The 284,234-nt window shown below is 43.2% G+C and overlaps 8 protein-coding genes across 26 annotated transcripts in view; 4 read left to right on the top strand and 4 right to left on the bottom strand.

The window, feature by feature from the left end:
- Nucleotides 1-1,555: 1,555 nt before the first annotated feature.
- On the top strand, nt 1,556-53,827 carry PPP2R3A (protein phosphatase 2 regulatory subunit B''alpha). Of its 9 annotated transcripts, none has more exons than XR_008207835.1 (15): nt 1,749-1,860; nt 11,876-14,332; nt 26,576-26,833; nt 28,756-28,859; nt 31,431-31,533; nt 33,226-33,300; nt 38,357-38,443; nt 40,677-40,833; nt 42,859-42,907; nt 43,490-43,579; nt 44,853-45,028; nt 45,579-45,697; nt 47,122-47,228; nt 51,553-51,616; nt 51,725-53,827. XR_008207835.1 is itself a non-coding variant. In XM_052687278.1 (14 exons), the coding sequence occupies exons 2-14, from the start codon at nt 12,332-12,334 to the stop codon at nt 50,260-50,262; spliced, it is 3,396 nt and encodes a 1,131-aa protein (XP_052543238.1). In that variant the 5' UTR covers nt 1,556-1,647; nt 11,876-12,331; the 3' UTR covers nt 50,263-53,827. The 9 variants fall into 9 exon arrangements, 6 of the variants coding, with proteins under 6 accessions (XP_052543238.1, XP_052543242.1, XP_052543241.1 ...); XR_008207834.1 differs by having other exon boundaries at nt 1,750-1,860; nt 50,193-51,616; XM_052687278.1 differs by lacking the exon at nt 1,749-1,860 and adding an exon at nt 1,556-1,647 and having other exon boundaries at nt 50,193-53,827.
- Nucleotides 53,828-55,958: 2,131 nt separating this feature from the next.
- On the bottom strand, nt 55,959-71,125 carry MSL2 (MSL complex subunit 2). 2 transcript variants are annotated; one of them, XM_052687310.1, is made up of 2 exons: nt 70,888-71,125; nt 55,959-60,129 (listed from the first exon to the last, which is right to left on the bottom strand). In XM_052687310.1, the coding sequence occupies exons 1-2, from the start codon at nt 71,027-71,029 to the stop codon at nt 58,532-58,534; spliced, it is 1,740 nt and encodes a 579-aa protein (XP_052543270.1). In that variant the 5' UTR covers nt 71,030-71,125; the 3' UTR covers nt 55,959-58,531. The 2 variants fall into 2 exon arrangements, with proteins under 2 accessions (XP_052543270.1, XP_052543271.1); XM_052687311.1 differs by lacking the exon at nt 70,888-71,125 and adding an exon at nt 61,085-70,167.
- Nucleotides 71,126-71,626: 501 nt separating this feature from the next.
- Nucleotides 71,627-72,295, bottom strand: LOC128082006 (protein FAM246C-like). Its single transcript, XM_052685820.1, has one exon. The coding sequence runs from the start codon at nt 72,293-72,295 to the stop codon at nt 71,627-71,629; it is 669 nt and encodes a 222-aa protein (XP_052541780.1).
- A 4,955-nt stretch (nt 72,296-77,250) lies between these two features.
- On the top strand, nt 77,251-103,157 carry PCCB (propionyl-CoA carboxylase subunit beta). The gene is made up of 15 exons (XM_052687314.1): nt 77,251-77,424; nt 78,543-78,662; nt 80,815-80,883; nt 82,628-82,684; nt 85,451-85,564; nt 88,578-88,688; nt 89,834-89,942; nt 90,632-90,752; nt 94,130-94,211; nt 95,956-96,079; nt 97,271-97,378; nt 100,149-100,249; nt 101,517-101,615; nt 101,810-101,903; nt 102,902-103,157. The coding sequence occupies exons 1-15, from the start codon at nt 77,266-77,268 to the stop codon at nt 103,021-103,023; spliced, it is 1,590 nt and encodes a 529-aa protein (XP_052543274.1). The 5' UTR covers nt 77,251-77,265; the 3' UTR covers nt 103,024-103,157.
- Nucleotides 103,158-106,939: 3,782 nt separating this feature from the next.
- Nucleotides 106,940-267,759, bottom strand: STAG1 (stromal antigen 1). 7 transcript variants are annotated; one of them, XM_052687272.1, is made up of 35 exons: nt 252,097-252,868; nt 251,263-251,355; nt 232,594-232,728; nt 227,110-227,212; nt 217,923-218,102; nt 205,567-205,663; nt 179,634-179,710; nt 178,005-178,209; nt 175,136-175,287; nt 171,403-171,476; nt 167,481-167,604; nt 161,086-161,184; nt 158,194-158,273; nt 155,267-155,374; nt 152,983-153,097; nt 149,390-149,507; nt 148,217-148,320; nt 145,529-145,621; nt 145,317-145,406; nt 144,936-145,139; nt 143,047-143,117; nt 138,486-138,573; nt 136,941-137,021; nt 130,751-130,843; nt 127,894-128,068; nt 125,659-125,798; nt 124,041-124,142; nt 122,453-122,601; nt 119,452-119,580; nt 116,081-116,286; nt 113,206-113,377; nt 110,436-110,546; nt 109,395-109,509; nt 107,944-108,024; nt 106,940-107,846 (listed from the first exon to the last, which is right to left on the bottom strand). In XM_052687272.1, exons 3-35 carry the CDS (start codon nt 232,620-232,622, stop codon nt 107,823-107,825), a joined length of 3,789 nt encoding a protein of 1,262 aa, XP_052543232.1. In that variant the 5' UTR covers nt 232,623-232,728; nt 251,263-251,355; nt 252,097-252,868; the 3' UTR covers nt 106,940-107,822. The 7 variants fall into 7 exon arrangements, with proteins under 7 accessions (XP_052543232.1, XP_052543230.1, XP_052543234.1 ...); XM_052687270.1 differs by lacking the exons at nt 251,263-251,355; nt 252,097-252,868 and adding an exon at nt 267,669-267,759; XM_052687274.1 differs by lacking the exons at nt 251,263-251,355; nt 252,097-252,868 and adding an exon at nt 267,669-267,758 and having other exon boundaries at nt 217,923-218,087.
- Nucleotides 267,760-268,154: 395 nt separating this feature from the next.
- Nucleotides 268,155-274,129, top strand: SLC35G2 (solute carrier family 35 member G2). 3 transcript variants are annotated; one of them, XM_052687419.1, is made up of 3 exons: nt 268,155-268,285; nt 271,360-271,433; nt 272,088-274,129. In XM_052687419.1, exon 3 carries the CDS (start codon nt 272,110-272,112, stop codon nt 273,343-273,345), a length of 1,236 nt encoding a protein of 411 aa, XP_052543379.1. In that variant the 5' UTR covers nt 268,155-268,285; nt 271,360-271,433; nt 272,088-272,109; the 3' UTR covers nt 273,346-274,129. The 3 variants fall into 3 exon arrangements, with proteins under 3 accessions (XP_052543379.1, XP_052543381.1, XP_052543380.1); XM_052687420.1 differs by lacking the exon at nt 268,155-268,285 and adding an exon at nt 268,327-268,776; XM_052687421.1 differs by lacking the exon at nt 271,360-271,433 and having other exon boundaries at nt 268,194-268,285.
- Nucleotides 274,130-275,738: 1,609 nt separating this feature from the next.
- Nucleotides 275,739-281,170, bottom strand: SCLY (selenocysteine lyase). 2 transcript variants are annotated; one of them, XM_052687418.1, is made up of 13 exons: nt 281,053-281,170; nt 280,509-280,683; nt 280,335-280,435; nt 280,081-280,228; nt 279,685-279,812; nt 279,395-279,559; nt 278,935-279,041; nt 278,617-278,653; nt 278,159-278,242; nt 277,913-278,015; nt 277,685-277,760; nt 276,900-277,099; nt 275,739-276,789 (listed from the first exon to the last, which is right to left on the bottom strand). In XM_052687418.1, the coding sequence occupies exons 2-12, from the start codon at nt 280,669-280,671 to the stop codon at nt 276,940-276,942; spliced, it is 1,272 nt and encodes a 423-aa protein (XP_052543378.1). In that variant the 5' UTR covers nt 280,672-280,683; nt 281,053-281,170; the 3' UTR covers nt 275,739-276,789; nt 276,900-276,939. The 2 variants fall into 2 exon arrangements, with proteins under 2 accessions (XP_052543378.1, XP_052543377.1); XM_052687417.1 differs by having other exon boundaries at nt 275,739-275,990.
- Nucleotides 281,161-284,234, top strand: part of LOC128082815 (uncharacterized) — a 4,476-nt gene continuing 1,402 nt past the window's right edge. The window contains exons 1-2 of the mRNA XM_052687439.1: nt 281,161-281,316; nt 282,055-284,234. The exon at nt 282,055-284,234 is cut by the window's right edge and continues 1,402 nt beyond it. Coding sequence (XP_052543399.1) covers nt 282,086-282,952 — 867 coding nt within the window. The 5' untranslated portion in view covers nt 281,161-281,316; nt 282,055-282,085 and the 3' untranslated portion in view covers nt 282,953-284,234. The remainder of the gene's footprint in view (nt 281,317-282,054) is intronic.

Genomic DNA, 284,234 nt, shown 5'->3' with positions numbered 1-284,234 from the left:
AACTGAACTGCGGGTGTTGAGTAAAATTGCTCTGAAGTTTCCACAGCATCGGGACCACAAAGGGAGGCAGGCACACTGCTATGTATAGGGTTAGCAGTGGTGAGTTAATGCTCAGCTCCTTATTGTACTGTTCCATCCTTCAAGACTTTAACAGCCATATGGCTGAAGTGCAGCTCTCCTCCACCACATGATTAACATGTTGGGTTGTAGATTGGGCTCTGCGGTCATCGGCTATGTGCCTCAGTGTGTTCTATGTACCCCTCATTTCTGTGCCTGGCCCTCTGCTCCTCAGTGACCAAATGGATACACCTCCTGTGCTGGTGATAAGAACAGGCTGTGAGGAGAGTCCAAAGAAATAGCCTGAGCTCTGTGGTTGTTGGGTTTGAGGTATAGAATCGTAGAACCATTCAGGCTGAAGAAGATACTTCAGATTCCTAATTCCGACCCCAGCCCACCCCACCATGCCCTCTGCCCACACATCTCCACAGCTCTGAACACCTCCAGCTGCCCCACCTCCCTGTGCAGCTGTGCAATGCCTCACTGCTCTTTCTGAAAATATATTTTTTTCCTAATATCCACGTTGGTGTGCCCTTTCAGCTATTTCCTGCCTGCACTGATAGCAGAGTGTTTGGTTCTTTTTCTGCTGATCAGGCAGCAGCAACGTGGAACCACAGATGTACAGCAGCTCTCTACTGAGACGTGAGGAAGAATGGGGGCTGAGGGGATGCAGGGCTGCACCCCTGGTGTCTGAGAAGCTCAGGGGGAACTCCTGGAGAACTCACTGTCAAGATCTCTGTAGCATCTTCTGAAGATACTAAAACACATTTAGAAAGCGCTGGAGTTAAGAGAACAGCAAAGGGAGCATCTGTCACTGACTGTCTGGGGAGGGACGGTGTGGCTGAAAGAGGTACAGGGAGAAGCAGTGGGAAGGTGATGGTGTGTGAAGCAGAGAGATGTGACACAGCGGCCAGAGGTGTTCCTCTGAGAGGTGCCACAAAGCAGCAGGGTGTGTGTGTGGGGGGGATGGAAGGGTGCTGCAACCCAACGACAGCTCAGCGCTCATCCGCGGGAAAAAAAACCAACGAGATCGGCCTAAACGTCTGCAGGCTCCTCCGCAGGGCTGTTGTGGTGTCTTCGGTCACCTCCTGCCCCAGCGCTGCGTCTGTGACGGCCGCGCTTTTGCTCTCCTCCCTCTTCTTGTGCCTTCACCCATCGCGCCGTTCCGTGCGAGGGCACCGACGACCTCGAGCCGCGGCGGGCTGAAACCGACGCCCGGAGCAGCCGAGTGAACAACAGCCGACGGCGGGGGCTCGGCGTGCGCGAGGGGCGCGGGGCAGAGCGCTGAGGCGCAGCTGAGGAGGGGCGGAGGGCGGGAAGCGAGGGGGCGGCGCGTGCACGCGCGGGGTGGGTGTGTGTGTAGTGGGGGTGGGGGGCCGTTCTCCTCTCCCCTCAGCGCGGGCAGCGCCATTCCGCCGCCGCCTCCGGCTCCTCACCGCCCGGCCTCGACCTGCGGGGCCGCCCGCCCGCCGCCGCGCCTCCGGGGCGGGGCCCCCCGCCGCGCGGAAGGGGCCGGCCGGGCCGGGCAGCAGTGCGCGCCCGGCGGCGGGAGCGGCGGTGCCGGCATGGGACGGGGCGCCGCCCCGGCGGGTAGGTGCGGGGAGAGCGGAGCGGGGCAGGGCCGGGCCGGGCCTGCCGCCCTCAGCGGGGGTGGCCGTCGCTCCCCTCGGGGCCCGGCAGCGGGGGCAGGTGCCGGGCGGGCCGCGGGGCGCGATGTCTGCGGAGAAGCGATCCGGCGCCGGGCGGGATGTCCCGGAGCTGACGGGCCGGGCCGGGAGGAGCGGGGCTCGGCGGAGTGCGCAGGTAGCGCGTCCTGAGCGGGGCGGGGAGGAAACGCTTCTCACCTCGTGTGAGCGCGGAAAGCCAGTGCGCGACGCCTGGGGGGAGCTGAGCGAGGCAGAACCCCGCTGAGCCCCGCACTCGGTGGTTGTGAAAAAAGGGCTTTTTCTATTATTTTTTTTTTTTCTTGAGTGTTTTCTATGAAGCAGAGAAAGTCATTTCTGAGCAAGAAAGGGAGCGGCTTTGGCTGCGAGACTCGCTGGTTCCCTGGCAGACAAACCCGAGATTAAGCTGGGCATAAACTTGTAAAGTTGTGATTGAATAATGGAATAATTTACTGAAGGACGTGTTCTTACTGGAGCAAGTCTCTGAAGGTCATCACACACTGTGCTGGTCCCACGTTATGTAAATATTGTGAAGTTCTGGGCTGATTTTATTACCTCTGTTCTTCACACTAAAGAAGGAAGCACGGGGAGATGTGCTGTCTGCGCCTGTTCTCCCTGGAAAGGCAGCCGGTGCCGAGGGGAGGTGGTGGCAGAGCAGCCGGGGGTCCCCCCACTCTTTGCTGTGCAGTGCTGCCTTTGAGTGCGGGGGTTTTATTGGTGATGTGCTCGTGGCATTGCCGTGTATAAGCAAACTGATGTCCGCTTCAAGAAATAAACTTTACAGGCATCTACTTAAAATAGCCCTCTCCTCGTGATTAATTTTTGTGAATCTTTTGAGTGTGGTAGGTCTGCCCTCACCAGTTATGGTAGAGGGAGGTTATTCTCGTGAAAACTGGGAGGAGATTGACAGTGCTGTTAGGCTATTCTTGATTTTGTAAAATTATTTATTTAATGCCTGTCGGATTCTGAGAAGTTGAAGCAACAATTGACTGCATACAAAGCAACAGAGAAGAGTTGAAGTTTACCAGTGGCACGTGGCCAGTTTCCATTACCTAGACCTCTGCAACTACTGTCATGTGTTATCTTGCTCTCATACTTTGCACAGAGGTGCAGCGTTAAAGGTAGCTGTGGTCATAGTGCCTCAAGTTAAAGTCAACAGGCATGTGTGAGTACTGAGAGCTGCCCTGGCAATGCATGTTCCATCCTCTTCGCCTGCAGCCTGCAGTGCAGCTGGTGAGCATGGTGATGTGGGTGATTCAGATTGCTGCAACGGGGTCCTGTGGTCTTAATGTTCGCTATCGGTAGCCACGGAGAGTAGATATGATGCTGCACAGTGCAGGTTATTTTTTTCCGTGTTTTTCCTCTCAGGACCTTTTTCTGTCCTTCCTGCAAACCTCCTCACCCGCTCCCTAGAATTACGTGGACGTGACTTCAGTCACTCTGAACTTGGAATATCTTGGTAAAGATAGAGAGATTCCCTACAGCTGTAATTCATTGCCCTTGTATAAGTGCTTTCCAGTACCATCCTAAATGACTGCATGCTATTTTTTCCCTGTATAACTAGGTTTTCAGCTGTTACACAGAACTGCACCTTTTTGAAGACTAAATTAGGGGTTGGAAATTGCTTTCCAATTCTGGCAGAAACTGGACAGTGAAATAAAACTATGGTATGAAGGAGACTTTCTTATTCATAAGTAAGGCACTGAAGTGCTGTCTCGCAGAACTGGATTAATATGTTTTACAGGACAAGCTTCCTCTACCAAGTACACTATTGTATTCTTCCTCATGCTTAGGTCTCTGGATGTGATTTGTGGATACACTGATGTGGGCAGGTGCAGTGGAGCAGTTTGTTGTGTTTTGGAGGATGAAATGTTCTGTGGCATCCCGTGCCTTGAAAAATCAGTGCCTCTAGCTGGGCACTACAAACTGGTGCACTCTTTCCTTTGCCATGATTCTTGCCAGGTAAAAGGAAGGTAATAGTCATGAATTCATGAGAAGTAGGGGAAATAAGTTAATGTTTAAGAAGCCTATAAATACTATACTGATAGAGAAATTAATCATCCTGCTTGTAGAACGCTGTATGAGTAGGAGATACTAACCAATATATGAGGTCACAGACGTAAGAAAGCTGATTAAAAATGATTGTTTGTTTTAATAGATATTCATATTCATGAATGTGAGCACTGATTGCTATTCACTGAAATTAGAATGAGGATCTTTATGCTTCTTAGTGCTTATCTTTCTTTGTGTCATTTTAATCTGCTTCTTTTTGAATACACAGAGATAAATGGGTAGAACTTGATTCTTCTGGAAAGAGTCCTGGGTTAATGAAGATACAAGGGAAATGACTGCCTCTGTCCTGCAGAGATGTCAGGCTACAACACTCCTTGTTTTCCTTCGTGGAGGGAAGGGGATAGAAAAGTTAAGCTTCCTTCATTTTCTTCTTGCTTTGATCATGCTGATCTGTGCCTCTGGTGTGGCTTATCCGAGTCATAAGCAGTAAAAGCTGTAGCAGTGCCAGACTTCTTGAATGCTGGGACATGCTGTACCTTTTGGCCTAATTTGTTACATTTCAACAGCTGCTGTCTTGGGAGCATGAGTGGAGGCTGGCAGGAATGGGCTTGTGGAAGGTATGACTGGTGGAAATGGCTGCTTACTCTTTGCTCCTGTGATTATGCCTCAGAGGAGAGGATGGGCACATGGCACAGAACAGGAGTGTTTCTCCCAGCTTGGTGTTTTCTCTCTTCTCACTGCTGACCCGTTGAAGGCGTGCAGTGCTGCAGTTGGCACCGGGCTGGGGTTACCCTGGAGAAATGGATTCTCATCACAGGAGAAGAACTTTTACCAAAACTCTTGAATACCTGAGGAAATAAGTGAGTAGTGTGGTATGGTGCAGATGAGACGTGAAGTCAGGGAAGGCAGCAGTGAAAAGTAAATAAGCCCCAAATAGATGAGTAATGAAGGAAAATATTGTTAATTTATAGAATTAAAAATCTATATTAGCTGGCAGGTAATAATTGGCAGATGGCTTGCCTGCTATGGGAGAAACTTGCAGTTTCCAAGATGGTTTTGTGAAACCTGTAAATGCTGACCTCATTAGCAGGGACTGAGGGAATGCCATCTTGAACACTACTCCTTTGTAAAGGAAAACTTTGTTTTCTTAATGCTTCAATAAAATCACTTTAATTTGTGAAAATTCATCGGATATTGTTGGTGCTAAATTAACTGTTTCCAGGGAAAAGAAATACATCCTGCTAATATGAAGTTATTTTTTCCTTGTAAGGATATGAACAGCCAACAGAGACATTACTTAATCAAGCTGGCTTTCTGACCTCTGCCCCGAGCCTTGCTAATTATGTGCTTTTGAATCTTCTCCACTTCCAGTGTCTTCTGGTTGGTCACCTTATTTTCTGTCAGCATAACAAATTTAAGTGGGGCTCATTCTTCCTACAGGTGTTGGTTTTTTTTACCTGTGGCTTGCTAAGTTCTGGCATGTCTGTTAATATATCGGGGCATGCTAAATAACCTAAGATTAACTAATAGCTCTAAACAGACAGAGGAACAACAATTAGTTGGCAAATTATTTAAACTTATTGGGTTGTTAGGCAAAAAAAAAAATTGCGTGAGCTTTCAGCCTCCTGCTGCCTCATCTGTCTAACTGGAAGCCAATCCTGTGGGACACATTCCTGTCTGGTCAGTTTTGGTTCCAGATCTCTGCAGAAGGAAAGGTGTAGAAAGATATTTCTGAAAAACTTGAGAAGGGTGAAACTTTCCTTGATAATTGTAGCCGTCCTGCTCTTCCAGCAGCAGAAAGCTCCTCGGGGCCCCTGCGTTGGTTCTCAGCAATCATTTTGGTGTAGCTGTGTTCTGGGACCCTGCGTGCTGATGTTTGTGAGGAGTGCAGCAGCTCCCGAGCGTTAGATAACACTGCGACTTAACCTGAGGGATCGCACTGAGTGACGCTGCGCTCACTAACTGCAAATCAGTATGTCAGAACAATAGTGTGAGCACCAGTGCCAAGCTTGTTTTAAAAGAGCAGTGTAGGCTGTTGTTACTGATACCAGCCCTAATCTTTCTGAGTGTCGGGTTTGTTTTATGCTGCTGTAAACAGGGGCACGTTGTATTTCAGGAGGCGTTTGGTGTTGTTTTTTTGTGTTTTTTTTTTTTTTTTTTAAGCATAAAGCTACTGAAATAGATTTCCAGGTGTAAAAATTGACTTCTCCAAATTCTATTGACTGTAAAGCAGTGTTTATCATCCTGTCACAGATGGTGATTCCCAAGGTCACGTCTGCTTGGAGGTGTGCCTCCATTAGTCCTTCCATTGCTGTGACCTTTGTGGTTCACGGCAAGAATGCAGAAGTCTCACTTCAGCTGGAGAAATTAGGGCTTGGAAGCTATTCAGCAAAAAAGCATGAAAGACAGAGAAGCAAGTATTCTGCTGTTTCTGGGTTTTTGGAGAGTCTCACAAAGCTTTTATTAACTCTTCTTAAAGGAAATATGCTGCCATGCAGGGAGGGTAAGTTTTCCATTAACCAATACCCGGTTAAAGTGTAGGAAGAAATGTCAGATTTTCTAGTGAAGAGTAATCACAGGCACAACCCCATTGAGATCCGTTCTCAGGCTTGTGTTGCTCAACAGTTGCAAATGATCTGGAACAGAGGCTGAATAATGAAGTGGTGCTATATGCTAAGAATTGCAAAATGAGAGTAGTAGAAACAAAAGGTGATTGAGTTGCAGAAGGTTCTTGTGCTAGTTGGTGGTATTAAAGGAAATATTAAAACAGAACCCCTGGATTGCCCAGAACCTTTCTGTGTCTGTGATCTGCTTTGATGGGAGCTTTGCAGGTTTGCAGTGCGCGTGTGCCTGTTTTTAGCGTGGTTCCTGGAGCACCGCTCAGTCGCATCTAGTTCTATACTGGAAGAGGTGAGCAGTCAGACCTTATTCGTCTTTTCTGTGCCATTCATGATTTTCTAGGCTATCCTATTCTTCCCAAGTCTTCTCTTTCAGTCTGAAGTGCTTTATCATGCCTGCTTGCTCATCACTTAAAAGCTTTACCAACCCTTTGGGTTACTCTTGTTGCCCATCTGCTGCTCCTTCCCTTGAGGCTGTGCCAGTATCTCCATTCTTGTTTAGACCTTTCCATGATAGGTCCTGACAAGGGACAGTAGTGTCCTTTCCTTTTGAAAGAGGAAGGAAGAGAGAAGATATGAATTTACTCAGGTGCTTGGGAGAACTGACATTTGAGAATGTCTGGGCTGAAGAATTCTCTGTGAGTCTTGGAAGGAAATACACTTTGCTTTGAGGTCGATGACTTGAATGAGATGAATCCCACGTCTGCTTCATTTTCTTTGCAAGAATGCTGACAAAGTTCAGGAAAGGGCTGCAGCATTGACTTGGAAGACATCTGTATTGCAAAACGTCTGTAAATCGTGGAGAAAGCTAGGAGGTGGTTTGATCATAACATGCCTGTATTTGCAGGTGAGGAAACCTCACTCCCTGAAAGATTTTTCTAGATTATCTTAAGAAAACCTGATGCCTGTTTGCTGGAACTTGGTGTTAAACATGCTCAAATCAGAAATAATGACTTCTTCTCTACAGTGAATGTAATTAAGTATTGAAGAACTCAGAATGAGCGTAATAAGGAATATGCTGTGGTTCAAAGAGGTTCGTTTGGCTGCAGCAGATCCCCTGGCAGGGGTAAAGGCAGCTCTTGGAGACGTTGGTCTTGGAGACGTTGCAGTTTCTCAAACCTTGCTGGTTTAAGTGGTGTGTGCACTTCTGATCCTATAATTTCACAGGTAAATTTTGTGCTGGAATTGAAATGTTTGCACATGTGTCAATATGGGAAGAAAAGGTAAATTTTCTTAGTTTTGTGTCCAGCCTGCTTTGGAAGGTAACTTGTGGTGGCCATTTGTAAATTGGGTCCTTTGTGGTGCGGGTCAAAATAACGCGCAAATGGTTCATTGCAGCATTTCTGCTCAGTTCAGCAGATGAGCAGTTCCAGCAAAGGTGGAACATCCAATGGTTTTAATACCAGATTTCCTGAGACTTTTCCAGCATCTGTAGAATGCTTTATAAAATCACCAGTCGCTGTGCTGACTGGGATGGGGCCATTGGAGCTGTGGCTGCTGTGTGATCTGAGCTTCTTCGGCTTTTGTGGACTGTGGCTCTGTGTCAGCTCCTTCTGATGCTGCACAGCAACTCTTCAACAACTGAGTCACCTCTTCTATTCTCATCTCCATCCTCTGAGTCTGCATTTGCACGTGTGCTTTGTAATCTCGGTTGACAATATTACGACTTGGGCCACATAGGAAGAAGCATAATGATAAATCCCAAGGTCCAGTACCACTCTGCAATGGCTTGTGGAATTGTAGAACTTACAGGAGTAAGTGAATACTTTTTCCTGTTATTTACTGAAGTACCAAAGGCTGCCTGACGTTTGTGCTTTGCAAGAAAACATCACTTTATGTGCCAGCTTTTGTTTTCTATAATCAATGTAATTTGCTGTTCAATAGAACGTGAACAAAATCCATGCATTTCTGAATGAGAAGATCCAGTTAAGCTGCTTTTTGGCACAACCAGCTCCTGTAAGAGCTAGGATGTGGCACCTGATCACATAGCTGGGGTGGTGCTTCTGAAACCACCTTGATGACTTGTCAAAAGGCAGAGCTATTGATTTTTCTTTTTATTTTTTTTCCCCTCTGTTATTTTTATAGAAGTATCCAAGCTGGAGAACTTACCCTACCACCTCTTCTGCTTGAAGCAAGCATGCTTACATAGTGAGTGACACCTTTGCTGTGTACGGACGCAGAAAGGGCTGGTTTGCTCTTAGGGTTACTGCTAATGTTGTTGCTAGTCTTGGAATGAAGGAAAAGCTGTGCTTACCATGAAGCTTTCAGAGGCAGCAGAGGCCTGTTCCTGGCTTGCTAGGCTCCATCTGCACATAAGCCAAGCTGCTGGCTGGTGGATCCCTAGCTTACAGATTGTCGTTGTTCGGTTACTTTACTTGAGCATAATCTTTACATGAATAGAATTTCTTGTGTGCTGTAGAGTAACCTTTTATATTATTAGTATCTGCAATAATTTTTTCCCTTGGAAAGTGATTCATTTCTTCTTGCAGATAGGGAAGACATGAAGCATTATTCTGCAGTCACACAAGAAGCCCTATTCATTCACAGTTTATATTGTGAAACCAACCCTGTATCCTTAGGGTTGGAGTTGGTTTCGTGGCAGCAGTCCTAATTACTGAATCTATCTCCAGCATATCTGAACTGGGGGCTGTTTAGAAGCACAACTGGAATGAAATGGGAGGTCGAAAAGATGGAAATATGGATGTTTCTTAATGCACTCAGTCTTTCCATTGTTGCTGTTCATAAATAGTAGATTTGAGTCACCAGCCCAAAGTCTCAACAAAAGCCCATTCAAGCTCAGTTTGAGACCAGATTCCCAGATCTGGTAACAGGAAGATTTTGTCTTAACTGGGTTTATATGCTGGATCATGTTTGGTGGTTCAGTGTCAAATAAAGCTGTGAGCTGAGTGCTGCTAATCCTGGTCAAGTAAAGCCAGTGGAGGAGTGAGAAATGCAGTTTGTATTCTGTGTGTGTGTGCGTTTGTGCCGCCTGGGAAGTTACTGGTCTTGGCTGTGTGTAGCTGGAGACAAGTGCTTCAGTGCCTTGAGATACCTTAGCACGTTTCTGCAGACAGTGAAAATAAGGCAAGTGATATTCACTGAGAAGACATTACACTAAGGACATTAAAAAGAGGCTGTTAGATTTTTAATATTCATTCTCTGTTTACTTCTTTCCCTGCCGCAACAGTAAAAGGGCTGAAGACATCTGAGCACGGAGGAGGAGGTCGTGTTGTGACAGCCGTGACATGTCTGTGTCTTGATTGTGTTGGCTCCTGGATGTGGTGGTACCAGAGAAACACAGCCTGGTTGGGAAGAGGTTAGAGAATGCAGCAAGCGTGGCTGGTCAGCATCCTTCTTCTAAGGGGCTGACTGCTTGAGCATGGCTGAGCAGTGGCTTAGGGCTTAAGCACGTAGAATTGTTTGGAAAGTGGAGATGATAGGAGGAGCTGCTTCATGTGTTGTTGAGCATATCTGGAAAAGCAAAACTGAACTGAAGAAGCAGTAGTTTAGGCTGAGAATCTGAGACTTCATTTTGACAAATCCTTGTGGAGTAATCTTAATGACATGAAAAGCTTCAGTGTTTGAAGATAGCTTAACGGGTGGGAGAAACTTAATCCCAATGGAAGGAGTACATATAAAAGGGGGAAGCAACCCCTTGGAGTGATAGAGGAGTCAGAGAGATTTAACGTCTTATTTCTATGATTAGGGAATAGCTTTGTCAAGATGCAATTGTTTCCCAAATTATGTACATCTCAGACAGTCTTCCTTGGTGGTAAAACTTGTTCATTAGAAAAGTAGGGAAGAGAGGACTGGAGCAATTGTGAAGAGCAGTCTTCTGCTGTGACTCATGGAGGAGGGAGGAAGGAGCTCTGAACAAGTCTCATGCTTTTTTGGAAACAATATTGACTTTTCTAATCTCCTCTTTTGCTGGCCTCTGTTTTCTCTAAGCATCATGGAACTTTTCTTTCGGGAGATGCTGGGAAGTTTGTTGATAGAGAGTCAAAAAAGAGCAAGCAGCAAATAGGCTTTTACCTCTGAAAGTGTTAGAAGGCTCTTGGAGTGCAGAGATCATTAGACTTCTTGGAGTCATGGAAGCATGGGTTTTCCTGCCTGAACAAAGCCTGCTAAGTCTTATAAGATGAGCACGTTGGTGAGCCATTTTTTAAACTGTGGCTCTGATTCAGCGAAGCATTAAACGCACCTGATTGTGGAGCCTGAGAGTCAGTGACTGGAGGGTGTGGAGTCTTATTACCTAGGCTTCTGCTCCACGTATAAGGACCCCAGGGTTTAAAAATGGTTCTGTTTACGCCCTTTATCCTCTGACTCAGTGCTGTGGCTGGGCACACCCCATACCTCTGATCATCCCTTTGGAAGGCTCTCCTGTGCCTGTGGGGCTTTGGGGCAATGCCAGTGGGTGCAGGGAGGAGCAGTATGGGGCAGGCACAGAAGCGTGCTGTGAAGCTGGCCCTGGCACAACAGACAGATTGGCCTGTGGTGCTTGATAGGCAGGTGGCAGCCTGTTACAGACACCAACCTGGTAGTTGGAGCAGTTGCTACTTCATCTTGCATGCAATCATTGCAATGTTTTATGTAATCCACGGAACAAATCAGAAAGGCTTCTGCGTGCAATTCTACTTAATGGTAATGAGCGGATTTGATGTGTTTATGAATCCCAGCAAATAATCTTAAAATCAGTTCTTTTCAACTTCAAATGAAGGATTTATAATACATAAAATGTCAACGTTCAGCAGGATGGGTTTGTTTTTTGTACAATTTAACCATTATGATAGGAAATGCAACCATAAATGCTTACTCTGAGTGTAAAATTCTCAATTCTGATTTTCACAGACAGAACCTCTACACAAATGCTATTTTCTGCTCTTGGTGTCTACACCAGCAGACTTATTTAAGAAGTCTGTTATGCTATTTATGGGTTACAGGAGAATAAAAAAAGCAGTTCTGCCTTAAAATGTTTGCCATAGTCCCAGAGACCTTGGTGAAAGGCTAATGGAAGTAGCCTTTATGAAAGGCCAAACATTTTTAGAGGCATTCATCTGCTTTGCTTCAGGCTGTTTGCAGTGCTTTATAATCCAGAGAATTTGGAAATCCTGAAAGTGCTTTTCTCAACCGCTGTTTTCCTTGTGTTAGAGGGTCTTGGGAAATGAAAGCCAGAAATTTGCAACGTGATCACAGTGTTGTGTACCGTTAGAATTAAAGGTAATGTTTTGCACAGAATAGGAAAGAGGGGGGAAATAAGCAAGTCTGGAAAAAAGAAATCAATGAGTGGTTAAAATAGAGCTGTTAAAATGGCAACACAGCAACACAGCCCGTGTATAAATATAGGCTAGCTCCTTAGCAGTGTTCTTATATGGTAGATCTGAGTGAAGGAAAAATATCAGCCTGTTCTCACTCCATACAAGCCTGAATGCTGGTTGGTAAGGTCTGATGCCATTTGTTTGGTGTCAGAAAAGGCTGTATCTTACATGTCAGTTGTAATGACTCTTGTTTCTCTTTCTCTTGCAGGGACCTTCCTTAACAATGTGAGAAGGGACTCACACAAGCATACTGTGGATTTTTTATCTGTACATACCACTTGATTATTGTCTGTGTTCTACTGGTCAACCTGAAAAGAAAGATCAAACAAAAATTGTTGTCAGCTTTGCCCTAAAGCTGCCTGAAATTTATGACTCCTTTTGGAGAAACTACCTGGACTGTTAGAAATGGAGCAGCTCAGGCTGTGTCTCTGATCAGCAGAGCTCTCTGCGTGGAGTACAGAAATCAAGTTGCCTTAAATCAAACCATATGCAGGTTGCACTAATTGTTGTAACTACTGCTGATACCACTCCAGACTTCACTAGGACTTTCCAAGACAGTTGTTTCTCACGTGGCTTGAATGTTTTCAACTGATGTTTGAATATTTCTATTCAATCTGGTGTGACTGTGCAAAGTCAAAGGAGTTTATTTTTGCCTGCTAAATTAATGGTGAATTTTGAAGCCTCACTTCCAAGCGGGATCTGTGCTATGGCAGCAACCTACAGGCTTATGGTCACAACTGTGAACTGCTACAGCAGCGTGGTGATAGAACAGCACTTTCAGCACACAGTGCATTACTGCACGGGGACCTGCCAGGTGTTTAAGCAAGGAGTTGCATGTATAGTTGCCCACCACAGTGTGTGTGCAGAACTCGGTGTCCAAGATGCCAACCTAGACCACAAAATTCCAGTTTCTGAAAACGGCCTTGCCTTACCTGGGAATGAGGACTATCAGCAAATACTCCTGAATAATCCCAGAATCAAAAAGGGCTCTTCGGTGCAAGCTTCTGGCAGTTTAAAAGACATTACTGGTGAGGCAATAAATCTCGCCAGTGGTAAAATAAAGGAATTCTCGTTTGAGAAGCTCAAAAACTCTTCCAATCATGTGGCCTACAGAAAGGGGAGGAAAGTTCGTTCAGAATCATTCAGCAGACGATCATTTGATTTTGACATGATTTATGGGCACTTCAGCAACGATGAGAACTCTCCTCCGTGTGGCTTTTTGCAGAGTCCCTCGCCTGTGGAGAAATGGCAGGAGAGCAATGATGCTCCAGAAGTCGGTATGAATCCCATGGTTCCCTTCTCACCTCATTCCTTCTCTGACGAAAACTTCATTACCCAGATTTTGGAGAAGCACAAGCTGGATGGTTCTTCTAGTGGAGATATTAAAGTGTGCTTAGACATCTTGCTCAAGTGCTCAGAGGATCTGAAGAAGTGCACTGACATAATAAAGCACTGCATCAAAAAGAAATCAGCAGACAGTGTTAGTGGAGGGAATAGCAGCGATCCTCTGGCTAGTTCAGAAATGATATACGTGAATCTGATGAGAAGATTTTCTTCATACCTGAAAAAGTTACCCTTTGAGTTCAAGCCACCTGGGCACAAGGAGGCAGGTGATCTTGGAGAATTAGTGAACTGTTTTCATGGCTTGCAGCAAACTCCCTTTTCGCCAATATTTGGAGATGAGCAGCCACCTAGGTATGAAGATATTATTCAGCTTCCATCCTCAAATGCAGTTCCTGTCAGACCACCAGGCGACCAGTGTGAGGTGACAAGTGCCTCTCAGTCCATCCAAACAAGCACTGTGAGCTTTACCTCAAACTCCCTTTGCAGCACCTCACAGGAGAACACTGTGAGAGCTGTGAAAGATGCTTGTGTTCTACCTCAGTTATCAGCCACAAGCCCTTCTGACTGCACACCTTCCACTGAGGTTTTGTACATCGAGGAAGAGTCAGATGGGGAAAGAGTGTTGGAGAAAACAACGAGGGCAAAGGAGAAGGAGGACTGGGAGAGTTTAAAGCATAGCTACCAGCTATCTGGTTCTTCAGATGCGATTGCTGATGGTAAAGCAGAACCTACCAGGGTAGGAGGTGAACTTTCTCACGCTTCTGAGAAAAGTAATCTTTTAAAACCAGTTTCAGATTCTGTACTGCGTGGTTCTCAAGCTGGCATCTCCAAAGGAGAACAGACGTGCAAGATAGACAAGGATGAAATAGATAAACTGCTGCTGGACTTGGAGCACTTCTCACAGAAAATGGAGAGTACTTTTAGGGAGCCCCCTCCAAAGGAGAGCGAACCTGCCTGTCTGCAGGTGTTTGGCTGGCAGGGTAGGCCGGTACTACCTGCGGCTCTTGAACCCAAAAGTAAACCCAGTGACCCCACTTCCCCTTTGTCAAAAATCATGGAAACCAATGGTCATAAAATGGAAGAAGATGACAGAGCCCTTTTAATGCGTATCTTAGAAAGCATCGAGGACTTTGCCCAGGAACTAGTGGAATTCCAGACAGGCAAAGGAAGCTTGTCCAAGGAGAAGGAAGTGATGCAAATTCTTCAGGAAACTTTATCAACTCCTTCACAGTCCCTCCTTGCAGGGCAAAAAAGCCATGCTGGGGCTGCCTCCAGAGACTCTGTTCCAGCTTTGATTCAGCAGGCACCAGAAGTAATTAAGGTAAGAGGATGAAGCCTTTGAGTGGATAATAAAATAAATGTGGAAAAAAATGTGGAAAAAATGTTACGAGTGGTAAGCAGTTCTTTCGATGCTGCAGTGTGGAATAATGTGCTCAACCTGGCAGTAGTATTGATGCAGAAACGAAAAAGGAAACAAAAAAACTGAGCAAACAAAATGGGCTCTGACGTGCAGTTTCACCTTTCACCTTGTCGTTTTCCTGATGGTACTCCTGTAGCCTCCTGTTTGCTTGTACTTAAGTGGGTCCTACATAACAGAAGGGCTGAGGCAGTGTTTCAGCTTATTGCTTTATTCCTGGGAGCAGGCACTGGATTGGCTCTCACCAGTTCAGTGAGAACTGGAGGCTCCACCTTGCCCTTTCCCTTCTCAGAGTAACAGCTTCCTTTGTACTGCTTATCGGTGGATCCTGAAGAAAGATCCTCTGTGGTGCAACAATGAAACCTAAGAAGATTTATTTATTTATTTCCCTTCCTGTGTCCTCAGTGCACAGAGTGGTTACGGTATCCACACTGCGCATTTCTCAAACAAGAAGCAGGATTTTTTGAGCAGGGTCTGTTGGAAGCCTGCTTTAGAGGGAAGCTGAAGCTCTCTGTCCAGTTCCTAATACTTTCCATTTGAAAACGAGTGCCACACTTCCATAACAATGCAGTAACAAGGTCCCACAAGGTGCACAGAAGGGCTTCACTTCCCAAAATCCATTTTCCATTTATGTACTTGAGAAGGCGTCCAGGTTATCAGTGAACTCTCAGAGCTCTTTCCAGCAGGAGCGTGGTTTGCGTGTCTTCAGGGTGTTTGATTTCCTGAAAACACAGGTATTTGGTGCAGTTCTGAAAGGGCTCGGATGGAGAGAAGTATTTTATCTCCCTACATGACATGATTTTTTTTCTTAGTTTTAAGACTAGATGCTCTCCAAGCATTTCTAATTTTTCTCCGTGCATCTTTGCTTATGGAAAATGGCAAATATGACCTTGTTGGATATCTCCAGCAAGCCAAAAGAGCTTCTTCCTCAAAGTGTTGAACTAAGCAGCTTTAAAGGTTCTGAAGCAATCTTTTAATAATTATTCTTGCCTTATGTATTTACAAGATTTTTTTTTTTAAACTTGTGAACTTGAAACAAAAATTATCATGTGACATCTGCATTTTGTGGCTGCTTTTGTACAGTACTGAGAACTTGGATACTCTTAGACTGTCAAACAGCTTTTTTCAATTGGTTCCCTACTGGTTTGTTTCCCTCGTTATCCCTGTGGTGTGTGTGTTAGTTTGCTCTTAGCCTGCCTTCACAGACATACAGTGTGTACCAGTATTACCGGAGCTCCTCTCGCTTACTACAGCTCAGCTTTGTGCACGTGGCTAGCACCAAAACTCACAGAAGAAAAGAAATGTCTTGGGAAAGCAGAGGAGACCTGGGGGGGCCTGTGCTGCACAGTGCAGCTGGTGCCCTTCAGAGTGAGCTAGCCCTTAGCTGAGTGGACAGAAGTCACCTGAACTGCTGGTTAAACCAGCTATGGCTTTCTCTGAGGTTTGGTGGGGTTTATAGAGAATGTTTTGTGCTCATCACCTCACCTGTAGGCGTAGCATGTAGGGTATAACATGTTGGTTAATTCTGAGTCTGGCTGGAGAATTTCCGTGAATTTCTGAAGTGTTTGTTGTATTTTCTTAGGGCTCGTAAATGATTATCAAGTAATTGTACAGCACACATGCAAAAGCGAAGAACAAAAACCTACCAGATCTAACATTGGTGAAAATGCAGTGCGATTTTCATTTCTGATGCTTGTGGCAGTTCCAGTCCCTTGAGCAATGTGGAAGGAAAGGTGAAGCCCCTTCAGGCCAGGCCGCCTGCTGGCTCAGAGTGGCCTATCTGCATTGAAATCTGGGCTAACTTGCATCAGCAACAGATTTTTCCCTTTGTCGTAAGAGCCGGTTATGATCATCCATGCAGAACAATAGAATTACTTGCCTCCTCAATTTCAAAACCAAAATATTTATAAATTAGGAAATGAATACTCAAGAAGTCCATCAATTTTTCAGAGCACGTAATGAGCAAATCATGCTTCTTATAGGCAGTCCAGGAAGCTTCGCATGCTTCCAGGCTGTTTGACATTTCCCAATCTGAGATCCAGTTTTCCGCTGCTTATCTCTGGACTAAGTATTTAGTTTAAAATTTCCTGTTCTGTGTGTCTGCTGTAAGCTGATCTTTCTTATAAAATGTTTTTTGAAATACATGGTTCAGTGAAAATAATTCAGCTGACTAGCTAGGAGCTAGCAAAAAACCCCAAATGTTTGCTAGTCCGAGAAGGACCAGCAGCAAACCAAATAGCTGTATTCTTTGTAGGCAGGAGGGCAGTAAGGAGCACAGCTTGGTTGGACTGACAGTTGTGAGGTAAAACTAGAAACAGGGAGTAAGGGAGAAGTAGAAAGTGGGCTGTAGAAATTATCTGATCTACAGATGTGATGACTGATAGATATTTTTTTTGAGGGAAGGGAGGGTAAAGTAAAGGGTTCTGCCTTTTGTTTGAAATGTCTCCTGCAGAGTTCTTGGAAAAGTCAGGGGTGGGTGTTTTTGACCTTAGCTTCTCTGTGCCCTTGCCCTGCAACCTGTGCAGGATGGATGATTCTATGAAGCATTTAAATTTGGTTAATGAATGCTTGCAAAGTGCATAGTGCTGGAGTGTAAGTATGCAATAAAGCCTTTAAGAACCTTACGTGCTCATTCTGCCTTCAGGATCAAGTTTGAAAGTGCAGGGCTCTGCTCCAAGCCCTGCTTATGCATTCTGTTTTAAGAGCTGCTGGGTGAAGTTTGTGAATAGTCTTGAGAGCAGAAACCAGGACAGGAGTTTGATGCCAGCAGAGGCTGCCTCTTCACATCCTGCCTCCACCGAGCACCTCGTATCGAAAGCCTACTTGTGGTGCAGTGAGCTAGAAAGTGTGGTCCTGCCTCCTGTTTCTCTTCCTCATTTCTCCACTTCCCTACTGCATGGCTTTGAACTTTCTTTTTACTTACCCCGATGCTTATGTACAAACTTAATATTTTTAAGCTTGTTTTCTGCTAAATGAGTAATTAGAAATTAGCTATGTTGAAGTGCAGTGGGTGGTACAGCTGCCTTTGGTCAAGGAGAGATGGACCTTGAAGCAGAAAGCTCAGAGCTTGCAGGGCTTTTACATTAAATAATCACATTGTCTCAAAATGCATTTGTAATATAATGGAAAATTTCCTGGAATCAGATTTCCTCTACATATGTTACGAATTGTTTGGATCAGATGTTGTGACATCACTCAATTAAGTTATCTGCACTCTTTTCAAACATCAATTATTCATGGTTTCTAATCCCAAATGGTAAGAAAGGAGATTTTGATTGTTTGATAATAGTAATTGAAATAAAGGAAAATAATAAATGAATCTTAAAGTATCTTGGAATCAGAAATGACAAGAAAATTAGGTGAAACTAAGGAATTTAAAGAGCCAATATTAACCACTTAAGGAGACGTGCCTGGCAGGTGGGCTAATTTTGTACTCACAGCAGATACAGATTCTTCTTGCATTAGCTTGGTTTGTCTTAAAACAGACATCTGAAGGTATTGGTGCAAAACTGGTATGCATTGAATTTTTCAGCCTCGTTGACTCTAAAACCAATAAGAAGTGATGCTATTGCTGGAGAGGCTTGATCTGTTCTGAAGGCATTTGGAGCTGGTGCCCTTTTCAGCCATATAGAATGCACTGGGTTTTTGCAGCCAGACTTGTGCTACAGCTAAATCCTGTGGTGATTGAATTGTCTGAATGTTTTAGAACCAAGCCTCTAGCTTTAGGCACAGGTGGGATTCTGTCCGTGTTCTGATGGCTGATGAAGGCAGTATGTATTTCTTTAGATACAACATCTTTCACCTTTGTGCTTTACATCGGGTCACTCAAAGCAGAGGACTTTCCAAATTTGCCTGCATTTTGTTCAGTTGATAGGTACCCTGTTGATATTCTTTCCTACTGCAGACTGTGAATCCATCCTTTTGCTTCCAGTCTCTCAGAGTGCTGTGTATTTCTGTCTTTATTCATACCCTCCTTTTGTGCTTTGAGGATAAGAGATACCATAATAGGAACCTGCTATTTTGCAAAAATCTGGAATTCAGATTTTTCAAGCTTCAGCTCCAGTTTGCTTTTCTTTTTCCGTGCTGTCAGGGTGGTGGTGTAACTGTTTGGAATCTTGAAGTGGTTGATATGTGAATGGGAAATCTTTATTTCAAGAAATAGCGAGTGGTTGCTGGGTTAGTGTGTCTCTTCCATTCATTTGTCTTTTAAAGCACAGTGTAGCTGGTCTGGATGCAGCCGTAGAGATAAGAGGTTCCTTGGGGCTACATTTCCTCTGCGATGTGTAAGCAGGGTGAGAGGTCAGTGGAAGGTGAAGCAAGTGCACTTGCCACAGATGGCTGGGCATAAATCTTGTGACATGCTGCTATGTGAGATGTGCAGAGCTCCACGTACAGCGAAGCTTCTTGTGCTCTTTGGGCATTGCTTTAATGTTTAGAAAAAATTGTTAGAGCGAGAAAATATTTGTTCCCATACTTCTGCATACAGATGCATGTGCTTTTTGCTTAACTGCAATCCCATTTAAAACTTTCCTGCCTTCCGTTTTCTTTTGTTAGGACTCTTCTCATTCCTTTCCTTGTCCTGCCCCTCTGTTAGGCCGCACTTTCATTGGCGAGGCACGTGGCAAACTCAGCTGATGGCGCTGTGGTAACCTTGTGATGGTCTGGAGCTGTGTCTGTGAACACACACCTGCACTTCGGAGCTGCAGAGCGCTCCCAGGTTGCACAACTCAGATACAGCTTCAGTGACCTAACGGGACCTACATGATGCTCCGTGTGATCCGTTCTTGTTCAAGTATTCTTTCATAAAGAGCTGAATTCCACAGCCTAGACTTTTACCTTGTTCTGTTGAATGAGGAACAAGAGGAGAAAAAAACATCTTGGGATTTTTGCTACGCAGTTATGAAAACATTAAAAAAATGCCTTATTTGTGTGCTTGCTGAGGGTATTTCAGAGAGGGAAAAAAAAAGGGTCTTCATTAAATATCACAGGTTTGTTCTTATACAGCTAGGATAATGAGAGCTTCCTTTTGGACAGGTTGCTTCTGTGTCTGTCTGTCGACCAGCCACAGCCTTTTAGGTGATGCTGTTTATGAATTAACCTTGGGCCTTGTGCAGAAGGTGCAGAGCATCAGAGCCACGCATGGTCCATTAAAGGCTTTCTGTTAATGAGGATCAGGGACACCTTTCTGTGTCAGAGATAATGTTTTATTAAAAGCAGCCTGGTTGGGTAGAAATTAGATGATGATCTCCATTATTTTGCCCAGAAAGCAAACTGGCAAGTAGCTAGAACTTTTCAAGTCAAAGGTGAGGAGCAGGTTATGGCTGCGTGTTTGTCCATCGTGTGCAGGAGGAACATTTGTACAGCCTTTGCTCAGCACTGTTGCAGTAGGAGAGGAGAACACACTTTGAATGAGCTTGCTTAGAGTTCGATAGAAAAAGAGCAGACCATCTACTGAGAATTGCTTTGCATCTGGCTCGGGGAGCAGCCTCTGCCTTGTGAGAGCTGTGGAAAAGTGAATGAAAAGCATGGCACGTTTTGGTGTCTCTATAGAACGATTTTCATAGAATTGTAGAGTATCTCGAGTTGGAAGGGAGCTACAAGGGTCATAGAGTCCAACTCCTGACTCTGCAATTGTATTCAAATGTCTGAGCTCATTATCCAGGATCATCCCTGTGTGCCTGTTTGGCGTTCAAGAAAGCAGATGATTCGCTTTTTCCAAGCAAGAAGGAAAAATTGATGTTTCCTGAAAATTACAGCCTTTGATTTAGTGTAGAACTGACACTGGTGTCCTGCCTCATCACCTCAAACCACTGATGCTGTGTGTGTGGGTTTTGGCTGAGAGCGTGTGGTTCAACTCTAGCTGGGTCTGACTGATGGCAGTTTGCACCTCGGGTTTCAGCACAGGGGCACATCAAGTGAAAACTATTGGGGAAGATGGTATATTTAGCCACTTCTGCAGCTGGTCTAATTTTAGCACTCTGGTAGTGGTGGTGGGTGCTTCCTTTCCCATATTGCCCCTGGCCTATTACAAGCCAAGGACAGATTGTCTGTCATGTAGCCAGCAGGGAAATAGATTCTGTTTTAGATCATGTTTCTCAATTAAAGTATTACAAGGCAGAAGATCCTGGTGGTACTGAAAGATACTTTGTATATCAGTTAAAAAAGGAAGGCCTGGCTTCAAGAATGAGACCCAATCTTTAGATGCCCTCCTTGTGAAGAGAGAGAAGACTTGGTATGCTTCTACACGAAGCCATTTGCCATTTTTTGCCAGTAAAAATCAAAGCCAAGAAAACAACCTACTGGTTTTGACGTGGTTGGTGTGGTCTCCTACCGAGTCCTTGTGCCTCTTCTGGAGAGTGCAACATCTGCTTAGAGCTGACCAGGATGATGATCAAGGAGAGTTCTCTGCGGAGGGACCCAGACCTGGGAGGGGAGCTGGCCTTCCTTGCCAAGGGCTGTGACTTTGTTCTCCCATCTCGGTTCAAGAAGAGGCTGAAGTCATTCCAGCAGGCCCAGGTTTGACCGCTTGGAGTTTCTTTCACTTTTTCTGTCGCTTTGTATTTTCTGTTAATCGGATTAGAGAATCAAACTGTGTCCCCTCTAGGCGTGTCTATTTGCAGAAAGGTATTTGCAGCCAGATACCAGCAGGTTTAAAAATAAACCTTCCAGGCTTACAGCGTGGAGTTAAAAAGTCTTTGTAAACAAGGAGAAAAAATTAACAGGAAGGGCAGTGGTTTAATAGGGAGGAATAGTGGAAGTCTATTAAATCTTTTCTGCCTTTTTATTAATTAAGAAAAACCCTATTTGTGTGATTGCTCTGAAGGTCTTGTTGCATGTGGAATGGCCACAGCTTTCTGCTGCACTGGGAGGGCTGCACTCCCTGCTACTCAGGTTTGTGTGCAGACCTGCCTGCTTGATTTTGGTGAAGAATTTATCATCCCAGAGTGCTTAATTGGGCTCTTTCCTAGTCTCTGTGGGCTGTGGCTGAAGGCAATATAGCCACAGAAATGAAAATTGCACTGAAGATATGTTGCTTGGTAAACCCCATCGTCTATACTCACGTTGTGGGACAGCCAGAAAAGATGGGAGCGATTTGTGCTGTGCCACCAGGTCGGCGTGTGGCCACTCCATGTTCACAGTGAGGGATGCTGGAATCTGCCCATCGAGGGCTTCATCTCCATCAGAACGGTGACCCAGTAACAATGTTAGAAAGTGGAAATTATCAGTGGTGCAGCTGTTTCCTAATAAACAGCTATTAAAATAGTTCCACAGTCTACTGTAGCATGAGGCTCGTTTTTTCATGAGTTCTGGTGACAGGTTAAAGCGCGTGTATAAGGTTAATCTCTGGAACATGTTTTTTTGCTCCCTAGGGGAGAATTGTATGAAGTAATGATGTGTAGTAATGGTTTGGGCGGGGACCGTGAGCAATTTAGAAGACTAATGAGAACCATGCAGTGCAGCTAAGAATGTTCCACTCTCCAGTATTGGCTTAGTTGTGTTTGTCTGACCACCTAAGGATGTGATTAGGGTGTGGTTTTCAGGGAGAGATCAGATCTCCTAGTAGACCAACTGGAAAAGTTGTGGTGAGCCTTTGGTAGGTGAGTCCTGTCTGGGCTGAGCGCAGTGAGGCTAACTGAGGATGCAGGGCAGATGCTGATGCAGTGGGCAGCTGCAGCTGGGAGGAGGCTTCCTCCTCTCTCAAGCGTTTGCTCCCTTCTGCATCCTTCTCATTGTGTCACCAGTCTCACTAAGTCTGTTTTCTGCCTTTCCAAGTTAAATCAGTTTGTAGAGGGGTCTGGCAAGCTTGCTAAGCAGCAACAACATCTGTTCAGGAGTGGAGGACAGAGATGGGAATTCTCCTTCTTGGCAGCAAGGAGATGTTAATCTTTGTGCCTTGCAGAGCTATACCTGGGTGCATGAGGTGACCTGAGAGTAAGGGTAATTGGATTTGCTAAGCACAGGAAAAAGTGCTTGCAGGAAGAAAGGTGAAAAGGCAGCAGTAGGGAGTGGAGATGAGTGACAGATGGCCACGTGTAGATGTTAGCAAGAGAGGCTGAGGAGCGAAATGCATTTTTTATTTTTATGATCAGAGAGCTTTCCATAGCAATGATGGTAGGAAGAGACCTCTGGAGGCCTCTAATCCAGCATCTTGCATGTAGGAGGATAGAAGGACTATCACTGACGCTAGATCACATCAGCACTGGCTTTTGATGAGTCTTGGAAGCTCCTCAGGCATGGGGATTCCCCCCACCCTTTCAGTGACCCTTTCTTGGCTGTTTTACTCTCACTTAACCTTTGGTTCCTACTGTCCACCGCTCCCAATCTGCAACTTAAGGCTGTTACTTTTTGCACCATGTATCGCTCCTATCACAGCCTGGTGCATCATTTGCTTTTATCTGCAGTCAGGCCATGCTGCAGGCTCCTGTTCAGCCTGGTGCACCCCATGTCCTTCTCAGCAGGGCTGTTGTGCAGCCAGGGGATTCCCGGCTGGGGCTGGGGGTTACAGTGTCCAGCTGCAGGGCTTGGCACTTCTGGAAGCAGCTGGAGGTTTGCTGAGGTCTCCTGTGCCGGAGGTTCTGCCTTTTTCCGTGCTGACCTTCCCTCTAGGTAAGTGTCATCTGCAGATTGAGACAGAGGAGAGCTGCAGAGGGGGTTACATCCCTGTTGTCCCTTTGAGTGCAGATGTTCTCTGGTGGCTTTGTATCTTCCATTTCAGTAGGCACTTGGGCTCTGAGCTGAAGTGTATCAGCCACAGGAGGAGCAGTGCAATATCTGTAGGCACATTAGCAGCGGAGGCGTGAGATCTGTATTTTCAGAACTCAGCTGGATAAGGCCATCAGGAACTTGATCTGGGCTTAGAGCTGGCCGTGTGTCCCTTCCCACCTACGTTCTTTATGGTTCTGTGTTACACAGAGTTTGTTTTGCTGCAGTGGGACTCTGCTTCTGCTGGTGAGTTTACAGTTTGTAGTAGAAAAAAAAAATCTGTCCAGAAATGCACTTTATCATAGCTTCTACATCATGCTGGCAGTCATATGCATAAGAATCTTTGTTTTTTTCTCATCGCCTTTGAGATGGGAAAGAGGCAGCAGAAGGATATAATTATGGGAAAGGAGTTCAGGAAAAGAAGGGAAAGTCTTGGGCTGTTGATACAAATCGGCTCTGGAGAACTGATTATGTCTGAGGATGGCCGGTGTCCAGTTATCATCAGGCTTCAGCAAGACAGGAACAGTAAAAAGGAAAGGAGACATTAAGTCAGCATTGTGGACTGCAAGTAACCAGGCTGAGTCACTGTACCCTAGAAAAAGGATCAGAGAATCATATTTGGAAGAAAACACATAACTGGTAAATTCAAAGACCCTGGTGGGGATTAAAGGCCAGGAGAAAAGAACAGAAAATATTACAGCACTTAATGAGATACTGCTTTCTCTCTGGAGTTGTCTGCTGCCTGAGAGACAGACTGCGATGGGAGAGCTTTTCTGCTTTGTTTGTGTAGCTACGGTGTGGCTGCTTTTCTGTCTGCTTTATTTATAGTGCAGATGTCACTGTTTTAGCCTGTCCATAAATAAATTGTATGATTGGCAAGAGATGATACAGTGGATAGACAGATTTTACTTACAGGTAACATAAACCACCCTACAAAACAGGACTAAAAACATTTTTTTGATGTTGCTTTCCTTTATTTAAAAAAAAAAAAAATAGGCAATCAGCTCTTGGTAGCAAAGATTTATGCAGTGTTCGCAGTTTACTTCCTTAGCAGTCATTCATGAGAACGCTCCTCTCTTCTGGAGAAATGCTGCACTAATCACACAGCATTTTGGGTGAACTGTGTGCTATAAGGAACTGTTTCCTACCAAGGACGTGCCACAGAGCTCCCTCGTATCGCTTCCTTTATTTTTTCCATGAGCTGTTCACAGACATTTGTCACTGACTCCCTGCTGTGTCCATAGCAGTTGACATCTGGATATACCCATCCCAGAAGCTTTTTCACACAGTCTTGGTTTTTTTAGCAGGAACAAAAAATCCAAAACCCAAGATTATTCTCAGAAGTATCCTTGAGAGCTAATTAGTGCCTGTTGTCCTTGTTGCAGACAGCTCATTCCTTATATGAGAAGAAGGCGACAAAGTTCAAAAACGTTCTTTCTATTCCTGCTGTAGAACCTTCCAGAAGGAAGCAATTAGTGAGCTCAGTGTCCACCTCATGTGCCATGGACTGGGCCGGATTATTGATGAGCCTTTCTGGGAAGATCAGCTGCAAGCCTGTGTCTGTACAGGTTTCCTACTTTGAGGCTTAGGAGCATTCCCTCGATGTGTCCTATAGATCTATGGACCTATCTAGAACCTCTTGCATTGCTGTGTGGTTGTGCATCAGAAAATTCACATAGATCCTGGGGGCCTGGCTCCCGTCTAACATGAATTGGTGCCAAAGCTTGCTGTCAGAGCAAATGCGCTGTTATGGGATGTTCAGCTGGAGTCCCGCACTGCGTGCTGTGGGACGTGCACTACACAAGAGGAAGAAAATGACACAGTGCTGTTATGGCAGCATGCTCTGGGGATCTGCCTACGAAGAAGAAAATAGTATTTTATCATTCACTTGTACTGTAAGAGAATGAGGACGTACTGTTAAAGTGAAGACTCTTTTGAAAGAACACTGTTTCTTTGTTTGTGTTATGTGGACGTTTTTGTAAATTTGAGTGGTTCCTTTTATTTCGTGGAAGTCCTGGCAACTAGGAGTGCGTGTCTGCATCAGAGAGATTAATGAGCAATCAACCTGTTTCTGAGAAGTGGGTCTTCAAGACAAACCCTGTTATGTCCTATTGTAGGAGTTGAGTGGCTGGAGATGGCACCCTGATGTCTGTTCCAGCTCTGCTGTGTATGAATACAGCATTGTTAGAGAGCAGCATGGCTTTTCCCTCTGCTGGAAGCTGGACGGTGAAACAACTGAGAGTTGGGTCGTGGCTGGGAGCCTCCTGTATCTGCTCAGTGCAGGCAGGGTGTGACAGGCTGCACAAACTAACAGTGCTGTGCCTTTCTGCTGCCCAAATCACTGGCTTGCTTTAGAAAACAACTTCCCAAGTAGTTGGAGATTGGAGACTTCTTGTAAAGGGAGGGGAGGAGGACTTCGGGAACCCCAAAGTCCAGGTTAGTGCAGGGATGTAGAACTACAGAGCAGTTGCAGAACAGAAGTGTGCTTGGGCTGGCGTGTGTGTATCAGCACGTGTTCATGTGTAGTACTGTTCCTGAAATGGGATGTTCGGAAGAAGGAAGAGCTCCTTCCTTTTTAAAAGGAAGCAGAGAAGTGAAGAGGAAGAAAGTCTTTCCAGCTCTGATTTTCCAGATCATCGGGGAACAGATTACAAAGTGTTTTAAAAACTACAGAGAAAGTGGCTCAAGGAAGCTTTTACAATTCTTACTTCTTCATCTCCCTGGAAGCAAACTCATGGCAAGATGGATTCTTCAGTGTGAGTTAAGAGAAAGCTCCAAGTTTCTGGAAAATACTAAGGCAAGGAATTTAGTCAGGTCATCATAGGCATTCTTTGGTATTTAATAAACTCAGTCTTGGATACTATATCCTAAAACAATTTTGTTTTAAACTGTTTAGAGTAAATAAACTGAAAGTTGCAGCTGTATTTACTTGACTATTTCCTTATTAGCCTCTTATCACATATGTTGTTACATTAATAATAGCTCTTACATTTGAACCATTGTGCAATAGGCAGTTCTGTTGGCTTTTCTCAAGAGAGCATGTGTTCATTGGGGGGCAAGGAATGGTTCTTTTAATCCCTGGAGTCTGAGTTCTGCTGCTTATACTGAAATGTCTGTTTGTGGGGCAGAATGGCAACACAGTGAGCAGCATAAGAAGAAACAGCAAGCACTGCCCTTGTTCTACAGTACTGCTGAATTGCAGAGTATATTCTGCTGTGATTAAACAGTGTGTTATAACCCACAGCTACAAACAGAATGCACAGAAAACTATGTGGAAGCTGCCTTAGATGTGACGTGTGTTTGACCAGTGTTTGATATTGTGAGGATTCTTAGACTTGTAGTTTAAGACAAACATTTTTATCCCTTCAGCTGATGGTTTAAATTTTTTCTTTTTCGCGCTGTTAAAAAAAAAACCAACAAAACATTTATTCATTGTATTTTCAGGTTCAAAGCAAGCAAGAGAAGAAACCTGGAACGTCATCCCCAGTCCCTTTGAACTCAGTGGTTAGCCCTTGTGCTCTGCCTGTGAGTAAAGCCACCAGCAGTACCCCTTTGTCCGTAAACATTCCACGTTTCTACTTCCCTAAAGGACTTCCCAATGTCTGCACTAATCATGAAGAGATCATTGCCAGGATTGAAGAAGCCTTCACAGAGTTTGAAGATGAGAAAGCCAACATCTGTGAAATGGGAAAAATTGCAAAGGTAACCTCTCCAGATTTCTTTACTTCTTGGAAAGGGAGAAAGGCTGAAACTAAAGCTAATAAAGTACCTTTTCCTTTCCATATATTTTTTTTTTCAGTGAAAAACAAACCAAAATTCTTCTGCTCTGAGTTTTTTTTCTTCCTTTTAGATTAGGAAAATAATTAAGAAAAAGTAGTTCAGTGAAATTGTCCGTGGGAAAAGATTGCTGTTTGCCATGACTGATGCGTGTGCTCCATCTTACTCAGATTTACAAAATCATTCTTCCAGACTTTTTGGCAAATAAAAAGCGCGTTTGTTTTTCTGTTTCTCCATAGTTATAGAAGATAGCAGAAATGTAAAGTGCCTCCGTGGCTTCAGATAGTGCTGGTTACCTTCTCTGTGGCTAACAGTCCTACTGATCTAGACATGATCTTTGTACACTGCAACAGCATTGCTTGGGAAAGAATTTCCAACCTATGCCACCTTGGGCATAGCAGAAGAGGGAAATGCTTAGTCAGCCCTACGCCTCTGAGATGCATATGTTTAATGTCCACAATGTCAGCAGACTTGGAGTTGCTACAGTCTGTTAGTGATTTCTTGGCTTCAGAGAACAAAACACAGCACTTGTGTGGGAGCACGATGCAGATGGGCTGTTCTATTTTCCTCTTCTTCCATCGTGGTTTTTAGTAATGCTAATCTAAGACTGGCAGTTGTCAGATGCACCTCATATGTTCAGCTTGTCCTGTGTGTGAGTGCATCTGTGGCACTATAGATTGAGCAGTGATGATCTGTTCAAGGGGAGGGCTTGTTTTCTAAGAGGGAAGCTTAGGTTTGTTTTTAGAGTGGTACACTTGTAAGCCATCACTGAAAGCATAATTTCTTAGATTGACCAAAATAAATTTTGAAACTGATTTTATGACAGGACAGGTAACTGTGTGTGGCTTGTCACATTCAACCTGGGAAAAGCAGGAAAGCTGCGTAGAAGAGACTTTTGCCTTTCTGTTTAGTCTCTGCAACCATCTCTAAATGGGTGTGCTCTATGTCGTTCAGTTGTTCTGTGGCTTGCTGCTGTTCTCTGGGCTTATTGGGAATGGTGTGTGTTTGGAGATTCTAAAGGAAATGCAGGAGAACCAGCTACTCAAAGAAAACTGCAGAAAATAAATGTTATTTTTTCCTTGGAATAGCAAAGCACCTGTGGAAATGCAGTCACCTGACAGAAGAATGGCTTAATCCTGACGTGTTTGTTAATTACCATTCTGAAAACTACCCAGGTAGAAATGCTAATGCAGTGGTTAATTAGAATGTTGTGTTCAGAGAGTCCTGTTGGAATTGGCCTCTTTCCATTTGTGCTTTCATATTCTTGCTGAGATTTAGCAGTGCTGGGAATGGGCTGCTCAGGGTAGAAGGCTGTGCACTGATAACTGTGGGTTTGGAATCATTTCACATTCAGACATTCAATTGCTAATTGAGGTGCTCCTGCCCATGGCAGGGATGTTGGAATTAAATGATCTTTGAGGCCCGTTCTAACCCAAACCATTCTGTGGTCTGTAACTGGAATTGAAGTTCCCTTACTGTTAATGAGAAGTTAGCTCATGGGAAATGGATTATCCTGTCCTCAGGTGTGTTTGTGCTGGTATGGATGGTCCTTTGGAGGTTCCTATATTCACCCAGTTGGCAGAGTAGTTTAGTCAAAGACAGATGAACTCTGAAGATGAACAGATGACTCTGAAGAGTCTGACCATTTCTGGATGGACAGGATGTATTTCTCAGGTATTTACAAAGGCCTATAAGGGTGGATTCTGAACCTTAGCACACAGTAAACAGCTTTTTGACTAAGCTGTATGCCATTACTGCTTGATTTCCTGTATGTGAAAGTGCTCAGGGTGATTTCAGCACATAAACAATTCGGTGTGACTTCTCTTTGTTCCTGTGTTTTGTTGCAGATATGTGGCTGCCCACTCTACTGGAAAGCACCTATGTTCAGTGCATCAGGAGGACAAAGGACAGGATGTGTATCTGTGCACTCCTTTGTGTCTTTGTGGAGAAAGTGAGTATAGAAAACGTAGAATTCTTTTTCTAGAAGAAGGTAAATTTGCCTTGGAAGAATCTTTTCCTTCTTCTACCGTTCTTTTGAAAGCTTTGTCCCTTTTGTTAGAAAAAATCAATGGCTTAGAAAACTGTTTTTCCTGTCTTAGAAATTGCTGAACACTTAAACGTGGAGGTTGGTAGCCCTGCATGTGGCAGGGGGTTGGAGATTCGTGATCCTTGAGGTCCCTTCCAACCCTGGCCATTCTGTGATTCTGTGAACACTGATGCTATGCCATGTACATCAGCAAAATTAACAGTAGTTGTACAGATGATTAAACATGCTGTTTTGTTTGACATATAAAATATATTAACACACTCCTGGAAATGACAGTTACTGCAAGATAGCTGCTAAATGCTGCTAAAATCCTGGATATGTTTATCTGGGGCCTTGACAATGCACTGGTGTGCTGAGTGAGCCTGATTTGGGAACGGGGAGAGGAAGCCTGTAGCAGGGCAGGAAGAAGGAATGTGAAGTAAAAGCACCATGCAAGTAGGCCAAACTCAGCTTTGCTAGTTGTTACCTTCTTCACACACACTCTGTAATAACTGTGTGGGTTTTGGCAGTTGTTTCCTCGTACCACTGTCAAAACTTCTTTTTGAAATTGAAAGCTCTTGCACGTATTGTGGTTGGAGTTAGAGGTGCTAGGTGGAGCAGACCTGTTCTCTTGCCTAATCTTCTTCCTCCAGGGCAATTCAATCTTTGTGAAACACTTGAACAACATCTCCACCTCCTACCCAGAGATACTTCTACTTTTTGACGTAATGCTCACCATTTAGATTCTTGAAATAGTCTTTAATCCTGAGTTTCCAAAGTATTTCCTATGACAGTGTTGTCAAAACAGCCAAGTTACCCTGGCAAAATTACATAGATGCTGAGGATGACTGTGATCAGTAAGTTTTTCTTGACAAGGGCAGCATTTTTTCCTTCCTGAAGTTCCTCCAGCTAATCCAAATTAATCCCTCATGTATGATAGCACATTTTTGCTCCCACTGATTTGCACATCCTTCAGATTATTGCAAACTGTGCTTGTGCTCCTTTTCTGTATTCCTTTAATCCACACCGCTTCCAAGCTGTTTTAAAAATGCTTTCTTCACTTTGATTTCTCTCTAAAGACTCTTTTTTTTTTGTCCCTCCTTCTGACGGTTGTAACAGTTAACTCTGGAAACATGATACCCAGAAATAAAGGTAGTGTTTTTTGTATAGCTGCACTACAGCTGTATGAACGCAGCCTTAATTTCAGAACAGGAATGTGTGATCGTTTCAGTCTATTTTTAAGCATCTTAGTAAGTGGTCTGACTTTTCAGCATGCTGTGTGCATACCGGTCTCCCTTGAAGTCAATAGGAATTGCTGTGTGCGTGGTACTTCTGAAAATTGGTGCTTTTAGTTTGGGGTTAAAACGTGGCGTTGGGCTTCGTCTCTGTGTGTGATTTAAAAATAAAAAAACACCTCTTTCGTGCAGCTGATTCAGAATGTATTTGTTAATTGACAGCATGATGTGAATGTGAAGCCAACAAAAAGGATTGTCAGCCACTGGTTCCCTTTCTTGTTTTCTCTACAGACTTAAAAGCTGTTCCCCCCACCCTCTTTTTTTTTTTTTTTTTTTTTTTTGTAAAATCTGCATATGATTAAGAGTAATAAGACCCAAATTAGTGGCATGCCAGTTAGTGTGATATCTGCAGGAGGACTAGAGGCATTTCAGTGCTGTGTTTCAACATTTCCATGTCTCTAAATTCTCAGCCCTACTAGTTCTTTCAGAGTATCATAGAATCATAGAGTTGCTCAGGTTGAAAAAGACCTTAAGGATCATCAAGTCCAACCACAACCTAACCATCCTACCCTAACTAACAACCCTCTGCTAAATCACGTCCCTGAGCACCACATCCAAATGGTTTTTAAACACATCCAGCCATAGTGACTCAGCCCCCTCCCTGGGGAGCCCATTCCAATGCTTAACAACCCTTTGTGTAAAGAAGTTCTTCCTGATACCCAGCCTTACCCTGGTGCAATTTTGTTCTCCATAACTTAGTGTGCACAGCAACCAGCCATGCCATAATTAATGAGAGATGCTCATTTTCCTTTTGGAGAGTGATTTTTCAGGTCTGAGACTTAGTCACTGCAGTTTCACAGTATCTTCAAACATTGAAATGTAGTGAAAGGCTGAATTGGGATGCATGTCTGCTATGGCACCGTTAGGTTGGTCCTGTTGACTTCAAAAGAGATCAGTGAGCATGCAGCATTTTGAGAAGTCAGGTTTCTTCCTAAGATGCCATTGAATCAAAATAGGAGTCGTCAGAAAGAAATATGTTGCTTCCACAGGAATGTTAACGTGAAAAAATCTCCACTGAGCAGAAGTACCTTGGTGCTGCCAGGAGATGCTGAAGATGATGCTAGTATTGAGGTCAACTTTGCATAATGCATATTGTAGATGTATTGCATAACATGTGATAAGGCACTTGATCATCTAGCTGTGATTTGTGATTGTCTGTGAGATGCAAAGCAGTTGAAGTAACTTTTCATCTCCCTCACAGAATCTTACGTAACTGCCATGATGACGCATCCAGATTTGCTTACCTTGTAGCAAAGCCCAGCTGTGGTTACCTTGAGCAGGAGGACTTCATCCCGCTGCTTCAGGTACCTGCACTCAGCAGTGAAGTGATGGGGAGAGTGGGGAAATGTTTGCTTTTTTTAACTTCTTTATTCTCATGTCTTTAAATGTTTACTAAAAACATGCAGACCTATGGTTGAACAGTGTCTGGGAGGGTTACTTTAGAGAGCATGTAATTGAATTTGTCTAGCCAGACTATCAGTATAATAGTCTATAAAGTATCCCATGGAAATCTGTACAAAAATACCCTTGCAGTTCCCACTGGCCTGTGTGCAATCTCTGTACCTGTTAGTAGCAGAGTTACACTGCTGCTTGTTTTCTGATATTCAGGCAAAATGTCTGTGTCGCACCTTCATTTCTTCTTAGTAGGCAGGCCAAAGTCTGTGCATCTTATTGCATTTCTTTCTTTCCCTTCAATTCAGATGTGATATTTTTAGCAGAGTAACTATGAAAGCAAAGTATTCTGGCCATTTATGCAGACTCTGGATAGATTTAGCTCTTCTACAGTTTCTCTGTAAATCAGGTCCATCTGCTTCTCTTATCATCTGTTGATAATTTATTTTTTTTCCCAGACTATTCCATAATGTCCTTAACTTTAACACACTTTGTTGCCCTCTTTGCAAAATCTTAGTATAGATGCCTTGCTAGGGAAAGATTTTTTTTTTTGTGCTGGATGTTTGTGTGTCTCAAACAAGCCTAACTGGGGCTGCAATGGGTAAATTTTCTGATGTTCTTTTTCACCTTTTCTCCACTGAGCATACTGCCTTTCCTGACTGATAGCAGCTCTGCTTCCTAGCTACTGGTTCATCCAAAGACATGTACAGTCTTGTCTGTCATTCAACCAGATGTTAGCAGTATTACACCATATGACACCATCATAGTAGACCTGATTAGACATCAGGTTAGACTGCCCAAAACCTGGCCATGCTGTGCCCCTAAGGGCACTGTATCAGCTCTGTCCCTTTGCCACAGCATGGTATAAACAGCAAAATTCTGAACACCTCTTAAAGAGCAGATGAGTCAGACGTGTAAAATGACACAGACATTCTGATACACAGAAGATCTGAGCTGATTGACTCAAGATCCAAGCAATTTCTGTATATGTCTGGTCATGCATTTTTTAGTAGGTTTGACATCATGAGTGAGTATTTCACTTACAAAAAGCGGACCTTGTAAAACTCCACGTATAGTTCAAGTCAATTTTGGGAAAGCACTGATGTCTGTCTGCTTTCTAGGGTTCACATGAATTTTCATTGATGAGGAGGATGTGAAAAGCAACTTTCTTAGCCTTTCACAGGGCGCTCATTACTGACACTTACTGTCATTACTGACACTTAGCTCTAACAAATACCAATATCTTCAATGAATGGAAAAAATGTTTTTGGAGAAGAGGTGGTTGCATGGTCAACTAACTGATTTTGTATCTCATTCAATAAAAATGAGTTTTCATCCACTCACTAACTCTCTTCCTTTGTTTTTCTGTCCTTAAGTAAATCAATATGGCCCAACAGGTGCGTATTGCCCAGAAAATGTATTGTACTTGTATTTCTAGAAGGTTCACTTCATAGATTAAAAGGTATAATTTCAGTTTTATTGTTAATGCTAAAACAAGTAAGCAAAAGTATTGGTTTGTAAAACAAAACAAAACCCAGCAACATCTGAACTTTAAATAAAAGGAGTAGGAACTCTGTTTCATTTTATTTGGTCTTATCTTGCAGGACGTGGTAGAAACACACCCTGGTCTGACGTTCCTAAAGGATGCTCCAGAGTTCCATTCCCGGTACATCACCACGGTAGGCTGCTTGTTTCATCTCCTGTCACAGTGCTGTACCAATCCTCCTTTTGTTATTTGTCACTATTCCCAAATCATTAATTTACTGCAAAAATACATGTTTTTTATATCGCTAGTAGGAAGTTACATTCAGAATTTCTTCAGAACAAAAAAATAATCAGTCTGTGTAGAAGAGGTCATTCACAAGGGTAGTGATGATTCTTTCTGGTCTTAAACACATCTTTGAAACAATTTTGGCCTTTAATTATGTTGGAGGAAAATAGGAGTGATCCTTCTTTGGTCTTTGAGAGCTACTAAGTTACCCCTAACACTGCAGGGCTGCTGTGGCCTGGGCAGCCACGTGTTTGAAGATTTCTGTCACTTAGGCGTGGGGTCTCTGATTGTTCCATGGTACAAGGCATCCACTGTTGTCCAACCCTCTTGCATCTCACTTGCCAGAACATCTCTCTGGTCTTTCTGAATCACTGATTTTTTTGTGACTACTGCTGGTAGATCTGTAGCTTTGTTCCAACTCTGCAGTCAGACGTTAGACTTGTGCTTTACCTGAAAAAGTTTGTACTTTTTTTTAAGCCTGTGTTGTGTTGGGTATGAATGTGGATAAAAGATATAAGTGTAGAATGTTTGATCTCTGCAATGATAATAAACTCAGATAAAAATGGGCCTGAGGAGAGCTTCATCTCAGCTGGGTTTAGAGCTTTTCTTACTGGCTTGTCAGGCTCTCTGTGGGGGCCTGCTGCACCACATATCAGCAGCTGGGAGATTAGTGGCAGGCACTGACTTATCCCTTTCTTGTAAGGAGCAGATGGCAGAGGGATTCTGCTGCTTCGGCCATATCCTGTGTTTGTGAATCTGTGTAACGAGAGACAATTTCAAATGTCTAAGCACTCTTGACTGTGGTGGTGGATGTCAATGTATTATTATCAGCATCTTCAGTCCCTGTGGAGCGAGGCAGCAGATTTGTTGAGCATAGTACCTGGTCAGAGTAGGTGTAACAAATGTCCAGGTGATCATGAAGGCTCACGAATGGGTGAATTGCTGTGATTTCTAGATCTCACCAGGTGCTGTGTGAGATCTAGAGATTCTGCTCTGAGAGAGAGCTGCACTTCAGGGTAACTGAAATGTAGGCTACTACTAAAAAGAGAAATCTTTTCCTTCCTTTCTTTATTTTCTCATAACGTCCCTTGAACCTGGATGAACTATGTCCTGTATGACCGCCAAATTTGGGCACAGAAGAAGATCTTTCACATGTACATGAAACTTCTCAGTGCTTCTTGATTCTGTTCATCTCCTCTGTGCTTTCTTACTTCAGCCTGAGAGCCTTTAGACACCCCTGTGTGTAATACTGTTCACAACAGTGGCTTCCTAAGCTTTCTCTCCGGCACCCAGGAAATGATGGTGCTGGTGTTTGAAGTGAACAGTGTGTGGCAGCGAATCTTATAAAGCTGTGACATCCTTCACAGACTTCTCGTGCTTGCAGAACAACTCTGTTTTGGGTGTCTCTTCTGACAGATTCCTCCTGAGCTCTGTGTTTGGCCTTGGCTGGATCACTGAGCTGGAGCAGAGTCCAAGACCTAAGGAGACACAAAGTCTATTGGGTCAGATTGGTCCCACATGGAGTGGCAATACGTGGCCCACTGCATAGAGCCTCTCCTCTCTGACAGCAGGAATTCCTATTTCTCACATGTCTGTTCATGAATAATTCGGCACTTCTGTATTTAATGCCATGAAATTGAGTATTTCCACCAGGAGGTAATGAAGGAAACAGCTTTGTCCTTGGATTTTGAGACTGCCTGGACACTTTCATTCCCTTCAAGGTAGAGTACCTTGCACTTATTTATAGTGATAGTGCTATATCTGCTGCAAGAGCAAGAGTTACATTTCATTGTTGTATTACAGATTGGGGCCCATAAAGAAACACTGGCTTTTCTGCTCACTATTGAATATGGCATCACTTGGTTGAAATCACCTGGAGAGTAAGTTAACAATGGATGTGTTTGCATGTTTCATTATTTTTTACTTCTTTCCATGCCTTTTAGAGATGCCTTTTGGATACACTAGCCTTTATGTAACCTGCATCAGTGTATTTGACCTGTTGTATTGCCAAACTATTTGTTTCTAAAGTATACTAAACTGCTTATTTCTTTTAACAGAGGTAGACTCCTGAAACCGATGAAGAGGATGCAGAATATCATGAGACATTTAACATCACTTCTTCCAGAATGTGCAAAGAAAGCTCAGTGTTAGCAATTGTTGTTGTTAAAAATCTGTGTCAATTGAAAACAAATTATCAAACCTTACTGCTTGGTGAAAAATGTTCAGCTTATATAGTATTACCCATGTGAATGTGGAAAGTGAAGATGGTCTACAGGATTTAATAAAGACTTGGGTGGTTGGTTTTTTTTTTTTGTGTTGTTTGTTCCCTCTTTCCCCCTCCCCTCAAAATTGTGTTGTTTTTCTTTTATGGGGATAATGGGAAAAGATCTGGAACTAACCCATCAATGGTTCTGGACCTGGAGATACTTTACATGATGGTACTGGGCAAATAAGGAAGGAGCTTCCCCCTTTCAAAGGCTCATGTACTCAATTCAGAATAAACAGACTTCCATGCCAGGAAGAAGGGAGCCAGAGCACAGCGCACAAGGTTGTAGCTGCTGAGTAGAAGTGCCTGTAGCAACTTGGGCCTGAGGCCAGTTTCTTGCTTGGTTTCTAAGCTTACAGTGGAGATGCAATCATGCAGCAGGTGCTCTAACTGAGAAACATAAAGCAGGCAGGCCACAGGAATTAATTTTCTATCACAGTAGACACTGGCTGTTTGAGTGCTGCAAATCATGTCAGTTTTATTATAATGTCCTATGATATTTCCCAAATGCTTTTTTTGACAGCTTTGTCTTTATAACCTAGAAAAGAGAGAAGTGGAGGCACTGTGTGTGTACGTGTACATGCAGTTTAATACTCACCAAAACTACCATTATTTGAATAATAAAGCCTTCACTGAGTGACTGGATACAGTAAAGAGGAGGTGAAAAGAGATCCCATCTTTCCCCTTACGCCTTATTTTTACAGCTGATGAGATGAGAGCAGAGGGTGCATCTTTATGAATATGATCTGACAGAGGAATGGTTTCCTTGAGTCACTAAGGGGGATATTTTGCTGTCTGCTATTACCCAGCAGGCAGGGAAAAGAAAAAGACTGCTAGTTAGGGGTTTTTTTTCTATCTTGAGATTTTTGTTTGTGTCCTTGGAATGTTGTGGAAAGGCTGTATCTTTGTGAACTGCTGGAGTTGAGAGGTGTGGTAATGGATCGTGTGTGAGGTGAGACACTTCAGTCTCTGAACTGGCTGGTAAAACCTGGCAGCAAAGCTCAAAGTTCAAAAATAGTCCAGAATGGCAATGGTTGCCAGCAACATTGAAGAAGGAAGACACAGCTTTGAATTGTTTAAGACCAGAAAAGACCATTGTGATTCCCTAGACTGACCTCTGGCACTACATAGACCACAGAACATTGCTCAGGGATTGCTATAGTTAGGATAAATTTTCTTTTTGACTGAATTATTGCACAACTTCAAAAAAAAAAAGTGTCTGTGATTGATGTTTGGAGTGGTAAAGAGCCCACAGCGTGTCTCTGCAAGTTGTCCCAGTGGTTAATAACTGGCAGTGTTTATTTAAATAAATAAGACAAAATCCTCTAGATATCTAGTTTGAGAGACAAAAAGTCCTTCTGCTGTCCTGCATGTCCCCCTTTGGCTTCTAAGGAGTAGGATAGTCACCAGTAGATATCATGGTAAGCTGAGTTGACTATTCTCTCTTTTCAGGGTAAATTCTGAGTCCTCAAATCATGCTTGTTGTTCCCTAAACTGTCTGGACTCATCAGCATTTATTGTCTCACTGTTCTTCGTATCCAAAGCAGAGTGTTAGCAATGATCTCATACTTGTTTCCAAATCTGTTCTGGACTAAGAAGCCTGCCCTTGTCTGTCTGAGTCAAAGCATGGTCCTTAAATGGTCCTTGCCCACTTGCAGCTACGCTTTAGGCTCAGAGTGACCCATCACAGTCTTATCTGTATCCTTACAATATCCATGTTTTGTAAATTTAGCTTTTATGTTGGAGTAGCATGTTCTATTAAGACTTACCAAAATCCTAGGCTAATACGTCAACATGTCAGAGACATCAACAGCTTGTATTAGATTTCATTTACAAGGATTGTGCTCTGTAGGCTTCAGTACTGATAGTCATTAACTACATTTCTAATTTCTCATGTTGAAGATGTCGTGTTATTGATATTTATTCTTGTTCACATTGTCATGTTTATTCTTGCATGCTCTTGATCACACATTTGCATTTTCTCTGCCCTGCAATACTTGATGTGCTAAAAAGGAGTGGACTAGGAATAAATAGTTCAGCCTGCTTTTTTAGGTGCTTGTGAGCACTCATTCTCATGCTGTGTACTGTTCCTCATGGATTCTCAGAGCTGTGTGCTTTCCCCACCATGCTCTTTATTCCCTTTTATGAGAAACAGTGAAGGAGATGAATGATGTAAACACATCCCTAAGACAAATGCAGACAGATAATCTCTATTGATTATTTTTAGTGGAGCCACCAAGAAGGTGAGGTATTGTTACAGACACAATAGGTCAGACAACACCTGTGGATTTCATTTGCATGTCCTATTTCCTCTTCTGAAGTCCTGATTTCTTTTTTCACAAGTGCAGAGCACTATCAGTTGAGGTCCTTGCAAGCTGCAGTGCCTGAAGCCTGAAAAATGTGCAGCGATTTGTCAGCACTTTGAACATATCACTTAAATAATAAAACTACATGCTCAAAGATTAATTAAGAACTGTGAAAATAGTTGCAGAGTGGAAATGAACAATACTGTTTCAGAAACAAATGTAACTTTCAGACTCCTAGTAATTAAGAATAATAGTATAAACAACAACAACAGAAAGTTTTCAGTAAGAAGTCTCCTTGGGATGAGTGAATAATCCAAATAAAGCTACTCCATTTCAGCTCCCTAACTGATTGTTTCAAGGAGTTGGTTTAATGAAAGCTGTTTGTCTTGCAGGTTATACAAAGAATATTCTACACAGTCAATCGATCCTGGTCTGGGAAGATCACCCTAACAGAGCTGAGGAAAAGCAACTTCTTGCAAGTATGTTGGTTTCTACCTGAATGAGATATAGAATGCATTGATTCCTTTATTCCTGTGTACTGTTCAGTGGGGTTGTAGTAAGGCAAATTCAGTGCCCAGCTCAATGCCAGGATAGGGGCAGAACTGGTGAAGGAGGAGTTTCAGAGTCAAGATGAGAGAAGACCAAGGATCAGAGCAGCCAAGATTGCAGCAAGTAGAAGTTGAAGGCGTACGTTCAAAACTCTGAAACAGCATCTGGCAGTTTGGCTCTTAGCTCCTGATCTAGCTTTCAGGAAAACAAGAGACACAGTTTATCTCTGTTAGGTAGCTCACTGAGCAGCCAAGAATAGCTGGTGAATGGACTATGATATGTGGTGAGTAGCACAGCCAGTTTCTTGGCTCAGCTGGCAATCAGTCCTCTGCCAGCTGGTCAGGGACACTGCACCATGCAGTTGCAAGACAGAGCATGTCAGGATGCATCACCTGGTTTGTACTGATTTCTAATTGTGCAGTAAACTTCTCCAGAAAAGCTGTCGAGTTTAGCGCTAGTTACAATTCCTGTGATAGATTGGAGCAGGGAATGGTGGGTGGATGTTTTGGGATGAAGATCTCTGTTCATTGTATAATTTACTCAAAAGAGCACCAGATTACGACTGTCTAAGGCTGCTTGATTCCATCCCAGCCTAAAAAGCCAGAAGCCTTTAGGCTGAAAGGTCGAGGTGGTAAATCAGTTAAGGCAGTGAGATTTCCCTGTTGCATCCCACTGTCTAGATGTAGTGTACTTTCTCAAAAGCCTCAAGCATGAAACATACTCCTCCTTTCAGATTATTCTGCCCTACTTGTCACATCAACTAATAATCAGTGCTCGCTTAGGTTGTCTCATGCCAGACCAAGCCTTCTTCCCTACCATCTGCTGTTAACCAATCCTTCCAACTTATACTACATCTTTGTTCACTCATTTTTCTCCGTTAATATGTTCACCTCTTTCTGCTTGTATAGCTACTCTGATTTTCACCTTCTGCAGCAGGGAAGTTCAGCTTGGGGACCATGACTTGCTGAGACAGCTCTTTGCTGTGTGTGTAAATGGCATATTTTGACTTGAGCTATTTAAAAAGTTCTTGAAAAACCTCCTCAAGTGTTTATTGTCTGCAAAGGCACGAAGAGACCCAAGAAGCTAGTGAGTGAGTGTTCAGACATGTCTTAAGTCTTAGGTGACTTACATGTCAGAAAATCAGAATAGTTTGGTAGGTCTGCTGCTCTGTTGTTCCTGTGTGACATTTTACTGAATCTGATGGTTAACGGGATGTGAGTTTTGCGCTGGCTCAGTTAGCTTCCTAGGATATAGAGATGTTGGAGAGAGAACAGTGAACTATCAGCATTCACTGCCACTGCCACTAGGCCTGCTGTCTTAGGGACACAGCTGCCTGGGACAGCTCTGGGACTGTCCCTCCTTCTGAGGGTTTGTGAGGGCAGAGGAGGATAAGACCCGTAGCTCGTTTGATTTGATTCATTGGATTGAGAAGGCTATCTGCTGTTCTCTGGCTGCAGCGCTCAGGGAAAGGCAGATGGAGATAAAGGTGAGATACCTTCTGCCACAGGAGGGAAGGACAGAGGTAGGCGTAAAGTGGAAATAAAACAATTGCTAAATGTTTCATAGTGGGATATGGTAACAGAAATCACGGCTGAAGATCTCCCCGAGCCTTCCAGTTAAACTAGACTGATTTCTGTCAGCAGCAGGCCAGGAAGATCAATGTGATTGGTTTAATTTGCCTGGATTGATCCTTCCCCATTCCAGGTGTGAGTCTGGAGTAAGACTTGATCTTTTGCTTCAGGAGCCAAGCAAGTGCAGTGTCAAGATGCATCTCAGTTCCTGTGGATTTGCTGTGGTAAATGGCTCTAGGAGCCTCTAGTACAGGTCAGAGATGGTTCACAAATAATGGATCCCAGCTGAGACAGCAGTTGTCTCAATCTTCTGCATGACTCTTTGCTATGGCTGAAAATTAACAGGAATTGTTCACGGGATTGGCAAAAGTATTGTGCACATATGCTAACCAAGATGTTCAAGCCAGATGCTTTATAACTGCCTGTTAAACATCAAGTGCAAGAACAAAATCTCCTACAGTGAGGAAGGGCTACGTTTTGGATTAGCTCTCAGAGCTGTGTTTGCCCAGCTTCTATAGAGGTTGGAGGACTCAAGCTGTTAAATTGCTTCTTTGTCTAGGCTTAACTTCCCTCTTTATTTATACTGTTTCAGACTCTTGCTCTCTTGGAAGAAGAGGATGACATAAATCAAATCACAGATTATTTCTCCTACGAGCACTTCTATGTTATATACTGTAAATTCTGGGAGCTGGACACTGACCATGACCTTTATATCAGCCAGAAGGACCTGGCTAGGTACAGTGATCAAGGTATGCTGCCTGCAAGCTATGGTGGGAGGAAAGTGGTTGCTGAAAATAGAATGATCCTAATAAAAAGTAAAGTCTTTAATTTAGTTAATTTGACACCTCAACAAAATTTAAATGGAGGCATCCTTCTCATAAACAAATGCTGATTTACAGACTTACTTGTAGGGGCTTAGACACAGAGAAATGCAGCAGATGCTGTTTTCCTCATGAATAGCTTCAGTGGATTGCTGCCAGAAGGACTAGCTAATAATGCTTTCAAACTAGCTCTTTTTTTTGCTGAGGGTTTTGCAGGTAGTTGAAGTATGAACAAGAAGGCCAAGCCTCTCTGAACTTTAAAGATTGCCAAATTGCAATCTTGTTGGGTGAGAGAAGTTTCAGAATCCAGCAAAAGTTGATGAATTTTGGTTTGCAAATGAAATCTGGGGATTATCTTTTGAGTTCATTCTGGAACACTTTGCCACAAGTTGAGCAGATCCTAAATTTTTCAAAGGCTCAAGTGCCATAGATAAATTAATGGAATAAAAATCCACGAAGGGGTGAATAATGCAAAAGCAATTCCTCTGGCTCAGGAAGTCCTTGCTCTGCAAGTTCTGGAAGGCTGAGAAAGCGTGCTAGAAAATAGTCACTGTATGTGTGAGCTGTTCTGTATGGTTTGTTGGCTGGGCTGGACGGAGGCACCCAGTCAGAAGGGGGCTGTGTTGAAGATTATCTGTGTTCTTGGAGCACGATATGCCCATGTGCTTACAGTTAGGATTCATGACTTAGTGTCTTGGACAAGAGCTTGAGCTATTGACCAGCATGTTTTAACTCTGGAGATAAAGCTGTCTTGAATTCTTCAATGTGTTTACCACACTTTTTAGGAAAGTAGTTTTAGGATAGAGAGTTAGGCTTGGAAAAATGGGATATTTAGACACAACATGTAATTTGGAGGTAGCGGGAGAGGTGGAAGGTGTTCCAGTGCATAGAGTTACAGGGGTCTGGAGGTATCACAAATTGTGAGGAATTGTTGGAGATCTGGAGGGGACACAACATTTTGTAGGGGTCAAGATCCTGGAGGGCTGAAATGAGAAAGAAAGAAGGGAGTGTGGATTGACTGTAGATCTGTGTGTTGTGGTGGCCCATGTCCTTGGGGTGGCAGCGTTTACGAGAAGGCCATGGGGATTCTGGCAGTCACAGCGGGTCAGGAGGTTGCTGAGAGGCCTGGATGGGCTGAGGATAAGGAGTGCCTAACTAGGTTATATGGGGACTAGGTCACAGAATCACAGAATCACCTTTTGGGGTCCTTTTGGGGAGGGTGCAGTGTGGAAATGGAGCACCTCTTACACAGGAAACGAGAGCGCAGAGTGCTGGGGAGCTGAAGAGAGGAGTGCTGTGGGCAGGGTGAAGGGGAGATGTTTTCAGTACAGTGGTGCAGCAGCAGGTCTAAAGGAAGTGTCTCAGTGGTCTGCAATGTGAGGTTAGTGTGGAAGTCCTGCCCAGGACTGATACTTATTGCTTGGTTGGTGCTTCTCTACCATAGCAACCAGCCCCACACATTTCCTGGTTGGCAAAGCCCTTCAACTCACTTGAAATAATGCTTGTTTTTCATTGTCCTTCCCTGAAGCAGGGGATTGCAACACTTCGTGCATTGCTTAGAAATGTTTTTGTATGGATTTGAGATGTGATTTTTGCTTGACAGCTGAACTAATTTTGCAGTATATATTGAAGTAGTCTCCTTCTATTAGTCCTACTGCAGCAAACTAGGGGTAATACTGCCCATACTGGAAGATGTACTGCAAGAATCCAGATCACACGTGGTGGCCATATTTGAGAGGAAGTAATAGTGTTTGGTAGGATACAAAGGCAGGCATATCTTTGTTTTTAGCTGAGTGCTGCTAAACAGAGAGCAGTGGAGTATCTAGACAGACAGTGTAGGTAGAGCTTTGTTTTAGTGGTGGGAAATCACTTTGTGTGAGTTCACTTTAAATAACTGAATGTCATTATTCTGGTGACCTGTTGCTTCATTTTATCTATTTCCTTTGTTTCCAGCTCTATCAAGCAGGATTATTGAGCGAATATTCAGCGGTGCTGTGGTGAGGTGAGGAATAGCATGCTGGCTGGGAATGGAAGTGAATTTCTGTCAGGCTGATTAGAAATTCAAGATACTGATCAGTGGGAATTTCTGAGAGTATGGTTTCCAACACGATGCTTCAGTTGAAGCTGCTTGAAAATTGAGTGGCACTTTTGGTGGTATCTTTAGAAAGCAAATAAAAAATGCTGTAGGATGATCACTTAAATACATCTTTGTAGAACACGTAGTAGAAAATATTTTAGAACAGGCATAGCCCGTGGGAGCATACAGACACTGTATTTTTGCCCAACAGTGGCACAGGGATAGCTGGACAGCATTGATGCAAAGCCTCAGAAAAATAGCACAGCCCAGCAGCTGCTGTGTGAGGATACTTGGCAGGTGAGCCCCAGCTTTGCGGTGACATCCAGGCTGCAAGCATTGTGCTTGGGAGGAAGGACAGGAGGATTGTTGCCAGGAAGTGCAGGAGTACAGGCTGAGCGGGCAGTCATGTTTCCATTTTCTCTTACAAGTGATTTGGGGCTTTTTAAAAACTGTGTTGATAACATTCTGAGTATTAAGAGGCCTGTTTTTTCTGGGTGTGTTTTTCAGGGGAAATGAAGTTCAGAAGGAAGGCCGCATGAGTTATGCTGATTTTGTGTGGCTGCTGATTTCAGAGGAAGACAAAAGAAATCCTACAAGGTTTGACTGATTTCTGTGTCCTAATAAAAGTACTAAGATGAGCAGATAGGATTTTAGAAACTTCTGTGACTTATTGCTTTCTCAAACAGACAGCAGCTTGAGTTTCCATGATTATTAGGAAGAAGACAGCTTACTGTCAATACTTGGTCAAATAATTTTCCTTTCTTGAGGAGAAATTGCTTAGAGGGAGAGTTTCCTTTTAATGTTAAGTGTCTTGGGTAACCATCAGTCACTTTGGTTCCCCCATGCTCATGAAGTTAGTGCGATTTTACCACTGTGAGGAACTGCTTGGAGAGCAGTTGTGAGCTGCATAAAAACTGAATTTGTTTGTTTTCCCCCTTTGTCTCCATCACACTTCCCTGTAGGTCTTGATCTCATTGACTACAGACTGGATGATGGCTTCTCACAAGGGTGGTCCCTGGCCCTTTTTATAGAGGCAGCTGTAGATACCATCTGTCAGCACTGAGCTCCTGTGTAGTGGGCAGAGTTCATCTCACATGGCTGCAGCTTTGTGGCCGTGTGAACTGATATCTCAACCATGCTATGAGGGCTGGGTGCACTTCAGAGGGGGTCTGTGTAGCAATAGCAAGGGCTGCAGTTACTTTTCCTGGCCTATCCCTGGCTCTGGGGTAAACCCATGAGATGTTTGCAGCTGGTAGGAACGCTTCCTTTATGCATGTAGCAAGTTCCTAAGAAGGGTTTGTAGGGAGATGAGTCTCTTAGTAAAACCTACCCACCTGCCTGGTTTGTGCAGCCAGCAGGAGACTGCTGTGCAGAGCAGAACTAGATCTGCATGCAGTTATTAGGGCAAGGAACTCAAATCCATGGTTGGACCATCTAGAGGTGAAGGTAGGATGTAGAGTGCAGCTGCCTTAAAACACTGCCTTTGATATAAAAGAGTATGGGATAACTGGCGTCCTGGCTTCAGAGTTGGTTGTATCTGGCTAACTTCTGATGCTGAATGGGGCAGGAGCACCACAGCCTGTGTGAGACACTTGACAGTGCACACTGGGCACTTGCTAGAGCTACCTGGTGAAACAGGTCGTGAGGGTGGCTGTGCTCACAAGTCACCTAAAACAGAACTAACAGGTGGCACTGGTGAGCCTTGGCTTGTGCCCTAATCCTTCCCAAAGGTTATTTTTGTGCCTAGATTTATGCCAACGTTTGGGTGAAGAGGAGCACTGGAGAATTGGGGAAGGGGAATGTGCATTGCTGCAGTAGAGATTCTCTAATGCAGTCACCGTGCTTTCACTAATCCTGTCTCTTTTTCTAGCATTGAATACTGGTTTCGCTGCATGGACCTGGATGGGGACGGGGTGCTCTCCATGTATGAACTGGAATACTTCTATGAGGAGCAGTGTGAACGGATGGAAGTGATGGGCATAGAACCACTGCCATTTCAGGACTTGCTGTGTCAGATGCTCGATCTTGTTAAGCCAGAGAGAGAAGGTACATTCTGTTTAATGGGGCTTCCATGCTCTTTGATCTGTGGTGGACTGAGAAAGTAATGTTACCCTGAAACCCGTTTGTGGATAGAGTCTTGCGTTAGAATCACAGGGCTGGAATTACTGTACAGAGTAACAGTAACATTATGGCTGTTTGCAGCAAAATGTTATACATAAAGAAGTCTGAAAAACTTGAAAGACCTTTTGAATGAACTTGCTGGCACTGGAGCAAGTCTTGTATAGTCCAGCTGTGGAACATACTGACAGTATAGATGTGAAACTACCATCCCCCTTCACATTCTTTCGCATTTCACATAAATATGAAAGACCTCCATATTACCTCCAGATGTGTGTGAAATTTAGAACTAACACACACCAATTTATTGAATAATGTTTATCTTCTTGTCAGGATTGGAAAGAGATTTTGCAATATTGTAGCGTAGTGGTGCAACAAGACTTCCTTAAAGCTGACCAGAACAGGTCCAGTTTCTCACTAAGGAAAAGCTTAACAGCACAGTATCATGTGTGGGTTTTTGTTTGTTTTGTTTCTGCAGGACGAGTAACCCTGCGAGACTTGAAGAGATGCAGAATGGCTCATGTGTTCTATAACACGTTCTTCAATTTAGAGAAATACCTGGACAATGAACAGAGAGATCCCTTTGCAGTGCAAAAGGTATAAATCACTTCTATTTCTAAATACAGGCCTTCTTAAACTCGTCTTTGGAATTAAACTGGATGAAGGAAAAATCCAACTGAATATAAAGACCTTTTTATAAAGGTCTATATATAAAAACCTTTTTCATGCTTAGGGCAGTCAGACACTGGAACAGGTTGCCTAAATAGTTTGTGAATATTCTGACCTTGGAGGTTTTCAGCATGTGACTTTGAACTCCCTGATCGGACCTCACAGCAGACCCAGAAGTGACCAGAAGCTGGGAGATGTCCTGGGTACCTTCCAACCCAAACCATTCCACTATTCTATGGTATGACTGCCTTAGCTGATCCTACTGCACCAGCACTGGTGGTGCAGTGTGTGATTCTAGAGAGAATGACCTACACCTGCTGAGTTGCCAGTGTTCCATCAGGTTGTGCCTGGCAGCATTCACCATCCTCCCTCCAGACAGAAAACATAGAAAAGGCTGTCACTTCTGTGACTTCTTGTTACACTAGCTGTAGGGTGTTCTGGCACCTGAGCTTTGTCAGTTGCTGGCGTGAAGTCCCTCACCTCTGGTTCCCCTTGCATATGCACTGAAAACAGATGTGACTGTAGCTCAAAAACTATCTCCCAGAAGGCTTTTATGCAGTCAAAAGTACAGTAAAGTGGTGCGGATGCCAAAATCAACTCTGGTTCTTTCCCAGCTGGTTCCTGCATAACCTGAATGAGGAACTTTGCAGTTCAGTGCTTCTAGGCTTAAGTATATCCAAATTCGGAACCACCCTATTTAATGTTTTAGGTTTCTGTTTTTATTTTTTAAGGATCATCCTAAGTTATGCTCCCTGGCCCCACCTGCCTGCCCCTATCTTCCCTTGGCTAATTTACTAAATGGCAGAGAGGCAAATGTTTATAGAGATGTTATTTTGTAACCTTTCAAGCTTTCCCCCTCTTAGCAAACTGTTAGGGTCAACTGTAATTGACAATTAAGGATTTCAAATTAAGTCCTTTAACCAATTGCAAACTGTGAAGATGCATGGCTTTGTGAACTGGAGCAACGAAAATACGCAGAAGATACTGTAGAATGACTTGGGTTGGAATGGACCTTTGAGGTCATCCAGTTCCAACACCCCTGCTGTGGGCAGGGTTGCCAGTAGTTATTCAGCATTTCTGAAGTGAAGGGGGACTGATTTGTTGGCAAGTCAGGTCACGCACTGAGTTTTGTAGTCTGCGCGTAGTCTGTGTGTTTCATAAAGTGCAGATGTTAATTTAGGGTAATTGTGAGCCTTTCAGTTAACACATTTTTTGACTGTTTGGATACCGTCGCTGACAACTCCTAGAACTGGCTGTTCACATGTTCATGGAGTTACAGAACACGAGACCCACTGTAAACATAGTTGTAAAGAGTTGCAGACGTGGTGTGCTTGACTGCCTGCTCTCTTCAGGATTTTGAAAACGATGGCCCTGAACCTTCTGACTGGGACAGGTATGCTGCTGAAGAGTACGAGATCCTTGTGGCTGAGGAGTCTGGGAACGAGCAGCTCCAAGAAGGGTAAGCAGAGGCATTGCACTGCCCTGGAGACGCGTTCCATGGCTCTGGCTGAGATCAGGACTCTGCATCAGAGCGTGGTGAAGCCTGAAGTGGTTGCTCCAAAATGGCTCTGTTGGTAAATTTGTCATAAGAGGCTTGGGATCTTCTGAATTCTTTTTGTCAACCATTTAAATTAGCTACACAGCAGGTGTGAAGGTAGCTGGGAAAAAGGAAAAAGCAATTTTCATTTGGTAACGGTACCAAAAAGATCTCAAATGACTTTTGCTACTCCTGGCTATGTGTTAATGGTAAAAGCTGTAGCCGTTACATTTGCCATATTAGTGGAGACTTTATTTTAGTCAAATAATTTTACTTCCTGCCCAACTTTATGCCTATTAGTCTTTTTATTTAAAACAGTTGACTTCTGCAATATCTACAGTAATTTTTGCAAACGTGTAGAAACGTGTATTGATAGCTCCTGCTACCCTCAGAGCCAATGAATTTAGGCAGAGCAGTGGGTCCAGGAATGCTCTGTATGCATTCCACAGAGGCTCCCAATGCAGACTTGCTGTATGCGTGGCTGGGGTCGTATCTTCTTGAGGGTATTTCTCCAGAGATTTCTTGATGGTTACTGTAAGACGCATTGGAACAAATATGTTGTGTTTCTACATGGTGTTAATCTTGCATGATTCAGGATTTCACCCATTCTTGAGCAGCATTTACAGAGCCATGAAATAAGAGTCCTGAGATGATTGCCTAATTTTCCCACAATGGAAACTGCTTGGATAACAGTAGCATCCACTAATTGGCCACTGGGATTTACAAAGCCACGGAGAGCTGCATTTGCCTTTCTCCCTGTGATGTGCATCCAAACAGCAATAAGCTGTTTATTCATCTCCTTTGAGCTGCCTTGCCTTTTTGTGGCTTCCATAATGAAAGATGATGTAACAGAGGATGGAAGATAAAATTGTTGTATTTCCTGCATCTGCACTGCAACACCTGTGTGCTCAGTACAGAAAAGAAATAGGAATCTGCCATAGAAGCTTTGCAGGACCACGAATCACCAAATTCACCAAAAACGGAATTGGTGATGTCAGGTTTTTGAAGTCTGTCTGAAACAGCTCTGTGTCTTCCTCTAAAGAGCATGTCAGCAACCTTGCTGCTTGCTTTTAAGAGCCCCTGAAAAGCTCTGTAGTCATGGCAGCGACATTAGATCTCATTTGTGGAGCATAGCAACAGACCACAAAGGAAAAAAAGGAAGGGAAAAAGAAAAACAAAGAGCTGGATGCCCAGACAAATTTGCTAGAAAGAGGCATTGAGTTTTTGCATATTCATCATTTCTGCTGTCCTTTGAGGGTGACAGAAACAGAGTGGGACAAAACGAAGATGATTTATGAGCTCTATGAAGAAGCAGATGATTTTTTAGCAAAGGTAGCTGGCAGAATGTGAAATTCAGTGGTTGTCTGAATAGATTTGAGAATAACCATCATTCAGCAATTGCAGATGAATTAGTTGGCATTCTGCACTACATTTATGACTTAATCCTGCCTGTAGCTTTTCTGACTGGAGGGTTTCTGACACCAGTTGGTGTCTGGCTGCCTGGATGCTTGTCTGTGACAGGGCACTGCCTGTGGAAGAGGAATCTCACCAAGACATAGTGGATGCTCACACAGACTTCAAGGATGCTGTGCCTGTTCAGAGGTGGTCAGGCGCTGTCTGCGTAATGTCAGGGAGATCTTAAGTGTTTACTTCTGATCCTGAGTGGCAGCTTCAGAGATTTGCAAGTACTAGTGTGGTAAATTAAATACCTATGTTGGAAAACACAAGGACAACACACTCACCAAAAAGAAGAGAAAAGAAAGGTGTTCTTTTACTCAAAACAACAATTTGGAGCGTGGTGTTTCACTGAACGCTTAAGCTAATCTGAACACTTCTCAGCCATGTTTTCTGGTTTATACATCTGTGTATGAGTTTTCGAGAAGAGAGCCTGTTCCCTGGTGAATGCATGCACATGTTTTTGTGTAAAGGCAGAAGCAGTAGTTGAATCTGACCACGAAGGCTCTGAAAGCAAAATTGCTATCTCACAGACTTTGCAGGTGATGGCACAGAAGCCTCTCTGCAGCAGGACGTAAGGATTGGCAGGCAGAAATTGCTCCCAGGGCTTTGTTGTATCTGCACATGACTAAGAAGAGGGAAAAGCAACACGAGAAATGGCAGATGGCTCTTTTTTTGGCACTGTCCACACAGGGTATCCGAGGAGTTAACCTTTTTCTAGGGCAGTTTATCAATGAATAAACTGGAGCTATTCCTGTGCTTGCCACTGGAAGACCTGCTGCAACATTGCCTTCACAACAAGCGTTGCTTTCAGAACTAAAGAATTTGAGTTTCTTGGGAGTCCTGAGAAAATACCTTGTGATGGGCTGAGGCTGGGGAAAAAATATCATTTCTCAGCAATATACTGCAGCTGGCTGGAGAGGAGAATTTGCAGACAAACCTCCCTAAGTCATAAGCACAGAGAGCTGGAGCTTCAAACCAAGAGGGAGAGGAACATGACAGAGTGGCCACAATTGATTTTTCTGTGAAAACGAAAGCATATCATAAGCTCAAAAATACTTTGGAAACCAAGTGTTAGTGAGCAGGTCTGAGCAAGCCAAGTTTCCTCTAGGAGCTGAATCTGTGCCTGAGCAACTTGATTTCTACACTAAGGCTACTGCAAGATACTGACTAAAACTGTATTCAGATTTCTAAATGCCGAACACCAATGAAAAGCTGTTTCAGAACTTATGAATGAGAATGGATAGAGGACAGTCAGCTGTCAGAGTGCTGCCTACTGAGGCACTGTGCCTTACAAATATGCTCCTTGAGGTTAACATCCTGCATGTTATCGTATTTTAGTCACATGGTTTAGCGGCTGCTGAAATAACTTAGCTGAAAAGTGCTCTCACCAAAAAATAGCTTTTAAAGACACACCTTTTATCTTTACAGATCATTTGAAGAAGACTATGAGACAGATGAAGTCTTATCTCCCTCTGAAACTGGAGACAAGTCAAACTAGTTATCTCAGATCTCTTAGCATAGAGAATGGAAGATGTGTAATCAGTGTCTGTCGAACTGGATAGCAGTCAGTCCCAAGATGCTTAGGGACAGTTAGGGATTTTTCTTAAGTCTGTCATTGGAGCAATGTGTTTTATTTTGTACACTGTAACTTGAAACCCCCTTTTTTTTTTCTTCTTGTGTAACTGCAATAAGATAATTTCTTTAAAATAGCTTTCTGCAATGTGTTACTGTGCACACATTAAAAATGGTGATTGCACCTTGTTTCCTTTATATCTTTTCATATAAATGTCCCCAGATGTGCAATAAATGCCAGCATCTCATGACAAACTCACAGCTGCGTGCAACATCTACAGCGGTCATTGGTTCAGTCCTGTGCCATTATGACTCTCTGACTTCACAACAGGAGTGACGGAAGTTGCCAAATTAATTTATACATATATGGCTAGAGATCATTTAAAACACAAATCACAGTGCAGTCCTTGGTTTTGCTGGTGTCCTGAATACCAAAGGCAACATGCCTGCAGATAGGGAGAATGAGGTCCCCTTCTGTGATACAAAGCTCTTGTAGATGGTACCAAACAAATTGTACTTGTATGCCTGTGAACAGTTAAAATGATGTCATGTTTCTCTTAGAATTTATGATACAATTAACGTTTCTGCGTATTCTTTTGTGTGTGAGAGGCTCTCCTGTATGAATACCAGTCAGGATAGTGGTTTTTTCTCTGTAGAAGTGTTTTCTAGTATATTTACAAGAGATGCATGCACTGTTCAGCCAGTGTGCTGGAACTGCTGCGTTCTGTGTGCTTCAGTTCTGTTTCTTTCCTGTGCTCTTCCCTTCTCTTGTACTGCTAATCTGTAGCCTTCTGCAAGGGTCTAAGCTGATACCATGAAAATACCTGCCTTACCCGTGTGTGGTAAATTCCTGTTAACAGAGGGATTCTTTACCTGGTAAAGAAAACCTCCAAACATTACTGATTTTTTTTTTTTTTTCCACCCATGAAACAGACCTAGATTCAGAGAGAAAGCAGTGTAACTGATGAATTCTTGCTGTAAGTGCAAAATTGAACTGACTTTCCCATGGAATTACAATTGATGTAGAAAGACAGAACCCATTCACTTCATAGACAGATAGCTTGTGGATACACATGCTCACTGTTATCCCAGCGTGTTTGGTGCATAAAAATGCTGCCCAGTGGTACATTCATCCCTAGATGCTATGTCTAAATGTTGCTGTTAGTAACAAGTAAGGAATTGGCTGATCACTACAACCCAGCTTCAACTTTTCCAGGAGCCTTTGAAGTGTCACGCCTGCCTCCCGATGCCCAGGTGGGACATACTGCTGCCTTGCTGAGGTTAGTAACTCTCATCAAGATCAAAATCTGAAAGGGAGGAAGTTATCAGTTACACTGGGCTCAAAGAACTGTTCCCTTTCCCATGAACAATGTTGCTATTTTATCTAGATCCATATACACATCCCAGGATCCTGGATTTTTTCATATATTGGGGGAGCTTCTGGATGCCCAGATTCTTAGCAAAGGTACTTTGAGGTCATCTCCATTCTACAGTGATAGAATGAAGGAGGGGGCACTGACCAAGGCAGGGTAAGCCCCTTCAAATGCAACGAGCACACAAGAGTAGCTCTGTTCAACTTCAGGATGTCTGAGTTACATCTCCATCACCACTGTAACCCTTGGAGAAGCTTGTGGAATAATTCTACAGAGATCCATGTTCAGAAAAAAAGTAAATGATTGCAAAAATGAACATAGGATGGAAATCACACAACAGCCAATTAGAACCAGCTCTTTCTACTTCTTTCACCTGAAAGAACCAAGACAAAGCATTTCACCTCTTTTCTTCATTATCTGGGCCTGAAGTGGCCTTTTACTCTTTGATAAGATTTTACATCTCTCCAAAACAAAGATTATTCAAAGGAACAAGAGAAGAACCTGACCTATTCCAGGATGGAAAGAAAGCAAACAAAGAGGAGTATCCTAAGCCTGGTAAAATCACCTGTTACATTTTCAAGCTTTGGCTTCAGTGAGGCAGACATTCGTGGCTTTTGTTCTGAGCTCTTTCACTCCCAAACCCAAGGATTTCTTTTTTAAAAAACAGGTTCTCTGCTGCTCTAATGACAGTGATTCCATCTGTCCCTTCTAGCAGGGCAACACCGTGACACCAGCCTAAGGAATAAAAAAATAATAAAAAAAAATAAAGGACAACTTAGGGCAGAAGTTTTGCCTCATGTACAAGAACGAGCTACAGAAACTATATGTAGTAACTTATAGCGTTTGCTTTCTGGAAAAGAAATCTGTTCTCTGTTTTACTAATCCATGTGCAGGTAATCATAATTCAGCTGTCACAGATTAATTAGTGAATGAGGTATTTATTCTACACCCCTTTGTGTCTTAGCCCTGTCAAAACTTCTCGTGGTAAATTTGGAAACTCTGTCATGCTCCTGGAGTTTCTGGGGTGGTTACAACATCAGCAGATCGGGGTGTTTGGGGCTGCAGACACAGTGCCTGCTCCCCTGCAGCACACACCAGCTTCAGAGGCTGTGCAGCTCTCTGAAATGAAGCCAACGAACCCAAGAGTTACAGCACAGAACACTCACAGGAACCCACTGCGCTCGGGCTTTGCCTCCTGCCTGCAGCTGTCAGCGTGGCTGTAGATGTCGCATACCTTTAAAGACAGCTCTTACGTTTTTCTTTTTGGTTGTAAGTCTATTATGAGCTGGATTCCTTTTGCTAATGGATAGTCAGAAAAGCGACTGCAATTCAGTTCTGCATGATAAAAGAATACGTGTTTGTTCGTCCCCTCTAGTCTGCTTTTGTCTGGCAAAAACAAGTCCCGTGTCCTTAGGAAAAAACCTTATTTTCACATTCACAAATTTCCTCCGCACTGTTAAGACAGGAGATGTGGTTCAATACAACCACGTGCTGGAATGGTACTGGGCTCATTTTGTTCTTTTTCTCTGCAATCTCGGTAGTAATTCCTTCACCACGTTTTTCACCAGCAAGAAGCGCCCAGGCGCTGGCGCAGTTCCCCTTCTGCCGGCCTGCCACCACGCGGCAGTGTTGCAAAACAGACGCGGACAGCGAGAAAGAGGTGGCAGGCAGCCTCAGGTTGACAGAAACACTGCAGAAAACCTTTCTGCAATGCTTTCGTGAACTAAGGATGAAAGGAAGCTGACTCTGAACAAGGTCCGCGCTTAGCTTCTGAAATAAAATATGCCTGAAAGAACAGGAAGGAAAAGCAGCGTACTTCTGGAGTACGGCACTTCACAGCAGCTGCAGGTCTACGCAATGGAAGTGAACCTCAGCACGGAGCAGGTGTTACTGTGAGAAAGAATTCAGCAGTGCGTGGCCTTTCCCTCTTTTCTCTGTATCGCTGGGTGATGGTTCTAGAAACTGAGTATTTAAATAATAAAGGTTCTTATACTTTGTAAAAGTAGTTTTGGATGCGTTTTGTGCTGGTATGGTTTTATCTTTGTATTTCTACTTTGTAATTTCTTCATTTCTTTTTGGCAAATAAAGGACTTCTGAAATGAGGAGGTAAAATCTGTCTCACAGTGTTGGCACGGTGTTACTGTTCACTTCAGCTCCCAGTGCTGTTCCCAAACCTGCCGGCCTTCTTGCTGCTGAGCTCATCCAGCTGCCTGTCAGCAACCCCACGGAGCCAGGAGGCGCAGCTGTGCTGAACACACCGGGGAGAAGCAGCAGGCCCCACACTCACCTTCCTCAGGTCTTCCTCCTCAGCGTGGAGCTCCGCTCCTGTACCAACTTACCAAATTCCTGCGTCCCTCATTTTAACCTTAGAACAGACTTCTCCTGGATCCTCTGCAAGTGGCACAGAGGGGAGAAAGAAAAATATTCTGTTTTCATCGCATGCAAATGCTGAAGTGCTGCATGATCTTCTTACTTTGTGAGAGCGGTGGCTGCACCCACACACGGCTGATCTGTGGATTGCACACCTTTTGGTAGTGACCTCTGGTTACTTTAAAATACCCAAGGCCTTCAGTTGTAAAAATGGAGTAGTTAAGACTGGACAAAGACGTGCCTGCAGCACAAGCAGTACCACCTTAACACGTGTGAAGTGTCAGGGTGAATGTTACAGCTGCACCACCTACACCTGAAGTTATTCTGATGTATCCAAAGCTGCTCTTTTTTGTTGTTCCACTTCTCAGGAAGGCATTGCTTATAATCCACCTTTTTATTCTCAACTGTATAAAGATTTAATACATTAAAAATATCTGGGGCATGTGCTTCCACACAGTAAAGAGATGCTTTTATTCTAGATCACATCAGAATTCTTTGCAAGATTTGTGTGCCATGTCTGTATGATCGTTTTCTTTAAAATCCATCTGTCTCACCACACAACAAGCCCCTGCTGTGCTAGCAATACCTGCTTTGAAAGCAGGGCTTTCAGGTTTTATTTCAGACTGCTGGTGTGTCGCAACTCCATAGGCTTCCTTGTGACTATGCAAAATTGACAGTGGTTTTGGAGAGGGGGGAGCTGGCAGCCTTGTTTCTTCTGTCTGAAAACTCCGTGCTGACACAAATTGAAGCAGCTGCAGAAGAAGACATGCTACCTGCCTGCACAGTTTCTGACAATGAAACCATAGTCAAATGCACGTACAGAACATCCACAGGGAGTTGAGCATGTTGCAACCTCAATGTTGACAGGCATTATACATGAGGGTTAGAAATGTCAGAGAGCAAGAACATCACCTGCACAACTGAACTGCCTGCAAGAGCAGCATAAACCAAGTGGTCATTTCCAGTTTTGCTTCCTTGCCCCCTCCTCCCTCCCTCACTCACACAATACATCGAAAGAGCCTTTCCCATTAAAATTAGAAGTTTAAATGTTTTCTTTCTTGAAAAAGCATCTTCCATATGTTCAGACTGAGAAGGCCATAAGCACTGTTTTTGTACTGGCACACATCAGAACACAATCCAAAGTCCCCTTCCACAAGAAGCTGTTCTTTCCATCTCTACAGTAGTTTTCAGGCAGGAAGACCACCATAGCAAAGCATACGCTAAAACTATGCTGCTTCTTTCTGACCCAGCTCTGCAGATGGCAGAATTGTATTAAAGCTTGGAAGCTTCACTTTCCTGAGGTGGGACTGGGAAGAAAGCTCGAGTGTCACACGCTTGCTAAATGAAATCCCCAAGCAGGCTCTTCTGCCAACACAGAGAAGAGTTCCCCCACTGCGCAGCACTACGGGAGGAAGGCCAGGCTGACAGCACCCAGGGAAGTCCTGCCAGCCCAGCCCAGCCCAGCCAACCCAGGCTGAGCTATAGCTGGAATCACTGCAAGGGCTCTCTGCCAGCCATTCTCCTGTGCTTCTCCACTGATGGCCAACAGGGTGCAAGCCCTTGCTGTGTGTGATGTTGGTCACTTAACTCCTTTTGACTACAAGCATCGTTGGAAGCTCCCACACCAGCAGGCTGCTGATATCCCTTTTAAAATGGAAAAAAATGCTTTTTCAAACTGGAACCACTGCAATCATTACCAGGAACACTGTGACCCTTTCTGTTGTTCAGCTCATTCAAGAACAACTAGCCAGGAGGTTAAAAAAATGCAACCAACCAAACCTTAATTTAAACAACTACAGAATTAGTCATCAATGAACTAAGCAGTGTGTAGACAGCAAGTTTGAAATATGCCACACCGATGCTCTGAGCAGTTGCAAAATAGAATTAGAAAACTAACATTTATTAAATCAATTTGAATTTTAATACACATTTCAAAAACGTGGCAGCATAAAAAGAAACGTTTTTAGAAACAACCTGAATCTACCATTTGCACTGTTTACATTAACGATCAGGGCTCTCCTGTCAACAGTTCCAAAACACACTTGACCTAAACCACCATATTTAATGCAGCAGTGAGATACTAAAGACTCCAAGTACTCCTGCATTTGTGGAGCAAAGGTACTACGCATGTAATTTAATATAAGTCCTAATAAATGTACCACCAACAATCCCAGCAAAACTTAACAGCTCTGCAAAACCATTCAGAAATAACCCATGCTGTGCATTTTACTCCTCTTAGATCAGACTCCGGTCTGGCAACGTTTCTTACATGTAGTGGACTGGGAAACAGATTTACATCAGTAGGTCACGATCAAACCACCAAGTCAGGAAACGGTAGGATCCTCTTGGGTCAACACAAAAATCACATACAAGTTTAACTAAATACATTTTAATAGGACATCATTAAATCTCATGAGGGCTAGAAAACACACACCTTAGGTACCTGGGTTGGCAAATAAAGACAAGAATACTAAGAAGCATTTTCCACCATTTACTCATTATCAAAAATATTTTTCAACTCTTCTTGCAAAACAAAAACAAAAAAGTACAGACTGGACACATACATCACATTTTTCTTCCTATGGCTTTAACCCCCCACCCTACCCACCCCACAAAAAAGACGGGGGGAGAAACAAACCAAAACCAACAAAAAGATCTGACCACGTCCACAGAAAATGACACCATGGTACACTACAAAACGAAAGGAGGTGCCATTCGTGTCCAAAGGTTTTTGCTTATTTCTTAGGTGAGTAACCATCATTGTACATGCTTTGTGCCAAATCAAAATACACCTAACGTTAGGTCAGCAAGCACTGCAGACTCCATTAGATGAATTAAAGAAAGATGGAAGCAGTTAACTCGAAAAACTCACGTACTATTTAACATGCTGCTGAAACAGGAATCGCCTTTTAAATTAGAAGGTAATGTTGTGTGTTCTAGTCAGCCTGTGCTCAGTCTGTGCTCTGTCATCCCAAGAGGAGAAATTTCTGCTTTCACAAAACAACTGCATTTTTCAAGTTGCCAATGGAATCTTAACGACAGGACTAAATGCTTCTGACTGTACTTTTATTTCGGGATTACGATTAAATGAGCTTTTTTTTATTTTAAATTATCATAAAGCTGAATTCCTATGAAGGTTTTCAATTTCTAACACTTTTTGAAACGAGCTCTCTGACAACTTTTTGTTATTTTTCCGCTTGGGGTCTTTTCAGCCCAAGTCACAAAAACATTGACCTCTGAAAGCGACTTTCAATGTATCACAGAAAAATGCGACGGATTCCGGGTGAATTATACAGCTTCTTGTGTCTAACAAACATCCAAAATATTTGACCTTTGATAGAAATCCATTTTCTGCCCCAGCCAAGAGATCCTGTCAGCAAAGAACTGCCCTCAAAGGAGCTCCCCCAGGTGTGCTGCACTTCGGCTTAAAAAACCAAACATACCCAGCAATGGCAACTGCAGGAGGTATCTGCACACTGCACTCACTGACCGGCAGCACAACAGGGGCAGAGGAAAAGCAGCCACGGAGCCCCTCCTCAGAAGCTCACTAAAAAAATAGCAGCAGCTCTTCTAGAAGCGGCAGCACTAAAATCAGAATCATCAGGAACTGGCAATGAAAGGAAAAAAGGAGAGGGCTGTAAGGAGGTAGCGCTCCTCAAACTTGAACCTTCTTTGTGTACAAGCGATTTTTCCACTTCAGTCAAAACAGACACACGTCAAACAAATGGAGCCGGCATGGAGGGCATTAACAGATCAGGAGCACGACCAGTGGAACTGGCAGGAAAAAAAAGGAATGATGGTATTGACGGGGATGGCACACTGGTGACGGTGATTTAACGTTCGTGTCTGAGTAACTCATCTCCCTGACCCTCGGTGGGAGACTGAACTGCTCTGTGGGCTGTTAGCTTTCTCACATCTTACTGATCTTAATTTGTAACTGCTCCATAATCAATTCTAACAATCAAAATTACCTACCCTTTTCAGACTGTATTCCTCAGCTTAATGCTGCATTTTCTCCAGAAATACTAGGCGATTTTCTGGCAGTAGTGATTGTAACCAATTGATAATTACTTTTCTGCACCATAATCTAGCACAGTTTGCACGGGCTAACTAGATAGCACTTCTCTACGTTTAAGCAGAAGCTTTGACTGAGCACAAAGCATGAGCAAGTACAATGAGGTTAATATTTCTCCTTGCCAAAGATCTTGTGATAAAATCATTTACATCAGCAATTCATCTCAAACTATGAGGTGCTGTAAGAACTAAAAACAGTTTTAGGGTAACTCCTCCATTATCTGCAACTATTTCCCAGACACTAATACACATAACATAGCAATGAAAAACACTTGATACAAGTGATCTAAACGCAGGAGCTCCAGCAAGTTAAACAGAACCATAGCTGCCTTTAAACTGTAGCAGTTCCCCTACTGACGGCAGGGAAAAGAAAAAGATTCAACAGTCATATCTCACGTCTATAGCTTCCTCCAAACTTTTGTCATCGTGTGTACTGGCAGCTAAAAACGTAGTTACTGGTGACCCTGTCACATTGATTACACTGGTGCTTGTGCTGGCATTGCGCACCGCAATGCTTGTCACATTAATGCCCAAAGTAAGCCTAGTCTGCTCCAAGGCCTTTTCTGGCACCGCAAATGCCTCCAGCTTCTTCTCCCCATTAGCCATGTAGGAGTTTTGGCAGCCACGGCATATGCAGTCAAGGCAGGCTTTGCGGTTAGAGTAGCAAGGGCAGCGTTGGCCACGGCATGTAAGAACACTTGGATTTTGGGTGGCACGACCACATTTGCACCCTTTCTTTTCTTGTGGCTTTTTATACACAGTTTTTGTCGGGCTCCCCGGCATAACGTTACTGCTAGGGACTTTCTCCTTTGCTTTGTCTTTTGTTTTCAGCACCCCTGGTTTGGCTTTTGGGTGAGATTTCTTAGGGGCATGTTCCAAATTCTTTTTCACGCTTTTGTTAGACAGGAGCACAGTTTTACTTATTTTGGGAGTAGTGCCTCCGTTAGGTACAGTTGCAACAGGCTGCAAAGACATTTTACTTTCCTGTTTCACTGTTACAGGAGCTGATGCTCCCAGTGTTGGGCCACAGATGATGCTGGAGATAGGTAGAGGTTGCACCTTTTCACTGTCGCTTTCTGATCGAGATCGCTTTCTGTTTAACTTGACTACCTTGGGTGTTGCTGCTGTACATGAGATCCCATGAGGAGAAGCATCTGTGGACACAAAAATGTTATGGCTAAGAGGCGGGGGAGAAAGCTGTAGGAAAGGGCCATTAGTCACGTTTGCCTCCAAGCTGGGCTGCAAATTAGAACCACAGACTTCGGTATTTGAAACGGTTTCTAAGCTCCGGAGAACTTCCTCAACACTAAGGAGAAGCGATCCGCCTGGCTTGATATCTTCACTAAAACTGCAGATGTCAATGCCCGTCGTACACAAGTCACTGGTAGAAACTGGGTCACACACAGGCTGCAGGCTGCTAGAGTTATCTTCATTTTTCATGTACTCTCCGGTACTACATACATCGATCGTGTTGGCGTGTTCAGGAGAAGGAATATTCACTCCAAGTTTATCTACCGAAAGCCCATTACAATTGGGCAACCCATTGATAACAGAACCTCGGATATCAACATTCTGCGCGCCCTCAGGTTTCGACGTCAAATTAGCTGGAGGATCACTTGTGAGCTCCGAGGTTGAAGGTACTGGGGAATGTGTCAAACACAAAGACAAGGCTGTGTCAGGAGATTTTTCCGTCTCTTCGTGGAGTGGCGATCCGTCTTTGAGCAAAGCCAAAAGATCTGCAGAACAGTCAACTGCTTGGATAATGTCTCGTGCCAGGGGAGTCTGTGTTATGTACTCGCAGAGTTTCTTATAGCAATTCACTAAAATGCTTAGCTGCTTGTTCTCCTCAAACTGTTCATAGTCCTTGCACCAGCTGCAGGATGGTTTCATCATCATCTTCTTGCCTTTACACGTTTTGCAGACATAATGCTGACACGTGGAGTTTGTAGGAGCGATAGGATCTTGTAGCAAATTTCCTAAAGGAAGAAAGAAAAAGAAAGATTACCGTGAACTCAAGCCAGGCTTCCCGGATCGTACAGGATGGATTTCTTGTAGCAGCAATAAGTGGCCCGAGAAGGTCCAACAAGTCACAGGAAAACCTACCGTGCAAAGAATCATCTAAAAATTCTCACGGATGCCGTATCTGATTTTAAATCTTCAGAAAACATTAGAAATATATCACGCCATAACGCCAGGCGTAATTGGCTGTGCTGCTGCAGCCTTTAGAAGCACAAACAGATCCAGTCCCTATGTGCCCTCAGCAATTCTTCCACTGAAAGTTACAAAAGACATAAGATTTCTATGAGTTTACCAGAAGTGCAGCAACAAACCTCCATGAAGAGCCAAGGCAGAGGTTTTAATTAAATCAGTGAAAACAAATGGAAAGCGAGTAAAGGGAAACCCTAAAAGGAATGTAAAAATGATGCAATAGCAAGCCCAGAAGAAAGGAACGCTCAACAGAGACTGTTTCACTTTTCATTTGGCTGGGATTGAAAACAGAGCATAGCTTTATGACAGCGTCACCAATGAAGCACAAAGATTTTAGTTTTGTGAACAACAAAAGCAACTAAATGGCTCCTACGAATTCTTATTAAGTACCAAATAAAACACCCAATAATGTATTTGAATAAAAATGAAAGAAACGTATATTGTATATTGTTCCTTAATAGATTGCTCTCGTGCCAGAGAAGAAGATGCAACCAGGGAACTGTTAACTTATCCTGGGGAGCGGTGGATCCCCACTTCCCATCATTGGGCCAATATTTAAAATAACAGTAGTTGTCACAACCACGATGCTTAAATACTTCAAAGTGCCAAAACCAGCTCACACGTCCTGTGCAGATGTGAGGGGACTGCAAGAAATTTCTCAGAGATCTTACTGTTAAGGAGAAAACCATTTTAAAAAGCCAGCTGCTGATGTACTGAACACACCTGAGAGCACAGCCTTTACACTCATGGTGCTGAGAATCTGGACGGTGAGGTTTTCATCTCTCTGAAATGAGAAGTCCGGAAGAATGCCTTTGCTTGTTCTCAAGAACAAGGTGAGCAACATGGAAGAATAAAATACAAAAGAACAGTGCTAATTTAAATTCTGCATAGAAGCATTTCAGCTGGTAACTATATCCAGTATCACCGGGTTGGTTTTAGCCAGCTGCAAGCCAGCAAGGTATTTTAATGCCTAAATAAACTTCACAGTACCTATAGTCGTCTACAGCAACAGGTTTCCCCTTCTTTGACAGCAGATGTTCAGATTGATCAGCACTGTCTCCCTACGAGGAGCCTCTGTTGGATGAGTGACAACCATCGGTGGATTCCCACAGATTTCACCAAAGTGAAACATGTTCTGAGGAACAAATCAGTACTATTTGGAAAACTGGGAACAGAAAGCAAAGCGTGCAAAGTAGACTGAAAGACCAAGTCATAAATATCTCCTTTCATCAGCTGCTTTCAAGGAAATTTTAAATCAGATGGACCTTCCACAGCAGGTTCCCGTGGAGCCCTTTGGAGTGCTGTAACCAACCCAACCTCCTTGAGTGCACTGAGCTACGAGTTCAACGAAAATCACCCCAACTTCTCTATGCTGTGTTACCTACAGGGAACCCAATCCCTCCCAAGAACAGCACATACTGAACACTGCCTGCAGCCGCCCTTAAATCACGGAACTTGTCCCTGCACTCCATCTTTTGTGAAAAAGCTCCATGCCCTTCCCTAACCCAGCCTTCCCTGCCTTCCATTACGTGGAAGCATCTTTCGAAAATTCAGCTTTTTGTGCACTTGAAGTAATAGGAAACTTGCATTAGCTCAGTCATTTTACAGAGCTCCTGGATGCCATGAATGAGCAGATGAAGGGACCTTCCCGTTTTCCCTCTGAAACCCGAATCCTTTGGTACTGATGGAAGAGAGATGCCCCCATGCTGCAGCTGGAGCTGTGACTGTACAGGAACACGCAGCATTCTAATACAGCTCCTCAAAAGCAATACAGAAGGAACCATGCATAGAAGCTGCACAAGAAGGGATCAAAGCACAACTGCAGCAATTGGAAAATGAGCGTATAACCAAACAGCAGGTATGTAACTTTTCCTTGCTGCTCTGAGAAAGGTTGAATTGAGGCAGACTGACTCCAGATCCTACAGAGACAACAGCAAAACACAAGTTATGCAGTGAAAATTTAAAGCCATCAGGTGGAACAGAATCACAGAATGGCCCGGCTTGGAAGGGACCTCAAGGATCATGAATCTCAACCCCCCTGCCACACGCAGGGCCACCAACCTCCACACTGATTACCAGGCCAGGCTGCCCAGGGCCCCATCCAATCTGGCCTTGAACACCTCTGGGGATGGACAGGGCATCCACAGCCTCTCTGGGCAGCTGTTCCAGCACCTCACCACTCACACACACAATGCAGCCTGCAGAAGACACGTTTCGTTCCCTTTAAATGACACTATTTACAGAGCAACACAAGCAGAGATGTCCATGGTGGTCATAAGGTAACATCTGATTTTGTGAGAAAAGCCCATAACCGCCATTCATTGGGGAAAAACAAAAGAAAGCTTTAAATTGCATCAGCTAGTTTTAAAAGCAATGTCTGTAAGTGGAAAGAGTTTACAAGCAGCTGTTGGGCCCTTCTGGATGTTAGCCCTCCCAGCAGGAAAAGCAGAAAGCTGTGCTCTGACTCGAGCAAGGAGCAAACACAAGAAACACTTGCTCACATAATGCTCTGAGACTACATATGCATCCACTGCACTTCCAGCAGGAAAAGGCCAGCAGTACTGTGCCTGTGCCTTGGTCCACCCTCAGCCTGTTTTGCTTCTTAAAGAGTGATCAACGCTTTACAGATTATGAAATACTGATCAGTCCAAATAAGAAATGTGCAGCCACAATTTAACTTTTAATTAGATTTTTTTTTTTTTTTTAATCTTGCTGGCAACTGTGCGATTCATTTATCCCAAAATACATTTGGCTGAAGCTGCTGAACGGGTGCAAAAGCTAAAAGAAGATATTAAAATCTCCGAAAAAAAAAGTGGTGATTTCCAGAGGAAGACAGATGGACAGACAAAACAAACCACTCTGTATGCTCGCACTGGAGGAAAGAACACAGCGAGTTCTACTCTCCATAAATGCCAGCAACCTACACAGGGGAGACGTTAGGAATGCCTGAGCCACGGGAATATTTTCAGCTTGAGCTCATATCTCATATTCACTCTCCAGTCAAAGTTTTTGCATGCTCTGTGGCACTTATTACCCTCTTCAGATTTAGTATTGCTAATATTAAAAAGAAATAATAATAATCATGAGATGCAAACTCACAGGAAATTTAAGCTTAATTAGTTTTAATACTTGGGGAATCATGCCAAGTCAACAACATTGTCCCAGAAAGGCAGTATCTGAGCTCTTGCCAAGAATTTGGAGGTATTAAGCATTGGGATGTTTTGAACTGTTGGATTGCACAGGCTCCCAAATTACCAGATTTCCCCAGATTCAGATTATAAAGTTCACCAAGAGAATGACGATGGAAAGGCCTCCGAAATGTTGTCTCACCCATCCTCAAACCCCAGCGTAACCACACGGAGTCAGACCAGAGATCCACGCAGTGCAGTGTCCCATCTCACCAGTGGCCAAAAGCAGATGCCTACGGCATGGAGTAAGAACAAGGCAAGCACAGCCTTACTCCTTGCCCAGCCTTTAGCTGTTATTCTTGGAGATGGAGTTTCCACGTATCCACGTATTCAGTAACCCTCAAGATTCTCTCCAGAGGCTTGCCTCATCTCTTCTTGAGCTGTTTCAAATGTTATCTGTCACAGCAGGCTTTGACAAGAAGGTCCCTGTGCTAAGCATGACTTTTGGTTTCAAGCCATTACACCTACTGGTTTCACCAGGCAATCTCTGCTTCTTGTGTTGGAAGAGGCCAGCAGTCAATCCCCACCCTTCCTCCTCACTACACTGCTCACGGTTTCACAGCCACCTCTCACATATCCCCCACGTTGCCTCTTCCCCACACTGGGAAGCTTATACAGCTTTACACAGTGTCATAATAAACTTTGCCACCATTCCTGGTTTTTAACATTTGTTGTACTTTTGATTGACACTCAGCACTGAGATAATATTTCCACGATTTTACACTGAAAGGCCAAGATCTCACTTCTGGCTGGCAGCCATCAGCAGTCTATCACTTACATACGTTTACAGAAACTGCTTAAGATATAAAATGATGCGCTCTGAGAAGTAATATTTTTCTCCATGTTTATCATTCAGCATTGATCAACTAAATCTCATTTGCCATTTTATTGTGCAGTCACTCTTCCTCCTAAGATCCCACCACGATTACTCAACACCTTTATTGCTCCTACTTGAAAGAACTCGTAGTACTAAATTTCATCTTTGCTCATTCTCTTTTGTTCTTATAATGCCTCCAATAAGAGGCTTCACATTTCTCTAAACATCAGCTCTTGACCTCCCTACTATCAGAAGGGTTTACCAAACATCTACTTTAATGTGAGCACTCACACTTAGTAAGCAGGATATACAGAGAAAAGACTTCTAATACATTATTTACAGAACATCGTGGCTGTCCTGGAAAGCTGTTACCAGGAGGGAGGTCATTTAAGCCCCAAGGAACACTTCCTATGGAGTTCCTTAATGAGCATTACTCCACAGCTGCAGGAAGAGGGGAAGCATCTGCAAACTGTATCTCACAGACCACAGGAGGAGAAGAATTGGGCACAGCATGGTTATGAGGTGCACGTATCCAGCAAATGTGCTCCTTTCGTTCTTAGCTGCCTTGAACAAAGGCAGAGCGCCCTAGCAAAGGAGGTACATTCTCAGCACACAAACCTGCTTTGACGCCCTTGGAAAAGCCTACTGGAACATTGTATATTGCCTTTTTAAAGGCCCAAATTTATAGGACTGATAAAAGTATTATATCCTAATTAGACAAAGCAAACTAGTAAAGAAATCAAGTCCAATTTTGTTGAAGTATAAATTTCACCAAAATCACCCTTGTTTTGTACAGCACAGCAAGCGAGTAGAAGCTCAACAGCCACAGAACTGTGCGCTATCGCTCCTGCTCTGCAGGCTGTGTCACTGCAGGGGAGTTGGACTAGATGGCCTCAGAGGTCCAATTCCAATCCTATGTCTGTGATCTCCTCTGATCTAAGAATATGATTCTAAGCAGCAGCAAGCGCTGTGCTGTGACCACTGGGCTCAGGAGAGGAGACTGACAAATTATAGCATGGAAGGATTTCAAAGCGAATTCCTTTCTCGAGGCTGGAAAATTCTACTTATCTGGAAAACCCGGCTGCCAATGTGCTTTGCATTACTCTCAAGTTATACATAAACGTGAAGAAACTTTTTTGGCCTCACACAACTCCAACGTAGTATCGAGCAGCTCCTTACTGCATAGCTACTCAAGCTGATCTGTAAATCATAACACAGTAAGAAAACAAACTAAAGAAATCCGTGTTTGGATTCGCCTACAGATCTGGGTAATTAACCCCAGAAAGATGCCTGTTGGAAACTTATCAACTCGTCTTTAAACACTGTGCAACACAATCAGAGTGGCCAACATCCTCAGCTGAGCATCAGAACTACTCTACTCCATCATCTCCCACTGCCTCAACCACAAACACACACCTCAGGTCACACTGGAAGGCAATGCTGTATCTTTGCTTTGCAGCTGCCTTCCGAAGCCCAGCGCCACCCAGATCTCACGGTGGAGACCACAGACACTCCTCCTAGCAAGGCTTCTCAATTTTGTTTTAAGACTGGAGTAATTTTAGTTTAGAAACCAATTTAAAATTCAATAGGTACAGCCTTGTGTTGTCAAAACGTGTGCAGTGCAATGCAGACAACCTTGAAAAAGCAGTTCTCCCAAAAGTCACGTGCAGGATTTTAAACAGGAAACAGCAAATTTAAGTAAGGGGATGTAAGAGGAAGAGAAATCAACCAAGTTCCTGGCTAAAAATTGGTGCATTCAGAGAACGGCCAACATGTGATAGCTGGACAGTAGTTTTCATTAGTTAAAATAGATAAAAGAAGAAAACATCAACAAAAAATACCTGAGAAAAATGTGCCAATCCACACTTCTTTCAAACACAGAAGGGAACTGTGATCTGGCAGCCCAGATCATGAATCAACCTTCACTTTCCTCAACAGAAGGAGAATGGACAAAGAATGAGAATTCCACTCATTGTTTCCATCACAAAAATCGGTCTTGCTTTCTCACTGTACGCCTCTGATGTCCAGGCTTAACTTGCTCAGAAATTGCTCACATCTGCAAAGAAAGTCCAATCTCGTGCACATCAATAAGGCCTTTCAGGAGTGGGAATATGTTCCTTCTCCCTCTTTCCATCTCCATGACTGCAAACTGAATTTTCAAGAAATTTTACATCTGAGTATCACACAGCCATCTCCTGTGAAGGACACCCCATAAGTGCTGCTTACTTCGCTCTGTCTCAGTGCCATCACAAAATTCAAACGTCAGTTGCTCCAGAATCACAATTCATTTGCATCCCACTAGTTTCTAGAAGCTTGTTCCCTTAGATGTTTGTAGAAATTTCCATTATGAACGTTTGAAGAAACAGTACTGTTTGAAAAGTCTAATTCACAGTTTCCAGTGGCAAAGCAAAGCCTAAAGGTCAGCAATTCCACTTGGGATCAATACCAGCACTGCTGAGAGCTGAAGACAGGGGGGCTGGATGAGGTCCCACTAGGGACCAGCAGAGGGGAAAAGCGGAGTCGACCTGCAGAAGCAATGGGGAATCAGCTCAGCAAGGGGCAAGGAAGGAAGAAGGAAAGCCACCACCAAGCCACAAACGTGGACAAGATGAAAGAGAGATGTACATGTTTACACAGCTCAGTGTATCACCAGCTCTGGAGAACTTTGGTGCCTGGCTGCTTGGACAAAGACTCAGCTTCTATCTACAGCATAAAAAGTTTCAACAGCTAGGTTAATGCGTTTATACAAGAGCAGGGTGGGAATAGCATCCCTACAGTGACATCAAATAAAAAGAGTTGACATAATACTTATTTCCATTTGAATGCACACCATTCCCCATGCTTGGCAGTTGGTTCCATAACTTTGCTTTACCATTTAGCCTTCAAACCTCCAGCTAAAATTCTCACAGCTCCCTCATCACATCCCCCAGGAGCTGTGAGGTGCCGGTCAATATTATCACACTGTTTCTTTGTTCTGTGCCACCTCTTCATCTCTGTGAAGCCACACGGTGCCTTAGACATCCTGTAACGTAAGCCATGGGATGTGAGACAAGAGCTGTACTCTCACCCTGCATTTCCATAGTGCAGACTACCTCTGGGTTCCTGGCCACGTGTGCAGCGTTCCACTCAAACCATGCAACCCTTCCAGTCCTTTTACATTCTAAAGAAGCAACAATCTTCCAAATATTTTCTGAATGTTTGTCAGAGGCTTCCAGGGTGAAGTTTTCCACTGACAGAAAAAAGCCAAACGACCAGATGACAATCTCCTACAAACATTTTAACTGATGTTCAAGGCTGCTAATGATGGAAAGACAATTGACATTCCGAGTGACTTGAAGAAACCTACACAGTATTCAAAACAGAGAGAGTGGCTTTTAAGATTTATATCTGGTAGGCAGTATTTTTAAAACACAGAGATTTGTTGCATAAACCCAGTTAGGCTATTTTTAGATGGCACGTGGTATTAGTATGCAATTTAATAATAATCACGTTAGTTCAGAGTGTAAAACACAGATCTCACATCCTCAAAACACCCTCTGCCCTGCACAGAGTACTTATTTCATCCCAAATCTCCAGACATGCCATCTCATGCACCTCCAACAGGACGATGCATCACCTGCAGCTCCAGCCATGAAGCCACCACGTGCTCACACTTAAATCCTAGAAGCACACGCTGCTGCCCATTGCTGTGAATTAACCTTTCCAACCCATCAGGAAAGGCAGAAACCTCCAATGCACAGGAGCACAGCTAGCTGACCAATTTACAACGCCACACATTACGACTTTCTGCCGGTGCAGCTTTGCTATCAGATCAGAAGCAAACCAGTTGGCTTGAATCCAACGCAGTGAGCAAACAGTGGGAGCACAACCACATCAGCTGATGTACGTAGCTGTCGCTCCTAAAACCAATCCCGTGAAACTAAATGGACAATCCTGACTGCAGAATGAACACCTACAGAATAACAAAGCCTAGCAGGATGCACTCAGAGAGATTAAGTGCTGAAGCTGATGACAAGAGCAGCGCTAATTTGGGCAGGGATCCCCCCTAGGACCTGCAATGGGATTGTAACTGTTTTATACACATTACTGATAAACCACACAGCATTTCTCCAACAAAGCACCTTTTTTAGACATTTACAGTCAAAACTTCATTTCGCTACAGACTGAACAAAGAAAATAACCAGACATTCATTGTTCCATACTCTTGAATCCATATGCAGGTGTTTGGATCTCACAGTCTATGGACCACAGACGCAGAAAAAGAAGTGAGCATCTGAAAAAGTTTCAATATTTTAGAAGACAGACAGTTGGATTCTGGTGCTCAAAACACCCGCTCTCGTTATCATGGCATCTCACAGTGTAACCTCTACCTCAGTACTTAAACCTTACCTTTTAAAACACTGTGTGAGATTTAAAAGGCTCTGATAGCTGGACAAAGGCATGCAGAAGATGGGCTATAAATGATCTTTTACATACAAAAAGCGTAGTAACTCTCAGCGCACACCTGTACAAGAGGCAAAATGCATTCTGAAATATCACAGCAAGGTCAGAGAGCTGAAGAGGCACCAATAATCACCTGGACAGAAGAGCAGCAAGATGAGAAGCAAACAAGAAGGTGAATTGAGCTGAAGATTTGTGACTGCTGGTCAACACCAGAGTGGGCAGTTTGGCACTGCACAGGAGCACTGCTGTGACTGACTGCCTGCAGCATCAAGCAAGACACCTGACTAACTCTGCAGGACAGGACCTGCGTGCTACTACATGGGTGCACAGCACTCAGCCTCATAAAGAACCTGGAACTTACAGGGCCTCCACATCTACCGAGCCACCAGACACCAAGACAACACTGGGGAATCCCTTGTAGACTACATCTTTGAAACCAACAGCGGCTCTGCTCATCTGAAAGCTAGCTGCAGCAGAGAACAACTCCAAGTAGCAACCTTACGATTCAAAGACAATAGGAGCTGAGGAGAGGAAGTGGAACCACTGTGAGGTAGCTGGTAAATCAGAACACCTGTGGAGGCACAAGCTGGTAGAAAACAAACTAAAACAGCACAGACTGCTCTACAACCTGAAAGCCACAAAAAAGCCATGCAAGAAATGCTGGAGGGGGGAAAAGGAGCCTGGGGATTTGGGCAGGGACAAATTAAAGATAGACAGTTTCAATAACATAGAGTGCAAAAACAAGACTGCAGAAGGCCACTAAGGGAAGAAGTCAAGGCATGGAGAGGAAAGAACGTGTTTCAGAGTAGTTTTAACGTGGGAAGTTCAGACAGCACAGTAGTTAGAAACACATAATCCCTCTGTTAGTATCTTAAGAAAAAAAACCAAAAATACTATTTTTAAGCAAAAGCCATCAGTTAAGTGAGCAAAAGCAGTAACAATTTATGGGAAAAGACACAAGTAGGGATATGAAGTAACAGAATTGAAGGCAAGGCACCAGAGACAAAGAGCAGAGTTGCAATCATATCGACATCAGAGTTCCACGAGGAAAAGAAAAAAAACACTTGGGCAAATTATTTCAGGAAATGACGACGCAGCGAGCCTGCGAACGAGCTCCTTTCCCCGCACAAACCGAGCTCTATTTTCTAAGACTTTAAATGGGAGGAGCTACCGCTACAGGACGGGAAGCCTCCACGACTCGCTTAACAGCCCCAACGGCGGCTGTAAATAAATAAAACGGCTAAGTTTGTACACTCCGGTAATTCAGTTAAATTGGTGCGACCACATATTAGCACAGATAAACAGAAGCAACCGGAGAGGCCAGAAGCACGGCCTGTCCAGGAGATCCAAAAGCTCAGCAGCAGGGCTTGCCGCGGCCTCAGGACAGCAGCGGACAGCAGCGCCCGGCAGAGGCTCGGTGCGCTCACAGCTCACCGCTCGGAACGCAGCGGTTCGGATTCGCGCAGAGCCCTGCAGCCCCGGGTGCGGACCCTTCCCGAAAGGCAGAAGAAAAGCCTTCTGCCTTTTTGGGGGAAGGAAGGAAACGGGGGTAGCCTGGCAGCTCCCGGCCTGGCTTGTCGCGCTGGTTGTCCAGGCAGTATAATTACCTGCCGTGCACAAAAGCAATCCAAGCGTTGTTCCTGGGCGCTTACAATTCCTACCTCTCAATCTACGTTGTTTGTTTCTTTTTCCTTGAAACGTAAAGCACGAAAAGCGAAAACGGAAAGCCAGAAGTTCTCCCTGCCCCTACGCTGTGTCTCGAGCACCTTTCCTCGCGCTCGTCCTCAGCCACCTCTCCTTAAAAACAATTAGCTGCGCTACAGCGGGCCGTTCCCACAGCCGCTAATGATGGTCCTACCGCCCTCTGCGACCGGACCGCCCGCAGCCCGGCATAACTCAGCACGGCATAACAGGGCACGGCACAACTCAGCGCGGCACAGCATAGCACGGCACGGCATAACACAGTACAGCCCGGCCCAGCACGGCACGGCCCGGCCCGCCGCCCGCCCCCGCCCCGGATCCGACGGAGCTCCGCGCCGCGGCCCGCATTGTGCAGGGAACAAAAGAAAGGTCCTCACCGCACACGCAGCAGGAGAGGGACTGCCTGAAGTAGGGCAGGAGCTTGTTAATCTCGGTGAAGGACTGCGGATCCCCCGGGTCGTAGTTGAGCACCAGGCGGCTCGCGGAAACGTAGAGAGCAGTGGCATTCACCGGGTTCATCGCAGCCGCTCGCACGCCGCCGCCTCCGGAGTGAGAAGAACGCGCGGCGCCGAGTCCGTGCGGGCGGCGGGGCGGGCGGCCCCGGGCCGGGGGTGTCACCTCGCTGCGGGGCCACCCGGAGCCGCGCGGCGGCGGCGGCGCGGAGGCCCGGCGGCCTCGGCCCTGTCACGGGGCCCGCGCTGGCTGCTGCTGCCGCTGCTCCGCCTCCCGCGGGGCCTCGCTCCCGGCGGCGGCCTCGGCCCGCCCGCGGCGCAGGGAGGCGGCGGCGCTACGCCAGGCTGCGGGCCATGCTCCGCCGGGCCCTGCTGCTCTCCCCGCGGGCGCGGCCTCAGCGGCGGCCCCGCATGGCGACGGCCGCAGGGAGGAACCGCGAAGGCAGCTCAGGGCGGCGGCGGGCCGGGCCGCGCTGCCCGCTCCGGCGGCGGGGGAGGGAGGGAAGGAGGGAGGGAGGCGGATGCACCTGGGCCTCAGCGCGGCCGCATCGCCGCGGCCTTCTCCGCGGGGCCGGTGGCTGCAGGCTGCGCGGCCGCGGGCCGGGCGCCGCTCGCGGGGTGAGGGTCCTCCGCCCGATCCTCGCCGCAATGTCAATAGCAACCGTTAGATCCAACCGTCACTGCGGAGCCATCGCCGCTGCCGTCTAGCGCCCGGCACTGCGCATGCGCGCCCGGCGCGCTTCCCTCCCGCAGCGGGGGCCCATCCCGACGGGGGGGGAGGGGGGAAGAGCGGGGAGAGCGGCGCCCTCTGGCGGAGCCCGGCAGCGCGGCCCGCAGCGGGGAGCGGGGCCGCCCTCGGCCCGGGCGCGGCGCCGCCCTGAGTGGGAGCGCGGTAGCGAGCGCGCGTCTTAACGGCGGCCCGGCGACAGTCGCCCCACCGCTCCGCCGCCCCGCGGTCGGGGGTCGGGGCTCGGCCGCCGGCAGCGCTCCGCGCGCTCAGACCTTCCCGTGCGCCCGGCCTGCGCCTCCCGGGGCGGCGGTGCCGCCCGGCCGCGAACGTCCGTGCCGCGTCATGGCGGGCGCCGCCCCTCGGCGCTCTGCACACGCGAACTGGCCCCGCCTCTGTGTTCGCGGCCCGGCGGGGCTCCTGCGGGCCGCGTTCGGTGCTCCGCGGTACCAAGCGATGGTCCTTGAGGGTCTTTTCGAACCTGAGCGATTCTAGGATTCCGTGACCGCCCCCCGAAGGAAGCGGCCGTCCCGCTCGTCCCCGGCTCCTGTTGGCAGCGCTGCCGGCGCCATTCTCCGTGCCGCTGCTCGGCCCTTCGCACGCCATCTGCTCGCATCTCTCCTCTCCCCCGCTGGCCCCACGCACGCTCACGCAGAGCTGCCCGTACAGAGACAGCCGAGGGGTTCCGCTGATCCTTTTCTGTTCCTTGACGCTGTCTCGCACACCCCCCCTCGGCGTGCTCCTACATCAATGTCTGCACCTATTCCTCTCTCGTGGCCCCCAGCACACAGCCGTTACTCCGTGCACACAATCAGTCCCGACCCTCGTTTCACAGCACAGCCCACATACATTGCTGCCTGCCAAGCGCCTGGTTCTTTTTCCAACTCTCCCCTCTATGCATCTCATGTGCTGAACCAAGCCAACAAACTGAGTAGCATTCAACACCAGGAATGTTCTCATACGGACCTCTCTGCATCCCACAGTGCCAAACTCCCCAAACCATATGCCTGTGTACATGAGAGGTCCCTGGCAGCAGACGTGTGTGCCAGGGATGGGGCACCTGGCCTTGGGGCACTTCTTGCCCACCTGTTCAGCCAGTGGAGTGCGCTCAGTGTTGAATGAGCCCTGAACACTCGCACTATTTCATATACCAGTGCAAACAGCCTTTACCTTTCCTCTCCTGGGAGAAGGGTGAAGAGGGAGGTGTGCTGTGTGATGTTGCTTGCGTTTTCAGCTGCTGTGGTTTTACTTCTATGCTGCATCTTTCTTCTCCATCAACCCATCCGCCTTAGGAGACTTTGAGTACAAGAAGTAGATTCTACTTCCTACTGGGGGAAAAAAACCCAAAACTATTATTTACGGAGATCTAGGAAAAGGAGTAGAGGGTCCAAAAGAGGACAGATCAGGCATTTATTTAGAAAATATACTGAGAATAGTAGTTCAAAAAGAGGAAGGAAAAATAGGCAAGTAAAAAGTTCATGTGTGTTTTACACGTCTCTGAAAATCAGCTCAAAATATTTGAAGCTGGTGCTTTCAACATACCAAATTCCTTGGTCTTGGACAACAAACAAGTGCCTTCTCTTCAGGAGAGCTGACAGGCTGCCACAAGGTCTGTCCCTGCCGCTCAGCACAGCTGCCCAACTGATCACTCAGCCTGTGGTCATGGGTCACTGCATTATTTGGTCACTTACAGTCTGAGCTCGAGTGCTGATCTTTTGACTTACAGCATTTTTTCAGTGGAATATGAATCTGAATAAGGTTAGAATAGGGATATTGTTCCGTTTTCCAGTTGCTGTCAAAATTCTGCCCATGGCTGCATTTGGGAAGAACTAGACAGATTAGGTTAGAAACTACTAAAACTAACACTCCAGAACTTAGGCCATTAGTACAGATCTCTGAGTTTGATGGAGTTCATAGGCTATAGTTTAAAGCTTTTGACTTTGATACAGCACTTGCACAGAATAACTGTTTAGCTCTCAGTGGATGGCTCATCGTAAATGTTATATAAAACACGAGGTGATGAAGGAGCTCCCTGTGTCAGGAGATCCTTCTGCTGTGAAAATGGTATATTTTAAAGCATGCTTCCTTACAGGAAACTAATTTATTTAGTAAATCACTTGAAAAGAGAAATGATAATAAAAAAAAATATATAAAAAAAGTCACCACGTATACTGCTTCTGAAAGCCTGTGCAGCAATGGGTGTATTTCAGAAAAATAGGGGACCAGTGGCAAACTTGCTTGCTTGTTTGATGTTTCTATCTGTGTCATCGCATTCTAGACATCATGAAGAGCAGATAAGACTGCATTGATTGTAATAGTCACAGGCTAACATAAGGGTGCTTGTTTTCTGAGCTGATCTTATTAATGAATAAACAAACCAAAGCAAACAGTAATAAATACTGAATCGCAGTAACTATGTAAGAAAGAAACAATGGCAAATCCCCCCGCAGCTTCTAAGAAAGACTAACATTGCATTTTGCCCCAAAGCAATTGGAACGAACTGAAGATATTCCATTGTTTTTACCTCATCTCACATTTGTCAATGAATGGTAGACTTTCCCTTTGTGACCATTTTCTCCTGCTTTCAAAACCATTCTCATATGTCATTCCAGGCTGGTCATATGTTCCAAGGGCATTCCGGATGCTTACTGCTCTAACCTCAAGATCTCTCTCTAGGAATTTTTACCTCCTCAGCGTTCATATGTACAGTGCCATGTCTAGGGACATCCTATTTCTATAAACCACAGGAGGAACTTGACAATAAATATTCCCCAATAATTTTAAGGTACCAATGATCTCACTACAAAACCACCTGCTATTGCTATGGATTGTGCCTGTTGTTGTGTCCAAACCAGTCACCCACAATTCATTAACTTCACCTGGGTGATGTGTTAAAAGGAATTTGCACAGACTGAATTTGCAGGACGTGTTCCCCAGCATTTATTATTCGGCACAAGTTTTCTCCTGTGGTGGACAACTGCTCTCCCAGTGCTTCACAAATCTGAAACTAAGTGACTGGATAGAACTGCAGCCTCCTCTCTCCAGGTATGTGAACATGCATGGCCTAATAGTTGTTCTAATTTGGCACCAGGATCTTTTTTGGTTATTGTTCACATGGTATTCAAATGAGCTTTATGCGCAGACAGTATATTGTGGCTGTTGTAAGAAATAAATGTTTACATATCTTTGAAAAATGTCACAAAGCAGATTTCCAACATACATATTAGATGCAGAACAGCACTGATAGAACTCGCAGCTGTCAATCTCCTCACTGAAGCAGTTTCCTTTTTTAATGGTGTTGCCAAACAAAGAAATACAAGTTCTCTGCTCTCCTCTGGCAAACACGGTGCCGCAAATCCAAAATCAGCTGTTGTTACTTTAGGCTCAGAGTTCTTGTTTTCTGTGAATGCCAGAAAAATCTCAGCTCTTCTCTCAATTTGGACAAAATGCCCCTTTATCCTTGTTTAGCTCTTATGTGTGCTAGCCAGTTTGGGATGGTCACCCTTTCCAAATTACAGCAGGACCCCGAAATCAAAAATCTGTCTGACGGCTGCATAAATACTGAACTTCTGCTCCCTCCCTCTTTGGTTATCTTCCCAGCTGGTCACTGAGCTGTGGTGTTGAAAAGCCCTATAAAAGCTCGTGCAAGATTGTTTTTTAACTTAGTAGTTGTTATTATTATTAAAGCAGGGATTCTGACCTCTTTCCTTTGGATCTTGGCTGTAAATGGGACAGAAAAACTGCTGGAAAACCCTGGTTTTACTCATTTTTTTGACTGCTTTAATTTCAGACAAGTACACGCTACTCTTAAGGTGACTTCTTAGATCCATATGCCCTTGGTGCAGCTTTTCTTCAACCAACACATTCCTGACCTTTTGGACCTAGCAAAAAATCCTCTGCCTGCAGACAGCTGGGTTGCTAATGCCCCTGCTGCTTTTTCTTATTTTTGAACTTGGAAGACCACCACTGTCTATTTCAATAGAAACTTTGTAGTTACTCCTTGACGAACACTGCATCTTTACTCTGAGGTCTTCTAACAGATTCTTTGAAAAACCAGGACAGACTCATTATTTACCACATCAGAAAAAGAATATCAAGTTCTTGGTTTTAAACAACATAACAGCAGTATTTGATAGTGATAAAACGTCGTATGGTATGTCTGACATTGATCACAGCAGTCACTCCTGTCTTTAATGTTTGTAAATCCAGTTTTGGGTTTCTATCTTGCCTGAGGTCTGCTGATGCCTGTGAAGCCCCAGCTTATCCTTGCCATGAGCTGGCTCAGCACCTAGCTTTCAGGAGTGCAGTTTGTTGGAATGGGACTTTCTCTTCACTCTGGTTTGGAACGGTGCAAAGCATGTAGCGATGTCCTGGGATTGGCACTAAATATTCAAGCTGAATCTGAGCCAAACTGCTAATGTAGAAATACTTGTCCAACTCTGTGTATATTCCATGGCTTCATTTCGGTTTACTGAGAGTGCTGCTGTACATCCTTCCCCAGGAATAAGCATTTACTTCTTACACACCTCTGTTATTCTGAGTTAATAACCAACATCTGTGACTTTGGGTTGTTTCTTATGGGGCTACAAACTAATGATGGAGCTGGGCTTTATTTACTACTTCTAGTTCTAAAAACACACATTAATTACTGTGCTTGCCCAAACACAGAGACATGGAATAGCAGGAGGCTGTTTTCTTGTGGTGCAGAGCCCTCTTGCAGCTTGATTTGGCCTCAAAATCCTTTCGCCCCTATCACCAAATTACATTTGAGGGGGATCAGGACCCGAGGGAATGGCCATAACTTGTACCAGAGGAGTTTTAGGTTAGGCATAAGGAAGAACTTTTTCCTCAGAGTGGTCAGGCACTGCAATGGCTGCCCAGGGAGGTGGTGGAGTCGCCGTCCCTGGCAGTGTTCAAGAGATGCCTGGATGAGGAGCTGTGAGATGTGGTTCAGTGCTTGTGGGAGCAGTGTAGTAAGAGGCTGGCTGGACTGGAAGATCTTGCAGGTCACAGAATCACAGAATGGCCAGGGTTGGAAGGGACCTCAAGGATCATGAATCTCCAACCCCCTGCCACATGCAGGGCCACCAACCTCCACCTTTAATACCAGACCAGGCTTTCCAAGGTCTTTTCCAATCTTGTGATTCTATGATTCTATGACTTAATAATCATAGCCAATATTCACTTTGCTTTTTTATGCACGCCTTGAGCTGCTGTTCTTGCAGAGAATGATGAACTTGCTCCTTTGGGTAAACGCTTTGTGGGTCTGACACGTATGCGTTCTCAGCACAGATATTCCCCGAGTGCTCTTCCAACGTGAATTACTTTATGACAGCCTGTATACACTGTGCAATCCAAAGATTCCTATTCTTGGCCAGTCTTCTCTCAATGCGTTTGACGTCCCCGCAGCACAGCACAGAAAGCACGGCACGTCGGCTCCCGGCGCGCACACAGCAGAGGCGCGCACACAGCTCCTTCCCCACACCCGCAGCAGCCCGTCGCGCACGGGACGCGCCGCTCCCGCTCTCGCTCCCAGAGGCGGCGCGCAGGCGCAGTGTCCGCCGCCGCCTCGCGACATGGCGGCGCAGTGCGTGCTGCGGGCGGCGCTGTGCCGGGCCGCCCCGTGGGGACGCCGCGCCGCCTCGGGCGGCTCTGTGCCGCAGCGCATCGAGGAGAAGCGCCGCGCCGCGCTGCTGGGCGGCGGACAGAGCCGTATCGACGCGCAACACAGGCGGGTGAGGCGCGGGCGGCGGGAGGAGAGCCGCTCCCCTGAGGCGCCGTTCGGGCTCGCTCCGCCCGCCGCCGAAGGTGGAACGAAGTCGGCCCGGTGCTCCGGCGGGCCGCAGCGCGCCTCTGGGCGGCACCGAGCTCTCGGGCGGCAGGCGGAGCGGAGTGGAGCGGGCAGCGCCGAGCCGGCGGCTCACGCAGCGCGGGGCGGGCTGTCGTTGAGTCGGAGGGATTTCCCGACCTCCGTTGCTCAGAACGGCGCCCGCAGGCTTCGGGGCTCCCGGCGGAGTGCCGCCTCGAGCGGTTTGTGCTCACCTGGGGGCCTCGAGCACCGCTTACGTTGCCTTGCGTTCCCCTGTCTGTGAAAACTTCGCCCGTCGCTTCCGCACAGAGCCTCAGCTGTGTGTAACGCCGCGTTGAGGCGCTGCCCCCAGTAGAAGGGCAGCCCGCCCCTGTGTGAGATCCCTGCGCTGCCGGCGGGCGCCGACCTGGCCTGCAGAGAAAGCTGTGTAAGGCCGAGCTCCGAAACGAGCTGTTCGTCACCGGTTACTTCTTGGCATCATCGTTGCCGAGGAGGGGCGTGCAGGGCCGCCCGTGTGCTCCGCTCTCGGCCGTCGTGCTGTGGTGCCGCGTTGGTCCCGGCAAAACCTGCCAGAAGTTCCCTGCAGGCTGTGTGCGGCCTTTCCCTGGCCAAGCTCAGATCCACAGAATGCCCTGCGCTGCTCTTATGGGCCGGTTTGGCTGTGCAAGGGTTCCAATTTCAAGAATAGAACCAAAGGCCATAACAGCATAGCAGCATTCAGACGTGTAGGCAAAAATAGCTGAGATGCCATTACATTACATTACATTACATTACATTACATTACATTTTGTTAAAAAGACTGAGGCTGTCTCTTATCTTGTTGGAGTGCAGCTCTTTAGTCAGCCTTCCTTTCAGAATCTCCTTGTGTTGTGTTTGCTCTTGAGGAGGCTCATCGCTGGCTATGCTCCCAGCTTTGGGGGTGTGCATTCAGTGGGGCAAACAAAAGATTTGGTGAGGGAACGTTTCATTAAACTGCACCCAGAGGTGTCTGGCAGGGCCAGGGCTGCCCAATGGCAGGGCTAACTGTGGTGTGTTCCATTTCAGGGGAAGCTGACAGCAAGAGAGCGGATTCTTCTGCTGCTGGACCCCGGCAGCTTTGATGAATATGACATGTTTGTGGAACACAGGTGTTCTGACTTTGGGATGGACTCTAGTAAGAATAAGGTATTTTTATTTCACGTAACTCTTGTTTCTTTGTCCTCTGCTGTGTAGCCAGGTGTGTGATTGAAGATAAGTTCTTCTGTTTGCACACAGTATGTTTTGGGTTTGGAAAGTGTTTGCGAATTTCCTTTTGTTGCTTGTAATTTCCATGTAACAGCTCATGAGGTTTATTTTTACATCGTTTAAATTTGATTTGTTTGTTTGTTTTAGGAGATTACCTGTTTGTTTCAAGTACTGCTGTCTTACGTTTGTCTGTCAAGTCAGGGATACATACAATGCAAATCCGTTTTGTGTGTGCAGATATGTCTGCATTTAGATATACAATGTATATTATACAAATGCGGATCCTTCTGCCCTTCTACAGGTATCATTAGAGCTGTAGGCTGAAATAAGTCAGATCTGTACATATGCTTGCCGAACTGTAGTCATTAAATCCTTTAGGGCTTGAAAACGCGACGTGTCTGCATGTTCAAGCAGTTCTGCTGATTGGTGAGAAGCTGCAGTCTGCCTCACTGACGGTGTTTTTGATAGGTGGCCATATATCCTAAACCAGCAAGGTACACGAGGTGCGTTATGTAGAGGAAAAATCTGGCTCCCCGAAGTCTCTCGCAGTGACATTGATGCCTGGTGAATGAATTACTACCTGCAAAGAGTATTTTGTTGCTGTGTCCTGCAGAAGTGACTGGTGAACGTGCTGGGCTGTGTAGGTGGCTAGTGCAGATCAGCCTATTGAAGGTGAACCTTCCTGTAGGTGACTCTGATTTGGAATGTGGTAGGAAGCTGCACCAGGTGTGTCACTGCCACATGCTGAGTGCAGTGACTGCAGTTTCAGATTCCACAGTTCTTAAACTAGCTGATCGTTTTGCAGTCCTTCCAGTTGCCAGGCTGCATGCTGTGGTGAGGGAAGGCTTGGTAGGCTTCTACCCTCAGAAGGGCTTCTTTTCATTTTCAGTGGCCAGGTTGCTGACAGGACTCTTCTGGAAGGAGGCGCTCGCTGAGTGTAGGAGGAAACATCTTTTCTTCTATGGGTAACTTCTTACTTTGTTCCCCCAGCAAACTGAATTAACTCCTGCGTTGCTTTTCATTGTAGTTCACAATGCTGTACCCCACAGTGCTGTTAACCAAGCACTGTCTCTGGAGATAAAAGGAGCAGTGAAGTCCTGAGAGTGACAGCTGGGTTAATTTTTGCCTTGTCCTTCAGCATTCACCTTTCAGTAAGCTGCAGGTTGTGTTTACAGAGCACAGTTCCACAGCAGATGACCTAATTGGTGGGCAGTGAGCTGGAATATTAGTTTAGCATTGAATAGCTTAGGGTTCCTGGAAGTTTCCAAAGGTAGGGTGAAACTTGTACTCCGTCCAGGTCGCTGTATGGGCTGTTAGGAGCCATCTTTGCAGTATGATGGCTGGAGCTGGAGAGGTGTTTAATGCTTTTCTGTATGCCTGGACGTGGTAACAGTGCTGACTGTGCAGCTTGAGAGAAGTCCCCAAAAGATGTGACCTCCCTGTGAACAGATTCCCTTGGGTATAAATGGGCCTTTTAATTTGTTTTTTTATTTGTTTTTGTTTCCTCCTAGGCAGCAAAAAGCATTGAGATGCTTGGAATTCCCTTATGGCAACACACTTCCTCTGCTGTTTTGAAAAATATCCATATACTTAAAAGTGAGACAACATCAGTAGGGAAACTTTAGGATTCACATGCTGTATCTCCTCTTTCATCTTTTCCCTTACTTACAGGGTAAAAAAAATAGGACAGGTCAAGCTGAAGTGTTTTGGATTCTGTATTTTATGACCTTTCTCAAGAAAGATTTATATATGGTGCCCATTCTTTTAAAAACATCTGATTCTAATAAAATGTGCATTCTGTCTCTGAGGACGTGATTTGCCTTAACTCTAGGCATGCTGAAATTTGAGGGGAAAGTGCAAAACTCATAAATCTTCAGATTCATATGTAACTTTGATGTGATGTTACCTGCAGTATTCTTTTCCAGTGCTGAAGCGAGTCTTTATGGAGCCTCCACTGCAAAAATAAAGACCAGTCCTTCCACAATCAGTCTTTACCTTAACCTTGTGCTCAGTGCTTCTTAACGGACAGTGTTGCTATTTTGAGATATAAATATCTAGAGTTATTTTTTATCTTTATTTTTTTCCATTACAGTACCCTGGAGACAGTGTGGTGACTGGCCGTGGACGGATTAATGGTCGCCTGGCTTATGTTTTCAGTCAGGTACGTCTCTGTTTTTTGTTTTTGTAAGTAAGATGAACTTATCCTTTGAAATAAATACGCTGCATTTCACTGTGACCATGTAGTAACGTACCTGTTTACCACCTGCCATTAAACATAAGATAAACATAACATCCTGTGGGAGGAAGCAGTGCATTTGGAGACAAGAAGAGGCAGAAGAAATCTTTCCCAGACCGTTTTTTTTAGTGAGATTTGCAGTTGTAGGTAAGGTTGGGATGAAGTAAGCGATGAATGCAGCGCTTATTCGGTACCTTATTTGGAGATGGAGAGGTCTCTGAGCACAACGTGTTGCAAGTACTGAGAGCTCTGGCTGTGCCTGCAGCTGGAGGTGTTGTGATTGGACTCCTGCAGCCGTGGGCAGTCCTGCAAATGTCAGCAGAGTGCTTTGTGAGCCCGGGGAACCGCCTTCCCACTTGGAAGGTGCAGGTCTGGTGCTGCCTGCTGGAGGTACCGGCTGGAATTGCATTGGGTTGAATTCGTGGTAAAGGGCACCTGAGCAACCCTGAACTGTCCTTCAGGTTAGTAAAGAGACTGACAGATAGTATATAAATAGATAAATTGCGTGTTTTATATTAAAAGTATTTTAGAGGAAACACTATAGGTGGAGTTTATCTTGGACGAGTCTTAGCACAGTGGAAGAAGAGCATTCTTCTGAGTTGTTGATATCTGCCTGTCTGTGCTGGGTTACCAAGTAGCCTTTGTTCAGGTTGCTTCCATGGCTGGAGTGGTTGTTGCCATCTTGCTTGCACTGAGGCATACGCTGTGCCTGTTTTGTCCCTGGTGTGTCGTTCTTCCAGGGGAGGGCACTCTTGTTATGTGGGCTTGAAGAGGAGCCAGAGTTTCTTTGTTCAAATAACACAGGTAGAGGGCAGTTCTTGTAAGGGTTTCAATGTGTCCCTTCATCGTGTGCTGTTTTTAAAAGAATTATTTTTTAGAAAGACTTTATGCATCTCCAAATTCAGCTGCCACTTGAGATGTCACTTCCTTTTTGCTTCAGCTACTAATCGTGATGTTTTCTGCCAGCTGAGTTTTTAGGGTTTCTTTGAGAGTAAAACTCAGAGGGAATGCATTAGTGAAGCTGACCAGAAGTTAACCCTGGGTGCCAGGTATCACCATCCCTTGTCCCTTCTGGATCAGCCCCAGGGCTCCTTCTTGCTCTTTCAGAATCTCACAGCACAGTCCCAGAGGAAACACCAGCTGTCCATTTTGGCTGGCATCGTTGCTGCAGCCCCCACAAAATAATAAACTCCTGGAGCATAACTCATGAATATAGAACAAGGGCATGCTTTCATTTGTGATTTCTGCCTGTTTGCAGCTTTATCCTACTGCCACCCTTTGCAGTAGGAGTCTACTTACAGTGACATTTCTCAGGCTTACTCCAGTATTGGTAGCATCTCTGAAAGAGTAACATGTATTTGTGGAAGAAGAGTGTTTGAAGAATAATAAAAGCAAATGAGACACAGTGAGTTTGTGATTTGAACGTAGAATCTACTGGAAAATGCATAAAAGATCTTTTTACTTGTAAACAAGGTTGGATTGACCACGATTGGTCTGTAGGCTGCTTACAGAGTCATGTTGCCTTGGAGCAGCGTGCTAAATGTAGAGCAGTGCAGGATTATACTGTTTACTTGACACGTTTTTCATTAAGGTCAGTTATTGGGATTTGTTTGGCTGCTTGTTATTGAAAAGATTCTTTCCATAATCTCAGAATTTGTTTTGTTTCCAGGATTTTACTGTATTTGGAGGCAGTTTGTCTGGAGCTCACGCCCAGAAGATCTGCAAGGTAATATTTCACAATGGAGAACAGCAACAAAAAATGGCCGATTTTCTTTTTCCAGTCTGTTGTGCTAATAATTTTGGAAGAAATGCTTTGTAGTGACTTTAGTGGACTGTGGTGGATGTTGCTGGCAGTCTCAGGGTGCCTGTGTCCTCACAATTTGGTAAGGGCTGGGGGCACAGCTGAGCAGAGGGGCGTCCTCTGGGAGCTCCTGAAGCTGTTGTAAGTAATGTCAGCTCGAAGTTGATTGTCCTGTTGTGTGCAAAAAGCCAGAGAGACATACAACTATGAGCATGGGTTAACTAGCCACTGTCTGAGGGAGAAATATGGAATGACTTGGGAGTTCTGTTATGTGGAAATGTAGTATTTATGAAAAGAAATGTAACAAGTAAACAATCTGAAGACAGACAACAGTGTAGAGGTCACCTTGATGCCGAGCTTCCGTTATCAGGCACGTGTGGCTGTTGGTTCTCATTTGCCCTCCTGTCTCACTGAAAAAGCTGGTGTTGGAATCCTAGGGGTGTGGAGGGCAGCAGCTGTTTCATGCATGAATATTCAGTGGCATGGGCTGATGAAAACTTCTACATTTTTTTTTTGCTATGGAACTGGGAACAAGGTGTATGGAGCTCAAGGCCTTTTCTCCTGCTGGAAATAACTATTTTTTGGCACAACCTCCTGTGCAGTGAGGAGATACAAAAGTAGAAGACAGAAAGACTTTGGGCTGAGTAATAACTACGGGGCTTTACCAGCTCGTGATATCAGCAAAGGTGTTTGTATTGCCCTTTTACATCAGAGCTCCGAAATGTTTCTTTGTGATGGGAGTAACGTGATGCTACTGGGATGCCTTCTGCTGTTTTGTTTGTGATCTGGTACTTCTGAAACAGCAGGGAGTGGTAGCAGAACTAGAAGACACGAGTCCTTCCTAACTGATACTATGTTTGCCATCAGCACCAGTGGTAGGCCTTGAAGTTTGAAGGCTCTGTGTGCATCAGTTGCTCGGTCTGTGAGGCTGCAGCTTGGCAGTGGAGAGCTGCATGGTGTGGTATCTGTCACTTCTTTTAGTTCTTACTGAGCTGAGTTCTGGGAAGCAGAAACCTGTTCTGGGAGACAGTCTTGGCTGCTGCAGACCCTATGAATTGCTTGAGGCATGTAAGATGAAGTGAAGTTGCTGCCCCTCAGCAGGACTTTTGCCTTTGGCTGTCATGTTCTGCATATCTTTTCCTGGAGTTCAGGTATTTGGTGTTTGCAGGGTAGGTAGGTCTGGGCTACAGGTGGCAGACTCCTTTTGCAGAAGAGCTGTATGTACTGGTATGGCAAAAAATAAAGCCTCAAACATGAGTAGTCTAAATGTGTATTAAATGTGTATGCTGGTGTGAAGAATTTCAGTATCTGGAAAAATCATGGAAGCAAAAAATGAATGCATATGTGTGTCCTTGGGAAACAGCAAAGTGTGTCAGTGAACGTGTTTCACTGACCTGGTAGGATAACAGGCTTCCTGGGAAGGCAGTGGATGTCAACTGGTTTCTAATAAGACGTTTGATCACGCCGTGTGTAACATCCCTGTAAGCAAACAAGGCTGCTCGTGGAGCCTCTGCTTGCAGCCCACACAGATGCTTTTAAAGTGCTGGACTGTATTTGATTGCAGAATCATTCTCCATGTCTGCCACGGCGGTGATCCAACTGTTAAATGAATGTCCAGGCACAAAGTTTGAAGGATCCCTATTTTACGTGCAGTGACTGCAAGTAGGAGTGATGCCAGCTGAGAGCTACACAGAGACAGTTATCAGCAACCCGTGTTCAGGCTGCAGTTTTGGTACTGCTAGGGTGTGTTGGTATGAATGTTTTAACGTCCTTTCTGGTTTTCCAGGCAATAAAAACTTGCTTGCTATTGTTGGTGGCTTTAGCACTTTGAAAGACAGGGCTGAAGATTTAGAAATCTTAAAAAGTTAAAGATTGGATGTAATTGGGTAAAAATGATTGTGAGGGCAGGAAAAAATATCAAACTAGAGACTGACAGACCGTGTGCAGTTCTACAGGAAAATGACTGAAGAACCAAGGCAGATCTTGTTACTATATACCAGTGCTGTAATGTCAGGAAAATGCCAAACCCCTCTGCTTGTGTCACTGTAGCAAAGGGTTTGGTGGTACAGTGTGGGTATGGAGATGCCCAGCTGGTAAGGCAGTGAAGGACACGAGAGGGGTTAAATGTGTGCCTTTCAGCCTCCAGTCTGAGTGAGGCTCTATGGGAACTGTTGAGTCCTGGCCCCAAGCACCGATTGAACACCTGGGGAAGGACTGGTCAGCCCTGGGAGCACAGGTGGAGGCAGTGCAGCTGTGTGACTGGAAGGAGTGGAGCCTGGCTGCACCTCTCCTAGACCTCATTTAAGGGCTGGCTGCCACTGGGGAAGGGTCTGTGGTTGGAGATCCCTCCTTGGTGGAGCTTTCCCCTGCAAACCTGGAATCTTCTGATACGGGTAAGCAATCTTCTGCCCTTCCTTTATAGCACCTTTTTATTGTGCTGCTCCTTCTGCCCTCACACCTTTGTTGTAATGTCTTTCCCATCGTATTTTGATCTCTCCCATTGCTACAGAGTCAAAATGCAGTATGTCAGTAAGCTGTTAATGATTGTAATTAATGCAAGCAAACGAGATGCGAAGCGCCGTGTAAGCAGTTAAAGTCTGTTGTGTGATTTTCTTTCTGGGGGATGCACAGTTTGATAGGGAAGGGCCATCCTGGTGTTGCAGGTAACCAAGTGTCTGTGTTCATCACCAGGTCATGGATCAGGCTGCCATGGTTGGAGCCCCTGTCATTGGGCTCAATGACTCGGGAGGAGCCCGCATTCAGGAAGGGGTGGAGTCGCTGGCTGGCTATGCAGACATCTTCTTGGTGAGTGCCCTGCTGCTTGAGTGAACGGTGTCCAACGCTGTGATCTGGTGAAAAGCCCTGCAGGAGCTGCGCTGCAACGTGGGCTTTGTCAGAAGAATAGAAAATTAAGCAATTTACTTAATTAGGAAACACCTATAAATATTTTTAGTTATTTTAGTGAATAATGTTGATTCACACTGAGTTACAGCTTGTGTGTGTTGGGATGTGACTTCTTTCAAAGTGTGTATGTGTTTGTCTGAGACAAGTGGGCATGCTGTGCTGTGGAGTGCTTTGTAGGTGTCTGATAGCTGTGACACACCACTAGCTGTCTCTGTGGCTGCTCAGAAATACAGGCCTGTTAAGAATTTCACAGAGCAGGCTTGCTTTCTATGGGGCTGATAAACGGTGAAACTTTTCTGCAGCAGAAAAAGGGACTTTAAGTAAACCCATCAACCTGTGCTTGAGGGTAACTTGAGAATGTGCAGCAGAAGCACCAGGTGTTGTATCAAGGTGGTCGATGAAGGGAGGAAAAAAAATGCAAGAGGTTTCTGTGCAAAGAACAGTTCTGAATACAGTGGAACTTGTTGATGTTACCACATGAGGACGTGCAGGACTGATTGGACTGGTGGAAGTTTTATGTTACGCAGTATCTTTGTGGCTAAAGCACACAGCATTGATCTTGTTTTCCCCAAAATGACATTATTTTATATGCCTACCAACATGCATTGTTTTAAAGGATGATTTGTACTTTCTGTAGATATGAGAAATAGCATTTATTGTAAATGATAGGAAAAGTAGTAATCATAAACACCTCTTAGAGCTATTTTGAAAACAAATGACGGAAAGATTCCAAGGATCATCAGATGTCTTACTGACAGTTTTCTTTTTGCTTTAGTTTGTGTGCATTTCTGGCTTTCTGGTTGGTGGTTTTTAACATGCTGGCAGCTGCTTGAGTCACTGCGATGCCATCTGATGTTTGTGCTGTTAACCCAAAGGACAAAGTTCATTCTGCTTTCAGTTCTTTCTTTTTCACAACCATGTGCTATCTTGTTTTTCTGTTGCCTTAATAAATGGCAGACCATGGTCAACTATCAGCTTTGCTCATTTAGAATAGAATTACAGGATAATTCCAGTCCAGAGAGTCATCTGGGGGTGTACAGACCAATGTTCTAAGCCACGGCTGATTTTTAACAACAAACCAGGTTGCTTCATCTCGTCTAGCCACGTTATGAATGTCTCTAGGGACAGACACTTGGCAGCCTTGCTGAACTGTTCTCATGGGGGCTTTTTTTCAGTTATCTCTTGCTGTGATTTGTACCACTTGGTTCTCATCCTTTCCTTGTGCGTTTCCCAGGAGAGTATCATGCTTTTCCACAGGAGTCCCTCAGCACATCTGCAGGTATCATAGAATCACAGGGTTGGAAACTACCTATAAGATCATCCAGTCCAACCTCCCATCACCATTGCCACCACAAGCACTGAACCACATCTCACAGCTCCTCATCCAGGCATCTCTTGAACACTGCCAGGGACGGCGACTCCACCACCTCCCTGGGCAGCCATTGCAGTGCCTGACCACTCTGAGGAAAAAGTTCTTCCTTATGTCCAACCTAAACCTCCTCTGGTACAACTTATGGCCATTTCCCCGGGTCCTGTTCCTTGCCTGGGAGAAGAGCCCAAACCCCTCCTCATCACAGCCTCCCTTCAGGAAGCTGCAGAGTGCAGTGAGGTCTCCCCTGAGCCTCCTCTTCTCCAGACTGAACAATCCCAGCTCCCTCAGCCACTCCTCATAAGACTTGTGCTCCAGACCCCTCACCAGTTTTGTTGCCCTTTTCTGGACACGTTCCAGGGCCTCAATGTCCTTTTCGTAGGGAGGGACCCAAAACTGAACACAGTATTCAAGGTGCGGCCTCACCAGAGCTGAGTACAGGGGGATGCTCACCTCCCTGCTGCTGGCCACACCATTTCTAATGCAGGCCAGGATGCTGTTGGCCCTCTTGGCCACCTGGGCACACTGTGGGCTCGTGTTCAGCAGAGCGCCAACCAACACCCCCAGGTCCCTTTTCTCTTCACACTCATCCAGCCACTCGTCCCCAAGCCCATAACGCTGCATGGGGTTGTTGTGGCCAAAGTGCAGAACCCGACACTCAGCGTTGTTGAACCTCATCCCATTCACCTCAGCCCAGTGATCCAGCTTATCCAGATCCCTCTGAAGGGGCTCCCTACCTTCAGGCAGATCAACACCACCTCCCAGCTTGGTGCCCTCTGCAAACTTACTGAGGGTACGCTCAATCCCCTCATCTAGGTCATCAGTAAAGATATATAGGTATATAAAGGATATATAAAAGATACATAGGATATAAAGGTAGCAGCAAGTTCTCCCTCTGGCTTCTCTTCTCTGTGCTCAGCAGCCCCCATTCCCACGGCCTCTTGCTGCCTGCTGACTCCTTGAGTCCCATGACTATCGTGGGGGCATCTTCCAGTGTGTCCCAGTTTGTCAGACTTGTACTGGGGCATAAAACAGGGTGTGAGCTCCATGTGTAGCCATCAGAAGCTGGCAGTCTTGTTTGGAAATCCCTTGCATGGGCCTCCATTTCTGATAAGTTTCAATACTTCAGAGAATTGCAAGGTGCAGAAATGATAGGTTCACTGATGCTTGAAGTGTGTTGCTGAGCTCCAGTTAATGCTCAAATCACTCATCTTTGGTTTACACAGAGGCAGCATTCCTGGTGTTGCTGCTGACCACTGCTGTGTGCGGTTTCTGATTCCTGTGGACCTTTTTACTTCAAAGCAGGCTGGCAGTGATGCACAGAGAGATCAAATTTGTTGCCACTTGGAAAATGTGACAAGTGAATTCTTTGCTTAGGCATTTCCTGTCAGCATCGTGCGGTGGGTTTGCTCTCAGTATGAGGTGTGGTGTCCCCTTCTCTCTAATTAAGGCAGGTGAATGTGGTGGCAGTTCAGTTTTGGGAAGTAAACGCGCTTAATTTACTTCTGTCATTCAGACTGCATGTCTTTGTGATTTCTATTGCAGAGAAATGTTCTGTGTTCTGGGCTGGTGCCTCAGATCTCGCTCATCATGGGGCCCTGTGCTGGTGGAGCTGTGTATTCTCCTGCTTTGACTGACTTCACGTTCATGGTGAAGGTAAGGGTTGAGCAGATCCTGCTGTGCTGCTGGTAAATGGGGTCAGTCACAGTCAGACCCCGTGTCAGGGTTTGTTTGGTGGGCTTCTGCTTCACTAAAGGCCTGGAAACTGCTGCAGAAATATCATTAATGCCATTGTGACATGACCAGCTGTTAATGGCACGGATGGCAGCGCTGAATTAGTCCTGTGCCATTGTTTTGCACGTTGGATAGATGAAGATATGATTAATCTCTTGTTAAAAAGCGCTTTTGTTTAAGCTTCAGTTCTAAATAAAGTAGGTCTGAAGCATTTAATACAGGAGTGCTTAATATATTTTCAAACTACAAACTGCTGGTGGTTGGTTGTGCTGCTGGCAGGTATGGATTGCAGGTGGGTCGTGGTGGTTACTGCTCAGGGCACAGGACACGATGAAAAGGCTGTCTCAGGTGGTTTGTAGAAAAGGAGTTGGTTATGACTGAGGAGCTTCAGAAGGATTTTTGTTAATGAGTTTTTTTAACATCTGAAATCAATGTATGTTGGTGGGGTGGGACAAACATTTCACCCCTTCACGTTTTTGTTTTTTTTTTTGCATTTCATGCTAATATTTGAATTGTTAGACCCAGAGTTATCCTTTCTTATTCACTTTAAATTTGGAATCATAGAGTCATTCTGTGTTCCAGTTGTTCTAAGTTCTATGGGTACTCAGCAAAAAAGTCCTTCATCCATCTTCCTTTGGGTCTCTTATCATTTATAGGTCTTTCCTTTTTGTCCTAAGAAATAGCTGTTGCCTTTACCTCATGATTTCTGTCTCAGGTTATTTTTCTGTATAAGCTATTACTGTCTATAGAGATTGGTACAGAACTGGAAGATAAAAGATGTGCAGAAACTGCAGAATACACCTCTGGGTTAAATGAAATTGAATTCAGTTTATTCTTCATGGGAAATCAAGAACAAATTTCCAAAGAAACCTGTAGGTAGCTGTGTTTTCTGTGGATTTTAGTATAATGTATCAGGGATTTTTATTTTTTTTTTTAGGGATTTTTTTGCAATGTTGAGCAGTTTTCCTATTTTGAGGAAAGTCTCTCAGGACGGCAGCTTTCCTTTGCTGCTTTTGCAGCTTGGCTCTGGCATTTACACACTGGTTTTGCTTTATTCTCTCCCCTAGGATACGTCCTATCTGTTCATCACTGGCCCAGATGTAGTTAAGTCTGTTACCAATGAAGATGTCACTCAGGAGCAGCTCGGGGGAGCGAAGACACACACGGCTGTGTCTGGTGAGAGCTGGGAAGTTTTACTTCATGCTCTGATCTTAACTTTAACAGAAGTGACGGGGCTGTTGGAGCTGCTGTGAACCTCGTACTGATTCCTGTGGGCATGGCTGTCACCTGAGGTGAAGGGATGAGACTGCTGGAGCACAGGATGCTGCAGTGTGCAGGGCTCAAACCAATCCCTCTTAGTGGTGGAAGACGAAGCAGGAAAAGTGGGAGTGTGGCAGAGTTCTGAGATTTTGAGGAGAAAGCAGCAAATCCACAAACAATTATACAAGTGGAAGGGCTGTAGGAGAGCAGAGCTCCCAAGGAAGGTTTGGGATGATGGTTTTTGTGTGTTTTTCCCCAGAAATGTGCATGGGTTGAAGGATTCTTGGCAATCCTTTGTTTGCCTAGAAATGTTCTTTTCGTTTGGCTTGCATTGCACAAGGCTGGGATCCAGTTCAATGTGTGACAGCTGATAAACCAGTTCACACAGTTTTAAATACAAAATGAACAATCCAGAGCTCTTCTGGAAGAAGACTGATACAGCCACACATTTTCTAGGTACTTTTAACTGGTCAGATCTGATTGCTTAAAATGCCCAATTGTCAGTAGCTTAAGTTTAAAGCATCTTGCTGTTTTTCCTTGTCTTTATGGATACATACTTGAAAACGGAACACTGCAAAGTAATTTCAATAACTGCTTCTTTCCAGGAGTGGCACACAGGGCCTTTGAGAACGACGTAGATGCCTTACTTAACCTCCGAGAGTTCTTTAATTATTTACCTCTTAGCAACCGTGACCCGGCTCCAGTGTGTGAGTGCCACGATCCCAGGTGAGAGGAGGCTGGCTGAGCTCTGTGCTGTCTGACCATTTCATGGCTTCTCTGGCTCAACGGACACAAATGTGTTGTGATAATTGTGGTACACTGTGGGAACGTGGGAAGTGTTCAGGTGTGTGTGTGCATAACAGACGTGCTCACTGTTAACATTCATTCTTAAAATTAAGTTTGTGCTGTGTACAGGATATGGGGGAAGTAATCTCTGTCCAGTTCACAGCTCTTCAGGCAGGCACAGTGAGGCAGAAGACAGCACAGTAAGGTGCAGTGGGGTGATCCTGCCCTGCTCTGTCAGTGATGTGTCTGTTGGGTAAGTTTTGGTCACCAAACGCAGAGGTTGGGATGGGATGTTGAGGTACAGGAGGCATTAGGCAGCTGTCTGTAAGGTTTGTTGTGTAGCTGACAACAAAGGAAGGACTCATCACTTCAAGACTGGAAAACAGGAAAATGGCAAAAAATGCCAAGAGATGGAGGGACAGCCTGGGAGTCAGCGCAGCACAGGTTCAGTAGGCAGCCTTGCTAGTAGCAGGACAGACATAATGTCAGTGGAATAAAGGCTGTTTAACCAAAGATCCGACTGCAGCCTTAGCTCAGCCCTTCCTGTGCACATCCCCTAAAAGGTCTCCATCCTCTCCTGTACGACATCTGCTCCTATCTTTGTTCATCCTTTCCATTCTGCAGATGCCCATGGTTTATATCTTGGGGTTTCTTGCACACTTGAAGATTTTGACATGGGTATTGGGAAAGTTGTCCTCTCTTTAGGCCTCTGTCTTGTAATGGCTCTGTCTGTATGCTCTGTGTTGTAACATCTTTAAAGCAGTTTTTTTTTGTATCAGTGTTACAAATCACTGCTGTGGGAAATGAAATACATTGTTAAGAGAAATAAGTGTGCTAACTGCTGTGAAGGGGACGGTCAGACAAGCTGATATTTACTGGTCCTAACATTTCCTGCTGTGTTCATCTCATGCAATTGCTAAGCTGGAAGACTGTTCTTATAGTGACAGACCCAGTATTGCTGGGTGAACATGGAGCACTGTTGCTGAGGTGGGCACTTTCTTTCTAAGCATTCAGCATGCTGTACTGAAATAGCTGATACTTTAATTTCATTTATGGAAACAACAGTCTGTTCTGTAATCAGTGTATCTTACATTGGGCACTTTATTTATCTGGGAGATTGATCAGTTCTGTGTTATGGCAGATATTTAATGCAGTGTCAGGTATACTAATAGAGGATCACAGTATAGTAAATGCTCAGTGATTTGTGTTGAGAAATTCAATTCAGTTGTTTTTCTACGTGTGAATATAAATTTACCTGTGTGAATAGTGATATCTCCAGTATAGATCAAATTGTGTGGTCCTAATACTTAATATTGGTGATGCTTCATCTGCACATGCTGCCTTGAACTGATGGGTTGGTTCTTGCTGCTGCAGCAGTTGCAGCCCACTCCTCCCTTTTCTTTCTCACTGGACCATTTTCATGCCAGGAGAAACTGCTTCTAATGATGTAAATGAAACACTACATCCTTTCATCTTCATTGCTAACTCTCACCACGTTGGTTTCTTCCCCCCTGCAGACAGGTTCTTTGTGGTGCTGATGACATCAGGTTTGGTAGCTGAAACCCCAGTTGGTGACAGTTGTTTCTTTTGTTTTGGATTCCATAAGAAAATTAGAAAGTTCCTATGGTGATTGTGCTCTGCCTTTGAGGAGCATCTGGTCCGTCCCTTTTGTGTGATGTGATTTGGTTTTGTAAACCAGTCCTGTTTCCTCTGAGGAGCCATTCCTGGGAACCTCACACAGGTCCATTTCGCACTTAATGGAATCCACTGTTGACCTGGGTGAGTTTCTCGGGCTGTCGCAGGCTTCAGCTGACTGCCTTGATGATGAGCAGCAAATCTTTTCAGATAATGGGATTTCCAACAGATAAATGAGATTCTCAGCCTGAGTCCCGGGACTCCACTGGCAAGCTCCAGATGTCCTTTATCTCTGACAGTTTGAGATTCTTGTCCCTGAGATGTTCTGGGTACTGTCTTTGTTTGCCAGTGGTTGTTCATTTTAATGCTGTTATGATTTCCATCTCTGCCTTACAGCTCTGTGAATTTATGGGAGCAATGCCTTCATTTTTCCATTTTCCTTATCCTTTGGGATATCTCAGAATACAGTCTGGAGGTAACAGGAAGATTTTTAAAGCATATTCATAGTCACTTTCTGGGAAAGTAAAAGTTTCTGAGTCCATTGTAACTGAACATTGAATGCGTTGGTCAGATTAAGACTTAATTATATCATTTGAATATATATATGCATGCAATTCTCTTAATTGTGGGAATAGCCTGGCAGTGCTGCTGTGGCTCTCAGCAGGGAGGTGTCTGTTGGTCCACTGCAGGTGAGTCAGAGCAGCAGTGGGGCTCATGTTCCTACTCTTTGCCTGAGATTGACAAACTGCAGGTCGTGTTTCCAGTTTTAAATTGTACTTCTAGAGCCTAATGTTGTACTGTTCTAAAGGTACAAAGCCACGGCATTGTTAAAACATAGAAAAGTTGTGTGAGAGTTGTGACTCTCAGCAACTGACATACGTGCAGCCCCCCCACCTTGGGACTGGGAATGACCCCATGAATGCCAGCACATGTAAGTCGTTAATGAAACTATTGAAGATGGGTAACTGATAGGTGAGCTGCTAACAGGGCGTTAAACGTCAAGCTCTTCAAGTGCAGAGATGATCAGATACCCAGAGATACTTCAAACCCAGTGCTTAAACTGAAGAAGCTGTGAATGGATGTTCTACCCTCCTACAAGTCTTTATCTGCTTGGTAGGGGTGAGAAGTATGGAAGTATGGAGAGGTTCCCAGAGGTTTATTCAGATCACAAGCATACAGTGTGGGCAGAGGCAGCATCAGAGTTGTAAATGAGAAGCCTTGCTCTGCCATTGGAGAGGCCACTTCACCTCTCTGTAAGCACTGCAGTGGTGGACTGTTGTGCTTCTGCACTGTGCTTAGCACTACCAATTTCCCCATTGCTGAGCTGTGCTCCAGCACAGGAGCATTTGGGTCCTTTCCAGTGCCCTTGTGCAGTCCCCTGTTTTATGGGCCCCTCTAGCCAGAGGAGGAGAGGTGTTTCCAGGCAATGATCTTGTAGACAAAAATACATCTCTATAAGAGATGTCTCGTTCATGGAGGAGCTCAGAGCAACAGGTAAGCCGTGGGTGAGCCCTCAGTGGCCCAAAGCATAACTGTGCTGCAAAGAGCTCTGCTTTTTCCCGTGTTTGAGTAGCAGTCCCCACCACGTTCCGGAGAGATGGCATTGGCGCTGTTTGCCTGAGCTTTTGGTCTTGGCCTTCATCTGATCTGTGAATGTTATTGCTTGGATTTGTTTTCTGCAGTGACCGTTTGGTTCCTGAGCTGGACACAATTGTCCCCATGGAATCCACCAAAGCCTACGATATGCTGGATATCATCCGCTCCGTAAGTCTGCCGGTCTGAGCCCTGCTGAGAAGAATGTGCACATATCGTACTGTGTGTGTATGTAGCTGTTAGTCATGGAAGGAAACCAAGATGGTGCCATTTCAGATCTGTTCTTCAGTCTTTGCAGGTTACTGTTTTTTCCCCTGTTCAGCAGTCCTGCATGAAGAGACAGCAGCAATGGCAGAAGCGAGATGTTTGTGGGGGAAAAGGGTCTCAGTGCTTGTCTTCAGTATCGATCCAACAGCATGCACAGCTGTACAGATGAGAGCACTGCTGTATAAATCTAGTGGAATTTTACTGAAGCAGTGTGGGCATTGTTGGGAATTCTCTTGCCCAGCTTTGCCTAATTCATTTTTTGTCAGTTTTAACGACTTAATACATTGAAAACAGCTGTGCAGAGAACAGGGTTGTAAAAAACAAAACAAAAACAAATCAAAAAAATTCAACAAAACCCAGTTCTGTTATGTGTAACTGTGACAGCCCTGCAGAGCACCTGGGGGTCCCAGTTCTGAATGTTCAGGTTCCCAGGTTGGCCCAGGATCCTGTGGTAGATGACAGACCTGGGAAGAGCAGCCTTGTAGGCAGTGAGTGCAAATGGTGGCTGTGGGGGGAGCAGGGCTGAGCTCATGGCATCCTTCCAGACTTTTCCCTCTGCAGTTTTATCTGACTGTCTCTCCCCACACGCAAGCATTCAGCTGATACTTTTCAGTGTGCAACTGGCTGCATTCAGATCCATTTTGGTGGGTTAAGAAAAGCTCAGAATGGGTTTTTAATCTGCAGGTTCTTCTCTTCTGAATGTCCCTGCTCTGTTTAAAAATTCTGAAGTGAATTAGGGAAAAAACCCACACCCACAGGCTTTGAGGAGAATTAAGTAAGGAAATAAAGCTGCTTAAATAATAAATAATTGAAACTTTTCATGCATCGGAAGGGACAGGCAGTCTGTGGTGTGTGTAGGAGAAGTTGCCATCAAGAGCTGCAAAGAAGGCAGTAAGGGTAGAACACAGCAGGAGAAGAGCAGAAATGCAGCCGTGTGTAGGTGTCGCTACTGCTCCATCTGGAATGATCATCTTTGAGTTGAATGTTTCTGTACTGGTGGATGCCACTTTGCAGAGCACACATGGGGGCTTCCAGCTCAGGGACGTGCAGCTGCAAGGGTTTGTGTTTGTGTGAGGGTCTGTGTTTGCAGGGAGATCTTTTTGGCGCAGTGTTCTCCTGCTGTGCAGAGCAGTGCTTCCCCATTCCCCTCTGTTGTGCACAGGCAGCACTGCTGGTCAGCACAGAGTCGTCATCCCCAGCAGAGCATGGCACATTTGGGCCTCGGGAGGAAATGCTCTGGATTTGCAAAGAAGCAAAGTATGAATTAAACAGATAGTGAGAAGTCCCCAGGTTCCAAGGAGTATGATTTGCCTTTTGGTGTTGGAAGCTGTTTCTTAAAGTGCAGTCTGCCAGTGGTGTGCTGAGGGTAAAAATGGTTACCAACTGGTTGGGGTTTCTGTGGTAAGTTAGAACAGGTTTACTACAGAGGAAATGCCACAAAGATGGTTTTATCTGCTGGGATGCCTAATTGGCTGTTCTGAGAGTGAATGCAGTGCTAATTACTTCCTGTGAAGACAGAAGGATTTCTTCCTTTTTTATTTTATTCTGCAAGTTCTGCTAACATTTCTCACGCTAACAGCTGTGTGTCTGTGTGTACAACTATGTGTGCAGACATTCTAAGGGCTCTGCCAACCTGTCCTCCTTACAGATTGTTGACGAAAGGGAATTCTTTGAGATCATGCCATCCTACGCCAGAAACATCGTTGTGGGGTTTGCCAGGATGAACGGAAGGACAGTCGGCATAGTGGGCAACCAACCCAAAGTAGCATCAGGTTGGGGACAGCTGCGTGCTTCTGATGTGCTGCCTCCTCTTGGTTTGGTTTGGTTTCCTTGTTGCCCTCTGTGTAAGGCTGGCTGGCTGCTGGATGGGCTGTGGATGGTTTGTGCGGCCTGCCACTGCTTCATGCTGCTTTCCTAATGCCTTGTTTGTCTGAAGTCTCACTGTTGTGCAGCTGTGTGACTTGCCTGTTGCTTTGTTGCATGAAGTCCTGAAAAAAAAAGATTAATTTCTTTATCAGTGTGATGGTCTTGCTCTTGGGTAACTGCAGGGCTGCTGTATCTAGCACAAGAGAAGGCCACCAGTGGTCTGGCAGTGGCTGAGATTGACTGATTAAGCAGAACCTCGAGCTTGCGTGCTTGCTTCCACAGCATTAGAATGCCCCAGTCTGTTCTGTAGTGCAGCTCTTCTGAAAATGCAAAGCATTCAGACATACGTACAAGTGTGTGGAGCTCACACAATCCAGACATGAAGGTACAAACATCTGTAGCTTACATCACCTTTTTTGAACTGCAGAAGGGATTTTGATTTCTCTCCTTAATAGCTGGATAACTTCTGAGGAGACTGAATGCTGACCAGCCAGTGCTTGGCTACTGCAGTACCCAGCAGTCACTGGGTTGTAATATTATTTTAGTCTTCAGATGGTATCATCAGTTTGAAGATAGTTAATGTTTGAGGTGTCCTTATCTTGTATAGGTTTGATACAATATCTAATTCTAAATGGCAGTGACGCAGAACAGAAATACTTTGCAGCTTTTCCCCAGAACACCAGTCTTTTGCAATGCCTTTGTTTTTTCATGGGGAGCTCCATTGTTCCAATATGACTGACTGGGGAAAAATAATTAAAGAGCAAATCACAGAAAGATAATTTAATTTACAAGGGTGTGATTTACACGGACTTTTTGGCATAGGAGCTGTCTGTGCACAGCAGTCACTGCGGGAGGAGGTGGGAATTGTGTGCAGTGCTTCAGAAGGATGAGGGGTGCCAGGTGACTGCAGCTGGTGGTCAGCTTAGTGCTGGGACAGAGACCTCGATGATGATCTCCATGTTACTGCAGGCAGGATTTCTTGTTTGTCTTTCTTTTTGAGAAGACAGTACAGCTTAACTACAGCATGACTTAGATGCTGCCTTGAATTACTGCCTGTAGCACGTCATTTACACCTTGCTCTGTTTTCTCACCTCCAGGGTGCTTAGATATAAATTCTTCTGTCAAGGGAGCCCGCTTTGTTCGCTTCTGCGATGCGTTCAACATCCCTCTCATTACTTTTGTGGACGTTCCTGGGTTTTTGCCAGGTATGCTGTGTCCTTGTGTTCCTATTGGTAGTGGGGTGGGGAAGCAGCGGGAGGTGGTGGTGCTAAACCCAATCTTAACGACTGTAAGAAGAGCAGTTTACTGTACAGAAGCTTAAATAAGCCAGACTTTAAAATGTTACTCAGTAAGTACAGCAGTCACAATAAGATATTGAAATATGCAAATTGTGTTCCAGAAAAATGGGTGCCTAAATAAGGCAGCGCTGTTGTTTCTGTGTGCTCTGACAGCTCTGCAGGGCTTTGCTGAGGAGAGGCCAACTCACAGCACAGCGGTGCTGAGGTCAGGCTGGAAGCACTGGGATGAATGTAGCTGGCCAGGGCTGGGTGTGGGTAGGAAACCATCAGCCCCCAGAAGCTGTGTGCCCTGCCGTTTGGGATGGCGGCTCAGTTGCACAGTGGGTGGTTGTGGCCTGTCCAGGACTCACACCGTGTTCCCTGCAGATATCCTTGTCATAAATGACATGGAAGTCACTTTTTTCTCCTCTACTACAATGAGACTGCTTTGAAAGCTCAGGTTCATTCCTGCTCCAAGCATTGTTCAGATAAGAACATCCATGAGTTAAAGGGTTTGAGATTAGGCTTTCCTCAGCATTAGTTACGTGAGCAGTTAATGTTAAAATGAAAACTAGACAACAGCCTATGTGAGGAACAGAAAGTCTCCAATAGAATGGAATATAAGGTTAGCACTGTATAAAAACTGTTAAGGCTTCCCTCAGGTCCTCTACTGGACATCAGAACATCAGAATGCTGCTGTCAGTGTTCTGTTTCTTGCCTTACCACATGTTATGTGTTTTATCAGCAGGCAACAGAGGTGTTAAGAGAACCTTCTATTCCTTCTTGACCACTTTCTCTCCTGTTTTTGCTGCACTCTCCCCTTGTTTGAATCACAAAGCAGCTTGGTTCTCCTTAGAGCTTCAGGGGCTGCAGTGTGGACAGATACAATCCAAGAACAAAGCTACTTGTGTGTCACTGATTGTTAGAAATGTTAACTTACTGTGTTGTATTAGAAGCAGATAAAAGAAAGACATAAAAGTAGAGCTGAAGAAAGAAGACTTGAGATTTTTACACTGATTATGAACTGTTATATTTCAGAGTTTGGAAAGATTAATACATTGCCATTAGAAACATCAATTGAAGTAATGTATTCTGAGTGTGGTGGTCACTACTTCTCTCTGTCCAGTAGGGTAAGAGAATCTTCATTGAGATGTACAAAACAATTCAGTGCAGACAGCGTTTAAGGATAAAAACACAGAACAAATTTGGGAGCAGATTGATGTCCAGAGTTCCTATTAATTCGCACTGTAAATGGTTCCAATAACAGCTGGGCTGACGTTGCAGTCGAAGCACTCGCAGTGACGGCCTGCTCCGCTTTAAGAGTGCGAAGCACTGCCTGGATTGCAGGATCTTGCTTGCCACCTCCTGGGTGTAGGCTGAGGACCTCAGCTGTGTTCAGGCTGTTCCTGCAATAAGCCCTGGCTGTTCTGACGTCTGCTGCTGGGAAGTGTCTGTAGGCTTGGTGTGTCCAACGATCTGCAGGGAAATACAGGGAAATCCAAAGTGAAATTGCAGTTAAGAAGGGACATTTGTGAGTGTAGGCATGCAGTATGAGGCAATCAAATCACACTTGAAATCAAGCTACCAAATTTTAAGAAACCTCACAAAACAAATTTTAACTTAATTTTTGGTAAGATGGATGAACTGTCAGACAGTAATTGCAGAGTTGCATGCACAGTGGCCTGAAATGCAGAATTGCTAGAAATAATGTGTGGTTGCCACTTCCAAGTGTTGCTCCTCGAGCAACATCATCCAATGCACCTGGCACATCTTTCCCACTGTGGCAGACAAGTAGGAACGCTGAGGCAGAGCCCTCCTGTGCAGGGGTGTGGGCACAGGAGGCAGAGCAGTGCCTCGCATCCTCTGGCTGTCAGTCTTGTGGTGGTGAATCAGCTGTCCTCCTTTCTGTGCATGCAAGGCTTTTCTTTGGTTTCTTAGATTCTGTGAAAGGCATTTCCAGAGTTCTTTTATCGGCTCCTCTGGCCATGTTCCCTCACCTTGCTGTCACAGCCGGGGCTTAGATTTGTTTTTTAAGGTAATGATTTGCTAGAGCTGGGCCTCAGTGGAGATTTGCAGCTGCTGAATACTCTGATAGGATCTTTAGACAAGTTATGATCCTAGGCCTGTGTCTGGGGCAGAACTTTGTAGAAGACCCTCTAAAGCAGATGACTTGTATTCCTATTTGCTGTGTGCTGTCGGTCTCCAGAATTACTGGCTGTGAGGTTCCTTATAGAAGACTCCATGCTCTGTCCTTTAAGGGCCGTGGTCTTGGGCTTGCTTGAAGGAGGCATGGGTCTTTGTTGTGTGGTAGCCAAGCTGCCTTTCCTTATGCTCTAGAAGAAAGGGATTTGGAAGAGTGCTGCTCTCTGGAAGTGAATACGGGTTGCATGTTTCACTGTTAGTCACATTTGGAGTACTGAAAACTATGGAATATTATTTTCTTCCTATGAAGAAACCATCTGGTGAGCGTTGCATTTCTGTGACCTTACACTCAGACTTCTGCTGCTTTTGGCAAGATACTTTTCATTCAGTTGCTCAGCATCTAGTGGAGGACATCACCTGGGCTGTTACCTGCTCCTGCTATTAACAAGGCTCCGTTGTTGTAATGTGCTCCTGGTAATGACAAGATGAAGACACCTCATTGCACATGGAGTGGTTGTGAACTTCCTAGAGTGACAAATATTTCTGCCACTTGCAGGTACAGCTCAGGAGTACGGAGGGATCATACGCCATGGTGCAAAACTACTGTTTGCCTTTGCAGAAGCAACTGTGCCTAAAATTACTGTAATCACCAGAAAAGTAAGTTGGTATTAATTCTGTGGTGTTATTTCATACAATGAGTTCCCATTTTCACCAATAGCATTCTGGTTACTTCTTATGTCTGCCCCACCTCTGCCTTCTGTAGTGGTCACGTCTCGCTTTGCCCTGTTTGGTAACACCTCCTCGTGCCAATTTACAAGTGACCACTTTTCTGTTCTCAAAATATTTTCACAGTTCATTTTGTCTCTGTGCTCCTCCAAATCCATGTTTCTGCTCTTTGCTTTCTCCCTAGAAAGCCTCCAGTCAAGTATTTGTCCTCTGTCATCTGGCTGTGTCATCCCTCTGCAACAGGCAATCTTTGTCATCTTCTCTGTTCTTGCAACTTCAGACTCCAGTTCCAGAAGCAGTGCTGATTGTGTCTCTTTTCTGTTAACTTTACAGTTTTAATGCTTCTGTGCTTTTCTTTCTTCCATGTACTTTTCCTATACCCTCCTTTGTTTCCTTTTCTCTTTTTCTGTAAGATACATGACACCATGCTTCTCTAAGTTCCTAAAAAGCTTAGCTAAACATCTCGCTGCTTTCTCCTTTCCTTTCCTGACTCCTTTCTCCTGTTCCTCATGTTCTGTTTTGTGCTTTTGTTGTTTGGTGATTGTTTCACTTGTGATAGGCTTTTGACAGCAATGAAACTGAAAGAGCTGCTCAGGTTTCTCTTCCTTTGCCATGACAGTGTATTGCCATTCTCCCCAAGCTTGCATCCTTGCTGTCACCTCAAGTAGTGCCCTGAAACACTTGGCTGCAGCTTGCTCTGCAGGTCTGCAGTATTTGTTTACCATTGCTGCCTGGACCACTTCCAGGTCGAGAGTGGAGCACTGCAGAATCTGAGTGCTGCATCCCCTGGCCAGGAGCTCGCAGAAGCATGCTGGTTTATTTGAATGCACGTGCAGGGAGAGGCCTGGTGCTGCAGACAGGCACCGACTCTTCTTTTCTGCCTTCAGGAAGGTTTTATATGCCAGCAACTCCCTTCCTGCTTTTATGTGGTTTCCATTTTGTGAAGCTTAGGCTTAGGAGGTGGCTTCAGGCAAGTTTTTACAATTCTTCATTGTTTTTACGAGTGTGAATGTCTTGAATGTGTGTTTGCATAGACTCAGTGTCTGATTCTAGGTGTTGAGTAGGGTGTGTGCACTGCTACAGGTAGAAATGTAGCTCCACTTGCTGCTTGTTGGAACAGTAGAAGTGGCAAGAGGAAATTAAGTTGTTGCTGTGGTGAGGTCACTCACACTAACGAATCCTTGGGGTTTTGTTCCAGGCCTATGGCGGCGCCTACGACGTGATGAGCTCAAAGCATTTAAGAGGAGATGCAAACTATGCCTGGCCGACTGCAGAGGTGGCAGTGATGGGGGCAAAGGTAAATAAATGCAGGCTGACTCGCACTGTGTGCAGCAGCCATCGCTGCTCGCTGGCACAGAGGCTGCTTAGTGAGAGGAAGACCGGTGACGCTTTGCTGAAGCGATTGGCCCAGTGCCATGCAGTGTGTGGGGGTGGTAAAGAAGGCATTTCTGCCCTGTATGGGTTGAATACCTGTGGGCTTTATCTTCCCAGGGTGCTGTGCAGATCATTTTCAGAGGAAAAGAGACAGATGCAGAGGCAGAATACGTGGATAAATTTGCAAACCCGTTTCCGGCAGCCATGAGAGGTACGCTGGTGGCGTGTATCGTGGCCCTTGGTTGGAGTTTGCCATTGTGTGCAGGCAGTTAATTTTTAAGCATTTAGTACACATTTTGCTGTAAGTTATTTAGACAAGACATTTGTGTCCAGAAAAGTCACTGTCTAGACCAGACAACCAAACTGCCCATCTGAATGGCTTTGGGTGGGAAGAGACTGGAACAATGCAGGGACTGCAGTGGAAGGCATGCTTTCAATTTTGCAATCATGGGAAGCATCTCAAAACTCGTACAGTTAATTATAGGTGCTTTAGGAATCTGCTTGATGGTTCAAGATGCTGAGCAGTAGCCTTGAGAAAGGGTCTGACTCAGTTCAGTGGTTTTTCCCAGAGCCCTTGGTGTGAATTTTTCTGCTCTTCTTATGAAAGGACTTTCACCTCTAGCTTTGAAGCATTACCTGTGCTCCAGAAGGCAGTTCTGTAGGCTCTGCCAGCTCTACATCTTTCCAGTTATGCTGCTTTGCCCAATTAGTAAGCTTTGTGCTTTATTTAATAGTGCCCCAGAGCTGGGAAGACTTAGTCAAGCTCGTCACCACAGCTGGTGTGTACAGCATCGCTCCCTTTGGTTTGCTGTTACTGCTGTTAGAGCCAGGGAAAAAAGACCTGTGAACATGCAAAGTTAAGGGATGCTTCCAATCAACAATTCTGAACCATTAAGTCAAACTAGTTAATAGTTAATAAGAGATGAGATGAGCTCTCTAAGACTTTGCAGTAACAGGAGAAGCGTTCAGTGAGTAAAGCCCACTGCCTCAGTTATCTTTTTTGGTTGGCTAATTTATTTGGGGGAATAGAAGTTTCTTGTTTTAACACTTGACACAGGAATACTTTCTCTTCAGGCTATTTTAAATTCTTAAGTTAATTTGTAACTTGTGAACAGTTGATCCCAAGAGTTACTTTAGGTTTGTGAATTTAAATCTCAGCAGAGATACAAAAGGTGAAGAGGAAACTCTTGGTGTGGTTTGTTTCCACAGGGTTTGTTGATGATATCATCCAGCCTTCAACCACCCGCGTGCGCATCTGCCATGACCTGGATGTGCTGGCAAGTAAAAGCCAGACCAACCCCTGGAAGAAACATGCTAATATCCCACTGTGAGCGTGAGGAGGGACCGGCCCTGGCAGTACCTGAATGCAAGTCTTTCTGTCACGTGGCAGTGTGCTCTGCAATGAAGTATTTCGTTTTGATTTTGCTGATGCTTATCAATAAATCACAGCATGTACCTTGTTTAACCGAGGATCTTCATAAACCTTTCTTTGGGGGTTGATGAGCAACACAGTCTGCAGTGCCTGGGTTGTTTAGGGCTGAATGCTCCTTGGATTGCTCATCCCAAGGGCTGTAGAGGTGGCTGTGTCAGGCAGAGCTGCACTGACTGACATCACTGCTGAGATTCACAACTGTGTGCTGTGAGCATCACCTGGGTCTGCACCTTGTGCTTCCTGCACCACAGCTTGGGGAAAGAAAAATCCTAGGCTTGGATTTTGGAGTGTTGCATTCCAAGCTTTGCAGATCTCGGATTAACCTGCTCTGTTCTTCTGCTAGGCTTACCCAGGTGGCAGTTTCATACGCTGGCTGAAGCAGTGCTGTGTCTGTGGTTGCTACTAAGTCATGTATGGGCCATGGGGGCATAGGTGGCATAAATGGAGTCACGCTGCTCTTGGAGGATGAGACAATTTGCCCAGATTAGGGGGGGAAAAAAAAAAGGAAATTCCAATAGGACATAAAAAAAACCAAACTCCTTCAGCAGAGGGTTGAAGTAGAAACTTCCAGACCTGTCTTCCAGCCTGGCTTTTTTTTCCTCTCTAATTATTTGCCTGACTTTCAAGTAACAGATGTTACTACTAATGGCTCTGTGCTCACTCTCCTCACTAGAAGCTGCAAACTACAGCCCCAAAAGCTGGTGAGTGATGGTTACTGACATGGTTAGTGCTCCTGCAAATAACTTCCAGCACAAGAAGCCCTGTGATGACCTGTCTGTTGAGACTATCCTCAGTAATTAGCAGTAATGTGTTACAAGATAAAGAACTACTGTACCTGCTGATCGCTGCTGCTTCTGTCCACTCCCCAGGCATCTGAAGTGGAGGAAAGAGGTAAGAGTGCAACTTTGCTGGTAGGCACTGATCCTGGGTAGGTGCACGTTGGTGCCTGGTGCCTTCAGCCATGGAGCCTGGAGGGAAAAAAAAAAAGGGGAGGGGGGGATGAGGGGGGAAGCAGCCACTAAAAATGACCTAAAAGATAGCAGAGAAAAACTTTCAGCTATGATCCCAGCTCCGTAATGACTAGAGGTGATGTACTCAGATTATGGAAACGCATTTAAGCTGTCTGAATGTATGTGGTTGTATTGCAGCAGACATGCACTGAATAAGCAGGTGCCTGCTGCTACTGCCCCAGGAAAGAGCACACTGCAACAAGGCAAGGTCAGCTGAAATGTGAATGTTTGGGGGTCCCTGCAATGAACTGAGTTCTTCAGTTAGTTGTGAGAAGTGGTGTAGTCAGGTGTCTGTAACCTTAAGAGTTATCACATAGGACCATGAGTAGTTTCAAAGGTATGAGAGTGGCTGTCCAAAGTTTAGAGGCAAAAGCTGTGTCAGTAAAGCAACAGGTGCAGTTTCTCAGCCTGATCAGAGCCAGCAGGAGATGCTAAATGAGAACCCCAATTGTCAAGTCACAAAAGAGGAGGCACAGCTGTTTTTCTAGTTTCCTAACCTCATTAGCTGTTATACAGACTCCATCCTCTTTTCCCCCTCTTGCTAGTATAAGAATGCAGCTCTTACATGCTGGTGAGTTCTGAGCACTTCATTGCTCTGCCATCACAATGCTTTGGAAACATACTGGAAAGCTGTTCTGGCCACACTTCTCCAGCTTCTCTTGCATTCTCATCCCCTGCACAAACAATAGGTACAAAATAAGAATCTTTTCAAAAGTCCTTGAACTTAGAAGCAAGCCAAGCATGACATGTCAGGCATTAAGGGTGACTTACAGGCAGCTGGAGGGAGGTTCAGGTTGTGGCTGAGGAGTAGACCTAGAGTGCAGTTCAGGCCTTGACTCCTATCCCATTCCTCACCTGTTTGGTCCTGTTCCTTTTCCTCTCAGATCTTTCTCTGATGACAAGGCAGTGTCCTTTAGCTCTGCAGAGATGAAATCATTAACAGGTTGGGGAAAAACAGCACCTCCTTCTCTGAGCTGGGGGCGTCACGAGGCTTTTCAGTTTGTGAATCTGTGAAACTTCATTGCCCTTCCAGGCCTTTATTGCTGCTTTCTTCCCACATGGTCCAGATCATAGGAGGTGTAAATGACAGGAAAGTGAATTTTTTCTCCAACTTTGTGGCAGTTTTTACAGCATGGCAAAGACTGGAACTTCCCAGGAGTGAGACTTCCCAAGTTGTGTGATGAGTTACCAGATGTACTGCAATCTCACAATAAAACCCCACCATCAACCAAAGCCACTCCACAGAGGAGAGAAAGGGGGAAAAAAAGCGGGGGGGGGGGGAGAAAGAGAGATCAGATAACATTTTCCTTTCCTCTAAGGCTGAATGGTTAAGATATGTATTGTTTTTGAAGCCTGGACTATATGAGAACTACCACTCAGTACTTCATTTGGCTGCTAATTAATGGGATGACAAGATGTGATGGCCCAAACCAGTATTTAAACAAAGTTATAGTGAAGAGGGTGCTCATCGTACTCATGATTTTGAATAGTTTATTAAATGAAAGGTGAAGCATCAGTTTTAAATTGTACAAAAGGAAAAAAAAAACCTCATATTGTAAATGTACAATTTACAGAATTACTAGCAAAACCAATCAAGGAGACACTCATAATACAAAAACCTATTGACTGCAAACTGAACTGGAAACCCATTGCAGGTACCGTGATAATAAATGTTTGTTATACAGTATTCTACAATGTTAAATTAGGAATCAGTTTTCCACACAGAGGACTGTGAAGCACAAGGTTTGTCTGAGGCTCTGACTCAAACCTGGCAGCCATTATTGTGCCTCTATGCTCACAGAATTACTGCGATGGCAATTTAATGCAGCCATCCCAGCCCACCCAGCACCACAGGGATGGACAGAAGAGGAAGGGAGGTAATGTTACTGTGTTATGGAGCTCCAGCCACTTCTCCTGCTTCGTGTGTTACCCAGCTGACAGCAGAGGAACGGCTGAATCTCCTGGTCCAACATTTTTGGCAACTGTTTGTTTGAGAACTGCACATGAAACAAACAAACCTCAGCTGTGTGAAATGCTGGTTGGTTCTTTTTCGCTGTTTTTTCCCCTCCCAGCAAATAAGCACTGGGTGTCAATGTTGTTTTGTTTTTAAATAAGCTCCCGTAAAAAAGAAAAGTTCCATGATTACTTGCTGTTGCTTAAAAAGAAAAAAAGCACCTCTAAAGCTGCTGTGCTCCAGGTGGGTCGGTCTGCTTTGTATCTCAAAGGCAGAAAGGAAGGTGAATGCTTGGGGCTGGTGCCCAGAGACGCCGCTCAGTGCAGGCTGTGGGTGGGCAGCAGCTCTGGCAGCAGCCACCAGGCTGAGGCATCAAACCCAAGCATAATTCTACTCCAAATCATTGAAGACTGAAAAATCTCTGATTACCATGACTCAGCTGAGGCTGTTCTGGGCTTGTCTTTTTTTTTTACATGTTTTTTGCTTTTCTGAAAAATTGTCTTTTTTTCCCCCCAGTAGTTACTCTTAATATGCACAGTTAACACTGAAAATGTAGCTGTATTCCATTGTAAGCTTAAGAACTTCACCATCTAAGCACAAGTTTCTATGCAGCACATACAGTACTTCTAACTGGCAAAATTAATTTACAAAAATAGCGCAGAAGGGAATTGAGGGCATGGGAAGGGGGCTCTGTATGGTACAGGTAACAGTGCTTGTAGGATGCTACAGCGACTCCTTTCCCCCACCCTTGAATTACTGTTTCTTTAATAGGAAAGTTGCTGTTTATGTACCTTGGGTTGGCAGGGCTTGAAGTAGGTAGTAAAAACAGCAAAGTGATTACTTGAGAACCATTGGTGTGTTTTACTGAGAATACTTTATTTGCTGGTATAAGTTGCTAAAAATGCACAGAGCAAGTACCAATAGAAAACTTACTGCTTTTGTGTCCCCGTGTGCTATATAAAATGAATGTTACACAGCGTCTGTTGGAAAAGTGGCTTCATGGACATCTCTCACTTTATGTCCCGTTATAAATAAAAATAAATCTTCTCACGAGTATAAAATCTGGGTTTATCATATCAGAATCTGAATTTTTTTGGCAGAGATGCACGTCATTAGAATTCTAACCTCCTCTATGAGAGTGTTCTTCTCAATGCCTACGAGAGGATATAAGCGTACCACAAGGTTAATCAAATCCAGTGTGTCCAAAAACACTTTTCTGTAGCCAGAACGACCTGCTTATAGCATCATTGCTAGTCAATGGCTGATAGGCATAGGTTTAATAAAAATGGCTAGCTTTTAAAACATAAAAAGGCAAATGTTAAAACCGTTTTAAATTGTACAGCAGAAAAATAAAGTTAAAAAGTTCTGTTATCACTCAATGTTTTCAGAAAACATATGTAGAACAGTGTTTATTTTGACAGCTGTCTTAACAATTTAAAACTTCCTCCTCCTCCAGGAAAAAAAAAAATCTGTATTAGGACAGTCAAGAACAAGGGATACAAATGATTTTCTAGGTCAGCCTTTCTGAGGTGACGGGATTGGCCAACATTCCTTTGTGTCATTAAGGAGCTCCTCTTCTTTCTGTCACTACAAAAAGGGATTGACCTCAATCATTTGGTTAAAAATCAAACCGTATCACATCAAAAATGTGGTTTTCATACAAGCTATCACAGTATATAGGCCTCTAGCTCTAAACAATAGAGTTCCAAATTTGTAAAATGTCTTCAGCAGACTTCAGAACATTGGCATTCCAAATCCCTAGAAAAATGATTTAAAAGAGAGTGATTAATTAAGTGCAACGGTAATCAAGAAAGGAGCCTCTGATAAACAGCAGGCAGTAGGAGGGAAGGCTTACTGAATCATCCTCAATGATAGCTGCGGAGTCAAAGAAGTCTGGCCTCAGTTCAGCCCGTTCTCGTCGGTTTCTTGAAGGTGGCTGCAAAGATGGGCAGGCTGTTAGAACATCACATCCATGACTGCCTGCCAAGGACCTGCTGGCTCTACAGCTGCTGGCCTGTTCGTCCATGGCCTTGTAAAGCAGCTTTGCATGGATTTCCATAAAGCTCAGATACAAATTGAGGCCCTGATATAGGAGAGTGCTGCCTAAGTTCATATTTATTTAAGGAAGCAGACAAAGAATTACACTAAAGTAACTTCAAGTTTGTGCCCATAGCTAAGGACTCGCTTAAGGCCCTTGCTGCCTTAATGGTGTTCTTGTGTTAGCACTGTGCATGGTCAGACTACATAAAAACTGTGCTTTATGCTTCGTCTGTGATGAAACCCTGATGTGGTCAGAACATTTTACTTACGATGATACAATACGAGAACTCAACCTCTGCCTCATAATTTGGACGTGAAAGAGAAATACAAAAGCACAGAAACCAGTAAAGTGCATAATGCAAAAGTTCATTCAGAACTGAGGCCAGTAGGCTTGTAGGAAAATCTGCACGTCTTCGATCATATTGACATGGAAGAAACAGAGGCTGCAGCCTGATGGTTCAGCCTGGTGCTGTAAGTACTGCTGTATGCCGGCCTTCTCCTGCCTGCTGTGCCAGCACAGCTCCGTGCATGGCTGGAGCCTGGACGAAACTGTGCATATGGATGCATTACCTCCCCTACATCCCAGAAAACAAACTAGGAAACAGAACGAACTCTGCTTGACCACAGTGAGCCTGCATAAAGTCCTGTGCCTGCAAATGAGTTAGTGATGGCTGTAACAATGACACAAGGAAGGAAGCAACAGCACGTATAACTAGCTGATGGTTTCCAAACTCTTCATAAAGTCAAACACCAAACCAAATCAAATGTCATTACTGGATTTCAGACAGTCCATGTGAACAGCACGATGCTGAGTAGGCAGCTTCATGTAATGTTCAATGGGACAGAATGAGGTGGTCTCACCTCTGTGCCCCAGCAGCACTCCTGCCCCTGGTTGGATCTGCAGGGCAAGTCAGATTGGTGATTTCTTTAGCACTTCTCTAAGAGGTCTGCACTGCTACAAATCATATCCTCATTCTCATAGGTGGACAAGTCAGAGGTGCACAGCAGTGCTTCAGGCATGTGCTACTGCCTGAATCCAGAATATTAGGAGGAGCAGTAGGCAGTGCTTCTTGTGTTTCTACGAATGAAGTCAACTGGGCCTGAAACTGCAGTTTCAGGTTTCAGAAAATATTCAGATTACTTCCAGTCTTTAACGTTAAGATCAAAGGAAATAAAGGTCAACATTGTGGACACTTTGTACTTACAGAGTTCCTTCTAACTCATCCTTCTACCACTTTAAATTTGCTATTAATAAGATTTACTGACCAGATCAATGACCATTGTGTCCTCAAATTCTTCATTCATGTCCTCTAGCTGACCTCGTGAGGACATCATTACATCTTCGAAGATGGGCTCAGCATCATCTTCCATTAGACCGCGTCTGGTTAAGCAGAAAGAAGGCATCGATTTCAGGCACTGTAATTTCCCAACCATGAACACGGTCATTAAGAAAATGCAAAATCCATCCCCTAATTCCTTCTCAGCATTGCATCGAGAATAAAACCAGCATGTTTACTCAGTATTAGCTGGAAGAAAATTGTAGGTAAAAACCCTCCCACGTGCAGAGGCTAAAGCAGGAAGTCCAGTGTAATATCATTATGACCACTAATTAAATCTGTCCTTAAGAAAGAAAGGGCAATAACCTCATTGGGTTTGTCTGCCCTTTTATAAAAAGGAGCTACAGTGTCTGCCAAGATCACTGTTAAGTGTCTGGGAATCCACCACTGAATCCAAGACCAGTTTCTAGCACTATAATGACCTGATCTTGCTGGAGACTCTGGCCCCCGCCCTGAGGAGTATTTATGTGCTGAAAGACCTCATTAGATCAGGAGCACAGAGCACCTTGTACAACAGAACACTTCTGCATTCACCCACGTGTGTTCCCTCCATCAGCTGCCCAGTGGGACACCTTCACAATAGATGAGGCGGGTGAACAAAGCTTAAACAAGTTCATGGGAAAACTGGAGAACAACTTGAGATGAACACCTGCTGTAAATTCCTTAACAGACAAATCACAGTGCTTCATGGGAAGTGTCTGGAAATAGTTGAAAGCAATTAGGTAACGATGAAAAATGGTCCCACAAAGATGTGCTGATTCACTAGGCACCTGCTTACAGCTGTGGTTAGGGGCAGAACACCTGGCTACAGCACCCTGTTGCTTGGCATCCATGCCAACATTACACAGCTGTTACTCTGCCTTTACAAAGAAGAGTTAAACATCATTACAGAATTTACTGGTCACAACCCAGAAAAGTAACATTTAAATGCAGTTCTGCCATCTAAAATGAAGATGCTCTGAACACTTACACTGCGTGCCTTACACCAGTTCTCCCTTTCATGTAGTTCATTCCTGTCCTGTCCTTTCGATTTAAATCTTCTAGCTTCTGTTGGCCCAACCAAGATATCTGCATCTGGGGACTAACAAACATAGAGCAGAGTTATGACTGAGAACGCTAACGATTCTGAGTTGCCTGTTTTCAAACAGCATTTCCTCAAGTTCTTTGTCTGGGTATGCTTCAGCTTTAGTTATTTAAATTACATCCATCCTTGTACAAGTCTTCTGGATTCCCCTCTGCAACTTGGCTCCTCCCCTTGTGTAACAATTCCATTAATTGTTTCAATAAAAACAGCTACATAAAACACTAGCATTACTCATTCATTGATGTGCATGCATCCGAAATAAGGACACTTCAAAAATTTAATTCACCACCTCAGATTGGGCAAAAATAAGAGTAAGAATAGATCCAAGTTAATAACAGAAACATTTTAAGACAAAAAGTCACGGAAAGTGAAAAACAAATTGCTTTCAAATGCATCCTCCTATCAACTTCAGCATCCAGTGACGTATCCGTATGCAAACTCCTGGAAGGCTGTACTCAGTACCAACTAAATCCAGCAGTAGAAAGCAACGTGTTCGATGTTTTGTGTACTGCAGTTAGAAAGAGACAGTAGTAGATACGTGCAGATCTTCAAGAGCAACACCACTTCTTAAATATGTAATCTCATACCCTAGTACGACTGACACTAAAAGGGAAGAACCACGTGAAAACAATCCAGGAGAAATACTGCTTTGGGCATGACTGACCATTCTGTTCAGCAACCGACTGCTCTGTATTTGTTTGTGACCCTCATCTTCCATAGATTTATTTATGCTGGAAAAGATCTTCAAGATTGTTTGAAGTACCTCGTGTTACACAGCTGTGTACAGCTACTATGCAAACAGCATACATTAGATTGTATACATTCATATTTTTAGGGACTCTATGGAATGCACAAGATGTTTGGGATCAATTCACAAGAGGATTAGGGATCAGCAGGATCCAACTGTAAGGTATGTTGTGGCACGTAAGAGACAGTGTTAAGTGGGAAGATGAGGTGACCCTCAGCATGTGTGTGGATGAGAGCTAACTCCAGGCTGAAAGGAAACCATTCTCTACTGTTGGTTCACACTGTGAACTTCTGTGTGGGATCCAAGGAGAGCAGTGCTATCTGTCTTTGCTCAACAGTTCTCTGCCTGCAGCATCAGCTGAGATGGGGAAACAGAGGTTCAAGCACAGAGTGAAAAGCCTGGTGCAGCTTCTCCCTGAAAAGAGTAAGGTTCTCCCACACCTTAAGGCAGCTCCTGTTCGTCGGGCTCAGGAAGGTGATGCACAGCAAGTGGAAGCAGTTGTACTTTCCTTAACTGATTAAATATTCACAGAGAGGTAGCTTAGTGTTCAGCACAGTGATGGGATCAGAAAGGGGCAGGGAAAAGCCTCTTGTTTCATCAAGTTCTTTGGTTTTTCTTTTTTTTTTTTTTTGATTTGCTTTTTAATTGAGGACTAGGAAAAAAGGAGAAATTGTTGAGCTACAAAGTCTTATTTATAATCTAGAAATTACAGCAATATCTGGGGATGCAAAGAGCGCAGGAAGCAAGGAAAATGAAGGCAGATCTCAGTACCATGAGAGTAAGGTGATAAGATACTTTGGTTTGGACCTTAACAGTTCATCCTCAGTTGTGTTTTCATGGCCAGCTGGAGCCTTCTGCCCATCTCATCTGTGTAGGTGAGAAAAGCCATGCTCCCACTTGCCTTGTATCCACATCTTCATGTGCCAACCCTCATTCCTCCATACAGCACCAGCTGGGAAACCGTGTGCCCATGTCAGGCCTTTGTGCAAGAGAACAGGTAGCCCTGCCTGCAGTGTGAACCTGCCTGCTGAGCCTTTCACCCATCTCACACTGCCTTGTGCTGATACCACGTTGTTGTATGGGGAAATAAGGGAGCTGAAATCATTATGGAAACACCAAACGCTGAGGAAATGAAGTTATTTGCAGCCAGCTGAGATGCAAGTATCTCTTGTGGCAAACACAGATTCATGGATGTTATCAAGGTTTCATCTGCTGCACTGCTGATGTCTGTGCATGCTGCAGGCACAACCAAGGGAAAAGAATAGGCTATAAAAGTTATAAGAACAGCCTCCAACGCAGATGCTGTTGTTCTTTGTCTTCAGATTGATAGAATTAGCACATAGCAGCATCCTCTGAAGACTTTGTTAAATAAACTACTGACAGATAATAACAACCATTCTCCCCCCATAAATTGATTTAAATGGAGGTGATAAACTGGGAGTTGAATGACAAAAAATCATGTCTAATTTAGGGCAAAAAAAAACTGCCTGCAGAAGTGCCAAGAAGCAGGAGATACCAGTTCAGCAGCTGGACTGAAGAGTTAATTTGTAAGAAATCAGTAAAGATGTCTGGAGAACAGTTACTGTACTATGAGAGAAGGAAAAAAAAAGATAACATCTAATAGGTTTTCAGAGAAACAGTTCAATCCAGCCTGGGCCCACAGACACTATGATTTATCCATAAGCCCTCAGTTATGCTATAAGACTTCTACCTTCATTACAACCTGTTTTTTTGGGGGGTGGGGGTGGATTTAAAATAATGTAGCTATTGCTGAGCCATAGCCAAGATGTTCCTTTGTAAAAGCAACTGGAAAAACTACATTTGTGGAGCCACAACTATCCACACACATTTTACACAACTTCTTCACCTGGATTTTACTGTGTTTGGTACACACATTCCAACACTTACTTGTGTAAAAAATCTTGCTCAGATCCCTGCTCTGACTCGTGCTCCTGGATCTGCTCCCCTATTTGTCTGGTGTTCTCTCTCAAGACAGTTGAGGTGAGCTGTGGTGCTTGCAGTGCTCCTGGAGTATGGATGTTTTCAGTCCTGTTCAGCCAAGAGCCTTCCAGACTCTCATCTAGGAAAGGAACATTCAGAATTACTGACACATTAGTGATGGTGTAAAATGCACAGTATTGCTGCCTTTAAAATCCTCTCAGCCAACTCACTGAACCTTACGTTAATAATTAAAGCCTTCCATCTATGATGCACTTCAATACAGAGTTCTTTTTAGAGGCAGCACCTTCTGCAAATTCATGTTTTCCGTAGTTTAGTATCTATTGAAATCTTTAAGAGAAAAGCTGGATAAATAATCAAAATGGTAATTTTTGTGTTAAGGAAGGATTACTACCAGTTATTCCCAGCAGTAACAACTATTCAAAGTAGAAATACTTCAGAAAACAAAATAAAAAACATTGCAAACTGCCTGCATTGTTGGGTGGCTCATACGCATTTCAGAAAAACAATTCCTAAGTACCAACTCTGCAGTCTAAATATAAGACTGTTAGTTTCATACATACACATCAGATGAGATACGATGGGAGTGGAGGCATCAGAAACTTCAGTGAGAACCATTCCAGGAGTACAGAGGGGACATTTAAATAAGGAGAGGTCTGGCTGATGTGAAAGTGATGCAAAGTGATTTCAGACAGTGTATGTAGAGTTTAGAGCAGACAGGAGGATGGAGATGGGAAGCTGACTGAAGGTGCAATGTGGGATGCTGGGCTCATGCTGAGAAGGCAGAAAATGGAGATGAAGGGCTGGTGGGGCCTGAGACGAACGTGTGAGAACACAACTGTGCAGAAGTTGCTGCAGCAAGTGAAAGACAAGAGACTACAGAAGAGGACAAGACAAGATATAGATTTCCTAGCAGGAAGAAATAGCATTCCTATGCTTTTTATTACCCTTTGGGCTTAAAAGCTGTCTAAAAAAGTTGCCTATTTATTCTTGAATTTGCCTTTTACAACACTAGGGTTTTTAAAAATCCTTTTTATGTTTCACTTCCTTAAGGCATTATGAAGAAATGTCAGCAGTTCTACTTTCAGGAACAATGGAGAATATTCTCCAGCCCCAACAGTCTGCTGAAGCCAATACGTGCTGCACTGAGGGCAGGAAGGAACTGCAGGGTCTGGCTTTGGTTCTTGGATGCCATGATAGTTTCTGCAGTGCCAACGTCCTTCCTTTAGAGTGGGATTTAAAGGAAAAAAAAGGTTAGCAGGATCCACCAACAGGTCTGCCTTTGTTGTTCTAATGCTAGATCAATTAAAATTAAAACCAGAACTTGTGGGAGGGCTACAAAAATAGGGAAAGATAAAAAAACAAAGGCCTGCATACATGCTGAATACAGACTATTAGTAGGCAACCAGCTGCTCAGCAGACTGGTTCTTCATAGCTCAACTTCTACAGAGCAGTGAACAGTAAATATTATTTCTAAGAAGAGGATTACATTTCTGATTATTTCCTGAGCTCATTTTAGTACATCCAAAATGAGCCCCTTCCTTGTGCAGCAGTCTAGATCTGCCCTCAAAAAGCAGGCAAACTGGCTCCAGGCTGTACTGCTGCTAGGTAATTCCCGTGGAAACTTTGGTACATTCAGACATTTCAGAAAGTGAACCATTAGGTGAACAGCCACAGATTCAGGCTTACAGCATTTTAAGTCAGAGATGTTTTTGGAAAACTCAGGACCCCAGATACTGCAAAGAAAGGCAATATTCAAAAGGAAGGTGTTAAGTCCGTTCTTCCTCCTATTGATCACTGAACAAGGCAGGAATGAAAGAGAGCAGGGCAAACAATGTCATAAAACCTACACCCTAAGAATAAGATTTGTCTTATGGGGAAGCAGAGATGTTACTACAGTTCCTGGAAAAAATAAGGATACTGGTAGAATAAAATAAATTAGAATTAAAGTAGTAACAGAAGGAAAGAAAAAAATGACCCCAGTTGAATCCTCTAAAAACCATGGCAACCTGAAGGAAGCAAAGCAAGCTGTGCTTTTTCCTACCTAGACTCTAGGTTGGCTACTGGAAACTAAAAGACTTAGCTCATGCATTGCTCAGCATAAGCTGTAGGGGAGGACAGATCTGACTATAAGAGAATCAGCATTAGATTCTTCACTGAGGGATTACTGTGGTAGATAACAATCTTGGAAAACACTCTGAAGTTTAAAGATCTCACTTATAATTGCTGTCTATTGAAACAGTAAGCATGTTCACATAAACATGCACTACATCATGCAATTTCACACTTGTCAACCAGGAACAGATGCAATCTTGTAAGAAGTTGGCCATCGTTGCCAAATTCCTGATGTACACTCCTGAAGTCACAGCAGCAGTAAATACACTGCGTATTGGTGCCACGCTGAACAAAAACATGCATCTCCATGTATTCTCCAGTGAGCTGATCTATATGGATCTACAATACCAATCTGTATCAGAATTTCTGCCTCAGGTTTGCTCTAACACCATATAAATTAACAACTGCTTCGAAATAAAACAAAAGCAGAAAGCAGAAATGTGTGACTGGGAAAGGTGCAGAGCAGTTAACTCCACAGCCACCTCCTGTTTCCACTGTCAGCAATAGCTTTTGTAGTTCTCCATCTGAAAATCTCAGAACAAGCAGGAACAGGGAATTATGAGGCTGTTTCTCATGCAGAGATGTTGAAGCTTGATAGCAATTTGCAGAACAAGTGCTTTGTTTTCACTACATACAAGATATAAGGAAAGCTGTAATGTAGACAGAAAATGAGAAATACCTCTACTAGGCAAGGTGAAACCATACCAACCTTCTACTCTCTTTTTGTGTAGTGGTGGCCGTCCTTTCTTATTTCTCACTGAAGAGGTTTTGCTGCTGCTGCTCCCACTGTTAACAGACATTCTGTCGTCTTCGCCGCCCGTAACTAATGAGTTCCTATAGGAAATGAGCGGCAGCCACACGTCTTCTCTTCTCTCCATCATCTGTTCTGTCAGAAATTTTTCTAGGTAGGTGTGACTGAAAATAGAAGACAATGAGTGCAGAGGCTCAGTGCGTTGTTTCCTCTATTTAACGTGCAAGTCCTCCCCACAGTGCTGAGAACTCAACAGAAATCTGCCACGGTGTTTCCTTATGTTATCAAATTAAAATACATTGATAAAGCCTTGCACCTTGAACTGATTAAGAATTCATGGCATTCCCTCAAAACAAAGTAACAGTTAATTGTGTACAGGTGATCAGACAAGGAATTTGAAGTTTTCTTTCCCCGACATCTTCCTGTATTTGCCTGCCATCATTCACAGCGCGCTCTACTTGAATTCCCCTTCTGTTCTGCATAGCAAGTAAGCCACTTCTCTATAATGCTGGTGTGTCAACAGATAATCTGAGTTAGCAGTCTGAGGATATAATTTTGCATCTTTGGAAAGGGAAAAGAACAGTTTTCTCAAATACAAGCAGATATTTTTCGGTAAAAAATTGAAGATCCATTCCATTGCCATGGAGAAGTCCAGTGAGTACCTGTTAACTATTGGGAGGAACCAGCCACCTTCTGTCCCACACATGGCCTGGAGGACAAGTGAGCTATTTTCCTTTTCCATTGAACGTTCAATTAAGGTTGTCCATAAAATGAGTAAGAAAAGCCACATAAAAGGGATTCCAATGCGTTCCAAACTAAAGAACCAAGCACTCAGAATTCAGGCACGAGAATGCTGGAGTACAGTGCCTTACCTCATTGTGTTAAAAAATAACGTTATGATGCACTCTGTGATCACAATCTCATTCAGCACACTGCCAAGTGGCAATAATAAGAGCAATAGTAACAATAATAACAGTAACACAAATAATATCAGTCACACTAAAGTAAATCAGAAAGGAAGCAGAAGCCTAGCAAAACAGTAGTGTTTCCTGAACTGTGATGGGAATGGTATCTTGCACCACGGGCACGTGACAGTCAGGCTGCCTGAATCAATTCATTTATTTTGAGGTAGGGAAGGCAGCCTGGAGGGTAGGATGCCCTCCAGCTTGCCCATGTCTCCAGACAGGCCGCTATGTTGATGGGATCTTCAGGGTTATTCTAGAGCACTTTAACCTCCAGACTAACAGCCCATTGCTGAGCTTACAGTCAGCTGGCTGGAGACCAAGCCAGCAGGGAGGTAAGTGATCCTGCACACAGGACTTCTCCACCAGATGGTGGTCATGTTCCTTCCTGCTTGCAGGCTGCTGCCCCTTCGCAGGGCGGGGGAGAGGTCCCTGTGGATTGGAGCAGCCATGCCACAGAGAAGGGCAAAAATCAACTGTCCAGAGTATAGCTGAGAATGTAACGTCAGCAAACTGCTATGGGGCAATGCACCCACTGCCCAACGAGTGCAAACGTGACAGATCTCTCGAGTGAAGGAACGCAGAGATGTCCAAACAACATCTTTACATATAAGCTGGTTATCTTGACTCTCTCTATAGTCACTGCAGCCAATGGAATCCAGGGCATGTCCGAGCTTATCTCAAAGCAGTAATTTAGAACAGATCAGATGAAACATGGCCTAAAGAACCTATTTCTTTTCACCAGTCTTCAAATGCAGCTAAAGTAAAGAGCTCAGATACAGAAGGCTACAAGAAAGACAGCTAAAATCAGGAGAAATGGATTCCACCAGAGCAACCTTTGCAGTCCTGAGAAAAATGTGGGGAAAAAACGTGAATGGTAAGACTGAAGGGTAAAGAATGAGAAATACTGAACTTCATGCAAAGGGTCCGCTCTGATTTAGCTGTCAGGTACGCCGTGTACTGGTAATGTAACTTCAGATTTTAGACATGGAGAAACTTGTGGAAGTACTGGGAAGGGAGCAGGAAGAATAAGCTTCGATAAATTCAATTGGAATCAGGCTAACTAGATTTATGGTAACAGACACAGGGAACCTATGATTCAGCCAGAAAGGCAGCCGGAAAATCTTTGATTCTTAAGCCCTGTTCTGAAGAACAGAATAGAGGTTGACAAAATTCAAGAATATAACAATGCAGAGAAGTTTGAAAGCCTAAGTGCCAGATGACCCTGGATGAACAGTCTAATTCTCAAGCTACTTTAACCATTTCTTCTACTGCTTTTGCTGAATTGGAAAATCATTTATACAATCAAAAAAGAAAAATTACAGAGAAGCTTGAGAGAATGAGTCAGTTCAGGTAGTCACAGCGGTATGACTTATATATACTTGTAGAATGACTTAAACTCACTGTGGCCAGAAAAATAACTAGAAAGATATTCATAACCATAAATGATAAGATCTGGTAATTACATATTTAAATTGTAATGAAGTTATTCAAATAACTCAGTTCCACACTGGCACACAGGGCTACGATGACGTTTAACTACACTGTTTTTCCCTTACTGCTTCTATGCTGTGGCCAAATCTTGGATATTTGTTACAGAACATATTAGAAATGTACACTCTTACCTCTGCAGTGATGCTGACAACACATCTTTATGATGAGCTTGCCTTCACTAATGAAGCTTTCTGCTTATCAATTCTCTTAATATCCACAGCTGCCTTTGACATTTTTTCAAATGTTGGCCACCCAACAGTATTTCTTGCTATACATTCAGCTCTTATCAGCAGTACGTCTGATTTATTTCATTTGTGGGACTTTATCTGATGGCCACACCAATACAGGTTGCTTGTTTCAGTCTGGGGTCTCTACCACTCTGCTCTTTCCTAAACAACAGCAGTGCTGTCTCTCACCCTGTCCTTCTATCCTATTGTGCATTAACAGAAGCTTTGACAACTCCAGAAGCTCACTTCAACTCAATAAATCAACATAAACATACTTCTCATACAAATGTCCAACAGAAATGAATGCTACTGCAATGTTTAGAGACCTCTGTATTTCCTACACTGCTTACAGCTCGTTCCTTTTTCTGCTTGTCTGAAAAATGATTCTTTTTATTTTCAGTGCTCCATAGGAAATTTTAAGCAATGTTGTTTTTTGTAAGGTCTCAAGTTCACTTAATCAGTGGATTTGATTCTTCTTTTCTGATTTATTTTCATTACTTCAAAATATAAATTGATGAATAATTATGTGGCCTTCCCAAAACCCCCGTTACACAATGAAAACCTCAAAGCTGGGAACTTAAACACACAATTCAACTATTAACACAACTCAGCAAAGCCCACTGAAGAAAACAAGGCTATTACTTACACAGTCTTTTTGTCCTGCCGCAGGAGTTTAGAAGAAAATTCACTAAGGACTTCAAGGAAAGCAAGGTTAGGAGGTGGGTAGTCTTGTCCTTTTTGATTCTGATATTTGAAGGCAAACTCTATTCCATCCCTGCAGTGAAGAAATTTCAAGATGTTCAGACATTTGTAAGAAAATAAAAAAATATCAACATCATCCCATCACCTCTAAATTCTGCCTCAAATTCAAACTGTGACCATCCCATCTTATTTTTCATTACTGGCAAATAGCAGCTTTTGGACCTGAGGGGAATCAGATGTTCCCTTTGAATGTGTGCAGATTCGAAGTCAACAACAGAATATTGCCAGTCTCCTGGTTAGGAGGAGACTGCAATGAGAGGAACTTGGCAGCTGTGGAAAGCCACTGCCTCAGCAGGAATAGCCAGTCAGCTTCTTCTTTTTTCAGCCTAAAGCAGATGCTTGCAGTAATAATTATATATGAGGTTCAACAAAGTATAACTTACACATCTACACTCAGAGGAGAGAATTTACTTACCATCATACTCATCCATGCACATCTGCCTTGTCTTTGCTTTATCATTTGAGATTACGGAAAACTACTTTTACACGACCCAATATGGCAAACGCATGCCTGAACCTCCCTTCTCCTTGTCACAGGAAGTGTCCAGCAGCCTACTGATTTCCTTTCAGGTCAGAGAAAATCCAGAAAGGAGCATAGGAGAAAGTGGAAGGAATGACTCCAGATTTAAAAAAAAATACACTGTTGTTACAGGTGGATTTGGGCCTAAAAACGTCCAAGTATGTTCATACTGCAGACATCTTCAAAGTATAATCACAAGACCCTGGCCTAGGACCGGGTCTGAGATGCCTTTTATGCAAACAGTAAGCACTGTTAGAGGAGTAAGGATGGCACCTTCCCAAAGATGTCAGCAACAGGCACCTTTCTCAGGGACACACGCAGAGCATCAGCAGCTCTGGTACTCGTGGCAGCAGTGTTGCAGTCACCATGCAGAGAAATAGATGCTGTGCCATCCTGCTCTACTCGCGTGCTCTCCCTCAGTCTGCTTGCTGAAAAGGTTCTTAGATCCCAATGAGAAGAAAAAAGTTCCTTTCAGCTGTACTAAATGATTCAAAGCAACTGAGGCTGAGTAAGGAAGATAAAATAGATGTAATTGTGAGGCCAAGAATCTCATCTGTTTTTATGAGTATCTTTTCAGGCATCCTTTGTGCTACAGTAAAGGCTTTTCTCATAGCATTAAATACCTGTGCTCTAAGTTCACTGCATACTACTGGATTTCCCTTCTGGAAAGGGACTGACAGTATGGGTAAGCTGCTCGCGTGCCTACAGAACACCAAATGGCTGAGGAATTCCCCAGGTCAAACTCCAGGAACATGGCTGATGCTGAAAGGCTCAGATCAGAAGCAGGCAATGTTTGGGTTGCAGTAACCTGTAGCTGAGATGATACAAAGCGAATACAGTTCCACCAGTTATGCCTTGGTGTGTACTGCCTTATCTGAAGGGAAAGTCATGAGATACTGAAGATCAGACTGAAGATCAGACAAATTTGAGGATAATCATTTATTCCTAAACCTGTTCCAGTAAAGCTGGACAGCTAGGCTGACTCCAGGGACACATCCCTGACAGGCTGCTGAACCCCCTCAGTAATCCTGGGAAGTCATGGGCTGTGCAGGGCTGGGGACAAGATCAAGACAGACCACCAAAAATCTCTTTCAGGATCTCTGTTCTTTCACTGGATGTCTTCACCAGTAGTGATGACAACACTGCTGACTGACAGCCAAGTGGAAGAAGCTGCCTCCTCACACTGAGAACTGCTTTAGAAAGTGCTGCAGATGGCCTGAGACCTGGGTGTTCAAGGAAGCAACAAAAAAAGGACACTGCCATACATACACCATGGAATCACAGAATGGCTTGGGCTGGAAGGGACCTCAAAGATCATACAGTTCTAACCTCCCCTGGTGTGGGCTGGCTGCCACCCAGTAGACCAGGCTGCCCTGCTCACCAGTGACTAATCTGAAGGTAGAACAAAAAAGATGCCATCTTCAATGCAAAACAACAGCAGCTCAGCTCGAGATATGAAGGAACTCGCGTTACTTTGGGTTCTGAAGTAGCTCACGCTTCTCCCATCCTGAGTATGACACATTTAGCATGCCTGGAACTCGCACACTCACCACCTACAGCCACCTCGTGCCATTTGGACAGGAAGATGTCACCTTTTACTCGGACAAGCATTAGGACTTTCTAAGAGCTCCCCAGGTATCTGCTGAAAACTTAAGATGGGCATGAAGGAGAATCCAGAGTTTCTATCCAAACTCAGAAGGGAAATGTAACCTAGCAGGTACAGATTTAACCGATATCCATTTCCAAATATAATTTTTGTCTCCTCCAAACTTCTGCATCACTCATGCTTTTTTCGTGGTCAAATTCATTCTATTATTTGCATTCCTTTAGAATATAAAGTCATGATCATGTTTGGCTCATCTTAGTCTTAATGCTCTGAGATAGCAAGCATTAATATTTTAACCTTTTTATGGCATGGAGGAGTTATAATTTAAACTTAGCAGCACCTGTCCATGCCCTCCTGCCCAGCAGTTAAATAAAAAGGCTCAATTCATCTTAAAAATAAAACAGATCTCCAAATTATTATTATGGTACCTTTTTATAAATCCTTAAGTACCTACAGAGCACACACTACAGTGTTACAAAGAACTATCTGCAACTGTTAGATACAGTCCACACAAGTACATGTAATACCTGTGACTTTAGCTCAGATAAAAATGGCCATTCCAATCACACAAATAAATAGGCAGCAGTTATTTTTTCTTCTTTCCTTTCTTACATTTACACCCTCCATTATTTTTCCACAGAAATTAGAATAAATAGTTACTCCAGGACCTGGCTAAATTATATACCAATAGAAGAATATACTGAGCAAAAAAGTTAAGGCAAAGTAATATAAAAGTCTGGTTTATTTACCACCACTCACTTGTGTAGTGTGGCCACTGCCTCTCTTGTCTTGATCTGATCCAAGCCAAAAGTGAGGGCAAACCGACGAGCCAGTTCCTTAATGCCACTGACATGGGCAGATGTCCTGTCCAGATTAGGACCTTGCTCCTGAACGAGTTCATTGAACAGCTAGAGAAAGAATTTAGTGGTTACAATCTGTGTGCTAGGAAACACATTCATTGCCAAAATCCTTTTTCATTTTTACCTGCGAGGGCAGAGCGGACACGATGCTCACTCCTTTTGTACGTAGATGAGACAGATTTCACTTATCTTCTAATCCACTCAACTCCCAGATCACCTTCTGGTAAATGCTGTTTGACAACTGTCCCCTGCCTTGGACTTGTGCAGACCACACTATTTTGCACTTCACTTCACTGGACTCTATCTATTCCTTTCCCAAATCAAGATGATTCTGCAGTCTTAAGCTGCTTTCTAAAATACCTGCCTCCCCCATCAGATCAGCACCAGCTAGAAAATTAGGAAGCAAAATTTCTATTTCATCACTCAAGACTTAATGAATATCTGAAGAGCATCACTTGGGCAATTGCCTTCAAAACCCAGTTGGCAATGCCACTGCAGCACCATAATTAACAACTCAGTAATTTTCTAAAAAGTTCTTTACTTATATTATCTTATTATGGTACCATCTAGACCTCATTTTACTAACTTGCTAATGACAGAGGACCGTGTCAACAACTGCATTAAATTCACTGTTTCTGCCCTACCCGCAAGCTCTGTTACCATAAAATTCACAAAAGCAGCTTCCCTGATGTGATTTCTCCTTGACAAATTCATACTGATGAACCTAGCACTTAGAAACTTGCTAATAGCTTGTCTAATACATATTTTGTTTGTGATGTGACACTAGGCTGACAGATCTCTGGCATCTGGCTTCTTCCTTTCTCCAAGTCTTAAGGACAGGAATTACTCTGACACTTGTCAATTGCTCTGGAGTTTCTTCAGTTTTTATCAGGTTTTCACACATCTCTCTTAGCTTCCAGATTGTACAGGAAATTCTCTGGTAGTCTGGAATGAATACTGGAAGGCCCGGCTGATTTGAAAACATCTTATATCATAAACTTCTCCATGTAATGAATATATCTAGTACTTCAAGGGCCTACACAGCATTTAGGGAAGCACAAGCTTTGTGTTGGAACAAGGATGGCTTTCATCATCAAGCCAATAACTTATGGTTGCTATAAAACAAATTGTACATGGAAGAGATAAGCTTAATAAAATTGGAGGACTTCAACTAATCACCTCAAAGCATGAAAAATCAATCAGTATGTAGGCAAAAGGAAAGGAGAAGAAGTCATTCTAGTTTCTCTTGTTCACTAGCTACCAGTAAACAAACACTACAAATCAGCTTGGATCAAACTGCACTCAAAGCTCTCTTCTCCTGTTCTTCCATTTTAACCTGACCAAATGGTGACAGCTGGAATGGCAGAGCAACACAGCCTCTTAACAAAAGCACAGATTTTTCTGCCTCACTGTAAACAGTGCCAGAGAAAAGTCCTGCCCAGGAATGTTTGCAATGAAGGATTTCTCACAAAAATCAATATTCTTACCTGTTGCAAACTGAGAATGAGTGTCTTTGCACACTGGATTTTATCAATTTGCCTTGTTTTGCTCAGGGTTTCCTTAATGATATCTCCATAGTCATTGTAGTACTAGGAAAAAACGTGGGGAAAAATCCTCTTTAACAGGAATTCTTACACAATATTTCAGTTCTTTTTCTGATTACTTCCAGTTCTTCTTTTGAAAAGACAGCAGTTTAAAGGAACAACAAAACCATAACAGTTTCAAACCCAGATTTCCTGTATGAATGGAAGGCAATGTTTCTGTATGAAAGTTCAAGCTGACTAGTCACCTGTTGATAAGGGACTTCTTCATTTGTTATCACCTATGTTACATTTGTTATCATCTTTGTTACATCTTTTGTAACAAATATGTTGAAAAACAAACAAAAGAGCATTTCCTACCCCAACTAAATGTCTGATGGCAGTGAGCTGCGGCTGAAAATTATAAGAAGCAATAATGCACTGAAGCTATACGTTACTGAGCAGATAGGTTACAAACAGAAGGTCCATGGTGAATTAGATGGCCATCATTCACTGAAGCTGGAAAACTGAATAAGGAATTAGTATGAAGCACTGCTTCATTCTATGCACTGAACGAGGAATGACTGCTGAGAACCACAGCCTGCATCATCATTAAAACTTTGGGCTGAGAATCTAAACTTTTTTTTTCCAGTATTCTTTCAGCTTGATTAACCTTTCTGCATTTGCAGCCATCTGTTTTCATTCCCTTTCAAATATTGTTCTCCTTTCTTTGCTACAGAAATCTTCCTAGTTTGCACTCTCAATTCAGTTTCTCTCACTCATGCTTTATTTCAAGAGAAAGAGGGAAAGAGAGGGAATAAAAAAAAAAAAGAGTAGCAGCAGGTTAAGAAACTAACTTGGAGTGTGATAGCTTCATCTTGAAACTGCTGCTCTGTCTTCTTTGGGATCCCTGACAGAGAGACAAGTTGGGTACACCTGGCAGTCTGATGTAAGCTGAGGGACTTGGTGTACCCTGGCAGTGTAAGAAGTGCTACGGGCCTGCTTACCAGCAGGTAAACATGCAAGGAGAGTGTAAAGTGGCAGCTGTGTAGCAAGTCCTTCTGAATTCCTTTGGGACTGAATATTGCATAGAAGCAGTGTATGCTGTTAAAATATTCAGGTACTGCATACCTACTTACAGCAGTACCTCACTGCACTTTTTTACTGCATTCTTGTTTGAAACAACCTCTTCTTGTTGCCCACAAAAAAAAAAAAGCCTGCTTCCCTGGTAGGCTGGGAGAAACAACTGTGAAACTGACAAACAACTGCTACTGTGGTTTCTAAGAATTAATTTGAGGAGCAGGATAAGAAATTCTCTGTGAAGATAAGCCTCTCTGAAATACTCAGCATCTTGTAGGACCAACCTTTGCCTTTAGTAAAGCTCTCCTTATGTAGGAAGGCTAGCTTAGACCTTACAGCTTCTCAGTGACAGTGTAATTTAAAAAGGAAAAAGTACAGGAATCAAATAAGGCTGGGGAAGCTTTCAAGGTCAGTCTTTAACAACTGAACTGCAAGGGAGAGAACCAAGTAACCTGACACTACAATCTCTATTCTCTTAGCAGAAGCAGAACACACAGAGCAGTACCTTCATATAGTGTTTGAAGATATCAGCTGCTGCATGCATGTCCACAATGTCATAAATTATCAGCTTGCTAAAGGCAGCCAGAAGGTTTCTTCTCTTATGTAAAGCTTCTATTTTGTTAGCTTCATCTTCTTCATCTCCCTCTGAAAGCATCAACAATAAAGTTGTTATAATTGCTTGTTGTTTTCTAGAGCAACATTATTTAAAGAGTAGCATTCAGGAAAAAAGTCAATTATTTAAAATGGAAGCAAGTATTGTTGCAAGAGAAGCTAAAACGGAAGATGATTACTTTGGAATGTTAGGACCTTCAGGTAATTTGGGAATTTCAGGAAGATGACACCATGCACCAAGGATGCTGCAGTCCTGACTAACAATGAATGCAATCCACGTGGAACTGAATCACTGATTTTCTTTACTCTGTGAAAGGCCACAGTGAAGAGCTGTTGAATGTTTTATGCTCAACTTCTGGAACTGAAGGACAGTTGGAGATACTTCTTTAGCATGACTAATCTATAAATGTTTCATATGAGAAGAATTAGAAACTGATGCTTGTACTGCATGCCTTGGGTTTGTAGGTGTGAAATCCACAGCTCTAAAGGAGCAATAAACAACAGGAGATAAAATCCAGTTGTAAGCATTAAATCTCCATGTAGGACTTCACTCTGAATAAAAATGAAAATCATAGACATAAATATGAAACACATTATCACACAGTAAAAAACTGTATTACACAATTTACAGAAGAAAATGCAATCAGCCACAACAACTGTGATAACAGCAAATACCATTTGTTTAGTAGAGAGCTTTTTTTTTTTTTTTTTTTTTCAAGGGGAATGTCCTGACCAGCTTGAATTAAAACAGATCTGTGTAGGGGCCAGAAGGGACACAGCCTCTCTGAGACTCTCTTGCTTTACTCTTACTGTATTCTCCACAAAGCCACTGTGTATAAATGATGTATTTTATAGTAGGAGACCTTTTACAAGCAGTGGAGTTGACTGTATGTACACCTTAATCCTTAGAACTGAAGCATCCTCTCATTTTTCTTCATTTCTTTTTGTAGTTATAATACATTCTGATTACCAAAAGCTGTAAATTGTCAGACTGACTTCATGAAATTAAAAGTAGTATTTGGGGAGGCAGATTACACACAAAAATCTTCATTCACCTTTTTGCTGTCCTCCCAGTCCAATTACAGGATGTGAAAAAGCACTGACAGAGCTCAGGAGAAAAATAAACACTGTCCTCTTAAAATATGCCCTTTATTTATTATTGTGATCATTTTGCTCACAAAGTACAATTAACACTGTGTACTTCTGGTGAAGTTGTGTTTCAAAATGCATTCTTTTCTGGCTACTGTAATCCATAAAGAGATGCTCAAAAAGATGCAAGCTAGTGGGGAGCTAGTGAGCTAGAAAGTGCTCAAAAACAAGAACAAATTCTCTGAGACCTTACTTCTATACACTACTGTCTGAAAAGATCAAAACCAGCACCCACATGCCATGCAAACTTACAAGTAACTGAGTTCAATGAAAATTCAGAAAATGTGCCAAAAAAGCACCACAGTATGCATTCAGCAGGTGTTTTGTATTCTTTTTTTTTTTTTGGGCTCTGGTATTCCTTCTCCTGTCCAAAGCTGTTTAGGATTCAGAAATTGGGTGCCCTGTGTATGTATTTAGGCATCTGTAATGCACAGTAGTGGCAATGAGTTTTTAAAAACAGATCTCAATGACAAATCTGTCCTTCCTTGACTGAAAGCAAACAATCTCGTCATCCTTCTGAGGAAGCAGAGATGCCTGACCTACTGCCTCTCGAAGCACGGCCACACAAGGATGCCTAAGAAATAACAAGAACACAAGCAAACATACACAATGCTTCTCCAATGACTTTCAAATCAAGAAACCTGATTTTGTTTTGAAATCCCGAATTTATTTTGAAAACAAAAAGATTAAAAAAAAAAAAGAACAACAGTTTTGTACAGATTAATAGCATGTTGTTTACAGGCTGCTCCCAGGTCTTCTAAAGTCACCAGGTCTCATGAAGTGAACTTTGTAACTACTTTTTAAGACACACAGCACTGAATGCTTCATATGCACACTTAGCCCTTGTCTTCCTAAAACCAAGGAAGGAATAATTTTGAAAACATTTTTGAGTAAACTGATCTGACAATTCTGTTTTCCTCTTTCTTCTTCAGCTGTGATGGAAAAAAAGCTAAGTAGGAAACCTGAAAGCTAAACGTACCCATGCTCTGGTTTTCGTCATCTTGGTCAATGAAGACATGGTCCATCACAAAACTGAGAAGTTCTGACTGGAGGCCTGAGTCTGGATTAAACACCAATGGCTGAAGACCTTCACGCCCTCCAGTCATCAGCTGGTGACTAAAAATCATCAAGAGATCACAGAGCAGCATGAAGGCCTGAAAGGCAAAAGAGATATAAGAAGAGTAAGAAGCTTAAGTAAGTAAAAACCCAAATACCATTTATCTAACCTGTAGATATTCTCTCCTTTACTCCTTTAACTAAGCTGAGTTATGCATGTTTCTGTGCTGTGAGGACTGTTCACTAGGGGTTCCCTTAGTTTTAAAATACTACGTCTCTTATTCCTATGTAGGGAACTCTGTTTACTGATGTGCCACGTCCAGGATGAACCATACTAAGTTTCCTTTTCTTCTCTGTGGGAAGAACTGTAAATCTCTTTCTACTCCAAGGACTGCATTGAAGAAAAAAAAAAAAACAACACCAAAACACCTCTTTTGATGAACAGTTAAAAAAGTTAAAGAAAACTACGATCTGCTTAGAAATGGACACAGGTGCCAGTATTTGGGATTTTTCTCTACAGTACCTGGAAATTTAGGATTCATTCCAGTCACGACTTGTCTGCTGCTAATCCTAATGTTCACCTCTAAAAAAGAAAAATACCTCTAAAAAGAAAAAATTATGCACTGAGAGTGCTTTTCTTTTTCTTCTAACCAAGATAAAGACAGCACAGGTTCAGATGATGATGTACTGTAGACATGCCTGGTCAGAGATTTATTTCTCTCAGCCGAAAAAAAATGTGGGATGTTCCACTTCTGTATCTAAACTTTACACTTTCTTCTCTCCTTTAAGATGCAATCGATCTTTGCTGAGAAGAACACACAGATTAAGGATCAAACATACAGGAGAGAAAAATGTAACATGAAGAACTCTCAAAAAAAAATCAGTAAAATTGAGGAAGAGTTCCTGCACTTGCAGGAACAGACTTTTTAAAAAAGAAAATTAAAAGCATCATAGATGAGATGGGTGAAGGGACCTCTGGAGTCTCAAGTCCAATCTACTCTGACTGGGACTCTGGTCATCTCTATTTCTGGTTGGTTGGAGCCTTGAAAGCTTCCATAGAACAGTGCAAAACTGAAAAGGAACTTCTAAGAAAAGCTGATATTATCAATGAAGAAAAAACAAAACACGACAGAATAAGAAATAAAAACATTTTAAAATATATGAAGAACAAAACCAATGCAGGAATGGTAATCATTTACAATTTGTTGATGCAGAAACAATATTAGAGTGAGTTTATGCTGCAATGGTTGATATTTTCATGAAGCTAGATGCTATTTTCACATTATACAGTGTTAATAAAATATGTTCTATGTCAAGAGTAACCATTCAGAGTACTAAAAATAATTACTGAAGTTAATCTACTGGAAGACAGTGACACCTCAGAGTCCTGTAAAATTACATAAGTAGGAAGGTCTCTGAGCCTTTAATATTTCTATCAACTTGCAGAAGACAGTAAAAAAGCCAAACAGAGCTATCTTTCAAAAACAAAAAACAAAACCCAGTGTCTGTTAAAAAGTGTTATCTTTTAAAAAACACAATACCTGCATGCCATTTAATTGGTCTTGGCAAAATCATGGAAGTGCTGATACAGAAAAGCAATTTTAGACAACTAAAAGATGTCAACAGACCTGATATAAATCAGCAAATGTTAAAATCTGAGCAAAAACCAGCTACTGTTTCTTGCAGACACTCAAATTATTTCAGTGAGTGCTTGGATTTAATTTCTTTTACTACAATTTCTGAACACACATAACAAAAGCTCCCCAATCCACGCATGCGTGGCTTTCCACAAATTGAACACAGATAACTGAATAACTACTTTGAGCCATAAAAAAAAAAGGGTACCTTGCTCTTATCATGTTTTGTAGGTGTACCTTTGGCATAAGTGTGCTCTCATGCCCGTGCCGACAGATGCACACAACTACGACTGCAAACAGCCTTCTGGAGAAGCACAGCAACCTATGCTATAATTTCTACATTCTTGGAAATCTAAAGAAATCCTCCTCCTGCTATTTATTTACTGAAGACACTATGCAGCTGGATATTTTACTATGATTTACCAAGGAGACATAACTATTTGTCAAGTAACTGTTTTTGCACAGTGTGCAACTAAATTTGTAGTGTAATTCCAAGTATTTTTGTAAAAATTATTTAACATTCTTTTCCTGCTAGAAAGCATACATAAGAATGACCTGTACTGCTAGAAGCCTCTATTTTCTCCTATTAGCCACCATGGGAAACAGAGACACAATAGTTAGCATTTACTACAACATTTAATGGAATTATTAGGATGACAGAATAATTAAATATTAAGCTTAGACTTTTTTCCCCAATCTAACATCAGGCATTTGACTTGTGTAGGAAGGCAGTTGCTCTAGATTCCCCAGTACTCAATGCAAGGGGGAAAAAAAAAAATCCAGAAATATACACAGATTGAGCCAATCTGAGGTCTGAATCACCCTCTAAAAGTGCCTGCTTACATCTGCTAATACACCAGTTAAGAAAAGGAGTGGACTTTAATTTTAGGTGGTTCAGTTAGATACCTACAGTTAAGACAGCTGAACGTGGGCCTAAGCATCTATTGTGACATCTGAAATGAGTTTGGTATTAGCTGTACTTTGAAGGTGATTTCAATAGTTCTTTTCACTGAGTGTTGGGTCAGTTTTACTTGAAGGAAAACCATCTGTGCCTTCTAAGTTTGTTGCAGTGTCATCTTGAGTTTTACTACAGTTGTTAGCATTCACACTTCAGTAAGAGCACGTGACAGACACTTCCTTTACCTGTTCTTTAACTGGGGTGTTGACATTTGATAGACACTGCTGGCAGACAGCCAGAAAGGATTTCACAGTTTTCCTCAATACCAGCAAGTCCTCCTAGAATAAATATTAAAAAGGGATGATATGTAAGTATTAATAAAAGGTTGCTAAGAAAAAAGCATGAGAAGATGGTGATAATTTCACACGTTCAATCCCATGAGCTGGTAAAACAAAGAGAGGCCATGTAAATGCATGCATAGTAAAACAAGTCATTAGTCTTCAGAGGAATGGCACAAGGTTTCCCTGCAATAAATACTCATAATAAAACAATACATCTCTGGGTTACAATTATCTGTATTTTATACTGGATGTAAATTATATATGTTTTAGAAGAAAAAGATCAATACATCGAGGTCGGCCCACCTGGTGGTTTAAAAGTCATTCTGTATGTAGATAAATCAACATGAACAAAACCACCAATGAGCAATCTCAAATTCAACAAGAACGTTATCCTAACTGCCTGCAGACATGGGAAATGTGAAGGCACATGGCAGAAATTTAACGACATGGGGAAGAAGAAAGGAGGTTTGTTGATCTAGAGAAAGGAGGATCTGTGAGTAGAAAAAATAAATATGAAAATACACATAACTTGGCACCTATTTAAATAGTTACTGTGTTCACATTAGGAGCAAATTCAACACAGAGAGGAAAACGGGAACCACAAACCATCAGGACTTACATTAGCCTCAAGTTCTGTCAAAGAGGACCAGCTTTGTCAGCACCGACTCACAGATTCTGCTACCTCTGCATTGCTCAGTGACACCAGCAAAGCTCCTGCCCTGTCTGCCACCTGTCTGGCAGCATTTCTGATGTGTATCTGCAGCTGCTTCAAAGATCTTTTACCTCCCTGCTTTCACAGAGATTTGATGTAAAGAAGGGATCTAAATTACAGCCATTAATTCTCACTGAGACTGCTGGCCTGTCACTACTGCTGACATTTTGGTATCTGCCTGTATCAGCTTTCAGATAGAAGACATGTCCTACAGAACATCCAAACAAAATCTAAAGATCCCATGTACTGCAGCATTTTCCCTGCCAAAATTCTGATTTTTGATTTCACTGTCTCTTCAGTCCATGTGTCTCATTTCTAGTTTTAGCTTCTTTTATTGCATCCTATCGCAAGATCTGATTATTCCTTGTTTACTGAAAAGCCTTTTTGTGGTCCATATGTTCTTTCTGTACTGAATTCACAACAGAAGGCAGGTATGCAAACACACCTAAGCAGCCCACAGGTTCCTAGATCTCTGAACCTCTTGATTTTCAATAGAGTAAGAGCGATTTTCTGATCCAGTCTCTGAAGATCTACAAGCTACAGCACCTTTTCACTACTAATCATTTTTCTCTCTTAATATAGGAGAAGATCCCTTTCTGCAACTGCATTACACTACCATTACATGACCTACAAGGTACCTCTGGTCTCTTCTAAGTGACAGATCTCTAGTCATCAGCCTTCTTGTTCCCAGGCATGCCTTCTATTTGGCTGGCTCTGAAGCTATTACATCGGGATGATTTCCCAATTTCAATTTTCATCTAATATATTAACTACTTCTTAGCCACTGAACATGAATTACATTAAAAACACACATTCAGCTGCACTGCAATGTGATATCAATGCCTTACAGAAATTGGTATTACAAAATAGTGTCTTCAACAGTCAAAAATGCAACTTCCTCAAGTTTATTTGATCCATCTAGTCTTTTTTGTTGGCCATATTTGTTCAGCTTTCTACTGACTGTTTTCCATCAGCCATCCCAGGAGTTCACCTAGCACTGACAGCACGCTTATCAATTTGCTGGGATGTGATCATCTGGCTTATACTTTTAAGTATTACAGTCACTTTCATTTCTATCTACAGCAACTACTTTCTAACATAATACCTTCCATTTAAATGCTAATGATTGAAAAGAGAAACTGAAACCTACAAAAAAAAAATTTAGAAATTGAATGTCTCCCATTTTTCTTTCTGTCGAAGTCTGAATAACACCTAGCATACACTATTTATTACCCTCTCTTGATAGCTCAATAAACATTCCATTTCAAAAGTACAGACATCAAAAGAAAGCCTTGCTGAACAGTGCAACAAAGCCATCTGGAACTTTCTAAAATTGGAGAAATCCCCAGACTGCTGTAGAGTGATAATGTGGTTGTTGATTTGTTTTTTTTTTAAACAGAAAATGGTAGGGAAGAAAACTAATTATATTTTCAAGTCTTTTACCATTCTAAGGCACACAGCCAAGATTCTTGAGGTGTGATTACAAGAGATGCTGGCTGCAGTAGAAAAGCTGGCATAAAATATGTACTGTCCTTTTGGTTGCTAGGCTAAAATCATGAAGTCACACTGGATTACTGAAGAGGTGCACGATAAAAATAACTCACTCTTGAGCTATACAACTAATACCTTAAAATGTAACCAGTACTTGGATTGAGAATGAGCCACTAAAAACTACGCCTTGAACTGATTTTGCCACCAATGGTAACTGAACAACTGTTTGCAAGACTTATCTAAAATTGTTCAGTTATTTTCTAGCCTAAAATTGAAGGTTTTTTCCCACCATTGAAGTCAATGAGAAATGCTGTAGTTTTGCTAGTTATTGTTTTTATTCTTATTTTCTTTCCTCTAAACTACTTCTGTGAAGCATTAACTTACCTCTTCCACATCCAACTCTTTAACAAACTTTAATATGTTCAAGAGCAGTCAGCATTCAGCTCCTCTGCAGAACACAACCCAACCTTTTGCACCCACTGCCACTTCAGCATTTTGTGCTTTCTTTCTTTGTGCTCACAGTAATATGAAAAGCCTCCAAGTCACTATGCTCTTCTTTAAATCCTTTTAAAATCCTCTCTACTAATTCATCTGCCTACTAATCACTTAGCAATAGCTCTGCATTTGGCTGGTCTGGCTGCAGCTCATTCAGAACTCTTTCACTTTTGACTGCTTTTTTTTTTTTTTTTTAAACTGTTGTAAGACTCTGGATGCCATTCTTCTGCAGATATTTCTTTTTCTCTACATATATGTACAGTGCACAACTCAATGGTCCCAGGCACCTGGTTTGTTGAATGCATGCAGAAATCTAGATGGAAAAAACAGCTGTATAACCTAATACTTCCCAACACTTGTTTCCCAAGATCTACACATTTTCAACTGATTTTCCTTTGAAACCACCTTAAGGCCCCTTTTCATCTGAAGAATAGTTTTTCTCTAGGACATCACGAACTTCCTGCAAACAACACAGTATAAATCTCTTCTCCTCTGTGCCATGCTGCCTACCACAAAGAGCACTGCTCTGCTTAGCAACAGCACCCAGTCATGGCCTCAGCCTCCTCTGAGCTCCATAAGGGCAAGGCCAGTGATTAGAGTACTGGGCTGAGGATGCTTCAAGCTTTGTGCCTGTCATCCTCACCCACTGCAACCTTCCTTTTACTCATCAATGTTTCCTGTAAGATTTTAGACACCACAACGATCCCAATGGATGTGACTGATTTCAATAGATGTCATTCCTTCTCCCTCTCACTGTGCTCCCAGGCTGGTTGTGCACCCTCCCTGCCAGCAGCCTTGAGCAGCCTGCACTCAGCTGAAGGAATCTTAATCAGCCTGGGATGTAACACAAAGGACTCACACCTCCAGCACGCATATATGACTCTGCAGATGCTTTGCATGGCACGTGAATGTTTAACAGACAGCAGCAAGCGGCATGGATACACATGAAGCTGGAGAACCCTCTTGTCCAACAGGGGCCATGCTTAAGTAGAGGATCTCAAGCTCTCAAGAGAAAGGCAGTGGACTTGTACCTCCTTCTTTCTATGGGAGTTACTGTACATGTCTAAACATGTGCATGTGTTGGGGAGGGGATTAAAATCAATTGCAAATAGTTACAGAAGGACTATTTCTGTGTTCAGAAGCATTTCTCAAGTGTCCAGTGTTGTGGTAGTGTTGTTTACCTGCTGTATTGGTTATACTGATCCTGGAGACGATTTTAATTGACCGCATGTTAATTATGTGTCTTTAATGAATCAATAAGCTACCACAATCCTAATTTGATTTAGATTACAAGAGTTATGAGGTTTTCCCTGCCACACATACAAAGCCTACAGACTAGCACACCTAGCCTCGTGTAGCCAGCCAGAATCCAAAACGTGCCCAGCAGCTGTAACACAGAACGTCCCTCAGAAGGCAGCGTGATGCAGGCTTAGGCACAGTACCCATCACAGTGATCAAAACAGGACATTCCTTTTGGGAGAGAGACTGCGTGTCTGGAAGAACCATCTGAACACCAGATAAATAACGACTTCATCCTACAAAAGATTCTGTTCTCAGCTGTATCTCCCTGGGTTGTCACAGAATCACAGAATGGTTTGGGTTGGAAGGGACCTTAAAGATCATCTAGTTCCAATCCCCCGACACTCCCACTAGAGGCAGGGACACCTCCAACTAGACCAGGTTGCTCAATGCCCCCCCCATCCATGTACAGCCTGACCCTGGAACAAAATAATTAACAAAATCATTTTCAATTTTGAGCTCTGCTCCAATAACTCGCTTTGAAAGAGCAACAGACTAACTAGTATTTGTGAGTATGAGTTGACACAAATGATCCAGCTGGTCATGGATGAACATTTCTTATAAATCAATCCCTACCTCCGATCTCTCAGTCTGGATGCTCAAGAGAAATCTTAACAACAACAACAACAAAGTCTTCTAAACATGAGCCTTGTAATAAAAATTCATAAAACTGTTGGGTACAAAACAAAGAAGGACTTAGACAGATTAGTTTTATAGCCTATTGTGAATTTCTCATTTTTCCAACTATTACAGGTTTCTCTCCACTAGCCTTTTCATCTCTGCCTTCTCTTCCTTCCTAATAGCTGTCCTGTCACCTCTCCTTCCCTTGCTCCCACCCTCCTAGTAGGTATCAGTGACCCTCCTCTTTTCTTTTAGAGACAACTTACACGATCCGTATCCATACAGAAACCATGAAAACGTTCCCACTTTGTACTGTGATCTTCTGTTATTTCAAACTTGAAGGGCTTACATACATCCTATCTAATTTCTACAGCTATTATCACTGGTCTTCTAAAGATACTGCTTCAGCCTACAAAGCATCACCTTTATGTGTCCTTAGATTATTGCAGCTATAGCAAAGTATGACTAGAAAGCTGAATGGACCTGCACATTAAAATACTGTGTCAGAAATGTTAACAGCCTAGATAACTAAAAAATGCTAATGAAACACACCATCCCTCACTCTAATGTGTTTCCTATTAAAGTCTTTGTCTTCCCATACATCTTACTTCCAAAGTGATTCCCTTTAATGCCTGCTAATTCATAAGCCTAAATCATGCCAAGCAGCCATGGGCAAAATAATCTCATAATGACTTAATGGACAGATAAACTGCATCTGGGTTTATTTTCACCGTCAACAAATGAAAATTAAATGTTTGATAGAAAAAAAACATAGAAAAAAATATGTTTCAAACATCAGGCTTGTGGATTTCTCTTTAACTTGTTTCTGCCGTGGGCAGGAAAATAACACCTATTACTATAGATTTCATACTTCAATTTGGTGTGTAACTTCTGAAAATGTCCTAAAAGATCAGATAGTGGCCTCCTACTGAGAAATTGCTATGGAAAGGTTCTGAAAATACTAAATATAATGATCAAATTACGCGTAATATTGTCTTTACTGCATTACACCTGCATGCATTTGCTTTTCATCTGTAACTGTCACTGCTATAAACCCTATATTTAGCAACATGAAAGATGCACCTAAAGGCTAAACAAGGTAAACGTACATAAATATTAAGCTGTATGTGATGTACAAACCACTGGTATTGCTTGCAATTATTAGATAAGCATCGTTAATTTTACTTATCTGCTCATACTAGCTCTTACATTCAAATTAAATACATTCAGCAATAAAAATATAAAAGTCAACTAGTATCAAGTACTGATAAAGACAAGCTTCTGCTATTCATACAGTTTATTCAGAAATATGTATGTTACTAAATACATCTTAAAATACTAAGCAAGTCAAAATGCAAACATCTTCTACCAGCTTCACAGTGGTATAAAATGACTGTACACTGTGTGGAGTAGATCTAGTGCCTGTTAAGGTAAGTTCTGTCTCAGCAAAATTCATGTGATCAATTGTCTACTTACTTTGGAAGGGGAACCTTCAGTGATTTTCACCAGCTGCCAGAGAATAGAGTAATGCGAACACTGCAGTGCCTGAACAACTATCTGTAACACAGGCAACACAAGGAGTCTAAGCATGCTGCAAACAACAAACTGTATATAAAACACATAGCATATTTCAGGGACAGAAAAAAAAAAAAGAGCAGCTCTAAGGAAGTATTTTCTGTTTCTGTGGACATCATTTTCCTTATTCAGCTCAGTGCAATAAGAAACATTATGCATTATGAACGGAAAATTTACTGTGGTCAGCTGGGAAACAAAGCAGAAGAGAAAATCATGCATTAGAGCACAATAATGGGTGTAACAACAGCACAACAGAAGTACAACCCAATGCCTGCATACCCCAGTTCAAAAACATTCGTTTAAATACCTCTAAATCTTACTGCATGAATAATACAGTCTAGAGCATGTAGTCCAATTAAAAAAAGAGGAGAAAATAATCATGGACAACACAGGACACGTGTTTGTGATGCCCACAAAAGCATCAATGTCTTAAAATTTCAGTAAAATTTCTTAAATTTTCAGTAATAGGTGCTAAAATTCCAAAACCTTTTCAGCAGGTTCAGGAGGTATTTCGAATGGTTTGTGCTTCTGTGCACAGCAAATCAACTAACAGCCCTTAGCTGCTTCACAAATTACTTTTCTGAAGGATGTTACTAAAGGGGCCAAAGTATTCCTATTCAGCGAACTTCTAGGGGTCTGAGGAAAGACCATACTTTCATACTGAGGAGTGTTAAGGTTTCAGAATCTTTTTCCTAACACCTCAGAGAAGTAATCTGGGATGTGGCAATAAGTTGGGATACAGAAGTCAGTCTCTATTATGGCTCCATCTACTTTCACCAAACTTGGCTGTGAGAAAAGCCTCAGACCTCCCAACACTTCCTTTCTAAAAAAGGCTTCTAAAAACAGATCAGAGTTGCATGATTTTCTTTCTGACTAACAGCTGGCTTCCAAGAGAAATGAGAATATAGCTTAAATACTACAGCAGGCAGTCTGCAGTTTAAGCTGAAACAGCATTCTAAGAGAATCTGGAATGTCCCTGTGCTCAGTGGTCCTTTTATTAAGAACGCTTAGAAAACAGTCATCGAGATCATATCTACTGAAAGAACCTCACTGGAAAGGTTGGCCAACATCCTTGCTGAGTGTTTTTCCAGTTTTCATAAGCACTCATCTTACCTTCAGTGCACAAAGATTGCAATAATTTGAATCACAGCCAAGGTTTGCAAATGATGGGTTCCTGTGTAAAAATCATGATTTACGCAGTGCTTGTCACAGGACATGAGTTACTCCTTGCTTTAAAATGAGAAAGGTGAAGCAAGTAGCTCAAAATCACACTGAGTAAAAAAGAAACAAGACCAGATTTTCTTCCTCCTGAAAAATGTTTAACTACAAGAAAAACTGCATTTAAGGTCCCATGACTTTCCTAAATAACTGATGCCTATCTCCATTACGAAACTCCTGTAAACACTGAGTCCCCAGACGATGCAACGTAGGTGTTGCTAGCGGTACCTGTTCTGGCATAGCTCCATGTTCAATTCCAGTTCTTAGTAATCTGTAGCAGTTACTGAACAGATCCCATTTTGTGAGATCATGAGCACTAGAACAAGACACAATAAAGAGAGAGAGATTAGTTGTGTTCCTTGAAACTCCACCTTGCAGCAGCAATATAGTCTGACCTGGGAGCTCAGCGAGCAGTCTGGTATTTTTGCAAAGCAGAGACAATACAGCATGCTGACGAGGCAGCTGCACAATTAGTTCACACCATGTTAAAACCAGAAGTTAGGCTTTTAGATGAGAGAGGTAAAGAAAATGTTTGCCACATTGGATTTCTGTTGGTAGGAGATAAACTTGATGCATACCATGCAGCTTTAAATGTTACTTAAGAGTAGCTGTAGGCTCCTTCTCAGTGTTGCCCTTTAAGTCATTTTTCCTGTTGTGTTCTAAACATTGACAGGATTTCAGAAGGCACTTCTCTGGCATGGCAGCACAAACTGTGGCCAAACTGAACGACTAATTGCACAATAGCTACATAATCTTCTGTCTTATCATTTGGCAAATAACTGCATACGTTATCACTAAATACTGAACATCCTGAAATATCCAAACCAAGAGCAATATACATGTAAACAAGACTGAGGTCGTGTTAACCATTCCTTCCATTCAGCATTTCATATTTCAGTTGTACCAACCTGATTTGCTGGGAAGAGAAATACAGATGAGATTAGCAACAGAAGTTTTAGTCTTACACACCTCAACAGCTGGTGTTGTAGGTTCACAGTAAAAAACTGAGAAATACTAAAAGAAACATACAGTAACCTGAAGAATTATTTTTCACAACGGTTTAGATTTTGCAGTAAGAGAGAAACAGAAAATTTGAAACCATCTGTAAAATGTTTATAAAATGCAATCCCCTCAAAATAATAAAAAGACAACTTGATTATTAAAATACAGAATCACAGAATGGCCAGAGTTAGATGGGACCTCAAGGATCATGAATCTCCAACCCCCTGCCACATGCAGGGCCACCAACCTCCACATTTCACAGCAGCCCAGGCTGCCCAGGGCCCCATCCAACCTGGCCTTGAACACCTCCAGGGATGGACGGGGCATCACAGCCTCTCTGGGCAGCTGTTCCAGCACCTCACCCCTCTCTCTGTAAAGAATTTCCCCATGACATCTAACCTAAATCTCCCCTCCCTCATCTTCCCAGTCAGGACTGTGTTGGTCCCACAACACAGAAAATCTCTCTGATAAAAAGTTCCACTGAAATCCTTTATGTCTTTCAACTGAGAATAAATGAAGTGCAGCCAGTACACACTCTAGAGTTGTGCCATTAAGTCAAGCTGCATCTTAATCTTAAGATCCACGAGTAGAAGGAAAACAAAAGGAAAACCTAAAACAGAGCAAAACAGCACCTTCCCCCAGAAAAAATGAAAGAGCGAAAATATACTCCCCACCTAGATTTTGGAGTGTCGTGGAAGTAAGGAAACAAAATGTTTTATGGACAAATCATAGACTGTCGGGGAACTGCCTCTTACTAGTGATATGAAGCACAACAAATCTGCTTCGGCAACTCACAAGGCTGCTTGTAAAGTGGAGAGGTACCTCCTTAATTACAATATTGTAATTAAAGCAGTAAAATCTCCTTGGTCTGCAGAGGCAGGTATCTGAATAAATTATTCTGCAGAGAACATGAAAGAAAAACTGGTGCCGTGTCTGCCTTTCTATTGCAGAGCCCTTCATGTCAGGGACCGGTGGCAGCAAGCACCCCTCATTGCCTTGACAGCTGGGGGCACCTCAGCTGTTTGCTCAGAGCCTGGCCTTACAACTGTCCTCTGGAGGAGCTTTCCAGCTTCCAAAGCTGAAAAGTACTAGCTAATAGAGATTATCACTGCAAACTTCCTTTGAGAAAAGCTTCCACATTAAATTTAGGCATATTCTAATTCATTTTTCTCTGTTTTGAACTATTCAGAAATTAAAACTATAGCAAAGAAGATACAGTGGACACAACCCCATCCTTCACAGAGGTTCAGACCGTGCAACATAGAGACTCCAAGAATGAAAAGTCATATGACACAGCTTTTTCTCTACCTTCATCTTCGTGGAGTACAGAAAGCAAGGGCCAACACCTGAAAGGAGGCTTCTTTCCATCTCTATGATAGCACTGCCTACTGGGGCATTTTTTTACTAGAAAATAGTAGATGAAGTGAGTAGAAAAGCAGTCAGGTGAAGTGAAGGAATCATTTCCACAGTGTTTCCGAAAGTGTGGAAAGAAACAGCCTACAAAAATTCCTGTTAGGTAATGTGATCTGTCCACCCTCAGACCTCACTCTTTTTAGAGCAGCACAAAGCAAAAGCAGCAATACCTTGGGTTACCAACAGCTCTGCAAGATGCAGTCTAACTTCTCTAACTGAGAATTAAGAAATCAATCATTTCTTCTCTTTCTAGAGATAATGAAATTCTGAATAATGTAGTCTGAAGGAATCTGATATGACATATAGTTCAACTACAGGAAAGTTACTATAGTCATTGCCTGGCATATTTTATTAAGTCCGCATGGGGCAGGAAGGAATCAAATTCTGTATTATATTTGAGGAGTGCTGGGCAGTGATACCAACAATCCTTATGTCTAAATGTGAACCAGTGTTCTATACACAGGACAGCATGAAAAGAGCACACCCAGAGGAATGGAGCTGATGTCTCAGTTTCATGTATCTTGTGTGGAATTACCTGGAGCAATTCAGTAACAAATGTTGATATAAAAATTGCTACAGCACTCACGTATGAAGTGTGAAAGCTCAGCTGAATTAAGCCAGAGTTGGAATGGGAAGATTGTGTCCTTACACATGAAAGCACAGAAAGAAATGCCTTGAACATCAGTGAGACCCTGGCAAAGAAAAGAGACTTAGATATTTACCCTAGGTGTCCTATTCAGAAATCTTCAAAAGTTTATTATTCCATTTTGAAAACTTGAAAGGGAACATTGTAATGACGAACTTTATTTGTACTGAAATGCTAATATCCTTCCTAGATGGAAAACTATCAAGTAAAAAGCATGCTGCAAGCCTTTCATCAAGTAGCTTTCCAGCCTTCCCAGAACATCCATCTCCCATTGCATGTTTCACTGTTCCAGCATGCAGACCATTTCTAGTACTGTAATTAACTTCACTAACAAACTTGATTTGTATTAGTTTAAGGGGAAGAAAATTGGGCAGCAAGTGTGATCTACTGAACATCTCTGATCTTCTAAGCTTTTTAAGCTTATTCATTCCTACATGAAAATGCACAATAAAGTGACCCTCTAAGAAAGAGGATTAACTCAGACTTGGGAAGTCTTGGTACAGAAGCTTTTTTTGGTCTGGAAAGCTTTTCTGATAATCCCTGTCATGGTTTTTCCCACTTGCTGGATTTCTTCCTCCCAGGATATGAAGAAGCAGCAACGACGAAGGAAACAAAAGGTACATTTCTCTCACTGGAAGAAGAGAGGGACTTGTTTCTATTCAAATCCTCAGCAAATGCTTTGCTCTATCAGTGCAGTTTTACAAGACCTGAAAGGCATCAGTTGTTAGCTGATGATGGATAACGACAGTATCAGGCAAGAGCTATAAAGGTGAGAAAACTCAATGCAAGTTCTGAATTAAAGATCTTAGCCTCATAACTGAAGCTTTGACAAAAAGCTTAAGATTTGTGTTGCTTTCTTCAGTGTGAACTACAGCTTTCACCAGTCCTCTCAGGGATGGCAGAAGTGGCTCCGCTGTGTTACCAGGGAGACCAAAAACCTAATTTGCACATCAGCCTGCTGCACTATAGAAATTAGTAACGATTTAATGATCACTGTAGGACTCCTGTTGAATGGAAACGAAGAGCAGATATTTCTGAATCATCTCATACAATACAGGATTCAATACAGGATTCAGGACAGCTGAATACTAAGCACAGAAAGGAAAGAGAACCAGAACTGCAAATCCAAATACACCAGTGTAAAAGATGTGGCAGAAGCAAGATGCTCTCTTACACTGTGATAAGGAAGAAATTACATCTGGCTCTCAGTCATCTGCACACAAAGTTTTCCTACATGCTGACCAGAAGCAACTACTTCCTATAGCTGGTAACATGGGGAAGATTAGGTCTTTGTTGCTATACAGCAAAATCCAGACAACTGAAGTCAAGTTTTCCAGGTTTCTCTACAAGTCATTAGGGTGCCAATATGTCTGAGAGCAGCAGAACTCTGGGAAGATGCTGGCTGGTTCAGCGGTCTCATTCACCCTGCACTACAGCTCACAGTTAAAACTTCATAAGTCATGCAGGAGAGTATGACTTCTGTAGTAAAACACTCATTTAGTGCAAAGGAGGCTATGCCATTTGCAAATTAAATCTGTAAAATAGTCATTAAGTAACCAATAACACTGATGAATCCAAGAGCGGTTCGGATGGCACTGAGAAGGGCCACCAGTTATTCATCAAACTCTGTTTCTTATTTTAGACCGTAAGCGTTCTCATTTCTTAGCACCATATCTCAACTGATACTTGTTGAAGTGACCATAAATTTTCAAGGGAAAAGACACATACTTGTGAAAAGAGGTTAATCTCTTCAGTGTGGAGAGCACGTTGTATATGTCATCATCATCAGCTTCTTCTCCCTGAAAATGAAAGAAAATCCATGAAGGCAGTTCAGCAAACCAACTGAGAGAGCATTACTGAAAGGGAAGGAACAGATTTCTTTTAGGTTTTGTGTTGACCACAAAACAGGGTCCAAATTTTACAATGAATTTTATCTCCATTCTATAGTAATATTTAAATAACTACTGCATAACATTAGAAAATCAGCAAGATCATCCAAAAGTACGTAGCAGTATTACAACATTAATACTCAAGTAAGTATTTTCCAGTAATAGAAACCATTTCCAAGATAAAAAGCCTACTTTACAGAAAGGAATGAACTGCAGTTTAACCACAAGCTAAAGAATGTGCCACGAGAACTCAGCCAAGTGTTTGTCTGCAGATGTCAACAGCAAGTATTTTCAAGTGAGCAGTGGGAAAATTGCTTTGTTTTCTTATCCTTCATTGCTCACTGTACTGCGTGACAACCGTGCTGCACAGAACAACATGCATTCAGCACTGGGTGGAAGGTTTTTTCTTCTGTTATTTGTGTTTAAGGTTGACATTTTAAAATATCGTTATTCCAATGTTAAATAGAAAATCAAGTGGAATGAAGGTGCTTCTGAAACTTAATTTTTCCAGCAATTTTCTGAAAGTAAATCCACTTAGAGCTATTCTTCTCCATTTTGTTTTGATCAATCAATTGCTTTCCAGCTATAGGCCAACAATTAAATCATCTCCCAGCTTTTAGATGCAAGTGCCAGTCAATGTTTCTCATGATCAACCCAGTGGGAAGCCATAAAACATTGTACTTGTTTGAATACAAGCATACAAATTTGCAAATAAATAAATCTCTCTGAAATGAGGAAATAAACTTAACTAACATCAACTATTCTGAAATGAATCATTCGGTAGAGAATAACACACAGGCCAAAGATTTTTTCTCTCTCGATTACTCTCATTTTTGTCTTCACATCTTTCTCAGTGTCGTACATACATTTTTATTTTTATTTGCTCTGCAAATAAAAATTTACTGTTTTGATTTACTCTTTAATGATCAGCCAGTATGCACGTGCCGTATGACTTAAAGACAGAAAAAGATTTGGTTTATTTAATACACAGCTCTAAAACAGAGCCTGTAGCTTAACTTTCTATAAAAGTACATCCCAAGTAAGTGCATCTGCCACGACGCACGATTTATGAAGTGCAGAAGTGCAGACCCTAAGTTGCTTTTAAAAATCAAGAGAATTACAACAAATTAAGTGGTGCTACACAAAGTTAAATTTACATAAAACAAGAAAAAATAAATAAGATTTTGGTCCTTATTCAATGCATTCTGTCTTGTGCATCATATCTTGTAAGCAAATCCCAGGTACCTCCAGGTTTCAGTTTTGTATCTTTAATGCCTTCTTTCCAGAGCTGTTTCAATATGCCATGATAAATATTTGACTAAACCCTCTCTTCCATTCAAGACATGATCCAATTTTCATTCTGTGGTCAGCATATCCATCTGGGACTACTGGAATTACCCCAAGCACTAATGTAAATGCACTTTTCTTTGCATTTTTTCCTCAGCTTTCATCAAATTCATTTCACGTGTGAATTGTTTAAATCATACACTAAATTTTCAGAATGAAGCAGGATTGTCCCAGAGTCTTGGTTTTATTTTTACAGCACCAGACTTAATGCTTGTCATGGGGATTTTCTACATGGAGAAAGGGTTCCAAATAACTATGACAGAATTGCTGCTGCATTCCCTCTTCACATGGATAATTTCATGACTTAGTAATAATGTTTTTCTGCAGTCTATCATAGTTTGTTTTAGGTAGTCTAACTGAATTCATTTTAAGGAAACAAACCTCCTGCAGCAGATCCTCCACAGAATGGTTGAATCGATCCACAAATTCATCAATAAGTTGGCTGTGTGCTATGTCAACTCTGTTCTGGATTGTATATTCTTCACTACAGAGTATGCTGTAGGTTTTGCTGCAGGCTTCAAGAACATCCGATTCCACATGCTTTTCCACAACAAACTTTATTTGTTTCAGTAAGGCATCCAGATGCTGTAGAACAGAAAAGAAGTTCAGCTCTTACCTCGTCAAACAATAAATCTCAAAAAAAAAAAAAGTCAAATACAGCAGGTTATATTATAATATGCCAAATGAAGGCACTGTACTGTACAACAACAGCGACCAGACACTTGAAAGCAGCCAGCATTGTTGCTCAGTGTACTACTATACCTTTTCCATTCTGCCAGTGCTATAGATTTCCAGATCAAAATACTGAGGGATTTGCAGGAGATTTGCAACCTTCTCTGCATCAGCGGAATACTGGAACATCATTGAAACAAAACAAAACAGTGAAATAAAAAATGAACATCTACACCACAGAAGGAAAGTTTAAAGTCAGTTGTAAATACCAGTGAGCAATTTATTTTTGTAGAAAAATATACCTTTGATAGCAACATAGGAAGTGCAATAATGAAATGCTCAGTCAATTTATTTCTGTCGTCTATCTGCGTTTTCCTTTCTTTTGCTGTCAAGACCTGCAAGCGATCAAAGATAACTACAGTAAATACAGTATCTGCATAAAACATTCATTAATTTCTCTGAAGTTGATATTTCCCAGAAAAACTCATGCAAGTACATTTTTAATAAATCAAAAGAGGAAGGAAAGACATTCAAAAACATTTGGACTGCAGAGCGATTAAATGGGAGGATCACACATCCTAAGAAACCATAATTGAAAAGGAAAATATCATCCAGCATCATGCTGCTGTTACACATCAACATGGTTTTAGAACTGAACTTTAAATATAACCCAAGGCAGTGGAAGTTTTGCTATTGTTTCCAAATAAGCTGAGCTCTAGCTTTCACACATTAAATACTGTGTTAATGAAAGACCTCAGGGTGAACTGAATTATAATTCAGAAACCAAAATCAAACCACACTGTAACAGTGATTCTCATTAGCAGTTTAACGGCCTCATCTCTAAACTGGAATGCAATTCTCAGTGAGAACACGCATCCAAGCTCACAGAATTCATTTACAAATTTCAGTGACATTTACACTGAGGCTACAAATACTATCATAGCAAAACCACTTTAATGAACATATAGATAATAATCATCATAGCTTCATAAAAGCTTAGAACTGGCCTCTTGGCTTCAGAAAAGAAGAGTGGTCGTGAAGAATACTTTTGAAAAGAAGTAATAAAATATTTACATTATCTAAAGACTTACATTTATCCAAGCTGCCAAACTGCTCAATAAGGGTTACAAGCCAAAGACAAAGTGAAAACTATTTCACAAGTGTGTGAGTGCATGATTAAAAATCCCATTTCAGTTCAGAAAATATGCTAATGAGCTCATGAGAACACAACAAACCTCTGCTGACAAGCCAAAGGAAACTTGCAGTTACCATCTCAAAACTCATGATCTAAGTGGAAAGTAGGGAAAGCTAAATGTCATACCTGCACCTCTCTCTATGTGAGAAGGAACAGCTGGAAACAAAACATGCTTAGATGACAGGCAGCCTACTGGCTAAGCATCCAAAACAGCCATGGAAATGAAGGGGAACACCTAAAGATTTGTCACCAGGGTAGGAAACCACTCCCACAGTGCATAGCAGATAGATGGACACACACACCAACAACTGCAGCTCCTGCACAAACTCACAGAGCAGCACCACCCATGCCAGCAAAAGCATTGCCTTCTGATGAGCTAGAAGCAAATGCAGCTAGCAACTAGATTTCACCTGTAACAACCCAGTCATATTCTGATGACCTAATATTGCTATTCAGCAGTGCTATTAATTAAGCTGGATCCCTAGGGATGATCTTGATGCTTCTTTGACCATCCTTCAGAAAGTGAAGGGTTTTTTTTTTTTTACCTTTGTAAAACTATAGACAGCAAAAATCTAGGAGTAATCATTTTGCTGAATTTAAGTCAACTAAAATGTAGATCTGAGAGAGAAAATTACGGACAGCTTACAGTACCATTATTTACTGCTCAGACAGAATACAAATGTGAAAGCGTCCTCAAATTTAAAGATTAGTTGCCTTCTGTAATGGCTTAATGCTTTTACTAATGCAGCAAATGTTTACATACACATGTACATTTGAGTAAGTGCTTTTGTAGACTGCCCTCTCATCTCTGAGATGTTTTAATAAATCAGGAATTTCTTAGAATATTCTTTATAAAGCAAGGTACAAAAAACGTTGAAATCGATGGCTTCCTGGAAATTCTCTGGGATGCAGTTTTAGGACACAAAGCTCATCTACTTCCAGTACATAAAAATTAAGAAGCTAAGTAACTGTCTTTAGTTTAGCAGTAAGGTGTCCTTAGTGTGTCTCTAGATTTCATCTAAAATATCTCTTTCTTTATTAGTTATGACTATTTGGAAGAAAACATAACAGAAGTACCAAATGTTCACGTGGTTTATTTCATTATAGTCTAACTTAAGTAAGAGGAGGACTAAGAAAATCAGACAAATATGTTTGTGAAGCTGAAAGTGAATGCTGTATTTATGGAGAACAAAAATTAAAGCCTATTCATCACCTTGTAACTTATGCTGAAATGCTTACAAGAGCATACGTAGCCTTAGGAATGGAACTCAACTGATGGAGAGCCCCATCAGTCATTGTATAATAAATAAAAAAGGTATCTAGATAGGAATACAAACATTATTTCAGATTTAAAAAATGTCTGGGCACTCAAGGAAAAAGGTCAAAGTGAATGGATATATAAATTCCCAGAAGTATTCAAGCTGGAAGGAACCTTGCAAAGTGCCAGTCCTACCCCTCCTGCTCAGAGCAGAGAGCTCCATTCATCAAAAGAAAACTCAAATTAAAAAAAAAAAAAAAAAGACATTTTCATAAACAGAATATAGAATCATACAGTGGTTTTGGTTGGAAGGGATCTTTATGATCATTTAATTCCAACCCCACTGCTATTGGCAGGGACATCTCCCACTACACCAGTTTGTTCGTATTTATTACTTTTCCTTAAAAGTGTGCATACAATAAACTGATCATAAAAATTTCACTTAGAAGTGTCAAAATATGGTTTTATAGAAAAAGTATTTCATGTTAATACATTAACACAAATAGTACTGAGCTACCCATTAATGGTCCTACTTACTCTTTTGCCAGTGCCTCTGCCAACTGGAGGGTGTGCTTCAGCAGCCTGTCTGATTGTACACACCATCAGCTCAATCAAAGCACTCTCCTGACGGTCAGACATGGCTATGAAGAAAAATGAACAACAAAGATCAGCACTGATGATTCTGAAAGAAATCTTAAAGACGACAAATGTGTGAACGCAGTTGTAAAACACAGGAGAAACAACAAGAGAGACCATCTCATTTGGTTCAGTTTATGAAACCAAGGCTTGCTTGCTCACTCTCAGCAACCTCAAGTTGAATATGGCAGAACTGAAGTTAAGTCCAGAGAAAGGCAGTCTGGAAAAATGGTGAAGGGGATTATTAACAAAGATCTACAAAATCCTGAGTGGCATGGAGAACATTTATAAAATACTCTCACCATCACACAGAATTAAGTACTTTTGATCACATCTCAAAGGCCACACCTGACTAGACTATACAGAAACCTAAATGAACCAAAGTGCCAGCTCCTTTCCTAAGGAAATCACCATATTCATAAAAGGTACACAAGTGTAACAGGGAAATACCAGAAGTTGAGATGAAACACAGAGATGACTGGAGCACTGTGCAAGGAAGCAGAGAGAGAACACTTATTTCTGACACCTTAACTGCTGTGAAGGTTTATAGAGAAGACTCCTGAAATATTATAAAGATCTTTAATGACATTATCATTAGGAAATCTTTGCCACCCATCTCCTTGGCTACCTGACAAAGGAGATACAGAATTAATGGTGAAAAAATTCACTCAATTAATTTTCTTTTAATAATTCAAGAGGGTTTAAAATTGTCTGCAAATCTCCATTTTAATACCACCTGAAGTTTTTGTTTACTCAAAACTGTGTTAGTTACTTAATTTACTTAAATGTTCACGTATACACTAGTCAGTTAAATGCTCAAACAAGAATCTTAGCCTTTAATATAAAGCAAAAACACTACAGCAGATTTCATGAGTTGAAAAATGCAATATAAAACTTCTCCTTTTGAAGCAGGATGCATTAGAAGTGGATTAAAATCTAAGTTGCACTTTCTCAAATATGCTTTTGAAACAAATCACAACATAAGCACTTCTATCTGCCACAGTGAAACACCTTTTTAAGTCATAACAAGCAATAAAGTGCAATATCAGTACAGTAGAGAGGTTAAACAAATACCTTCCTCTCCTTGGACTGGCTCCTCCAAGAGCAATTCTGTCATGCATTCCCAATCTTTCAGCAGTTCTTGAGAGCTCTCCCACAAACTGTCCACCAAATAGGCTGCATGTTCATGCAACTACAAAATCAGAAGCACTGGTCAGTACAGCGTTCAGGTACGAGCAGTTGTTCCTCAGCTGTCACAGTCACTATGGCATGGACAATGTCCATGGGCACGTATTTGTAAATGAGTGGGAAAGAAAATTCAGTTTTAAACTAGCTCTGGAAGGCTTTCTTTCACCTGAATGATACAACTGCATGGCAGTGGGGATATGCCTTATTGGAAAATGGATAACAACAAATGGAGCTTGTCTTTCATTAAGCAGCTTGGTTGTGAAAAATCTCTGAATTCTGATCTAGAAGACAAATTTCCATTTTCTCACATTCCTACTGTGCTATGAGAAGAGATGGTGAGACAATACTAGGAGGAGGTTCTAATACATTCTTTCTGAACAGGCATTTATTTTTCAGTGCAGAACATGGATATGGAAATATTTTTCACTTTAATATAACATTCAGTATTACAATGAGTGGGACAAACAATAACAGAATGGAAATGTGTGCACTGGTGTTCATATTACAACTAACTGCTGAAGTAGGAATACACAATCATAGAATGAAATCACCAAGGTTGGAAAAGACCTCCAAGATCATCTAGTCCAACCATCCACCTACCAGCAGTATTTCCCACTAAACCGTGTTCTCTAGCACCACATCTACAGGTTTTTTGAACGTGTCCATGGGCAGTGACTCCACCACCTCCCTGGGCAGCCTGTACCAGCCCCACTGCTCTCTCAGAGAAGAATATTTCCTAACATTCTACCTGAATCTTCTCTGGCACAACTTGAGGCCATTCCCTCTAGTCCTATTGAATTACAAGGGAGAAGAGGCCAACCCCACCTCACTACAACCTCCTCTCAGGGAGTTCTAGAGAGAGTGATACGGTCTCCCCTGAGCCTCCTCTTCTCCACCCTGACCCCCCTCACAGCTCTGTTGCCCAGGGCCTCAATGTCTCTCTTGCAGTAAGGGGCTCAAAACAGAACACAGTACTCAAGGTGTGGCCTTCAGCAGTGCGAGTACAGGGGAGGATCACTTCCCTGTGCTTGCTGGCTGTAATATTTCTTATACAAGCCAGAATGCTACTCGTGTCCTCGGCCACCTGTGCACACTGCTGGCTCACGTCTGGCTGAGCGGTGACCAACACCCCCAGGTCATGTCTTCCACAAAGTCTTCAAACCCATCTGCCCCAACCCAAAGTGCAGGACCCAGCTCTCAGTCTTGCTGAACAAGGCTGGTTTAACCACACAGTTCAACAATACATCGATAATTGTGACAGAACAATTACAAGTTTAGGAATATGGTAAATCCAAAATAAGACACTTTTCTGTTAGCATTACATTCACTTAAATTTTGAAATAAGCTCTACAATGGCTAATCCTCATCTCTCAGAAATAAGCAGTGGAAATCCTAATGAACTCAGGGGATATAGAATTAATGTTAACTTATGTTTAATTGCAAAAAATGGTTCTGTATGAATAGCCACAACTGTTCTTAACTGAGAAAGCAATCCACAGACTTCCACTTATTTATAAATCAATCTGTAGCCACCATCAATAATTAACAAGCGTAACATGCAAAGCTGATTAGTTTGCCAGACATGGGAATGGCTGCTGAGTTGAAGAATGTCTAAGAGCTTATGGAAGGTGGTGCCAATACATCTTCGTACTTTTCTTTACATCACAGAACCTTCTGGTCCTTCTTACAGCATTACCTTTACAGGCTTCTGAATGCACCCTCTCAGACTGCAGTGCTTAAATCTTCTCATTCTGTGCTGATGGAAACTTTCAGATTGCTAACTCTACTAAAATTGGAGTCAGAATATTCTAATTTGTTGGTAACAACTTCCTCAAAAATAGCAATAGCAAAAGCTAGCCCTGACACCTAAGCGGTCTCAGCAAGCAGCATATGGCTTATGTGGGAGAGTGCTCTGTTGATCATGACTTTGGGAAGGAAGCTGGGTTTCTTCTCTCCTCAGAAGAATGGAGAAGATAATTCTAGGTAACTCCCCACCACACACACTCAGATTTAAGGCATGAAGAACACTGAGTATGATAATTCAGCACAGCTGCTCTATCAACAGATACAGCTTCTAGTGAGGAACAGGATACGCATTAATAGCAACCCTGACATCAAAGTCTGAAAGGACTTATTTGTCCAAAGGAGGCAAATAAGCCCATTTGCTTATATTGCATCTGCAGAACAAACATTGCTCCCCCTCCGACAGGTAATCTTGTTGGACATGCTGCCTTTCTCATCACCATGCTCATCTCATCATGGGCATGTCTAATGCCTGTGGCTATATGACCATCTCACCTAATGACTTTCACTGAGTGATTACACATCAGCTAGCAAAACCTCATCATTTCTCCACGATCAGCTTGGGATTTTCACTAGAAAACAGAATGATCTATCACAATCTATTTCTTGAAAAAGCTATAGGATTCAGCTGTAGAATACATTTAGATAGCAGATTGGAGGTCTGCACAGGTAGCAATGTTCCGTCCAGTCCTGTTGGCTTGTAAGGGGTTTTAAACAATGTTAATATTAACACTATACCTAAATGTTATCTTTCTTTCAGCATCTGATTGTTTCTTTTCATCCTCACAGTCAAGTCTCTTGTTCAAACCCTAATAACAATTCAAATACCTGGTTTGAATCAAGTACCTTTCCTTCTGCTTTTTATACAAAATGTACATTCTGTTGAGAAGCATTTGTCATTCCTTTCTTTCAGTCTTCCTTTGCCATCTATTAATTACTGAATCAAATGTATCATCTTTAAACCTTTCTTCCACAGTATCTTCAGATTATCCTGTACCTGTCAGTTCATCTTTTCCAGTTTTCTTCCATTCAAATGCTATTCCTCACCTAAATTACTGTTAGCACTTCTAGCTGAATGCTTTGCATATATCTGACCTCTACAGACTGCGGGCACAATCCAATCCTGAATGGGTTCATCAAACACTAAGTTATTGTACATATACCTACATTGTCCACGCTCGGCTGTTCTCAAGATGCAGCTATAGAGAGCCCTGAGCAACCTCATCCAATCTCATACTTGTCTCCACTTTGACCTAAATTGCCCCTCAGATCTTTTCCATTCCAAATTACTCTATAACTCTAATTATAAATTTTGTTCCTTTCTGGTTTAAATAATTTCACTTTACAAAGAATAAACTCCAGAAGTACAATCTTCAGTCAACTGATCTGAAACAACCCCAGCCAAACAAACATTTCTATGTTGCAATGACACCTAGAAGCGACTGCATTACCAGCAGTGCAGTAGTGACTATTTGGAGACATGCAAGAGCATAATAAAACATGGAAAAGATTTTAGATTGAATTGCTTGACTGATAGTGAGATGGGGGACAGTGCAAAGAGCATAAGGTATTTCAGAGATTAGTAAACAACAAACAACTTATTAATATGTTGATATGCCACTACTGAAATTCCAGTTTTTATTAAATGTGTAAATATTAAAAATATATATTTTTACCTCACTTTCAAGAAAGAAAAGAACCAACATTCTAATGAGGTTTCCATTTGGACTATTTCGTCCTCTCCTCTTTGCTAGAGCCTCTTCAGCTTGGGGATCATGTCTGCTGAACAGTCTAAAAACAAGCAAAAGGAGCTAACATGTTTATCAACACAAATCTCATTTACTCCATAACACGAACATTCATTCTTGATATAGCAGATTGGTTCATAAAGCACACTGAAAGTATGCTAAGCTACTTTTTTCAACAGAAAGAGGGCATGACCAGGCTAAAGGGGTGAATTTGTCTTCTGAATCTTCAAGTTCTTAGGCCTGGAGAAATTTCATACAGGAAAGAGCTCTCCAGAACATATTTATATAGAAGAATTTTGCACAGCTTTACGTATTTGCATAATTGATGTAATTATTAAGCTATCAAATCCTACAGCACTGGTAGCATTTACTCCAGTAGTGCTTTAAGAACTAAGGCTGAATCTTCACTGCTACATTGACCACAGGATGTGGTATAAGCAAACTTGACAAACTTCAAGTATCAGTAGCAGCATAAGTGATAAAGCAAGCTAACTGACAAGTTTCTTGGTTCTCTTTAAAATGTGCATTATACATTCTGCAGTGAGCTGCAAAGTACTGTCAACACTCCCATTTCATAGCTTACAGGGATCTCAGATATGCCTACGTTTCAGTTACACTGACTGTTTTACTTTGTGAAGTTTGAAAACTGCACCTTGCTCTTACTGCGTCCACAAAGCACATCCTAAACATGAAAAAATATCCTGATTTTGCTCCTAGAATTCAATCAAAAGAGAAGGAGTTGCACGACAACTCTGTATTTTAATTGAAGACATCACGCTCTCTTGTCTCTACCAGGTAAGAGACAAGCATCTCAACAGGTGCTGAAATATCTTACACATTCACCTCAAGGCCAACTCAGTGATTTTCCACATTATTTGCTTTCATTTGCTAACTACAAAGAGAAACCGTTGACTAGCTTACACTCAGAAAGCAGCATTAAAATGTATAATCAGGTTAAATCCCACCCCAAATGCTTTAAGTAGAGACTCTAAGTCATTTAAAATGGAACACCAGCTCTTAGATGTTAGAAGAAACCAAGAGAAATAAGATATTTTTTCCTCAAGGCTATTTCCTTTGAGACATATCAATAGAACACAGCATACTATTCCATTGTAAAGAAAAGTAAGGATGAAGTTTTGTCTTCACACTAACATACAGATATGCCTTCAGACAAAGTCATTTACCCTCTAGGCATTTTACAGAACTATTTTTCACATATTAGTTTATAAAGGAATCTCAGTATGCAGTTTTAAAAACAAAGCAATACAAGAAACAGTGACCATTTTCTTGTAAAACACTATGTGGGACATTAAATGTAATTGAATTTTGGAAATTCATTCCCTGAAACAAACATCTCTTCACAGAGATGGAATTCCAGTAATCCACCAACAGGAGCTTACACTTACAATGTGGATTCCTGAATCACAAATAAACCACTGTGAATAAATGAACACCAGTAAAGGAAAACAGATATTTTTTAATTCACCATCTTCTGCCACAGCAAGAAAAATTACAAAAGCCGGATTTTGGTAGAAATACTCTGTAAGTGTATTAAAGAATGTAGGGAGAAAGAAAATCACTGCTGAAAGACTCGAGTGCAAACACCAACATCAGAAAGTTAATGGCTCTGGTGTGGCAATGTCCTGCTCACAGTCACCAGCAGTATGATTCACTCCATGGAAACAGTGGCTCATTTCCTTTGGCACAGTGGTTATAGGAAAGATGGAATAAAGGTGTAACATGTTTTTACAGGATGTCAGTGAGTTTAGAAATAATTTTATTAGTCATTAATACACAGAAACCTTTCAAGTTCATGATTTTGAGATAAACTGGTTTAGAATTCTGTAAAAATAATGACTGCACTGACCAGGTGGAGTGTCAGGGCTGGACAGGTCCTATACTATCATGACAGTAATCCAAGTAAGAACTGCAGGATTTAAAATTATTTTTAATACAGAGAGATACGTGAAGCATTTAGGCTGTGAGGAGTTAGTATGGTTACCTGGACGTTAGAGCAAGATAAAGGGAAATCCAGTTTCCTCAAGTTTTTAGGTTTTCATTTTAAACACGAGCGTAAGTCTGCGTTTCAAATTAAACACCTGACTTGCTAATATTGGTGTATTTTGGCCAACTGCTTGTTTTCCTTTTGACACTACCACTACCAGGGAGCAGTTCACAATCTGGGCTTCTTCCATGTTAATGGATAACTTACTTTTTATGAAGGAATTCTCCAGCTGCCACTGCAACAGGCCGGTGTGCCGAATACACTAAGTGATAAACATTCTCACAGTCTTCATTTGACAGAGCTTCTTCACTTCCACTGAAACAGGCAAAAAGCAACACTGAACTGAAACAGATGTTTGGTTTTAATCCCCTTACCTCCCATAACTTACTTTTGACAGCTACAAGACTGTTTCCTTTGTACAAAATCCTAGGCAGAGGAACTGACTTCAAAGATCTTTGTTTGATTTTAAATACAGAAACATTTAAAGGCCTTGTAAGACTGAAAATCTATCTGATGTTCTTCTCTCAGTTGTATCAGCATACACAGTAATTAATGTAAAAAAATTCATCACTGCTTACAAGTCTTGCCAACTTAATTATCATCACACTAACTACAGTATACATGCTGCAGGATACCAAACACTTATTATTATTCCCAATTCCTGCTCAGAGGGCCAGGCCAGGCAGTAAAACTGCCTCCAGTATAGGAGAAGTTGCAGAAATTCACTGGACAAAGGCAGCAGAAAATTAAATCAGATTAGATCATGGAGTGGGGGACACAAGCAGCACGGACAACGTACCAATAAAATCAACACGTCATCACTTCAAGATTGAATCATGATGTGGGTTTAGAACTACAATAATGCTGATAAAATAAAATGTCCATCACTCTTACAGCAGTTACTGTGCTCACTATATGCACTCATTTTCAATATCAAGGAAAAGAATCTGATCATATCATACTGTGCTGGATTAAAAAATGATTAAGAGTTTATTTTCTGTAATTATTTGTTAACAATAACAAGTCAGCTTTTACTCTTTGTGGGTAAACAACATAGCTGGAGCTTCATAGAATCACAGAACGGCTTGGGTTGCAAAGGAGCACAGCGATCATCTACTTCCAGCCCCCTGCTGTGTGCAGGTCGCCAACCAGCAGCCCAGGCTGCCCAGAGCCACATCCAGCCTGGCCTTGAATGCCTGCAGGGATCCACAGCCTCCTTGGGCAACCTGTGCCAGTGCCTCACCACCCTCTGGCTGAAAAACTTCCTCCTAATATCCAACCTAAACCTCCCTGTCTCAGTTTAACACCATTCCCTCTTGTCCTATCACTAACCACCCTCACAAACAGCCGTTCCCCCTCCTGTTCATACACTCCCTTCAAGCACTGGAAGGCCACCAGGAGGTCTCCCGCAGCCTTCTCTTCTCCAAGCTCAACAAGCCCAGTTCCCTCAGCCTTTCCTCACACAGAGCTGCTCCAGCCCTCTGCTCATCTCAGTGCCTCCTCTGGCCCCGCTCCCACAGCTCCACGTCCTTCCTGTGCTGGGGGCCCCAGGCCTGGACGCAGCGCTGCAGATGGGGCCTCACAAGAGCTGAGCAGAGGGGGACGATCACCTCCCTCCCCTGCTGGCCGCCCCTTTTTAATGCAGCCCAGAACTCTGCTGGCCTCCTGGGCTGCAAGTGCAAATTTCTGCAACTTCTGAACTTCAGACAGATTCTGAATGCACGTTTTTATGAAACGGAGGAACATTTTCACTTTTCAGCACTATTCCTGAAAAATGTGATAGGTAATGGAACTGTAAGTATATTCTATCAATGGTATCACTGACACTGCATATAGGAGTAGTATTACTTCTCTCCCAGTTTAGTCAGCATTCATCAGAAAAACATGTCCATGACAGGACTCTAAATGCCTCATTTGCTGGTTTTTTTTTTTTTTGTTTTTTTTTTTTTTTGTTTGTTTGTTTACTATTATTTTTAAGTTATTATTCCCCATCATAATTGTTCGTAACATCTTTTTCAGAGCTCCTACCTGCCAGAATACTGCCCTGTGCTGTTTGATGTGACCCATATCCTTCAGCTCCTAAATGCATCAGCTATGTTTTAATCACACAACCAAAGAGAAAACAGGGCAGGAAAAAGAGTGAACTGAACACATTTTGCTTTAAAAATCTTACTGTATTCCCAAACAATCCTAATAACAAAGGAGAAAGATATGTTCTACATCTTGTTTGTGATCATATCTGTAGTAATTGCTTTAAAAACATAAAAGATTATCCTTAAATCAAATATTACAATATCTGCAAAGCAGTGCTACCCATAGGTAAAGAAAAAAATCAAGCCTACAGTTTTCTTTTTTTACCACGAAGAAATGCTAGTCTAATCTTTCATCCAAACTGTGCATGCCCAAAAGAACCTTCAAAGTGGGGTGAATGAGTATAAAATATGATGCAGGAATTCTATACATGCTTGTAGCACATTTCAGTGAGCTTAGGAAAAGTTCCTGCTGTAATCAGCTTGCCCTTAGAGACATACTGTTTCAAGCAGTGTAGGCAAGGGATGATTACACACAGAATGGAACTTTGTATCAGGGATGCCACTGTACCTGTATAAGGAAAAGCCAGGACCTGGAAGCACGTATCCTGCATGGCCAAATGTTTTAAACTGCAGATCGCCAGCATTTCCTCTCCATAATCCCAATCAGGGTATTAAAGATAGCATCTCCTCTCTGTCAGCTTATTTGCTAGATGACTCTCTGTTCAGCTATGCTGGATAATCAAATCTCCTAGCACAAGACCTTTTTTAGTTACTACTGAAGTTATCTCTGCAGATACAACCATGTCTTTTGGGAAAGACAATCATTTTGCCCCTGGCAAACAATATAAATATCCACTGGCATTTTTCCTCAACAGTAAACGCACCAAAACAAATAATCTCAATAAATCACCTATTTTATTTCCAGGAGATCAAGTATTTTATTTTAGCTTCTTTACTATAATACTACATATTCAGTTCAACTTATTAGTAAATGTAAAGTAATATAGTGAATTCATAGCACAGGTGAAGAAATAAAGTTAACTACATATTATGGGCTTAGGTAACTTTCAGAGGGAAAACACTTATTTTAAAAATACTCACTGAAGTATTAGTGTGACTAATCGAATGGCTTCCACAGCAACGTCGTACTCCTTATCAAGTGTCATTGATACAATGCGGTCCTGGAAACGAACATTATTGCAGGGATGAAACAAAAGCACACAAATCGCTATCAGATTTAGAAGTCCACAGGCATAAATGCTCCTGAGGAGAAAGATCTTCCAACAGGAAACGTGAAAATCCTTTCATGTCGTTCAGTCATCAAATGTACATCTTAGACAGCTGTGCACCATGTGCAAAATGGAACAACAGGGTCGTACACATGAATGGAACAAATTACTGAAGAAAACAGTCCTTACCCTTCTGTGCTTTCCAAGAAACAAGTAAGCAAACTTTGAAACTGGAATGGAAGAGAACTAACTGCACACAGAGAGCCAGAACACAGGGATAAAACTCCTTTTCTGTCGCTAAAGAAGGCCTGGGAGAAAAGGGCCCTTCTTGCCTGCCTAGAGAGCAAAAGGTACTCCCTGATCCTGGGTCTTGGAAACGGACTGATGTGACAATATTTCCTTATCCAAAAAGACCACTCACTCAATTTTGCCAACAACATCAGGCCAAGAATCAACATCATGGACATGATATTTCTTATTTTATTGCCAGAATCTCTCTGCGATGGAACCCGTCAGACAGATACTACAGCCTTTGAAAATGAGACCCTAGCACCTAATGTCGCTGGAAGATGAAATTTCAGAGGTTTAGCAAGTTACAAAACCCAGCTGTTCAATCTCCTCCAACAGAAATTTTCCACGCAGCGGAATGGGTCACATCTGCATTTATAACCTGAAATATTAATTTACACTGTGAAGATCTCTTTGCATTATGTATTATCACCGCGAACAAGATAGGCTGAAGAGTAGATCTACCTCCTGGGGACATGGGGACAGCATTCTGCAAAGTCAGGGATGGGGGGCAGCAGTTAAGCTGCTGCAGCTAAATCTGATGCCAACTTTGTCACTGACTGTAAAAGAATTAACCCGTATCTTTTCTATGTAGAAATTAATGTTTGCATCAGACAGGACTTCTTGGTAGAAAACAGAAGTGTCTTTGATGGATGAATGGATGAACATGGACAAAGCTGGTTTTGTTTTCTATGTGGACAAAACTTACTTTCGAGCTTATCAACTATGCCTAGCAACACAGAAATGCCATAAGGAATATGTATCTACCCCCCATCTGAAAAGTGCCATCATTACATCACTCCCACAGACATCTACAATGTGCTACAATATTAACAACCCAATGCAAGTAATTCTGGAACAAATTAACTTATGCCAGGAGATCTCAAGAGAGATTCCTATTGATGGCTTGAATGGATTGAGCTGAATCTCAGCTGAATGTGCAGCTTGATTCAGTTTTAATGAGGAAATACACATAAGCAGCCATGGGACTGAGAACAGCATTTAGCATTTTTCTGGAGAGCTATCTAGCATTCCTGGTCGTCCTGAGATCTTAAGCAAACAAGATTTATACAGGCATTACAAAATTAGTCAGAGGCCTGCAGCTTCTACTGTCTGTTACTCAGGTAAGTCATCTGTGAGAGGAAATTGTCTTCAGTGCAACAGACATAGAAACCAATTTTATAAATTACAAGAACACAAGCACTGAAGTGAACACAGAAAATGACGTATTTCATCTTTCCCCTGGAAGTCATACCTAGCTCATTCCTGATGGATGTTTATTTAACTTGCCCTTAGAAGCCTCAAATGAAGGAGATTCCATCGCTTCCCAAGTAGTCTGCTGTTACACAACTATCAGTTTGGACAAAAAGCCTTTCTTAAAATCCAAGACTTAACTAAGTATTTTCTTCTCCATCTCTCAAGTCAATGTGGCAAAAGGCAGATTACCATTGTATTTATCAGGTGTTTATGTAGAATAAAGATATGGCTAATTTTCTCTATTTTGTGCTTTTCTAGTTTCAAGTGGAGGATTTAACTATAACTGCAATGACAAACAACCAGTGAAGCAGTATATAATCAACAGAGAGAAGTTTTTCAGTCTGCTGCACAGTACTTATTTATGAGTATTTCAGCATCCACTTCTTTCCTAAAGAGGATTTCTCACCAGCATTATAATCATGATTTAAACAAAACTAAATTCCATTGGTCGTTTCTTAACCACAGTTTTCTGTTCTTCAAAACGCAAAAGTGATGGCAAAAGGTGCCTGCTGACATGATGAGTGCTCCAAAGCTTTCTTCTCACAGCATCCAAGCAGAAGCAGCGACGGCATTCCTAACTCATCTCTCCAGATAATTCACTTGTGCAGTAAAGCAGTTATGCAAAAAAGTGAACTAACGTCCACGTTCTCATTAAGATATTAAGCAAAAACCCAGCGTGTTTGTGCTAGTTTAAATGAAAAAAGAAAAAATGAAAAGGGGGAAAAAAAAAAAAGGAAATATTCCTCCAGTACTGATCTCCTATGCAGGCTATTCGTGGCAAGCTAATTGTCTAAAAATGCAATGCAAACTCCCATTACAGAGGTTCTATTTAGCTCAGCAATGTATCGTGGTGCAGATCAAATTTCCTCCAAACACAAGCACAAATAGAGCAAAAAAAGCTGTCGTAGCGACTGCTTTTTTAGTTTGTTACTTTCACGTTTATTGTAGGTGCACAAATACTTGAAATTCAACAAATCTAAAATTAAATTAGCACAAGCAGATTAAATAACAGCAATGAATAAAGAGCAATAATACATACAGATAAATAATCACCTTGGCCAAGCCAGACAATTCATAAAAGATAAACACTGTGAAATTAATTTGTCTTAATCTCAGCAGTCAGGAACAGTTTGGCATATGTATGTCAAGACCACAACACAATGAGAAAGATCACATGCTTATTTCAAGTACTCCTCCCAGAAATTGTACTTCCTCTTACCTTGAATCTATTAGTGAACAGCTCCAGTTTTGGAAATAACTCTCTGTTGGTATACAGACTTTGGAGAGCTTTCAAACACTTCAACCTCACTTCACCTTGCTAAATAAAACACATTAAGATTAGCTGATATAATATCCTAATCAAATCCGCATGAATACCAAGTAATATCACTCTGTAATTTGTTTAATGTTCATTTAAAATTTTATGCTGATATGTTGCCAAAGCCAAGCTGCAGTTCAGCTAAAGATCAAAAAACCACATGTGCAGCTGCCTGCAAATTTAATTTTTCTATTTGCATATACAAAGAATTTAATGTGCCCTCACTTTAACTTCTGTATCTGTTTCCCTTTCAAGTAATAGCACAGTTCAAAAAGACCCAAAAGGCTGTAAACAAATAGAAAACAAAGATATCTGATTTCAAGGTGGTTGGTGAGAAGGCAGTGCAGCAATTTATCTTTACTCTACAAACGTTTTCCTCCCAATACCTATTGTTTAAAATCAATGTACAAGAAGACAGAGCACAGTCTACATGTGGCACACAAAAACAAGTCATCTCTAAGCCATCGTGCGTCCAAACAATAGGCATAACAAACACACACCAATTTTCTTTCTCTGCAACTTTCTAAAGCCCATCACAGGCCATGCACAGGAAGGATGAATGGGCTGAGGGAGCAGGCTGCCAACACAAAGCATCCAAGCCACAGCCTGAGGAGCCACCAGCAAGGACAGCAGCTCATGTTTTGCTGTCGGAGGCATCCTGTGGGCAGCAGCTCACTCCCAGTGACAGTTTTGATAGGGATTGCTTTGATCTGGTTGGCTGTAGGCAGGAAACACAGACACTGTGCCTATGGACCACAGTTTGTCACCTATAGGAATGCTGGAGATAAAGGGAAGGGCTCGGTCCTCTGGGCACCTCCATGTTATCTGTCTAGCTGCAGACACAGCTCAGCTCATCTGTAAAGTCCTGGTAAATGAGGTGTTCTTGTCAAAAACACGTGGAGGTAGCCAAAGGGTTATTTACACAAACCTGCCTTTCGTTTCTGAGCCTATTCTGTAATCGAGTCTGTATTTAAAAAACTGCTCCTTCAAGAAGACTAACATCTGGGTGAACATTCAGAGGCAGATGTACAAATAAAAGATAAAAATCCATTTTTTTCAGTTTCCACTCATTTCATAAATTGCAACTGAAGAGGGAAAAAAGTTGAAAGGAAGATTTGCAGAAGAACTTTTCACTGAAGAACGACTGTTCTGACAAATCATCTCTATTTCTCTGAAGATTTTCTAAGCACTCGTGCTCTACTTTTCAACTTTTCAACTACTGCAGAGTTGGTCAGTGGGATGACAGATCTGTTTATATGATCTATTGCAAAATCTTTCAAGGTACAGAAAATGATTGTCTTGAAGAAAAAAGTTTATGTGGATGTCAGCAACTGATAAGCAAACACAGAGAAATGCTGCTTGTCATTCTTTATTTAATGGCACTTATTGCCACGGTACCAGAATCGGTGCTTCCTCAGATGTGAAATCCTGGCATTTTGAAAGGCCAGGATCTCTGGAGTTATCACTAATCATTAGAAGAGGATGTAAGCTTCCTACAGCCTTAGCTTACTTAGCAACAGAGGATCTGTATCAGTTTTGGCACATAATGAACATTACAGAGCAAAAGTGAGGCAGCCGGTCTAGCTACAGCTGCCCTGAAGACTGTCCTGCTTGAGAGCAGATGTCCTGATGTTCGGTGAGTGCTGGAGTCTCAAAATGCAAAGCTCTAAACTGGTCAAAGACAGAAAAAATAAGTGCCAACAGCAACACGAGTTGAGGATTGCAGTGCAGCTAGTGCATAGCCAGCACTGATGTGCCTGCTGACTTCACCAGCACCATGGACCAGGCTCTCAGAGTTTAGCTCAGACTTTACACGGAGGGTCTCTAAATGACTTAGGAGAGCAGACTAACCAAGGTAGATAGAAACTGGAACAGTGAACATTTGGTACTTGCATAGGCTGCCAGGAGACTGAAGTTGAGACATTAACAAAGGCACAATGAAGCCAGCTAATCTACTGCTGCTAACCAGAGCCAAGGAAGAAGACAAGTGACTGCAAAACTAGGGGAGCAGCAGCGGAAGAAAGAAAGATACGTGGTCCCTTTGGCTGAGAGTAAAGGCACAGGAGACACAGAGGCAGCCTCTGTAGATGACTGCCCTTCTCAGCAGGCAAACAGTGAGAAGACTTACTGTCTCTGATAACAGAAAGGTCTGTTTTTAAACTGGTGATCAAGGTTGGAATTCATCACTCTGGAGAGGAAGAAGCACAACAGCTTGCTAGTCTTGTTACAGAGGTTTTAAAAGAGTCATGGAGATCAGTGGCAGAAACCCACGATTAAGCATAAATAGGAGCAACCTGGACAAGAATGTAAGAAAGGCAAAAGTGAGGCTGTACGTACAGATGCCACACTGAAATCCAGAATGAAAGAGGGAAAATGATCCACAAACCATCAATATGCCTGACAGAAGATGTTTACTGTGTAACTATGAGAATCATTCCAAGTACAGAAAGTGAGCATTAATTCGAGATTCTAACATGCCAAATATTTTGTGGAAAAGAAACACAGCAAGAATTTCCAGCCTAGGAAGGGTGGAAACATTCATGTTCAATTAATTCCTAAGAATTAGAAAATGAAGGAAAAGGTACAAACACACTGATACTGGACAAGGACAGAAAGAATCTTACGTAACCAACTTATTTAACTCAACAACTCAAGGTCAAGCACAAGAGTGATAAATTAAAAAAAAAGAAAGCAAGCAGAAAGGCCCAAGCACAGTAGGGTTAGACAGAAAAGGCAATAAAGAAAGCATTCTGTAAATATGTTCACAGCACAACAAAGAAAAGTGACTTTGCTTTGAAGGAAATAGTCACTTTTTCTTAAGTGTGTGGGAAGTAGAAAAAGAAATAATAGAATTATATACAGAATCTTTAGCTTCTGCAAGGACAAACATTTAGTGACACACACAGCCAAGCATTCAAAAAAGCTGCTAGAGAAAGATGTGGAAAAACCAACAGTTTGGGCATTTTAGGAAATTTTTAGAGAAATATCACAGATCTATTGCACCTTATGCAGGAGAGGAGTAAGCAAGATTATTTCCCAGGTTAGCTTTCAGGCAGACTTCCTTGAATTCTGAGTTGAAGGTTATGTCAACCTAAGAAGGGAAGTATTTGCAATCACGCAGTACCTGTAAATCCCACTAAATAAAAGGAGCATTCGTTTCCCAACTACTTCTGTGTAGTAGCATCTATGCTTTACATACAGAAAAAACAAGTCTGAAAGGAAAGTCATTTCCTAAGTAAACTATGGACAAAACAGTTGCATTCTCAGCATCCTGACTGCTACCATCTTTCTTTCCTCAGTTTCATCTTCCAGAAAAACTGTTGTGTTTCCCTCCACCCCTTCAATTTCTGGGACACCTGAGCGCTGCAGAATCCTGACTTCAGTCACACTGCTGTCAGCTCTATGCTTGTCTCCTTCTCCAGTCAAACTGTAATTCTCCTTCTCTCAAAGCTGTTTAATTTAAGAAAGATAGTCAAAATATGTAAATCTAACATTACTTTTCATGAATATCTCCGCACTGGGAATTGTTAATACTTTCACTTGCAATTTGAAATTAGAACTTGAAGCAAAAACATCAAATGTTTAATAACACTGTTAAATAACAAACATTTCTCATATTTCCCCTATTCTTTTTTAAATAACCCTCGAGACGCTTCTAACAGTAAAGCAAAATTGCCCTCCTTGCTAATGAAGGGAAAAGCAATACATCTGCCCCAGTGCCAGCAGTTTGGGATACTCCACACTTCTCTGGGTGAGTCATGCTCCAGTCCACATTTTCTTTAATACATCTTTCCCAGACCCAGGGCTGTCTGAGCATCCAGAGACACAATTATGTTTTCAAAACAGTTCCATGCATCAATTCAACAGAAGCAAATTAAGACTGCACAGATAAACTCCTTTTATTAAATGATTTTTTAATGCGGCTGTATTCCAGGTTAAACTGTTTTTCAACTCATGCTACCAGATCCACAACAAGGAAAAAAGTAGTAAAAGGAGAGAACTGCAGAATTAGAAACCCCCTACAGATGCTCATTTAAAATCCAGGGAAGGCAGAGGATTAACACCACCAAAATTGTCCAAATTACAACTAAATCTTTCAGGCAACGACAATGAAAACAAGGCTACTGAGAGAGCTTGTGCTTCTGGAAAACTTGCATTTTTTAATTGTTTCCTATTCAGTTTTATTTATTTTAAAATAAGTGCTTCCCTTTGCACTTCCCTCCTCAATGTCTCCATCTCTACTCACTTTTTATCCCTTGGTATGAGTGAGCTTCAGCTACCTCTGACACTTCCATTCTACTTTCAGCCTGTCTCCTCCAATACAGTAATCATACACTATACCAATAAAAAACACTGCAGAGCATGTATACAGGGATAAAACAGTCTGATTAGCTAGTAGAAAACCCAAGCCTCTTGGGAGGACTGCAACCACAGCTACTACAAAGCAGTAGAAATGGAAGAGCAATTTGATGATGCTCCTCTGTGCTTGGTCCAGATGGAATCCTCTCCTGCTTTTTTTTTGTTGTTATTTTGTTTAAATGCAACGTTGATAATTCAGTATTTGTCTAATATGAAATGTTGTGCTAATTTGGAGACAGCTGAGGTAAAATATGTTAACGTTTCAGTCACATGCCTAGATCCTGGCCTGAGGTTAAGCTAACTGGAGGATGTGCCAGTCTACTGGACACAGCATAAGAAAACACTGGATGCAATGGATCACAGTGTGAGAAGTTGACACAAGTCAGAGCCAGCGCCGGGAGGAACGGCTAGATTTCACAGATGGTTAAAGGGAGTCGTGTGAGAAATTGCTGGGCTTCACAGACACTGGAAGGGACTGGGAGCTGTTAAGTGCAGCACTACCACTGGAAGTGCTTCTTTGAGAAAATGTGTTGCTCAGATTTGAGCATGCTCCAGAGATGCCACTGCGGATTTTAGGTGTGCAGACACAAATGTAGTGTCTGTAAGTAAAGTATGGAAACCACAGGTTTAGAGGGGAAAGCCACTGCCTGCCTGATGTCTCCAAAGCATAAAGGCTACTCTTAACTAGTACACTGCTGATCCAAGTCAAGAGGAGATGCAGATCACTGTCAGCAAAAGAATAATCAGTAGCACAACCTCTTATTCAAAAAGCATGAAGAGGGTTGAAGTCGCATCTTTAACATTAATAAGCTGTACAGAAAATCACCTTTTTAAAGGGACAAATCAACTACTTGCTATGTGAGTCATCACAACAAATTTGCAAATTTTGAATTTTTTCCAGCAGCTTTTCTATGGGAGAAAAAAAAAAAAAAAAAGAGTACTCTGAACCATGATGCCAGGATTTAATGAGCATTTCAACACTATATGTAGGTCTCATCTGTTTTTCCTGAACACCACAAGCAAACAGTTGAGAGTAAAACAACTATTTCTAGTTGTTTGAGTGAGAGTGGGAGGATGTCTAGTCCCATTTGCAGCCTGGTGTAGGAAAAAGACATTCAGCAGTTCAAAGCCCTGTTCTACTAGCATTAGGAAAGTGCTACTCTTGCAGGAATCAGGTGGTACCGTACATCAACAAGAAGCATTTTGTTCATATTTTCAGTACAAAAGAACAGCAGTTAGATAGGAAAGAACCTCCAGATCCACATATTTTTCATTTTGACCAAATCTTTCAATTTTTCTTTATTATTATTTTTTTTCCTTGAAGAATCTCTCACACAAGAAAGGCATTCCAAGATTAACTCAAGCAACCCTCTGAGCTCTTCTAAGCTGGCACAAAGAGGTAGACTTGAAAAAGTCTTGCCAGGTAAAATTGAAGAATATTCAACAAGGGTAGAGAAATGCCCTTTAAAGGTGGTTGTAGCTGTAAAAACCTAAAATAGTAAAGGGTAAGCGATTTACTAGGAATGCCACTGTTGGGTTAATTCTGGGACCCAGAGACTTCTGGGTTTCTTTTCTCTATTGGTTTATGTTAATGGAAGTGTCATCTGGAAAATCCTTTTCCATCCTGTTTCAGAAGCAAACGTTCTCAGGAATGATGTGACAAGATGACTTCAATAAGAAGAAAAGCAGAATGGAAAAAAATAATCCATTAAGACAGTCTAATTCAGAGTGAAAAATAAAAATTACACAGATGAGCATATGATTCAGGATGACTGGATTCTGGGTTAAGTGAACATATTAAAAAATGTTGGTTGAAAGACAAATGACCAACAATAAAAATGAACTACCTTTTTATAAATCAAAGATGATCTACTAAGCATGTGTTAAGCAGAGAAAGGCAGTATGCTCTGCTGTGTACAGTAACACAAAATACTTACCCTGTCATGTAGTGTCCAACCAACATATTTTAAATAACTATCATTCAGGAAGGCATCACTGTACATTTTCATCCAGACACCAATTTCTTCAATACAGACAGCTCTAATCTCAGCAATAGCATCACTAGGAAGAAAAAAGAAAAAAAAATACAGATTATAAACATACCATTTAGCCCTAATTCCCATTGCTCCAGCCATATTTTGCTTTTATTCGGGTTTAATGAACCTCACTAGGCAGAGCTTGTCACCATCCTCACTCGCTGCCCTGTCTAATCACCTCAGTATCTTTACTGTCAGGTATGTTTCCATTATCTCAAAAAACTTTCCCTCTAGTTGACTTCATGGTCTCTTAATCTTTCTTGTCCTCTTCAAGCAAAATTACGAATCCAAGTGCCACAAACCTCTTCCCAATAATAACTTCTGAAACATTATCACCCTGATGTCCTAAAGAGGCTTGACTCCCCAAGTAGAGATGCAGTGTCAGGTAGGAAAAGTTATCTGATGTAACCAAAGGACACCGAGCAAAGGGGGAGAATGGAATTTGATTATTTGCTTCATCCAGCACACAAAAGCCTTTCTAAGAAAATCTAGGAGTACTGTACAGATTTTAACCTTGATTTCTGCCATTTTTTCTTGGTTTTTCTACATTCTGACTGTGACAAGTGATGGAAGAGGCAAAGACACATCTCAGACAGATTTATCAGCTGCTTATTGAGGTAGGGCAGCAGGAAACTGTCCGGAGAGATCACCTAAAGAGTTCAGAGATGGAAATGACTTCAATATGATTGGCATTTTCCTGCCTGATTGACACAGAGCATGGCATATTTACTAATAACTAACGACAGCCAAACAACAGGAAAAGGGATTGGGGCCATCTGGCCCTTTGGTAATTTCATCTTTCAGACATCTGTTACTATGAGAAATTGCTTGTGCCATTCCAGCTGGCACTGTTTCACAGTTCCAAATCTCAGCTATAATAAAAGAGAAACGTACAGAGCCACTGTGCTGAAGAAGGGAGTGCCCAGTGCTTTGCAAACACTGGCCTTGCTTATAACTGAGAACCCCATTCTGGTGTTTGTTTTGCCTTTTTAAAAAATCTTTTTGGAAAAGTAAGAAACACTGATTTCATTTAAAGCAGCACCAGAGCCCAAAACCAAAATACAATTTATGAAAGCAATATATTTCAAGCTTCAAGCAAGAGAATAATCACTATGTAAGAGCAACGGTATTATTCCTGAAGTCTTCAATTCCATGAAATGTGAATCGTGTTCTCAAGCTTATGCTTAAGGTGCTTATAAGTTCACACAGCACAGTGTAACAAAACTGTTGTACTACCTGTACTGTGTCTGCCTACATACTTCCAAGATTCACACTGCTCCAGCTCAATGTGTGCCATACTTTAGATGATCTTCAAGGCACCAAGGTGAAAACCACAGATCATTCAGATTGTCTGACATGTCACACAATGGCAGTATCACACATGACTAGAAGATGCATTTCAGTTGCCAATATGAGCCTTTCTCATTATATGCAATATCACTGAGAGGAGGCTGTACTGCAATAACAGCTTATAGCATGCATTTAATTATTACACGAGTGCTATTAGCAAATCTCTAGGCATGCCACCAGATCACCATCATTGTGCAACATGAACCACGCTGCTTCTACCAACTTCCAAACAGAATCACTGTAACCGGTCTGTTTAAGCTCCCAGCAGACAGCTGCGCTGTAACCTTTGAAACTGGAAGGTAACAGTCAATCCACAGCGTAGATAAGCTGCATTACAAGCAGAATAAGTCATTAAATAAGCTGTTCCTACCAGGGAATTCTAATGCTGTAAGGGAGAATGTACTAAATAAGTTATTACATCCAAGGCTTTGCACTACCAGAACTGCATTTGTTACAGGGAATGTAGCGAAGAGAAGTTATTTCACCACCTTAGAAATTTGATAACTGAAACATTCTGGAAGGATTTTACGGCAAGCTCAGGAAGAACTCAACTGTCAACAGCTATTTAATCATGCAGCACAGCCAGACAATATCAGGAACGTTTATCTTTTCCGTAAGAATGCATTTGAGCCTCTCTAGGCAGACAGTGAAAAGCTGATCCCCCGTTCAAATAGTTCTCAGGCACCATAAACTTTTACCCCAAGAAAGAAAAAAAAAAGCCAGACTGGCAGGAAGACAGAAAGAATAAAGTAATTAAAGTAATTACAGATTTATCATCACAAAAAGTTAAAATCTTCAGTACAGAAGTGCATGAGAAAAAATTCATGCGTGAGGCATGGAAAACCAGCAGAACAGCCTGAAGTAGCTGGAGAGACACAACAATTAGAGGCACACCAGTCTCCATTCTGCCACCATCTTCCAGGTGATGGCATTACCAAAAAGAAACTTTCACCTTTTTGTAGGAATACCTTACACAAATATTCCTACTCTTAGTAACATTGCTCCCATGAAGCAACTTGGTTTGTCAAGGCAGGCCCACAAAATTTCGGACAAAGCATAGCAAACAGGCAGTAGGCTGTACTAGCTGTCCAGCAATGAAGTTCAGAGAACAAGTCAATGAAAGTGCCACCTGAGCACATATATTTCATGCTAAATTGCATCTAAGTATTTTTGATTAACGTCAGATGTATTTGGGACACTGAAACAAAGAGTCTATAATAGACAATTAGGGTATGTCAGGTGGAGGCAGGTTTGCTCCTCAGGCTCTTGCTGGAGTGGCTGCTCATTGCACCTACTGGTTTTCTCAGTCCGTCTGATCAGCAACTGAGGTTACCGAGGAGCAAAGCTGAAGGTAATTTAAGTTCATGTGGTTGATCTGCACAGATTGGAAGAGACCCTACCGTGCTGCTCAATCACACGTGCCTTAGGACAGGTCTCTTCCAAGTTTTCTGCACACTTTTCCTCATAAGTGCAATTATCCCTCCGCCCACCTTAATTGTATGTTCTTTGTGTGCCAAACCTTTTCTGAATTACATTTTTCATGCTTTCTGCATTTTGTCTGAAAGTTTCCACAGTTGATATTTTAATCCAGAATTTAAATCTAAAAGGTTAATTGCATAGTTAAGCATTGTTGAATTTTATCTTTTGACTGCAGTGAGCCAATTAACATTTAAAAAGCTAGTTTCATCAATACGCTGCAGATGCAAAACAACCCTAAATCTACCCTGAAAGACTGAAATGTGCTTTGATAAACCATACTCCAAAACAGCATAGAGTAGTCCCTATCTACTGGTTTGTGCAGTGCTAGAATGAACAGGACACACAGGTGCACATGAACATAACTTGATGTGCCTTTCTATTCACAAGAGAGAGCATCTCAACTATTGAAAAAAAAAGTGATGTGATATCATTACTATTACTGGTTAATGCTCCTGTTACAAACATCCAAAACAATAAGCAAACACTACATGCTAATTGGAATTAAGGTTTTTCAGTGCCTTAATGTAGTTTTTAAAGAGGGAAAAAAGCCTAAAATAAACTTACAGCTGTGAGTAATGCATATATTATGGAAACGTCAGAAATTTGCTGTTTACACTTAAGATACACAAAAGGAAATGGAAGACTGAGAGACCCAGCAACCAAATCTGCCCTGTTACGATACGCAGCGGTCATGATTTTTCTTAAGATATGTAATGCTTATGCTCCCACTGCAGACAACTTCTCTTGTTAGGAGACATGGAGTGAGATGGCGTGCCTTCCACAACTCCTTAAAGCTGTTTTACTGAATAAAAATAAAGTTCTGTGGACAGATCTACTGTGCAAATTCTAGGCTTAAGATTTTCTTCAAGGACTTCAGTTATTTTGATACTGCTTTTGTGACATCTAGAACATGAGAGGGAAAATCAGAGAGATTGTCTTTGGCATTAGTTATGATCACACATTGCTAGCAAAGCATACTGTAGCAGTTTCTTACCGGTATCTATGAACAAATATGCCCTTAAAAATAGAGTTCATCATATTTTCGATTTCATCTTGGTTTTCTTGTAGCTGTAAAATAAGTAAATAAAAGATCACTGCTCATTATAATTTAATATTCTGCAATTTGTTATTGGGAAGCATTAGGAGACCACAAAACAGCACTTAATTAAATGTATTAGTAGATTAATAATTTTTTACTTTTCCAGCCTATATGGTGTGCATTCACATACACATGTATACAGCACCTTGATGGAAGAAAGTTAACATTCACTACAAACATCAATGAATTTAGTTTCAAATTAGTCCTTTGAGGTCATCCCCCTTTTTTTTGCTACAGAAATTCAGGCTGCAGACTCCAGGTGTTCAGTAATGGCAGCAGTACAGCAGTCAAACAGGCAACTGGGTAAGAACAGCAGCTCAAACATGAAGCTGGTTATTGAGCAGTTATGGACCAGGAAGGCCCCCTTAAAAAACTGGATGCCCTACGTAAGGAAAGTACTTCAGCATGTGCTCAGTCTCAGGCATGAGCTGCTTTAACTTCATCACCCACAGCAATCCAGTGTCTGAATGAGGAAGCATTCCAGAGTCAGAACGTGGGCACTTAACACTGCTGCCACCCAGTCCCAAATGATTTTAAAAAAAAAAAAGAATTCTTAATAGGTCCTCTCTAATATGAATGTACTTATTAAGTACTATGGAAAGATTTCTTTGTGTCAATGGATCTGTTAATAAATCCTTAAAGAACATCTTGGAAAGAAAGTATTCTCATACCATCAGCTTTTGTGCTAACCTACGTAAAGATGACTTGATGACATCAAAATGCAGCTCTGATAAACAAGATGATACCAATTTTATACAATCAACTTTTGGAGTAGAACTGCTACAACACTCAAAGCCACTTTTCCTCAACCAAGGTTTTTTTTGAATGTCAAAGCATAATATAACAATGAATGTTAATTAAAAAATCTTCATATTTTCTGTATAAAAACCACAACTGAGCCTTGTAGTAACTGCACATATACACAAAAATAATACAAACTGTAATCATGGACACATACATTTAACATAGAAAATATCTTCACGCCAGAGGCACAATTATCATCAGCTGTTTCGACTTCCTGGATAGCATGGGCTCAGAAACACTTTCCCCTAGGGGTTTATATTTTTCAAGCCATGTTTATAAATATTTCTACACTACCTTCCAGATAAGATCTTGTAATATTCAGTAAATGAAGCCTCACAGGTTTCTAAAACGCAGGGAGGCGCAGCCTCAATTTTGCAATTGGGAAAACTCAAGTATGGGGCAGCTTCTTGACTGAACTATCAAATACCTGAGAAATGAATTGATTTAATAGTACAAAGCAATTATATAATAGTAGGCACTAATGTAAACAAATGAAAGTCAGCATCAGCATCATCAATGCCCACTTTTGTACATTCTCCTACAAACATGTAACTTAGCACTAAGATAAAGTTAACTTGCACTGGATTGGGACTGGGACAGTCAGTGAAGATTCCCAACCTGCCCAATGTCTGCAGAATCTTTTGCATTCCAGGTGCATTTCAGCATCAATATTAGCAACTCTTTCACAAATTTGGATTTTCTCCATAACATAGTTTTTATAACTGCAGCTTTTCTGGATCACGTACCTGAATTTGAATGCTTAATTCAGAGAGAGAACTGCCTTACGATTCCTGCTCTTACCAATGCAGAAGCAATGTAATATCACGCCTCTCAAATGTCAGCAAAATTAATGGAAGCACTCTCTTGTTGACTGCAAGCATTTGGGGAGACTCAAAAACACATGTATGAGAAGTGTAAACTTGAATTACTACTGGCAGCAATTAAAGCACAACTATTTCTGTTTGTAGCAGTTTATATTACTAACCTCATCCAGTTTGAAAATCTCATTGACAAGCACAGACATCAAGCCCTACTTTCACATCAAGTATGTAGAAAATGACACCAGAACGAAGCACATCAGAGAAAGCATCCCATCTTTTCTACTGCTAATTAATTTCCCACACTGAGATTGCAAACTGCCCATGAATAACTTCAAGAGGATAAATGTATGCTGATGAAGGTGCTTATGAGTTTTTATCGACGGCACTGCATCAAAAGAATCTACTAAGGAAGTGCTGGCACAGAAATAATACTGTAAATTCAGCACATTTAAGCACAGGAAATAAACAGCACTATGCTGTGAATTCTCACACAGGGTCACTATGCCATCTAAACCTAACGATTCCTTTTCATTTCATTTGCCCTCCTATGTTTGCTACCACACACACTCAGTCACCACCACTCTTCTCTGGCTTGCTCCTATGCAATATTTTTATAAGATTTCAGGAGCAGAGAAAATAGAGACATGTTAAGAGGTAAAGTTTGCCAAACATTTAACCTTATTCTCATTCAGGCTTTCACTGCCCTGTGCATCAAAGCTGCAAGATCTCCCCAGAGCAGTTATGTGCTGCATCTCCAGAAGTCACTGAAAAGAAATGTTGATGAACAAGAACAAAGGACGTCCACAGATACTGAATTGAGTTTGTGGGCCTCAATAGCTACTTGGTCCTCTGGAAAATTCAAGTGGCCATCAACAGATGTGGGATAAAACCTGTTTCCCAGCTGTGACAGCCAAGCGGCACTGCTTCTGAGATTCTGCTTCTTTAAGACTGACTTGCTTCATTTCAAATGCTTGCCTTTCAGTTTCTGCACAAGTGACTCTCACTTTTATTAATTAACTATTTTCATGAACTATAAAATCAGGAGAAAATTGTTCTGTGGATCACAGTTTAGATACAACTGAAAATGTGCAATTGTAATTATTTCCCAGACTAAAACTGTAAAGTCAAGCAATTTAAAGTCAAAAGTTACATCTAGAAGAGCGCAAGGTATACACAGGTAGGGAATCCAGACATCCTTAACTTCCCACAGAGAAAAACAGTGGTGAAAGAAACGCATTCAAAACTAATATATTAAAAATAATAAATATAAATCTAAGTTATGAGTTTTGCCTGGCATCCTTACAGATTCTGGCTGGTTCCATGTTCACATTCTGATTCTTATTATTTCTAGTTTGTTTTGTTGTTGTTGTTGTTATTGTGTGGGGTTTTTTTTTTGTTTTTTTTTTTTTTTTTTTTTAAATATAACCCTAAAACTGAATTTCCTAGGATGGATTGAATTTAAGGATGATTACAGCATCCTTCTAATGGTTTTGATCGGGTAGTGGCAGTGTGATATTTGCTAAAGGTGACTTGAATGTCTCCCTAGCTTCACTTTCACAGAGTCCAAGTGCTATAGCCCTGACTGGTGTCTTTCAAAAGTAGTTATAAAAAAAAGTGATAACAAGACACTACATAATAATCGCAGTGCTTAATGGGAGAAATGGGGGGCACAGTGCTGGACTACAAGAGAATCTTTTAAAAACCATCCTGCACAACTGCAGTAGGTTACTATAAACAACTGAGACAGGTTTTCTCCCTGCCTGGTCACGTGTATGAGACAGAGAATAGAAATCATCTTGTGTAAGCAGAGCAGCACGCAAACTCAAATGTACATGGTGATATAAAATTTACAAGTGTGGGCCTTGTAGCATGCTTGAGATCACACAAACGCCAAAGCAGAACTAATCCCTCATTTCTCATAACTGAAGTCACGAATCAGCCCAGACCTCCTGCTGGAGGGAATACCCACGAGCCAGGAAACAAAACAACATCTTTCCACTTGCCTCTTTTCTTTTCTGAAGCAGCAGCTCCAATCTTTCATTAGCTCTTTTGCCAATCATTTTGTTTCTCTCAGCTTCGTACTGCCTCTGTGTATTATCCTGATGAATGCTCAGGTTTAAGGCAACGTTCACAAGAGCAGTCATAAGCTTCATAGCTGCAAAAGCAAAAGACAGAATATGACTCTTAACCTGCAGTCAGAGCTCAAAAATATTGCCTCAAGCAGATCCATACTCACAGAAAATAACCATCCTGACCCTGATACAGAACCATCTGGATAGGCACTTCCCACCCAAGCAATACCCGGGTCACTCGGCTGACCTAAAGATCAGAAATCAGAGTATATGTACCAAATTGAGCTCCAGGCAATGTTATTTACCCTTTCTGCAAGTTCAAAGTGCATAACATCACAGACCAAGAGTATGAATCCATGGATCAGTGTATATCGTGAAGCCAGTTGCTGTGGGTTACAGGCCTTTCTCTACTGGGAAGTATCATTACAGATGCCTCCACATGAAGTGCAACTCTTAACTCTGTAACTCTTAGACACTGAGAATTAATGAATTTACAGGGACCACAGCAACGCATCTCTGAAAGATAATCTGATCCTGCTTTAAAGGCAAGTGTGTGATTGTATAAATATATTATTAGAACTTCAAGTACCCTTTTGGTCACATTTGCAAACCTTCTGGACACAATATCCTTAACATATATATTTCTGTCTTAATTCAGTGTTAAAAAATACATTAGCAAGTGTCTTTCCCATGTTCTTTGTGGTTACATCACAGTTTACAACACTGTAAACAAAAAAAATATATTAATAATTGCATTCTCTCTGGCTAAATATGCAGCACTGTTCTCAAGATCAACAAGCAATTATACAAATGGAGAAGTGAAACTGTATGGTTAACTCTTATCCACTGCTTAAAGCCTGTAAGTCTAGAAGTACCCACATAAACTTCTTACCTTAGTTTCTTGCTACAATGAACCATTTCTCATTCAAATTGGCTAGCACAAGGAAAATTGAAAACAAAGACCTCAGAAAGTATAAATGAAATTCTGAAAGATTTTCATAGTTTCTTATCAAGTCTGAGCTTCACAGCATCACGATGACCTCTTCTTCGCAGGACAGCAGTATAATCTAACATGCAAATACTAGCCTAAGGGACATTTGCAGAATCAAAACAAAGCTCCCATAGCTTGTTAATACATAAAAATTAATAAGTGTATGGCATATTAATTGATCAGGCCTCTCATGCAAGAAGCCAGCACTGCCTTAAATAACTGAAACCAGCTGTGATGAACACAGGCCTTGACATTTGCTCATCCTCGCTCGCAGTTTCTGGTTACAGAACTTCTACATAGCATGGTTCTTGGGTAACATCTCTAATGTATGCTGCCATTTCCTCTTTCTAACCAAACCTCTCATGCTTTTCAAACATTTGCCCACATCAGGATGAACCAACCAATTTAAGAGACTAAAACTATTGGAGCTGTTCCAGAAGTAGTGCCTCATTTTATTACCTCGGCCCCAGGCATCAAAGTGGACACTGGTGGTTTGGCAGCAGAAGTTGAGCCTTCCCATCAGTATCCCACTACATGTTGCTGTGTGACAAACATCAGCAGGGAGGCAGTCTGACAGAATGGAGTCTGAACACTGAAGTGTGTAGAAAGGAGTGGAAGAGAATTCCTCCATGTGGAAAAAATGGCACTCAGTGACGTTCATTGACACTGGCTGAATGTTTCTGGAGACCAAAGACTGGATGTAACACAGCGAAGTAGTGGTGATGTGTTTCAGCAATGGCTGCAGTGACAGTGAGTGCACCAGTGAAGGTGACATCTGCACAAGAGTGGTATGCAGGCTCTTGGTCATCACTTGCAAAAATGCACAGCTAATGGTGGTGACTACGTTCAAAAACTGTGTTTTTTAGATGAGAATTTGCTCTACCCAGTAGTGTTACCATGCTCTTTGCATTCATTATCGTTTCCATGGAAATACACAGGAGTATACACATTACTTTCATACACATTACTTTCAGAGTACATCATACACCAGGCATATATTAGCATTATTCTCTCTCCGTGACTTCTCTTGCAAACAGCAAGTCAAGATCAGTGTCCAGTATCAGCCAGAGATGAATCCAGTCTCCATTTCAGATTAAATAACTGGCACAGATTTTCAGCAGCGTTCCAAGAAGATGCATTTCACTATGAGATAGGTAGAAAGACACCACCTGATTCAACTAGTTTTAGATATCTGTATCTAAGCTAGGAATTGTAGTATTAATTTACAAATGGAGAAATATAGCTACTTCTACACAGCGATTCATCCATGTTATCAGAGATTTCTAACAAACATCACATGAAATACACTTACAAAGCATATTTCTATCTAATAATATAACCAATCTGACTCAGATGTAGGCAGATGTGTTGAAAAGTGCAGAATGGCAGAGGTAGAAACCAGTGAGATACGGAATTTTGGCCCAATATTCCCAGCATTATGTTTCTCAAGAGTGAAGGCACACAATTTTATTGACACTTAAAATCAGTTTGCATTCTGAAATGAGAAATGACTAAGGCATACAACAAATGATTAATAAATACAAGACACGAATAGGCCACTTCTGCTCCAGAAGGATTCACTAGAGTCCCCTGGATTTGACAGGAACCTGTGAGGCTGATATATTCCCTTTCAAAAAGAAAAGTACATACTAAGTAGTTACGATGCACACGGTGCTTGGATTTGATCAAGCTTTCCAGAGTTCTCAGTGCTTGTCAAGTTCTACCTGTATCAAAATTAGCTGTAATTCTCAAAGCAACTAAACAATTGATAACTTCTTTGAAAACACCCCTTTGCACCATTTCACTTACCAGCTAATGTACTGGTGTGCCTGAAAGCCCGGACCTGGGAATCTGACAAACCAGTCAGAAGAGAGATGACCGTGTCCATCATGTACTCATCATAGATGATGCTGTACTGACACTGTCGAATGAGCACTCCAATGAACTCACAAAAATTGGATCGAAACTTCTTCCACTGGGGCCCAGGCATGGTAAGGGGGTAATCACCACTGTCCTGGAGGATGAGAAAATGAATACTCTCAGTGAACATGGACCAAGTTCCTAAGCTGCACAGTGTATTTTTCCCCCAGACAATGCAGAACAAACAACAACTATTAATTCTTCCATAAATAAAGAACCTTGTAGGCATGAAATCGCTTATTAAGAGATTTGATTGTAACTGTGCTGTGCTTGCTTTATTAGCTAGCCATACCTAATCCAAATACGCATCCTGACAATTCTTTTCCTTATGTCCTGAGTTAGGAAATGGAGGTAAAGGATGACAAAGGAAAAATTCAAAGTATCTAAGGTCAAAGCCTAAAGAAAGTCCTGTGTGACGGAATACTTGTACCATTCTCCACCCTCCACCTCCACCCCAGGTGGAATATTCTAATCTGGCTGCCTCTCCCCACAAAATGTGCTTTACTCAAGTTTGCAGCTGAGATCTTATCAGAAACTAAATATCTCCCTTTTTTGATCTATTAAACTTTTCCTTTTTCTTGTGGTTAAACCTACCTTCTGAGAGATGCAATGGATTTTTTTCACGCTTAACTTCTTTCCAAGATTAATTTCAAAATCATTAAGATTTGGAACATTTTTCTTCTGCAGAAGATTTGTTTCAAACAAAATGCTTAGAACTTTTGAAAGACTATTTGTGTAACACTGCTACAAAACAGAACTTTTGTGTCAACTTACTATTTGGTTTAAACTGCCAATTCAAGTGAACAAAATATTATTTGCACACAGAAACAGTGCAAACGCCAAGCCTGCAATCCTGTCCCAGGAATGCAGAGTTCTTTGCTGTAGGATGGCAGTTTCAAGCAGTGAACTACAGCATGCAGCACAGCAGCACAAATACAGGTGGGGTGAGAAAACTTCCTACAGTTCTTCTACTGTTTCCTCTTACTAATCTCTCTGCTACAGTCAGCTCTAATACCTAGGATACGGATAGATGAAGAACCAGTATGGACCTAAGGCAGCTTTCCTACAGACAGACTTGGCTAGGCTCTCTTACAGTATGAGATGGGAGCCTGCTCCAAGATTTTTTGTGATAGTACAATTAAGCCTTTCAGCACGTCAGACAGCAAACTTTTCACTATTGTTATTTCAGCATCCAAGTCCTACTCAATCCACTACACTGACTTATCAAGATAAATAACTGTAACTACCCTTTCAATTTATTTGTTTTTCCATTATTATTCCTTCCAAAGCTAATATCGGCCCACCAATTTTCATACTGCAGTTTAAATTGCTGCTTTGCTTGTTGGTGCAATTTCTTATACAGAAACATTGCTTACCACTAGTTTCTTGCCTGCTGCATTTTTGGTTTACAACCAAAGCACACTGTAACATATTTCATAACGCTTAAAGCTATTTGATGTTTGTATATTATTTGTAGAATATATACTAAAAGTACTGTATAATATCTGTATACCATACCTCATCAAATTCTTCTGTCATTTTCCTTATTATTTCTGCATTTTGCATGTTCCTGAACATTTCAATCCTTACAGTACCTGTAGCATAATAAGGGAACAAAAGAAATTAACACAACTCGTGTTTTTATATCAAAACATCAATATCAAAGTCTTTCTGCTGCTGAACATACAGCTCAGTAACACACATGAAAGACCATATAATGCAATGATAGTAGAAACACTTTGAACAGGTGTTCTTTTGAAGAAACGGGTACAACGATCTGAAGAGAAATTATGAAATTTACTCTTCAAAACTGAGTATGTGTGATACAGCAGCAGCTAAACACTAATGCAGGACTCATGTCTGCAGTCAACAAATTTAATTGTGTTTTTTTTTTGTGTGTGTGTGTGTGTTTAATTGGTTTTAATTGTGTCTGTAAAATCAAATTAAGTCTGTCTTTCAGTTCTATGGCCTTTACTAGCAATCCTCCCCCTCCCATAATAACAGATATTCCATGATCTCTATTTGGAGATACATGAGTGGCTTCCAGACCAGAGCTAACAACTGCATCACATGGCACTGCAGTCAATAAGGTTCTCAAAAACCAAAGGCTCAAAGGGGTCAGTCAGGATGTGGGCCAGCTCAGGACTAAAGCAGTATTTGCATTACATTACTCCTTCCTGCGGATTATGTCACCCCCGTTAGCTGAACAATTAAACTGCTAGCGGTGACCCCACGTTGTAAACTGAACAGTGAAAGCAAACATTGACAATATGACAACACAATGGCAATTAATGAAAGTTCTTGTGACTTGATCCTAAATTCAATCAGAATAAACAAATACCTTTACATCACACCACTGCCTTAGTAATTAAACACTGCCTGAATCTCCAACCACGTATCACAAGTCAACACATGGAACTTTTATTTTTTGTTACTGTGTGATATACATGCACGCATTTTAATTCATCACCATCTTTTTGCCACTTGACAAAACCCTTTCTGCTAATGGAGGAAATTCATAAAACTTAAGTAAACCACGGAGCAGCAGCACAACCTTGTTAGCATTACAAAGACTAAAAATTCAACTACATTAACAGTCCACTGCATGGCTCCAAAAATTCAAGCCACAGTAACAGCTACCAGTAATTCCTGTGCAAAGGTAACAAAGGTAAGTGTACCAACAGTTACAGGAATGTTTTAATTCCACTATTTTTTTTTCCTTGAAAAACAAGCATTAGAAACATACAGATTTCAATGTGTGCAAGCACAGTTAGAGCTCACCCATCTTCTACATCTTTGCTGGGACACTATTTCAGAATGCAGTGTAAGTCTTGATTTCTTGTCACAGCAGTGTTTCTTCATGAAGTAACATTTACTTATCTATTTCATACTAGGTTACACTGTCAGCCTCAGTTCTAAAAACAGTGATTTATGTTTGTGCATGGCAATTTCCATATTTCGAATAAGCAATTAGTAACATAGTATACTAATATGAAACAAAAACCCAAAACAATACCGCATGACAGAATGCTGTTTTATCAGCTTCAAACTCATCTCCAAGTATAGATAAATTACGTTTCCCTCAATATTATTATAGTTTCAGTACGTCTCAGTGTGTTGAACAGCAAATCCACCTCAGCTGCATTTATCCCTCTCACTGCATGCTATCATCTGTCCTTATTTTGATTAGCAACGTAACCCCACCCAGTGCATACCTCACTGACTGTTGGTTCTTTATATTTTTCATAGCCCTGATTCAAATTTTACTCATTCAATTTATTTATGGCTTCTGTTAATAACCTGAAATAGTTTCCACAAAATATATAATCATGTTACTTTGTTGGACAAAAGGAAAAGTTCTGTAAGAAAAGCTCTTTGTTAATGCATTTCACTCAGTACAAATCTCCCTTCAATTTCGTGTAATTCTGATGTAGTTCTCTGTATCTTTTCTCCCTGAGGGTATGGAATGTAATTGTACTGTGGTCACTATTACTTAAGGCCTCAGACATTTCTAGCTTTTAAATGACCTCCTGTTACTTACGTTACTTAACAGTCAAGTATAGTTCTTGCCTGAACACTTTCTTTAAAGCAATTGGTTTCAGGAGTAACTACTTCAAGCACTGAATTTATTTTTTTTTTTAAATTGCATTGCTGCAACGTAATACATTTATGACTAGGCCTATTTATCCCTGCTTCTTCAATTGCAAAACCTTACAGATGCAGTATGAGCAGCCAAGGAAAGCTGATGGCTGGTATAAGATGCAACTCCCGTGTCACTATCAGACAACAGACTGCATCTACTGTTCCACAACTGCAGAAACCTGTAAGCTGCCCAGGGGTGAAGCTGCAGTCACAGGACTACAGACCACAGGCATCTCCTCTGAATCACGGCAAGACACTGTAACTTCCTCAGCTAGAACAGACAGGGCTTCAGCTACCTCCCGGGCACCTGAGGGTTCCTACTGATCACCACGCAGTGCTGTTACAGTGAAAGTGTCTTCAGACTAGGCATGTTTTCCAAATCAGCGTTGGCCCAGCTTGCTGTGGGCATGGGGTAGGGGCATGCACAGGATGAAAGAAGCTCCTGACATCTCCTAGGGGTGCCAGAGAGGACGAGAGCCCATGGAAGTGAAGACAGCTCAGTATTTTTACAGTGAGAAGAGTAATCCAGCTATTCTAGAAAGCTTCAGAGACAAAAAGCAACAACAAAAATCTGAAAGTTGGCAATTCCAGTACTTACGCAAGAAAGAGAAGTTTATACAACAAAAAAAAAAGGCTTTGGCAGCAGTGTTGCTCCACCTCTAATAGCCTACAGTCATTTAAACACTGCTAATGAATACAAATTGCTCACTACTAAATGGACTCCTGAAATCCAAGTTCCTGACAGTTGGCAATGAATTACATCCCATGAATCACAGTGAGGTTTCATCTCCACTACCTCCACTCAGGGAAGCTATAAAGCCAGCATCATCCCTTCTTTGTACCACCTGCCCAAACTCAGCTGCTACAGAGTGGGAAATGTACTCTTTTGCATAGCAAAAAGTCAATAGTGATCAGAGCATGGTGAAAGCGTCAAGATAAGTTCAATAAAGATCTTGCAAGGATGAATGACGATTACACAATATCCAGGTGGGCAATATTTCTTTCCCCCAATATCATTCAATGTTCATTTCCTACACCTTTCTCCCCACTAACACTGTAGGACAGAAATAATCCACTTCTGCAACATCCATAAAGCACAGTTTCAAAATCATCTCAAGAGCATTAATGACAAATCTCTGTATGAAAGATGATAAAAAAGGACCAGCATCAAACCATACGTTATTTCTCATGACTCAACCTACATCAAGTGCACTTCTGGAATATTTCATTGACGGTTCCCAGAAAAGAACAACCTGAAACTAACCAGAAATTACACACACTGGTTTTTTAAGTTCTATTTTCTGTGAGTTGCACACCATACCCTAGGAATATTAACATAGATCTTACCTGATTGGAATGAATATGTATTAATCATTAATCTAAATGGAAACGGTACTGGGTCAAATAGATGCTAAGCACCCTAAATCAGAGCTTTCCATTCATTTCCAAGCTTGAATACTGAAACATTTTACTCAAACCAGAGATCAGGGTTTTAGAATAGGTGTATGTTAACTTCTGTGGCACACCCAAGGATTAAAGATGCTTTTACCAACCTATTCCCCAATTATTTGTGCTGCACTCTCTCTATACTGCCCAGCTTCTGCTACCAATGAAATAGTATTCAAAAGCACTATTGTCCTAAAAGACACAGCCCTGATTTGTCCTTCCAACAGTTTCAGATCATGGACACATACTGAATGAAACAGCAAGAACCCCAATGGGGAAAAAATAAATCACATCCTTATACAATTAAAACCTTTTCAACCAGAGAACCAGAGGAAATTACTAGAAAGAATTCCAGCAGCTCATTTATGTTTACCACCCTAATACAAAACAGAAACCAAGTATCAAACGTGTCAATTCCCAAATCACATTCAAATGTATTCGTTGAAATTTCCCTGCAAAGTTAAGACCTTACCAGTCAAATGAAACACACAAGGAAAGTGCATTCTCTTGTCTAATTCTTGGTTTGATCTTCCACTTATCCTTTTGCTTACCACAGCATCACTTTGTTGTGCTTCATTTTCCTCGCTGTATGCATTACTCTACAATTCTTGAATATTTACCTTTCATTATTTATCACTCCACATTTTGATTTTCAGACTACTGCATAGTGTATGAATCAAATAGTTCCTATTCTTCTTTAGCTTTGAGTCATTTTGTACTGACAGTTAAGCATCCTTTTTAGGAGCATTCATTCTTTTCTCTTGGTTGTGCTTCCCATGCACAAGGGGATTGTGCTTCCCTTTCATCTACATGTTCTCAGTATGTTCACATCCTCTTCTGAACATCACCACCATTGTTTTGCTCTTCACTTTGCTCTTGTAGAACTGGGAATATTATTTTAATGACTCAGCCCATTTAAGTTACCTCTCACAGGAAATATTCTCCATTTGTGTTCTCTACCTTCTTTATCAGAGAACAGTCACCACCACATTACACAAACTAAAAGGATAATCCTGGACTTAGTATCTTCTACTCCTTGATGACACCTCACTAGTGTAAGACCCTTCATCTCACCAATTACTGTATGGCACATAACCATATACCACCTGTTTTGATGGCTGTAAACTCCTACAACAGAAACTGCCCCATTCTCTCCCCTTCTATCATTGCTGAGACATTTTCCAGAGACTTACACTAGTCTTCTGACCACACAGAAGCACTGCTATTACACGGGACAAGGATTTAGGGGCAAGCTGCTGCTTCTGAATTTTCAGATCTCAACTTTTGCTAAAAATGCTTTCACACAGTTATTCTTTGAATTAAATAAATAAGAAAAAACAAAGACCAGAAATGCCATTACAGAGTTCTCCACTTACTCCATTGGGAGCCATAAACAGTATGAGAAACATATGAAAGGAATAGACTTCCACAAGACAGAAGAGAAAGTAACAAATACACTAAATTTTTAATCATCGTGAAGAAATACTTGAGAATAGAGACAATTTTCTGTGTTGAACCAAAAAAAAGTCTGCAACAAAACCCAGTTTCTGGAATGGAGGAACTTTGGTCATTAGGGTCCTTTCCATTCTATGACCCTTTTGTGCTCTCTCCTCCCAAAGCCTGACTGCCCCCTACAGTTCCTACTCTGCGCTCATTTCATGGCCAATAAAGGCATGCATGTGAAACTACACAGTAATTGACTGAGACAGTGAGAGGCACGTTCAAAGGGACCTCTACGAAAGCATTTCTAATGCTACATCCTCCATAATACAAGGCACAGAAATCTGTTACTGTTCTGATTTATGTAACTTTAGCGTAGGCAAGAATTAGCTTCACTTCCTGCTGATATTTCAAAACCAAATTTGGCCTTGAAGATGATAGTCAGTATGGAAACCTCAAAAATTCACTGAACAGGAAACTGACTTCAACCAACCAGTAACATCAATAGTGAGCATAGCTGTACACAGCCCTCAGCACAAGAGGTTAGAAGTGCTAATAAAGGTGGGAGGACTTCTTTTGACTGACAAAGGCTTCACTGCACTGCTCTAGAAGCAGAACTGTAGTACGAAATAGCCATTATTGTTGCTATTTCTGGCATCCCAATTCAAGGACACTTGTTGCATTGTTAGTGTGAACAATTGTACGTTACACTTTAAAGTTGAAAGTTTTGAATCAGATTAAGAAGCTGACAAATTCATGTAGACAACCAGTGATTCATACCATTTGGCTGTTCAATCCTTCATATAAGTTACATTGACCAGAACACACCAGTGAAGATAACACAGACACAGTGAGATACACACCAAAGACTCTCTGAAAATGCTAAAGAGGACAGTGATAGGCATTAATGACAATCCAGCCATTTCCTCCAGGCTGAAAAATAACCATATATTCTTATTGTAAAAAGTGACAGAAATGTCTATTGTAAATAAACAAAATCCTATGGAATTCCCAATCTATTATGTGTGAGAATCTGCTACTTGCTTAAAGTCATCTAAGCGTCTGAAGAATGAAAGAGAAAAAATACAGAATCCAGCCCTGACCCAAAGAACTACCAACCACTAAATGAGACTGTTGTGCCAGCCTAGAAGGTTATGTGCTATGGAACAGCTGGGCCTACCCAAGGCTCGGAGTTATTTTGGCAAAGCAGTGCTTCACAAATGGTTTGGAGCTTCCTAAGCATCAATAAGTCAAAAGTCATGCATTTATGCAAAGCACATCCATTTTCAAAACCTTATAATGAACTTCCTTATTTTAGCTTTTAAATTGTCTGCCAAACAATAATAAAGGTTTTCTTTTAGATTAAAAGATTTAAAAAAGAAAAAGAAGAAAAATAGCAGCTTTTCAGAATGCAATACATCTTTTTAAACAAGGATTTTGATAGAAATATGCTTAGCAGCAGATATAAATGCTCTGAAAGGAAGGATGAAGCAGACAAAGTTTGCCAGTAACAAAATTATTTAGAATAGCTGAAATTAAGGCTGACAGCCAAGGCTGCAAAATAATTTCAGAGTAACAAACCTGATAGAACAGCAAATAATGCGTTTCAGAAGAAAAAAACCCACCGTAATTCCACAAGCTATTGCTAGAAAAAGGGGCAGATCTGCATAATGTAATGCAGCCAGAAATAGCACGCTTCATGTACTCAAGTCTTAACATTTTTTATGCAGGAAACCTCCTCCCTGAGTTTCAGTCAGATCATATTGTTTTGGCACAGTTTTACAGTATTTGCCTTTGGAAACGGTAAGCTGCTTTTCATCTTGATGTTAAATGTCTCCGACTTTGAATAAACGAAGCCACATAATTAATAACTAAAGCCACACAACTTGCATTGTGGTATTTGTACTGAACGACTTAACAAAATGAATCCTTTCATGCTTTGATGGCTCAAAGTAATAATTCTCAGAAAGCATCCACCTTTTTGTCAGATCACAGCAGACTTGAACAACAGTAAATGGCACAAACACAAGCAGCAGCTCCAGAGCCTTTGCTACCCCAAAGGCAGTGCTTTGCTCCTTGTAATGTCTTAATGCTTGTGGAAGCATCCTCAGCTACAGGCCCCCAGCAGCCGTGTCCTGCCCTGCACTGCCTCACCTCGCTGTGATCGAACAGCCTGTGATCAAGGGGAAAGCACTGGCTCCAATGCATTCCTGGGTTTAAACTCCTGAAACTTTCCACCTGCTTACTACTGATTCTACAACTGATTTTTTTTTTTTTTTTCAGGCACTATTCATTCTTGCAGTTTCCAATGTTTGTGCTACAAGGAAACTTGCTAAGAGAAATGTTTCACATCGATCTCAGGAACCAGAAAACAATGTAAGGACTTCCATACTCAGAAATCAGCACTAGGTGTTAGGAGGTGTGCAAGGACATGCATGTGTACAAATCCAGCTTGCACTGGGCAGTAGTTCAGGTTTACTCAGCTGCAGGTTGCAAAGCCACACTGAGAATGCTGTGCTTACTGCTGCTAGTGGATCTACCACCTCTGAGTTGTTTCAGACTTTTCACAGCACTGAACTGCAGCTCAGCTCTACATTCTCTAAGAAAGTAACTCATTCTATTTCTAGAAATGCTGCCCGATTGTTTTGCAGGATAAAAATGGGATCTTTTTTGCAAGAAACAGTAAATAATTATTCCTCTATTTGTCATTCTTTTCCCTGGTGCTTGGGTCTTTATGTTCTTTTGGAAGTGAGATGGTCTGAAATGCATTCTACACTCAAGATGCAGATGCAATGTAATTTTATGATAGACTTATTTATTTTTAATATATACACATAAACTCATCTTTAATTTCTGATTCTTAATTTCACCTCTCAAGACACTACTGAGCAAAGAGGTGACATTTCCAAATCACTGGAAACAACAACAGACTCTAGCAGTAACAGTTTATCCCTTCATATGACAGCTTCATCCTGTCAGAAGTTACTCAAATCCAGCAACAGAAACATCAGCAGCCTGGAGGAAGGGCTGAAAGTGCAGGAATAACTACTCTTTGAGAGTACTTTTATCAGGCTATTTCCATATCTAGGAAAGATGTCACCCATCAGCTGCACTGCTAACATACAAGCCCTCAAGCTTCCCACAGTAAAAAGGAGGCTTTCCCCCCTCCTCCAACAGGGATCTTACCAGCAAATACACCTACCTGTTTGGAAGGTGTAAAGACAAAGCAGCCAGACACTCCCCAGCAGTGCCCAAGGACACAAGACTCAGACAATCCAACCGCAAGCATATTAATAGAGCTTAACACCAAGAACATTTTCATAGCCAAGGGCTGGGTAAAAATATTACTTCACTTGCTAAAAGACTACAGGCATAACCAAACCCACATTCACTGCACGAGCCCCATGCTGCTAGGCTGGCTATCAAGGTGTTATAAGTTCCTGCTGTGCTAACTGAAGTTTGGTAGCAGGTGTCTCTCGTTACAATGCACAGCTGAAGCGTGGGGTAAAAATAGCAAAGGTCTTGAAAACATTGAATCTGTCTGATAAACCAATTTCAGCTAAAACAAACTGCTTTGTAGCTGTATTTGTACTTACAGTGAACCAGCAGACCCTCTTTGTGCCTACGATATTGTGCAGTAATTGCAATAAACCCCAGAGTGGTTTTAAGAACACTGAATTTTCCAAAAGGCAAAAAATATAGATAATGTAACTAATAATAGATATAGATATTCATTTTTCAGAATTCCCTGTTCATCACTCTGAGAGTTACCAGGCAGGTATCTTCCCACATAACAGCAAAATTAATGCTACGTAACCAGCAGAAGGCTAACAAACTTCAGCAGTCCATTTGATGAATGCTGTTGTGCTTCACAACGAGAAGACTGGAGACACAGAAATGTGTTTGAAGCAACTGAAGTCTAAAACATTTGTTTCTGCTGATTATATGAAAGCCATCAGCTTCCTGAAAAAGATGATCTGCTTTTTTATAAATCTGAAAAGAGGAAATGAAGTTTGCAGGCATTTCTATCTTTAATTATTGTCCTTAATAACATCCGAGCTGTTTCTTTCAACCAAATCTGACAAATCTAAAATGTTCCAATGACTTTTACCAAAGCAGGTAGTTGAGCAGAAGCCAAAAACAATCTAAATCATTACTTCAGTCTGCTCAGACACCAAAAAACCCCGAGGCCAGAGCCGGGCAGGGATGTTCACAATGTGAATGCTGCTCCTTCTCAGGAAAAGCTTCAACTGGAGCACAGCAACCTCTTCCACAGCGCTGTTTGTCTATATAGCTGATTTAGCTTCCAAAAATTTATAAGCTTCTACTGAAACTCTTTTTTAGAGAATTACATGGCATTCAGAGCATCATCTCTTACAAAGAGTATCTGCCACTTGATCAGTATGCTCAGTAGCTTTCAGACCACTCAGTAAAGACAAGCAGTGCAGACACACAAGGTATTACTCCTCATTAATTCTGCTTCTCAGGAAATTATTTGTTTCAAGTAGAGATGAAAAGCATTTACCAGCCACCATCTATGAAAAGCCACTGCAAAAGGTTACCAGAGCTGGCTGACAGCAACGCCTTTATCTTCATCATTCCCCATTTACAAGTACACAAGATGAGAGAAATTCTCCTTTTTCACATAGCTCTTTTTTCCTACCTTGCTAAGAAAAAACTCCATTTTCTCTTATCTGTTTGTTCACTCCAGCACTTTTTGAATATCTGAGCACATGCATGGGGCTTTTCTTTGTTTAAGGTAATAAACAAATTTGAGAAACTGTCTGCAAAAAATACATAATATGTGCACTTAGCAGAAAGCATGTGCCAAACTTTAGACGCTCTCTGCCATCCTCATTTAGTTTCTTCTGTGCACACTGTGATGTGTCAGTCAACTTACACAGCTGTCTACAATTCCGTTGAACTTCATCAGAACAGAGAATAGGCCTGGAAATGAACGGGGGTTGTGCTGGTGAAATTATTGCATTTTGGACGTGTGCGGCTCTTGATACAGCCAATGAACTTGGCAGGTGAATGATGGAAGAAAGAGGGAGGTTGTACATGAGGAACTGATGAGGATGCTGCAGATTGCTATTTTCTATCACTTCAGAATTCCTACGTGAGCATGGACAATCTAAACCATGTCGAAGAAGGCCCATAACGGCACATTCTTCATTTTTCAAACATCTGCACTGGGCTATCATAGATCAATTCCAAAAAATACAACACACAAACAATGGTATCTGCAAGCACACTGCCTCCACCACCTTCTTTTGGGTATGTAAGAAAAAAATTAAGAAGAAAGGGAAGAGCCCTTCTTTACTGGAGAGGATTCCATTCTGTTAGCCTTGGCTAGAATCCTGCTCTTTTCTTACTGCAAATACGTATCTATTATATAGAACTAAGAACTGCAAGATTCCATTTCATGATCTTCAAGAACTGTCTGAGGAACTCTGAGCCCAGCCCCCAAGTAAACTGAAAATCAGGAGTAAGCAGTAACAGCTGTGCTTTAAACATTAACATTTATCTGAAAAAAGTCCTCCCCACAGGAGTGGCACAAATTCTGTATCTGCTGTCTCAAAAACATTTTTACCCGTGTGCTGTGCATGGGCTAGCCAATTACACAACAGGTGGTGTCTTTATTTACAAGGCAGATAAGAAAAATTAGCTGAAAGCCTATGCAAAAAAGCCCACAAGAATTTTTTTTAATTTCTTATCTGGATTTGGCTATTATCAAAAAATAACAGGAATTATCATACTTAAAGTAAACTTAACTGTTCAAAATGCTTTGGCAGAGGAAAGAGAGCCTATACTAGAGCCTGAATCAGTGAAAGTCTGGATATGTTTGTAGTAAATATAACGCAAGTGGGAACTGTCACCTCACAACTAAGAAAAGAAAAAGTGCTGGCAGCTTTCATGAGAAGGCTGGAGAAAGGGCCTTTCTAGGGCAGCTCCGAGGTCATCTGAAGCTGCATGGAATGGCAACTGGAGATGCAAAGCAAGGAAAGATGAGAGAACACACAGAGATCATGACAGCGCTGACAAAGTATGTAAGTGGGAATGCAGAAAGAGCAGCAAAAAGCTGAGAAAGGTCAATAAATCCCTAGTTCCTCAACAGCAGATGTCTAGGATTCCCTATGTATTTGAGAGTAGACAAAGACAAAGGTATACCTATACCTATGCAGAATTAGAAAGAGTGCTAGAAGACCTATAGCAACAAATAGAGGGTGAAATACAAGTGGGAATGAAGAGCTTGAGTGGAGAAATAACGAACACTAGTTAACAAAAAAATTAATCAAATACTATTAAGGAAAAAGCAGAAAAACAGAGAGGAATATGGGAAGCATGGCAGGCTTAATCTGGAAAATGCTTTAAAATCTTATTTACAATTTCCCCTCAGATTGCTTTGGACACTACCTTGAAAAAATAATTAGTTGAAACTGTGTTTGGCATGAACTACAAACTGCACTTAAAACACATGAAGTATTATGCTGCTAGTATAACTCTGCAATTTCCAAATGCAAGATGCCATGCATGCAGCCGCTCAATAAAGCAGTCACTCTTCTGGTTCCACTTCTCAGTGCTCTCTCCCCCCTGCTATCAGTTTAAGATGTCTGGAAGTCTTCATGTAAGGATTTCTCCACTACAATTTTTTAAGATGATCAGTAATGCTTCATTTTCTGTATTGTACCAATTTTTTTTTGGCATAACTACACTCTCAGATGTAACCACCGGTCTACACAGACTCTTGTCTAGTAATCGCTTTGCTGTCCCTCTTACATGAAATTTTTCTTAATATCCACAATATTAATACCAAAGGGTATTACACTATGGGTCGTCTGCTTGATGAGTGCTCAAAGATTGAGTTACATTTTTAATTGACAGCCCTGTTCAGCAGTATATTATAGCTGTACCGCTGTGCAGCAGCCTAGAGCAGCCCCACAACATACACACCAGATGAAACAAATACACATTTTGGACAGTGAAGCAGAGCTAAACCACTGGGATGTACGGCCATCTGCCTCTGCAGCTTCCTAAGCTCACCTGTGAAAATCTGCCCTCACAGAACCCGTTCCTTTCTTCTAACTTTTGGAGTCCATTCTTTCTTCCTTTTGCTTTATACTTGCCACAAGTTTACCTCTTCATCCTTCATCCCTCTGTTATATAAAAGTACAAGTCAGATGTTTCAGTTTCTTCTGCTCCTTGAGTTTTCCCTATTAATGAGATCTCATGCAGTTAATAACATTTTTTTCCCCCTACCATTTCTTTACTTTTTTTTGCTGTCACTGCAGGCTGATACGAACAAAAAAGAAATGCAAGTATTTCCCATTTTCAAAATGCCTGCCACGTTACGCTGTTTCCATGAGATCAAAGTCTCAAAATACCTAAGGGTTAAATGCATCTTACAAAACACTGCAATATCTCACTGTTTCTGTACACAAGTGCAAGCTTTACTTGGCACATGCAGGCAGGGAAGAACACTACCAGGGGGTGAGGAGCGCAGACACTTGTGTTTCCCAAAAGCAGCTTGTTGCTCAGTCTCCCTTCAGAGCACTGGGAAATAAAAGCCACTTAGTAAGATTAATTCTTTATTTCCCTGGGGAAAGCTATGGAATATCCATCTGCGCAATCATCTGTGCAAGTTAAACCTAGATAGAAGCCCTGCAGTTTATCTGTAACTTGACCCATGGCTTTGATACTGAACCTGATCCCTGGAGTGTCTCTATTTTCTAACCTACCTTGGTTAGAAAATTACCTCACAGAAGTAACAGTAATCTTTTGCTTGGTTGGAGCAAAGTGAGCGAGCTCAACTCCTATTAATATTGTAAGCTGAAATAAACATGCCTTACTATTAGAATCCCACTACTAATATGCATTAGTTTAGATTGCACTAAATTAATCTAGTACATCATTGAGATCAATTAACGAACTTTGAATGTGCTGCAACTTCCTACTGTATTTTTATCTTTCCTCCCTAGAATGCATTATTAAACACCTTTGCAATCAATTAGTTCAGTTTACCAAGCTACCACTCATGCAGAAAAGCATTACATCAAAACTAAATCAAAGTTAATCTCATATCTCAATTAAGGAGGTAAAATAAACATCTGTGGTGTTATATATGTAATATGCAAAGTAACACCAAAGAGTAATAGCGGCTGAATATCAGATAATAAGAGCAATAAAGTAATACTGCAGGCTAAACCAACTGACAATTTTAATAGGCTACCATTCCTTCTCAAGACTTAAAAGTTTAAGGCCAACAGATAGGAGGGTAGTCTGGACATGCCTCGCGAACTGCTGAACCTGGGCACTGCTCCTGATAACAGAATGGTAACACCAAAGCTCTATTTGCATGCAGATATCCCAGAAACCTCGGGCAAAAGCTGGCTGTGACAGCAGTTAGTAAGACCTACGGGACCTAAGATTTGCTCATTAAGATTACATGGATGTAGTTCCATTCTTTGAGCTCAACTGATGCATTTTTTATACAAAGAGGAATACGAAGCAAAAAGTGGGTAAAACAGAGTTATGAGAAGTCCTTACAAAATTCCACATGGGACTAAGAAGATATAAATGATACATACGAAATATTTGTATCAATAAACTATTTAATACGAAGACATGATGTTCTGAAGAAAACAACAACCAAAAACCAAAATAAGTCCCAAGGAACTGGCCAGTGAGGTATTAGAAAGCTACACAGTGATTTGTGTAAATGTCACACAGCTGAAGCACAACACCTTCTGCTACAGGCTACCATGGAAACCAGAAATACAAACTGATTGAGAATCAGGTTATCAGACAAATCTGAGAGTAGGAATGTTCTTCACTGCTATCAGACAAAGTAACTTGGTACGGGCCTGCACTACTGTCTTTCCTGTTTGTGTTTTCATACTGCTCTGTAAGCCCACACAGATGTGATGTTTGGTGTGTCTGAACATCTTCACAGCTCAAATGTACGCCTTCAAAAAAACCAAAAGTTAACATAACTACATTACTACATAACTACACATTGCAAATTAAACTCTAGTCATATGAGTGAGGTTGGTAGAGAATAAGTTGTATTTTGCATACATCTCCAAGAATTCCAATCTCCAGGCCAATTACAAGCCTTGGTTCTAATACCAATACTGCCTTGGTTCTAATACTAGCACTGGGAGGTTGGTGTGTCAAGTAACAACAAACAGGAACAAGATAAATAACATCACTTGAGAACAAAGAGCAAATTAACTCATGCAGATTTCCTGCACAATTATGCATTAAAAATATAATAATATTATATTATTTCTAACTCAGTTGAACAATTCAAAACAGTTTGAATGTTCTATGGTTCCTTTGTTATTCCAGACATAGAACTCCAGTCCTGTAAGAGAACTACTCACAGGTGGCATCAGGAAGTGACTAGCAAACATTTCCTTCTGTATATTAATGGAAAGGACTTCATCTTCTCGATGCAATGCCCGCGGTAACTGCTGAAAAAGAATTACAGTCCAACAGCTGCCTGGAAAATTATAAATCAAAGTCCCTCAATCCATAAATTGATCTTCTCATAATTCAAAACTAAAAGCTATTCTGTCACTCGTCATTTATCCATTGGGCAAATAACACAGCAAGACAGGAACACAAATTTAAATGAGGGCTGCTCCGAAAGCAATGCCTCCTATTTTACTGGCCCGTGACACCAGAGGCAGACATTGGTGGGATGGCAGCAGAGGCTGAACCTTCCCATCAATATTCTGTTACACGTTATTGCCATGTGGCAGCAGAGGGGCCGTCTGACAGATGGAGTCTGACAGAAATGCAGATGAAACAAAGGTGTGTCACTGAATTCCTCCCTGTGGGAAAAAGAGACCCAGTGACATTCATCAGTGCTTGCTGAATGTTTCTGGAGACCAAACAGTTCATGTGAGCACAGTGAGGAAGAGGGTGGTGTGTTTCTGCAAAGGCAACAGTGGTCACCTCCAGTGATGCAGATTATGGTGAGCGCAGCACTGCTGGCAAAAATGCACAGCTAACGGTGGGACTATGTTGAAAAACTGTGCTTTGTAGCTGAGAATTCGCTCTATCAAGTGGTGTTATTTACTCATTGTAGTTTCCATGGAAATAAATAGGAGGTATTACTTTTGGAGTGACCTACTTACTTTTTTTCTGAAGCTGAAAACAACGGGGTTTGCTATTCCTCTACCAGTAGTGACCCCAGCACTATGAAAATGTGATTGAGAGTCAGGCACAGTAACTAAGTTTATATTCTTCCCCCTTCAAAAACAAATGTTAGTGCATGTGCTTTTCTATTTTGAATTGCAAAAAACAGATTTTTCCTTTTTGCTACATCAGTTTTATAAGAAACGACTCATTGCAGATCTGAAGTAACTTGTTTTCAAAGACTTGAAAGAAGGGATTTTAATGAATTCCACTATGTTCCCCACTTGTATTTGCTTCACAGGAACTGAAAATCTTCCGCTGGCAATATTCTCTAAACACAGCACATTCATGTTACAAGACTTGGTGTAAGGGCAGAAAGAATGCTCAGCAACTTGACTTGTCCAGCAAATGTTGTCAGCTCCAAAACGTTCAATAATTCACTAAGTTCCACAGGGCTTTTTGTTGTAGTCTGAAGGGATTGCGATTACTTCGAGGACTCAGTCTGAATCTGCTTCAAACAAAAGTCACAAGAGCTGTACCTGGTGTACCATAGAAGCTCCCTACAAATATCCTAGTACACTCAGTGCAGTATGAATTCAAGGGGAAACTCCATTTCTTTATGTTCATAATTTAAGAAATAAAGAAGAGGCTCAATGAATCCAGCTCTAACTGGAAGAAATGACTCAGGATGTTACAAGAAGCTGTGGAAACACATCTGACCTCAGCTGAATTTTGCCTCTTTATTCTTCCTAGCCCTCGGGAAAAAACAGCTCAAAGGTAATCAGTAAGAACACAGAAGTAACAGTAATCTTTTGCTAATCTCAGAAGATGATCTTCCTCATCTTTATTAATGAGTCACCCTGAGTGCCTAATTAATTGAACTGATTTGAAGAATACAAGATGAAAACTATGGGCAAAAATGGTTTGAATCAATCCAACAGAAACTTGTCACACATTTACTTCACCAAAAGCTGAAGTTCCACCATCACCACCACATCCACCAAGCTATTTTCAGCTACATTATTTAGAAAAAAAAAAAAAAAAAAAAAAAAAGTAGCATTTATTTCCATCATCAAATAGATGTATAATAGTTCTCAATTTAATAAAAGAAAGGCTACTTAACTGTTAGGTCCCTCTGAAATTTCCTCATTACAGAATAGCATAATTAAAGGGACTTAAATGACTTTCCATTTCCATATGTATACCACATGAGGTACTTACTAATCAGCTTTGGTCTCCTGAAATGAAAATGTATCTCTTTCTTTTAATAGTTGGTCATAAACTATTTTTCTTAACAGCTCTTGTGCAGAACTGCTCTTCCACATTACTTTGTGTACTTAAGGGATGCCAGTACAGTAAACGATGTGGCTTTCCTCTCTCGAATATACAATCTTCCACTCTGTTCCAGATATCTTACTTCATTCATTAATTTTACTATTATTCTCCTCCCTGAGCTCTGAAGGATTGCTGTGACTTCTGTTCCCAGAAGCAAATTACACCTATGTAAAATTCCAGTCTGTCATCTGTGGAAGAATAAAAATCCTTAATGAGGACTACATCCTTTTGCTAGTAGTTTAATGATTTTATTTCTAAACTGTTTAAAAGTCGAGGAGCATTCTCTGATCAGTCTGATTGGCATGCCATTAGTTCACCTGAGGATGTCCTATCTGGAGATTTGTGATTCTTCCTTCCAAGCAATTTTTGATATATCACTTGTTTTTACTGCTTGAAATGAGACTGGTTCTGCCTTTTGCTGCAGCACTTTCTCTAACTGGATGATACAGAAACCTCTTGTAACAGGTGCTCTGTGGTGATCCAATTTACCACCTTCCACAGCTGCGTAAACAGGACCCCAGTGCAACCCCTGAAAGAAAATTTTAATTTGTTTGAGCTGCAATATTTAAGTTACGAAACATTCACAACTACCCAGGCAAAATTTTTAAGAACCATCACTCCACAACGTTAATGATGTTTTTAAACTGCTATCACTCTTTGGTGGTATTTTAGTAAAGCATTACCTCTACCTCTTCCAAGGCACTGCTTGCGTAACTTAATGGCTCGATTCATACAGCTGGCCGTATTGTCCATCCAGGGTCTGAGCTGGGAATGAACGTGTCAGTAGCAAACGTATTCTTGTCATACTGAATTAGATCTGAAGCAGAATTTGTTTTAGTGGGTTTAGAATCTAATAGGAGCATATTTCAAGTAATGTTATCAGCTATATACACATATGGTCAGCAAGAACATTACTGCCTGTATCTTCCAACCTGAGCGATACTATGATTCTATGATTCAAGGTGTAACTAAATCAGCTTTCATTCCCAAAAGTTTCTGAAATTTCTAGGCCCTCTTTCCATGACCGTGGTTTCCTAAGTCACAACAACTGACAAGCAATCTAGATTCATTTCAATAATCAACAACAGGGATTGCGATAAATCTGATGACTACATGAAAGGCATTTCAAAAGATGACGTTATGACTTTGCAGGGATTTGTTTTGCAGCAGGTGGTGCCTATTAATCTCAGCAGGCTGCTCCTGAGAGAAACCATCTTCTCATCAGTCAAAGCTGTTTTAACTTTGTAACTCCCAAATTCAGCCCTTTCTGAAATTGACCAGTTTCAAACTGCAATGCTACAGATGGTGAGCATGAATATCAGTTGTTCTAAGCTAAAATTTAACCTGATGGTATGAACTGAAAGAGGAGACAAACATTTCTACTGATGTACCCACTTCTCATTTGATGACAAGTTACCCAAGAACTGGGATCACCTTTGCTTATTTAAGCAAAGGCACAGACAGTGCTGGAAAGGCTGCTCCTCAGTGCTCCTGCAAGAGTTGATCATACTTTTGTTTGATGCCCTTTTCTGTTCTCCCAGGTATCCCCAAAATTTGTACTGAGCTTCTTGCTTGAGGCAAAAGACAACATGGAGGTAAAGGAGGTAACAGCGTTCTGTAATAGATCTGAGCCTTGTCACACCAGAATATGTCATAACTACCCACTAAAAGGAGGAGGAAAGGTTAAAGCTCATGCGGTCATGATTCAGGTTAAAAAAGATTGAGGGAGTAGATTGATGTAAAGAGCTAATAAAGCATGCAATATTAAAAAGAAATTACTGAAGCCTATAGTTTCCTTGATGCAAGAGAGAAAGAATCAAAATTACAGTGTTACCTGAGAGAAAAGTCATTTTTTGAACTTAATTCCTACCCTTTGCCTGCAGTCAGACTCCAGCTTCAGCAGAAAGTGTAAGTTTGGAAAGACAAGAGAGATGAGGAGCCTTTGCATTTGTCACCTCTTAAGAATGCACTGAGATCTAGTGGTATTTGATGGCTTTTTATAATTAGTTTTTGTCTCAACAGAAAGTCCCTCTGAAGTCATCAAAAACAAACAAACAAACAAAACCTAGCAAATGTTATTAAAACATTGGTAAAGAAGAACTCATGCACAGGCACAATTTGCTCATACGTCTTAGAAGAGTACTGTCCAACAAAAATCCCTACTCTGTTATGGCTTTTTGTTGGTTTTTTTTTTAAATCTGTTTGACACAGAAAACAGAGAAAATCATACGGATGTGACCAGTAAGACAACAACTCTTCTGAATCCTGAACATCAAGAGGTTTGATTGGTCTTCTCTTTAAAAACAGCTGAAGCACCATCACTTATCTGCGAGATCTCTCACACAGTGACTTCATAATCACAATGAGAACAATTTCCCAGGTCCATACCTATGTCATTAAATGACTATGGTAGAGAACACGTGGGAACATCAGAAAGCCCTGTGCAACTTAGGCTCAGAGAGCACTACCAAAAATGCTACACACTATGAATTTAGTAAGTGGTGCACAAGGGTAGAACATAAACTTTGTTCCACACTTACAAGGAGCAATTTCATCTTCAGCAGAGATTTGAACACACGATACAGCACTGGCAGTGCAGAACTCGCTCTTGGACTGTAACTACAAAGGTAGTTTGTCCTTCCCTATGTTATATGTTTGAGTGCTCTAAAATATTCCAGTATTGAATGTCCTGTCAGTTAACTGAATAAATTTGTTTTTGATAATCTGGAAATTTAAATTAATTCACATGAATTAATCAGGTAATATCTTGATTTTAAGCCATCTTATGTTTGGTTTGTCATTGTACTTGATGTAAGAATAGATAAACGTATTGCTGAGAAAGTAATCTATTTTTAAAAAGCAGTTTAGTTTAAATCATTGCTGCTTCTGTTACTAATTGCTCGGGTGAACTCCTGGGCTGAAGTCAGACCTCAAACCAGCAGGTATTTCATTCAGTGATTCTGGAACCACAGACCCAGCATGGCCCTCACTCACATCTCTGCACTGCACACTCAGCAGATTTCTGCAAGGTTTTTCCCACTACTTCCTGAAAGCAGGATGCACCTTTGGGGAAAAAATGGACATGGGCTCAAAGGTACTCATTAAAACATGATGTTCAGACCTTCTTCGTACTTTCACAGCTGAATTATTTTACTTCTAATTTTTCACGGCTTTCCATCCCTGGAAACATCAGGGAAATGCAAGGCTTAAAACCAGAGTTCTGCAGCTATTCTGCCCACAGCCAAAGACATTTTGAAGAGGTAAAGAACATAAAATATAGTGAAGAAATAGAACATGAGATGAAAATCACAGATACGTTCTGCAGAGAAACTGGAAGCAAGACGGAAGCCTTTATGAACTATAAGTCACCAACAGTGAAGCTAAGGCTTGAGCTCCAAGAAATTCAACAAAAATCAGCCATTTGCAAATGCTCACTAAAAAAAAAAAAAAAAAAGAGATCTAAGCAGAACCATATCACCTGTCAAGTATTTTATGTTACATTCTAACCTGACTTATCTTCATTTAAAGAAATGAACTGATGAGGGATTTAAAGTAGCTCTGGTAATCTGATCTGCTTTCCACCCAAGCCAGGTTTATAGTTTGCATCTTATTTTCACTTAGAATTTGGTAAGCTTTCATTTCATGATAAACACTAAAAATGACCCCGAGGCTCAGAATCAAAATGTATGAAGTTCAGAACTGGTTTATCTACACCACAGACAAAATTAAGAAGAAAATAAAGTCACTTCCATTCTTCAGTCCTGCATATTCTTGAATGTGGTTAGCAGAATCCTTTTAATGCCTAATACAGGTTTTGGGGGTGTATTTTTATTTCTGTATGCTTTGCATAGAAGATATTTTCTAAAACCCTGACATCACCAGGACTTAAAACATATACAGGCAAATGCCTTCTTTTTGCATGCACTCTGCTCCTTTACCTTGCAGCTTCTCCCCTATACTCACACACTAAAAATGGATTTTACTAAAATAAAAAAACAACAACAAAGAGAAAGCATATTTTACACCTGAATAAAAATACAAAGTCCAACATAATGAAGAACCTTATTTTCAGTTATTTTAAAAATATTAAATACATATAAGCTATTAATTTCTTAATAGTACATGAATGACTGAAGAAAGTGTCTTCCACATGCCAAAGCTAGTAACATTTCCCACCAGCAATTCTGCAGTTCCTTATGTAAAGACAATTTGCAGAAAATTATTCTTATCATTCATCCTTCTTTCAGTGCTCAATAACGTCTGTGAGATCAGTATTATTCCACTGATCACAAAACAAAATTCTGTGCAAGTAACTGATGTACGACTGATTCTTTCTAAACCAAACCATTATTCTATTTACAACATCATAGCCTTATTAAAGCATTATTAATTGAAGCAAATGTTACTATTTCCTGTCTAATTTGCTTTCTGAAATCCTGCCCAAGAGCAATGCAAGCAGTTGTTTCTTCATTTGTTTTGCCAGATTATGCAATGGACACATCACAGTGCTTTTTCCTGTTCTTAGCCTTCCATTTCCTTTGGCGAAATAGAAATCCATTAGCTTGCTCCATGCCCTTAAGAGCACAGAACATGAATAGATCCCAAAATGAGCGTGCGTCTTGGACTCACGCGAGCTAGCTCCTAAATCCTGCACTTGTTGACTCTGTTTCTGTGATCATTTGATCACAGCATTTTTCAGACCGTCTTACAGGAATGCGTGAGGAATGATGAAGCGCTCCAAGTGAAGGATGCTGATCCCTAAGTGCCTGATTCACAAGGAGAGCCTCAGCAATAAACATCCTGCTGTGCACAAAGCTCTTACACAGATTCCTGCTTTCTTGCAATTACAAAAAGGCAACCCTAAAACCCACTAGCAGTCAGGGCTGACAGGTGGCAGTATGAACGTTTTTCATTAACATCTGATTCCACAAACAGAGCAAAGTGAAGCTTCTGATGGGAAACAAGACATAAGAAACTTCATAAAAAGGAAATCCACTAATTTCCCTGAGCAACAGTACTACTCCTAAGATCAGCTTTAGTGTGCCGTATCACATAACTTTTTCTAAGGGAGAGCCCCCTAAAATCCAGACAAGGCTGCCATGCGAAGCAATTAACAGTGAGGGCGTTTTGCCAGTTTTGTTCCTTTGGTAACTGGTGTCCTGAAGCTGGTCAACACCAGGCACAGCTAGCAGAGGACACAGTGCTCAAATCACTTTGTAAAATCCTCTCAAGAATTTGCAGGTCTCTGGTTTACCTATCAGAAAAGAAATGAGAGGGAGAGAACGAATGGCAGTGACTTTGCTACGTACTTAGAAGTAGTCAAGAGGTTCTCCCCTTCAACGTGTGAGTGAGCTTTTTTCCTTCAAAAGAAAGCTGCTTCTCTTACATGAACCTGATAGGTCGGTTTGTCCTTCACAGCTTAAGAGGTGGTTTCAGCCACTAATTGCTTCTGGTTAGGAAAAAAGATACCTTTATTCCGCAAGTATGGCTCTCAGCCTTTAAAATCCAGAAAGGTCAGAGTGCTTATGGGGTTTTCTGTTTGTTTTGTACCAATAACAGAAGGCAAAAGCGCACAGCAATGCAGATACGCAAATCAGCTCTAAATCCATGGAGCTCCAGAAATGGAAACAGCCTGGTTGTCATAGCAGCAGAGCATGCTACCTGAGCTAATTACTCAGTCTGAGAGGCAGAGCTAATTAGCCCAGAAGCAGCATCACACTGACACAGATCCTTCAGGGACCCGGGCACACATCCTGCTGCTGAGACATTTCAGCTTACTTGCAGCTAGCATGAAAGAAAAAAAGTTCCTTCAGATAAGAAAGCAACTGAAAAGAGCTCTGAAACAAACGCGGCAGATTGACACTGAGCTGCAACGGCACCGCAGAGGACAGCTGTATCCTCACTGCCACAGATCAAACTACCAAATCTGCACTGGCAAACTCAGTTGCACAGATGTACTTATTCCCTCCTGTCAAGTGGAAGCAACCACTTTATCACCACAACAGCCTAAATTCTATAAGCTCCCTGTTATTTAAGAATGCAAACTGCTGCATTTAGTTTCTGGCAGACCTGGAAGAACGCAAATACAACACCTGTGTTATGAACTGTGAATACTGTAGAAAACAAGTATTACCAAACAAATAAATCTTCTTCCTAGGACTGGAAACAGCATTTATTTATGGTTTTTCCAAAAGCAAAAGCTTTTTAAAAACTGAACATTAACTTTTCATCTTTCAAAGCCACCAGCTAACTTAAGAACTTCCCTCTAGAAAATGAGAAGCATCTTAAAGTGGGAGGAAACAAGAAAATACATTTATCAATTTGCCAGTTCTTGGCAGCCATTCTTCTTTCATAGAAGCAGCACAAAACGTCACAAAGAACACTACATCAACAGAGTGTCAAAGGAAAGGATTTTTGCTGGAATTCTTGAGGAGAGTAAAATAAAGGAAAACCTGAACTGCTTTCATGTTTTTGTAACCGAAATCAGCAAAGGCAATAAACATAAATGTTGAGTGGGAAACCTAGTGCAAAAATGGTGTAAAGAATTAATTTAGGCCCTTTGAAAATCCAATTATTGGATGGAGATGCTTTTGTTAGCTTAACAGGACAACCACTGCATTCATAATCACCTTTAAAATATAGGAAAGATTATGGAAGTCATCCTGAAAATAATTCTCTCATGTTTTAATTGTCATAATTACACAAACCAGAAAGTAACTGATTAAATACTCAAAAGTGCTGACAAAGAAATAAGCAGACACTGGAAGGTTTGGTTAATATTTATTGGAAGTTACACATATCTCACACGTTAGCCTGCACAATACATAACATTTCTAAATAATTGATGCTATGTGACTGCTTATTCCTACTTGCAAGAAGTCACCTTCTCATTTCAGGAAAATCTCTAAGCAAAACTGAAGGATGCCAAAACTCATTCAAGCATACGTGCAGCCCAATAGAATGGAATAAATGTGTAAAAATCACTATTTCTCTGATTATAAATATTTTTGTCAGGTTCAGTACTGTTGCCAAATAAAGCTGTTAAGTTTGGTACCTAAACAGTCTCTAATACAAGTCAGAAGAGGCACCTACTCTTCACCTATTTGAAGGTTTTGAAATAAATGTCAAGCTAAGTGTATTTTACATATATTTAGATATCAAATATTTCTATTTGCTAAACTCAGTGTCCCTTTCAAAGCTCCCTGAGGAGCCTCCTCCCAAGTTAATTGCTGCTCTCCTTCCCTCAATTAATACTCACAAAATTAGATCTGTTAGTGGTTAGCATTTAGATCAGACTTCTATTTTAGATTAAAAATTAAAATGTCATATTTGGGAGGAAGTTTTTCCCCCAGAGGGTGGTGAGGCACTGGCACAGGTTGCCCAAGGAGGCTGTGGATGCCCCATCCCTGCAGGCATTCAAGGCCAGGCTGGATGTGGCTCTGGGCAGCCTGGGCTGCTGGTTGGTGACCTGCACACAGCAGGGGGTTGGAACTGGATGAGCACTGTGCTCCTTTGCAACCCAGGCCGTTCTGTGATTCTATGATATAATAGAGCATGATTCTTCCAATGAAAAGGAAACTTCCTCACACAAACACAGAAAATGGCCAAATTTCCAGACCTCATTTGCTCTAAGGTCTTACTCTAAGCAGCCTATCAAGAAAATCCACCATCTTGTGGTAAAGCTTTCACTTTTTGCAGTGGACAAGCATGCTTACAGCACGAGAGTGAGAAAAGGCAGAGCTGGGAATGGTGAAGAACAGAGCTGTTTGCCAGGGTTTTAACCCTCCTCACAGCTGTTTTGCACCCACTGCAAAAACTCCAGCACAGAAACAAATCCCTCCACCCCCATGCTATAAAGCCAAGGGACAAGTCGTCTCTGCCTCCTTTTTCTTGCCCTTGCTATTTGAAACCAGAAGGCCACTAAAGCGAACTCAGCAGAGAGATTCCCTGTGAATGCAAAACTATTTACCATAAATCCATCAAACAAATAAAAATATAAAACCCAACAACAGCATAAAGATTAAATGACATCAGCCACTTGAAGTGCTGTGCTTCACAGCCAATAATGGATAGCTTTTCTGGGAGGCATTTGCTCCAATAGCATACGGCTGACAGCGGGCATTCAGCCTCAGCAGTCAGTAACAACATGTTTAAAATAACATGATTCTTCTGAGATTTTAAGTGCTGCCTTCTCAAATAGGGAAATGTAGGAATTAGGGAAGAGCAGCCAAGGAATGAAGGTGTAGAAGTCTGGTCTTTTTTCCACACGCACTTTCAAAATAAAGTGGTAAAAATAATTAAAAAATAAAAAAAGTTCAACCACTTTCACATAAGCAGCCAAACAAGTCTGGAAAATATTTCAGGTAATCTGTGTGAAGAGCACAGCCACAGGCTGGTATCCTAAACCCCAAGCTTCAGTCCTTCCATAGCTCCTGTCTTTCCTACCATCCATAAATAACTTTATTTTGTTAAGCTACTAAAACACACTTGCTGAAGCTACTGTTGGCTGACATTTCCTTCTCTCTGATGCTTTTACCTGTACCTGGGACTTCTCCTTATATTTAAGAAGGAAGAAAATGGACTTCTGACTAAATCATTGGATGGTCTGACAGTATATTTACATGCCAGTTACAAAATGGAATAAAAGTATTTTTGAATTGTAGGTTATTTTCAGTAATACTCCAGGCAAATCATATGAAACATTATTAAACTATTAACAGTTTGGCTCTGGGTGCTACAGACTGGAGTTTTGTCTTTCACTCTTTTCAAGGTTAACTGTAAAATGGCAATACATGAAAAATTCATTACAAAGCACATTGTAGAACAGAATACTGGAAAGAGCAGCCCATGCTAGATAAATGGAGACTGATTAAATAGGGTGTAGAAGACTATCCACTGGCTGCTGGCTTGACACAGTATTACAGAAGAAGAATTGAGATTGGTGCTTCAGGGAAAAAAAAAACAAACCAAAAAGCCAAGAACAGCTTCTTTCTTCCTATTTGAAGGCAACCCAAGCCCAACTCCCTCCTCTTCAGTTAAAAAAAGGCTTATTTTCCTAGAGAAAGAGAAAAAAAGGCAGTTGAAGTATAGTTACACCTACTAATTCTTTTAATAAAAAAATTAGGGAGGAAGAGAAAGGGGAAGTAAAGATACGCCTACCTTGATTAACAGATCTTTGGTCTCCTTTTGCTGACGAGCAGAGTGTCTCTGTGAGGATTTGTACACTTTAGGATGATGACAGGAAAGTGAGAAAAAGAAAGGGTACGCCCTTGACAAACAAGCTTTAATAAAATTACTCCTGAATGCAGACAATATTTCTGTATAAACCATGCACACACGGAATACCTCCACACACCTCCCACAACAGAATCAGCATTTTCACTAAGACAACTTGTATGGCTGTCAGATTTATTCTATACAACTTGTTCCCAACGTTCTGTACCTCGACATCCTGAACACTGGATAAAGAAGTTGATTAAATCCAGAAGTGCTATGTCCCTGTCTTGTTTATATGATTCAATCCAGTCGTCCACCACAGACTGTCAAGAAAAAAAGAATACTGATCAGACACTCTCAAAAAAAACATTTTATTAAAGGCAAAGTATTTATTCTTTTCAGAATCTAATTTCATAACTGAGAATTTATTTTACATAATTACATGTGTATACAAATGCAGAAATCTGTACACCTTCTCTCAGGGTGGAGACAGAACAAATATTGTTAGAGAGCAGAACCATATGCACTGTTTTCCATAGTATAATCACATAAAACACAGGTTCAAATTCAGATTACTTTAATTCCTGAAAATTCTACTTGCAGTATTTATCCAGTTTCACACTTGCATTAAAAAAACAAAGACTATGATTACATACAGAGTGACCAACATACATGCCCAGGAAACTAATGAGCAGAAGTCATTTGGGGATAAAAAAAAATGAATTTACACTGCATAATGAACATGTCAATATTTATAGAGGTCTAAATACTGCATCAATCATTCAGAAACACTGTAGGTAGCTCAAGAAGGCAGAATGAAATGAGTATTTTGTAAACAAATCCCATATACAGAAGATGCTTTTATACTGTTTGGAAGTCATTAAGCCACCTGAGTCTCAGTATACGAAGCAGAGTCAGTTTCAAACCATGCTCAGAACTGTATTTAGTCAGATGTCTTTATCATCACTGATCAGCAGGCACAGCACGCGGCCATTGCTATGAATCATAGCAGGGGAGAGGACAGAAAGCACACAGGTGTCGAGGTTTGTATTTGTCATGCATTAATCTCTGGGGACACAGAACGTGCTTCAGTGGCTTGATGAAAACATCCAATAAATGAATTTTGCCAGTCAACATAAAAGCGCCATCACATCACTGGAAAGGGCCAACAGCAGTTACACACCAGCTGAAATGAATGCAGAAACACATGATGAATGGCAAAGCCCATAGGTGCCTCCCTGACACTTTGCCTACAGTTCTGACTGCAGAACTATCAATGCTGGGGAGACCCATGATTTTTAAACCTCCCAAAGTCACTAAAATGAAGCAACGAGGAAGAACCAAAGAAACCAACTGTGGAAATAATTTTAAAACTACAGTAAAAAAGCAAGAGGGTTGTGTGGGTTGCTGAGGTCTTTAGCAATGCACGAACGACTTCCTTCCATGTCACTGATACACAGTATTATCAGAGCTCTCCATTCTGACTTCCTCAGTAACACGAGCAGGACTGTCGTGAATTGTACGTGCTTCATGTCACTATGATGTCATGTTTTACTCATTTCATTAGGAGAAAAAAAATCCTTACTGCTTCGTACATGAGACAGCACTCACCAGGAGAAGCATGATGAGGCTTTTGGAGCATATCTGACAAATGGATTCTTGTATTTTGAAGTTTGGGTTTATAATGCTTTTCTTTCTATGTATTTGCAAGAACAGCATCTGCAAAATTAGCCAATATGCTCCATCTTTAACACAAATCACTATGCTTGTTCTTAACCCAAGTCAGGATGAGACTATCCACAGTTATTCAACAACCAGCATAAATCCATACACATCCCAATTGCCAGGAAACAGTTTTTGGAGGTTTTGCCTACCAACACACTCACACACATGCACAGTAGAAGCACTGTCTGCTCCTCAAAAGGAAACAAAAAAGGAAGACTTGGCTCAAATTAACCTAGTTGAGAAAACACACAGCAAAACCATTCAGAATGTTTCACCATTATTTCAGCACGAATGTAGACCTGTTCCTCTTAGTACCAATCACCTGCAGAATTCTCCCAGCCCATAAAACCAAATATAGCCAAGTGTGAAATTTTTTTACTAAGCCAAATATTGACCAAGCTTAATGCCCAGCCTGCTGGTGTACAAACAAAACATTTGTTTGAGCAGCTTTATTAGTGTGACTATCAGAACAACACGTAATTGCCAGCTTAAAAAACAGCAGCTGGGCCGAGTCAGCCCACAGCTTCTGGCCCAACAGGTCTCACCCTGTTGTGTAACAGCTCACTGATACTTCCAGTCACCCTCCCAGACCCTTAATCTACACCTCAGAAGTTTCCTGGTCTATGAATATTGTTCCACACACTTCATTTCTATTGTAAAGAATGTGTCTGGGAACCAGAAAACTTCACCATCATTTGGTTGCAGTGTATCTCAACAGTCAATTATTCATCACAAAAAAAAAAAGAAAGAAAAAAAAAAGAGTAACTTGTGTTTTAAATTTGCCAGGGGCAAGTTCTACTCAATGCCACCTAATTCTTACAGAAGAGAACACAAACCTCCAGCCCAATTTACATCATTTACATTTCCATCACATTCTGCACTTGCCAGCTCTCGGGCAGCAGCACCCCACGCAGTGCTGCTGTGACTTACACAGAAGCACTTCCATATTTCAACCTTTGCTCTTAACATACTCTGAAGTTTACCATCTTTCTTTTTCAGCTTGGGAAATCTCAGGTGATTTTGATGCGTTAGCATCTAGTTCTCAGCCAGTGATTGTGCACCATCCCAGCCCAATGTCACTAAAGCCTTCCCTGCAGAAGCAAGGCTGACCTGAAAGATTCCTTTCCAACTTCAGTTTTGCTCCTGGTTGTCGCTATGACATTCTGCCCCTTCAGCTATAGCACTGCAAGTGCTTCTGCACCATGCTATAAATTACATCAGTGAACCCATCTGCCTTAAAGAGGGAGACTCAGAGGAAGATTTTCCTGTTTTGATTCTACTTATTTCAAGCAAATTTTTTGTTTGTAAAAAGTTCCTCAAAATTGTAGCATCAGTTCAATTCAATGACCTTCTGCTTTTTTTCTTTTCTTTTTTCTTTTTGATCTTTTCATGTAACTGCAATTAGTGAGGGACAAGCTATGGCCTTGAGCACTAAGCACCCACTGCATCCTCACGAGCACAGTACTTGCTGTGCTAAACTGAGAACCACAATGCAATTCCAAGAAGAACAAACAGAAGATCTCAAGTCCTGCGGACCATACAAGAAGCTCTGCAGAGTCTGTAGCACCAGCAGCAGACAGAGAACAGTAAAATCAGAAGTAATGCGTAGAGCAGGGACAGCAGGCAAAGACTGCTTCCTGTACCACCTTGCAGAAGACTGACAGAACTGAGCTAAAATTTCTAATATTTGGGTACAAATTGCCTCACCTTACTTTATGTGCCAGTCAGTCCTAAACTCAACAGTGTATATATACATATATAAATATATATTCATTGTGCAACGGTTGCTCTGAAAGCAATGCCTCCTATTTTATGAGGTTGGCCCGTGACACCACAGTTGGGTGTTGGTGGGAGGCAGCAGAGGTTGAACCTTCCACTAACATTCTGTTACCATGTATTGTTACAATATTCTTGTTGCCATGTGGCAGATGGCAGCGAGGGGCAGTCTGACAGGTGCTGCCTGACATGGAGGTGCAGATGAAGCAAAGATGTGTCACTGAATTCCTCCATGTGAAAAAAGAGAACACAGCGATGTTAACTGACTTGCTGAACATTTCTGGAGAACAACAGTGGATGCAGCACAGTGAAGGGTGGGTGGTGCTCTTCAGCAGTGGCAACAACTGTCAACTGCTGGTACAGATTATTGTGAGTGCAGCAGGGTCTTGTCCATTGCTGGCAAAAATGCATAGCTGATGGTGGTGCTTGTGTTGAAAAAGAGTGTTTTGTAGCCAAGAATTCGCTCCATCAGATGGTGGTATGGTTCTCACTGTTGTAGTTTCCATGGGGAAAACTACAGAGGCATTACTTTTGGAGCAATCTACAGACTTACATGTATATCTGTATCAATATTCGGTAGAATCTATGATGTAATTCATCTGTCCAGAACAGGAACGCACTGTGAGGCAAGACAACTCCTGCTAAAGGCTGCTCACGGTGACACCAAGCAGTGCCCTGCTGGCTGCCTGGGGAGATGGGGGTGACAAAGAGGCCCCTCAGCCCTTGGCACCAGTGCACAGCTACACAAACTGTGCTCGCTAATCCTGGAACCCTGGAGGAGGGCAAGTATTTCCAATGTATCAAAATGGAAGTAACACCTGTAGATCTACGTAATTCAACCCCTCATGGACATTAGGCATGCTTATTGGTAGGGTTTTTTTTTTAGAGATTACAGTTGAAGGCAACAGGAGATAATGAAGCCAGTCTACATATGCTACAACAGTTGGAACCGAAGCAAACTGTTAACTTTTGATGTAACAGAAAGGAGCTATAAGCCAGAAAACATTAGGATGAAAATAAGAAAAGGATACATATCACACCCAAAACAGAGACAAATACCAACTGAACCAAGAAAAGACAGCAGTAATCCAAAAACCACAAAAAGAGGTGTGGTTTCTCAAACAGAGAAGAAGAGATCGGGCAGGCAATAATGTAGCAATGGGTGCAACAACGAATCGCTGCCAGAAAAGGAATTTTTTTTGCTAAACATGCACAGAGGGAAAAACAAGGACTTCTTGCTGACAATCCACAGATTAAATCCAACCCTTCCAAATCAACTGATCTTGTTACTACTCCCATTCCAGCAATCCCACTTTCAAGAGTATCTCAGACATAAGCAAGCAACAAACTACATTAATAATTCTCACAGCAACAACTCATTTCCTGGCCCTTTCCCTGTCGCCTCCCCTACACACAGCACTGATGTTGCAGCGAAGGCACCGGGGGAGGAAAGGCTCAGAGAGCTCTTTGGAGAAGAGGCAGCTGCAAGTCAGCTCCATCCAGCAGAATTCACCCCAAATCTTGTTGCCTGCTTCAGCAGAACACTTAGGAAAGGTGGCACAAACAGACTGCGTGAGTTGTGCTGCTGGTACCCATCTGCTGCCAGGCGTTGTTACTTTCAGATGTAGTAGAGAGTGTTGGTCTACCATATGGAAAATAACACTTAAGAAGCTAAACACAGCATTCCTGGGAAGCTTGAGATCTACAGTACAAGTTCTCCAGGTGCAGGAAACCAATGCTTTCGAGATCACCAAATGCAAAGAATGCACAGAACAAGGAAAAGGCCCTTGACAGCATTACGATGGACAACAAATGAGAAAGTGCATGAAAAACTCTTTAGCTTCTCATTTTCCTTTCCGGATTGGAGCAAGCAATTACTCCAATAATACCATATGACGTCTTCTAGTTCTCTGCCCTAAGAAAGCAGCCATATGTGCACACACAGATGCATACACACCTCCCTATATCGAGGCTACAGACAGACACAGACATGCACCCAGATGCACCACATCTGAGTCAGTTGCTGGGATGGCTTTGTGCTACAGAAATGAATTTTTTCCAGTATTTTTTAAATTTTAAAATGTTTCCATTCTTATGAGAATTGAATGCAGACTCAAGATCTTCTGCAAATAACAGTTGATATATTAAGAATAAGGGGTCAAAACAGAGATTTTAAAAATTTCATAGCTGCTTTTCAGAGAATCTCACAGATAACTGCTTCAAAACCTGCCACACAGCACTGCTGGAAGACAAAATTTAACAAGGCTGGTAAGCTGAAAATTAGGAGCTTGAAGAAAGTTAAGGAAGCAACAAAACAGATCTGAGTCAGTAACTTAAAATCAATTATGGAATCTTTACAGATGCACTGACCTTCACACCTCAAAGTCTGCTGAAAGATACATCAGAACGCTTCTGATTCCTGAGAGGAACAACAGGTTCAAACGCCAGTAAAAGCAAAAGTCTGAGGCAGTGAACAAAAAAAATGAAGCTCATTATCTTATTACCTCCTGGAGGCTTTTCAGCTATGAATCAATTTCATATTCCTACAGTGGAAGAACATTACAGCACTCAGAAGCATCACATGCTGGAGGAACCATAGGGACTAACTGCTGGTGATACTTGGCTAGCTCATGTAAATTAGCACAGTCTCTCTAAATATTAATGAAAGTTCATTTCATAAAGCTATTTCACAATTTAAATTGAGCAACAATTTGGCAGCAGTGCTACCAATAGAAAGTAAATACTATATCCAAAGGGGATGTTCAAGTGAAAGATGTGAGCCTGCTGTGCACTAAGGCAGAGCAGTGATTAGGAACACTGAAATCATTTGCCTTTTCTTACATGTGACTGTGGACGTGCCTCCCTCACACTGGACACAAAGGACAAAATACGACTGGAGATGGTGCACGGTGTGTTTGTATTGAAGGCACAGAAAATAAACCGAAAGCATAAAATGCGGCTTACAGTGAGGTCTTCTGCCAATGAATTGTTAATCACATGAAATTCAACGCTTACTGAAACAGAAAGCACAGGAACGTTATGATTTCAGTTATCTGTATAAAGAACAGCCTCAAGAAAAGAGAAAAGCTAGGAAACACCTTTAACAGGTGGTGAGAATAACAGTGAAAATAAGAATACAGGGAAGAAACTGAAGTACAAAAGACCCGTAAGTGTTCTGTGTAAAGTTCTTCAAGTAACCCTACCTCTCTTTTTTCTTTTCTTCTTTTCTTTTTAATAATGGAAGTATTTAGGGTCAAATTTTGTGAAGACTGAGGTCACTGCACAGTTACCAAGGAGAAGGCAGCACCTAGCATGTCACAGTACGTGCAATTTAAGGCTTGCGTCAGACTTCCAGATGACTGATTGCATTCCTAATGGCAGACAGGAATATACACCCACAGAAAGAACTAAGGTAAGGTTAATAAAACAGAACTGTAGATCGAAAAGCTGCAATTTATTCTTTTTCCTCTAAAGATGGTTATTTCAAATTAAGAGAGTTCACGCTCTGCTAGCTGCTAGAGAGCATTTTCTAACAAGCCAAAATGATTATTTTAAATCTTACTTTATCACTGATTCTTGTTCTCTATAAGCAAAGACAAGAAAATCTGCTTATGCAGTGCTTATCTATGTAACATTTTTTCCTTGAAGCACAGAGAGTAAAGGAACAAAATCTTAAGACAAAACAAAGGGACTCATGCTCTCCACACAGAGGCACCTGTTTGCTTTTTGTGTATTTCTATGCAGAAAATTGAGTATGAGCTGTCATTAAGTGGGGCAAGCACTCTAACACACGGCATGGAAAAATGTGGTTGGAAATATACCCACTTCTGAAAGAGAAAAATATTTAGTTCCCTAGGAGTATTACAATGGCATGACTCAAGTAGCATTACTCTTATATGCATAATAGGTACTGGAAAAATTATTCTTGCAGATGGATTCAAATGACAGGAGCCAGCAAGGACAAGTATCCTTGCTGCAGCACAGCTACAGCACTCAGAATGGCACCTCCTCACCCCAGCCCTCAGGAAAGAAGGTCAGACTGCAGCAGCCTCATACCAAGCCCATTTTCCACAATGATACAGACTTTGTGCAGCTCATCTCTCACCATTTACGTATTACACGATTTCTAAAGGGCTCTGCCTGTTTAAATTGGACCATTCATGGGCACAAATGGTTCTGATGGCTGTGCATGAGATCTGAAAATCACTAGAGGAGCACAGAAACAAAATCAGTTATTCCAATACGAGAGTCATTAAAAACCATGCTTCAATTTCTTTTGCTAATGTCATTTGGAAAAGTTCACATATCAGCTCAGATACTCTAAAAAAGGCTGACTTTGCAGAGAGCAAAAAATTAATCTGGCTTTAACCACAGTGGGCATTCTCAGGTCTTTGCACACTGCACTGTAAGCTCACCTTAGTTGCAAAATCATCAACTGTGAATTACACAAGGAAAAGAAGTACTGTATGACTGCAGAAAAAAGTTATTTGCTATTAAGGGATGCATCTTCACTTAACTGATGTTTAATTTGGCAGCTAAACTGTTGCTAGCACAGCAAGCATGACAGCATGTACCTGGTTCAGATTCTTCCCTTTAAACCAGCAGCATATATCTAAAGCAAACCAAGATGAGGTTGCAGAAAAATCCATCTAGCAGAATCAAAACTAAATACTATTTAAAATGGCAATAATAGTTGTAGCCATTTTATTCTGTGAACTTTAGAGAACATCTGCTTAAAACTCCTTAGGAGTTTCTGAGGCTGTTTGGTAAAATACCAGGTCATTATCCCAGGCCATTATCCATTCTTCAAGAGAACACAGCACTGCTACAATACAGCAAAAGACTAACAAACCATGCTTTCAACACAAAGAACAGGAATAATACTTAGCATCCTAAAGTTTGTATGCTGTTAAATCTTATGGAAAACCTTGACTTCCTGAAATAGTCATGGTAGATGCAGAGACACTACGCACTGAAGAGGACTTCTGGTAGAATTCAGGGAGAAAAAAGCCATTAAGGCTACTGTAAACACAGAAAGGACATTCATTCTGAGCTGCAAACAGTCTGAGGTAGGGAGAATTCCCAAAATATGTTTCGATGTCTAATCATCCTTTCTTATTTGCCTTTGCCAGTGACAGGATATTGGACTTATGAGATGATCCAGCCAGTGCTAGAATGTTTATGTTTTTAAGCTCAAGTAACGAGGTATGTATGCAGAACACAACTCCTGAATCAGGTAGATATGATCGTGGCTATACAACCATTTTAACCCAGAATAATTCTGAGCTGCTGCCAGAGATGAGCTGAATCAGAGCTGATCCAGCTGAGAAATATCCATCCCAGTGCCACGTATCTACCTGTGTGTGACTACCAAATACACCAGAAAAGTGTAAAATACAGCAGCTGTGGGTGGGAGAGAAGGTGGGACAGATCTGATCCATAGCAGCCTCAGCATATGAAAATGGAAGCGGGCAGACAACAACTGCTCTTAACTAGAGCCACTGAGAGGTCTAAGGATCACAGAGATTACACTGCATAATAATTATGCAATTAAAATAACTGTGTGACTAGATTTCAGGGAGTGGAGAAGAAAGCAAAGCAAAGCTTCATCTGGATGCTGAATGTGCTGGGAAGCAGCTGGTAATGCTGCACAGGCTCTGGCACTGGCCCTGCCGTAAGCACAGAGCTAGCAGCACCATGACAATTCCATTTCAACATACTAAAATACCTTGGGATACAAAGCCTAAAACATACACACAGTGGCACACAATGGAGATGTTTTACTCTGAACCATCACTACTCAACACCAACATATAAGCAGGGGGCTCAAATATTTCAAATATCAACATTAGCCTGATGTTTGCAGTTCACTCCAGATAAGGGTAAGTGGCAGTGCACACAATATGATCTCAGCACAGATCTGTTTATGTTTTGCTACCAAATGCCCTGTTTGATTACTGCTGACTATCTCTGGTTTTCTGAGAGAGGCACAGATCTCCTCTGTACACATGAAAGCAAAATGCCTCCACACCTGGGTTGACCAACACAGAAGCATAAACTTCATTACTGCTAACTGGACATAACTGACCCATAAGAAATGTTCAGCTTGCAGTCTAAACAACACGTGAGATGAGCACATGCTCAGCACTGGCTTCATGCTGGGTCAGAGAGCAGTGCAGAAGTGCCCAGGAAATCTTCAGCCACAGGTCAGCCTGCACAGTGGGGCTCAGCTGTGCTGCTGGTGGGCATTAATCCACCCCTTCACTCCCACCAGTGGGAGCTCAGACAGTTTAACATAAGAAATGATGAGGCGGCCTTTTCGGCCTACAGAATTTAAGGGTGGGGAAATATAGTGGATATATCTGCCCCCAGCATTCAAGGTAAAGAAAAGAGCCAAATGATAAAAAGCAGGAAAGTGTCATATTTGCATAAGAAAGAAAAACGTGTGCATAAACAGCTCTAGGAACAGTTTTACTGGATCAAAGCAATGTACCATCAGAAAGCAGTAAGGTCATACTGCACTGCATACAAAGAGAATTGCCAGCTTCTGAAGCAATTAATGATACCAGGCCTAAAAACCAAAACCAATACCAGCAACCCAGTACCAGGCTAGCGTGGGTATCAAATCCATTCACAGAGTTCAAATGAGAATGTGATGGATGGATATAGCTAACACTTCATGAAAGAGGCAAAGATCCATTGGCCAAGAGCACCTCTGAAGTGGTACGCGCTTGGAAAACAAAATATTAACACAACTTTGCTTCCCTGGAAGAACCAAAGGGCAGTAAGCTTGCAATGAGGACCAAAACAGAGGAAAAAAATCAAGTGGAACTGCATACAACTCCTCAGCTAGACTTCCAGGAGCTGCCAATACTAAGCCAGAAAAATCTACCAAGTAAAATACATCCTGAGAGCAAACAGCTGGAGCAGACAGATCAGAAATGAAAGCACACGAAGTAAAATTCCCATGTAATTTGAAACTATATTAATTGATTTTTTTCTGTTTTCCATTGCTGGAAGCAAAGCTAAGAGCACTACAATAAAGGCAGGCTCATATTACAGAAAAATAATTAAATAGCAGTAAATAATAGGCTCTGACAAATGCAAATTCATGTCATTTCTCTGACAATTGACAATACTGACAAATTGCTAAAAAATCCACAACTAAAACCTGCATCAAAACTGTGAGCTAAAAAAAAAAAAGCTGAGCATTCCTCATTGTTTCATAAAATCCCTCAATTATTACCTTTGTTTCACGTGGCATTATTATCCAGGAACTCCAAGTAAAAATAATCTAATCCCATCATAATTGCATCCTCTCCCCCACTGTAGCATTTGGTATTATTATTATTTTTGGATTTTTTTTAATCAATAGCAAATTTGGGAAGGGACACAAGTGACACACTCTTGAAATCAGCATCAGAGTTCCTGACGCTGCCCTGAAGCGTGGGGCATCGGTGCTCTGTGCCTTCAGACAAACCTGCCTACTCCTCTGCTTTTTGTTCACTCATAGGAACAGCTTCAGATGCTCCACCTACTCCTTTCTCATGCGTATCAGACACAGGCTGAGCATGTTGTAAGCACATGAGCACATGCACATAAACACACCCCTCGTATATTTTTACACAACCATTACATTTCTCAAAACAGTTCCTTTGTATTTGAATTCCAAAGGGTGATTTCTTTCTAGAATTTAATTTGAGGAAGACTTCTTTGAAATAGAGAAAACGTATCAGGCAGTCCCACACACACAGAGTCATCAAACATCAAAGCAGTCGCTCACTACTTCTCGTTTGGCTCCTGCAAATATCAGTAACTGTAAGACAAACACACTACGTAAAGCAGAATGTATGTTCAGTACTGCAGTAAAACCAGAAAATAGACTCCAGATGTTTCCTCAAATCTTGCCAAAAACAAAATTTGAAAAAGCATTGAAATCCAAGCGAGTTGGAAGCCTCAATGTAAAACTTGTAGGAAGGAGGGGCACACAGAACCTGTAGTTTTGTTAGGAGTAAATTTGTTCTGTCTTCACCTACTAGACAAGGGACGATCCTGTGTAACAGGAACAACATTCTACAGATTTGAAATCCAGAGAAAACATTCCATAGCTTTCATGCATGTGGAAGGCTAAACATAATGACTGTGATTCTGAGCCTCACTTTCCTAATTTACAGTTTCTCTCACAAAATCAAAACGCACCAACTGATATTGATGTCGCATGGGACCCATTTTGTTGAAATGCAAAATAAAGGAGGTCTTCTTACACAACCCTTCAGCAGTAACTGCTATTGGCTTTTAACAGCAATGGGTTATCAGTATTCTGGGCCCACCATTCCTCCTTTGCATGCCAAAAAGAAATAGCTGAAGCACAGCAAGTTACTGCAACCATACAAACACAAAACAATCACCTATAGAGGTTCTTCAGATGGGCCTCATCTAGGCTAATAAATAACTTTAAGACCTCAAATCAAAACATAGAGACCTACGAAACTTTTCTGGAGGCATTTCAAAAGAGCTGCCTTAGATATTCATCTTGGAGTAAAAAAATTGCCTTCAGGGTGCGTCAATCTTTGCTCCTCAGTTAGAGAGGAAGTGGAGGCAACTAGCTTAGCTCTATTCTGTAGTTCTGGTGGAGACAGCAAGAGGGATGCAAGTACTCAAAAGCGTGCCAGCAGCTATTTGGAAAAAAAAAGCCAAACAGGAAAACAAAAAGCTTTGTATCCACCAGAAGTATCATTTTATACTTTGTCTTCCTGCAAAACATACCACAGGTTATTGTTAAATGGACTGCTTAATAGCAGCATGCATTTTCAGCTCAAAAGCAATCAACAAAATATTTGTGAATTCAACTAACGACTTTCTGAACTGCCACCTGTCTTTCAGAAGCATAACAGCCCCAGCTCCAACACAGCTCACTGCTCCTTATCAGATACTGACTAAGATAATGTTAAACATGAAAGTTTATTGGACCAATACAGCCTATGAAAAAAATCCAAGTGTTTACAAAAGCATGGCTTAGGTCAAACTCCTACAGCCAGGATGCCCTGCAATGTGAAGGTGAAACACAGTTAGGTATTTTACCTGCATGGCACTCTTCCCCAGCTTAACCACCTCAAACAAAGTGACGGGGTCTCCTTCTCCATTCTGCTGAGGGTGGCCATTAGCTCTTCCACGACTTGCTCCTCTGGCTCCAGATTCAGAACGACCTTTGTCTCCTGGAGACTTCCGAGGTTTCTTAGTGGCAGACTGGGCAAAGAAAACCAGCAGAACGAAAAATTTATTATAGCTATGAGATCTGACATCACTCGAAGTATCCTTATACATCACAGATAGATACTACACACACGTGTTCACTCACACGCATAAGTATACACGAACATCACAGAACAAGCCAGGCTAAAACGGATCTCTGGTCTCCAGTCTTATCTCCTGCAAGGTCAAAGCAAAGTCAGCTACGAAATTCAGGGCTTTATTCAGTCAGGAATGTATATTTTCCATCATCAGCAGCTCTTGAGAAATAACCTAAAAGCCGCTGTCAAGCCAAGGAATTCCAAACCACTGAATTCCCAGTTTTTAAGCATCAGTTCACGTCAACATCCATATTAGTCTTAATCAAAACAAACAGACAGTTGACAGCATAACTCAAACTAGATAAATGGCAGCAAATTGCAGACAAGACAGTAGAAGTGTTTTATGCTGGCATACAACGTAAACTTTCAGAATGAGGACTTTTGGAAAACAACAAATAATTCATTACACATATACTTGTCATGTTAACAGTCATTTTCTCTAAGCAGTTATACAACTTTAATGAAAAACAGTGCAATGAAGACACAACACTTCAGCTCCGATAAAATTAAATAATGAAATTTACAGCCGGATTTGGCAGATCATCATCAAAGCCCCTCCTTTCCTGCTTCAGAATTCTGAGTAAAACTTCTTCCCTGTAAACATGAATTGTTTAATAGATTTTTTGAGCTCACAATCAGCTGTTGTAGATCCCATTTGTGATGGGTCACGTAGTGAACTGTTTGAATTTTTCATCTCATGCAAAAAATCAGTTTCTGAGGGGAAAAAAATTAAGATTCCTGCTACAATCTCATGTGCGAATCTTCTCTTTCTCCCTACTGTGAGGCAGGCAAAAGCAAAAACTGCCATCTGCCACAGAACAATGCAGCCTTTTGAGGAATACTGTTATAGAAAACAACATGCAAGCAACTCTAAAATTGTACTGAGGACAATACTGTCACAGTACCATTTACCTTGAATATACAGGCACCCAGTTTCCAGTAAAGCTTTTAGTAAAGAGCATGAAGTCAGCGTTTTTAGTTGCATCTTGCAGGATGAAAGGAAAGGAATCTCATTTCTGGAATAGAGCTGGTAGAAGACAGAGCTGTAGGCTAACCTTCTCCTTAAAAAGGGATCACCACTGGTGGGGACAGAGAGAAAAGGGCGAGGAATAGTGCAACTGCTTCTTGTCAACAGTCAGTTAAGGCCTTGCATACAAATGCAAGCTTAAAATAACGGCAGAATATCTATGAAAAACTTATTCTCTGCATTTGTGATTAGAAGAATAAGAGTTCTCTCCCAATTATTATTTTTTTTGCAAAGTTTCCTTTATCAACAAGAAAGCTATAAATACACTTAATGTTTGAGATCTACCAAGCTCTGAAGAAACACACTACCACTGTTTAATAAGAGTGAAGAAGTAAAAGTAGTTTGGTTCAGGTACCGATTAGATGATCTGAAGAAATGCTTTATGAAAGTGGCAAGGCCCTGGCACAGATTGCTGAGGGTGGTGGATGCCCCATCCCTGCAGGTGTTCAAGGCTCAGTTGGATGGAGACCAGGCAACCTGACCCAGTGGGAGTTGTCTCTGCTCATGGCAGGGGTTTGGAACTGGCTGGTCCTTAAGGACCCTTCCAAACTAAAACACTCTATGATTCCATTCCAGAATGTACAATCCACATGCTTACTCAATCTGGGTGACAGAAAGCCATAAGCATATGATCTAGCTAGAAGTACTGCTAAAAGAAAGCAGGAAGGCAAGTTGATGCCCTCCACAGATGCTAACATAAGCCAGAACATGGCCCCTCTATACTCAGCTCCTCTCAACATGAAATTCAAAAGGGTGATGTTAAATCCTGCAAGGACTAAGGGAAAACAGTAGGAGATGGATGTGAAATGCACACATCAGGAATGTGAAGCACAGGTAGTCCTGCATCTCAAAAGAGAGACATGCTTTCACAGGTTAGGGCGGGCCTTCAGCTCAACCCAAAAAACAAAGTCCTCAAATGCCATCAAGAGCTTCCACACAGCACCAGCCCCCACCAAGGATGAGTCGGGCTCCAGTAAACCTGGGTACCTCTTACAAGCATAACGTGACATTTCTTGAGATCTGACAGAAGTAAATTCGTGCCAAGTCCACTCTCCTCAGGATCCACCAAACAATCATCAAGATACAGGAAAAAGATTCCTGTGCTTCCTAATGGGAGCAACAACAGCAGTTACTGTGTGCCCCATCTCACCTACTGTTTCAGCACGTTGAGATGCCCGAAATTGCTGCTTTCTACCTAAAGCCCCTTAACTTGACAGTCACCTGTGGTGGTTTGCCTGTTTTTCATTTTAAGCATCAGTCTGTCAGAATCCTGAAGTGGCTTCGTTTTCTAGGCTCAAAAAGATTGACTTTTCTTCTGTTAATGAGAGGGATCCCTGAATAGGGAATAGGAATCCCTGAATATGGAAAAGGCAAGCCGGATGGCTGCTCTGTATCTAAATACATTTGTAATCCTCCTTAGTGCAGGTATCTACAGCAGAGACAAAGCAGGACGCTGATGATGTGAGCCAGGGCATCCAGAGGGAGAGACAAAGAAGTAGTGCAAGGAAAGGAAGCTTGAGGCTTAACCTCACAAAGGCGCTGCATGGGGGCACGAGGCTGCAACAGCCAAAGCTGTGCTTTCACTCTGAGACCCGGGTGCATGGAGTCAGACTGGTGGGAAGGCCAGAACAGTGTGCTGTCTGAGATGGGAACTGGGGTCACCCCAACAAGACCAAAGAGAGACTTCTCTAACTTTTTCTTTTCTAAACTATTCCAAAAACAATTCTAAGCTCAACCTATACACAAAATACTTTACCCTGTTACGCCATTATTCCACAGAAGTAATCTCTAGACATGAGTTTCATTCTCACAGAATTCAGTAGAAGTGACTCTGCTCACGTTCAAAATCAGAAAAGTGTTCTGACAAATGCAGTCACAGACATCAGCCTCAAATACACGAAAGCCTCCAAAGTACAGTCATATGAAAACAGAAGTTATTACTTACTCTTTTGGATTTGTCCATTAGGCTAAACTAGCAGCAAATAGGGCTGAGAATTAAACCATGTAAGCATTACGAAATGTAGGAATTCCAGAACATGCCAGAAAAACTCTGAAATGGTCTTACTACTGACCCCAGGCTCAGCTGTTGCTTTATGGCTTAAACTAAGGGCAAACAAGAAGCAAAATCCTTAACTGTAACTAGACTAACATTGTGAAAATTAAGAATTCTGTAATAAATAAGCTAATGTTTTCCCTTTCGTGTCTTTAAAACGATTCTGAAGGGAAAAAATGTGACTCACACTTGAATGAACAAGTTATAGAGTTAACAAGCAATAGAGTTCACTAAATAGAGCAATAGAGACACTAAATAAAACAAGAAAATAAAACGGCTTGGCATTTTCCATTAATGTTGCCCAAACTGATGGGAAATATTTCAAGAAGAAATAGACACTAGAAGAATTACAGGTCATTAATTCCACTGCCCCCAGTGACAGCCTATATGTGCACTCACACCACAGGTAATTTAAAGTAACATCCCATTTCTCAAGACAGAAGCTTTTTAACCCTCCACCTGAGCAAGACAGAAGAACTTGCCTCTCAAAGGCATCATCGTCTTGAGAAACTTTGCTTAACACTGTTCAGCAAAAGAGTACCTGGTTTGAGCTCTTTCTGAATGAATCCTTATAGAAAGAAGCCTATCTACCTATCTACCTATCTAGCTATCCAGGTGGAAGTTATTGGAGTCGGTCCTTTGAACTTCATCACAGAAACAAACAAGGTGCTCCTATTTGAAAAACCTCATCCTGCAAACAAAGACAAGATACAGGACTGCTAACAGCCGCTTCGCGCACAGCTGCACGACACGCACAAAGACTCAACTCCAGTTTTAAGGGACAGACGTAAAATATCAGGCCAGCAAGCTGAAACGGGGCAGTGATGGATGTCACACTAAAGCATAAATCCACCATTAAATTCTTCCAAGAGGATTTCTGCCTCCTGTCAATTGGGACGCATGTGATTTGGAACTAGGAGGAAAACTCAATTCCCTAAAATATTTATCATCCAGATATGAGACCAATTGAAAATCTCACATATGAAAGCAAATATAAGGTACCGCGGTCTGTCTCCTCCACACCAAAAGAAATAAATACAAAAGTACCTGAAAGCAAAACCATACAGTCTGTGCTGGGAACAAAAGCATCCAAAGTGCTTTGCTTCATCTTACCTTAAAAAGAAACACGAGGAGAGAAGCTGAAGAACAGCATGCAGCAGCCTCCAGGACTATGAGATGAGAAACACACCAGCAGAGATCTCAGAATTGCCACCCCTGGAACAGACTGACTTTTCTTCTTATCCTCCAAACAAGCCAATCTCTACCTACTCCCATTTCAAAATACAATAGCTGAAAACCTTTAAAACACAAACCTCTCTCATTCCCTTAGTCCTCTAAGAGCTGAGGTTTAAGCCGTGCAATTCTGAGATCCTGGGGAGGTAAGGCCAGGTAGGTTAATATAAAGCATGGCAACTGAAATTAAACAACCCTGTAAGACATCTCTGATCCAAGAGAGGAGGCAAAAACAGCGGATAAATGAATAACTGATCTGAGCCTGAGCTCACTAATGTGAAAGCTTCACTGGGGTTTCAAATCCCCTACCTAGAAGAGAGCATCCAATTTCAATAATGCAGCGTACAGAAAAGGCATTTTTTAGCTCAGCAGCTCCAACCAGAGAACTCCTTATACACACAGCACACGATTCACTGAACGTACACCTCGTTGGGTATCTCACACACAGCTCTATGTGAACACACACACCAACACACAGCCACTGACCGGACAGAGTCACCCAACGCAGTCAATGGATCCTAGGCATCTGCTCTACAGCCAGGCTGTTCAGAAGAGCACATGGCCCAAGGGAGGCCTGCCTCAGCCACACCAGTGCTGGGACAGAACATGCTGCAACTCCTGCCAGGTTCACTGCATTCAGTGCAGTCAGATTACTCACCAGATCAATATGATTAATCTCTTCATCAGTCAGTTTGGACTCTACCCAGTACCTCTTTAGAACTGTCTCTAGAGAACTGGGGGAGCAACATGGAAAGCAGCCTTTTCAGAAAGGAAGGCTTCCCCCAAGTATTAAGGCTTTCTAGGAATCGAAAAAATCTGTGTTACCAATGGTAAATTATTTAAATGATCTCTATCACTTACAGAAGTGTCCCAGCTGCAATGAGAAAATGTCTTTCTGGAAAAAGAAGGCTGGAAATAAAACACCAGTCTGTCTTTCTGATAAAATGTGAAATCGATTCTACAACCCCACAGCTAAAATCTTATTAAGGTAAATACGTGTATGGGTTTTTTTGATTGAGTACATTGTGTACACAGCTCTGTAACAGAACAGCACAGAAGAGTAAACTTTCTTTCCAAATACGCTTATGGCAGACGTGCCACCATAGCTGCAATGACCTAAAAGATGTAAGCAAGTCAGCATTTCTGAGAAGAGATTAATTCTTATTAGACCATAATATTTTAGTTAGAGGAGAAAAATACTGAAACAATAAGTATCTTTGGGTACAAAGCCTTTCTTTAAGTCTGTAAGAGAAATGAAAAACAAAACATCTAGATATCAGTTGAGCAGAATAGCTCTAAATACTGTAATCTGTGACACATTTAAGACTAAAGATAGGTGGTAGCTGTGGAGGAACTACAAGTGATGCGAGCAGATGGAGGAGCTGGGGAGCCACACCTCCTGTGTCAGACAATTCAGCTGTGCAATCCAGGCAGGATGGCAGCAGGGATGAGGCCACAGGGAGGAGGAGGAAAGTGAACGTCCAGCGTTTGCAAAACCAATACCTCAATTACTAAGGCCATGATTTTCAATATCAAATAATGTTATAAATTTAAATGCCTGGATCTAGTCTTTCAAAGGAGTTTGCATTTCTCCTTAAAGATATCAGAGACTGTGTGGCTTTCTCCTTTTCAGTCATTTTCTGTAGAAGATGCTTATTTGTTCCTTTCCATTGCTGCAGTACGAACTGTGCAGGCAAGGTGCCATTGTGGATCCAAACACAAACATTTTGTCTCAAGCCATCACAAAAACTCAGAAAATTTGTGGTGAGGGGAAAGCAGTAAAAGTTATTTATCAATTTTAGCCACGATTTCCACAATTTCTCACAGTATTCTTCTATGCAGATCACAGAATCACAGAATTGTATGTAGATTGGGAAGTTGTGATCCAGATGGGCAGACAACAGAATTAGATGGCTGGAGAAATGGCTGAACTCAGAGGACAGGGGTAACATGTCAGTCTCTACTGGCTGTAAGGGTATGAAGGAAGATTACACTGGAATGTGTCTTATTCCACATCTTTATCAGACAGCCAAAGAGGGGAGAAAATGGGTTTCTGTCAGGTGTGCAGACGACATGAAATCGACACGGCGACCACTCAGTGTTATCAAGGGCAAGACTGCTGTGGGCAGCTGGAGGACTAGGCTAACAGGACACTCCCATTTCAAAAAGGACAAAGACCTGTCCCATGGCAGAGTAACAAATCCCTGCACCTACAGGCTGCGGGCTAGTTGGGCCTTTATTCTGTGGAAAATGCCACCAGAGTCATGGTAGACAGCAGGGTGTCCTGGCACTACAGGTCATCAGCAGCCTAGCCTGCACTAATGTGACACAGCCAGTACATCAAGGAGGTGGATTATCCTCTCCCACTCAGCACTTGTTAGCCTGTATCTGGAATACTGTGACTGGTTCTGGCCCAGCACAGACAGGGGCTGGGAACACTTCCCCAGTGGGGCTTTTATTGCAACAGCATACAGTGGGAAGACAAGAGACAACAGTCAAGAACTGAAGCAAGAAAGGTTCTCATCAAGCAAAAAGAAAAAGCTTTTTTTGCAGCAGAAAAGTCAAGCAATGAAACAAATTGCTTAGAGAGGGCGTACACTATCCAGCCCTCAAAGTTTTCAGAACCAGACTGCAAAAGCTCTGAGTGACATGCTCTGATCCCAAGGCTGACTGTGCTTTGAGCAGGTCAGAACAGAGCCTCACAAAGTCCCTCCCACTCCAGTGACTCCATGACTGCTCATCACTGCACTCCTCTCTGAACCCCTTCCAGTCCCAGTGTATTTTCCTTGTGATTTTGGGTTAGGGGTAGAAAGGAGTCAAGAAATCAGACTTATGCAAAGAAGTCTAATTTTGGAAAACAAGAATTACAAAAACTACTTATTTTCTATTGTCTTCCTTGGTTTTGAAAACTAAATTTGCTTTTTCTTTTTAATTTCTAGAAAACATAAAGGTGACCCTTTCACAGCATCTTGGTCCTCTGCATCAAGAGAGCTGAAGAGCATTTTCAACACTTGCATGCTTAACATTGGGGGTTGCTCTATACATAAGCAAATGCTCCTGTAGAAACTTGAAGCAGGAGTGCTTCAGTAAATGTTCTCACAGGAGTTGCTGATCTGCTCAAACAGAGGGATGAGGAATACATTTTATAACACTCACCTCTCTCTTCCACTCAATATGAAAGGGGAATATAATAATAGCAGTGTTGTTTTACCTTCCATTCACAGACTGACAGCCTTCTGGGTTAGCAATCAGGTTGCACCAAGCTTTTTGTTTTGTTTTGTTTTGTTTTCAATTGCAGTCTAATAACAGACACATTCACTAATGAAACATTAAGAATTTCTCATTTCACTCTTTTCTTGCAGGCTGTGTAAACAGATGATTTCTTCTCTTTACATCTTTCTTGTTAAGATAAGGTAAGCTTATCTGTCTGATGGAAAATACACAGCCTCACAGAAAAGACTACCCAAAAACCTTCAGGAAGGAGTAAGACTTGCCAAGAAAAGCCCAGGACCTAAAATCTTGGCTCATGAACTCCAGAAACTGGAATGCAAACTGAAAGCCAGTATGCTTTGTCTGCATACTAGAGAGAAACACATGCTTCTGCCCATGCCCACAGCCTCACTAGCTATGGTTAGGGATTAGATTTAGGGTGGATGCTCCTAGGATAAGAAGGAAAACAAATGCACAAAATCTCAGTCTCTCAGCACTGTATATAGGGGCGAACCTGGAGGCAAACACTAAGAGGAGAATCAAAACAATTAATAGCAAACACAGAACTTCCCACCAAAAATCTCATTCCACACTGTGTATTTCAGGTGATGTCAAACAGGAGAACTGCATCACGTGGCCTTGAACTTCCAAAAGAATAAGAGCACAGGACACAACAGAACTTCAGTCATTCTTAATAAGCTGGGTAGTAATTTGTAAAAGAAATGAAAACACAAGACCAACCTGCCTTAACACTGTGTGATAGAGATTTGTTTCTGCATCTTCCCATTTATGGGCCAGAAATGGGCAAACACAGCTAAGAAAAGCAGTCTGTTAGCAAATCTTACACAGCAGACAGCAAAATCATGGGTTAACTATGGTTGTATGTTAGATAAGAAGTCAAAGCTCCCTACTGATATGCAGAACATCAGGTGTGCCAATTATATGATTTTTTAAGATGCATTAATTGATCCTGTGAGACGCTGTTAGTACTATGCTGAAGCTATTCCATTCACACCAAGAGATGATCAGTTCCTAAGAACATGGCTCAGCTGTCATTTGTCACTTGAAAAAAAGATCATTACAACTTTCTAGACAAAGTGGTTGTGTTCAGTGAGACCCTGCTCAGGTCTGGAAGAATGTTGTAACATGACAGCAACAAAACAGTACAGAGCTAGTAAATTTTAAAAAGCTGTATGAACTCATTTTTATGTCCCTTTTTAATTACTTCAAACACTTGTATTTCAACCTGATAAATACTTCATACTACAAGTCTTCATAGTTTGACATAGGGCTCATTAAAAGCCTATTTATGTGACCACAAGACGATTAGATGAAAAACAGTTTGCAGTCAATTTTAGATAGATGCATAACAAAATAAAACTAAATTACACATACTGGAGGCCTGCCAGGACGGCCCCTTTTTCTTTTTCCTTTGACTTCTGTTTCTTCAAGCTCACTGCCAGCATCTGAATGTGCAGTAGTTTCATTTGTAGAATCCCTAGGGGGGAAAAATACTAGATAAATGAAAATGATTTGAAATCAACAAGTAATCTATAACTGACTGATTAAATTTTTAGTCCTAAATCAGGAAAAAAAAAGCATTAAAAGGCTTGCCACATTTATTCTGCAAACTAAGGAACCAAGCAATGCCACCCCTGGCAAAAGTCCTTACCTTTTTATGGGCTGGAATGTCATTTTATAGACTGAAACTTCTTTAAATTAGTAGCTTCTTTTGAAATCAGGTTGCACTTCAAAAACTCACTATATCAAGCAGCATATTGTCAACATACCCATCCTACGTAGTATATTCACTAGTATCAGCTTTCTTAAGTATTTCTGAGCTGCTTTTAAGGTTAGAGAGAAACCAATCAGGCACCTGATCTGGCTACCACAGCGTTAGGGCAGTTGCACAAAGTCCCACTAGGGTTAAATCCTGTTTTTAGTCACGCTTGAAGACAACGCCATTGTGCAGCTGTTAATAAAAACGGATTAACAGTGACCACGAGGCACAAACCAGAGGACTCACTTCAATCTTAAATCATTGAAGATCCTTGCAGCTAGGAAAATGCTTCCACTTGTGCAATAACAACAAAAAACAAACAAAAGAAACCTCACAAAGCTCAGATTATCAGCAGAGAAGCCCATAGTAATTGTAGCAATTCCTGGTTTAGACTAAGGCCATACTCAATAGGGAGAAACATTCATTACCTCCAATTCCTCTTCTTTCCCCCTACAAGCCAGGCCCACACGTACCTCCCTTTAAAACAGACCTGGCTGCTTGAACAAACTCAGCTTTTAAGTCATGTTCCAACATTACGTTTTGCCCAAGACAAACCCACAACCAAAACCACCTGTGAATGATGTGCATTGTTCTTTGCAAGACCAGCAGTGCATGACATCTCCACAAGTGAAAGAATACCTGCAGCAATGTCCTCGGTTGTTCAAAGCTGGGTCAAGTCTAGTTCTAATCACAGCCTTCCTTAAAGGCAGTATAATTTCCTTGAAGTGAAGGCAGTTAAATTGCAGTAAAACTTGTACGGGGGGAAGGGGGACAAAATCACATCTATCCCATTAAATTATAAACCCTCCAATATGAAAGGCATTAGTGCTCTGGTTTGTGGAAACTGAGAAGCTAAGACCTCCACGCTGTCAGTGATTTCTGTTCACTTGTTTGCTTGAATCAGGAATACCTCAGAAATTTGCTGCATCACCAAGAAAGCTATTCAGTAATGCAGAAAGATGCAAATATCACTACATCAGAATCAGGAATCTTTGACACTTGACTGAAATTAGTGCATTCCCCTAAATTAGCATATGCCTCCTCTAACACAGATGATTTTGTGGAACTATGCTGAAATTCTAGTATTTTAAGGAATTATTTTCTGACCTTTTCCAGTTTACAAGCACAGGAACACCATGCAGTGTGCGTTTACAAAAGTTGGAACACAGAAGAAGACACAGCAATCTGCTTTCCTGACAGCACTGCTGATGGACTACCCCGCAGCAGTCTATGCATCCCAGAAATGCACGTGCCCACATTCAACACCAACTGTATCCAAGCACATTCTAGTTTGCAGACTGCATGTTTTTATGGCAGTATTTCTACAACTTAAACTGAAGCTTAGGTGTGATGGAACTAGAGAATTCACTTGTCTGCTCCTTAAGCAGGACATCTGAAAAACTCAACGTCGAGATATGAATTTGAAAAATAAGTGAAACCAAATGAAGGAAAAAAAAATAATCAGTGAAACCCAACAACAGTTCAAAATGACTTGGTTAAACAGCTTCGCAATGATGAAAACCAACCCAGCAGATGAAAACAATGCCTACGTGGACGGATGTATCCAGGCTCTGCACATGCTACAACTCAATGTGTAAAACATGCATTTGCCTCACAATGACAGCTTTTTTTTTTTAATAACTTCTGAATGCAGAAGTGAGGAACATGCATACAAATATCTGCTGCACTCTGTGGCTGCAGATAAATTAAAGCCATTCACTCTTGCTCTGTGTAGAAAAAAACAGCTGCTCTCATCCACAGAACCCTAACAAAAATGTGTCAGGCATGGGGTGGTCCAAACAATACCGCAGTTCTGTGGAAATGCTGTAACTTCGTTAGCTTACAAAACCACACACCTAAAGTCATCAAGAGAAATATTTTTCTCCATTAAAACCAGATTCAGCAGTCTGCCATGACAAATGGCTCTACCACTTCCCCGAAATGCTGAGTTATGGAAGGAAATAAATCAAACCATGCTACTGTTTTGCATGCACCCAGTCCATGGACATCTTCATTTTGCTACACCAGTGTCTGGATCTAACTCCATCTATTGAGACCTGAGTGTTTAGCAATCACTTCAGAGCTCTATGTATGAAATGAACATCTGAATTATTACTAACCTTTTCACTTTTCAGCAGGGCTCTGTCTCAAACCTGATAAGCACGCTTCTCTGATTCTCCTGTTGAAACACCTCTCATTTGCTGGAAGCTTTTTTGGAGAGGCCCAAGAAATCAGTGAGGTATGATTCACTTTATCTTACTTTTAGATGTACACAATACACACTGAAAATCTGCAATATACCTCATGCTAAAGTCACTGTCCAAAATAGGTTAGACAATTTATGAGTTTTCTTTCCTCCACTAATAGAAAGGTAGTCTAGACAAGGTTCTCAAATACAAACGTTCAACATTTTAAAAAGATCAATCTCCCCCTAACAGTAAGCAGGGAAGAGAAAATATTTCTTCCCACAGAGGAGCATAAGCTTGTAACAGGTGAACAAATTAATAAGCAGATCACGTTTATGGAGAGGGGTGACAGGATAAGGACAACCTACAGTCCTCGGCTGACTTAGCATGAAAACAAACACCCGCAGTACTTCCAGAAGCAGGGAGTTCTGCTGGAACCATGCAGCTCCTGCACAAAAAGGTTGCAGTTCTGTCAGGTTTTTAACACTTACTGAGAGGAGCATCTGGCCAGCATCCATCTCTCTCGTTCCCTACACATCTTTCAGAGCTGCTAGGAAGCGATTTTTGCTGTGGCATTCACCTGCAACTTAACAGACCAGAATTATCCTATCCTTATACTTCACGTGTGTGTGTGACTTGTCACCTGAGAGAAAAACCTAGGTTTTGCCATAATTTTCCATTTACCTTTCCTGAAGCTGTTGGGATGGAAAGTGGGCCTAAGCAGACCTGCATGAGAGGAAAGGCAGCAGTGCTGAAGGCTAAGCTCTTCCTCTCCAAGACACCTTGAACATGGCAGAGACATGAGAGAACTTGGCAGAGGTGAGGAGACCTACAAGACCAGGCTGAACAAAGTAAGGAAGAGAAGTCATAACCTCTGTAAGGAACCTAAGTATACTCTGCCTTTCTTTCTGGTTTCTGTGGTGGCACAGGCATTCTAGAAAACTTGGCAGTAACTCCAGAATGCCTCCTAGAAACTCTGGATATTATTCTGAAGTTGTAAATCCTGGCCAATTAAACTAATCATGTGTTAATGAAGAATTAATGGGTTACTCGTCAGTCCTTTGCTATGTCATGCTTCTGAAGAAAATATTTCCATCGACACAGTAAATTTCAAATCTCTGCAAAATAAATCAACTGAATTAAATTTACCTTCCTTCTACTACTACACAAAGCCCTAGCTGTGCAATTCATACCATGCCCTTAAAACAAAACTAAAGAAACAACCACACCAAAAACCTATGTTCATATACCAGTTCTAGTAAATAAAAACACTTCTGTAGACCTTGTCTGTGTTGTTGAGGTGGCTCAAGGTTCTGGCAGACATAAATCCAGTAATTGCTGCCACCAGCCTCAGCCTCGTGAAGAAAAGCATTCCCAAAGAAAAATGGCTAAATGCACAGGCTCATGAATCATGGATGAATCAGCTCTCATGGTTGATCTTCAAAATCTGAGAGCATGCCTCACAGCAAACATGACTCATCCCACCGAGGCTTCCAGCAGTCACCTAGGTCACGTAAACCAGACACAGCTCTGTGCTACGTCTGAAAGATGGATACGTAGCATTCTGCCTTCAGGACATTCTGAAGCCATGTCAGTGAATCCAGAAAAACTAAAGATTCCTCCTTTTTGTGTGCTCTCAAAGGGAAGAATTCTGAGAGGGAGTCACTGATACTGGCCTAAGTAAAGTATATTAACGAAACAAATCGACTTTCAAACTCTTTGTCTAAAAGGATGGCCTTAAAGGTTGGTTAGGTTGTTTAAGTTGCACAGTATGGGCGGTTTACTGCCACCTCAGCCATCTCTGGGTTGAGCAGAACTGCACTATCAAATGTCCCTCACACTTCCCAGCTGGGGTGCTGAGTAATGGAATCTATTAATATGCATTATATAACTCTAAATTCTACGCTGCTCCATTCACTTCTTAGGGCCATGCAGACTCGTGAACTGGGAATGGGAATATCCCTTTCCCATCATCACAGTGACAAAACGTAAAAGCTTTCTGTCCTCAGCACATTTCAGTTACTCGAACATGGCACACACAGGAAAATTTTAACTGAGAGCATCTCCTGGCACGCTGCCCCTCGGTGGTACCCATCACAGCCACCCACTGCCGGCTCACCACAGGGCTTGGCTTTTCTCTGGAAATGGCTTTAAAAATACAGGAGATAACGGCAGTGCTGGGCATACTATTATTAAGGTCAAATAATGTCACAGTTGTCAAAACACTCAGATTCTTCAAAGGGACTTAAATCTGAGGTCAGGCCCATCACAGAAGGAAGGCTGTTCGACATGCAGCGCCAACTCCCACGTGCACCTCTCCATTCCCAACAAAGTACCGCTCGCTGATCGCTGACTGCTGCAGCCTCAGGACGCGCGGGCACTGCAGCCGGTCGCAGCCAGCTCCGCGAGGAGCGGCTCAGCCAATCAGCGCGGCCGGCAGCTCTGCTGGGGGGCGGGTTGTGAAAAGGGCGGGAAAAGGACTGTGAGGAAGCAGCACTGCGGCGCTGGCTGGACCAGAACACGTGAACGCCGCTTGCACGCTTCAACCAGAGGAGCCAGAGGCTTTTTGTACAATAAATACAGCTCACGGAAAGAAAAAGTGCCCTCCTGCAATACGCAGAAGTGCTCAATTATGACAAAAGCCCATTCCTATTTCTGAAATCTTATAACATTAGAAGCATAAGATACTTATGATTAGAAGCATAAGATACATAAGATACTTGCAAATACTTGTTTTTGCTTTTCACATCAAAGTAAAATCTCCATATAAGGAGCCCTTTAAAGGAAACCCTTAAGTTTTATAGCTTTTTAGGCTATGACAACGCACAAAGTCTGGAACACCGGTCTGCTCCCTGCTCAATTCTGCGTTTTGAAAGCTGAGAAATTCAAATACATAAAGAAGTGCATACTCACTGTAGTACTGGCAAATCTGAAGTAATCATTTTTGCAGCACTCTCGAAAGTAAGAGCTACATAGAACTTCTTCTCAAAGTTATAGCAAGACAACTACTTGGAAACCTCTGTCATGAAAAGAATGTCAAAGTCCAGTCTGTAAAAAAGAGAAAAAAAACGTTAGTTGTGATTCCAGAACAGTCATACATTGAATGAAAACCACTGTAAAGAGAAGTTCTGCCCTCAGTTTGAAGCATGATCGCTATTAGTCCACTTGAAGCTCAGAACCAGCATCTCCAGGACAGCAAAACCATATTCTTGCATTCCGTGGTTCCATTTCTGCTTAGGATTTTGCTTCAGCTGCTGCTTCAGGGCTTCCTATTGCGTAATCTAAACAAAGTATTTTCTGTTACCTCCCATATGCATTTACTGTAACTAATATAAAAATGCAAACAGAACTGAGAAAATGTTAATAAACAAGATAACTATATGAACATGAGCAACCAGAAAGCATGTCATGACGTAGACTGAAGGAATCTACTCTCTCTTCACAGAACAACAGAATAAACTTGAAAGATGAAAGTTTGGTTTCATAAGAAACAGCCTGTTTTAGTTCTGAATAAAGGCAGGAGACCCACAGCAAAACACACAAGTTCTGGTTTAGGCATGACAACAACCCTGATGGTATTCCCTTAATGAACTACACCTCTAAAATTGGACTAACAGGCTCACAGATCCACACGGCTGAACTTCAGAGAAGATAAATCAGAAGCTGGACCAGTATCTAGATGCAATAGGAAATATTTAATGATGAAACCAAAGTTTAAGCAAAAAATCAGACCGCATGCATGGCATTGCTAGGCCTACTAGTAATATTTCTGTAGCAGAAGACTGACCAAGGAGTTGACTGCCATTACATAGCAGGGCAATGTGGCACATGTGCTAAATGAAAGCAGAAGCAGCAAACTATCCAAATAGAACTGCGCCAGTGTAAGCATAACAGTACAAAATGTAAAGTACTATTTGCATCCTACTGCATCAATATTTATTTAACAAAATTGTAACTGTACAACGTGAACAGACTTCTTTGCCTCTGGTTATTACAGTTCCAATTAGACTCACAGATGCACACTATGCATCATGGCTATTTCTGACAGCACTTACTACTTCATGCTATCAACAGTTTTTCTTACAGCATCTCATCACCGTGTCACCATGTCGTGTACACCATGAGGAATACATTTTTTTCACTGCAATAACTGTCTTTCTTAGTAGCACGTTCCCTTTATTTTAAACACAATAAATATCTTTAGTGCACACACAAGCTCATGTACTTATACACACATTCCATAATATGCTATTGTCGAAAGGAAATCTATCCATCAGGGATCAACAGTTTGTTTTTATCTACATCTGGAAAGATACAGGACATCAACCTCACTTCTCAAAAGGAATTTCAAAAGAAGCTCAAGGAAACTGATGTGTATTTCATGTGCAGCATTCTCTGCAGACATACAAGGCATTCTGGACATCTGATATGTAGAGTTGTTTGGTTTTTTTTAATTATTATTACTTGATTTTTTTAGCTTAGCTATCACACTCAGATGTATGCTTGCTCAGACATAATTTAGCCAAAAAGAAAGTATGGCATTAAGGGTACAGAAAGTCCAAGGGAAAAGAGGTGAGCCCTTAAGTCAGAAGAGACTGAAGCAGCAAGGAAGTTGGACACGCAGCCTTGACACAGCGTGAGGGCAGGACAACCTGACACAAAGGCAACTGTGGGGTGCTGTGGTATCTTCTCCAAGCCTGTGTGCTGAACAGGAAACTGCAAAACAATGCTGGAAAAAAACCAGCTGTATGTGGTCAGGTCCAGACTCAGACATCTAGAAGACAATGAAGTTGCCCTTCTACTGTCTTGTGCTTATTTAAAGGCAGTTAAGAAGGATTAAGCCAAGGAGAGCTAAATATAAGGACTATCGGTGCTGGCAAGCTGGAAAATGAGCAACGCACAACTAGAAGCCCAAATGGAAAAGCCACAATCCTGATTAATTCATGGGACTGACCAGCAGTGGCATCTTGCACTGCATGGAATGCCACTGCCCCTCACCTGGCCCAAGCCAGCTGTATCTTCACCTCTATCCAACACAGCTGTGCTGGCTGTTGTTCTCAGCGTTGTGCCTTTCTTCCTCAGTTGAAGCTAGGAAACCCTTACAAGCCTTGTGAAAATCTTGCAACTTCACACAGTGGTAAAACTGCTAAGCTCAAAGAAACACCACTCCTTGCTTCCAAAATTCAGTCTTAAATTATCACCCATGTTGCTCTGTCTTGGTTTGGAAATGAAATGCAAGTTACTACAGGGACTAATGAAAAGTCCTATGTGCTTGGCACAGAGTTCTCAATTGAGTCTTGTAATCAAAGCGAATTTGACAACTGTAGAGAAATCACTGATTGTTATGGACTGGTTTTAATAAAAGCAATACCTGCTTCTCAAAGATGATGCTTTTATAAAATGAAAAAATGAAACTCCTCCCTCCCCTTTCTGTCTCTTCGGTCACATGAAGGCGCTTACATACACTCTTGAAAGTTGAGGCAGACTCCCATTTTTGTCATTTTTTTCCTTACACGTTGCATAGGGAAGCAGAGGAAGAGAAGAGTAAGGTGTCATTTATACTATAATAAACATGACACAATTAAGTCCTTATAAAATGCAGCCAGCTGCTTCTATTGTAGGAGGCAGGGTTGTTTTTTTCTAATGTGATGTTTTCTCTTACGCCCAGTTTTAATGCTCCTAGCATGGTTGCAGCTCTTTGCATCTGCATACCTGTGCTCACAGGTGACATCAGTTTATGCTGGGATGGTTAAAAATGACCAATCACAGAGCACAAAGCAGGCAGGAAGAGACCATTCAGTCAAACACACGTTGGGAAAACAAGTAAATGTTTTCACTTCCAGTTGTTTTGTTTTCTTTTTAAAACAACCTATAACAACCAATGCACAAACCACAACAGCCACGTCTATAATGTTCATTTCTATGAGCGTTAAATAAAGCTGTATTTGAAAAAGCACCTCTTCCTGTAAACGATCTGTTTTATGGCACTTTTTCTTCAAGACATATCTCACAAGGAGCTCAGCCTTCAGAAAAGTCATATAATTTTACAGCATTTCATCAGCATTTTCTCCAGTTCCTACTAATGTTAAAAACTATCTACTTTTTGCAGCCTTTAGATAATTTGCCTCTCTGGTGCTGAAGTAAAACACCATTTCAGCCAAACAGCTGAGCCTGACCTGAACCCTGAACGCAGATAGGTTTGGTTGCTGCCTGAAGCAACACAAGGTTCAGCTGACCTCACTACACACCACGTAACTACATGTCATAGAGCTGAAGGCAAAGCCCAAAACAAAAACACACACACAAAAAAATAGGAGTTACATCACTGCTAACTCCATCGCCTAGAAGATAAGCAAAATAAAAGATAACAGGTATCTGATTTACTCCCATTTTCAAAGCCCTTTCCTTGTTGACCAAGTGACTTAGTTCCAACTTGTGGAAAAGATATTCAAACAGTGGCTCATGCGAATGCAACGACATCTTCAGCTGCTGAATGGGTAACGTCTGTACACCACAGCTGCCTTTTCCACTTGGTATGACTCTGCTTTCTCCCTCCATGCTTGCACCTTTTCTCTCAAGTTTAAAATCAGTAAAGCAGAACACTTCATCATTCCATTAAGGCTCAAAGGAAGCTGGAAAGCTCCATACTTCTGCTTGTGCAGAGAAGCTACACATGACGGTAAGCTGCGATACAGCACCAGCAACACTCGAGCTCTCCATGTTCAGTTTAGAGACAAGACTCGTCCCCTCAGCTATGCCACCCAGCAGCGGTGCCTGACAGCCACAAAAGGGCTGCACATCAGCAGCAAGGGGCAATGCTGTTAGAAAGCAGTGTGCTGCGCTCACACGGAGCACCAAAAGCTTTGATCAACAAAGGTGAGAGAGAAGGAGGCTCTTGCAGGCAGGCAGATAAATTCCAGCATTTTACTGCTTTCTCCAACCCTGAGCATGGCCTTCAGCAAGCTGCTTAAATCCCTCCTGCTCAGCTGCCCTATTTGCAAAGTGAGAATAATATTTAGGAATTTCAAGCATAAATTCTAAATATTCAGGGGGAAAAAAAAGTTGTGAGGAACTAACAATGTAACTGATTCACCAGGCGCTGCGACCTGTTCTTCATTACTCATGGCTACTGATCTTGTGGAGGGCTTTTAGGTTTGTGTGGATTACCTATGTCTAAAAGTGTAAGCTTTATTTCTGCTTCAGGTTTGGAACTAGAAGCAATGATTTGTTTACCCTGCAGCCACTTAAGCTGAAATCTATGCTAAATGACATCTTCCAGCCCTAACTTTGAATATTAGCGTTATAATTTAAGGGCAACCAATATAGCTTAGCTAGCTTACCTTTAAGATAATTTCACTCAAGTTCTTTTACACAAAAAATGCACCACACTTTTAACATACAAATCATGCTGCAAGCACTGCCGTGACCCTCCTGCTCTGCCCAAGCCCCGGGGATGTGTTGGTGTCTTGGGCTGAGCTGCCCAGCAGGACAGAGCCACAGGCATATTTTTGTTTTGCAGTGAAAGAGTGGTTTTGAAGCCTGTGGCATCTGGTTGAAGACAATCCGTCTTTTCCTCAATTAACTTCAATAAGAAGTTAATCAGTAAAATGGAAAAAAATAAAAAAAGAAGTAGGCTCCCAGGGAAGCTGAGAAGTGTGAAGCCAAGAACAACACGGAATGAAAGCTTTTAGCAGATGTCCATTACCACGGACTAAGGCTTCGTATCCCCAGTTCTTTAAGGATATTTCCAGATGTGTTCCACATAAAATGTGGGGAAAAAGATTACCTACTGGTAACCTCTCGCAGTCCCTTTAAAGTAGTGTTTGATTTCACTTTTCTCCTCAGTTTATCTACAGTTGCACCAACTTGCAGAGCTGACTCTAAACAACACACAGAACAGCTGCTGCTGCTTCCTCTCACCAAATGCTTTCAGCTTAGAGATGTCCTGCCCAGCCAGCCAGAAAAATAAGTCCCACTTTCCACTGTGCAATATTCTGCACACTGCACAATTACGAATGCAAGACCTCACACTGAAAGGTTACACAAATCTTCTTGCAGAGCTGGGGATAAAATCCTTACATGACAAAGACCAACAAGCATTAAGTCATACTACTACATTTCTATACTCGGTTTTCTGTCTCTAAACATGTGCGAACTGCCAAAAGCAATCCACTTCTCTGTATGTTCTGCTGGTACTTGCAGAAGGGAGCAGCTAATTCCTGCATGATGAAAGGCCTGTGCTACCAAGATTCCATAGGAAGGATGACACAATCTGCTAACCGTGGTTTTAACAGCTTAGTTCACAACACCCATCACTCAGTTTTGTTTGATCACCTCCAGTGTTTGTTTCAATAGCTTTCAATTGCGTTCATTTATCATCTCGTAGCACCTACAATGGCTGATATTAAAGAAATTAATCAAACAACTTGTTGCAAATGTTTCCTTGTAAGATACAGCTTTCTGAAGAACGAATCTTTTCTGTCTTTTTCAATTTCTAGATTATTATTTCAAAATCCAAGTAAGCCTGATGGACCGAAGACATGAAAACCAGCTTGCTTTCCTTGTACTCCTACAGACTCTCGAGCTGCTCCTGGCTCTGGACACCCAGCGCGACACTTGACCTGATTTTCTGCAGCGCTGAGCATTCACAACTGCGACGGAGCTGGCGGGGCTGCAGGCATGCCGTCACTCACAGGGCAAACCATTATGGTCTGACTGCACAAGACCTGGAGTTACGGCACAAAATTCCAACCTCCCGCCAACACGTGGAATTAACGCATCATTAAAATCAAGCATTTTCTCCTTGTCATCTACTCATTAGGATTATTAAACTACTGTTCTCCTATCTACCTGCTTTGAACGTAAAATAAACAGAGTTTTAAAAGGGCTGTAAAGAAATTAGGTTCTGCTGTCCTTAGATATCAGTATGAAGATGTCAGTATAAAAAGACAGTAAGAAGTCTTCTGCTTCTCTGCAGTGATATTTCCATAACTCAGATGGAGACGTAAGATAAACTCAGTGGTATTTTTAGGAGATGCAAGGGAACTGAGAGGCACAAAAAAGCCCACAGAGCAAAGAGAGAATCTGCCTAGCAAACAGAAATGAAACTGGAGTCATCTTGCAAACAAAAGAATGAGGAATGAGAACTTGGAAAAAGACTGAATGAAGATACGGACTGCCTACGTGTTCACTACACCCTTTTAGTGCTAGGGTTTAGGTTTTAGAAGATAGCTGAGTTAACACGAGACACTGCCGGGCAAAAAGGGTACCTGTTTGATTGCTTTTGCAGTAAGTCAGCTCAGCACACTACAGTGGCATTCAAGTTTCCAGGTTTTTGCATAGGCAGTTTCAGGGAGCCAAACCAGGGCTGCAGGAGGCACAGAACCAGCTGGGCACAGAAAGGCATCAGGACAGTAAAGTTGGAATCAGACAAGACTGAGGAAGGGTGATTTCTTCCTCAGCACATACAAACTGCCACAAACAGGAAGGCAAGGGGGGAATAAATGCTTTTTCTCAGAAAAGTCAAGTAAGACATTGAGAAAAAGTTGGTAAGATCTAGTGAAGCACTTGACAGTTAGCTTGAAAGAACGTGGATTATCCACCACTGAAGAGATCCACTCCTAAAAGACTGATACACAGCAGGAAAACCAGAGCAGGCCTTGGGTCTGCTAACACAACACAACTGTAACTGCCTGCTGGAGGGGAAAGGGCGAGAACCAGATCTACTCAATATCCTTCCTTACCTCCCCCACCCCTCATTTATTTTAATGCTTCTGTTACTTTATCCTCAGTGAAATCCACGTGTGACAGTAATTAAAATTAAATCCAGCGATTAAATCCTCAGTCAAGCACTTTGCTGAGTAAGTGCTTATTACTGCTAAATAATCCACGTCTTGGGGACAGCAGGAGTCCCTCGTGTAGTCAAACACATTTAGATGGACACAAAAGCATTGAGTTTTTATCTGTGTGCAGCACAAAGCACAATGGGCCATCATATGATTCTATGATATTTGTGGGCAGTCTGCAGGCGCACCAGAAGCAGCATTAATAGATTTTTATGCTACCTTAGGAGAGCGTTTACTCATCTGTAATTTTTTTTGCTGCAGAGGACATCTGGCATTGCATCTGGAACACTGCCAACAATAAAACCGATTTTCACAACGAGAAGCAAAGTCTGACATGCAGAACGCTGCAGGAAGGAAGAAAACTCATGAGGACTTGGAGTTTTATTCCTTGGGCATTTGTTTTTTGCTCCGTCTCTTCTCAGCTGGCACTACTGAGAAGACGAGAGGAGCAGCAGAACAATTTGTGCAGATCAGCAAAGAAAACAAGCACTTTAGAGGTTCATGTAAATTCAGAGCTCTGGGAGTGGCTCATGCTAGTCCTCATCATCGTGAGCAGGGTGTGCACAGGCTCTAGGAAAACATTCACTAAAACGATAAGTTCATGTAGCTGCTAACAGAAAGAGCACTAAAATACCTAAATTACAAATACATGAAACTCCTAAAACAAGTTCGTGAAAACTGAACAAGAGCTAAAACGTGTGGCAAATGTAGGCAAGATAAAGTTGGCCAATAAACCATTAAAAAACAACAACAAAAAAAACACCAAATGGAGAATTGAACATTACCTCCCAACCCTTTCCTGAGAAAACCCAACCCCATGTCAACCACACACCACTCCTCCGAGACAATCCAAAACTACAACCTTCCACTGAAGAATTACCCAGCCTTAAATCCTGCCACGTCCCATAAACCAACAGAGCAGCTACAGGAAACCCCAAACCTGGTAATCGACAGAACAACGCTGCAACTCTGATTTGACTCCACCACAAACCTTCCAGGTTTTTTTCCCAACAGACTGACAAACCTTTTCAAGACCTGCCTGGATGCCTTCCTGTGCGACCTGGTGTAGGGAACCTGCTTTGGCAGGGGGTTGGACTCGATGATCTCTGGAGGTCCCTTCCAGCCCCTACAATTCTGTGATTCTGTGAAACCTACCATCCCACGAACTTCATATTCTCCTCGAGACGGGCAAGGAAGAAACTGGAAGGTGTTTAAACCAAGAACAACAGGTAGAACAAAACCCATCAAAAAACATGGAAAAAAAACCCTCTTGGCTACTGAGCAAGTTAATTATCTTCAAGATCAACTTCTTCTCTATGCTATACAGTTTAAGTAATCTAACAAAGCCATCAGTGCTACCACAGATGCAGTAAGTCGGATCACCAGTCTCTCATTCTGTAAAGCCATGTTTTTGTTTCAGGAATTTACAATGAACTGCAGAATCTGCATACTGGTAGACACCTCCATCCCAACCTGACACTGACTCAGCCTCATGGCACTGGAGCAAACCTACTGATACGCTGTGATCCTTGTGAGTCACTTAAGAGATTATGAAGACACAACCAGCCTTTCTTAAAACATCCATATGAGATCTATTCTGCAGTCTGAACACTGATACTCAACCAACACATGCTGTTGGCCACTCTTCTGTGAGGCTGCTCCCAGAACCTGCCCTGCCATTGCTTCCCTGCACACCCACACCAACACCCCTTGTGCCTAAAGCCAACAGCCACCTGAAATGCAAACAAGCGATAATGCGCAGGCAGCGTACCAACAACTGCCCCAACAACTGCCCCAACAACTGCCCCAATAACTGCCCCAATAACTGCCCCAACAACTGCCCCAACAACTGCCCCGTTTGCTGCCAGGGCTCTCAGCACTGCTTGCTTTCACTGATCCACCCAGAACTTTGCCTACAGCCGCTGCTACACAGAAGGGCACCAGGATTTTGTCTGACAGCCTCTGCCTCAGGGTGTGCCTTGAGTTCTACAAATGCCACAGCCTCCCACTTCTATCAGAGCACTGTTAAAACCTCTACTGGAAAAGTGTACCTTAAAATACTTTCCCAATCCTAAAACAATCCAACCGTAACAAATCGGTTGGCAGAAGTTTATTTTTCCATGGACACATATAACCATTTTGGAGCTAAAAGAAGAAACCCAAAACACCACCACACCTCCAAAAACAACAACAAAAAAAGAACCCCAACAACAAAAAATCCTGCAAACATGTTTCCAGTGACCACGTTAAACAATTCAGACTGCAGTCCCAATTCCAACCCGAATCCAGAGTCCTTACAGAGGCATATTCCAGACTAACGTCATTCCAAGCCTGAAGGTGACTCCCCCAAAAGTGCACGGGTGAAAAACAGCAGGACCAGCAGCATGAACTCAAAAACAGTTGCTTGGCAGCAGAACAATTCAGGGCACAAAATCGGTGCATTTCTGAGTTGTTGCACATGATCCAAAACTCACAGTAAAACACATCTGGAAATTAAAAATTTGTGAGCACTTTAAATAATGAACTTAACAAGGAAAGTGGCTTTATTACACAGCTGTTTCCTCCGTCTCCAAAGTTCCATGATTAAGGTAACTTGTTTCTCTGCCCTATGGGAAACGTCAGCATTCTCCCCTCCTCACAGCAACTGCTTCCCACCTGTACTGAGGGCTGTGATTTTATTTCAGGCTAAAGGCATTTGACACAGAATCTTATCTACTTTTTCACAAGGCTGTCAGCTAACCTCCATAACACCCTACGTGCACTGAAGAGCCTGAGGACTCTTACATAAGAAGATACTCTGAGGGAAAAGAGGAGTCTATAAGGACTGAAGACCTTAAAGATAAGCTACCACCAGCATTCCCTAACGAGCGCTCCGACACACCAGGAGCAGGAAATCAATGCAATGGTGACAGTAAACATGGAAAGTTATTAACAAATGCTACATAAAATTGGAAATAGTTCTGCCATAGTCCAAAGCACTGGTAATCCTCAGGAGAAGACAAAGCAGCAGCTGGAGACAAGATTTTAGCTCACTAAATGATCTTGAAGAAATGCTTCTATCATTTGGTGATGAAATTAATCTCAGTCAGTCAACAACCACAGGAAGAATCAGTAGGGGGTGAAACTGCCTATTCTTTTCTGTTTAAAAATATCTCCCACACAGTAATAAATCCATTCAAAGGAAAACTCTACTGGGAAATTATGCTTCCAAATACTACCTATTTCACTGCTTTTCAGTGGTCCGGATAGAGGGATGATGACTGGAGAGTGCAGAACCAGCAAAGACCCCAATTCCAAACTGGTCTCTAAAACCAGACAGGTTTTATCTGAAACATAAGGAGGAAAGGCAAGAACAGATCACCCATGTTGGACAACTACCAGTAGCCTCCAAATCGAGCAGCTGCAGTTGCCTTACAGAAAAGAGGCTAACAGATTAGATCAGGAACGGATACAAGCTGTGCTGCACAAACCAACACTTCTGGAAGAACCAGAACAAGAACAAGAGCAACCCAGAATCCTGAGGCTATGCTGACACAAACAAAAATTGTTAAAAAAGAAATAAATAAAGACATTAAGGATCGAGCGCTATCTAGTTGGTTTCAGAGGCAGCAGAGGTCACAGGTTCATTCAGGGGAAGAAAACAGCTGCAAAATTAAGGTCAGCATTCTGAGTATGGATCATGTAAGCCTCAACAACTCACACAGAAAAATACTTGCTCCTCACAGACTTCTCTGCTTAGTTATAAAGATGGTCTCTAACTGGTCTGCTGACGTCAAACCTGTTAAACACATCCTCCCAGTGAATGGGAGACTAAGGCAAGAAGAAAAAGTAATGGATGAGGGGAGAAAAAAACCCTCTTGCCTAGAAGGGAATCATCATACCTCCACCATCAAATGCAAAACACTGAAAATGAAAAGCTCAAGTTCTCCAAGCTACTGTTAGGTAGAACGGAGTGAAATATAACAGAAGCCTTGGACAAGAAAAACTGCCATTGCCAGAAGCACAGGATCTCCAGGGAGAGAGGAAATACCAGCAGCTGATCCACACAAGAGGTTACTTTTCCCTGGAAAACTTCTTGGCTTTTCTTTTTTCCAGAGAAGGGATCAGAGCACATCGTTTCAAACAGTGCAGGATTTGCAGACACTTCCTTCTGTGCTCTGCACAGATAGGGAGTGAATTTTCAGTATCTGTTACACAGCTACACAGAACAAAATACATACAGCAATTGACATTTGAAGGTGTCAGGCTGCAAGAGCAAGAGTGGGAATGTTTTGAAGCATTTCCTTCAACAGATTCTCAGCTCCCATGAGATAAGTTCAAACCAAAAGCTACAAGTTAAACAAGGGAACGCTTCCTTTAGGAACGACATGAACTTTCCTCTTCTCTTCCACCTGCTCCTACTTCTGTCTCCCCACAAAATTACCAAATGGAAACATTAATCTCAATGCGCTGCCTTCATCCCAGAGGCTAAATTGTAGCAAGCTTTTCCAGAGTGCACAGTATACACAATGAGATCATGTAATAAAGCACTCAGCAATCATTTCAATAATTAAATGAGTTGAGAAAGATTTTTGCAGGAGTTAAATCAACACTTTGTACTGGCAGAAATCAAGTTCTTAAAACACAGAACATGATTACACATTTTCAATAGCCTTGGGATGAGGTTTCATGCAACACTTGAACCAAACTGTCGGGTTGCCACTGTTTGAAAAGCAGTCCTTGCTCCATCCTCCTACTCCTGGCCTCACATTCCTGCTTCTGCCCTTACAACTGCCCTCACACTGCTCTGGCCACAGCGAGGCTGAGAAGAAAGAGAGAAGACTGGAAAAAGCAGAAGGTGGCCAGCAGCCCATCCCTACATCCCTACTGCCCTCCCTACCATCACCTTCCATTGCCTCCACCCACACCACACACCTATTCTACCTTACTGGCTCAGTCGTAATCAGGTGTGCCTTGTTCATTTCTTTTGGAAAACAACTGAGTCAACACACAACATTCAATCCTTACACTTTTGTTTGGTTTTTAACCAGCACTACAATTTGATAACAAATAGTGGGTTACAGTACCGTAAAACACTTGCTGCACTTGTCATTGTTTTTACTTACTGCCCAAATGTGTTACTTGAAATCTAACCTTTTCCAGTGCCTTAGGAAATGGTTAATTTGAGACTGCAAACACTACCTTGGCTATAAGCTGATCTTCCCAAAGGACGTATGAACAACCTCAACTTCATCAGTATAATACTATTACCAAAAATACCCAAATCCACAACTACACAAGAAACAGATGATCTCCTAGCAGAGACCTGTTTCAAAGAGTACAACTGCAAAACAATGGCATTTCTACAGTGCCATCAGTAATGCTTCAGAAGTCACGAGGAGCAGCACCTTCAGCCCCTCGGAACACCCCCAGTCCCTGCCGTGAGCGCTGGCCTGCAGCTGCAGTTCCCTCCTCCTGTGCCTGTACTGCCCTTTGGCTTTCCGCCCATTTACACAACCCAGGAAGTCATCTAGCAGTTTCCAAACTTGTTTCCACGTTGCTGGTGTCTGGATGTGCTCCCTGAGGCAGCTGTGTGGCCGCAGCACTACAGGACCCAGCAGCACGCCGTCGGCCCGCACCGCTCTGCACTCCTATCACACCGACGTGCCTTAAAGATGAGGGGGAAAAACGGCTTTTCCAAATTTTCACTCGTGGCGTCTCATGCACTTTTTGTCTCTAAAAATAGATCTCCCTGCTCAATAAATAGCAGGCATTGCTTTCTGATAATTCAACACAAATTCCTTTCCTACATGAACTCCAAAGATGTCGAAAGAAAAACAGAATGAGATTAAGGCGATTTGCTCTTACAATCTCTGCAAAAATAGAACAGAAGCATCTAATTATGGCAGATGACAGCCAATCTCTTGCCAGCGCATGCAATACCTTAACTAAGCAGTACCAAAATTACCGTGCCCTATTTTGGAGGGGGTGCAGAGGGCAGGGGGAAGGGCTACCTGCTCGTGCTTACATTTCTCATTTTTCTATCAGTATTAGCCTGCATTAACAGCCAAATCATACACACACACGCACACAACGCTGCCGGTGACCTACTAGAAAGTTGCTATAGCAACGACTGCTTTCAGAAATACATGTTGTGCATTTTAAGTGCCATCATAGCGTAACTCATCTGTCAATTAATAACCAGGGCTCAGAATAACACATCAGATGCACCCACAAAAGAAAAAAAAAAAAAGCATAGCTTTAGGTCTACAAAATGAAATGTCTGGAAAGCAATTACAAGTTTAGACTCACACAAACAAACAAAAAATATGTGCTCACATATTTAGCTCCAAAATACAACTCTTGCATTTCTATTTAAATGCAAAAAACTCATAAATATGAAAAAAATGCTGCAATTCTAAGGGGAAAATCCTTCACATGATCATTATGAGTCATTACACGGTCTGAGCTGATCAAGATGTGGAACGCACCTGAAGTAATTTCATTTTCTATTGTTTGTTTTTGAGTAAAATCCCCATAGTAAGAGAAAAGAACATTGTGTTCTAGAATATCTAAGGTGGGACCTGGGTATAGAGTACACAGCTCAGGAACAGAGCGTAAAGTTTCAGCCTCGCCAGACTTCACACAGTCAGCTGGCAGTGCCTTTGTACAGCAGCAGCCGAGCTCAAGGAAGAACCCTGACTGAATCCAGAGCTGGACACCCACCAGCTGCTGGCTGCATGTCTGTTAGCTCACTTGTGATGACCACCGTCCGTGATGCCTACAGCAGTCAAACACCACACACCCGAGCACAGCCAGTCCCTGAGACAGACAGCCTCAGGAAAACTCAGCTCACAGCTGACAGCCTGGCAGCACTGCCAGGGGCTGCTGACTCAGCAGTTGCTCCGTCCGTGAGGACGTGCTCTGCCTTACCATCTCAGCTACCACACATCTCCTGTCCACAGACTCCTTTCTGACCTTTCGAAAGCTACATTGAAACAAAGAATATTCTCTGTGTAGCCGACAAAGGTTTGTCTGAGAGTCTTGCACTCGGGAGAACCAATTGCTGCCTCTGGCAATGACACAAACTGCAGTGGCTGCTCAGCAGTAACGTGACCTTGAGAAGCGCTTTGGTTTCCTTTCTCACATCCTCCAAACCCAGTTCAAATCATTTTCTCACATGATAAAGACTGGGAAAGAACAAAAACAAAAACAAAAGAAACAAGAACACCCCAACAAACAGTTGTGCATTGTTTTCTGCTTGGGAACACGGAGCAGCCGGTGAAGGCCGAGCGGTGCTGTATGCACAGAGCGGCTGCTGGGGGGCTGAGCACAAAAAGCCCCACATTACAAGCCAGTGTTCACAACAAGGTGAGAGGCAGTGCTTGCCTGCTGTCTGTGGACCTCGGGCAGCACTCAGGACACGCGGCACTGACTGAAGAATATTGCCTGAAGGTGACAGACAAGCGCCCTCAGCCTCTGCAGAAAGACAGCCTTAGGCACAGCCCTGGAAGTTTGTGTCCAGAATTCTGAATTGTAACCCAGTTTAAACACAGAGTGTGGCTGATGGCAGCTTCCTGAGCCAACTTCCCACAACTAGGAAAGACGAAAGATGCCTTAACCTTGAAATTATTTAAGCAGTGAGGCTCGTTCACAGTTAAATACTTTCTTACTTCTAAACATCAGCATAAACAAATCTATAATAATAAAACCAGCATGCTGGGCAGATTTGCAAAGATGAGTGCTTCCACCCAGGCCAAAAGCAGGGCACGAGGCATCCATGTGCACGTGGACATACTGCCCTGGAATAATCTCCAGATCCAGCTCACCCAACTGCTTGTGTTTGCATAGGTGAGATTTTGTATCAACACAACCCTTCAACTCAATTCTTTTTAAATCCCTGCAGCCAGTTTTGAAGAAAAATACCATTTAATCACATTCTTTCTTACCTCCCTTAAAGCCCTCCAGAATTAAGTTGCTGTCCCTGAACACACAAACCCAAGCAAATCTTGGGCTCTCCCTGCATCCCAAACGAGTCTCTACATTTGATCATGTATGCTGCTTCTGTCTTCAGGTCTAGAGGAGTGAAGTGCTGCCATTCAGAGAAACAAAATGCGTGTTACAAAATGCTACTGGTTTCTTTCTACATAAATTTGCTCTTAAAAATAAGTACCTGAATGGTGATGCTTATCTGTGAAAATACAAGTCACCTTTCAACTCACATTTTTCTTCAGATTGAGCTCAAAAGCCCACATTAATACCAGCTTTGTTAACAGAATCCCATGAATATAATCTCACTAAATTAATACATTAGCACTGTCAGGAAAAACTGATTGTTTAAATGAAGCCTTCATGGCTTTTCTCCAATAACCTATTCACCACATGCATCATTCTCACATTTTATGTTTCATTCTTAACAGGTATCAGCAATAAGGCTGTGGGCCTCACCAGGCTTTCTGCTTTATTTGAAGGTTACGCTTTCCTCTTCCTTAAAAACATTAAAAATTAAAGTGATATTTTCCAGCAATCTAACCGTAACCCTATTGCTCACTGACATGCTCACAGGCAATGCGTAACACTTAGTTTGTGCTGAAGAACACCAGTGTCCAAGTCTCCAGCATAATCAATTCCCCAATCGACTAATTTTAAAAAACAGTTCTTAAAGCAGATAAAGTGCTTCTTAAATTACAATATTTCTCCATAACATTTCACACGATTTATTATGGGTGAAGCAGAATGAAACCTTACTGCATGTTGCACTGGTCAGTGCGTGTCCCCATCCTGCAACCGCTGCTGCCCGCGTGTGACAGGATGAGTGCAGCAACCTCTTCCTTAGAGAAATATCTTCAGAACTAATGAAAAAGAGTAAACAGTGAAACCATCCCCTCCCAGGCAACAGAAAAAAAATCTCATCTAACAGTAGTTTGCTCGTATGCAAGGATGCTCTCTGTCAGTGCAGTAAATGGATTGCGTGGATTTGGAAAAGGCGAGCACAGTCATACTAACAAAAATAAAATTGCAAGAACAGCCATGAGCCATCAAACGTGATCCTAAATCTGATCCTAAATCTGATCAGCTGCCCCACGGCCATTTCTGAGGAGGTGCTGATGCACTCTGCTGCTCCTTCTCCTGTCCTTCCAGAGAACCTACTTACTCTGTATAACCTGTTTTCAAGATTTCCTTCCACAATAAGAACACTATTCATGTTTTCAGGAATCACGAACTTGAAAATCCTTCCTGCCACTCCAACCTGAGTTTTCTTTTTAGTGTTTGGCCAGCTGGGACTGCTGTGTACTTCTATGCATTCCTTCTGTTGGTCTTTTCCAGCAGATTCATAAGCAATGGAAACAACAACGCCTGCTTCTCCATGGACTGCAGTCCTGCAACTCCGCATGGATTCTCTATCACACAGCCATTTAATCTTGCTGCTGCTTTCATTGGAGACAGAGAGGCAGGATGAGAAAGAGAGATGATATCAGTGCCTTCAGCCTTCTCCCCTCATAAAAACCATAGGACATTTCTCCTTCTGACAACTCCCCCGTGTCATTCTTTCAAATTCCACTGTAATTGGCCATCGTTTTCAGAAGCACACAGCAATACAGTCTCTCTAATGCATTTATCTAACATGTGATGTCTTACTATAAAAATGAGTTATAAGCCTATTTCAGAACAACTGAAGATCAAAAATTAACAATATAAAAAAACATCCCAAGCAGTGATGCATTTCATTCCCCTGCTGTACCAGCACCCAGCACCTCCACTGCTGCTGCCCCACTGCACATCATCAGCTGCTTCACTGCCATAGAAAACCAAACATAACACGGAAACATAGAAAAGCAAAGCATGATTCTTCAAAAAGTGGTATCAAACCACCTGCATGGATATGTGTAGACCAAGAAAAACCAAGGAATCCCTCAGGAAAAGTGGTTACAATACTTATTTTTCCACCCAAGCAGCATATTACTTGCCAAAAATCCTTAGGCTCCTCTGCTACCTTACAAGTATTTGGACACGTGGATGATCAGATGGGTACTGAAGAGCTGTTTGAGAGGACTTGCTCTGGTTCTGAATGCTTTCACACTCCTTACTTTGCATGTCTGCTTTAATGTCTCCCAGAGCCCAACAGAGACCCACAGAAATATTCCGAATGCTCCAGAGTTTTAGTAGCACAGGATTTATCAATTGTTTATCAATTTATCCTTTTATATTGTGAGCATTTTCTTATTTTAACAGAGGAGAAAAAGGGCTCAGAAATGAAGGAAAGGAGATGCTACAAAGCACTGTTTCCAGCTGACAAGCATTTTTCCTGTAGGTGCATCTCAGGAAGTGTTGTGTTCAGTTACTGGATTATAGGTTACAAAATAAATTGTGATAACCCTTCAACACGTTTAAGAAGCACTTCACTACCTCAGCTGACACCAATCCAAAATATAACTGATAAATCTAAAGAACCAACAGCAAACATATCTAATAGCCAGGAAAGGCTGGGTGATTTCCCTAAGTGCAGTTTGCTGGGTAATATGTAACCTCACAAAACTCCACTCCCTGACTGAGAAGCAGTTAGAAAGTCACAATAAATTTCCCAGTGATAAAACAGTACGTGAAATATTGCGGAATGAAGGGGTGTCTCCTAATAAAAGAACGAATAATACTGTGTTATCTGATAAATAGAATTGTTCTTCCTGATGATAGGAGTGCAACCCATTTGCTTGCTTCCCAATACCTGTGAGACCACTTCCCTTACAAGCAAACACGCGGACTTCCCTCTAGGAGAGCACAGCTCAATGTTCAGGTTTGAAGGGACTCCCAGTGTGCAGACAAACCTGAAGAAGTTCGGGCAGCTGTGTGTGCACAGAACACCTCAGCCTGCTCCACTCAGCACAGTTACCTTCAGACATTGCCCAGCTGACCTCACGGATCCCAGACGTTCAGAACTGTTATGAAGTTTAAATAGAACTCGGAGTGATAAGTGGCTTTTAAAATCATAAAGTATGCTTGGAGAAAAGGAAGTTATTTATGGCTTCCCTGATAACATGCAAAGCGCTGCTATGCGCAGACGACGATGAGAGCAGATAATTTAATAAATGATTATACAGATGCAGTAAGAGCCAGCCTTCTGGTCTGGTACAAGTTGTTTTTGTCTTCTGAAAGGGCTAGCAGCAGCATCTCTACCAAAGAAAAAGCTTCATTAAAAAGAAAAACAACTTTCACGTACTAATATCACATCTATCTCAATCTGAGTCCATTCTGAGAAATCATGAATTAGTCTATTGATTCCATTCCTCCTTAGAGAAGCACTAAATGGCACATCAGTGCAATCCTGCACACACACACACTCTAGGTCCTATTCAGAGGGGAAGCTGAGTAGTGAAGGCAAAAACCATTCACTTACACAGCTACACGGAACAACAAAAGGCACTTTCCTATAATTTGAGGGAAAACCAACTAAATTAATATCCTTATTTTTTCAAAAATACTTCCTGAGGAAAATGCAGTGAGTTCATAAGAGTGGCTGAGAGCAAATTAAAACATTTCCAGTATTGTTTTTCCAGTGACAAAACATTTATTTTCCTGCTTCGGGTTTCAACAAGAGGGAACGGAGCACCCAACTGCATTAGGGAGCACACATTAACAGCGAGCTAGAACAGCTCAGAACTTTTATCACAGCTTTATTACTGGAGAAAGGCAGCAATGTTTTACACAAACTACCCAGCTAAATGTGGTTACTGCCTCAGCCTTACACTACAAACCTGCTTACCCATCGGTGCCTCCCGCAGCAGCCCCAGTTCTGAATGGTACAAGCATGTGCTGCAGGAAAAGCAGCCACGTGTTGAGCAGGAAGGGGCACATCCTGGGAAGAAGTAAATGAAAAATCCTGATTACAACCAAAGGAATTGTGAAAAGCAGCTAAGAAAAGAAGCTGGTGGTAAATCTGAAAGGCGTTGTTCTGCTTATCTAATTCAACTCATCAGCACACCAAAGACAGCTACCTTACTGCAAGGAGTGAGCAGGATGCCTCAAAAGCAGTTATGAAACAATTTCTGGAAAAACGTGTTTCCAGGTGACGTGGTGCGACTCAGGACTCCAAACAACCCACTGCAGGATCTGAACTTTTGAACAAATTGTAGAGCTAGGGAACTTCTGGCCAGCTTTCCTTGTTTCCCTGTGGCTGCTCAGCTACTGCTGGGGCTCATCCAGAGCTGTGCAGGTTGATCAGAGTGGGGGGATATCCTGGAGCTTCTCCTGCTCAGCTGAGCGGTTCCAGGCACCAGAAGGGACTCCTGGAGTCGGCTCCAGCCAACAGCGAGCTTCTCTTCTCTTCCTGCAGGGAGCTGCCATTACCTCGGCAGCAGCAAGCTGACAGGACAGCAAGGAGAGCTCCAGAGCAGGGTGCCAAAAAGCTTTCATCAGCCGAAGACAAGGAAGCTGCTTGATTGGGCAGAAAAGCGTAGGTTTCATCTCAACCATGATCCCAGGAGCTCTATGCCAGAAAAATCTCCAAAGATAACAATAATTGAGACAATAATTGAGACAGACAATAATTGAGTTTTGAGTCCCTCATCAGTGGAAGTATACAATTAAACAAACATACCAAGGATTATCTTTTCCAGTTCTAGCAAGAACAAGAGGATATCAGCAAGCGCACCATGCATGAGAGCAGCCCAGATCCATGTTCCACAGTATTTAACTGAGTCCAATGGAGAGATGTTCACAAGAATTTCCAAGCAGCTTCTCCTTGTGCACTTACTCTCACGGGTTGCAGCAGGGTTTTTCCTCATTCAACTTTAATGGCTGTTATGAATTAACATAGAGTCCTTATTTAGTGCTTAGAGCTTTTATAAACCTTCAGATTTTACTGGGGCCATTTGGCTCATTCAAAAAATTTTCTGCTTAACATTCCGAATTTGAGTACTTTGCCCTTGCAGGTTTTTCCAATAGTGGAACAGTTTTTAATATTACAGATGTGACAGGTTCTCCCATTTAATGTTGTTGAGCTCACCTCCCTACTTCATTACACAGCTCGCGCTCAATACCATGCAGATTGCTCGTGGCCCTTTTCATCATTCATTAATTACGTAGCTCAAGTCCAATACTGCTCTAATCAATTCTGCGTCTGTGGCTGGGGGAAACGACGAGGAATCTCACCTTCTATTCTTTAACTCAGCACTGCCTTTTCTACCATTTTAACAGTCTTCCCTTGCTTTGTAAATAATGTTTTCCAACACGGATGTACTTCAACGTGCACTTGTAAAATCTCTAACTGAACACGTTATGGCTGGAACCAACACCTCTGGGCGCTTCCAGACAGGAACACCATGACAGCCTGCCTGCTGGGCTCCTGCTGCCTGCCAGAGGCAACCAGAGAGAGGTGTGCTTTCAAAGCTGGGCAGCTCTAGAGCCATTTCCATCACTGATTTTTACATTTAGCAAAAATGTTCCTATATTGGCTCCTGATACTGCTAAAGAGACAAACGGCAACAAACCACCTTTTGGAATGAACCCCTTTAGGTTTATGGCTCCTCCTGTGCAAGACACCTTCCCTACCTGCAGGGTAAAACCTGGCTTTGCTCTGTGCTCAGAGCCACTGTTTTAAGATATGTATGTTGACAACAGCACTCCTTCCTGAGCACTGGGAACTCCTGAATACCAGACTCCCATAGAATTTGGAGTTCACTGCCCATTTAGGGAAAAAAAATCAACACTATTACTTGCTAGGTTTTACTACACTTGAGCATTCCATGTGTTGTTTTTTTTTTCCCTCTTGGTATCCTTTCAGTAAGAAAAAAAAAGGAATAAAATTGACTTCTAAAACTTCTTGTTTTTTGCACATACCATGCAAAACCAGCACTGACTTAACTCCACACAGAACAGTACCAGCAGCAGATCTGACATCTCAGCACAGCGCCTGCCTTCTCCAGGGGCACAGAAACCATTCAGATGTGGCTGCACTCATTCTTGCCTCAATTTGGTTTGTTTCAATTATATATACATATTTATATTTTCATATATAACCAGCTTTCTCACTGGTTTTACACTACAAATTGTAACATGTTGCACACAGCACTGAATGCAAATAAGTTCCATTTTCCCTGCCCTGCAGCATGGCTGCTAACGTCTTCTACCTGTGTTTGGTCTCAGAGCCCAAGCCCTCCTGGTAACACAACTCGTATGACACCAGCTAACAACAGATGACTGGTCAAGAAAAAGCACAAAAGATGACACTCTGCACGCATTTCTATCACGCTCACTAGCCCACATCAAAGCAATGTAATTAAGTTGCCACTCTCCTGCAGTACGACTGGATGGCCTCCCCTGCTTGCAGATGATGCAGTCACCACAGGGACATCGATGAACCAAAGATCAATACTTTCAAAGGCCTGTTTCTGTGTGACAGAACTGCAGCTTTTAATGAAAGATCTGTTTTAACGCCAACCATCCCAACAACGCCAGCAAAGCCCAGCAGTGCTGAGCACCCAGCCCTTCCTCTGCAGCCACAGTTCAGGGACTTCTTCAACACTTCAGTGCTCAGGTTCTATTCAGAAATTAAATGCAGTCAATATACCCATCTTCCATTCTGGATACAGTGGATAAATGGAGAGAAAGCCCAATGAGACAGTTCTTGGTTACATCGACATTTCCCGTGCTGAAGCTACAAACACCTCACCAGCATTCAGAGAGCAAAGCTAAGGAACTCGGGTTTTAAGCTTAACAAGTGTCAATAGCAATAGATACAAAAGCCTCTACCATCAGTTTTTGGTTATTCTGCAGAGCAGAGAGAGCAGTGATTCATTACAGCAGCAAGCACCACACAGCAGTTGCTGCAGCAGGAGCACCCATGTGTTCTGCGAAGCCAAAGGATACTCGAACATGAAAATCTTGGCAGAGACACTTGAAAGAGGTTGTCATGTTAAGTAGGAACTGACCTCCCTCAAAGAACAAGAGAATCATCTGCGAGAAGTGGATGATCAGACAAATTGCCAAAGGAAGAAAAGCCCTGAATGTAATTCACCAGAAAAAGAAGAACCTGAACATGCTGTTCAGCACAACGTTCTGCTAAAATACTTTTTATTTGTACATGAACTTTGGAAAGGACGTTTATTATTGACTGCTCTCTAACACGATGTTCATTTGTAACCTACCTGCCAGTGCCCAGACTTGCTACAACTAGGCTGCCTTACAAGCAGATGGAGGAGACGATCACTATGGTAAATTCTGTCCTGCCTGGTTGCCTGAAACCAACACACTGTTGTCATGACAAGCCCAAGGTAATACCAAAGGGGACACCTGAAGTCTGTGACTGCTTTTCTGAGCAGAGCACTCGTATTGTGTTGAACTGCCCACTCCGGGTCACGGAGGAAAATGGATCCTTGCAGTCAGAAAGACAGCAGCAGTTCTCACAGACAGGACTGGTGGCAGAGCAGCTGGTTGGCTCACTGGTCACATTCCTGCTCCTCACACCAAAACATCTACTTCCCTGCTGCCAAAGGCTAGAAGTTCTGATTCAAGCTGCTAAACCCCGTGCTTAGCCCTCCAGCTCCTGCTTCCAGCCACTGCTGTTCCACTCCATTCTAGCCTTCCTTTTTCTTAAACATCTTCCTTTCCAATGAGGAGGAGCTACAGATTAGGGACACACAGCACAAGCTTTCTTTTTTTCTGAAGATGGGGGGCTTTGCAACTATTAGAATTGACTTACTGATCAATAGACTCACAAAGCCTATCGAATGATGGCTCAAACACAGCCAATGTGAAAATCCTTTGGAGGAGTAGGAAACAGCTCTGGAGATTGAACAGGGAACAGATCATCTGAAGTCGAAACAGAACAGAGCAGAAGATAAACCAGCAGTGGAACTGTGCACTGTGCTCATGAGAGCAGAGCACAAGACGAATGGCTTCTGAAGCAGAGAGGTGAAGCTCAGGCACAGCGTAACATATGACTCTGTCAAGGAGTCAGAGGGCATCTGACTTTTCTTTTTTGCCTTGGATAACTGAGAGCTCTGAGAAGGGAAAGCAAACAAGAGATTGATGAATCTTCTCGACTGTTCTTCTAAGTATGGATGAAATACATTGCCAAGGTAAGCGACATAATACGAGCTGCATTTTAGAAGAATAAAGTACTGCTGACCTCTGAGTTGCAGCAATAGAAAAGAAATTCCTACTCTCAGGAGAACAGCCAGGTGAGTGGAGAAGCTGTTTGCTCCTCTACTACTTGCTGCTGCACCTGGGAAGGTGCTCAACTACAGAGCAAAGCCCCATTGCACTGAGAGCCACAGCACAGAAGCAAAATGCCAGCTGCTTTCCCACCTCCAGACAAACCTCAGTATCACAATTATTATACATGAGACCACAAACTGCTCTTGAACTCGCAGAGGTACCTGTCTTCCTGCATGCCTTTACTGACAACCACCACCAAACGCACAGCAGAGCAGAACACAGCTAACGTTGCTGGGAGCTGTGGGGTAACAAAGAGCACAGGCGGGGGAAAGGAAAAAAAAGCTGCTTCAATCACTGTCACCGCGGGTTTCTCAGTACTGAAAGACTCGTTCATCTGCTGTCAATTCGACCACCGTGGAATTCCAAATTCATGCAGAAAAGCAGAACGGCCGCGGTGGTTGGTGATGATTCCTCATACGCAGTCAGCGTCCAACAGCCAAGGGAACCCCACAACAGCCATCTGTTACAGCTGCACAGAGGCTGCTTCCCCACCGCAGCCCAGGCCTGCAGCACCCCGCAGTGCTCCAGGGGGCACGGGGCCGATCCATCAGAGGCCGGCACTCAGGGTGACAGGAGGGCAGCAAAGGTGACAGCGCTGATTGTCACCCAGTGAGATAAAGAGGTGGGAAAACACCGATCCACAACAAAAATACACTGCGAAACCACTGGGATGGTCATCAGTATCGATCTACAGCATGAACAAAAGCCAGGAAAGACTGAAAAACACAAAACGGTATCATTGCAAATTTAATTTTTCATCCCATTTCTATCAGCCCACAGAAAATTTAGCTTGTAAACACATTAAGAGACGATATCAAAATAAAAAAGGAATGAAATCTAAGTACAGCTCATCCCACGTGTAACACTGCACAGTACCACTTCCACACTGTGTCTAACTAATTCACTTCAAACTACACATGGATGGGGAACAAATAATGTTATTTGAAGAAGCTGGGACCCAAATAGTTATTAAATAAGTGTCGTTAATTATGACATAACTGAAAGATTGACTCCAAGGCTCAAACACACCCACAGGTACAAAAGTGGGCCTTCAGCGTGAGAGACGCGAGCTGCACACACAGTGCTGGCAGACAGCTATTACCCACACACATCTTAGAGGAAGATTTTGAAGGCAGAGACTACATTCCCATTAGATGTTCCCATTAAAACCCCTTTTACACTTTTTTGCACATTTTTTTTCACTTATTCCCATTTTTTTCTTTTTTTTTTCCCCTCCCACAAAGGTGCTTCTATACTTTTACCACAATCAAGTAAATCCTCTTGCTGTATTGCCAGAGGTAGTCATAAGGATTTGTACCACTTTATAGTAACAAAGAAAAGAGCATTTGAAAGGACGTAGAGAAGCTCCAGTACGCTTTCAGCAGCTTAACTCTCAGCAAACAAGGCAGCCTCTCTTTACCTCTCTTCATGAATACTGAAGGCTGCAGATAATCAAATGGCAGCAGACAACTGCACGGGACAACAGCGTCCAGATGGAAGGCCTTCATTCCCCCAGACAAGAGCAAGCAAGAAAGCCCCAGCTCCTGAGCAATCAACCACGGCCAGACAAGAAGCCAGACAAACATGGTATTGTGCCTCCCGTTAAGCAGGCCGGGCAGCTGCTTCTGCAGAGGGCAGATATCCATCTGTCCCATGCAGCTTCCCATCCTGTCCCTCTCGTTCCCCACGTGGGAGGAGGACAAACGCACTTTTCTGAATGGCAGAACCAACAGTGACCCGGGCACGCCGCCGAGCACAGGCAAAGACAGAACCTCCAGCACTGGCAAAGCCTCGTCTGAGCTGTGCGCAAGAGGAGCAGCTCTGAGCCTGTGCACAGCTCTCCAAAACACGTCGGCACAGAGCAATCCACCGGCACCTGCACACCACCAGCATCACAGCACGGTGCCCAGCTGGGCTCCAGGAGGCAGGAGAGGAACCGATGGGGGAGCGTGTGCTCAGCAGTGAGCGGGGTCAGGAAGCACGAGAACAAGATCTGTGAGCAAACATTGGAAACTGGGACACAAGACACACAATTTGTGTTAGAGATCCTGGGAGAAAATGGCTCATCAGAAACAGCTGGGTGTGACCAAGTCAGGTTATTACTGCAAAATCTGTCGGTTGCACAGCAGGAAAAATCAAACAAAAAAGCAGCGAGAATAAAAAGCACTGAAATAATCTGCTTAAAAAATGCAGTGGAATTCCCAGCAATTAAGAGATCAGACAAGCACCTGTCAAGATCATGGTAAATGACCTTCCCCAAGACAGAGCAAGAGACTAACTCAAGGTCTCTCCTTTTTTGTTGTGTTCAGCATTGTCCTGGAACAAAGAATGCCTCAACAGAGCTGGGAAGTAAAAGTAAAGAACCACCGCGTGCAACTTCTTCTTTCAATAAAGGCACAACATTAGATAGAGATCTCAGGATGCTACAGCTTTCATATCTCTCAGCGGCTGTAAGTGCCACGTGGATCTGGATTCCAAGCTATATGGCTGGAAATGCCAGCAAAACAATCAGTGAAAACGTTAAAAAGCAGAATGACTAGATATAAACACATTTTAATAGTCTCCCCAGTAATAGTTTTCATTAGACAAAACTTTGAAGGTAAAAATCTGTACAGGATATCTTCCCTCACTGGAGCATGCCCTGTTTAGAGGACAGAGCTGTGTCTGAGTGATGAATGTTCTGCAATTCTTCGAAAGCACACTGAGGATTCAAAAGGGAAACAACTGCAAGGCAAAACAGGAGCCTAGCTCTCTGCCTGCGAGCAAGCTGCTAGAGGGCCACAGAACCAATGTTACATTAAACTCTTAACCACCTCGACATGCTGAGCTGGGGGTCTTCAAGAAAACATACTGCAAAGCTACAACAGGAAAATCAAAGAATCACAGAACGGCCTGGGTTGCAAAGGAGCACAGCGCTCATCCAGTTCCAACCCCCTGCTGTGTGCAGGTCACCAACCAGCAGCCTTGGGCTGCCCAGAGCCACATCCAGCCTGGCCTTGAATGCCTGCAGGGATGGGGCATCCACAGCCTCCTTGGGCAACCTGTGCCAGTGCCTCACCACCCTCTGGCTGAAAAACTTCCTCCTCATATCCAACCTAAACCTCTCCTGTCTCAGTTTAAAACCATTCCCCCTTGTACTATCAAGAAAATTCTGATGAAGTGGAGAGTAATACAAGAGATTGTAAAGAAAAGAACACGAGGAGGGCAGGGCGAGCTCCATTTTTCTCATCCCATATAATCAGGATGTTTAGATTGAAAGAAAAAAAACAGCATTAAAGTCAGTGGACTCCAGCAGTGAGTGCACTGCCAGCCACCAACAGACAGCATCACCCAGCTGCTCCCCAGCCCATCGACCTCTCAGCTGCCATAAGATTCAGCACAGCAAAAAGGACAAGTTCCACGCACAGATGCTTCTGCTTGTCTTTAAGTGCACTCTGAAGCACTAACAGCTCAGTGAGTTCTCAGCAAGGCTAAAAGCAGTTTGCATTGTTCTTGCCCTTCCTTGAACACCACGCTCTGCCCTCACACAGCAGCGCCCTGCTGGCTGTGATCACTGTGCTGTGCTGCTGCTAGCTCAAGTTCCTCCTCTGCCAAAACAAATGTTCTCTCCCAAGCAAAGTTAGAAGAAACATTTGTTGACTGTGTTCACAGCAACTTGCATGCTTTGGAAGCAACGTGAATGCAGCACAAAGATACCAACAGCGAGAACTCAGTGACAGCACACAAAGAACTCAGAGCCTTGCTTCCCAGCCCTGGAAGTTATGTTTAAGATAGTTTGGTGCTCAGGGGACGCCTTGTGTTTACACCACAACAGACTGGTGTCTGTCACAGCCCCATCCTTCCTGACAAAACTGGAAGGATACAGTGTAGGTTACTCTTAGTGAGGCAGATGCAATCTGTTCTTTCTGTAAAAGCTGCACAACGGTGAAATCTGCTAAGTGCAGATCCACTCTGAAGAACCTATCTCATGGCCTCTGCCAAGCCAGCACCCACTACTTTGCAGATGCTTACACACCGGTCACTTCAGGGATTCATTCACTCGCAGCAGCAACATGCAGCTATCACGTGAAAGCCACAGAACAGGGCAGCTACAGCTCTTGGCTCTGAAGCAGGAAAACTCAGCAGAATTTTCCCTTTGAAATACTTAAGGGGAAAAAAAGTGGCCAAAAAAAAAAAAAAAAAAAAAAAAAAAGCCTTTATCTCATATTCAGGAATTAATTTGAATAACTTTTGTTGCAATGTAATCAGCCTGCAGCTCTGAGTCTGATGCAGGAATGTGCAGTGCAAGGTCTGCGTGCTGTGCAGAGCAGGATGCGATCCCATTGCCTGCTGTGGCCACATGACAGACGGCAGCAGAGGGGCAGACCGACACCACAGCAGCTGGCATGGAAGTGTGGGTGCAGCAAAGGGGTAGCACTGAATTCCTCCATGCAGGAAAACTGGCACCCAGGGATGTTCCTCAGTGCTTGCTGAACGCTGATGGAGACCAAACAGTGGGTGCAGCACACGGTGAGGTGGTGCCTGGTGTGTTTCAGCAGTGGCAACAGCAGTCATTTCCACTGGTGCAAATGTTTATGAGCATGGCATGCAAACTCATGTTTGTCCCTGGTGAAAACACAGAGCTAGCGGTGGTGACTGCTGGAAAACAGCAAATTCCCAGCTATGAAGCATTACAAACAATGTTACTGTGCTCTTTGTAGCTGTAGTAGTTGCTGTGGATATAAATGGGAGGCATTACTTTCAGAGCAACCTGTCCCTATTCCCACATTCTCCAATCATGCATTCATTCCTCTGCAGATCCCATAAGCTCTCCCTGTGTCACGCTCACCTCTCCCAGCAGCAATGAACCTGGCCACACATTCACAATTCCAACAACCCGAGTTAAACCAAGTGCGCCTTGTAACATCCAGCAAAGGCCGTGTGTGCTGTTCAGCAGTCTGTAGGTGAAGGGATCAGACCTGGGGAACTACAGATCAGTTCTGATTGCTCCACGCACTGAATGCTTTCTGTGATCACAGTCACAGAGAGTCATTATCTCGTGTCAGGAGCTTGAATGCAAACAGGACTTATAAAGGAGCAACAGGCTGCCTTCAGGACAAAGGCAGATACAATGGTTAAACTGCAGATGTGGGTGTTATCAAAGCATGACTTCAGGTCAAGGAAGTCGTTTGATGGAGATGCAACAAAGGAGCTGCCTGCCAAAAATATTTATGAGCAAGTAAGAGTTGAAAGGGTTATTCCCAGCTGCCTGTTTTACAATTACATCTACTACATCAGTGACATAAGAGAGCAGCCCTCAGAATCCAGCACAGAAAATGCAGGTGGTTTTTGGCATTATTTGGGCAGACACCGAGCTCTGCACAAAGGCTACGGACATTCCAGCAAGGGAAGCATTCCCGCAGGTCTGGCAGTCCCCATGGCTGAAGCCCTGGCAGAAGTCTCAGAGAAAACACTCTGAAGGTTTTAACAGGATACACCTTCAAGCTTCAGCAGCTTCATAAAAACCCATTTGCCCAGAGAAAATGAAGTGTCCGTGAAGTAATGGCATCTAAACTGATGGTCATTTGAGTTGTTGTAAATGGGACGTCATTGCCTCCTTGGTTTCTCACTCCTCATCAATACCCCTGCCTCTTCACCCCGAATGTCCCACCTGGTCACTGACAGAGCAAATCCACAAACAGTAACGAGAAACCAGAAGAGTATGGCATAGCAAAGAGCAGTTTGTTTTACCAGCTTTAATGGCTGTGGCAGTAACAAACATTTCAACTCAAAGACAAGGTGTTGCCACCTCAACAGTCAGTCCAGGAAGCACAGATGTGCACACAGCAGCCACCCAGCAGGGCTTTCACTTCGCAGCACCAGTGCTCAACCCTTCCACGTACTGACAGAAAGGCATGGAAGCATTCCTTTGCAAACTGTAAGACACAGCTTTTCTTTTCTGTTGGGAAGAAAAGCATGTATCGCAGTCTGATACTGAAACACACATTTAAAATGCCCTGCTCCCTGCATTTTTGTTTCCATTCCTTCTCCGGCAGCACTGGTAACACGGTTCCACTTGAACTGCAGGATGCTTGATAAGACCTGACTGCAAGTTCTCACTGTCATCCAGCATAAGGACAAGGACAGCACTGCCAGAATCCACACTGGCTGCTTTTAACGAAATACAACATGCAGCATCTCTCCTCGTCAGGGTCTGAACACATCCAGCGCTCTGCACAAGAGCTCAGTAATTAGCATTCAAAATTACCTACAACACATTTCGAGACAAAGGAAATTTCAGCACTGCCTTCACTGCTTTGGCAAAGAAAGCTGTTCCATATGCAGCTCATGGAGGTGATGGCTGTTAGAGGGGTTAAACAAACGACCCAGGTGAGGGAAGAAGGCAAGAGATGTGTGCAGACCTACAGAAGGGACACCACTCCTTCTGACCCAGCATACTGACCCTCTTCTTCTTCGGAAGATGAGAGAAATGATATTATTGGTGCATTTGATTTCTGTAAAGGCAAAGGGAACAATCAGCTGGAGCTTAGATACGTCATGGGGAGAGCCTCGAAGAGCTGAAGAAACACTCTGGAGCTGTGAAATAGGAAGGAGATGAAGAATGAACGAACGACGGTCTGGAACTACAAGGGCAGAGGATCCGAAACATCACAGTGTCACAGCAGCCCTTCAGAAGCCTTGGCAGCTATTTGTACTGCTTTAGCTCTCTGCCCTTGCTCACACTACCAAGCTGTACACATGCTCGCTATGTCTTGCTCTACATGATTTATTTCATCGTATTTATGGTAGCACCACAATTAAACATTTTCAAACTCATCCTACAGAAACAGACCTATACAACTGTATGCTGGGTGCACACCCCTTTCCCTGTTTTACTCTAATTCCCACTACCAGTAATTTTCAGTCCGTGGACCAATTCCTACTAAATTGAGCAAAACAAAAATCCCAGCATATAAGCTCTCATAAATTTACAACATTTACTTTTTAAAGGAGATTCTTCATTTCTCTTTGGCAGGTGTCGTTCTACTAAAGCAAGGCTGCAGGAAAACAAAGTGATGTTGTGAGACACCAAAGAAGCCACACAATGACATCCTTTGAAAATTCTCCCATGCAAAATGGTGCTTGCTCTTATGTGCTGTTAGAGGTTGTGCCCACCCTCCCCCCCAACAACACAATGTGACAGCCTAACGAGCCTGTTAATAGAAGTGATCCCAGAGACCAGCGCAGTAGAGAACAGATAAAGGACATCATAAGAAAGGGCACATCAGTGCTGCAGAAAAGCTGAATTTCACAAGCCTATGGGATTTCTCTACAAGATCTTGCTTATCCACATGCCTACTGACTCTTCTGGATACAGCCCACCTTCATTTCTAGGAGACACTGAACAAGCTTCTTCACAAAAGGCTCTTAGGGAAAATAAGCTGCCATGGCAACCACAGGCCTGGCACCAGGGGTTATCATGCCGTGGGCAGGAAACTGAGCAGGAACAAACGGCCATTTCTGACAGTGCTGATGCCAACAGTGAAGTCTCACAGAGCGGGAGCCCAAACTTGGAGGCGTTGGTAAGAATGTCCATGTGGAAAAGGAGGTAAGAGCTGAAGTGACCATCTGCTGGTAACATCCAGTTCCTCTTGGTGCTGCAGGCAGGGGCAGCAGCAAAGAACAGAAGAGCCAGCACAGACTGAAATGATGGTAAAGCTGGGTGGGGGGATCCAGCAGTGAGATACCGGTAGGAACACACAAACCCAGCCCCAAGCTGAACACAGCTACGAGGATAAGCACACACAGCTGTGCCCCTCCGCATCTCCCACCTGAGGAAGGTGGAGTTTTAACCCTCCAGAACAATTCCTCCCAAAGAACACTGTTGTGTTGACCTTGCATCACCTCTACAGCACCCGATTCAGGTCACTCACCTGACAGGAAAACCCCTCTCATTGCAAGCACTGAGAGTTTGTCAGATAGCAAACCCAACGGGAAAGGGAAGGGGCCTCCTGGAGCTGCAGCAGGCTGTCACATCAGCTCAAGCATCCCGTGCAATTCCACACGCAGGAACAGTTCCTGTGGGCCTGGAGAGCACTAGGAGCAGCAGTGCAAAGCCTGCACGCTTATTACTCACTTAGATGGAATTCATTAGTCATTTCCAGATGAACTTGTATTTTCCAGTTTTAAACACTAACACATTGGTGTCTTCCTGCTCCTATGGGATTCCAACCCTGAAAAGGAGAGGAAAGCCCCCTGGGAAGGCAGCGACAGATTCTCATCTTGGCATCTGACTTTTGTTTCCAAAAACCATAACACATGCTATTCCCTACTGTTAAAAAAAAACAACCAACATGCATTCAAGATGGGTTGTTATTACTTTTATTTTATTGTAGAAAATCTCTGACATTACGGAACACTTCTGACACACAGATCTAGTCCTGTGCACCTCCACAAAGAACGTTCTTATCCTATGAGCCAAACCATCTGTCAGAGCTGTTTCCCCTCAGCTAACCTGCCAGCACCACACCAGTGTGCTGTGTGCTCACAGAACACAGGCTCACTTCATTTATTTGTAGAATAAACGGCACTTATTCTGTGTGAACTCCTGCACAACAAGGACCACAGCTGCCCATACAGCGCTGCTCTGGGGAGCCACGGGAACAAGCTGCCTTCCAGCTGGGAGGGCTGAGCAGGGCACCCTCTGCCTCATCCCTTTTAAGGGGATGTTTTCTTCTGATACAAAAGCGCTTTGGAGGTTGTGTAAATGAAACAGACAAGGTTTATACCAAACCTATGTTCCAAACTGGGGTGTGTGGTATTGCCTGGGCTCAGATATCCTTTGCCAAGATATCTTCACTATTTCAAGCACGCTGTTGTTATTAAAAAGCATTCTAAAAGGTTTCCTGCAGAGATGTGAACCAAACACCTTTGCCAAATCATCACAACCTCAGGTCCTTGTAACACCAGCAAAGGACCCAAGTTATGGGCTGTTCTCACAAATGATACAAGTTGGCAAGTGGTGAAACCATCATCTGCACTGAGACTGCCAGCAATTAGGAAGTAGCTAAACCTGAAGGCTGACAGAAATGCCCCAGTGCAACTCAGCTCTTTCATCCAGCTGAAGGGGTGCTCACCTTAAAATAATTAAGGTCACACGGAGGGATCTTCCCGAAACAACACTTGCCTCAGGAAGTACATTTTCACACTGAGAAGTTGCAACATGGAGTCATAATGTTCTCTAAATCTCCCACTGCCTAGAGGAACAAAGAGAGGTCTTTCCACTCTGATCACATATTCAACACCAAAGCTAACCAAGTGAAATCAGTTTGGAAATGAAAGATATTGTGAAGAGTACAGCGTATCCCTACGTGCAGAACAGAATCAACAGAGCTGCATGTTGTGAACACAAACCTTGTCAAACCTCCCTCTCCTTTGCATGAAAGAAAACCAACTCTGTGCCTTTCTGTTCCCAGCCAATAGACAGAATGCAGTCATGCTGCAAACAAGCAGCTGGCCATTTGCAATGGGAGAATTCCAGAGCTCCAGGTTAAGTGAGTGATTGAAAGTAAAACACCCAAATTTCAAAAGAAATGAACAAATCACTGTGCATTTAACACCTTTTGGTTGTCACTGGGAATCCTGAAGCAGATCTGTCGGATTTAGAGAAGCACAGCCTCATTCCAGGCTTCGAGCAGTGCAGGTGGGGCTTTACATAAGTGTGGGCACTTCAGGTGCAGGGCTGGGAAAGCCACAGGGCAGAGGCCAGCTGCCTATCCTGACACAGCACCACGTCCAAATTCACTCTCTGCCACTCCTGCATGCTGTAAGCACAGGAGGAGCCAACTTTATTGCTCCTGGTATGTCTTGTGTCACCTGTAGAATTTTCAGATCTTCAGAGGGTGTTTGAGTCATTTCTGCATCCCAATGGAACACCATTTACAGATGTCATGGTGAAGGTATGTCCTTATCCCAGCAACAGGACTTTCCTTAGTAAGTCATCACAATTAAGCGTTTCTCTCCCACCACATCTTTTTACTCCTGCAGGCTCAACTGCCTGCTAAAATTGTATTTTAAACACCAGCATTTAGTCATCTTGTAGCATGGCAAGCCTTTGCAACAAAGGGAATGAGCAAGAAAGCAAACCTGAGGTATAAATTCTTCTTTGGGAAAGGGTATTTTCCAGTCAGGACTATTCACCCACTGAGTCCCTAAACATCCTGAATTGCTCATTCTGAGGATGCATCAAATATTTAATGTTCATAAACCTTCCCAGCTCTCAGGAGGTGCGCTGTGCATACAGCAGATGTGATATAAAATGTACACAACACGGACACAGCAGAGCATGGAGACCCCTTCCATAGGTCTGGGGATACCAGCTGCTCTGCGAACCATTGCCCAGCGTGCTGCTGTGCAGGTTTGGCCACATCAGTAGGATAAGGGGAAGCAGCATAAACAGGGAGCTGCCATGCGCTGAGGAGGTGCTCTGCATCCAAGCAGCTCCGCTCTGCACCGCTATCTCCGGCTGCTTCATCAGAGTCCATTGGTTGGGCAGTCCTACCAGAGGCAACCTGCGACACAGCTCCTGCTCTCAGCCATGGCTGTGCCACAGGGCAGTCGTGCTGGGGAGGTTTGCACCACAACCAGCACTTCCTCACAGCACCCACCAACAGCTCATCACAGCACTGCCAGGAAAACAAAGCGGCCTCTGGTTCCACAGGAACTTCTTTACATGGCCTTCTGACCCAGCGCTTTCCTCCAACCGCCCAATGGTTCAGACCACGGGAACACACACCGGGTAACTTTGTTACGTGCAGATGAACAGGAACTCAGTGCGGGGGCAGAACTACTTTGGGTCCAGGGAAACCATGGTGACCCTCCAGCACCGCACCCTTATCGCCACTGAGATAACACGAGAAAGTTGGGCAAGGCCTGAGATGTGGCACCCGCTGTGCCCACAAGGACAACCGCCTTCGTGCTCAGATCTGGAGAGCTTTCGTGCCTCAGCGAACAGTGAGACTGGACGAGCCCTACAGCACCGAGAGAGACACCGGCACCCACCGAGCAGCTCCGCTCAGTTCCGTGACGCGCACACAGCTGCCAGGAACGGCATTACTGGACGCCGCTGCAGGCACCGCGGCCGCTTTCCTCTCCCGCGGCGCGGGCGCTCGCGCCGTCCCCGGCAGCCGCTGCTCGGCGCCCCGGTACCCACAGGGCCGCCGCGCCGCGCCGCGCCGAGCCGCGCAGGCCCCTCGCACGGCAGCGCAGCGCGCGGCCCCGGCCCCGCAGCGCGGAGCTCAGCCCGCCGCGCCGTGCCCGCGCTCCCCCGGCGGGGCGTCGCACCGCGACCACCTCGCGGCTCTCGGAGCGGCGACGGCGACGACGGCGGCGGCTCCGGGCCGCGCCCCGCTCCCCCCCGCGCCCCGCCCCAGCCCTGGCCGCCCGCCGGCCGCCCCGCCGCCCTCCCGCGGGCCGGGCCCGGGCCGCGCGCCGCCGGCCCCCGCCGCTTTCCCTCCCCGCAGCCGCGGCTCCCGCTCCGCCGCCGGGGCCGCCCGGGGGGCCGCGCGGCGGAAGCGCCACCCCCGCTCCGCCCGAGCGTCCCCCGCCGCCCCCCGCGGGCCCGGGCCGAGCCGCTGGAGCGCCGCCGCCGCCCTGCACGGGGCCGGGCCCGGCAGCGGGAGAGGCCGCCGCGCTCGGCCCCTCGCCCCCGGCGGCCCCGGCGGGGACAATGAGATGGCGGCGAAGAGCGCCGCGCCCGGGGGACCCGTTGCTCCGGCAGGAGCCGCCCCGCCCCGCGCCGCCTCCTCTTCCCTCCCCTCCCCTTCTCCTCTCTCCTCGCACGGGCAGCGCCCGCTCCCGGCCCGGCCGCCGCGGAGACCGAGCGAGCGAGCGGCCCCGGCCCGCTGCCCCCGCCCCTCGCGCCTCCATCTTGGATCGGCGCCTCAGCGCCCTCCCTCCCCCGCGCCCGCTCACCTCGGGCCGCGCCGCGCCGGGCGGCGCCCCGGGAGCCTGCGGAGCGGCTGGCGCGCGGGGTCCGGGCGGGTGCGGGCCGGGGCCGGGGCGGCGGCGCTGGCGGGGGCCGCGCTCACCGGAGCCGCAATCCTAAACCGCCATCTGGCGGCATTTCCGACCGCCAATGGCGCAGCCGCCGCCGCGCGCCGGACCCCCAGCGCCCCCTGGTGGCCGCGCGCCGCCACTGCCCCGCGCCGCCGCCGCCGCCGGGAGGGGAGGGGCGAGGTGGGGAGGGGCGGGGGGCGGAGGGGCGCCGCGGGTCGGGACGGCGGCACGCGAGAGCCGGGCGCCGCAAACGTCTTTCGCGCGAAAACGCCGCGCATGCGCCGCGCCGCGGTCGCGTAGCGCCGTTGGGGCGCCGCTGTGGCCGAGGGGGCGGGGCGTCGTCCGGGCGGCGGGAGACGGGCGGCGGGGAGGGGACGGAATGTCGCGACAGAAGGACGGAGGGGCGGGGCCGGCTCCGCGAGGCGGCGGGGGCGAGGCCGGAGCGGGGGATGCCGGCCGAGGGCGCGGGAGGCCGAGGGCCGCCGGCCAGGGAGAGGCGCGCGGCGGCCGCTGAGGGCGGTGCGTCGGCGGCGGTAAGTGCCCGCGGGGCGCGGGGAGGGCAGGGCGGGTGGCAGCGGACGCGTGCGGAGCCGCACCGCCTGGTGCCGCCAGCGTGCGGGCTGTGCCGAGCGTCGGAAGCGGTGAATGAGCAGCGCGGCGCTCGCCGAAAAGCTCCGCTAGCGTCACTGCAGCTCCTGAAATAGGAGATGGAACATCTGTCCGCCGCCAGGTCGTAATAAAGTCTTCCTTCGAGTATCACTGATCTTTAATAAGTGCACGGATGTAGGCAGGCCGCCTGGACGGACAGATGCAGGTCCCTCCGGCAGTGTCGGTGTCACGGCACTGAACTGCCTGCCGCTCCAGCCGCGTGCCGCAGCCCGCGCCGCTCAGCCCGCAGGCTGGGAGCTCCGCGCCGGGCTCTGCTGCAGCCCGTAGGAAAAGCCGCGTTGCGAGGAGTCAGCGCGCTGCCGGCAGAAGCGGTGTGACGGCGGGACGAGCCGGGTCCCGTAACGGAGCCGTGTAGGTATGCGCTGTGCCTGCTGCATGCGTGAGCGGAAATTACTGGGCTGTAGTAGCCTGGTAGAGTTTGCTTACAGCCCTCGGACAGCCTTCCTCTGCCTGGGCTCGGGGCGATATCCCGGCAGCGATAGGAGCGTACTGCCAGGCCGGCATTGCCGGCGCGGGGATGGCTGGCGTCGCGTTTCTGACTTTGTTAGCAGCTGCGGTTGCCGTGCCCGCAGATCTGTCGTGTTACATTTCACTTGACTGCCTGATTTTGGCCTAACCTGCCATAGGTTGAGAGGATCTTCCTGTGGGGCTATTAAAAATCTTTGATGGTAAGCGGCAGTCAGATGTCAAAGGCTGAATTCCCCCAGGCATGACAGGAAGGCAAGCGCAGTCTCCCACTCCTCAGCACTGAATGGCACGCAGTCGTGGGTTCCTACCTATCTTGTAATTGCTAATCAGCGTGCATGTCCTGCTTTTGGTTTTTTAGGAGGGGTGAGGAGGGGTTCTTTTAAAAAAGAAGTCATGGTGTATTGTATTAATGGTGTGTGACACTCAGTGAGTCCGTTGTGATGGTTTGCACACCCATGGGAACGCGCTCCCATGTTGGCAGTCAGCGACTTGCAAGAGCTGCCAGTTTAAATGGGTGTCAGGTCGGTGTCTGAATCAAGAGTTTGTTTTGCTATGCAACGTGAGAACTTTGCACGGGATTTAATTGTCAGCCTTCTGTTTCATTCAACTTGAATTATACTTTTCAGAAGAAATGCAAATGCACCGTTTTATGTCTCTGGATACAAAGCAGAAAAACCCCACGAGCTTCATGTGATCTCCACAAAAGGCATTGGCAGAAGTGGCAAGTTTTCTGCAAAGGCTGTGTTAACTTCCATTTGTTTTAGATTTGCCTGCAGGACAACCACTGTGGGTTTGGGATATGCACCCACCTCAGTCCCCTCTGAAATTCTCACTGTTAAGAAATGCAGATGGCCCGAATGTACAAACAGGTGTCCTGTGAGACAGCAGAGCACGTCACATACCCAGTCCTGAGTCAGTGAAATGCAGTTGTGATTGAAGCACTGCAGGTTTTTTTTTCTCGTTGCTCCTCATTCCTGACGTTCTCCTTTCTGCTTTGCAGACCTCCCTGCTGCCAGTGCTGGTAGTGCTGAAGGGAGCGCTGAGCCGTGCAGCCATTTTGAGCTGCGTGCCCATCAGCCATTGTTTCCCTTCAGGGAGCTCTCTGAATGCATTATGCAGGTCCAGCACTACGTTTGCAAATGCATTTCATCTCTTTTCCCTTTTCTGTATTTGCTAGAAGAAAATGTCACCAAAACTCGGGAGAAAATAAAGATGCTGCAGTATGCTGACAGAGAAATGCATTTTGGGGGGGTTGTTATTTTTTTTCCATGAGCCAACAATTGCAGCATGTACTCATCTGTTTCTGGATGAGGACCGAGTTTACACAGGCTGGATCCACTGCTGCTCAAATAACAACACCTCGTGTGCACTGTTTGCATTTTTGTCCTCCCACTTTCCCCATGCATTGTGGAGATCAAAGTCTTCGTTTTAAGACGTGGGGAGAGCAAGGTAGAATAGTGAATATAAAACACAAAGAAAACACTAGGTAGGAAAAGCTGTGCTTGTAAAAGGCACTGCCTTCCTGGACTCATTCTGTTCATTTTGCATTTGCTTGTTAAAAGAATCTGAAATTAACAGCTTATCTAAAGAAAAAGCATAAGCAGCAGCAGATAAGACTGGGGCACAATGCTGGTAGTTTTTAAATGCCAGATGGGTTGTTCACACTGCCCTCGAGTGCAGCCGATGCTCAGCTCTTACCCTCTATTTACTCACCTTGGCATTTCAGCTGGTGCCTCTCAGGTTTCCTGCAGGATATATACTGTGCATTAATGGGAATCCTGGATCCTCCATCACTTAATGGTGTCCTGGGTGCACTTTCAGCCCCATTCCTCTCTGCCCCTACCAACCACTCAATCTAAGAGCTGGGATACAGCTTTGCTTGGGTATAAGCAAGGGGTTAAGAAACTCTCACCCTGACCAAAAGACTGTTCTTTCGTAGATACCTCCCTGTCATTGCCTTCTACGTGGGTTCTGTCTGCGGGTGTCCCTGCGAGGTGCTGTTTGCAGCCCAGCCCCCCCACGGCTGTCACGCACACCAGAGGCCAAACTGCTGTGGCCTGTGGGGCTGAGCTGCTCTCAGCTCCTGGGGAGGATGAACCCTCTTGGGCATCCCCTCATCTGCAGAGGTAAAGGCAGGACAGTGGGCATCAGATGGTGAATTTTCTTGTTATTAAACTGTAGGAACCTTGTGCTCACAAGCCACCATGTGTTCTTTAGATTAATTCACTCAGTAATTCCAAGATCAAGTTGAAGCATGATTTTAGCAGGATTACACTTGGTTGCCTTTTCCTTTTTTTTTTTCCTTCTCCAGCAGTGCTCCAATGTTACCAGTTGCAGAGGAGCATGGCCTCATAGCATGTCTCAAATGTTCAACAAAATCAGAATGTCTCATGCCTGCCTCGAGTGTTCTTTGCTAAGGTTGCTGCGCCCTGTTCTGTTTGGTATCAGAGCTTTTACTGTTTCTGTTTAGATACGTGGACAAAGATGTAGATGACGGAGAAGTGTTTTCTCATTCTGGCTTGGAATCAAACCTCTCAAGAGCAGGTAAAGTCTGCGTGTTTGTTGGTGTATTTGGTGGGGCACACTGCACCTCCTGCAGGAAGGTTCCATTCTCCCTGCTGCTGCCTGACTGAAGGGCTCTTTGCACACATGGTGCAGGGGACTGCGAATAACAAAATGAGCATTGAATGAGACTTGAAGAACAAGTCTGTTGCCAAGTCAGTCACTGGAAATAAGATGTGAAAAGAAGAAGGTATTTTAACATTGTCAAGTATTGTTCAAAAATGTGTTGTTTCTTGGTAGGCTGACTCGCTCAGGGGTACTGTTTCCCTGTGCTGTTCTCTGGGGGTTAGAAATGAGGCTGTCATCTCCTGCCAAACTCCTGTAATCTTTTAAAATTAGCAAGCAATTAACAAGTATAATTCATTACAGGGTATTTAGTGTCCAAAAAGCTTTAGCGAGAGACCTTTCTCGTTAGAACACAGACTGGGACGTTGTACAACCCATACATAATGGGAATGTGCCATTTTCAAGAGTTGGCAAATAAAATGGAGCTAAAGCAAAACCAAATACAATCTATGTGTACTTGGTCATGGTTCTTAAAAATAGTTTGTTATCACTAACAGCATTTGCATATTAATGAATCTCTCAGTATTCATGAAATAAAAAATAATGGTGCATCCCTGTTTTTTCCTTAAGACCAGGACATTTCTCTGAGGAAATGGATTCACCTTCCCAAAAATATCCAGTCAAAAAGCGAGTGAAAATTCATCCCAACACGATAACAGTGAAATATACATCTCATTATCCCCAGCCAGGAGAAGAGGGAGATGAGGATAGCAATGAAGACACAGGGGTATTTATGGAGGACAGTCCAAAGACAAGACTACTGAATGCTGGGAAAAAAAGAGAAAGGACCTTTTTTGGTACGACAGACACGCAGCTTCAGCCAGCACAACTGCCCAAACCCAGTGAGACGGGGCATTTCCAGAACTTTCCTGAAGGAAATATCCTGCAGTCAAGGAAAACGTGGATAGTCCTTTTTGGATCTGCCGTGGCTCACGGATGCGTGGCTCTGATTACACGACTAATTTCTGATCGTTCCAAAGTGCCATCACTAGAGCTGATTTTCATCCGTTCAGTCTTACAAGTGCTGTCCATTACTGCTGTGTGTTACTACCACGAGCCACCCTTTGGCCCCAAAGGGTACAGACTGCGGCTCTTCTTCTATGGGGTCTGCAATGTTGTCTCCATTACGTGTGCTTACACTTCTTTCTCTATAGTTCCCCCCAGTAATGGGACCATTATGTGGAGGGCTACCACTACAGTGTTCAGTGCCATTTTGGCTTTTTTGCTAGTAGATGAAGGAATGGCTTACGTAGACATAGTTACGGTAGTTGGCAGCGTGTTTGGTGTTTGTCTGGTCATGATCCCCAACATCGTTAAGGAAGAAAACTCTCTGCTGAGCACCTGGAAGGAAGCTTTTGGCTACACCATGACTGTTATGGCAGGCTTGACCACCGCTCTCTCCATGATAGTCTACAGGTCAATCAAAGATAACATCAGCATGTGGACAGCACTGTTCACCTTTAGTTGGACAGGAACGGTATGGGGAGCATCCACCATGTTCTTACTTCAGGAGCCAATCGTCCCGCTGGATGGAGAAACCTGGAGCTATCTGCTCGCCATCTGCCTGTGTTCCACAGCAGCCTTCCTGGGGGTCTACTACGCCTTGAGCAAGTTCCACCCTGCTCTGGTCAGCACTGTACAGCACCTAGAGATAGTCATTGCCATGGTCCTGCAGCTCATCGTGCTGCGCATCTTGCCAGGTACTTACGATCTTGTTGGGGGAGCAGTTATTTTGGTTAGTGTTTTTTTCCTTGCATGTTATAAACTGTCCTGGAAGAATTTAGGAAGGCAAGATTATCAGGAGATTGTGGATTCTTCCATTAAATGAACTGCAGTTTTGTTGTCTGGTTCTGGACATGCGTTACTGTTGTATGTGCTACGTGTGCGACCACATGAAAGTAACATATTCCAACTTTGTTGTGTCCTACTGTGCTGGTCAGGTCCTCTTTCTACTGTGTAACTTCACAGCTGATGTAGCAACGTTGGCATTTCCACACTTCTATGACAGGTGAATTTGTTCTAGCGCATACAGTCACTGTTTGTCATGTGATGAAAGGATATTTGTCTCCAGCATGGGGGGTAGTGGAGCACAGGACAAGTTGTAGGCCTCTTCTGCCTCTCTTACTCTGCTAAAGTAATATAGAGGCAGAGGGATCCACTAGCATCTGTCATTACTGTGCGCTGTGGGAGTAGGAAGATGAGCAAAAACATTAAAATGGTCAACCAGGGTGTCTGTATCCTCTGTAACACTTCTTACACTTTGGCTGTAATATTCCAAATGAAGTAATGCTAATAGTTCTGTGATTATCACTTGTGTTTCTGGTGTCTATATAAACAAGAGAATGTATCAGTAAAGCTTTTTGTGCTCTGTGGTTAGGCTTCTATCTGAACTGACACAGGAAGCCCAGACATCTAGAAGTGTCTTTCCCCTATGCCCTTGAGTGGATCTGCAATTCTGCTACAGCTCTGAAAGAGAGCTCCAGGAAAATTCCTGATAATAAAAGATCTACCTATGGAGCAGGGCAGTATTCCTTCTCTAGAGCCACCTTCTCCAAAAGAGGTTTCAACTATTAAGCAAGAGAGGGAAAAATAAAAGCTGCATTTGAGACTGAGGTGTGAGCAATGGTTTACAAGAAACAGCCTGGGAGGCATCTAGTGACTGCAAAACCATTCCCAGAACTGTCAGCCCTGAACACATTCTCCAACCCAAAGAAGTACTGCAAGCTTAGTGTCCTTTCAGTAATTTTCTGAGTCAGCGTGCTTGGGTCCTAACAATTAAAAAAACAGTTAAAAATTAAATGGACAAAAAGCACTGGAGTGTCATGGTGGCAGATGGCATTCCTGGCCCTGCTAACAGCTAGGAAAGAGAAAGACCTGCGTCCACAGTTGTGCGTTCTGCAATTAAATGCAGCCTAGTAATTGCATTAATCCCTACCACACATCTTTCCTACTCTGCCATGACCATCAGTAAGGAATGTGAGGTCAGGCATCAGAGGCATTTGCTCTCATCTTTCTCGTCCTTCTGGGAACTCCTTGGAACTGCTGGGAGCCAGATGAAAAGGCACAGCAGGAGTTTGAGCACACAGTGGGTTTGTTTTGCAGCGTGTGCCACCAGGCAAGGAGGGAGCCATCGCTGCTTACCAAGAATGGCTCAGTTAGTATATATGATCTGGTGAACCACAGCAATAATTGGGATAGATTGAATCTGGGTCCCTGAACAGAATAAATAGTAAAAAATAAATAATTAATAAATAATGAATAAATCTTCCTTGTTGGTAAACAGTCTGACAATAAAGAACACTACAAGTTCATTGATTCTGACTTCCTCAAACAGAACAAAGAAGACATATCACAGTATTTTTTCAGATGGAAAACCTGAGCCATCGCAAACTGGCCCTCAGGCTCCTGAGACCACCAGGGTAGCAGGGAGGAATGGGTGCAAAGCCCACCTAGTAGCAGGAGGTGTCAGTAAACACAGACACTGATGCTGTTCCAGATATCGAGGATATCTGGGAAGCAACTGAAAGGCAGGTGGCAGGCATGCTGTACCATGAATTCAGCACACCCTGACCATCATAGTGCCATGAGTAATAACCTCCCCCCACAACCTCAAGTTGTCTCCCTGGCAAGGGGTGCAGTGCTGGGACTTGGATTGGCATCTGCGTGATGAACCCAGTTGCTGTCTAGAGCTGAGACAAGGACTTGAGAAGTGGTTTGGCTGAGGGCATGCTGTGGCTGACATCTGAAACAGGAAAACGTTCCAAGTTGAGAGCTGTTCGGCCACTCAGAGGTGCAATTGATCCCGCTGGAATAAGCCCAGAAGGAAACTAGAAGATGAGAAATTGAAGGCTTTGTTCTTACCATAGTTCCTAAGCAGTCCCAGGACACTTTGGCCTCTGAAAATATCCCAGTATGTCACTATTGCTGCCCTGTGTTTTCCTGCTCAGGGGCAACACCAGCAGCAAGGAGTGATCAGGGCCCCCCCCTACTGCCCCCCCCCTGCCCGCTCCTCAGCACTGCTGGTCGTGAGCCCTGCCAGCTGACAGCAGATGGGGAGCCCTGGGGTTAGGGCTGCATTGCAGCCAGGATCAGCAGACACCTCCCCGTGCCAGCAGACTGTGCCTGCGGCGGTTCTGGGACACCAGTGTTTTCAGAGGGAAAAACCATCCCTCTTATGGCCACAACCAGTCCAGCTTCCCCCAAAACACCAGGGAAAATACATTTTACATGGGAAAATGCCACAGCAGTGGCAATCACTTTTATTCCTATGAATATCAGAAGACCAGTTTCCCAGAAATCAGTCAGCCCAGCTGCAGCACTCCCAATGCATTTGACACCCATGTCCTCCTAATGTCAGAACTGCCTTGGCCACGCAGGGGTGACACGTTTCCTCGGGCACTGGCACACTTTAGGGCACCTGCAACAGCCACTTCTTTTCAGAGCACGTGGAGCCAGCAACAGGAGCTCTGCCCACTGTAGGAAGGACAGGGAGCAAGAAATGCAATACAGCGCTGGGAAAGCAATACCCAACACTTTCCCAGCCAGAAAATTTTTCTGCTCTGTGCTCTGTGTGCTCTGGCAGGGGCAGTGCAGTACCCAAGCCCAGCCTCTTGCTGTGTCGCTATAAACTCATTTCTCCTTGGGACAGATGGTCTTTCTTTCTCTCAGCGATCGGACAGCAGGACAGCTTCCTTTGTGGAAAGCAACCAGTGCAAAAGCCTTCAGCTCCTTTGCCTTCCACGCCTGTTATGCTCTGGAGGCAGCCAAGCTCTGAGACTCTTTGACACATGCAGAAATGTGCTGGCAAGCAAGGAATGCCTGATAGCAATGCTCCCAAAATAGGTCTGCACCATGCAATAGAGACAACAGAGTCCTCAGCAAGAACTAGATGAGCTGCTCCAGCCCCAAATTAGCAAAGCCATCTCCTCAGCACAGCCCCCAGTTCCCTGCTGCCACCAGCACGTGCTTGCAAGCTTTTCTGCTAAGGCAGCACACGCTGTGGAGACAAACCAGCCATACTGCAATCACTGCAAGTGCAAGGCAACAGACAGCTAAGCAGACCTGAGAGCACACTGCTGCTGAAACAGACTATCTTGCTTCCTCCTCCAGCCACCACTTTCACACTGTTGAATCAGTGATCCCAAGCCGGAGGCTGTGTCAGTTTGGCTGGGCTATCAGGCAGAAGGTTATTCCTGCCAAATCCCAATTCCAAATTGACTCAGTCTGCAGCCATGGAGTTAGAGGATTGGACATAAGACTGGAGGAGCAAATCCTGTTAGCAAAGACTTGCTATTAGTTTGGTCACCATCCTGCCCCTGTACAACCCGCATGAAAGGGGTTGCCACAGCCAGCACCCAGGAGTGAAGCAGAGCACAATCCTACCCCAAGAACCTGGGTGAAGGCAAGGAGTGACTCCTGGGGCCTATGAGGCTTGGTCCTTGCCAAGCTGTGCCACAGCCTGCACAAGGTCCTGCACAACCAGGTCCACGTCCGCGCGGGTGGTGTCTCGCCCCACACTCAGCCGCAAGGCGTTCTGCGCCACGTCGCAGGGGATCCCACAGCTCAGCAGAATCGAGGAGGGCCTGAAACAAAAGTGGAGGTGAGTAGGTTTAATTTGAAAACCAGGAAAATGCATCACCAGACAGCCTCGCAGAGCCTGAATAAGGAGCACGCCTGTACAGATGCACTCCAGGAAAAGGCATCTGCTCCACACAGCTTGTTTCCCTGTGGCAGATCTGGCTTTTCTCCTCCAAGAATGAAGCTCCCCAGTGTCGCCATGGACTGGCAATTCCAGATGGCATTGCTCTACATCAGCCCAAAAGGACTTGGTGTCCCATATGCAACCAAAGGAGTCTCTTGGAGACCCAATAAGGGCTTGAGTGGGTGAGCCAGACCCACACAGACATAAGGCAGATTCTACTATGGCAGCGCCAGGCACTGAGGAGCACTTCCAATCTCAGCTGCATCACCAGCAGCAGTCATGCATTCCAGCTGTGGTTCCTGCAATGGCCTCCTTCGCCTCCTTCAGCCTCTCTAGAAAGCTTTGCACTCACTTTGCTGCAGGGCAGTGATGCCAACAGCCACCCACAGTCTCTTCCCCTGCCTTATCTCCCTCCCTCCCATCCTCTACCCTATGAAAAGATGCCCTGCTAGGGCCAGCTGCTTACCGATCTCCTTTCTCAGAGTGGCAGGCAGCCCCAACACTGGCGAGAAGGATCTTGCAGTGAGACAGCACCCTGTGCCCTGCAAGACACACGAGCACAAATCTCTCAGTGCCCAGTCTCCCCCTGAGACTCTCTGCCCAAGCCATGGCTGAGCTCCCACGGCTCTCAAGCATGCAGCATGCTGCAGCACAATGGGGAAGTTGGACAAAAGAGACATATGAACAGAGCTACCTTGAAGGCCTGAGCCCAAGATAGAGACATTGCAGGTGTTGCAGAGTCGCTTGGAGCCTGTAAACTGGCTGTTGAAGTGGATCCTCATCTTCCCAAAGGATGCCTGGAGAAATCAGAGGGCTATGAGATCATGAGCAGATGCGTCCTGGCTGAGCCAGAAGGACATACTTGCTTCAACCCAGGGCTCTGCCCTCTGCAGGCTGAGATCTAGGAAGGCGAGAAACAACCGGAGCCAGATCCGCTCACCTCTAGCCTGGCCTCCAGGTAGTCCCGAACATCCCGCATGTGGGCCTCATAGGCCTCCCAGTTCCTGCTCACCAGCTCTGCAGCCTGAAAAGACACAGGTTCTGTCAGTAACCTTTAAACAACTCTCTCCACATGCAGCCCCCAAGCGTGCAACTGCAGCCCAGGAACCACCTCTGCAATTGCCACTCCTCCTGTCTCCCAATAGGCGCTCAGTGCCCTGTGCAGCATTAGCTGTGACTGCCCACTGCTAGGGAGTCTGCAGGGCAAAGTCTGCAGTGTGTACTTTGAAGCAGCTCCTTAGGCTGGCACCAGAAACTCCCATCTCATTTTCCTGGAGTTCAACTGTCCTCTTGCACTCAGTATGTCATTTTTAAAGACTGAGGAGTGCAGCAGGCTGTGTCCATGCTGGCTTTGCCAGGCAGCAACCACGAGGAACCTCTCACCTATCTCCAACTCACCTTGCCAAGGCCAGCAATCATGGGGGTGTTCTCAGTGCTGGAAAAGAAGAGTGAGCAGTGACTTATCTACCTGGACCTTCTAGTCCACTCTCCAGTCTCAGGACACAAACCCTCCCCATATGGGACCCCTCACCACAGGGAGCTCTCTGATACAGCTGGGAAGGGGACAGCTCACCCTGTTACTCCACCTATGCAAAGCCTGCATTGAAGCTCCCACCACCAACCATCTCCCCAGCCCAGGGACGGAAATGATAGTGCTGACACCTCAGCTCAGGCTGAGCAGCCCAGTGCAATTTTGCCAGTGAATAACCACATTACCCTGGTCGGAAATTCCTTTCTTGCCCACCTCCAAAGAATATGGGGTGCAGTGGGGTGGTGGTGCCAGGACCACGCACATACAGTGTGCCAATCCGTGGGCCATAGAACTGCAGGTAAAAAAACAAAACCGAAAAATCACATTGACCCTGCAGACACAGTGCCAGGTGCCCCGGTGACAGACAGCTGCCTAAAGCAAACTGAGTGCCCCGCAGAGCTGTCCTCAGCCCTCAGTCACCTCCTACTTTCCCTTCCAGACAGATCTCCCTGACCAGCATGATCCCCGCCAGCCAGCTTTGCTCAGCTGCTGGGGGATTTCCTGGGATCTCAGCATCTGGGAGGTTTGGAAACCCACAGCTGTGCCCCACAGTGCTTTCCCAGCAACATTCTGCTAGTTGCCCTGGGCTGACCAGAGACATCCACAAACGCAAGTGGTGTCTGAGCCTCATGAGCAAAGCTGTACCTTGTGCCCCACAACAGTGAGGTAATCCACCCTCAGCTCCTGCACATCCACGCGCCCCTTGCCAATCATCTGTGCTGCATCCGTGTGCACCAGGATCCTGGGCAGCCCCTCCGCCGCTCTCCTCTGGTTGAGGGCACGGATACGCTGACTCAGCTCTGCAACAGGCTGACAGGAAGGCAGTCCGCATCAGAGGAACCACTTCCTCTGTCTTATTAAACACCTTCTTACAAGGATGTCTCCCGAACACCTTCTTGGCTGCATCCCATCCCACTTGCTATCCAGAGACTCACCATGATGACCCCTGTCTCATTATTGGCCAACATGATGGTAACTAGGCAGGTGGTGGGCCGCACTGCCGCAAGAACATCATCTACTTCGGCCCGCCCGCTTCGTGAGGACACTGGCACAAAGGTGGTTTCTGTAAGATAAGAAACAAGTCCCCAGGTTTGCTGAGAAGTCCCTCAGTGCTGCCCAAACACTAACGAAGAGCAGAAGGGCTGTGCGGGCAGCTGGCATACAGGCAGAGTCCTGCAGCTCTTGGATCAGCAGTGTCTAACACCAGCCAGCTACCATGCCCAGCTTGCAGGAATGTGGTCACGTGACAGGAGTTTGTGCCATTTCAGGGCAGCTGTGGCCAAATACCCACAATCCCATCCCTCCCTGCTCCCTCCCAGCACCCCTCTCACCCGCCAGGCTCTCCTTCACCAGCTGCTCCAGCGGCAGGCGGATGGAGTCGTGCTCCACGTTGGATGTCACGACGTGCGGCACGGCACGGCCCTGCCCTTGGCTCTCTCGGAAGTACCTGAGGGCCGTGTGGATGACCATGTTGTTAGCCTGAGAAGGAGAGAGGGGAGAATTAAGACCCAGGGGACGTGCAGCACCCTTTCTCCCCATGCCCTCTGCACAGAGACGGTGGCCATTCACCACCATATGCCCTCACCTCCGTGCCCCCCGAGGTGAAGATGATGTCCTCGGGCCGGCCCCCCACCAGCCTCGCCAGGCTCTCCCGGGCGCTCTCGATGAGCTCCTTGGCTTTCTTGCCTGCGGGACACAGCCCGGCAGCTCCACCTCCCACGGCCCCGCGCCCGGCCCGACCGCCGCCTCTCCGCCTTACCTGCAGGGTGGGAGCTGCTGGGGTTGCCCCAGGCCCGGCGAGCCGCCTCATCCACGGCCTGCGCGACCTCCGGGGCCAGCGGGGTGGTAGCGTTGTGGTCCAGGTACACCCTGCCGCCGGCGGAGCCCGCCACCTCTCCCGGCTGTTCCATCTCGGCACCCATCGCCGCCCTCACCTCGTAACGGAAAGGAACTCGCTCGGCTCCGGACCTCCCCTCCGCTTCCCCACCCCTCAACTCCTCACGCCTCACCCGCAGCAATGGCGCCCGCCGACAGCAACGGCGCCGCCCCTCCCGCCGATCAACCCCATTGGCCGCCCGAGAGGAACGCCCGCGCAGCAGCGAATCGGCGCACTCCGTTTTCGCGCCCGGCACGGCGCCCACTCCCATTGGCCGAGGGCTCCAAAACCTGCGGGCCCCCATTGGCCCCCGGCAAGCGGCGCGCGCCTAGCGGCCAATCGGCCGAGGACGGCGCCGCGCGGGACCCCCACCCCCCAGCCCCTTCCGCCGAGGGGCGCCGTGGGCGGGGCGAGGTCGCGCGCTCACTCTCTCGTGCCGCTCCCTCCTCCCGCGCGCTCGATTCCGCGCGCGCCGCCGCCGCCGCCGAGCCGAGAGGAAGAGGCAGCCGCCACGCGCCGCGCACTTCCGCCGCCGATCCGGGGAGGCGCGCGCGGCGAGGGAGGACCTTCCGGGAAAGGGCGGGCGGGAGCGGCCGCGGCGCTGCCCCTCTCCAAGATGGCGGCGGCAACCTCGGCGCGTTCTCCACGCTCTCTCCTGCGCAGGCTCCGGGGACCCCCCTCCAAGATGGCGGTGAGCCCCGGGGAGGGGAGGGGCCGGGCGGGCCGGGGGCAGGGCGCGCCGGCCGAGCGGACCCCCACGCGGGGCCACGGACGCGGCGGGCCTCGGACGGGACGGGCGGGACGTCGCGGGAGACGCCCGGGGGCCGCCGCTCGGCGCCGCGCCGTGACTCAGCGCCGCGGGGCCCCGGGACGCGACGCGGGGGGGGGTCCGGCCCCGCGCCCCCGCCGCCCGCCTCGCGCCCCCGCCAGGACCGCGATCCGATCGGCCCGGGGAGCCGGCGGAGCGCCGCGGGGCGGGCTCGGGGTCGGGCGGGCCGCGCCTCGAGGCTATGCGGGCCCCGGGGCCGGGCCGGGCCGGCTTCCTGCGCGGCCGGGAAAAGTGCCAGTCAGCTCGCGGGCGGCCGGGCGGAGCGCGATGCCCCGCCGCGACGGGAGCGAGGAGCCGGGAGCGAGCGGGAGCGAGCCCCGCGCCCCGGGCGGCCTCGGTTTGCTGCCGTTTGCAGTATTAAGCGTAATTAACGTAAACAAACGCGCTCTGTTAGACTTTACACGCCGCGCGGAAGAGCGAGAGAGCCGCGGTGAGCAGGCAGGGAGATGGGCCGGGCTACCGCGGCGGCCATCCAACTGCGTCGGGCGCGACGGCAAATCCCCGATCTCATTGGTCTGAGCGCCTTTCCTCATCTGTTTTCCTCCGCTGCGGTAAAAAAGGCCTCATCTCACGTGCTTGTCTTCGATCGCTGTCTTTCAGGTTATGTCGTAACTCCGAGACGAACGCAGTGATGGAATCACTGGATACCGAGGTGAAGGCACGAAAGACTCTGGGAACTGTTGAGTATGTTGAGTCTTCAGGCTTCACCCAGGGAATCCTGCCGACGAAGAAGGATGTGGTTCAGAACATGCTGTACCTGTTGCAGCCCAAAAGAGCTGGCCAGGCCCAGCGGTCCAAAGAGGATGCGGCTCAGCTGCTTGCAGAGCACCTGCAAGAGCACTGGTTGGTTTGCAACTTGCATACCATCGGAACGCAAAGCATAAAGAAACTTATCCTCAAAATGTACGAGGAGTTTACCAGATTGTACCAGACCAGAAAGCAGAGGCAGAACCAGGCTTACACAGAGAGAGCGGACAAATTCAACGAGAGTTCTGAGAAGCTCTTTGACATCTTTTGTACAGACACGCACATGAGAAATAAGCTGGAGGAATGCAGCGGGATAAAAATGACTGGCATCGAGTTGAAGTTTCTTGAAGATCAAAGAAGCGAAAGAAAAATGTACTATGAAGACTTCACAGACAAGCAGGAGCTGAAAATGATGGAAAGAAGACAAAAGATACAGTGTCTGGAGCACTTCAGAAAGCTCGCCAGGGAAGAGAAGGAAGGCAACAAAGCGAAGGGAACGACGTACAAAACCGAGGAGCAGTTGGATGAAGGCACGAGCGTGGATGAGGTCTATCCTGTGGAGGAGGAGAACGGCGGGGCTCCAGCCTTCTCGCTGAGGGGCAGAAGGAAGCGCCGGTGCACGGCGTGGGCGGCCGGTGCCGCGACTCCTGCCAGCGATGCCATGCCCCTGGAGTGCCAGCATATACGGATGAGCATCAGGAGAGTTAGGCCTGGGTTCTACGAGACTGTGGAGAAGGTAGAAAACTGCTAGTGTATGCCGTGGTCAGCAAGCAGAGCTGCTGGAGTACAGGGTGGCAATACACACGTTAGGCAAGTTTGAAATCCCACAATCAATTGGAAGCGATTGTTTGAGATCCCCAGCCAGAGCTCAGGAACATCCGGGCAGGAACGCTGGGACAGCAGCGGCGGCAAGGACTAAAACACATGAACTTGGAAGGATAAGTAATCATCAACTCACGGTGCGAAGGCTCAAACGTAGCAGACGATCTCAGTTTATATAGCGTGTAAGCCTCTTCTTCCAAGGTCTTGTCTACATCAGTGGGTTTTTGGAAGTCTCTCACCATTTCTGAGCCAGTGGTGGCCTAACAGGACTCCGATTTACTGCAGGGAATAACTTGGACTTGTTGCTGATGGAAAATTAATGTGCTGAAAAGCCCTAACTCCTGCTGATTTCAGTGGGAGGAAAGGTCGCTCAGCCCCTTTCAGCAGAATTGGCATTTCTGCAAGGAAGGAAGCTAGTTTTCATGTGTATTACTCAGTCCCAGAGAGGCGTCCTGTGACTTCATAAAGGGATTGCTCTCCTTCTCGAGGAGGAGAAGAGAGATCAGGAGCTGTCTGAGTGCTTTGGCTGTAAAAACATTGATGATTCTGAATATTTTATACTGGATTCTATGTTGACGACGTTTCCTTGATCAGGATAAACCTTCCTGCAATTGAATGAGTTTTAATATAAAAATCTTTAAGCTAGGATCAGAGATGTGAATCCTAAACGAACTGATAGTTTTATCTTCCTGGGGAGAGGGGGGTGGTATTAAGATAGAGGAAAAGATGCAAATTGCATTATTTAGTTTAATATGGGAAAAACTTTATAAAATATTATCCTGGCATCTTAGGATATAGGGAAGAAGCAATCTTCCCGTGTGTAGCTGTGGTATTTGCAGCAAAAGGCTCCTTAATTTGGACTTGCTTTTCCATCCCCTGTAGGTACGTGCTGACCAGCAGAGTGGAAATGGTAGTTTTCCACCGAGAGTTTATTTGAGAGAAGTATAATCCTCTTGCCCATGTGTATCTTAAGCAGTGACATGTCTGGTTTTAGATATATGCAGTACGAGGGTATCTGCTGTTTTTAGTTACGGTTGCTTTACTGGTTTTTAAGTACGAGAGTTGAATTTGTACAAAACCCAGCACTGGAGGGTCTCCCTGCTGAGATTCCCAGACCTTGCCAGATTACATTTAAAAAACAAACAAACGAAAAAAGCAGCAAGTCTCTGTCCTCAGAAACACTCTGATAGAAAGAGCTCAAACTTGCCTGG

This window comes from Tympanuchus pallidicinctus, unplaced genomic scaffold (assembly GCF_026119805.1).
Source record: "Tympanuchus pallidicinctus isolate F22 unplaced genomic scaffold, pur_lepc_1.0 scaffold22, whole genome shotgun sequence".
Taxonomy (NCBI): Eukaryota; Metazoa; Chordata; class Aves; order Galliformes; family Phasianidae; genus Tympanuchus; species Tympanuchus pallidicinctus.
This window is presented reverse-complemented; position numbering and strand designations above follow the sequence as displayed.

What these genes read in the sequence shown, in the direction of transcription:
- PPP2R3A (XM_052687278.1), top strand. Translation starts at nt 12,332, where the DNA reads ATGGTGAATTTTGAAGCCTCACTTCCAAGCGGGATCTGTGCTATGGCA. An exon ending in GGAAAAGCAACTTCTTGCAA is followed by an intron (nt 38,444 to 40,676) that starts GTATGTTGGTTT and finishes ATACTGTTTCAG; the next exon opens with ACTCTTGCTCTCTTGGAAGA. An exon ending in TTCAGCGGTGCTGTGGTGAG is followed by an intron (nt 42,908 to 43,489) that starts GTGAGGAATAGC and finishes TGTGTTTTTCAG; the next exon opens with GGGAAATGAAGTTCAGAAGG.
- MSL2 (XM_052687310.1), bottom strand. Translation starts at nt 71,029, where the DNA reads ATGAACCCGGTGAATGCCACTGCTCTCTACGTTTCCGCGAGCCGCCTG. An exon ending in CCTCTCCTGCTGCGTGTGCG is followed by an intron (nt 60,130 to 70,887) that starts GTGAGGACCTTT and finishes TTCTTCCTTTAG; the next exon opens with GAAATTTGCTACAAGATCCT.
- LOC128082006 (XM_052685820.1), bottom strand. Translation starts at nt 72,295, where the DNA reads ATGGCGTGCGAAGGGCCGAGCAGCGGCACGGAGAATGGCGCCGGCAGC.
- PCCB (XM_052687314.1), top strand. Translation starts at nt 77,266, where the DNA reads ATGGCGGCGCAGTGCGTGCTGCGGGCGGCGCTGTGCCGGGCCGCCCCG. An exon ending in GCTATGCAGACATCTTCTTG is followed by an intron (nt 85,565 to 88,577) that starts GTGAGTGCCCTG and finishes TTTCTATTGCAG; the next exon opens with AGAAATGTTCTGTGTTCTGG. An exon ending in TGGCAGTGATGGGGGCAAAG is followed by an intron (nt 101,616 to 101,809) that starts GTAAATAAATGC and finishes TTATCTTCCCAG; the next exon opens with GGTGCTGTGCAGATCATTTT.
- STAG1 (XM_052687270.1), bottom strand. Translation starts at nt 232,622, where the DNA reads ATGATTACTTCAGATTTGCCAGTACTACA. An exon ending in TGGGGAAGAGTGCCATGCAG is followed by an intron (nt 205,664 to 217,922) that starts GTAAAATACCTA and finishes TTTTCTTGACAG; the next exon opens with TCTGTGGTGGACGACTGGAT. An exon ending in CTATCATTGAGGATGATTCA is followed by an intron (nt 107,847 to 107,943) that starts GTAAGCCTTCCC and finishes TCATTTTTCTAG; the next exon opens with GGATTTGGAATGCCAATGTT.
- SLC35G2 (XM_052687419.1), top strand. Translation starts at nt 272,110, where the DNA reads ATGGATTCACCTTCCCAAAAATATCCAGTCAAAAAGCGAGTGAAAATT.
- SCLY (XM_052687418.1), bottom strand. Translation starts at nt 280,671, where the DNA reads ATGGGTGCCGAGATGGAACAGCCGGGAGAGGTGGCGGGCTCCGCCGGC. An exon ending in ATGAGACAGGGGTCATCATG is followed by an intron (nt 279,560 to 279,684) that starts GTGAGTCTCTGG and finishes CCTTCCTGTCAG; the next exon opens with CCTGTTGCAGAGCTGAGTCA. An exon ending in TGATTGCTGGCCTTGGCAAG is followed by an intron (nt 278,243 to 278,616) that starts GTGAGTTGGAGA and finishes GTGTCTTTTCAG; the next exon opens with GCTGCAGAGCTGGTGAGCAG.